At 33.7% G+C, this 266,425-nt stretch overlaps 1 protein-coding gene, 2 long non-coding RNA genes and 1 pseudogene across 6 annotated transcripts; 1 reads left to right on the top strand and 3 right to left on the bottom strand.

Annotated features, from left to right (window-relative positions):
* Positions 1 to 93,211: 93,211 nt before the first annotated feature.
* LOC148612439 (uncharacterized) lies at positions 93,212 to 221,807 on the bottom strand. Of its 4 annotated transcripts, none has more exons than XM_088593860.1 (17): positions 221,653 to 221,807; positions 218,067 to 218,149; positions 205,104 to 205,169; positions 175,188 to 175,299; positions 165,460 to 165,515; positions 153,650 to 153,712; positions 151,292 to 151,391; positions 135,774 to 135,835; positions 130,494 to 130,556; positions 129,614 to 129,698; positions 126,057 to 126,203; positions 124,943 to 125,077; positions 112,402 to 112,431; positions 110,317 to 110,466; positions 104,875 to 104,886; positions 104,464 to 104,635; positions 93,212 to 93,440 (listed from the first exon to the last, which is right to left on the bottom strand). In XM_088593860.1, the coding sequence occupies exons 1-17, from the start codon at positions 221,687 to 221,689 to the stop codon at positions 93,260 to 93,262; spliced, it is 1,554 nt and encodes a 517-aa protein (XP_088449986.1). In that variant the 5' UTR covers positions 221,690 to 221,807; the 3' UTR covers positions 93,212 to 93,259. The 4 variants fall into 4 exon arrangements, with proteins under 4 accessions (XP_088449986.1, XP_088449983.1, XP_088449984.1 ...); XM_088593857.1 differs by having other exon boundaries at positions 126,003 to 126,203; positions 221,653 to 221,806; XM_088593858.1 differs by lacking the exon at positions 104,875 to 104,886 and having other exon boundaries at positions 126,003 to 126,203; positions 221,653 to 221,806.
* LOC148612442 (uncharacterized) lies at positions 175,308 to 183,277 on the bottom strand. The gene is made up of 4 exons (XR_015924406.1): positions 182,559 to 183,277; positions 181,879 to 181,945; positions 181,169 to 181,242; positions 175,308 to 180,832 (listed from the first exon to the last, which is right to left on the bottom strand). It is a non-coding gene; the product is annotated as an uncharacterized LOC148612442 (long non-coding RNA).
* Positions 210,105 to 211,584, top strand: LOC148612441 (uncharacterized). Its single transcript, XR_015923933.1, has 3 exons — positions 210,105 to 210,221; positions 210,445 to 210,521; positions 211,175 to 211,584. It is a non-coding gene; the product is annotated as an uncharacterized LOC148612441 (long non-coding RNA).
* On the bottom strand, positions 216,029 to 217,137 carry LOC148612440 (uncharacterized; annotated as a pseudogene).
* Positions 221,808 to 266,425: the final 44,618 nt, after the last annotated feature.

The following is a 266,425-nucleotide window of genomic DNA, read 5'->3' as shown; positions in this document are numbered from 1 at the left end:
CATCAGGTTTGTGCTATTTCTTGTGGATTCAGAACATTAAAGACTAAAATTGTGTATTAAAGGATATTTCTCGTAAGTGGTTATTTAATCAAGTACTTTAAAGTGTCTAGTACATCACTGTGTCAGGCATATTACTATGTCAAACACATTATTGTATCCAGAATATCATTGTGTCCATACTTTCTCAACCAACCTTCACTTGTTCGACCACTACGGTTGTATCAAGCTCTTTATTGTTTTTATCACTTTGTTTTTTTTGTTTTTTTTTGGAAGGCTAATCTTTTAGAAGATTGCGAAGAATTTTGCTTACGGTTTGTAATCATTTTTCCATAAGGGACAACTAGAACAGAAAACCTAGATGGTTTATCTGCATCAAAAGGCCAGGTATACATAGTTTGCGTTTCAGTACTGCAAAAAGAGCGTTTAGCGACACTGGCATAAGATTTTGGACCTGCGGAAGTATCATTCGAGACAATACGACCGGAGCTTAATAAACTTTTCTCCTCTGAAACCAGTTAACCAATTTAAATCATGGATGGTCATGATGTCTTTCAGAGCGCTGTGACCTGACCTGCATCCAAGATGGCCATAATCAATGGATAATTCATTATGCAGACATATCTAAAAGCGCTTATTTAAGTCACGTGAGCGATACAGGCTCACCTGAGCCTCTAGTTATTATCTACACAGATAAAAGAATGGTTTTCAATTCCCCCAACAGACCCACTTTTGATGGTCAAAGGGTCACGACTCCCACACAAATTATTAAATATCGCTGATTTTCGAAATTGTACTAGGTTTTAGTGGTAGTAACCTTTGGTATAAATTTCATAGGTTTCTGTTGAGAATTGTAGAAATGAGAGTGTGGGATTGATTGGAACATGGACGGACGCCAGGTATTTTTATGTCCGCAGTCACGTTGCGCAGGAGACAAAAACTGACGATGATGTTTGAATGCAAAATTACACTAGAGGCTCAGGTGAGCCTGTATCGGTCACTTGACTTAAACAGGCCTATTTAGATATCTTTGCATGATGAATTGAAAACTAATGATGGCCATCTTGGAAGCAGATTGGTTCACCTTGAAAGTCATCATGACCACCTAAGTGTAAAATTGGCTTACTAACACACCTAGTTTCTGAGGAACAAAAATCTCAATATTTTTCCCATAGGGTCCTAGTTAAAACTATGACTGCTGATGGTGGCCAACTTGAATTTGCCGCGTGGTTTCTGACCAGAAGACCTTTAAACATTTTGCCATAGGGACCTATGTTAAAACTATGTCCATTGATGGCGGCCATCTTGAATTTCCCATCGACAAAAAAAAAGATACTTTTGTAGAGGACCTTCCAGGTAACACGCATGCAACAAATCAATTCAATTGGCCTGGTGGTTTCTGAAAAGAAGAGCTTCAAAGGTTTAACACGATTTGAACACAATTTCTGCCCTTTGCGGCCATGTTGATTTTCTGATCGATACGAAAAACATAACTATTGTAGAACACCATCTACTGAACATCCATGCCAAGTTTCGTTAACATTGATCAAGTTGTTGCAGAGAAGAAAATGTGAACAGCTAATGATGGACGACGACGGACGCTCACGGGTAGCAAAACCTCACATGATCCTTTGGACGCCCAGTGGTAGCAATAGACCTTTGGTCAGGTGGGCTGAAAACAGTATGTTCAGATGATATTTGTAACAAGAGGCTCCAAGGAGCCTGAACCGCTCACCTGGAATATAAGCCTTGTAAATATTTTCGCTCTGATCATTTATGCAATTAACAGTTTCTTTCTGTCTGCAACATTTGCAAAAAAAAAACCAATAAAATTTGTGAAAAATGGTTATTTTAAGGGCAACTACTCCTAGACATCATTGGACCATTTCGGTCTTATTATCTTTTTTTAGATCTAATATTGTTAAACATTTTGCAATTTAAAGTTTCTTTCTTTCTATTATAGTTTCTGAAATAATAGCCAAAAAACGGAAAAAATTGTGAAAAATCGTCTATTAAGGGCAATAATTCCTATAAGACATCGTCTGACGGCTTTGATCATAATAGACCAAGGGTAGATCTCATCATTCTGATCATTGTCCTTGTCAGATTTTCTCTATCTTTAATGGTTTTTGAGATACAAGTCAATTTTGTGTTTAAGCCCGGGCGGCCATGTTTTTTTCATCGGCGAAAATAATCGACACAATTTTGAAAAGGATGATTGTGGTAAAGTTTGATAATGATTGGCCTTGTAGTTTTTGAGAAGATTATTTAAAAAGTTTACGGACGGACGACGGACGGACGCCAAGTGATGACAATAATTAGAAATTGTGTCTGTAAGACACGGATGCCCCGCCATAAAATACACACAAACCCGAAACTTAACCAGAGTGGTTAAAGCGTAAAATGTAGGTTCTGATGACCTAATTATTTTATGACTGCTCAGTACTATCCAAGACACATCTACTGATAAAGTTTCTATGCTTAATTCTAAAGAAATGAAGTTTAACGCAAAACTTAACCACAGTCCTTCAAACATAAAATGTAGGTCATAATGACCCAATTATTGTATGACTGCTTCGTACTATCCATGACACATCTGCTGATGAAGTTTCATTGATACACTATGCATAGTTCCAAAGAAATTGACTTCAATGCAAAACTTAACTTGATAGTTCAGATGTACATACGAAAAGAAAAGGGTAACACTATATGCCCCTCCACATTCATGAGCGGAGCAAAAAATTACATACAGGCAGACAATGAATGCAATGTGATAGCAATAGTTCCCCAACATTTAGGTCATTTGAGATAATATTATGTTATGGTACCAGATTGTTACTATATTTCATGTGACCTTGACCTTTGAAAGGATGGCCTTACACAAATCAGCTTCTAGCCATCACACATATAGCTATTTACCTAAGTTTAATTGAACTCTCTGAGTTGTTTGGAAACCATTTATTTTGGGAAACTATCAAGCCCAAAAGGAATAAGGGAGTTTAACTTCCTTGTGAATAAGCTAAAATTCCATATGATTACTGTGCCCTATCAGAACAAATTGTCCTAATCATAAACTGTAGGACAAGACATAAGCTATTTCAAATTGAAAATAATATCTTTATTGAATAAAAGAAATTAAACAAATACAAAGTCTTATGGTTGTTTCAGCAAAACATATATGGGACAGGGGGAAGAAACTTTAATTTGCTATTAAGAATCTAGATTTGCCTTTTTTGTTGGTTACCTAAATTTTCAAGTACCTTTGCAATGTATGTGTCGATATATTTCTCTACAATATATTTATCAGAAGGTTCAATAGAGGCGTGCACATATTTTAAGTTTGCACAATATATCATCATTACCTTGATGTGCTTCAGTTTAAATAAAATCTTACAGGCATCAAAACTCTCTAGTTTGTCTGTATAACTTGAACAATGACATTTGGTGATACAAGAGTAAATGATATATGCAAATATTTGAGATTTTCTAAGAATTTGATGTTTTGGAATCTGGTTATTGTCAATACCAGTTCAAAAAAAAACAACGGTTTTATCAATGTCGTAGCAGTCTTCAAATTCCACCACCCTATATAAGCACATGATTATCTTATAGAAGGACGAGTGAACTCTTGAGAAAACAAGTCAATAATTCATCCACTGGAATATGTTTCATTATATGCACTAACACTTCCACTGGCAAATGCAAAAGATACCCTAAAAAGAAGTAATAAATGTCTTGCAAGTTCAAACAACCCCTACATAAAAAGACTATCAAAAAAAATTAACTGTTTGAAAATTTCAGCAATTGGATAAGACAACATGTGAACACCACTCCTTTATTTAAAATAAAGGATATGGCATAATATTATGTAGACAAAAACTTTGATCACTTGGGAGCAACAAAAATTCAAAGCAACAACTATGTAAACTTGAATACAAATTGAATAAGACTTTCTCAAGTTATTACACAATGGACAAAGTGATATTTATAAAACAATAAACTGTCTTATAAAGGTTATTGCATAAAATATAATAAAATCAATAGTAACATTTTCCAAACCATCAAAATTAATGACCTCCACTGATCACTTATGAAATAAAACATAACTAAAATCCAAAACTACACATGCATAATCAATGGTTACTGACCATTAACTCAATGTCAATTAAACAAGTGAGCTAAAAAGTAAAAGTACATTAATACACAGAATTCTTTAAATGGAGAATCTCTTCTAAGCATAACTTGCTTTTGTTCATGATAAAAAATGAATGTAACATTTCTACACTTTATTTGTGCAATGTGATTGTAAATTGTAAGATAATCTTTGGACTTTAATTAAAGTAAACTCTTTTAACTTGGTCAATTCTTGATCTACATCTTGGATAGTCAATTTTGTTCAACTCCAAATGCATACCTCATGGTAAGCAGAAGGCGTGATAACAAGGTTCCAGTACAGCATTGATTTCCCTGTCATAACAGACCGAACATAGATTATTACCACTTGAGTTCTGGTTGGTCGTTCCACTTGTTCCAGGGTTGTTCATACCAGTTGTGATAAGATTGCTTGTTCCACTGATTTCAGGGGTGTTCATATCAGTTATGATGAGGTTGCTTGTTCCACGGTTGTTCATACCAGTTGAGATTGGGTTGTTTATTCCACTTGTTCCAGGGTTGTTCATACCAGTTGTGATAAGGTTGCTTGTTCCACTGATTTCAGGGTTGTTCATATCAGTTATGATGAGGTTGCTTGTTCCACGGTTGTTCATACCAGTTGAGATTGGGTTGTTTATGCCACTTGTTCCAGAGTTGTTAATACCAGTTTTGATCAGGTTGCTTGTTCCACTTGTTCCAGTGTTGTTCAGACCTGTTGTGATAAGGTTGCTTGTTCCACTGATTTCAGGGTTGTTCATATCAGTTATGATGAGGTTGCGTGTTCCACTTGTTTCAGGGTTGTTAAGGCTAGAAACCACTAATTCCACTTCCCATAGGCTTCTATGCTAATTTCACAATATTCAATGGCTTCTGCAGAGGACTATATATCAGCATGATTCTACATATGTCAGCTCACAATCCCCAGAATGGCATGTAGGGTTAGCAGACTTGCAGTGCAGTACTGGTCACCGGAAGTGAAGGGTCTATAAATAGCATGGAAAATAAATGGAAACCATTATGGAGATTAGGCTTCACATCACAAGAAGCAAAATGCACCTATAAAATGTACAGAAATGTTTTTCCTTTCAGAAACTGTTTAAATTTTTTAAATGAGATGAGAACTTTTTTCACAGCACTATGAGGAACAAGGGTAATTTCTGCGTAGGACTATTTTTGCGTACGTACCAAATGCTCATTGGTTGAATTGGTGGTCTGTAACCTTAATACCAGTTGAGATTGGATTGTTTATTCCACTTGTACAAGGACTGTTTAAAAAGGTTCCAGGTGTGCTGGGATGGTGTACCTGAAAAATAATTTATCAGTATAGGTGAGCTTACAAAAAGTTAAATCACATGAATTTTTTTTACCAAGAATACATTTGTCTAGTTGATAACTTTACAAAGGACAATACTAATATTATAGGGATATCAATTGTGAGAATGATTATTAGCCAGAGAAAACTTGAAACTTGCAGTCAGATTGGGTCACGCCCCCAAATAAGTATTCCAGTGATATGCACATCTAAATACTGTCATGAATGCTTTTGAAAATTAGTTCAATGAAAAACTAGGGGTTGGTTGTTTTTTTTTTTTTTATAGTAAACTTAAACACATGTCTCCCCCTTTTTTTACTGCTTGATAGTTCTATTCATGCACAAAAAATGAATGATATGCATATCATCATTGTCATGATAATTAAATGTGTCAAGTTTTATCTCAATCCAAAGTACAAATTTTATCTTAATCCAATGTATGGTGTCGAAGAATGCAAGCTCGAAAGCCATATACTCTAAATACTGTATACGGAACTTAGTTTTCTTAGTCATTAGGGGCCGTAACTTTTGAGAATAAATTGTGAATCGTCAAAAAAGAAATGAGATGCACATCTTCACATCATGATAATTAAGTGTGTCAAGTTTTATGTCAATCCAATGTAAGATGTGGAAGAATTTGCACTTGCAAACCATATACCCTATATTGAACTGAATTTTCTAAGTCATAAAGGACCATAACTCTTGGACAAATTTGTGGATCGTTGAAAAAAATATAAAAATAAGATTCACATCATGATAATTAAGTGTGACAAGTTTTATTTCAATCCCATGGAAGGTGTGAAAGAATTTCCACTCGCAATTTTTTTTGGCCCACTATCACAACCTTAATGGTTCTATTTACTCTCCATAATGGCCATGATATACCCTAAGTCCGATCTTGACCCCAGACTTTCAGTCAGGTGAGCTAAAAATGAAATTTAAGGGATTTTTTTTACCTAGCCCTAATTTCAAGAAACCTTCTATTAGAAAAGACAACTCCTGTTAATGTGAGGTAACTTTGTTTTATGGAAAAACAAAATTCTGATCTTGCAGGCCTTATAAGTCCATCTAGATTTCTATTATCATTCCTCACTTTGCCTATAGACTGCTTACTAACAAGAGGGGTCTGTACTATAAGCTGATGCAAGGAAATCAGTATTGATGGATGTTGTTGGTGTCCCTAGATTGATCCATTGTTTAGATTCTGGCCTGGATTTTTGAGTATCAGTCTGTGTAGCAGCTCTTGGAGCAGGTGATGATAATTTGGGTAGAAAATCACTTTGTTCTCTATCAGAACTTGATTGACTTTCAATAGAAGATTCCTGAAATGATGAAATTACAACATTTAAATTCAGTAAACATGAAACATTAGACTCAATACCAGTTAAGATATAGAATTTATGGTAACACTTCTAATATCTTTATTTAAGAAGATTTTTCAAAGCCTTGTCCATTTCTATATATAAATAAAAGCAGCAAAAATAATGAAATAACAAATACTTGAGATGTAAAAAAAAGTATGATTAACTAATCGTATTGGGATAAATGAATATCGATTAATCGGTAATGTCTGTATGAAACACGCCTGGAAAACTTGCAAGTCTCAATTTTAGCCTAACAGATAATTTAACACAAATTCTAACAATCCAAAAATGTCATGTAATATTAAATACATATAAGGACCGGTACTTGGCTATATAGTCTAAATATAGCTTAGCATAACCAGGAAGAAATCTTTTTAACAATGCCGACTTCCCATTCCAGATAGTCTTCGAGTATTGAACTGTAGGCTCCCTGGGGAGCCCGTAATTTTCATCTGGTTAACAGTTCCTAAAACAAAGCTGGCATTTCAACAATCGATTAAAGTTTGGTATTGAATAAGCAATATTTGAAATAAATTTCCAAAAGTGTATGGTGTTAAACTAAGTTTGGCACTGGCAACTTTCTAGGCTTTAAGGCAGGGCTATCTGGTACATTTCTGCAGGGACCAAGTGATCATTTAACAAAAGTTTGGTTTGATTACAATCCTATGTAAAACTAAGTATGGCTTTGGCCACCATCTTATCAGTTACCATTCTGGAACAGACCCAACCAGTGAAAATTCCGTTAATATTTGGTTACAACTGAGAAAGTGGTTCTAGACAAGAAGCTTTTTATATAAATTTCCAAAGGGTCCTATGTTAAACTAAGTTCCGTGGTGGCAGCCATCTTGGTTTGCTAGCTGGGTTAATTGATATAATTCTGAGAGAGGATCACCCAAGGACCATTCTATCAAACTTTGGTTGCAACTGAGCAAGAGGTTCCAGACAATAAGATTTTTAAATGATTTCCCACAGAGTCCTGTTAGTTCGGCTGTGGCAGCCATCTTGGTTAGCAGCCAGGATCATCGGATACAATTCTGAAAGAGGATCATAATCTACCAAAGTTTGTTTGAAATTGGCTCTGCGATTTCAGAGGAGAGGGTTTTTTTTATTATCACCCCCTTTTTTCTATTTTTAGTATCGGCAGCCATATTGGATGCCAATCAGGGCCCAGGATATATTAATTTGAAAGAGGACTACCCAATGATCATTCTACCAATGTTTGGTGAAAATTGACACACTGCGGTTTCAGAAGAAGATTAAAATGTGAATTGTGGACAGACAGACAACGGATACTAGTTAAGTGATGACAATAGCTCACATGGCCTTTAGGCCAGGTGAGTTAATATTGTTCACCTAGTTGTTTATACACCTTGCTATGTGTAATAAAAGTGTAATTTAAACCATTTTTTTTCCTTTAATTTTTAGTTGATATCATTGAAATAACATACATTAGTTAACTAGAATCAAAAAAGTTTTTTGAATTGCAAAAATAATGCAAACAGGCAAAATTTTCACAGTTGTACTAGTATTAAATAATTTTGTGACCAAAATTGTGCCATCTCCGATTTTTCTCAAAACTTTAGAAAAGATGTGATTCATACAGTTATCCTTTATTTGACTGAAGTATTTTAATTTTAGTCCAACATTTATTGCTTACAGTTTTCAACTTAGTTACTGGTGCAAAAATAAAACATAAAGCGGTGTGTTCGAATAGGTATAAACATGCGCACCTGCTTCTTTGTCTTTTTATTTGTACATATTAAAAAGTATATATGAATACTTTAAAGGTAATTTGTCATAATCTGCCATTGATTATACAAAGTTATAGGAGTGACATGTTAGAATTTACAAGGCATGTGGAATGAACTCCAAACTAATTGTTAATACGGAACCCTGCATATAAATAAATATTTGTGTAGGGAGAATTTAATAATTTTCAATAAATAATTTTAAGACAAAACTTTGCGTCATCTTCAGATTTTGACAAAATCTTTTTAAAATAAATAATTGATCAATATTCTCTAAATTAAACAGGAGGAATCTATAGCCAAAATCAAAATCCGAATAAAGTATATAAAAACACCCTTTACAATGACAATTTCTGAATAGTGCTGCTGCGAGACTAATACACAATACTTCACCTTTTCTTTTGTGAACAGATAAATGTGTGGCTTTTCTTTACCAATGTATTCCACGGTTGGAAAGTCTAATTGTTCCCCAGAATATGCACTAATGTATGCCTCCATCTTACTGATGCAGCCTTTGTAATTTTTTCCATTAGGGAAAAAGATTCTTTTAAGTTCATCTAATATCTGGTCTTGGCTTAGATCCTTGCTTAATTGAACAGGTCTAGGACCAGTATGGGGGACTTTTAGTAATTTTTTGTACGATGTATTTGGATTGAATATAAAAGTAATGTTGCCAGCCAACGATGCAAGTCTTGGTAGAGTAGGTTCTCTTCTGTTTCTGAAAGTAAAAAGAGCAATTAACAATGTACCTGTGACCTACTACTCACTCAGTTTACCCCAAGTATTAGTAAATTGCTCATATGCTAAAGAAATACAATGAGTCGCTAGACATGAAGTAGATATATGACAGACCATCAAGTTTTTTCAGGGTCATTCAAGCATGAAAACTAGGTCAAGGATTAATGACACATGTCAGACTGACAAGTACTAGTATACATAAATTTCCTAATGGTGCATTTTCAAGATAATTTATGTCACAAAACAAACTTTTTGAGGTCATGATGTAAACTGGCACAATTCATTAACAAACAAAAAAAGAAGTACGCCCCAACCTCCTTCTCCCCTGCAATTCATACTTATAGATATGGACAAAGTTGTTTTGTTATGCACATTTTTTTTAAATTAAGTGTGTCTGTAAGACACAACTGATGTTCCCACCTGACCATAAGAAATCTTAACTAATCAAAAGGTATTCAGCTAGTACAACAAAGTTCACACCTGTCGTTTTGAGAATATTTGTAAGAGTCTAAAATCCCATAAAAGTTTACCCCTCCATTAAGTGTATAAACATCCTACAAAATATTAAGATTGTATCTCTTAAACTGTTAAAGGACAGACAAAACCATTTTCCTTAATATAGCTTGTATGGATAAAGTACGAAGTCAAACTACCTGTATTTTTTTAGAATTCTTGAGAAAAATCTTAATGCCAGGTACAAACGTAAGCTAAAATTTGTTCCTATTAAAAAGATTCCTCCAGAACAAATTTAATGTGAAATATGTTCTTCTTGAACTTTTTTCACAGGAGTATTGTTAATCAAGGGATATTTAAATACACTAAAAGTACTCATATCAGAGTTTTAAACTGTTGATAATTATGGATCCTGAAGAGTATAAAATGTATCGTAAAGATACTGTTTTAACAGAGAAAACATAGAATACGGAAACTTGTTTCAAAATTCATGGTAAATAATAATAAAATGCTTTATATTGAAAAGGACAAAATTAGTGTGCAAATGATGCAGAGACTTGTTGTTACAAAAGAAAAAAATGAGTTGTATATTAAAAATTAAAAAACAATGTATATAAGGCACGACCATTCGATATTCTGGGTGGGGGGTGCGGGGGTTGGGGGCTGGGATTTTACCTTGAGCCAGATAATTTTTTTCCGCTACAAACAATGCAACAAAATTGTCGGAATATTTCTTTTTATTTGATTGCCAAAACTGGTCAAATTATTTTTTTCAACCAAGGTGCTAGTCACAAAACAATGCCATTGACCCATATATTGCCAAAAAATGACTAAGTTCAAACATCCATATCTTCCACATAAATTGTCAGAAATAAAATTCCTCCCCACATGCACATCTCCATTATGTAATGTAACAATCTATGAAGTTTTATCAAAATCTTTTAAATTATTTAACTGGAGTTGCGGACAACGCATTGACCCATATATTCATGATATTGGTGAAAAACAACTAAGTCCACACACCATATCGTAGATATAAATTGTCGAAAATTAAATTCTTCACCATATGTACATCTCCTTTATGTAATCTAACAATTGACAAAGTTTTATCAAAATCCCTTAGATCGTTTAGGAGGAGTTGCGGACAACTCATTGACCCATATATTTGTAAAAAACAACCAAGTCCAAACATCCATATAAATTGTCCAAAATGAAATTCCTGACCACATGCACATCTCCATTTATGTATTCTAACAACCCACCAAGTTTTATCAAAATCCTGCATGTCGTTTAGGAGGAGTTGTGGACAATCTATTATGGATAGACATGATGAAACCTATATACCCCCAAACATCGTTTGCGAGGGTATAATAACCATCCTACAAAATATTACAATTGTATCTCTAAACTAAAGCTGTATGTCAGGAGCTCGGCAGACAACCATGTATGCATATGTATTCGGATGAATAGACGGGAAAACGAACGAACGGACAGGGTTAAATTAATATGCCCTGACTAAAGCCATGGAGGCATAAAAAGAATGGGTTGCTTTTTTTTATGCAGGTTCAACTGTTTTGTACCAAAACCCTGGTACCCTTCGTCCGTTTGCTCATAATTGGAAGGGGACCAGTAACATACCAATTTTTGTAATTCCAACCAGATCATGGAAAAGACCCTGGGAAAGTCAAGTACCAAATATTGAAAGCCTGTCACTTATACTTCACGAGATATGGACTTGAGCATAAAACTTGATGGCAACATTAACTGCCATTGGCGCCACTACAGGTGTATGTCTCGCTTTTGTTTCGCAGGTGAGACAAAAAATGGTAGCAAAAATATCCAAGTCATCCATGAAAACAAGGTCAAGGTTTAGTGAATTGTCAGACTGGGCACATCCTAAGGGGTCTATTAACCATACATGTACATCGTGACTTTTTCACTTTCTGAGAGAAACTGAACTACTCACAAAAACTAGGGGTAAAATTAGCACTCTTCGAACAATGGAAATGAATTCAAGGTCAAAGCAACCAAACATGCATTCAAATTCAAGAAGTTTTGCCATTTTTTAGTGTCAAATCAAGAAGATTTTTATCTATCTTAATTCGGTGACAATATGTAAAGAAATTGTGTCTTTGGGCTTATTTAAAACATTAAGCGCAATAAACATGAATCACTAAAATCTTCAGCAGGGAAAGAATTTATGTTGTTTGTAATATAAATAAAAGTTCTATGTCTATGTGGAGTAATTCATGCAACTTTACAACCACAATGGACACTCAAGGTGGACAGTCTCTGATTGATTTGTCCAGATGTGATCAATGACAGATAAGGTACATTCATATTAGGCATGCAATACACAACATTTGAGCCAAATGTTCTGTATCAATAAATGTTTTGCTTGTTGACCTGTGGGGATCATTTTTAGGGGTTCAATCCTAGAAAATCAAAGAGCTTTAAATCGCAAGTATGAAAACTATGCAAGTAAAGAAAAATACACTGTATTACAATTGTTTGAATTTCATTTGCATGTTCTTATTTCTCTTACCTCTTCATCACCATTTTTTTTGCCCTTATATTTTTCAATCATTGCCATTACACGAGATGGTATACTTGTCAAGAAAAAAATATCTAAGAAAATGTAAACTCTGCTTCCTAAAATATACTAAACATATAGCAGAATTCTTCTTGCTTTTGGGACAAATATTTAATCAACATGAATATATTGTCTTAGGAATTTAGACACTAAGGGGACGACCATTTGATTCTGAGGGAGGGGGATCCTGGCAGTTTTTATAAATTAAATAATCTGGCCTGATCCTCCAAGAAAATAGATAAATAATTTAGCGTTCCTCCAGATTCAACATTGTTATAGCATAAGGTAAATAATATGTCCGGAAGTTTGATGAATGAAATATTTCTGGCCTGCAAAAAGTTAAAAATAAATAGTCTGACCCATCATAAACTGCCAGCCCCCTCAGAATCGAATGGTCATCCCCTAAAATATATGGCAAGAAAAAAATCTAGTGTAAAATACTAAATAAAGTATGAAATGAATGATAGTTTAAAATAGTATAACTGCTCCTAAAACTAGAGGCTCCAAGGAGCCAAAGAGCCTGTACAAAGTCAGGAACTTGATAGTCAGTAACACATTATTTCCCTTTTTTTTCACTCACCTGTGTTGAATGGTTCAAAGTGAATTTCGATCATTATTCGAAGAGAGATAATTCTTAAATCAGAAATCTTATAATTTTGACCTGACTGAGCTCCCGAAAAGTTAATTTTCTTACTTTCATTAATGAATTACGGGAGGGACATCCATGGCTTACAGACAAAATTTCTAGTTTAACTAACAGTTGGAATATTTCAAAGCTTTTAACTAACCTTCACCACTGTTAGTGCCACTACCGGCATCAGTAGCACTAGTCCACCTCTCCCCAACTTGCAAAGCCATTAGATTGCAGTTATCATGGATTGTTCGGAAGTAGTCTTCCTCTATTTCTGTTCCATCTTCTTCCAGTACGATAAACTGGACCCTTTGGTATCCAAATTTGTCACAACCTGTGAACACATGAAAAAGAAAAAAAACAAAAGGTCAGCTAGTATTCACAATAAACGTATATACCAGGAGCACATCAGCATATATTCTTATCCAAAACTTTTACACTAAAGGAGTAGGGGCTTTAAGGCCTATATTTGGCAACATACTGAGAAAAAAAATTAATTGTGCAATCAGATATTGACATGTACTTCATAAAGTAACTGAAATGTGTAACTTATTTTTATAACAATCATAAGTTTTCCAAAATATTGTATGTACACCTCAGTCTGACATCTCATTCCCAGTGAATTTTGCAGATTTCTAACCAAAGTTCAAGTGGTTTTCTGTAGAAGAAAACCTATTTGTCCACAGATAGAGGAAGCCGCCGACGACTACATGGATATAACATAATAGGACCAAGGTTGAATAAAAAAAAATCACAACACCAAAATTCATACTTGATTTATGTTTGGTATTAATAAGCCAATTCAATTTTTGTATAAAATACATGTAGCTGCATGGAATGTGTAAGACACTATAAAATGTTTTAAAACCAATAGTTTGACACAATAGTACTTGGGAGCATAGGAATTGATAAGAGGGCCCCAGCATCGTCAAAGCTTTTGCAAAAAATTCTGAAGGCTCTTTACTGTGCTTAATTTTATCTTTAAATAATTTCTTGTTATAAAACTTTGCAGCAGGAACATATTTTTTCTGTGAAAATCGTGCCAGAACATTTTTCATAGTTGTTATGTGAAATTTGTAGCAGAATAAATTTCACAGGAGTGGAACTGTAAGCATACTTTTTTTCTGGGTACAGAATGTCTGGATGCATAAATACACTATACTGTATTTCTACCTTGCACTAGTGCCGTCGGAAGAAATACCCTAGGCCTAGCGTATTCATATCCTGGAATATCTAGTGTATTTTAACCAGAATGAAATAATACACTGGTGAAAAGAATTAACTGTTACAGAACAAATTTTCCTATGAAATTTGTTCCAAGAACTTATTTCATATGAAAAAAATTCTTCTGGAACAAATTTTCTGTGAAATACTTTCTATCAGAATAAATTTCACAGGGGAACAATTTTTTTGCTACACATATTCAGACAAGGGTAAACCTTAAAGCAGACTTGCCTTCCCCTTTTTGTTAAGGAGATAGTAAGGTACCTACAAAATAATAGTAAGTTGAGGTTTAAAAAAAAACGTAATGTTCTTTGATTGGTCACAAATGCAATTTTAAGCACAGAAACGACACATGTTCATTGTGAATGGCACATGATATAGCCACGTAATGTTAACATTCTATATCGACTTTGGTTTTATTATCAAAATTTTGACATACAAGAATACATGGAAAGTTCGTTTTTACTTCATTTTTTTAATACCAGAAATGCCCAAACCACCTATAATATATAGAGCCCCCATGAAATGACGGACAAGAACCAAAAATATTTTAAAAATCCACAAATCTGCTGATTCATAAGGAATTTTACAACCATCGTAAGGGAATAAGATAGCCTTACAACTCGTGAGCCTTATGCCAAATTCGTGTGGGTAGGCAAGTCTGTAAAACCCACATCATCGAATCATGGTGAGTGCACTACTATAGATTTGTAATGTTACAAATCTCAATAGAACATCTTGAATTTTCTCTTCCATTCAAGGACAAATGGCTTTACAAGTTTTGCCACATATGAAATTTAGCAAACCACAGATAATTCTTAACCAAAACAAAAATAATAAAACACAACTACTTAGTATATCAACTTACACATGTTTATCAGTTCTTCAAAATTCTTAACTACCAGCCCCTTTCTAATTTCCCTTTTCTGATCACAAATCTTTATGGGCTTCTTTTCATCCTATAAAAGAGATTAAAAGACAATGTAACTAAGAGGCTGCAAGGAGCTGAATTGCTCACCTATTTGAATACTTGAAACTGAATTTCAGTAATCAAAAAGTGTAACTTATTTTCAACCGGAAATCTGACAATTTTGACCTCTGACACTTTTACAATAGCTCTTAATAAGCTTTCATTAGTGTAAGTGAAATTTTTGCTCTAGTTCTAACTATATCTTCAAGATATATATATATAAAATAAGGGGGAAAATAGCGCTTTGAAATAAATAATAATTTCTGTAAACTTATTTTTCATTTAGAGAAAAAAAATCAATGCATTTTTGCCATTTTTAGTAGCTATTTTTTGGTTTTTACTTACAAAAGTTTTTGTTTCTCATGAAAAAAAAAATCTAACTTGGTCGTGAAAAATACATTTGGTCAGAAGAAACATACATGATACTTTTTTATTCACTGAAAATTTCATAACAATTGCTGTTTTTATTTTTGTGATCTTGATAGGTGAAAATGAGGATATATGGAGTAAATGTCAATCAGACAACAATTATGTCACAAACGAGATTCCCATACAGTCTTCAACATGACCATAGTCACTGTATGTAAATCTATGTATGGCCCAGGGTCGGTTCCAGGATTTTTGAAAGAGGGGGCGTAATGAAGGAAAATATACTGTATATTGCCGAGCAGAGCGAGCCTGAAAAAAATTAGGACTATTTTTTTGCCAAAAATTGACGTTTTTGTACGATTTTGTGCTTTAAATATTAATTTTTTCACTCAAAGGTGGGGGGGGGCGTACGCCCTCTTTGCCCCCCTTTGAACCCGCCGCTGTGGCCCTAGACACAAGTGAAAAAGCGCACCTATCTAGGGGCTATGTCGACTGTATCCCTAAAGTGCCAGATAAAGTTCACAAACCAAAACCTTAAATATATAGTATAGTGTCCTATTTCCTATTATTCTTGAAAAATGCCGGACCTGGGATATCTTGATATTTAGGTTTCACCCCTAGTATAGGACTTCATTGTTCATCCGATTTTGCAATTAAAAATTTAGCTGATTTGCCTTCAAAATCCAGAGTCTTTTACGCATCATTTACACGATTTTTGAATTTTTGTATTATCCCAAGTCATTTGCATAAAATATATTTATGCAAATGTGCAGCAAACATTCAGAGGAGGCTGATTTTTTTTCAGTAAGGGCAGTCCGACAAATGACCTCATAACTTTTTTTCAGTGACGTTACAACTGAGCTGTGCTCGTTTTTTGGGGCAATGCCTATTTCATATTAAATGCTTCAACCTATTGTCTGTCTCCATCTTTATCGCCATCGGTCCTGATTCAACGTTTAGCGTCACGTGCTATTGAAGCGCGCGCCTGTGACATCATAAAAAGTACTAACGATTGTTTTTCTTATTTGGTCATTTTTCATGAGGCATTTTGCAGTTTTTCGTCTGTTTATTGATGGTTTTACAATAAAGATCATTTACCTCCTGCAGAGAAAAATGCCTTTCTCGATTCGCTTTTTCGATGTAATATTTTAAGTGTGTATTTTCCCACATTTGTTTGCTTTGATTTTGCCTTTGGCCACGATGTGGGGGAGGGTTTGGATCTAGGAAATCATGTTTAACCCCACCGCATGTACCATGTGCCTGTCCCAAGTGAGGAGTCACGGTCGCTGGTTTGTCTTTGAACGTGTATATTTATTTGTATTTTGTATGTAATTGTAATAACCTGGAATACTGTTCCTAGTAGTAACATTGAGGCAAGATATTCTAGTAATTATAGTATTCAGTTTTAAGTATACACGCTTATTTTTTTATTATTTCCTTTTTAGAGCTCGTCATGAGGAGTAGAGTTCCACCCTAGTTGAAGGCCTTAAGGAGAACTCTAGATTCATCAGTTTTCTCCGTTTTTACTTAGATTGATTATGGCCTCCTTGATACTTACCGCATATCTTCTCTTTTTTATAATGGTTGAATAATTAGTAAAATTTCTTACATCGATAGTTTAATCCAGCTCCATTTTTTCTTCTATCATTCTCCAAAAAATTCTAGCGTGGGAATGAGTATCTAATTTTCAAATTTCTCACGATCATAATTTTGATATAAAGTCTAATGCACTGGAAAAGGTCGGAAAGAAAAGAAATTAACCAGACAAGTCAACAAATGCAAGTCGACTTGTTCCATACGCTTCTCATTTCAACTGAACAAGAGCACTTTATACAAGTTGATTTGGCCTGTTCTAACGCAACAAGTCAACTTAAAAAAAGGCGAAATGTCCACTTAATAACTGAACAAGTAAACATCATTAAGTTTACTTCTTCATTGTTTGTACAAATGCAACAGCACAAGTATACTTACGACATGTAGACTTGTTCAAAGATGTTGTCATATTCACATTTTACAAATAGGAAAGTAAAGAAAATAAGTAAACAAGTGAACAAATTTAAGTCGACAAGTTGAAATTTAATGCATCTTTCCTACTTGTTTATGTTTACTTGATAACAAAATAACTCAGCAACTCGTGACTAATATACGCTTCCATACTATTTCTTTCCTTGGAATGTCATTAACATGATTTAAAAAATATGTCAATATATTTTTTTCTCTCATTTATTAACTTTATTGGATGACATACGATTAAGCGACTTGAAAGAGTAATCAAGGGAACCAAGGTTATAGCGGTAATCAAAAGAATGTAATCCAGGGACAAAGACCAGACATGGAAAACAGACATTCACAACAAAGAACATAAAGTAACTAAAATCATACATACAAAGTAACAAAAGTAAATGAGCAACTCGGACTCCACTAAAAACTGAGAGCATGGACCAGGTGCACCGGTAGGGTAAGCGTTCTCTGCTTCTCAAGGAACACCCGCCGAGTTGCTCATAAAAAGTTAAGTCCGGGGTAGACAAACGAGGAAAGGAAAACTATGACCCGTTGAATACATCAGTTTTCATGGTGCAGATGGATACACCATAACGATCCACGAGTTCATGATGACGACCACAAAACTTCTGTAGTGATGACTTCAATCTTGTAGCAACATAAGAAGTCGGTAACTGGTTAATTTTCTAGATGTCGGTAACATAAATTGTTTCCTTGAGTTAAAGGTTTTTTTTTAAATCAAATTCGTGTATAGATACATGTACATATATTCAAAATTATCAACTTACAATTTTCGTTGATGATTAGAAAAGTCCGTTATTCAAACACATCTGTATGCAACCCATGAAATATGCTCAAGGCATACCCGTTCAAGTAAATATTGATAATTATTTTTTCCAGCCGAGTGGGTACTATTCTTGTTATCTTTTTTATGAAAAAGGATATATTAGGTTATGAGTACTTATTGGAGACTATTGTTTGATTCTGGTCTTCCTATGTATTTGTTCTATTTGTTGATGGTGAGAGGATGCTCCTTGAAACACGTATACAGCATAACGCAATGTTTATTAAGTATTGACTACAGTAAAAAAGTATCTCTACATGTACATGAAGAAGCACATGGGACAGAAAGAATGCCGTTTGGGAAAACTTTGACATGTTGGGGGTGTAAACTTTTCTAGAACATTTCTAGATTGATAATGGAGTCCATGCCTTGATAAACACAATTTCCTTCTCTGATGTACAAAATATGATAATGAGCGCCAACAACCAACAGCACTGCAATCATGTGTGGCAGGACGGCCTACCTGCGTTGTAGTAGGTAGTGAGATTTAAATAGCCAGTTAATTGACTTGACTTAAGGATTAATTCTTTAGGTGAATCGGTTTGTCGCTGGTTTGTCACCTAGCGGACTAGGGTTCGATCTTCGGTGGCGGAGTCAAATCATGCTCTCCCGTTACGCATGATAAAATTGTACTCATTAGGACCTCCTAATAATTTGTTTTGTTAATGACTTGTTAAGACAATAATATTTTAGAGATCATTCAATTAATTAAAAATAATGTAGCTAATATACTTATTGCAGTTTAAAGACCAGTGGGCAGCTGGCCCTAATAAACCATTTTTTCTGCATTGACACAAGGAAAAATTCTGCATCTCCTAACAGGAGATAGCACATCCAATAAGACCGTTCCTTGGTGTTTTCTAGATACACAACATTATGTGATTTTTTTTAATAACTTATGTGTATGTATGTTAATGTTTACGTTTACTTTACTCAATTATATTTATAATCATCATTTTTTGTTTTTCTCTCTGTGGGCTTTTCTGCATTGGGCAGGAGGCAAACTTGTATTCTTACTGAATCACCGTCCCCTAGCGTGGCCGCAAATATCATTGAGGCATGTAGGCATTTGCCTCCAATTACGGACTGGCAAAAACAAAAACAAAAACAAAAACAAATATAGAACACATTAAGATGACTTGTAGATTACAGAAATACCGATTCAAACACAAATTTGCTAGCCAATGACATGAATGACAAAATTTAATCGATACTTATGATATTAGTTATCACCGAGTGGTGATTTATAATAATTAGGGCTGCGTCACAAAAAGTTGCGGACACCCTTTAGTGACCAGTCTGTCTGTCCGTGCGTCCGTCTGTAACAAATCGTGTCCGGAATAAAGAAACAGAAACTAAATTTAGCCAATTTTATTATATTCATTATTTTCTATTGCTTTATTCCTCTGTAACCGCCCTTCTGGTATAAAATCGTTTAAAACATTCCCTACGCACAGTGCTGCATTACAATGCTTATCCGGGCACCAAGTTCTCACTTTTGCATTGATAACCTAACAGACTTTTCTCTTTTTATCTGAAATAAAATATGACGTACAGCAAACTTTTACAGACTGTTTAAAAATCGGCGCATTTCCACGAACCGGGAATGTATATATTTTAACGCGGTAGAATTGGTTACATCTTCTGACCGATCTTTTAGCAAGTTCATCAACAGTATAATTGTTTTTTTTTACAGATTGCCCTGCTTAAAAAAACTGAGATGGTTCATGTAACTCACAAATAAACTTGAGGTGCATGGCAAGTAATGTTGTGACAAACGGATGGAGAGCAAGTCAGTTTTTCAAGTTATAACAAGTCATCTACATATAGTTTTATATATAATCATAGGGGAAGTGTTTCTTGAAATGAAAAACGCAATTTAATGTATAATTATTATAGTTAATTTGCCTGAACACCGGAAATTCATATAATAAATTATAGTGTTATAATAATCATGTACCAGGAATGACGTTCAGTCAATCTTAATGGGATGTAGCGAACGGCTGGTTTTCCTGTTCTTTTCTTCTCACAAGCGTAATTCCTTATCAGTTCCTGGTAAGGACTGCACATAAACTCTTAACAACTCATTTTGCTGGCTGAACTTCTGTATTTAAGATAAATTATTTAGCTATTCACTAAAAAGAAAGTGAAACACTTTGAAGCCGAGAAGAAGAATCAGACGTTCAAATAGTGTAGATTTTTAATTTTTTTCTATAGATGTAGGTGACTTTTCCGAACAAATGAACGAACGGACAGGTTAAAGACTACGTAACAAAAATAGTACATGTGAAAAATTTAATTAAATACATTATTTGATAAAAAGACAAGCTAATAGGAAAAAATTATGTTAACTAATTTTCTAAGAAAGAAATTAAGAAGATCAACAAAGGTAAATATGACCAAAGTATTACCCGGATAATAGCGGAACTTCACAATAAAAAATCTTACCAACTGTTCTTAACAAGAAGTTAATGAAAAGTTTCTTCCAGAGCTTTTCAGACTTGATACTTGGTTCGTATGTAGTAATTTGCTGGTCAGCTAAATCTACCCCACCCATCAGTTTGTTGTACATGTAGACGACTTATATATCTTGTTAAAACAATTCCGAATCAAACAATAGCTATACTGTCATTACTATGTTGATTTTTTTTATTTATTTTTTATTTTTAACATTTTTGTTCTCTTTCAATCGGTGGTTTAGTGTTGCAGCAGACCGGGGGCCGCCCAATGAACCCCAATTGTGTACCTCTACTTGTTGATCTGTTTTACCACACCTATGAGACAGACTTCATCAAAAATTTCCTAAGTAATAACAAAAGGAAGGCAACTTCCATTAAGAGCTTGAAATGAAGGGTCATCTTGAAATTGACAAAAGAGGAAAGCTGTCAACTAAACTATACAGCAAACGCGACGACCTTGATTTCTTCATTGTCAGTTATTCTTTCCTTTGTAGGAACATTCCATCCACTCAAGCGTATGAAGTTGTATTTCTCAGCTAATTAATACACTTGGCTATAAAGTGCGACCATTATAATAATGTTTTAGATAGGGCTCAGTGGCTTATGCAAAAGATACTAGGACAAGGGTGTGTTGCACACAGACTAAGGTCGTCACTAGAGATCTAGGGTCGTCGCCATGACCGACATGGAGTGTCTGTTTCAATTATAATTAATGACCTACATCTGTTATAATCTTTCTTCCTCTTCATCGGTCTTGGCTTCTACGAACATTAATATGGGTGTGTTGCAAGAGGCAGGAACTACTCACCCTATAGGAGCACATGTGCCCACCTCCGTGTTTATATATTAGCGGGGGGGGGGTGGGCATGCTGTCCGTTTATTGCTCAACTGGCCTGAAAAGCCATATGAACTATTGCCGTCGTCGTCGTCCATCGTCGTAAACAATTTTTTTCAAAACTCTTCTCCTCTGAAACTACTGGGCAATTATAACCAAATTTGGTATAAATATCACTTGAGGTATTCTGCATAGAACTGATGTGGCGATTTTTGCTCCGTCTAAAGACACGGCCTCTGTTCTGAAAATAGAACATAGGGGTGTATATCAAAAACCGTTATGTTTAGCCGAAATCTGACTATATTAAAATCTTCAGTTTGATGAGATCTATCTGCAGTCAAATTTTAGTGCTAATCTGCCGACCCATTCTGGAGTTATTGCCATTTTAGTAGTTTTTTGGATATTTTTAATCTTATTACTTTTAAAAAATCTTCTCCTCTGACACTAATGGACCAGACTTGGTATAAATGTTCCTTGGTGTATTCTGCATAGAACTGATGTGGTGATTTTTGACCCGTCAAAAACATGGCCGCTGTTACTAAAAATAGGACGTAGGGGTCAGTCAGAAGTTTTCCCCATGTATATCAAAAAGTTAGGTTTAGCCAAATACTGACAAGGGTTATAGTGTTCAACATTATGTGATTTATCTGTGGTCGAATTTTTCTGATAATCTGTCGACCAATATAAAATTTTGGCTATTATTACTCCAGCAGTGCTTAAGAGAATAATTAAGGAACCAAGTTTATAGCGGTAATCTAAAGAATGTAACCCAGGGGCAAAGACCAGACACGGAAAACAGATATACACAACAAAGACCATGAAGTTACTAAAATCATACATACAAAGTCAAAAAACCAAATGAGGAACTCGGACTTCACTAAAAACTGGGAACATGGACTAGGTGCACCGCTAGGGTACACGTAAGCGCCCTCTGCTTTTCTAGAAACACCCGCCGATTTTCTCATAAAAAGTTAAGGCCGGGTTAGGCAAACGAGGAAAAGAGAAAACTATGACACGTTGAATAAAACAGTTATCATGGCGCAGATGGATACGCCATAGCGATCGACGAGTTCATGATGATGACCATAAAACTTCTGTAGTGATGACTTCAATCTTGTAGCAACATGACCCTGTTCCAGAAGCCTATTTGTTAGAGTTCTAGCGTGATACAAAAAGTCTGCGTAGTTTCGGCAAGCTCTGGCATAACGTACCAGTTGTGATATGAACAATCCATACGCAGGTGCTGAAGGGAGATTGCCACAGATGAAAGGAAAGTTGACAATTTTGAATGAAAAGTCATCACGATTGTCGTAAAGTTTGGTCAATAGTGTTCCTTTACCATCGATTTCTAAGTGTAGGTCAGGATATGAGGCTGACCTCGCAGTGTCTGTGGTATCCATTTACCTCAGGTTTTTTGGGGTAGAAGCGACGAAAACTTGGAAAAAAGCTTTTTTCATGAATAAAGTTCCATACCTCTAAAACATGAACAAGTTTCATCACACTTGCTCTAAGAGTTTTTGAGTAACCAGTGAACTACAGCGGACCCCCCTTTTTAGGAATAAAGTTCAATAACTCAAAAATGAAATATATATTACAAATGAAAGGTATGTTTAGTAATGAACAAAGAAAATCATGGCAGTTGCTTAAATTAATAATGAAGCATTTTACAGTTATTGTACAAAAACAGAGAAAAAAAATCCTTTTTCACAAATAAAGTCTCATATTTCCAAAACACATAATCAGATATTCCCAAAATATGAAGGCAAAATTTCGTTCATCAACATAAGCAATTCACCAAAATTTCATGACAATCGCCCAAAGTATTCTAAAGTAATTGTTTAAAAACTACACCCCCTTCTTTAATATGTACCATCAAAAACTAATAACAAATGAAAAGGAGCTTATAGTCACAGATAAAGATAATTCACCAAAATTTCATGATAATTGCTGAAATCATTTTTGAATTATTGTGCAAAGTATGAGCGGAAAGCCAAAAGACAGACAGACAGTGACATACCATAATATGTCCTGTCTTTAAAGAGGGGCGTTTAAAAGCTAACAGTGGTTCATGTATTTCTGAAAAATAATTTCCACTGTATTTCTGCAATTTCATGCTTATTTAGAGATACTCAATGTTTCTTGCATATATTGTCACACGCTTCTTACTTTTTTTTAAACAGATCTTCGTAACTATGTGCCACAATACATTTCTTATTCTTCTGGTGTTGTTAAATACCTTTAGAGGTGTTATATCCCTGGTCAACAAAAGAGTTAAAACAAATAAAATATTGGACATTATATTTCCATAAGTCATGGAGGTGAAACTACAGGTCCTTTACCTTAGCAGACTAAATCACTCACATTTCATTTGAGTAGCTGACCATGAATTACTCACCTGGCAGTCTTATTTCTTAACTGGAAGACAATGCTGTGAAGTCTAAGAAACTTAGCCTACATTTAATTATAGCCTTCATAAAATGTGAAGCTATTTGTCCTGAACTGTAAAAATAGTCTTGGGTCCATTTATTTGGGTTTTGCAAAATGATATCAGTGGCCATTCTTCTGGATCAAGTTAAATAGCTATAAATACATGTGATTTGTCCATTTTGCCCTAATTTGCAATGAAAAACAGAGATAATTTAATTGGTCTTCACCTGAAAACAACAAAAAGGCTAGAATACCCAATGCTAATCATATAGGGGAGAAATACATCATCCTATACAATCATGATACTTTAATAAAAATGTTACAAAAAGTAAATATTTAATTAGTAAATATATGGATTACATTATAAAGAAAAAGTTTATATAAGTATGGTAAGAGAATGAATAAAACTGCTATTTCGCCGGATCCGACGAAATATCCAAAATCACCATGGATAATAATTCTCAAAAAATGTTAAAAATTAGGTTATCAATTAGCCCATTCGCCAAAAAAAACCCCCTCCCTAACAATTATAGAGAATCACGTGTAGAGAATGGACTGGTTCTGGGTGTACTAAATCACCCTTGTTTAATCAATCCTGGTCATGGTGGTAATAGAGGTACGAACAAGGCGGAATTTACGATAAATGATACGTGAAATAATATATGTAACAAAACGTAAAGGTAAACTAGAATCACTGTCTATTGGCACTTGCATTTTCAGCAGCCATTTTCTCTCACAGACTGTCAAATTACCTAACCGAGTTGTCCATCTTATTAAAATAAATCATTCCTTGAATATCATCTACTTCATATGATTTGAACATTAATACATGCCAATAATCGACATGTGGCAAACAAGTGGACAAGTCTACATACAGATAAAACGATTTAAATATATCAACATCCTGTGATATAATTCGTCATTTTCAAGTTTTCTTGTCGTATGTTAAAATTATATTGATATATGTAAGTCATTATCTTATTGTTGATAATTTTTGTCGATATTTAAAAATCAACATTTTATATTAAACGATTGTTTTATTGACAATTTATTTTTATATCGAGGTATAATCGGTATTTTGCAATAATTTTGATAGGAAATGTCGACTTTTATAACAACAAAAAATGATACCTATAGGCTAAAATCCACTAATTCCACTTCCCATAGGCTTCTATGCTAATTTCACAATATTTAATGGCTTCTCTGGACTTTACCTTAACTTTAACCTGCAGAGGACTATATATCAGCATGATTCTACATATGTCAGCTCACAATCCTCAGAATGGCATGTGGGGTTAGCAGACTTGCAGTGCAGTACTGGTCACGGGAAGTGAAGTGTCTATAAATAGCATGGGAAATCCCAGTGTTTTCACAAGATAGGGGTATATTTAGAAATCATTATGGAAATTAGGCTTCACATCACAAGAAGCAAAATGCACCTATAAAATGTACAGAAATGTTTTTCCTTTCAGAAACTGTTTAAATTTTTTAAATGAGATGGGAACTTTTTTCACAGCACTATGAGGAACAGGAGTAATTTCTGCGTAGGACTATTTTTGCGTTCCAAATCTCATTGGTTGAATTGGTGGTCTGTAACCTATACGCTTCCGTATTATCGGACGGTTATTAAATGACCGTATAATCGGTATTTTGCCATAATTTTGATACGAAATGTCGACTTTTATAACAACAAAAAATGATACCTATACGCTTCCGTACACAAGTTGTCGTCGGTTCCCTTAAAGTCGCGATAATTCATGTAATTATATGGAACGGCCGACATAATTATCTTAACTATTGGGAAAATTATCGTGACTTTTTGAGATAAAATTGCCATATGTCGACAAAATACCCAAATTATCACGACTTTTCGAGATAATTTTTCACGCCATTTATTTATCACGATGACAGAAATAGACTTCCATACTCAAGTTAAAAAAAAGTAGAGATGAAGCAATAAAAATTTAAAAAGTGAGCCAAATGCGTTTCCATAGGGGTGTATGTGTCGCACGGTTGACCCGACCAGTCCATGGGCTACATGGGTTATTATGTATGTTCTTTTCGAGATTTTTCAGTAGACTTGTGATAATTATGTCGACATATTGACATAATTATCTTGACAGCTCAATATGTCGAGCAGAAATAAACCTCCATATATCGGGTAAGACAGCAGAGTATCTGTATCGAAATACAGATACAACCATACCAAATAATATATACGTATGAGAAGACAAATGGGATGTGTGTTGAAGTCTACCAGCTTACATGCTATTCTATGTTGATCCTAGCTGTGCATGCTATATGTACATACACAATTCTTTGCATCTGATCAAATTGATACAGGGAAGATAACGTAAACATAGAAGGGTCTGAAAAATTCCAAACAATGTTAGAACTGTCAAATTTGAGACGCAATTTTTTTGTCATTCTCTCCACGGGACTCGAACTCGTACCGCTGTTACATCTATGGCAATATCGCCTGCACTGAGTCCAGTACCCTAGACCACTTCACCAGCTAGGCTATATAGATACATGTACAATGTATATTTTACATTATTATAAAGCTCATGATCTAGAATGTTCATACATGTATGAATTAACTCTACTAGTGTTTAGGGTAAAATGATTTAAATGTTTTTTAAAACCTTTTCATAATTACCGGGTACATGTAGTTAAATTTAAAAGTGACATCATTTGCAGATTGTGTTTCACCGGTTTTAATGGAGCCCGGATTAGCTTTCGCCGTCAAATTAACCACGTCGTCATAGTGAACACAGCCATAATACAACTGCTTTAAAGATTCTTCACATGTGTGTACTTAAAAAAATATACAAATGGTCGCAAGCCAATATGGAAACATGAGTTTGTGGATAAATGTAGTTTCGTGTATATGTGAAAGAGTGAACATTGACATTACATCATATACACACATTTCCCATGTCAAGAAATAAAATAAAATGTCCTTCCATCCATAAACTTTAAGCTTATTAAGATATTCTTTTTTTTTTTTTTTTTTTTTTTTTTTTTTTTTTTTTTTAAAGGATGACCTTTGTGTTTAATCCTCGGCAAATTTAGACAAATCATAACTTCTGCTTGTAATACCTTCCCCGCTTTTCCTATTTTTTTTTTTTTTCTGACTTCATTCGTTGACTTTGAAATAAAGGTAATCCATTTGTTTAGAATTTGTTTGGTGTATTGATCTGTTGTTTTAGGTAAGGATATAGTCAAATGAACATGAACTGGTTTGAATCAATAATAAAAAAAAAACATTTCAAAAATCAAATTAAGTCAATTATACATTTGATGAAGAAAATATTCATCTGAATGAACACCATTCATAACAAAATTTGACAGATTTGTTCTATTTCTTACGTTTTTGTTTAGCGGTATGAGATTTGTCCCAGTCAGGTACTATAATACATGATTAGCTTATAAAATAAGCTGAGGTCATCCGATTCATCATTTTTGCAAAGAAAATTACTTTCTGGTTAAGTTGTATACAAGTTCGGCAAATTTTGTCGTTTATACCTAATATATTTACTTTGTGTATATCGTTAATATAGATAATCTGCTCTAAAAATGTTTTCTCAGATAATCTTTTTGTCATTCAGGTTTAAAATGGACATTTACTATATAACCTTTACTAATTTATGAAAGAAAGAGAAATTAAAACTTAATTATCAACTGAACTATAAATACTACAAGTACATGTATAAGCCTTCTAAAAAACTAACACTTATATCTTTTCTTGTTTTTTGGTAGTTCATGCAAGATTTGTTTTTCAACATGACTGGATATTTGTGTTGTAAGTCAAATGAGCATTTAGTCATTAAATTTACCATATATCATACATGTATTTAACTATTGAAGGATTTACCCAGACAGCATGCCTCCGTTTGGCCAACGTTGGCTGATGGTTGGATCGTTGGCTTTCAGCTGGCTTTGGGAAGACAACGTTGACCCAATGTAGTAGTCCGTAATTATGGAAATATTTCTTCTTGATTTATTTTTAACCGAAATGGTTTTTAATTGAAAACCAAATGATTAAACACGACATTTTGAAATTGTAAATACTTTCATATCATAAAAAAGGTTCTACGTTGGCCTGACTTTGGTCCTACTATAATTGAACAACCATTTCATTTTATGGTTCTTTTTAAAAACTTGTTTTAGAAGTGAAATCTGCGCGAGAGTATTGTTAAATTTTGATTTTCAAATCAAAACTATGATTACATGATTTGCATTATTCTACATTTGTCCGACCAAGAGCCAACAATGAGCCAATACTGAACCAACATTGTACCAACGTTGACCTTTGTGTTTAATCCATGGCAAATTTAGACAAATCATAACTTCTGCTAGTAATACCTTCCCCGCTTTTCCTATTTTTTTCTGACTTCATTCGTTGATTTTAAAATAAAGGTAATCCATTTGTTTAGTCGTTTTGATTTGTTTCGTTTGGATTTCATTTCGTTTCGATTGTTTTTATTTCATGACGTATTTCTGCCGGATTACATCCAACCCTCCTGTATGCACGGACTGAAAAACCACCTTCAAGTCTCCTATTTTCATTTGTGATAAACAACACAAAACACTACCGACCCTTTTTAAAAGAGATAACTGCACATCTTTTTTATTTGGCCAAAGAAAGAATCAAAATTGTACATAAAACGACACTTTGCGACGACGTTATGCTGTTACAGCTCATTGTTATTTTTTGTCCGGGTTTGATCATTTTTTAACAAAAAAATATGGCTGTAGGTGTTCATTGAGCGAGCTAAAATTTTAATCAAATAACAGGGCCGGAACCTGGTATAAACAAATATATTCCTTTTGAACGCACCGCACATTAATATTATTTGATGGCTGGTGTATTGGCGGCTCAGCTTAGTGACGTCAAGTCCAAGGTTCACTGTAAACGCTTGAGCATGGTATTTTTTTAAATCAAGAAAGTATATATTGTAGAAACAAATATTTACATATACACTGGCGTTAAATCATCTACGTCTCGTTGGTGCTTTGAGTAATGATGGTGTTTATTGCACAATATAGGCTCTATAAGTCTATCAGTTATTTTTCTAACGTCACTTTTGGTTCGTTTGAAATCGTCCCGTTGGTTTCCAAGATCAAATTCATATCTATGGTAACTTTTCTTATAGTGCTCACACTCCCTAGGATTTTGTTTCGTTTTATTTGGTTTTGTCAGTCTGGAAACCATCCGTTCTAAATTATAGCCGGGTAAAGTCCGAAAGGCTGGGGCTCTTGGGAGAACGGTTTCATACTCCGGAATGTATGCCATGGTTCTCTTGCGCACGTCTGGTCGTCTTTTCAATGCAATCTCGTGTGATAGCGGCGATGGATAGTGCATTTTGTGTCTTCGGAATTGTTTAACATTAATACTTTGCCTCGTTGAGTAAATGTGTCGAATGTTTTTAGTTGCTAATCCGTTGTAAGATACACTGAAAGACATTTTTATGATATCCAAAAAGATCCTACCAAAGTAACAGAAATTTCACTCCACTAAAGATAATAACTACACAAAATCTTTGCTAATATCAACATTAACGAAAATTTAAAAGAACCCTGTCTGGTCTCAAGAAAAACGTCACTCAAAATATTTAAATACTATATCCCAATACAACGCATTGTTAAATTAGAGATTTATGTACACACAAGGATACAATCTCTCATTGAATGCAGGTCCCTTGTTTTTGAACTGTACTTATCATACGTCTAACTTGACATTTAATAATCAAAAAGGTTGTTGTACATGTAAGTGTTAAATAGTTAAGGCACATATTAGGGAAATATCAACGCTAGTAACCACAAAACTTGGCACTCTTTATAAATAAACCCAAACATTTAATCAACTTCTTTACATAGAGAATTTAAATTCCTTTGACGATAGAAATATTTTATAATATGAGAACAAAGCAACTTAATACCCATAAGTCGATACAATTATTTTCTTTATTTGACCAATTTCTACTATCCAAATACATATATTAAACACATAAAAGTGTATAATTATTCTGATTATTTTTCTAACGTGTAGAATACAGGTCATACCATTGCATTGATCTGTTGTTTTAGGTAAGAATATAGTCAAATGAATATGAACTGGTTTGAATCAATAATAAAAAAAAAACATTTCAAAAATCAAATTAAGTCAATTATACATTTGATGAAGAAAATATTCATCTGAATGAACACCATTCATAACAAAATTTGACAGATTTGTTCTATTTCTTACGTTTTTGTTTAGCGGTATGAGATTTGTCCCAGTCAGGTACTATAATACATGATTAGCTTATAAAATAAGCTGAGGTCATCCGATTCATCATTTTTGCAAAGAAAATTACTTTCTGGTTAAGTTGTATACAAGTTCGGCAAATTTTGTCGTTTATACCTAATATATTTACTTTGTGTATATCGTTAATATAGATAATCTGCTCTAAAAATGTTTTCTCAGATAATCTTTTTGTCATTCAGGTTTAAAATGGACATTTACTATATAACCTTTACTAATTTATGAAAGAAAGAGAAATTAAAACTTAATTATCAACTGAACTATAAATACTACAAGTACATGTATAAGCCTTCTAAAAAACTAACACTTATATCTTTTCTTGTTTTTTGGTAGTTCATGCAAGATTTGTTTTTCAACATGACTGGATATTTGTGTTGTAAGTCAAATGAGCATTTAGTCATTAAATTTACCATATATCATACATGTATTTAACTATTGAAGGATTTACCCAGACAGCATGCCTCCGTTTGGCCAACGTTGGCTGATGGTTGGATCGTTGGCTTTCAGCTGGCTTTGAGAAGACAACGTTGACCCAATGTAGTAGTCCGTAATTATGGAAATATTTCTTCTTGATTTATTTTTAACCAAAATGGTTTTTAATTGAAAACCAAATGATTAAACACGACATTTTGAAATTGTAAATACTTCCATATCATAAAAAGGTTCTACGTTGGCTTGACGTTGGCCCTACTATGAACTGAACCAACATTGTACCAACGTTGAAACGACTTTGGTAACAAATATGTCAAAAAAAAAAAAGACTTAATATTATCCTTGATGCAAACATGTATGTCGGTCTCAAAAAAGTAAAACTACGAAGCAAATCCGGACATATGAAAGCAAATATTGTGTTGCATCTAAACTGCGTTACTTAGTTGGGCCAACGTTTACCCAACGTTGAAGCACCAAAATATATTTATTTATTAATACAATTTTACTTATTTCAAAAAAGCATTGTTGGCTCTTTTCTCGAGTTTTGTTAACTGCATGTTTAATGTTTCTTCACAAGTATTCGCGTTTAATATTTAGAACTTAATAACACAAAAAAAGTTATCATGAATAACCAAATCTAATTGATGATTACAATAGTGTACATGGTTATCTCCCTTTTATGCAGATTTGTAAATGAGAGCATAATACATCTTTTACAAAACAGTTGCTTTCATTTTGAACAAATTATATACACATTTTCAATGTAAATTCATCCTAAACACAATACAATGACAGATATTATCAGATGTCTATTCAATGCAAAAAAAATTGCAAATTTTCAATATTTAGTATACCAATGCTCGTAGTATCTGCTAATGTTATAATAGATTTTCTTTTCTCATCTTGTAAACTTCAATCAGCTTGTCATTGGTATATTCTTACTGTAAAGAATTTATATAATAAACTGAGGGGAAATGTGAGCACTTACTGTGAAGGAGTGTACAGCATCAGCACCCTGCGATATGCATGTGAGCAGGAAATACATAATAAAATAATGTTCTAATATCATAAGGAACACAATCGTCTAACCACATGGTTGGGTTAACATTGGGCTTATGTTGGGCCAATATTGGGGATTCGTTGGGTCAATGTTGGCATTACGTTGGCCCAACTATTGTTTGCCTCCGTTGGGCCAACGTTGCCTCTCTTTGCACTTACAACGTTGGGCCAACATTGGGTACCTTACGTTGGCCCAACGTAAATCACTCCGTTGAACCAACGTTGGCCCAACGGAGGAATGCTGTCTGGGTTTAGAATATTCACAACTTAAGATGGTTCTTGAAACCCAGTTTGCATATTTAGGTAATACTTTTACCATCTGTTGTTTGGGGAACGAGATGTATATAATAATGGTATATGTTTATATTCTTTAATTGTCAAATCCCAAAAAATGAAAAAGCACGTGTACTTGCAACAGATGGCACCAAAAACTACTAAAAAAGTAATAATAACAAAACGGATGACGGACAAATGCCGTTTCCGGAAAATAATAAATTGAAGAGAAATCGAATTCAACTCATGTATATAATATCCCCCGCACAAAGAAAAATGGTCATTTTTCAACTAAGTTGAATTCAGATTTCAGCATAGCGAAGCGGAAATACAAAATGCACATATAAATATATCAAACAGATCTCCATATCATCATATTTCATAAACATTTAGAGAAAAATAGAAGAATCAATAAAAATCAACCTTTAAGTTAGTAATCAATAGCATTCTTAACATTTTTCCTCTTTTATCATCGTTACAATATCTGGTTCTGTGTCTCAAATAGAAAATTTAAACATGAACAAGGAGCTATTCGTTTCCATCTATTATAAATAATGAAATTTTACGTGTCATTTATAAATGTGGCAAAAACAAAAATAGAGTAGCAATTCAGTAGGGCCCAAACTCTTGCTAACATAGTCAAAAATATTAATACTCCATAATCATAGGTTATCACTGTCTAAAAAAACAAAACACTACTTTGCGCAATCTCACGAAAATATTAAAAGAAAGACTTGATGAATATTTCATATTCCAGGGTTTATTTCTGAACATCATGCACTCCATACCACAGAGCACAATTTCAATTATTCATGTACCATTCGTACATTCTGCAATAAGTCCGGGCGACTTTATTACTCAAGTGAGGTAAAATTAATTCTCCTTACATGTATAAGTATATAAAAGGGGTTCTTTTATACCTCCTAAGAATGTATAGTGTCATTCAAATTGACATCAAAGCCATATAAAACCGTAATAACATCAAAATTAAATATTTATCAATGAGAAAATCTCACTCAAAAAGAAGTTTCTTTCAACGTGGTGAAATTTAGGTTCGTCAGGTTCATGGAAACTCGGGTGAATGAGAAATGAGAAAGACCTCACAATATCTGATTTCATGAAAGTATTGTTTCATGGCGAGATTGAAATTATTAAACGGAAGAACCTTATGAGAAAGATCTCACAATTATAAAGACTTTTATTTGTTACCGTAAGAACGATCTCACCGTACAGAACTACAAAATATGTGGCGGTAGTCTCGATTCAATTATTTTCTTAATTGTGGGGTCCAGGTTAAAGTCTGCTATCCATTTCGAGTTTTGGGCTGGCTCGCCTACATGTATTAAATAATGCCATTGTCCATTTACTAATTTTTTTCGCCAAAACACGTTTAACTTTGAACTGTACTAAATTATCAGTCTCAGAAGGGTTGCCTGTAAATGAACTACCTCTGTACCTATCTAGTTTGCGTACATTTCTCTTTGAACGGCGTACATGCAAATCGTGCGCAGTTTCGTTCAGTGCAGTAGAATGTTTGGCGTCACTATTGCTTTCATCAACCAAAACTGATTCTTGTATAGACGTTTCTTCGTTTAGCGAACCTATTTCTGAGATAGAAACATTTTGATCGCTTACTTTGTATTGAACAGTGTCCATGACATAATTGTAAGACTTTGGTTTGCGTACAAAAGCTGTTTTCAATCTATCAATATGGACCGAACGCGGAAGACATTTTTGAGTCAATGAGTCTTTCAATGTAAACATATGCGGACTGTTGACTTTATGAATAATGTAGGGTCCCGAATATTTGAATTTGAATTTCTGTTCTTGTCTTGTTGGCTCTTTGTGTAAATACACATAATCTCCTGTAGAGTACGCCAGTGTACTTCTCTCTTTATTAACCCTAGCTTACATTTGGTTCTTTGAAGCAATAGCATTTTGTCGTACTTGATTACGGATTACATGTAGTCTGTCCGTTAACTGATTCAAATATTCATGACAGTCCTTAGGCAGAGTGTTGGGATCGGAATTCCGACGATGTTGTGATAACGAGAAGTTAGGTCGGCGCCCATAGACGATTTCAAAAAGAGAAAACCCGAGGCTGCTATTTTCGGTGTTATTCATTGAAAATAGCGCTGGTGGTAAAACATTTTCCCAATTTTTGCCTTGTTCAATAGAGGGTGTCATGCGCTCTTCCATTGTCCTGTGTTGCCGTTCACACGCTTCTAGGCAATGGTAAGAAAAGCTTGGAGTTAACTCCTGTTTTATGTCTAGTAATCGGCAAACCTCCTTTGTGCACCTACTTATAAATTCTGATCCTAAGTCCCTGATCAGTGTGTCGAATACATCAAACTGTGTTATCATTTTAAAAATCACTTTAGTAACTGACATTGAATCTGCAGACGGAATAGCCTCTGCGAAAATGAATTTGCTGAAAATGTCGACTGCAGTACAAATGTATTTATTTCCCTTTGAAGAAATTGGGACGGGTCCATATATTCCGATTTGAACGACTTGAAATGGAGAGTCAGGCGTGCGATAAGCTGTGATTTTTGATTTTGTATTCACTTTAGTAATTTTTTGCTGCTGACATACTGGACAACTTTTGATGTAGTCCGACACTTTTTGTGCTAGTTTCGGAAAAAAGTATTTCTCCTTGACTAAATCAATGGTGTGCTGAATTCCACCGTGTCCTCCAAGAGCAGAGTCATGATACATGGAAATCACAGTTTTAACTGCAATTTTCGGAAGAACTAATTGGTAGTTTTTGAAGTCTTTGACTCTTTTGGACTTTGCAATACGACGGTGAAATAATAAACCGTCAATTAACACAAACTCCGAAATTTGAATAAGTAGCTTTCGCGCTTCTTTTTGTGATTCCGTCAAAATGCTATTCTTTAGATATTTAATGTACGTGCAATACAGCTCGTCTTTTTCTTGCAGTATTCGCAAACTTTCAGGACTAAAATTGGAATTTTAAAAAATTTCTATAGTATCAATCTTTCTACGTATATCTGCTTCCGAATTCGAAATTAAATCACTTTCTGATCTACATGTATATGTATCATCTGCATCAATATTTGTACTTTCTGGAGTATCAATCACAGTTGTTTTATCAAAGTTATCATTATCGTCCGTGTTCGAGACAGTCAATGTATCTAAGCTACTAGTATCCGTACTACATGTAGGTTCATCTGTTTTTGAAATATCTGTTTGTGTAGCATTGTCAGTATCAATCACAGTTGTTCCATCAAAATTATCATATTTGTCCGCGTTCGATATGGTCGATGTATCTACGTTTGCAATACTACTTGTACTACAAGAAGGATCACTCAATTTCGGAGTATAGGTTTTTTTTTGTTTTTTTTTTAACAAATAATATTCTTTATTATCAATAAAGCTTGTTACAGTTTACGTCAGAAGTCCAAGCACCTTCTGACGCTCCCTGTTCATGATCACTAGTTACCCAGGGTAGTAAAAAGTGTCAAAATAAAATATTTCAAACATAAATTTACTAATACATAAATACATTCAACTTAACATACAATATCACTTCTAATAGTTGTTTGATACATAATTTTTGATGAATATTAATTTTGAATTACTATTAACTGAGTTAATTGTAGTCTTCAATTCTTTAACAAAGATATCAAAAGTATTAACATGTTTGGTTCTATGTTCAGATACATAGTATGCTTTATAAATAGAAAAGCCTATTATAGTTAATAAGAGATTTAACCAAAAATATGTTTCATCAAATATTTTATATCCCAAAACAAGATGTTTTAAAGTAATCTCAAAATTCATGTTACATACACGAAGAATTTCTTGTATTTTTGTCCAAAAATTATCTAAGCACGAACAGGATATAAAGTAATGAAGATAATCTTCGTCTTCATTACAGAAATTGCACTGAATATTTTGAGTTATTTTCCACTTACATAATAGTTTTCTGTTAGGAATTATGAATTGTAGAAGTTTCCATCGAAATATCTTCAATTTGTTTTCTTGTAAATAACCAAAAATAAAATTATAAATGTTTGGCATAAAAAACACGTCTTTTATATCAAAAATTCTTAACCATTTGCTTACTCCAATAGAGGATTCAAATTTTTTAACTATAAATGATTCATACAATATCTTGTTCGAAATATTTTTTACATTTATATCTATATTTTTCCAACAAATTTGAAATCTTTTAAAATGAACCACACTCTTTACAGAATTTTCTGATGATAAAGATTGTTTCCATTCGAAAGGTATGGCTTTTTTCAAAGTTTGAATTTCTGCTATCCAGTTAGATTTGTTTTTCAATTTACTTAAAATGATTTCTTGAGATATGCATCCATTTGCATCTATTATGTCATTTATATAAATTATATTACTTTTAATCCAATTATCAAAAATTACAGGTTTATTTTCAAATTTAATATATTTATTATTCCATAATATTTGTTTTCTTATTTCTGTGAATGTAGTAGGTTTTTCTTGATTGCCCCCACCTGATAAATTCCAACATTTTAATACTTCTTTGTAAAAACCAGGAATATCTTTAAAATATTTATGTTTTATACTATTATCATTATTCGTCATAAAAATTAACCAATTTGTACCAATACCATTAAAATATTTATGAGGAATAACCTTCCAATTTACAATTTCTCCGATAGCTAATCTTTGCACCCACGCGGCTTTCAATGAACAAAAATAACTCCTTATGTCTACCATTCGCAATCCCCCTACTTCATATCTACCAATAATTGTGTTCGTTTTACTTTATCGGGTTTATTATCCCATATAAATTTAAAACATCTACTTTCTATTTCTTTAATGTACACTTCTGGTACGATACAAGTGGACCCTATATATGTAAAAATTGGCAAGACAAGTGTTTTTGTTATTAAAATTTTTCCTAAAATTGTTAGGTTTCTCTTTCCCCATGTATCAAAAAGTCTATTCATCTTATTTATTCTATTTTCCCAATTTAATTTTTCACATTCTTCCCTACAATAGCCAAAATATACCCCCAGAGTTTTTACTGGATTTATAGTCCAACTAATTCCTGCAACTTTATCTTTACAAGATTTTAACTTCCCTACCCATATTCCTTCCGTCTTGTTTCGATTTAATTTTAACCCAGAAAAAGACCCAAAAATTTCAATTTCGTTCATAGCAAATTCTACTTCTTGCTTTGAGCTACATAACAGAGTAGTATCGTCTGCTAACTGAGAAATTTTTATACTATGATTTCTTTGGTCTAATTTGATATTGATACCTTTGATGTCATTATTACTTCGTATTCGTGATGCCATTATTTCTACAGATAATACAAATAAAAGAGCAGATAAAGGACATCCTTGGCGTATTCCCCTTGTGTTTTTAAATATTTCAGAAATCCATCCATTATTAGTGACACAAGTTTGAATACCATTATACAACGTTTTAACCCACGATATAAATGAATCATTAAAACCAAAATGTTTAAGAACAGTTAACATAAAGTTCCATTCTAGGGAATCAAACGCTTTTGAAAAATCAACAAATACAATTGCCCCTTCTATTTTATATAACTCTGTGTAGTCGATAATATCTTGTATTTGCCGCAGGTTGAAACCAATAAAACGATTTTTAACATAACCAGTCTGATCTTCATTAATGATATCAGGTAAAATGTGTTTCAACCTTTGAGCCAGAATATATGACAGAAGTTTCAAATCCACGTTTAAGAGCGAAATTGGGCGATAATTATCCAAAGACAAAGGATCTCCCTTTTTAAATAAAAGTGTTAATACACTTGTACGTTGTGAATATGTGAGGTTTTGGTTTCTATAGCCAGTATTTAAAACCGAAACTGTAATATTTTTCAATTTCCCCCAAAATTTTCTGTAAAATTCGACAGTTAGTCCGTCTAAACCAGGTGACCTATTAAGCTTCATTTTAAAAATAGCGTTAGTACATTCGTCCAATGTTATTTCTCCGTCACAATTAGATTTGTCAATTTCGCCTATTTTAGGATCAAGATTAGTATTAAATATGTATTGGTCACTAAGTATTTTGTCTGGATAAGAAGATGAATATAACTTTTCATAATAATTTTTAATATTTGTTAGCAACTCCCCCTGATCTGTTAGAATGTTTCCATCCCCGGACGTTAATTTGTTAATTGATTTCTTAATTTGACTCTGTTTTTCTAAACCAAGAAAATACGAATTATTTTTTTCACCAAGTTCAATCCATTTTTCCCTAGATCTGATTTGTGCCCCTTTTGCCTTTTCATCGTAAATTTTACCAATTTCAATTTCAAGATTATTAATTTCCTTATCCGTAATATCTGAATCTACGTCTTGTTCATCCCTTACCTTCAACTTATGTTCCAATTTTTTCTCAAGAAGTTTCAAATTTTCCCTAGTTGTTTTTGCTTTATTTCTGCAATATTCAACAGTTATCTCCCTTACCTCAATTTTGAAAACATCCCATGCCAATTGTATGTCATTAGTATTTTGTTTATCTTTAAAACACTTATCGATTAATAGATTAATCGTATTTACATAAACATCATCATTTAAAACCGATTTATTTATCTTCCAATAACCCCTCCCTTTTTCTGACGCACCGGTCTTAAACTTTAAAAATATGCTCTGATGATCTGTATAATTAATGACAGCTGGCTTAATTTTACAACATTCTACATACGGGATAAAATCTTTTCCGATCAATATCATATCTATGCGACTCGCTTGAGACTTATCCTTTCTCCGCCAAGTAAATTGTTGTTTATTTTCAATTAAAAGTCTCCAGATATCAGTTGACTTATTTTCTTTTATTAAAACTTTAAGACTATTAACTGGTTGGTTATTTTATGTCCCTACTCTAGTACTTTTCCTATCAATACTTTTGAAATTATCGTTAAAATCACCCCCCAATATAGGAATTCCAATCCCATGTTCTTTAAGCATACTATTTACTTTTTAAAAAATGCATTTCTACTAGTTTTACAATTAGGCGCATATAAACATAATAAAGAGAATATACAATTATCTATTTCAATATTAATCAAAATGATCCTACCTTCCTCATCTGAAAATGTATCAATAATTTTATGATTTAATGATTTTTTAATTACTATTGCAACACCACACCTGTTTGTTGTTGCATTACTGCAATAAACTTTAAATTCGTCGTATTTCAACATTTCTTTTTCAATATTAATATCAAAATGTGTTTCCTGTAAAAAGCAAATCGAACACTTTTGTGATTTAATCCATTCAAAAACTCTATTCCGTTTATTTCTACATTTCAAACCGTTTACATTTAAAGTATTTAGATTTAATACATTTTCAGATCCCATTGTAAATAGTGATAATAATATTTATATTAAATACATATATATCAATATAACATTTATTAACATTTACACAAACAAAAAACTTTACACAAACGATGACACAGATATAGTTACACAACACACTTAAAACGGGTACAAACATTGGGTAAAGTGTACGTGACCTGATAGCACCTATTGACCTTGTCTGGGTCAAAGCTTTATAATGATAGACAAAAAACATGTGGTCAAGAGCGTGTGCTATTTTACCTGGATATTCACTTTTTTTCATCTAAAATAACATTAACACCCGTAAAAAAGGGAAAAATTATTGTTCTGAAGTGACAATGGGTATTAGCCTGAGAAATATAAAAAATGTAAGTTGTGACAATTGCGTATTCTGTGAAAGATAGCTGTAAGATGAAAACTTTGGAACAAAATGTGATGAAATCGGATTGAACAAGTGTTTCCTTACTCAAAACGAGATAAAAATTATTAATGTGTTCTTTGAAACGCACCGAGACAGCAAACCCTACAAAGGCGTGGAGCTCGAGACACAAACGGATAAAATACTGTGAGTATTTCTCGATTTTATAAGTTTCTTCAGTATAAGCTAGCAAATATTGTTTGCAGACATCGTGTAACATATGCAAGTACACGTATAAGATGTTATGAAAACACCGATTGAGACAAATATTGTAACCACTTCTAGATCGCATGAAATATGAAGTGATAAGTAAATTTCCAAAATTTGGTCTTAAATCAGAATTTAAATGGACAGTGTCGTACATACATACTATAAAACGGTATAAACAAAAACCCAAATATAGTTTGCTAAAAATAGAATAGGTAAAATCCAAAATAAAACGTAAACAAACTTCAGCTGTTTTAATAAACGTTTGTAAACATAAATAGGATATATGATCTTGACATATTTTATTCTTTTGTTTTTGTTTGTAAACGAATTATTTAACAAGCTATTGTTGGTAAAACTCATTTTACAGTTTTTGTAAATTAAATCAGCTACATAGTTTGAAATAATTAACTCTATTTTGGCAACTCTGTTATTACCACTTTCTATTAAATATTTTGATTTTACATTAGAACCTTGTATTGTTTTACATTTTTTCATAGTTTGTAACAACTTAATAAAGTAAGTGCCTGTACGGTACAACTTAAGTATAATGTTACACAACATTAAAGATGTATTGCATACAAAAGAAAAACTAAAACAAGTTTTGATTTTCTTTATATTAGAATCCTTCACACAAATATTAATATCATCTCTATGTGAAATATACATCACAATTAAATTCAATACAACAAACTTTAAGAAAAGAATCATTATCTTTACAAAAAAACACAATTCAATGTTTACTCTTTTGAAGAGCTTGTTTTTACATACCATTTTTATCTTTTTTTTTAAAGTTTTTTTTGGGGTTTAATTAAAATTACACTTTTACATAGTAATTAACCTTTATTTGCTTTTTTACCTTTGTCCCTCTCCTCAGGTGTTGGAGGAGTGTGTTGATTTTTGTTTCTACCCTTACCATGTTGATTTCTACTTTCTGGAGTGTTTACAGAAGCGTTGATTGTACCTTGAGATTTAACAAAAGAAACAGACTTTTCATTTTTTTTGGAAGTGTTTTGATTTCTCCCAGTTCTTGGTTTTTCTTGTTGATGGGGTGTCTTGTCAGATTGCCCAAAGGCCTGTCCATTTGACTGTTGACCCCTTTTTTCTTTCTGCTGTTGTTTCATTGTCTGTTGTTGTTTTATTGTCTGTTTTTGTTGTTCACATTATTCTTGTTGTACCTCAGGCTCATCAGCTTTTGTACTATCATTATCATCATTTTCATTTTCACTTAATTCAACATCATCATCATCATCTTTACATTCATTGTCACTAAACATTTCTGGTGTTAATGCTTCTGGACAATCCATTTGTCTGTGCCCTGATTCATTACACCTTTTACATTTCCAATCATTTGGACATTCTAGAATCATATGCCCAGTTTCAAAGCATTTATTGCATGTTTTAACATTTGACTCATTTGAATAACTGTCTGTAGGCTGGCCACTGTGTAAGACTATAGCACTGTATCTCCCCATTTTCATGAATTTAGGTAGAGGTTCTATAAAGGTTTTACACAATAGGATCCTGTCTCCATTTTCACAGTTAGTGAGTCTCCCATCAACTCTGATATGTGCTCTTGTTATGAAATCCACTTTTACCCCTTTAAGTTCTATTGTTCTTTTAATAATGCCATCATCAGCACTAAGAGGGACCCCTTTCACTACAACTTTCATTATGGCCAGGTTTGCAGTCAAAGGGTTGTTTGGATTGTGTGTGTGAATGTTTATTTGCTTACCCCTCAGCGCAATGCCCTTTGTTAACAACGACAAACGACCTTCCTGGTTGTCCATATATATACGCCGCATACGACGAATACGTTGGATACCTTTGATTGTATATGGGTCTACTACTTCGCCGATAGCCTTGTATATTTCAACATGTGTGACGAATGATTCTTTTTTGGGAATTACAGAACCAAATATATCACTGTCTTTTACGAAAATTGGTTTCACAGAATTAGGGTCGTCATCAATTTTTTTATCACCACTAGCATTAGTGTCTGTTCTCGCAACATAAGAATAGGACGCCGCCATGTTTGTTATTGTTGTTTCGTTCAACGAAAAAAGTTATTTTACAATCAGAATACTGCCTTCTAATGTATCAAAATGCATTTACATGTAAACGTTAATGTCTTAGGAACTTCCAGAGCAAATCTGGATAAACAACACTCAATTGAATTTGTAATAAATCATTTTTTGTCGGAGCTAACCTCAATACACCTTAGCAGATCAAGGACTGTAACTCTTTCTAGTATAGGTTTTTGTCGTGTCATCATTACTTGAATTGTCAATTTTGTCACAGTGATTGTTACTTTCTTCAAAAGCACTAGATTCAATGTGAGAATGGTCTACTTGTAATTTAATTTTTTTGACTTCGACAAAGTTTAGACTTTTTCAAATCTAGTATATTGTCACATTCCGTATCTGCGTCGTACATCGAGTCAGGGTTCAAGTCGGTTTTGGTGAGTGAAGGTGGCTTCAATAAAGATGGTTTCACTACACAAAAGTTATTTACCTGCTCTGTATCACTAGAGTCAGAATGTAAAGTAACAGGAAATTTATTTTCATTTTTCACAATAATATCACCAACAATGTCCTTTTGATAAGGAAAGTATGGATCCTCAATGTCTGGACTAGAAAATTCATCCTGCACTGTTTCAGGTTTGTGTTACGTGACAGAGCGTCGGCCACCTGCATTTCCTTTGCTGGCTTGTATCTTATTTCAAAACTGTACTGTTGTATAATGGCTATCCAACTTTCACAAATAGCACCTTTTAACTGTTTTCCGAACAATGGTTTCAACGCTTGATGGTCACATTCTGTAATAACTCTGCGTAATTCAATGTCATCTTCATCCTTTTGGTATTGAAAAAGTACATAACCTATTACTTTTGCAGACGTGTCAACCCCTAGGTGAAACGGAACGATATAATCCGGAAATGCTAAAATAGGCGATGAAACGAGCAGTGATTTCATAGCAATAAAAGCGGTTTCTTGTTCTAAAGTCCAACGGAAGTGCATATTCTTCCGTAAAAGTCTAGTCAGTGGTTCAATTGTCACACTAAAATTATCAATATACTTTTTAAACCAGTTAAAGAGACCAACTACACGTCTCAGTTCACGTACAGATTTAGAAAGGGTATTTCTTGAATTGTTGTTATATGATCAGGAGGTGGCTGAATGCCATTCTTTGAAGTAAGGTGGCCTGAAAAAATACATGAATCTCGTGCTAAAGTACATTTTCTTGGTCCCAACTTCAAACCAGCTTCCTCTAAGCGAGAAAACCCATTACTCAAGTCATCCAAATGTTGTTCAAAAGCTTCCGATGCAATTAGTATGTCATCTAAGTAACACAAATAAATTTTAAAAGTGAGGCCATGTAATACTTTGTCCATCAGAAGTTGGAAAGACGATGGTGATGATTTCAGGCTCATCGGTAATCTGAGAAATTTGAGAGTACCATAGCATGTGTTGATAGCGGTAAACCGTTGACTATCTGAATGAATCGGTTGCTGAAAGAATCCTGAAGACATATCAATAGAGGTTAGAAAATTCGGTGATTAGTTGGAAAAAGAGGTCCTGCAGGTCTGGAATCGAGTAGCAAAAATCTTGTACTTGGCTATTCAAATAACGAAAATCGCAGCAAAATCTATACTGCAATGGACTCTTATGTCGTTCATTGGAAGCTTTCTTTGGTTTAGTACGCTTAGATACTAGTACAACAGGGCTTGTTATTGGTACTCTCTCGGATTCATTCACTGGTGCAATAATGTTCTGACGTAATAGTTCATCAAGGTGCTCGCGTAGGGCCTCTTTTTTATCGGGAGGTAAACGGTATGGTCTCTGGTACTTCGGGCGATAATCCGGTTTTAAAGTTATTCTATGATGCACTAATAACCTAGATCTGGGTTTTCGTCGGTCACAAACAAATTTTTGTGAGATTTTAAGCATTCTTGCAACTAAGCTTCCTCTTTATCACTCAAATTTTCAGGCATTTCAAAATATGACAAAAACTTTGAGTCCACTTGCTCGTCGCCAGATTGCTCCGATAATTGCATATTTTGAACAATTATTTGATCTAAAATCTCAAATGTTGACAACAATTTTCCTTTCGGAATCATTATACTTTCATTTGTAACATTAAATAATCTGACGGGGACTAGATTTCTGTTACTGACTATAACTACAGTATTTGCAACAATTATTCCCCTTTTGTTTAGATATTCACTACTTGAACATATGCCCTGATTACCATACAAAATATTATTGTTTAATTTTCCGAATTCAACTAATTCTGAGTTCGGCGGAATGGTGACTCTTCTCCGGCTTTTTACTTTAGCCTCCTTGCAATACATTCTAAATTTGCTAAAATCTAGAACAATAGTATGCTTAGTTAAATAACTGGTACCGATGATTAGCGGATGTGAAGTTTGTGTGAGAACATAGACACTTATCCAGTGTTTGCCTCTCGGCACAGAAACTTTGATGCTAGTTGTGCCCATAATGTCAATTGATTGATTGTTAGCTAATGTTATCCTTTCATAAACATTTGTAATTGGACTTTTACAATTAAAATTTATGGAGTCATAAAACTGTCGAGATATAACATTCATTGAGCTTCCAGTATCAACCAACGCAGTTATATTTAAACCGTGTACTTTTACAGGCATGTACAAGAATTTGGACTTTACCTCTTTATCCGAATCAGTATAATCTGAAAATAAATCACTAACATCTTGAACTTTTAAAGAATTTGCAGTTAAATGATATCTTGGTCGGCTCAGAGAAGGAGATCGCTTTCTGGCACTTAAGATTGACCGCCCGGAGGAGCGTGCCCTGTGTCCCTCGGGGTGGTGGAGTTAAACTTTTGACATTGAAATGCGGAATGGCCGTATTGGTTGCACATTTGGCACCTAACATCAGTATTTGGCTCTCCTTTGCTATTCCATAGGCAATTTAGTTGTATGTGACAGACACCGGCACATTTACTGCAAGTGAATATTTCTTTTTGTTCATTTTTACGCATTGGTGTGCGTTGTTCCCGAGCATGTTCGGTATTTCGCTCGGTTTGTAATTATTTGCTGGTCTCCGTTGGGAAGGTTCAGTTTGTACCGTGAATTTGTGTACCATGTTCGTTAAATTTGTCACCTGTTCTTTCAACTCTGTAACTTCAGATTTCGTGTCATATGTTTGTTTAGGTGTACTTTGCCCAGTTGTATTTTGTGGATTAGCCGAAGCTACACTTAACTCCGTGTGGATTCTGTATCCACTCGCCTCTCCCATTTTTGCTGCGGAGAGTACGCTTGCACTAGAACTGTGGTTACTGGCCCTTACAAAGAAGTTTTTTCTGGTAGACCCTTCACAAATTTACATAATATTTCATGATCTGGTTTTGACAAAAGTTGTGCTTTTTCGACAAGCTTGCAGTGATAGTCTTCCAATGACTGAGATGAGGATAATTTGAGATTCCAACTCAAATTGACATATCCATTTTTGAAGTGACTCTAAAAAATTTCCCAGGTTTCTTTGTGACTTTTGTCGAGAGAATTAAACCATGTCACAGCTGGCCCCGTAAGGTGCAAATGAAACGCTGCAATTATACGCCGATGGTCCCCAGCGTGTATGTTGTGTAATGTTGCATATGAATCAAATTCATTCAGAAAAATTGAACCATTTTCATGCGGGTAACCCCCAAATTTTCTACACACAGCTAGTTTTTCTATGATTGTTGTACTTGGAGCTGATTTTGCTTTCGGGTGTATAGTTTTATGATCTGTTTGTAGGGTGAGAACTGGAGGTAGCAGAGGACTGTCAGAGACGTTAGAAGTATTTGTGCTATCGGACAGCTCTTCAATGTCAGAAACGGCTATTGAACGAACTTAATTTATCAATATGAAATTCGTTTTCTACCAAAAATCTGTCAGAGAGAACAGAAGAGTTGAACAGACTTGAACTAGCATCACTTAAATCGGATTCTACATCAGCCATACATTTATACTGATTAGTAAATAAATGAGAATTATCTCACCCAAACACTTTTCACGTACAAATGAGGAAGACCTCAAATTATTTTTATTACATATTTAGGATACAAAGTCTTGTAGTACGGATTACCCTACGCACCTGAATGCATGCAGTCGTAAAAGTGTGAAAGATCTCACTCAGACCTAGATCTATATGATTCCACAGTCTCTTGGTAGCCGAAGTGCTATACGTATCAGCCAAAGTTTCGCCAATGAAGGATTTGGGTGGACTCCATCAACGTACAATCCACAATTAAAACTGTATCTAGGTCTAACTTGACCTGCTCGTTTACGGCTACTTTCTAAGTCGTGAGAAAGAAGGCGAATTCTGATGGTGCAAAATGTTAATTTGGTTAATAAATTTATTCACTTCAATGATTTGTTTATGTAATTTCTGGTCTTGAACACGAAACTGTTGTGGTTTGGGGTGGCGATGATGAACATAACAGAGGTAGATAGAGTAAAATGGTAGTTCTAAAAACACAATATTGATAGAGGGAAATTGTCCAATATATCAGTGAATTTCTTTATATGTCTCGTAAATTTTACTCACTGTTGAATTAGTTTCTGACTTAAGTTCAATGTAACGATCAACTTTTTTCGTTAGTCACACGCTCCCAATCATATATATAAAGTTAACTGTTGAGAACCAATGTCCTGAAATTTCTGTTGTAAATTTTCCTGTAACCATGAAAACTGTTTTTCAACCCCATCGCCAGGCGAATACCAAAAACACAACTTGTTTTCTGGATATCTAGTTAGGATCTGTAACGTTCTCTAAATTTCAACCTCTACTGTCTGTTAATAATACTGGAATTTTTCTCGAATTGCCATTGTCAAGACGTTTGGAAAGGTCCCGAATCCTTTTGTTCACTATGGATAAGCTCATTCAGAAAGTTCGAGAACTGGCACAAAATTACAAACAAAGTTCAAATTTACCTAGCTGATATTCACATCTTCTTTGAATTCTCCATCATTTTACCGTCTTTGAATTCTCAATCATGTTACCGTCTTTGAATTCTCCACCATTTTACCATCTGTTGTTTGGGGAACGAGAGGTATATAATAATGGTATATGTTTATATTATTCAATTGTCAAATCCCCAAAAATGAAAAAAACACATATACACATATACTTGCAACAGACGACACAAAAACAACTCCAAAAAAATTTAACTAAACGGATGACGGAAAAATGCCGTTTCCGGAAAATAATAAATTGAAGAGAAATCTATTTCAACTCATGTGTATAATAATACATTTTAAGCTGCTTGTCTTCTATTGACATGGAAGTTGTATTTACAACATTTGTACATATACACTCCTTGAAACGTTCACGTTTCCAATTTTTATCTCTCGTGCATCATTTATCGTGCGTTCACACATCGTTATTCGTTCGTTTGAACGCACGCTAGGAGCGTTGATTTAAGGTAGTGTTACCGAACTAGGTGGCGTAAAAATATCCCTAAATCACATAGAAATTAGGGGGCAGACACACAGTCTGAGTTATAGACACAAAGTCTTGGAGCTTAGAAATACAGCAGACTTTTCTTATCTTTATTAACCGGAAGAGACCACACAATTCGGTGTTATATAATAGCAGCAAATATATTCCTCCTATAATGGGAGCACCATACGGTACACATTAACACCATACTGTAACATCCCCCCCAATCTTATAAAAGATAATTATACACTTGAAATCAAAGCCCATCATCATAAACACATACATAAACTGAAAATAAACACAATTTAAAGTCAATAAAATGTCCATTGAAACGTTCATTTCCAAGTTCCCACATGAATGGAACACGAGTTCCGATAAAACCGCTTTTAGATGCAGTCATTATATATACAAAAATAACACAGTAAGGGTCTCCTGTTAAGACTTATCATAAAAAATCAAATACAAATGTGGCTTATACGTATTGAAGCACGGAACAAGTAATAAAAATAAAAACAATATAATAATTTAACGGGTTTTATACCAGTATTTTAACAAAGAGAAGAAAGCATTAGCCTTCCTCAACTATTTTCATGTCATTACGAATTACTGTAAGAAAGCAGAAACCTTCCTGGTAACACTACATTAATCGCCTTGCATTTTCGTTCATGTAAGTTGCGAGGATCGAAACGGGTAAATTCTTGATATGACTAACCTTTTCAATCACTACCGATAAGCAATATGGCGTGTTCACACGGATATGCTTCTCCGGTGATAAATATGGGGCGTCGGATTCAAGTAATAATTTCCCGTGATCTATCTTGGCCACAACATCAAATAAATTGGGCTCTTTCAGGACCAAACTGGATATCCCAAAGTAGACATTACTGTATTTACATTGCAATTTCTTAGCCTCGTCCAGAGTTCCATTGAAACAATGATAATGTATGCGGTGGTCATCATCCAGAAATTCGGGCAATAAGTCATATGCAATGCGAGAAGCCTCACCGTTACCATTATCTCGACAATGAAGTACAACCGGCTGGTCCAAATCTCTGGCTATTGGAAGCACCCTTCGGATAAAATCTATCTGACGATCTTTTAGTGAAAGATCAGCCCTGGCATCCCCAGTCAGGTCGATGCCGATTTCACTAAGACCGACACAATGTTTCAAAGGCACTTCAGTTTATTTATAGCTTTTGTATTAGCCTCCAAAATCACGCGAGAATGTATCCCAAATGTGACGGATATCCTTGAGTCATTATCGACCTGATATACGAGTCCCAATGGTGGGGTAAGACATAGTTTGCAACGCCTGTCTGTAAAACAAGAAATTGTGGTATATCTTCCTCTATGTCAATAAGAGATCCAGCATGCGATCTTTTAAGTAAGACATCTAAGTGGAAATGGGTGTCAATGATACTTACTGTTGGCACGTTAAGTTCTGGTACAACTACAGATATTCCACTTATTGTCATTGGACATTCATAACTGCAAAATTCATGTACACTTTGAGGCTTCAGACAATTTAATAAGTTTGACAAAATCAATACATAGTTAAGTACTTTGTCATCGTATATCAGCTGTGACCGACATTGCCACAAGTACTTCGTCGCTGGACTACTCAAGCGAATTTCCGACTCGTCCGGATCTCCGGATTTTAACCATCTTATTAAAGGTAATATATCGGGGTCTTCATGTTGATATTTGCTTAATTCTTCATTAGAGTACCCGTCAACCAAATTGATAATCGATTCGTTGCTCTCAGTTGGATCAATGCTGACTTTTTGCGCTTGGTAAGTTGAGGCTCTATTAGCTTCCTCCTAGTCGATTTTCCGAGCTAGTGGAACCACTTCATCAACTTCCAAAAATAAACCTTGCCCATTGCTCATGCTTTTTGGTGTAGAATTTACAGTCTCCACACTGCAAGTCTTCAAGTCTTGCTCCAGCATGGTAACAATCACAATCTGAACGGTCCGGAATTCTGGATAACCCATCTGCGTTCGAATACTTAGCCCCAGCTTGATGAACAATTTCCATGTCGTATAACGACAATTCCTCCAGCCAACGAGCAAGTTGTCCTTCAGACTATGACTATATTGTCATACTAGACTATGATGATCTGTCCGTAATAAGAATTTCCGGCCTAATAAGAAATGTTTGAAATGTCGGCAGAACTTCACTACCGCAAGCAATTCTTTACGAGTAGTACAGTATCTTTTTTGTTCTGAAATCAATGTGTTGCTTGCATACGAAATGACCCTTTCTTTTCCAGACTGGATCTGTGATAATTCAGCATCTTTAGCGTTATGAGACGCATCTGTGTCCAAAATAAATAGTCCGTCCGACTCTGGAAATGCTAAACACGGTGGGGTGGTAATAGCTTTCTTCAGATTAGTGAAGGCATTTTCATGTTCGGGACCCCAACTAAATTCAGACTTAGAACCTGACAATTCGTACAAAACGGCCGTCATCCCTGCATACCCCTGTATATGCTTTCGGTAATAATTCGTATAACCCAGAAAACTCTGCAGTTCTTTTTTGTTCTCTGGGATTGGCCATTGGCAGACACAATCAAGTTTACCTGGAGAGACACTGACCCCATTTCCACTGATCAATTTACCAAGAAACTCACAAGAAACACGAGACAATTTAAATTTGCAAAACACTAAATTGCAAATCTTCCGCCGCTTTTTCTTCAACCTACCATGTCATGTGAGTAACCATTGGATGCAGATTTGCATGGGATTTAATAAAATGCATTTTGTTTTACAATATTTACTAAAATAAATTTGTAGTTACAATTTGAAATTCATGGGATTTTAAATTCTCCCATGGGATATCTTGGGTTAAAATATAATGATAGTCATAGAGAGTGTATGCCTTACATATTCACTTAGTGCATTTTTCTTCTGTGCAGTATGAATAAAAAAGCTGAATGACTAAAAGAGAGAGCTTTTTTTTAATTGTTTTGGGATGTTTTTTGAAGTTTTTAATCTTTTATAGCTTTGAAATGAAATCACTTTGAAAATTCACTTATCAACCACAAATGTAAAACAACTAAATAGAAAAAAATATTCAAAGACACTCTGACTATAAATATGCTGTATAAGAATATAAACTTAGAATGCTGTATGAGCAGTACTTTTATCTTAATATTTAAATAAATTATAAAAATTCTAATGAAAGTCTAAATTCAGGTCCATAATCAGCTTTTTGGCACTTCTTTTTCTTCTTGGTCAGCCTAACCCATGAAACATGCTTCCTTTCTCATCTCTGTAGAATAAAACAAGTAAAAATCTTTATGCAAACAAAATATATAAAATATTTTACAATACCATTTTATTTGTAATTAAAGTGATCTTATTTTTTCTTACTTGATATATATTCATTTCTAATATCAACAGCTGAAATTACTTGCAATCAGACATCTAAAAGATAACATGAACAGACAGACAGACACGCAGATAAAGTGCTTTCTATATAAGTTGGTGGCAGCACTTTTGATTTATTGTGCTAAGTATGAAGAACAGATGGGCGGACACCAGTATGCCATAATATGTCCCGTCTCAAAAAGCAGGAGTACAAAAATTCTGGAGAACAGTGTATACGTGATATGATTAGCTATCAAGTTTGCATATACTGAATTAGTCATTCACCATAGAGGCAAGCAGGTGGCTGGTCCCTGAAATGGTGAAATACAATTCTGCATGATAATACATATGGTACCTTTCAATTTAGTTGAATTAATTTTCATTGCAAGCATCCTTAAAGCAGTTATCTTGTAATGCACATTTAACATTCAATGTTAAGTCAAACATGCTGGGGGTAAGTTTAATCAAAATTAATTAAGAGATTGTGGAGAAAGCTGTCGTTGAACTTTAAAAAAATGTAACAAGTTTAGTGTAGTCTGAGTTGCTCATTTGCTTTTGTTACTTTGTGTGTATGATTTAAGTTACTTTATGTTCTTTGTTGTGTATGTCTGTTTTCCATGTCTGGTCTTTGTCCCTGAATTACATTCCTTTGATTGCCGCTATTACATTGGTTCCCTTGATTACCTTTGAAACACAAGGTATGTTAGTGGTGCAAAGAGAAGAGCTTAAAAATGAGAAGAAAAAATGAAATCAGTACAACTTATATGCCATATATATACAATTTCCAAATCGTAACACAATTTCTCTTCAAACACAAACAATCTTACACCCCAATTCCCACTAATGAAAACTTGCATCCAATCTTCAGTGTGTGATGGACAGGTTGAAAAACTAAACTAGTATTTTTATATTTAAAATGCTAAAATCAAAACTCTGTACTACATTTGGGTCTAGAAGCACTGAATCTATTATGGTTTCAAATGATCATATCTATATTGTTAATTTCAAATTTAAAGCCTTTCTGAATTGTTAATACAGAAGATTAACAACATAAACAAGTTACATTTGTACCCATAACTATCCATATCTACATTTTAACAACAAAAAAAAAACATTTGTACTGTATCTTATGTGAGAAAGTACCTACCTCTATCTAGTTTGTCTTACTGCGTGCACAGACAAACTTATGGAACATATACAAAATGTATTATTCCAGCATTCAAAAATACAGAAGATTAACAACATAAACAAGTTACATTTGTACCCATAACTATCCATATCTACATTTTAACAAAAAAAAAACATTTGTACTGTATCTTATGTGAGAAAGTACCTACCTCTATCTAGTTTGTCTTACTGCGTGCACAGATAAACTTATGGAACATATACAAAATGTATTATTATGTATAATGGTCATTGCTTATACTGTTTTAGTCACATTTTTCACTTGATATTTATTCCATCACTTGTAGAAGAATTACCATTGCAGCATATAAATAAAAATCATTGCTTAAAATATGCAAACTAGAAAGTTGGACTTTGCCACATTTGCCCAAAAAATGGCAAAATATTGAAAAAAAATCCAACAAAAAAGGGGGTCTAATCCAGACCATACCCTTTGAAAAGCCATCATGTTTACACGGTTTTAGTAAACATTATCTGGAAGTGAGACTTGCTCTTGTTGTCCAGTACATGCAACCCCACTTGTAGCAGTAAAATGATTATGACTGAGTGATCCTTCAACTCGCGTTTATTTCCGTTTGGTAAACGACAATATCGAACACTCGGGAATGAATGATACTAACCTGTCTCTATTTTGGGAAGAACGAATTTAAAACATTTAATTGCATCCAAGATTTTGAAAGCAGTGAAAGTTCTTATTCTCGCGTGCTTATTCTCATATGCGAAGAGTTTCTCAATGAGTTTGGAAATACAGGGGAAAGAAACGAATTATGGTGTAATATGACAAGTTATGATTTGACCACGGACCAAATTTGAGGTAACAACACATGGAAACGTTCTATCGTGCACCACATTTCACACTCCTAGTATTTTAATCGTAAGTACATTTTTTATCAGGCTTTCTAAAAATCAGACAGCACGTCAAAAACCAACCCAATTTAATTTTATTTCTTGTTTAGAAACAGTTACTGATCACATAACCAGTCTTAGTTTTTTATTTGTTTATTGCGCTAAATAAAGAAAAAGTATGTACAAAAATGTAGATTGTTAATGAAATTTGCACAGAAGCATCGTTTGTTTGGTAGGTTTTTCTTCACCGTGAATTAATTTTTATCCAACACGAATCACTTCCCCATTAGCAGTGTCTGAATTTTTGTTTGGTAGGTTTTTCTTCACCGTGAATTACTTTTTATCCAACACGAATCACTTCTCCATTAACAGTGTCTGAATTTTATGTTGACTGGTACTTAACATTTGATCTAAACGGAACCTTTCAGGGCTCTCCTAAGAGTTATTTGTACAAATTTGTTGTTGAATTTGTACCAAGTCTGCAAAAATATTTAACAAAACGGACTTGTTACAAAAAATGCCTTACTAGATGTAAACTAAGATAATCATCACTATCACGGCAGTGATCGAACCACCGCGAGGAGTTGTTAATTGAAACCCAAAAGTTTGTACTGAAAATATTTATTGTCAGACGTGATGTGATTTCAATAATATTATATATGGATTTCGCAATATATAACATTTATCTATTCGCAATCAGAAACGCAATATTACGCAACACTTCAACAATAATCCATGAATGAAATCTCTGATACTGCATATAAACATCTACGTCAAAACTGTAAAAAATACAATAAAATTGTGTGAGTACAAAACCATGTTCATGAAGCATCAAAACAATATGAAATAACACACAATTTACCATGAAAAATTACGATAAATTCGGTTATAAAGTATTTCTAAAAATCAATAAAATAATTACTTGGAGCCTCACGTTTATTTACCTATCAACAAAATCGTAAAAATCAAACTTGACAAAGAACTTTTTAACTTGAAATATCATAGAATTAAGCTGATTAATTATAAATCTACGCAAAATAATGAGATATGGATGCATACGATCAAAATACGCCAATTTAAAAGAAAATGTATGTGTAAACAATCGTCAATGTTGTCGTTCTAAAAATAGTTGTTCAAAATCAATAACATTCAAATAAAAATGTACTCACGATTGAAACAATGATATGAAAACATTATTTACATTAATAATATTACGATTACATACCTCTTTGGGCTTATAAACTCTAAAACGTAAATTAGTTTCGTCAAAATTGCAAATGGCGTAAGATATTTCAACGTGTCTATTCTAAATACGGAATCGTACCGGATTAAAATTCCGGAAAACAGTTAACATTTACATGGCTCCCCAAAATTGAAATTCTTCAATTTTCAAAATTTCAAAATATCGAAAAAGTATTAACACAATAATGCACTAGTATAAAAATATTGCGACCAATACCGTCATCAAAATTTCATGTCAAATAGTATTTTCAAAATATTTACTACATGTTCAGATAAAATACAGTTTATCAATAAACAAGCGTCAATGCACACACATACATATATTACTGAGGCTCATCGGCGGGGATTTCCTCGGTCTCATGTAACAGAACCAGTTTATGAATAGGTCTATCTAATCCCATCAAGCTTGTTCTTCTAACACCTTTAGAATCCAAATCAGAAGATCCAATCGAAAGTCTAACTTTCCTAACTAAACCATCATTGTCAATATTAGCCTCAAACATTCGGCCAATTTTCCAAACATTTCTTGGCAGGTTATCATCTATAACCATGACGACGTCATCAACTTTGAAATTCCTACGGGTTTTGGTCCACTTGTCTCTAGTTTGGAGGTTACTTAGATATTCTCTGCGCCACCTTAACCAAAACTCATTCGCTAGATACTGAATACGTCTCCATCTCCGCTTTACATACAAGTCTGGTCTTATGAATTTTCCTGGAGGTGGCAAAATGATCTTGGATTTCATTGTCAGCAGGTGATTGGGAGTAAGTACAGGTGAATGAGGATCGTTCACATTTTCTATGGAGAGAGGACGTGAATTAACGATTGCGGTAACTTCGCAAATGAAAGTCCGTAATGATTCATCATCAAGTTGTTGACTTAATTTTGACAGCAACGTTGCCAATATACTTCTAACAGTCCTAATTTGCATCTCCCAGACACCTCCCATATGACTTGCATAGGGTACATTAGTTTTCAAATTGAAATAGTCGCATCCTTCATTTTTGAGAAATTCCGCTACTCGTTCGTCGTCCATTTCTGACACTGCGCGATCCAACTCATTCTTAGCGCCGATAAAATTAGTCCCTCTATCCGACCTAAGATGACGAATGGGTCCTCGAAGACATAAGAATCGACGAAGAGCGTTTATGAGTCCGTATCCAAGGAGTTGGCAATTTCCAAATGAATGGCTCTACTGGTAAAGCAAGTGAAAATCACTCCATATCTTTTTAGTTCCTTTCTCCTTTCTTTTACTAGAAACGGTCCAAAGCAGTCAACGCCACAGTATGAAAAGGGTGGTGCGGGTTCAACTCTATCACTTGGAAGATCCGCCATTTTCTGACCTTGTGACCTTCCACGAAGCTTCCTGCATGTGTAACAATGGTAAATAACGTTTGTTACTGCTGAACTACACCCTAAAATCCAGAAGCCATTACTTCGCAATTCATTCGTCGTTATTCCTCGACCTTGGTGCTGTACTCTTTCATGGTAGTGTTTGACCAGCAAGTCAGTAACATGATCCTTCCTTGGTAGAATGATCGGATGTTTTACTTCATATGCATCGAGCGATTGACGTGTTCGACCTCCTACTCGGATGAGTCCATTTTCATCCAATATAGGATCCAACCGATGAAGATTCGAATCTTTGCTGATTTCAACATTCCGTTTAAGTTTATCAATGTCCTTTTCAAAATGAACAGCTTGAACTATTCGCAAAATTTCAACCTGAGCTCTCTGTAGATCTTCAACAGTCTGAGAGTTATGCTCAACACATTCCTTTGTCGTTTCGTTTTCTTTGTCCAGACGTTTCCTTAACAGACGCTTCAAACGAATACAATTAGCAATGGCACGTTTGGCTCTGTCCCATCTAGAAAAATAAGCTAGTCTATCTAACATCGAAGAAGTCGTATTTTCCGTACAAGTCGTAAATGACTGAACTTTCTTCACCTCGGGATCGTCTTTCATGTCTTCCAAGTCAGTGACTGCATGAGATGTCGGTAATTCCTTATTCCACAGGAAAGTTGGTCCTGTTATCCAATTCGAGCTGATCAATTCTGAAGCTGTTGCTCCTCTGGATGCTATTTCAGCAGGATTTTCCTTAGATTGTACATATTTCCACTGACAAGGATTGGTTTGATCTCTGATAAGCTGAACTCTATTACCTACGAAAACATGAAAGCGTTTAGCGTCATTCATAATGTAGCCTAATACAACTGAGCTATCTGTCCAGAAGAAGTGCAAAACGTTCTCAAACTCAAATTCCCGTTTCAATACAGCGTGAACCTTAACTGAAATTACTGCTGCTGTCAGTTCTAAACGTGGTATTGTCATCGCTTTTCTAGGTGCGACTCTAGCCTTTCCCATTAGCAACGAACAATAAATTCGTCCGGAAGCATCTATAGATCTTAGATATGAACACTGACCATATCCAACCAAACTTGCATCTGAAAAATGATGAAATTCCATAATTTTGACATCAGTGAAATCATCTGGAATTACACATCGCTTGATTTGTAGGTTCGCTAACTCATTCAAATCACTTCTCCACCGTTTCCATCGCATATGCAAATTTTCGGGAATCGGGTCGTCCCAATCAACATCATATCCGCATGTTTGTTGTAAGATTTGTTTTCCTACCAATACCACTGGTGATATGAAACCCAAAGGATCATATACAGAGCTTATTGCCGACAAGATTCCTCTACGGGTCAGTGGCTTGTCACTCAATGTAATTCTGAATTGAAATGCGTCAGATTCAATGTTCCACTGAACACCAAGTGTTGTTTCAATCGGTAGTTGATGATTGAAAATATCTATGTCTTTCAATCCGACAGCTCGATCTTCGACTGGTATAGAACTCAAAACTTCTTTTGAATTGCTGCTTAACTTGTGAAGTCGTACTCCGCCCTTTGAACATATATTTTGACTACCCTTTATCATCTGGACGGCCTCTTTGACAGACGCTACTTACTTTAACCCATCGTCTACGTAAAAATCTTTTCTAAGGAAATTTGAGACATTAGATCCAAATTCAACTTCATTATCTGCTGCGATTTGTTTTAGTCCAAAATTGGCACAGCGAGGAGAAGAAGTTGCTCCAAACAGGTGGCCGCACATTCTATAAACCGCAACTTCCGTCATGTTGGCATCTTTCCACCAAAGGAAACGAAGATAATTGCGATGGTTCTTGTGAACATAGAACTGGTGAAACATTTGTTCAATGTCACATGTAAATGCGATCTTTCCCTGTCGAAAACGACATAAGACTCCAATGAGGGTGTTTGTTAGATCGGGACCTTGCAGTAGGTGGTCATTTAAACTTTTGTCTTTAAACTTAGAACTGCGGTGGAATACAACTCTCAACTTATCCGGTTTCCGTGGATGAAACACTCCATGATGCGGAATATACCATTCAAAGCCTTCATCTTGGGACATTTCTGACTGAGAAACAATCTCGGCATGACCTCTCTTAATAAGATTTTCCATGAATTCCTTATAGAGCTCATAATATCGTTTACCCGCCTTGAATCGCTTGGTGAGATTTGTAAGTCTCCGCATCGCCACAAATCTATTATTAGGAAGATGAGGAGGTTCTCCTTTAAACGGTAGTGGTAAACTGTAATGTCCACTACTATCGTCGAACTCAATTCCGTCACTTACAACCTGAATGAATCTCTTGTCTTCCTGTGACATACTATTTGAATCATTGCATGCCGTATTCTCACTAAAGTCCAACTCGAACATCCTAGAAACTTCGACCGGTTGTAGTACCTTGACCGTTGTAACCTATATGCAGGTCTATTTCACAGTTTGCCATGGGCATTAATTTATCAGCTATGGTACTAAGATGAGACCATGATCTCGCATTTCCGGAGTGGGTATGTGGCTTTTGTTAGCCGGAATAATACTTCTAGAAAAGGTATCTGGTAGAGCTATTCTATGTACTGTCGTGTCCTCGCACCAGTAGTCCCTTAAAACGAGCACTTCTAACGGTTTTATTCTCTGCTAGCATTGTAGAAAGCTTAAGTGTGACACCTGTTCCAGCCAAACCGAGAGATCTGCAGGTATCCTCTAGGATGAAACAAGTATCAGATTGTGTGTCTAACATAGCATACACCAACCTTTCATTGTCTGGATTATCGCTATGTGACAAGTACACTGGTAGTACCATACTGTTCTTGCTAAGAGCTTTGCTACTACTAAGAAATGATATGCTCGTATGTGACGCCTGAACTATTGACTTTGTTTCACAAGTAAAGGGATTATTTGAGTCCTTTGATTGTACCTTTGAATGATCTACATCACCATGGAATGCAGTTGGGTGCAGCTTTGAACATTTCTAGAAATCTGCAAACTTCTGGAGCGCTTTACTGTCTCGAGATGCAATCTTGGGCCATTTTTCCAACTTGTAACTCTAAATGCATTACCGATCACAAATGGATCCCCAAACCGCTCGTCTAATAGAATTTTGGCTTCATCATAAGCAGCATCACTAGAAAGTAGAAAGTAGTTCTCTACAGCTTCCTTCGCTGGTCCAGCGAGATATTTCTTCAAATAATGAATTTGCTCGGCTTTCGGTATGTGTCGTTGCTCTATTAGCGTACTAAATGCTGCCTTCCATCCAGGATATAACAGAGGATCGCCACTGAAGACAGGAGGTTCCGGAGATGGTAGTCTGCCAAGACTTACATGGTCCATCAAAGTTTTCATAATCGCAGATAGTCCATTATCTACTGTGGTCTGATTCATACCCAATGTAGGTGCCATTGTTCCACGGGTAGCCGACCCTGATATATCATTATGTGAGACTGGTGTGAACGCATTCGCATCTGGGTTAAGCGTGTTCTGTGTATTTGGTAGAGGTCTAAAACTGACTGTAGTATTTGTTGGCTTAGACTTAGACACACCATGACTTTCTTGAGACGCGATTCTGACCTTAGAAGTTTGTGGCATTGTGACATCAGCCTCCATTAAATTTTGCATACCAGTAGAGGGAGTACTTTTAAGATGAGTCATGTCATGTTCTTGATCATCAATGTCGTTTCTGGTTGGTTTTTTGTGATCGTATGAGTTTACATATTTGCTTACTTTCTCGTCCTTTGATGCTACAGGTAAATCCAGCCTACTATTTAACTCGTCATCTTCATCTCTGTCATGAACTTCCAATGTAGCTTCAGTGATGTCCAACTTTTTCATAGCCTTAATTCGATCATATTCCAATTTCGCCTTAGACTCCCTGTCCATATATTTCAGCTCAATTTTCAGTGCTTCCTTCTTTGCTGTTAATTGTTGTTTCTCAGAATGATCTGACCCTACTGACCTTTTAGATGAGTAACGAGATCTTACGCTTACTTTAGAACGTGCCTTTGAGAATACTTCAACGTCACTCTTCAGATCTAATAGTACATCCGCAACGCTAGATATGAGTCTATGGTGTTCATTCTCAATGTCATCATACTTAGGGACATCTTCTGTGCTCTCTCCTAACAATGATTTCAATACGCTACATTCTATTCGTAGATCATTCATGACTTTCAATAGATGGTCTCGTGCATTCGTTATTACACTACTTTCAGAAGAGTCTGATAGAACAACATTTAGCTTTTCTGCTTCAGTATGCCACTGAGAAATAAATTGTCTGACAGTTTTACATTTCTGAGCAATCTGATATTCTAGACCCTTTTCTGTATACTTAATGTCTCTTGAGGGTTTTTCATCTTTAACCTTATTATCTACACCTTGTGCACCCTGAGCAGTCTCATTAGCATGTGACATGGCTAAACATGTACCTTTATCTTGTGTGTGACTGAGCAATCCCAGCCTACACACAGTGTTCACTCAATTTTTAGCCTATATCATAAAATAAACCAGAGTCATATATGTACTAATAACATATATGTATTAAATACTAATAATAGACACTTAGCCTATCATGACCAACATGTACATGCATGTTAAATGTAACCTGACCTTGACCTAAATTAATTCCATGTGTTACCCTTATATTATAATCAGCATATGTCTTAACATGAAACTACAGTGAAATATTATAATAATGTAAACAAACCTGAGTGTGACTGAGCTTCCCCTGCCTACACTCTACACACAGTCTCTGTTTATAATTTTCACTAGAGTAACAAACCAGGCTTTCGCAAGAATTGTACCAGGGTGTATACCATCAGGCAACAGTTTAAAGTTCTGTGAGTATCTTTGCACGGAATTCGCACGTTTTCGACTTCGCAGAAGGTCTCCGTTTATCTTCGGACTATATGAACTTAACTCTGAATTCAAATCGTCTATGTAGTTATTTATATTATCTATTCGTGAATTTAATGTCTCATCATCACTCGTGTACTGTTCTGGTGATTTATGTCCTTTCGTCTTATTCCAGATCCTTATTGAATAATATGGTACATGAATAAATGTAATTTTTACACTTTCTGATGCATATGTGTCCTTCAAAAATAGTAAATTATCCTTGAATGTTTTTACAGATGAATCCTTGTTCAAAACAATGTATCTTCCAGATTTAACTGTCAAGTCGCATGTACCAATCCATAAATATATTCTCACTCTAGAATATTTCGACACTAGTTTCGGAATGTTCTTAAACCACTTCTTGATATCTTCAGAATTTACAGAACTTTTATAATAAAACTTTATTCTATCGTCAGTCGCACAACATCTCAAGTATTTACCTTTACTGTCGGTAACAAACACTGGAGTAAATGATAAGTCAGCTTTCACATCTGTTGTGCCCTTCCGTATGCACTTTCGCAATTTGTTTTCACTCATTTGTTCATCAAAAACTTTATTACTCTAATTGGAATTCCACTGAATAACTTTTAAGACAGTTCGCAATACTGTTCATTCAACGCAAGAGTTTAGATTCAACACATATTACAATTAGGACTCCACACATGAGTAAATATAAGAGTTTTGACTATCACGGCAGTGATCGAACCACCGCGAGGAGTTGTTAATTGAAACCCAAAAGTTTGTACTGAAAATATTTATTGTCAGACGTGATGTGATTTCAATAATATTATATATGGATTTCGCAATATATAACATTTATCTATTCGCAATCAGAAACGCAATATTACGCAACACTTCAACAATAATCCATGAATGAAATCTCTTTGATACTGCATATAAACGTCTACGTCAAAACTGTCAAAAATACAATAAAATTGTGTGAGTACAAAACCATGTTCATGAAGCATCAAAACAATATAAAATAACACACAATTTACCATGAAAAATTACGATAAATTCGGTCATAAAGTATTTCTAAAAATCAATAAAATAATTACTTGGAGCCTCACGTTTATTTACTTATCAACAAAATCGTAAAAATCAAACTTGACAAAGAACTTTTCAACTTGAAATATCATAGAATTAAGCTGATTAATTATAAATCTACGCAAAATAATGAGATATGGATGCATACGATCAAAATACGCCAATTTAAAAGAAAATGTCTGTGTAAACAATCGTCAATGTTGTAGTTCTAAAAATAGTTGTTCAAAATCAATAAAATTCAAATAAAAATGTACTCACGATTGAAACAATGATATGAAAACATTATTTACACTAATAATATTACGATTACATACCTCTTTGGGCTTATAAACTCTAAAACGTAAATTAGTTTCGTCAAAATTGCAAATGGCGTAAGATATTTCAACGTGTCTATTCTAAATACGGAATCGTACCGGATTAAAATTCCGGAAAACAGTTAACTTTTACAATCACATTCCTTGTTTGTTGAAACTGGGCGTTACTATGGTATAGAGATGTCAAATAGTGTGCTTTATGCACTATGAAACGTGTCGAGGATGAATTTCATTTTGTATCGAGTTGTGACGCCAGTATGTCTAGCCTTATTATTTTAGAAGCCCACCCTCTTTCAAACTATAGTACATGCATATATTTCAAAATCACTGGAAATTTCAAGGTGATGCGTAATTTATGTAGGTTCCTTTTCCATGCATTTACGGTCTTAACTTAATTACTTTAATTATGATTAGGTATATTTGCAATTCTAACGTATATTATCTTCTGTTCAGTTGTTAGAATACTGGGATATGTGCTGTCGTTTGTTGTAACATTGTACCGGTGAGCATGATTGCCTTACTTAACTTATACAGATATTGATTTGAATTGATCTTTACAATGAATTTAAAAAATCAAAATCTACAGTCAAAATGTGTACATAAAACTCATTTTTTTTTATTACGAGAAAATGACTACAGGTATTAACAGCTCGATATTCCGTTTTACTGTTTATTGAGTACAATATACAGGAAGTGGTCGGTTTAGCTGGGGGCACTTATAATCTAGGTAATAAATACATCCCGTAATATGGCTTCGTACGTGTTTCGTGTGGCAGATCAAGAGATTTACAAAATAGGAGCTGACATAGGACCCTAAATTTACCCAAGAAAATTATGAAAATGATACATTCTATTCACTTTTGTCGAAAATATGTGAAACGACTATTTGTTTGATTATTTCTTAAGCACAAATGTCACATTAAAAATCAATTTATAAGGGGACCAAGGACAGCCGCCATAAAACCTGGTTTAATCCTCAATGTCCAAAGGAAATGCCTGACGATGATCATTGCAATGGTTGCAAACTTTCCAGTTGTACTTTGATAATACCATATAAATTTTATGCAGACTTTTCATTTTGACTCTTATAGAGATAACTTTGTTAATAATAACCATTCATTTGTTATGGACAAATATTCATGTTTGTCTCTCACCCTTTGTTTTACGGTAATATTCTACACATAGCACGGAAAGCTCGATAGTCGCCCAATAAGTAAACTAAACCGTTGAATAGGCTTATTCGTAAGGGATATAATGTTATGATATTCTTGTCAGATCTTTAAGGATGACATTTTTTTGGTATTTCATTGATTCGCTCATGGAGTCTTTAAATAGAAATTGGACCACTATAGCAGAGTTCACCAATCTCATTAGTGATGTCATATTCACTAATTTTCATATCATTAAGTGTCAAATTGGTTGGCAAATAAACAACGAAATAAACAATTAGCAAATTCATGATTAGAATCCAAATTTTCAAAACTTTATGACTTTGTTATTTTATATCCAATTTTGGTTCTGTAAAATGTTTCATTTAGATAAAATAATTCATATTTTATGTGTATTTTTTTTTTACTCTTTTACTTAAAAAAAATAAATTTGAAATGATATTTATATGTAAACCTCTATTATCATTAAAAAAATATTTTAAAATTTTTATGCTCACATAGTCTAATTACTGAACATTTATTTTAAAATTCCGTGGATAAAAAGAGTATTATTGACAGTGTAGAGAACCAAAAGAATTTTTCAATTATCTTAAAAAACGAAAACATTTATGATGATATAAAGTTGATGCCCCATGCCACTCAAGGGAATTTTTTGCCAAGAGTAATCAAGGGAACCAAGGTTATAGCTGTAATCAAAAGAATGTAATCCAGGGACAAAGACCAGACATGGAAAACAGACATACAACAAAGTAACTAAAATCATACATACAAAGTAACAACAGTAAATGAGCAACTCGGACTCCATTACTGGGAGCATGGACCAGGTGCACCGGTAGGGTAAGCGTCCTCTGCTTTTCTAGAAACACCCGCCGAGTTGCTCATAAAAAGTCAAGTCCGGGGTAGACAAACGAGGAAAGGAAAACTATGACCCGTTGAATAAATCAGTTTTCATGGTGCTGATGGATGCACCATAACGATCCACGAGTTCATGATGACGACCATAAAACTTCTGTAGTGATGACTTCAATCTTGTAGCAACATCCAAATCCAAAATCAAAGGTAAGTGATGACATCACGAAGAACTCTCCTATATTTTAAAACAGTTTTTGGCATGACATGGGTTGTGTCCTTATTGTATGACGTGTGAAGCACCGTGACTGAACCGCGCATCGGAAGAATTGTAATTGATTTTACATATGATAGGGACATCCAGACTTTGGACCGGCGAGTTATCCGGGCGGAGTTAATGTTCATTTAAAAGATTTTTCAGTACTAGATCCAATACAAGGAAAATCTATTTAACTGTAGATTACATCTTTTTGGCATTTTTGGGATATATATATTCTTAACTTCTATTTTATTTTCATATTTTTATGAAATATTTGATATCACTACCTTTTACAGGTAAACTGACACAATTAGTGCCAGTCTTTTTAAGCGCAATTCAACCACAGGGAAATATGTTGGGACAATTAAACTAGTTTTTATCCAATTGACGCAAAAGTTGAATCGAAAAACGCGCAATGTACACTTTCATTGAATTTCAACGTGTAGACACTAAGTCTTGGTAAAAAGTACAAAATAGTATGTTCAGTGTACACCAGGTATAGATTGTACATATAGATTCCACCGTATAGTGTTTCGAAAAGTAGAATGGGCGAATCTTATTACACGTATGTACAATACAGTTTAATACATATTATATAAATTGTAGCTATAACCAGAGGTATGACAAACTTTAGAGCTTCAGTTTCCCTACATGTATGTAGGCGATTTTGAAACTATACAGTTAAGGATTTTTACTGTATTGTTGGAATATACTAGTATACCTTTGTCATCATCTCATCTGTAAAAGCTTCTTGTATATAACAGGAACGCACTTTTGTACACTATATGCACACGGATGACCAGAACTGTAAGGGAACGAACATCTACTGCAATATTGGATAGGTAAATCCTGTCACCTGTTGATTCACCTGTTCTGTCTGAGCTATAAAACATTTTTTTAAAAATTACCTCAGGGCGATTCTATTCGTCACCAGGCCTGTGTAGTGTCGTACGTAAACTTAACCGAGATTTTGAAAGTGGGTTCTAAAAGGGGTGGGGGTCTAGAAAAAAGGGGTGTGTCATAGTATATTTCCTCATTTTCACCAAAATTTTGCATGAAATTATCCACATTAATCCAATTATATCATTTTTAATACTTCTTTTTTGAATATAACAACCAAAGGATTTTGATAGGCTATTATAAAAGTCCTTGTATATAATTATATTTACTGAAAGGATCTGCTTACTAGTGAATGAGTTTTTTTCTTTTAATTTATATAAGGTTTTTATAATTTTACAGTAACTAGCGAATTAAAACCGTACATGTAACAGGGAGTCATAATTAATTACAAGTCTATGCGTGTAACTGTCATCAATGATTTTACAGTCAATGCTTTAATTTACATTACAAAACCGAATTACTGCAGCCCGTGAAAGAGGTTCGCTTGCATGGAAATTATTTTCTGATATGGCACCATCCTATGGACGAACGGAAATGCCTGCATCTTACGTTAGATCTGGGTATTAAAATGTACACGTACTATGTTTAATCAAGACAAAGTCCCGAGAATGTGCAGTGTCATTCGTTAACCCAAGGATTTATATTATATGTAGCATTTACCTAAATTTAACTCCTTCGCTAGCCATGAAATAACTTTTTGTACAACTATTTACTACGTTACTGGAATGCTCATCTTATGCGTTCCTGCATCGACAAGACAACAAGTGTTATACGAAAAGATAATTACAGAGAAAACTCGGATATGTATTGTCAGTCCGTGGCGAAACGGTATCGGGTGGTTTCGCCCTAGTTACATGTTCGCCCTGAGTATGCCAACAAGAACTCGACGTTGTGGACCTGCAGAGCTATTATATGGCCCAATATATAATTTCATCTTATTTTGTCCGTAACTAAAACTTGGTTAGAGAAAAAGTTCTTGAAGTTGAGTCATCATAATACAAAAATACTCACAAAACGTTTTGTTGATCCAAGAACAGCAACAGCAACAGCCCAGCTGGTAGACATCGCCGTTGCTGCCGACGACCTAGAGAGGGACAACAACCCCAAGTACACCAAGTTGGAGGAGAAGATACAGACCTGCTGGGACCAGTATATGGACCGCCAGATTACGACAACCCACTTCCTGAAGTGTGTCGCCAGATTATATGGACCATCCGACAACGCCCCCCCCCTGCTGCACAAGCTGATCAGTGATTCTCTGAACATTCTCTAACATTAATATTATGATTATGTAATGCTTATGTGACATTTAACTGCAGTGCTTTGTTGTTCTAGTGCTAAGTTACAGTGCTGGTTGACTATGTATATATATGTAAATAGCTGGGAAAAAAAGGTTGACAAAGGGTTCTATTCCCAAGGTCCTAGTCACACCACCACGTGGTGTCAGCTGGTAAACAGCATATTCGTTTTCATTTTTCATGAATTTTATGTTGGCTAACGTGACAGGGCAATTGTTATTGTTGTTATTTTTTTCTTATGTTTTTATTCCTTCAAACTTTATTTTGATTATAATCTGTTTTATCATGCTTATCTGATGTATTTGCCTGATTTATGGTTGTATAATACATATTGATACATATATAAATAAGTAAATCAAAGCTTTTGTTTTGTCATTTGTATGCAATTACTAAGTACCAGTCCAACTGAAGACAGCAAGTATATATAAAAAAAACAGCAAAAGAACAAAAAAAAAAAAAAAAAAAAAACAACAACAACAACAACAACAACAACAACAACAAAAAAAAAAAAACAAAAACGGGACATTATTTGGTAGATATTAATTGGTTGTGCAGCTTTACATTTGACTTAGTTTATTTCACTATCAAATTTTGATATACAAAAATCAGGGCAAACAAGATTTAGGGCGAAACCACCCAAGGCGAACCGGTACTAGGGCGAAACCACTCAGGTACGAACCGGAATTAGGGCGAAACAACCCGGATTCTGGCGAAACGGGGTGGCGAAATCACGCATGACACAAGGCGCTTTTTGTATACGGTTCATTCCCCACTATGGAACTAAAATCAGACTTCCGAACGGCATTTTTGGAAAAATCATGCTGTCACATTGGGGGGGGGGGTTGTCTGAATTTGAGTTTCGTGTACTCACATATGGACATATATTCCGCCAAAAAGTAAGTGACACATTAAGGTGAATACAAATGAACCTGAAAATCGTAGTTTGAGATAATTCCAAACCTTCTACAAAAAAACACCAAACTATTTAAAATTTTCTCCATTGTGTTTTTTTATCAGCAGCTTGCTTATGAACTTTGGCATATTTGTCGCTAAATTAATGTTTTATTTGAGTATATTTTTTTCATTTCGAACATGGCAGTTTGTTTTTATTTCAATTGTTTGCTATATTTTCTTGTTTTTATATTTTTATACATCAAAAATTGATTAGCAAAACGAACGAACATTAATGATATGCATTCATTATTGCTTACAGTGCCGCCATGATGAAAATACAAATATTTTATTTAGCTCGAACACAGTTACAATAATGAAAAATTATGATAAATAACTTAAGTGTTTATCATATACCATGTATTTGTTAATTATAATTTGTCCAAATCATGTGCTGTAGTCTAAGTAAATGAGTGCAGTTCAAATTACAGGAGATATGGTACACAAGAAACTTTCTTAAGCCTTACATGTGTACTGTATACATGTTCCATAGTCCATACAAACATTTTTATAAAGACATGAAGAGTTGTCGTTGAGTCAATGACTGTTGATTTTCATTTAAATGAAACAGTCCATGATACTTACTTGTTGAACATGATGAGGGTAACACATACAAAACCTTACAAGAATCTGTTATTTGTGTATACAGTACCCCATATTTCATTTTTGAGAACAAAAATAAATTCATGTACAAGGTCAAGGAAACTCCAGTGAAACAAGTATTGCTGAACAGTTGACCAAGAGCAATCAAAAGCAATATTTAATGTTCCAATGTATTGTACATGTAAGTCATATGAGAACATTTCATACATAACTTGAAGTAAACTACATGAATTATATGATTTGGAAATTAATCTAAACATTAACATATACATTTGTATGACCTTGTATGTGACACAATTTTCAATTTTTTAAGAAGTTTATCATGCTATTTTTTTTACTTTTTTAATAGATCCATAAATACAAGCTGTTGACTTACATTGTATATCAGTAACTAAGGATAAGGAACTAGTTTTATCAGTCATCAGATTTCTTTTGCACAGTTTGTTGTCATGAACATGTACAATTATACCATAGTCATCACAGTATGATAAAAGTCTATCCATGTTGATTTTCAGTATCTCTTTCCATATTAAAAGGAAATATGTTTTGATATTATACAGAAAATTTTGGATGCAGCCGACATGTTCACCTACCAATGATACAAGTTACCAGACAAGTCATACATAACAGGAAGCTCTGTTCAAATGAAGTATGATAATAGATTGTGTAGGTATTTGAGGTTCTGTATACAATATTTTTATGCCTTTTTTTTTTTGAAAAAAAAATTAATATGGATTTGGGGTGTTCCAAAGGTAGGAACCACCTCTTTTGTTGGGAAATGATGGAAGTAATGTTGAAATTTTTTGCAAAAATGAGAAAATTAATAGCTTGGACCCCCACTTTCAAAGTCTTTTGATTGTTCACTAGAAACTCTCATTAGTCAATTTATTTTAGAAATGTATTTGTATTATTTCTACATGTGTAATGTAGATAGATCCCATATGTGTTTATCGCTTAAAATGTAGCACTACAGTTCCCATGACACTTAAATGATTTGTTTGAAGAAAAAAAAAACATCCAATGAGCCATATAATGTGGGGTCGGGGCTAGGATCACATTTGAAACAGAAAGACAGGACAATGATATATGATTTTATATAAATACAAAGATGCAATAGGCGAAAAACAAAGTTCTGGTTTGAATATTACATAAAAAGATCCAGGACACAAAATTTGACTATATAGCCCCCTTTTTCCCCTTACGATTCAAATGGATATAGAAATTTATCATTATTTACCTGGGAGGGGGGACTGGTCATTTTGAAATCATATAAAATTTTCTTGACCCCCCCATGATATTTTCTTATCCCCCTTAAAAACATTTTTTTTTTAAATGTGATACCCCCTCTATTAAACATGCGTATGGAGTTTTCATGTAACAACTCCTACATTATGCCGAAACTACGCAGAGTTTTTGTATCGCGCTAGAATTCTAACAATAAACTTCTGGAACAGGGTTGTGTTGCTACAAGATTGAAGTCATCCCTATAGAAGTTTTATGTTATGGTTGTCATCATGAAATTGTGGATCGTTACGGTGTATCCATCTGCGCCATGAAAACTGAATTGTTCAGCGTGTCATAGTTTTCCTTTCCTTTTTCGTCTACCCCGGACTTGACTTTTTATGAGCAAGTCGGCGGGTGTATCTAGAAAAGCAGAGGACGCTTACCCTACTGGCGCACCTGGTCTATGCTCCAAGTTTATAGTGGAGTCATAGTTGCTCATTTGCTTTTGTTAATTTGTATATTTATTTCATGTTCTTTGTACGTCTGTTTTCCATGTCTGGCCTTTGTCCCTGGATAACTTTCTTCTTATTACCTTATAACCGTAGTTCCCTTCACTACTCTTTGAAGCAAAAACAGTTGAGATGTTAAAGAATTCTTACAATAGAAAATTCAAGTCTTCAATTCCAAAACTTGATACTTTGGAAAAGTCTTATCAAAATCAAGCAGAATCAGACACAGCTCTTGAGATTCAAGATATTGGTAAGGAAATTGAATCGTCAGCAGATAAGTCGTACCAATTTGATTTAATAACTGTAAATGTTTTAGGTCCTGATGGTTATGTTGATGTGTGAACTTGATTTTACCAGAGATCATGCATGTAACAATGAAATAAAATGTTTAATGGTGGTAAAATATGTTTTAATTTAACTGGTGTAATGCTCTGCTTAACTAAAAATTTGGATCCCCCTTGAAATCCACGTGCAAAAAAATGACCCCCCTCTTTGAAGTTATAAAAAAAATGAACCCCCTTTTCCACTTACAGAAAAAAATGACCCCCTGGATATCTGTACTTGCTTTGTTTACATTTTCAAACAAATGTCTACGGTTTGAATATTATTTGTAAATTATTATATAAAGGATGCCGAATCTAGAGGTTTAACCTAAAACATGCTGTTATGTACGTAGCTAATTACAATATTCGTTATGTTTCGGCTAAGTTTACAGCCAATGAAATGAACATCTCGTTAGCGAGAACACAGCGTTACTTTATATATTTATCGGGCATTTTTGAAGAACCCAAAGCTTTTCCGAGAGGAAATAATCGCCATTTTCTTGCGGCATATTTCTCTGTTTCCTTCCCCTTTCCCTATGATATCCCCTGATCAAAACATGGATGCTATAAAAAATATAGTGCATTTTCTTTTTGCCTCTCTACAAACTAATGTTTTGTCAAAAGATATGAACAATGACTTATAAAATAGAGCAAAGATCACACTGTAAGATGAAGAACTTTTTTTAAAAGAAAATCTAACATAATATCATAAAAATGTTCCACGGAAAAGGTTGGTTTGGTGAGTGCAAAACGAAAGTGAAAGTAGGGAAAATGGCTATTTATAGTTCAAGACTACTTTTCTGTCCGATCTTCGTGGACTCACCCTATTTTCTTTGATGGAAATTATTTTAAACATGTCCTTAGAAATGCTACATGAATATAGATATGCTCATCATAAATAGTCAAGATAATAATTTTATTGAACTGATATCCTACAAATTCATGAAAACAAAATGCATTTCCAAATTTGGTAAAGATTAACCATAAATGCAAAAAACCAGAGCTACCATAAAAAATCAGGTTCAAAAGTTGGCTAATTCATCTTAAAAGTGTTACCTGCATTGGGGTACTACTTTTTCAGCTGTTAAAGACCACTTGCTGAATATCCAACTTTACTTGAAAAACTGGCTTACTACTAATAAACATTTCAATATAATCATAAAAGTTGTTGTTTTTCTGATAGAATATTCATTTTCATACTGAAAGTTCAGAATATCATTGCCCTGTTACAAACATGAGTTTTCTATTAAAATTTTTATATATGTACCCTATTCCAGGCATAAGACTAATATCTCAATGTTAGCCAGAAAATATTACTTTTGATAATCAGTTTACTTCAAATTGTTATTAATGTTGTGCACTCTGTTAGTTAATTGAGCACAAGAAGCATATTACTTGTAGTTAGTTTTTCAACTTGGCACATTAAGTTCTGTCTTTATACATGAATGAGTTCCATATAAATCAGAATACATTAATAAGTTATAAATATCTGTAAGAAACCTTTAAGAGTTGAAGACCTACAGATTATGCTTTGCATGGCTTTGAAAAGTGAGGGGGTGGTTGTTGCCTGCTGAAACTGACCAATCACCCTCATAGTAATTAGTCAGCCAGTAACACAAATCATGTTTACACTAGGTTATTACTTTATTATCTTTCAAGGTAGGTTTTTGATAATTGGCATGTTGTTAAGCAGTTTTAAGATGTATAGCCTTCTACATGCTCTAGGGTTAATTACCATTGACCTTGACATCACATTTTTGTGCTTTGTTTGCATTTTTTAAAATTAAAAATCTACCCAATACTATGACATTTTAGTTCTTAACTTTTAGGTATCATTATTGGTTGAGATTCTATGGTCAGAATAGCTACTGGTATACAGCAAGAAATTCCTGCAAAATTATAGCAGGATTTTCACATTATATTTAAGAGCAACACTATCATGATCAGATCATCACTACAAAGTGTGCAGTACATAACATGAGCTTTTACTATTATTACCATCAAATGAGAAATTGAGAATCTTCTTTTGGTGATACTGGAGTACAATTGTAAAGAAATCATCATTGCTACCTAAATATGGTATATGTACATACATGTACTTGTGACTGCTAATATTATTCCCACTGAAGCTAAAGTGTTGACCTTCAAGAAATAGTTTAGATGTATCAGCCTCATTCACAGAAGGGTAAAATTGGAGGAAACTATAGGGGTTTAGACATAAGCAACAAACATGTAAATTTTGAAATAGGAATGTAGTTACACGTTTATTGGTCAGAAGAAATCAATTCGTTTTATTCAAAACCCCACCATTGCAAAAAAGGTTTTAATTTTTTTAAATAATCATAAATAAATGTCTGCCGATTCAGGAAAAACTTAGAACATACATTATTGTACCTTACTATGATTTGATGTGCTGTAATGTGTATCAAGCATTCATTTTCTGTTAAAGTTATTTTATATCTGTTTACATTCATGACAATATTAGGTGTTTTTATTATATTTATGTTAGCCAGATTGGAATAGTTTATATGAACTGTGGTTCTTACCCATGATATAAGGTTCAAAATGATAAGTTAGACTTTGATTCAGACATTTAATTCCTGTCAAATCGCATGGGCATCTATTTCATATCCTTAGAAATTATGAAAGAAGGTTTAGGCTTTAATTTGATTATTTTTGCCAAAATTTTGCACAAAAATCAACCCAATTTTTACACAAAAGGGGGGTGTATTAAATAAAGTTGATTTTGCATTTTAACACTTTTTGTTTAAGAATGGACATAAAATGCCAAAAAATATAGATACTTTTGTGTTGAATGTGGATATGGTTATGAAATGTTATGAAAGACTAACCTTGTTATGAAAAAAAAATGAACTATATTTTGTTATAAAGCATGTTCAAGAAATAAGACTTAATTTAGCTTCAATTCTTGTTATTCAAGTTGAATAATATAATACATAAAAACATGCATATTCCTTATAAAATTTAATAAAGTAATAAATATACTTACTAAATGTGAGAACGCAATGGTTATTACTTGCTTATAAATAATTGTAAAATTATTTAAATTCTATAGCTTCATTCAATCTACACACACATTTGTACTTTCTGGTATCTTATCTTGATACCTCTTCATACACATGTACCCGTTTTTATATGTTTATAACTGTCTTGATTTACAAACAAAAAATCCTATGGGACACAAATAATCCCATGGGACAAAAAATCCCATGGGACAAAAATAATCCCATGGGAGAAAAGAAATCCCATGGGATAATGAAGAATCTTATGGGATAAATAAAATGCATATCATTAAATCCCATGCGAATCTGCATCCAATGGTTACTCACATGACATGGTAGGTTGAAGAAAAAGCGGCGCAAGATTTGCAATTCAGTATTTTTTCAATTTAAATTGTCTTGTGTTAAGAGATCTGAAACGGTGTGCATTTCTTTGGCTTCAACTTTAGGTTGAATGCACGAAAGCGCTTAAATACAGCGCAAAGATTGTTTATGTGATCCTTAAAGTCTTTGTCAAGAACATTCACATCGTCAAGATATGCCAGTACTTCTTTCCGTGTCAAACCTTTAAGTACCAGTTGCATAGCCCGTTGAAACGTTGCTGTGGCATTGCACAATCCCATAGGCATTCGAGTGTGCTCATATAGACCGTACTTAGTTATAAAGGCGGTCTTTTTCCTGCTGTCTTCAGTCAGTTCTATCTGATAAAACCCAGATGTTAAATCTAAGGTGCTGAAATACCATGATCCCGCAAGTAAAGTCAAGCATTCATTCATATTTTGTAATGGAAAGGAATCCTTAATAGTTCTGGAATTCAGATCTCTAAAGTCTATGCAATATCTGACATTTCCATCACGCCTCCTCACGAAAACTGGGGCACTGGCCCACTCTGAATTCGACTTTTGAATTTCTTCCGCGCGTTCGAGTTTCTCTAAATGCTCTTCCTCCTCATGTTCAAAACCGTATGGCGTTCTCCTTAGTTTGTGTTTCACGGGCATTGCATCTCCTGTATTAATGCGATGACTGACACCTTTTAAACAGCCCAAATCCAAATCGTGGGTTGCAAATATGTCTTGATATTCAATCAACATACGGGCTAATGGTCGAGTCTCATCCTTGTTGAACTCTTTTTTTCGACCTTATAAAAAAATCTTTCAGGTGATCAGGAATGTTTATTTCAATATCACATTCTGACTCAAGGTCGACTCTCCGGATAAAGCTGTTTACCTTCTCCGTATTATTTGTTTCACAAGAAGCTTGAATTCGCCTCCCGATCTTGATCAACACAGCTAGCTTTCGTCACTCGTATCTTCTCGGAGTCATCAGCATCTATCACATCGTCGTCTCTAATCTCATATTTTTGAAACGTCTGGCTCCGCTCCTTTCCTTCGGCGGTAGTCACAAAACAATCTACCTCTGTGAGATAACCGAGTTTCGGTGGGCAGGGTAATCCCTTTATCACTTAAATTTACTGCGAAAGTTGCAAGAGCCGAAGTATCTTGATGAAGGGATGCACTTAATTCTATGTTTTCATTAACCATTATTGGTTCAAACAACGTTAATTGATCTGCTCTACGGCAATCAGTATAAAGATAAATAGCCGTCTTTGAATTCCCAGGCAAGTATGTCTGTCTTCTTAATACAACTCTGTGAATTTTAACCTGCTCTCCGTGTTCAAGCTTCTTCAATGTAGCTTTTACGACAATGTCATCAATGGATATCCTATTAGATTTTAAATCAATGACACAATTATGCCAAATCAAGAAATCTAATCCCAAAAGTATTGGATCATCTATTTTGGCCGCATAAACATCGCTTTTAAATTCTCTGCCATTGATGCTTAAGGGGAAGTTAGATATTTTCCTTCCCTGTATGCAGCTTTCTGATATCCCTCGGAGTTTAACCTCTTGGTCGTCTGCTATCGATACGTTTGATTTTTCTAGGATAGACTCACTAATAACAGTAACTTGTGCTGCAGTGTCCACAACACCATAAGTTTCCATATTTAAAAACTGAATAGGTATAACCAGACTGACAGCATTGTGATCTTTTACAGTAATTTCTCTTATTTCTGAATTACTGCCATCAGTTGATTTTTCTTTCATGCCTACTTGTCGGCCTGTGTTGCTGGCTGGGACTGAGGCTTGGCCGACAGACTCAGTCTCAAAGTGTTTCAGTCTCGAAGCGTTTAAAGGCTCTACTTTGTTTTTATCAGGACAATCCTTTTGAGTTGGTAAATACCTCACAGCAGGTTGTTCGTCAGCGAACGCTACTTGCCGAGCAGAGTATGAGCGGCTTGAAACACCAAACAAAGCTTGTTGGATATTTACTGATGCCTTGACATATTTGAGTGGCTTGTAAATATCTCTTGGGTTCTTCTCCATTGCAAAGTTAGCGGCCTCTTTATCCCTACAACCTCTTAAAAATGCCTCAACTGATATTTGGTCTATCGTCTCGACCTTATCCTCCGGGTGTCCGTCCATACAAAGAAATTGAACCCTCTGTGAAAATTCTTCCAGCGACTCGCTCTCTTTCTGTCGTAGAGACATAAGTTGTCGCCTTGGTGCAATCGGAGCCTCTTTTTTTGCTAAAGCGTCTGGTCATATTGTTGACAAATTTATTGTACATAGAACGGCAGATCTCCCTGGCGAATTCCAGTGCTTTGTCACTTAGACAATCTATAAGTATTTCCTTAGCCTTCCGATCGCTCCAATCATGCCTGTCTACTTTACGTTCAAACTGAAATAAGAAGGAGTCCCAATTTCCTTCTCCATTGAATTTTGGTAGTCTCGGTGTGGGCGGACTTTTATTTCGCCTTTTAGATTTCTTGTGACGCTTTCTGTATCTTCCCTTTTTGTACCTTTGATCAGAACTATCAGTTTCCTCGCTGTCGCTTGTACTTGACGAATCAGACTCCGAATTTGAGGATTCATATAAACGACTCCTATTCTTTCTTCTTTACCTAATGACAAAGGTGTCCATACCAGGGCCATGATAACGACTGCCAGACCTCCGTTTTTCCAAGTCAGAATTATCCGACCCGGATAAGTCGGTCCTTGGTTTGGGCCTCGTCTCTACTACCACTAGGCGTACTGGTATACATATGTGGGTTCTGATTAAAACCAGGACACGTTCCATCTCCATATTGTGTATCTTTTCCGTGAGTGCGTTATTTTTCTCTTGAACGGCACTCAATCCTCGCAAAACCACTTTCCCCTCAGTAATCATTTGCTGCCAGTCTTCTTTGGGAATTCCGATAAATTCGACTAAGTCTTGAATGTCAAGGAAGCCTTGTGCCTCCCTATACGTTACAAGCTTGTACGCCTTTGCTGGTTCTATATTCTTTATGCGCTGGAAATTCCTTTCACTGGAGCTCTGAACATAAACTGGGTCTTCGAAACTCATTTTAATTAATGTTTTATCAGAAGTATCACAATGTTGGGATATCTACTTCGTAAAACGCAATTGAAAATTTACAGACAATACAAGGATTTACAACAAAATTGAAAATGTTCAGACAATAATATCAGAACTAACATCTTGTACAAGTTGCATAGCATAAAATTGTGTCAACATTTAAAGGATGCAATTAAAACACTGTGGTGTCAAATTCTATTTTTTATTGACAATCTTTATTCAAACAATGATCCCGATGAATACAAATAATTTCATACAATCAGGTTTCACAGAAGTCAATTTATGCACCCTCGTAGTTTTATTATTTCTCTAAATATAAAATCGTGTATTGGCTAAAATAAAATTCTATTTTTAACTCATCGAAAACACATAACTTTTGGATTGCGGGTATTGGCAAATTGGATATTCATTTGTGAATATTTACACCTTTGTAGTAGTGTAATATAAATATGATTGTATATTGACCAAAGTACGAAAAGTTTGTTTTGTGTATCAAAATACTTCAGTGACGTAAAAACGTACAAAATTTACCTACTCTGATAATGAACAGACGGCAAAGAGTTTATTATAAATATAAAAAAAAATTAATCTTTTAAAAGTTTATATTTAAAAAGAAAGGACAAAATATGTCAAATATTCCAAAAGGGTGGATTTCAGGCAAACACACAGTGCGACTTGAAATTTTGGCGGCCGGAATATAATTCCCCTCTGCCGAATTGTCGACGTCGCCAATTGTTACAGAACTAGGTGGCGTAAAAATATCCTTACATCACATATAAATTAGGGGGCAGACACACAGTCTGAGGACGGACACACAGTCTGAATTATAGACACAAAGTCTTTGAGCTTAGAAATACAGCAGACGTTTCTTATCTTTATTAACCGGAAGAGACCACACAGTTCGGTGTTATTTAATAGCCTCAAATATATTCCTCCTATAATGGGAGCACCATACGGTACTGTCATTACTGTAACAGTAGAAGACCTGGGGTAAGGGAGGTAATCTAAACTGAAAGGATTTTAGTCACTAGAACGTTTGAAAGACTCCCAATTTGCCAGTGGGATGTGATACGGGATTTGATATGTGTCTACGCGCTACATTTATTCGCCGGAAGTTGACCGTGTCACCTATGTCTATATTTCCGAATTTAATATAGTACCAAAAATGGCGACGTTTGAAGTGTACTATATATTGTCCACCAAATAGTTTAATTCAGTTACAGACTCTTCGGACACTATAAGAGCCAAAGGGGAGATGGACTGTATAGCCATTCTTCCTACGGTATATGGTATAAGCCTAATTTTCCAACTTCTCCCTTGGCCTTGGTTTCTACAGAAACGATACAACCAACCTACCCCGATGATTGTTGTAGTTGTCTCTCCCCTTACTTCCTTGATACAAGACCAAGTGATGACATTAAGGCGACAAGGGGTCAAGTTGTTGGTTTAGTATAAGTGGTAAGCCTGTGTTTTAAAAAGTGTTGTTTACATGGCCCCTATTTAGAATTAATATACAAACGTATGTTTTATTTGTACTATGAGTCATAAGTCTTATTACAGTGAAAGAAATTAACAGTAGGCCTGCAGACCGAGTCCATGCAAAATCAAGCAGGTATATGATGAAATTGGCTCAATTTCCTTTAAAATCTACCATGCTATCTATGTAAAAAAATAATCATTGGAACCAAGGTTCTTGCAGTACTCAAAAGAATGTAATGCAGGGACTTAAACAAAGAACACAAAGTTACTAAATTAATACATGTATACAAAGTAACAAAAGCAAATGAGCCACTCAGACTCCACTAAATACTGGGAGCATGGACCAGGTGCACTGGTAGGGTAAGTGTCCTCTGCTTTTCTTGAAATCCCTTCGAGTTGCTCATAAAAAGTCAAGTCTGGTGGAGACGGAAGAGGAAAAGAAAACTATGGCACATTGAACAAATCAGTTTTCATGACGCAGTTGGATACACCATAACGATCCACGGGTACATGATGATGACCATAAAACTTCTGTAGTGATGACTTTAATCTTGTAGCAACATAGCCCTGTTCAAGAAGCCTAACCGTAAGAGGTCTAGCGCAATACAAAAAGTCTGCGTAGTTACGGCAAGCTAATCTAATTTGTCCACAAAATGTCTATTCATTTTACACAATCTGTACATGTAAATTGCGCAATGAGTGCAGTGAACACCTCCCGGATAATAGCAAGTTCGCGGCACACATTTACGCAAATGAGTGCCTCGATGGTGAGATATTTAGACACTTTTTAAAGGCAAATAAACAAAATATCTTGAATTGGTCAAAACCAAACCGTACATTTTTTCGTTATGATTATAATCCAAACCGTATACCAACCAATGTCAAAACCGTACATTTAGATGACAAGGGTGGTATTTTAAAAACATATTTATGACTATTATTTCAATGCATTTACTTATATTTACACATCCAGTATTGCAAGAAGAAACCTTTCTTTGATCTTGATGTTTTTCATGCTCAAGTTCTCAATATTTACCGTTATAATTGTGATTTTTAACTCGACTTTTTGTAAAACATGTCATGTGTTGCTTAAAATCGTTCATTTACACTATTTTCCCTTGAGGAAACATCGAAAACGGGTTGGTGTTCTGTAGACTAATTTCTTAACTTTGTTTTATACCTACCAAGATACATTGGTTTTGTCAACTGACTATATTAAAAGGAAAAACATTGATGGTGGTCACATAAGAAATGTTTTTTTTTTCCATACCGGAAGTAGGATCCAAACGTTTTAGTCGGAGTGGATACAAGACAGTGTTCATAATACATAGAAATGTAACAAATGGATCATTGCCCAATACAGATGTAAAATAGTAATCAAGGGAATCAAGATTCTAGCGGAAATCAAAAGTATGTAATCCTGGGACAAAAACCAGACACGGAAAACGGACACACACAACAAAAAAAAACAAAAAATTAATGACCAAAATAATATATACAAAGTTAAAAAAGTAAATGAGCGACTCGGAATCCACCAAAAACTGGGAGCATGGACAAAGTGCACCGGTAGAATAAGCATTCTCTGCTTTTCTAGAAACACCCATCGAGTTGCTCATAAGAAGTCAAGTCCGGGGTAGACGAAAGAGGAAAGGAAAACTATGACGAATTGAAAAATCAGTTTTCAAGGTGCAGATGGAAACACCGTAACGATCCACGAGTTCATGATGACGACCATAAAACTTCTGTAGTGATGACATCAATCTTGTAGCAACATAACCCTGTTACTGAAGCCTACTGTTAAAAATCTAGCATGATACAAAAAATCTGTGTAGTTTTGGTAAGCTCTGGTATAATGTATTATAATGGGTCTACAATGTATGATGACAAAAAATTAAGTTTCTAGCACTGTGTCTATGACCAACATTTGTACACATATGCTACTTTGTTAGAAATTTTAAATCACCACTTCTTGTGTTAATCTTAACTGCATGTGTTCATAGTGGTTCTCTTCAAAGTTTGACATAATTACTTATCTATGTTCATCTAATTTCAATAAGATGTTGAATAGTTTTCTTCAAATTTACACACTTTAAAAAAAGAGAACTTTCACCTGTACATGTACATCATATATCTAATCTATATATGTAACCAGTCAGGTCCATGACAGTTTCTAACTTCACATTCATTGATGATTGTCTACTTAGCTGAAGACAAACTGTATACATACATGTACATGTAGTACATACATGTAATGTATGATTAAAATTGAAAACATTCCAGTAGTAAATGTCCCATTCATATCAAAGCTTTTTTTTACAAAGAATGTCAAAGAATGGCTAATTAAAATTCTGTTTGCACTAGAAAATGGTCCAGTCTTTAAATTATATGCCAAACCATTATTTAACATGCAGCTGCACTAGCAATAGTGCACCACTATTCTATACTAGTTTATTTTTCTGTGCCCCTGCATTGTCTGTGTTTCTACTAACCCTACCAATCATATTTTTTATGTTTTAGTTTTTTAGGTTATTTTATGACACGCTTATAAGTTACATTGTAGCACTGTTGAAGTCTGAATGTGTCTCCAAACCAAACCAGTTTAAAACTTTCTAAATAAGTACTGGTATACATGTATAAAGTTTTTCATACATGTTCATGTACCTAACAATCCTAGTTGTAACAACATCATATTAGAAACTCAGGTTTTTTTCTGCCCAACCATACCCATGTATTTTATCACGAACCACTCATTTGCAGTTGCATTGCCATTGGTATCAGTACATCACTATTCCTAAGTTACATATCCATCCATGCAATCTAAACATTGCCTCCAAACTCTTTCATTAGTACATGTTTGTAATTGTAAGGAAGTCATGGAGTAACTTTTGAGGACACTGAAGATGAAGAGACTGAGCAGGTTGTTTTTAGTGTGTGATGTTCCATTCCATCAACTGGAGAATGGAGAGTTTAATATCATCGATGCACATCCTGAAACATTTTCAAGGAAGAAGTTTAGTCATTTTCTTCGCAGCAAGACTTATCAAGATAATGTCTGTGCTGTTGTAATAGATGAAGTGCACATGGTTTCAGAATGGTTTGCATTGCACCTTAGATATATGTATGTTTGTTTTTCCATAGTCCCTTTGCATACCCAGAATTTAAAAATATGTACAAAAGGGTTTTCAAAAAATATTTTGTAATAGCAAAAATATTTTATACAATGCAATAATGGAAGAAAAGAACAATAACATAATTACATGTACAATAGTTACAAATTTTTATACATCATAACATGTAGACCTGAATTTTGTAAATACATGTATATGGTATAAATTTTCTCAAATCACACATGTAGTAACTAAATACAACACTTAGTTATAAATTAGCATGGAATATATCTGAAAATTCTCAGTAGTATAGTGGTTATTACGTCTGCTTTGGCAGCAGAAGACTGAGGTTCAAATCCACACTGAGGAAACCATGATGCTTGAAAAACTTATTTTATTCCATTACACATGGCAGTAATAGAATTTAAGTGGAAATACTTGCTAAATTCAATTTTGCTTGTAAAAAATATTTCTACTTGCTAAAATTAGCTTTGGAAAATCTATATGTATTATATGTGTAAGTCCAGTTCAGAATTAACACAAGAAACTTATATTTATTGATTGTAAATTTTCAGTGTTAGCTAAATTTAACTGGTGGAAAAAAATGCTAAAATTCAGTCCCTGCTTGTACATGTATTAAATAAACAAAAGCAAACCCATCTATATTTCAAATTCTTTTCTTTAGGCTTAAACTCATTTATGACACATTCATAATTTGATGATTTGAAAAAAATCCTTAGTCAATTTTTTCTGTCTGAAATGGAAAATGTTTAAAGTACATCTACATGTATTCCAGAATTAAGTTCAATTAAAAAGATGGCCTAATGGAACCAAGGTTTAAATTTGAATGGCCTTTCAGTGCAATTAACATTCAAGTGAAATACTCTTTTGAAGGGGTGATGATTTTAGGCCTGATTTTAAGAAAGTTGGTGAGCTGACTTGCATTTTCTAGAGTGTGGCACATTTGGCCCTGACAGCAACTGCCACTGTGAACGTAATAAAGGAATTAGAAAAAGTATTAAATTATAATACCCCTGATGTAATTTGGGCTAACCCAGACAGACCAAATATTTGTATACAAATTGAGAAAAGACTCCCTAATATTAGAAAATTTGAAAAATATGATGATCTGATAAAGTCTGTTAGTAGCGAGTTGAAAGATAAGCTATCTAGTTTTCCACTAACAATTATGTTTGTTGAAAGTTTGGAATGCCTTGGATACTTTTATCAATATTTAGCTCATGAATTGCAGTTTATTGGTGATCCCATACCTCAGAACACAGTATTTGCCCAGTATCATAACAACTCGAAAAAATTTAAAGATTCATCTAAGTTTTCAAAGTTCTATATACAAGTGTAAACAATAGTTTTCAACATGTTGAAATGAAGCATAAAACATAATGAATGAATAATATTTAATACTAACTGTTATCACAAATCAGGCTGGCCTGTTTGATGTTGTCAATATAATGGTTTATTTGTTACATATAATTTTTCGAGTTGCTTTAATCCTTTGTATGACCTGTACACCAAAGATCATTGACCTAGCATAAGGGGTACATGTTGAAATAAACTTATCAGAAAACTTAACATTCAACTTTAACATTGAATTTTCTAAGTCAACAGACCACCACTACGGGCGTATATATATATATATATATATGTAAAATTAGCATGAATTTGTGATGCAATGATGGTAATGCATCTGTACACCAAATATCATTGACCTAGCATATGGGTTTCATGTTCAAATAAACTTAATGTTAAGTGTGTGGACGCAGCAACCACTGGAAAAGCAAAACATAAGTCTCGCCTTCAGCATTTTGTCGTGGGTGGGACAAAAATTGCACCTGAAGGGAGTTGAACCCTTCACTCATAAAAACTGAGTCCTCCAAGCAAGTGCTTATTTCAGATGATATGTAAACGCACATAGTGCATATTTCACACATGTTCAATCTTTTGTTGTTACATTTTACCTTTTAAGTAGGATACTCATAAATTACCTTATTATCTGCATGGAATCTAATAGCTAGAGCTGTATAAATTCTTTGAACAGCAGATGCTTTTTTGTTCCTGCAGTTCAATATCATCCCATAAATAGTTCCTACTGTTGCCAGCTTGGAGTCCACATCAACTTTGTCACCTACATGTACATGTAAAACAATTTAATATTATTAAAATCAGGAATCAGCTGCTCACACACACTAGTATATAGGTATTTGAAAAAAAATGTAGTATTGAATAGGTACACTGATAGGATTGGTCTAGTTGGAAAACTCTTTGCTTTAACAATTATTGAAGTCACACTTACCTAGTTACGTTATTGTAACTAACACTTACCTACGGCACATAATAGTATCTCAAGTAATTCTGGGCATCTTGTCTTCATTTCTTCTACTAACTCTTTAAACCAATTTCTCTCACATAATTTTTCTGGTTTATTATCAAAGACAATACTATGTCCAACTTAGCTCAACTGGGTGAGTTGTTTTTCAATAGAGGTTGAAATTTCCCTTTTATCAGATACTGATAGCAAGTTTTCCACTGACAGTTGATTCGTTAATGATAAATCCTCAAGATCAATCTTTGTTGAGGAATATGAGTGCTCTAAAACCACAGTCTATTGTGATGTACTATTTTCCGCTCTATCAGAACAGTACCCATGATCACTTAAGGAATCTGCATTGTCCAAAGAATGTAGACTAGCCAATACATCTTCAAACTTTTTACTATGACATGTATTTCTATTGTCAGGAACGGACATGTCATTAAAAACCATTTTAATTCTAATTTTTTCATCTTTTTTTTTTTAAAGATTTTACAAGTTTGTCAGCTACTGATTCTCTACAAGAAACTTTAAGAGCAGAGGGGTGTAGTAGCTACCCTCTTTTCCTGATACATACATGTAGCTTATTAATATTTTCCTATCCACTTTTTCTAAGTAAACAGTAAGTCTTACACATATTGGCACACTTTTCACATACAAACATGAATTCCATAATAGACTTTTCAATAGATATATCAAGACATTGCCCAATCCGGAAAACATAGTTCTCATTTACTGCCTTGCGCTTAGTCAAACCAAACAATCTCTTGGTCTTGTATCGGCATACAAAACAGAAAATTTCGGCCACTTTCACTGGCGTTTCCATGATATATATAAAAAAAATGTTTGGACTTTAGAAATATGACACGCTTAACCTAGCCATATGGTGTACGTTACGCTATATCAATAAGACGTACATATCCGTAAAAATAGAATTAAAAAAGTTAAGTTAATTATTGAATCCATATTATGGCGCATCCATCGTTAAATAAACATTAAATACCTCTATACTCGACGTCACATACAGCACATTTTCGATTTGAAGCTCTATTTTTTAAACTGTCGGGACTTACCGTTAGAGTTGTCTCTCTTTTATTTAATCGGAAGATAGTTCGCATATATGCAACGACGTGATAGTTTCAATGAGTCGTTTATTGGCTGAAATCGTGCGTAACAACTCCTTACGGGAAAATCCTATAATAATATCCGCCATGTTGGTTTCTACGGGACGATTTGTTTACAAACGAAGTTCGTAAGTTCACCTGGTGCACCTGGTCCATGCTTCTAGTTTTTAGTGGAGTCCGAGTTGCTCATTTACTTTTGTTACTTTGTATGTATGATTTTAGTTACTTTATGTTCTTTGTTGTGTATGTCTGTTTTCCATGTCTGGTCTTTGTCCCTGGATTACATTCTTTTGATTACCGCTATAACCTTGGTTCCCTTGATTACTATTTGCTCTTGATAAACTAGGAAATCATTGATTAAATATTTCAAATGGGTACATTGAGGAATATGTCTTTCATTAGGTGGGGAAATGTTTGAAATGATGATTTTTATTGCCAACCAAGATTTCTTTAGATAAAATACTCAAACTGAAATACTGAAATATTCTCTGTAATGAAACAGAACGGCTACCCAATAACATTGCCAGTTTTATAACTCCATAACCTTTCAGAGTTGAGAAAAGATTTTTTTACAATTCTACAAGATTTCAAGCTTTCTGTTTTCATTTTGTAGCTATGGCACGTGTTCAGCATAATATGTCTCTATCCAGCATTTAACTACTAGTATACCATAAGAATTTGTCCCATCGTACAGAAAGCGAATATTTGTGTGACATTATTTTGCATCATGCTGTACCGGACAATGCCCTTTCTTCAATATTAGTCATTATAATTTGATATTCAATAACCTTACTGAACATTTACATGAGTTTAGCCATTGATTTGACCGAGAAAGAATTTTTTCCAATGCCTTACGCCACCCAGGTTAACGCGATATCGTTAACACGGTTGAACAAAAACAAAACAAACCCGAACATGTTGTCAGAAAATGGTAAGTTTCTGCTATTTATTCATCACTTTTCAGGATAATTAATATGCCTTTGAACTCGCATAGGAATGCTTATTTGACCGTACATGTAGCAACGCGATTGATTCAGTAATCTGCGAAAAACGACGTGTCAAACTAGGTACACCCCAAAAAAGACGTATTGTTTTCGTATATTTCCATCGAATGTGGAAGGGGAGAGAAAGGTATGACAAATCAACACCTTTAATATCCATAACAACAATTTTACAACATTCCCTTTAAATGTCAGCGTCCAGATTTCACGGATAAGAACAGTAATGGTACTCTTTTGAAACGTGGTGCAATGAAAACATGCGGTTTTTAACACGGTTATGAAAAAGCCGATGTTATCGCACACACCGGTTTTTGTTATCCTCAACATTGACATTTAACAACATGAAATGGCTGAATTAAAAGCAAAGTATGACTGTTATGCGAAACTTACCCCACCGTTACACCTGGTCCATGACTCCTGAAAAATTTATAAATATTGATATTGAAAAATTCGAAAGATCTTTGGAAACCCTCATTGCTTAATCTTTGTGGATATAAACCACTGAAATCCCCCAAAATCTTTCGTAACACTGTGTTAACTAATCATTTGCACGATATGAGTGACGCTGACCATCAGCTGACTATTCCAATACTTGGTTTAATTTTCGTTTTCGTGATAACATATACACTAAATACTGTAAGACCCGGTTTGCACTCATATGTGGTATATGTAATACATGACAGACTAAAGGTTTCTTAACGTCCTTGGCTGTCATTTGGGCTTTCTCACGGACGGTGTAAAGCATCGATGCGTTAACACAGTCCCCAGGCATAGTCATACCCGTGAATGTGGGTCTTGGTGCATTCGAGAAAATTAGTTGTCATGCGACCATGTCCATTCTTTAAATTCGTTAATTTACATTATCACGTGATTTAATGTCGATCCGTGACCTAATGATCAAATTAGTGATTTGCACGCTATATATTGTAAAGCATATACATTTTGTAGCATTTGCTGAATCTTTGACCCAGTAAAATACTTTTTGATAAAATCAACACTTTCCAGTGCATGTAAGACAGATACTAGGTACGTAAGTCAACTTATTGGAGCATGTCAGTCAGTTGATGAGAACTCTCCAAGGCCGAAAAAATAATGTTATATTTCCGATTACCATTCTAAAAATTTGTAGAGTCGGTAGTTAGGGATTTATTTTTATTTAAATTGTTTTTAATGAAATAAGTCATAGTGACACCAAACTCAGAATTCAATGGAAACAAAATATACAAAGACTTAACATTACAAATTGTAATATCCTTAGTCTACGGCCCAATCCTTTTTGGGATTCGGTGCTTGAGATATTTTTTTTGTTTTGACGGTGGTCGTCAAAACAAAAAAAAAATATCTCAAATGCGGAATCCCAAAAGGGATTATCGACGACCAAGAGCACACTCACGGCACGTGAGTTTACAATCAATTCTAAATATAAACAAACAGTATTTCTCAATCTTTGTTTTTCCATCTAGGATAGAAAACAACATCGTAATTGGCTTTATTTCTTTTTTTCTAAAAGAAAATCGGCAGATATTTCAATTATTTGTTTTTTAAATCACAGATACAAACTTTTAGGTAGGGTGACCGGAAACCTGTTTTTTAGGCCTCAACTGATGGTATATTTTATTATTACATGTATTACTTCAGCAGTGCTGTAGGTTGTCTGGCCAAATTCCAACCTCTTACATTGTAGGAGTAGTATATATATATATATATATATATATATATATATATATATATATATATATATATATATATATATATATATATATATATATATATATATATGTTTAACATCACCAGAAGATGGTAAAATTTAAATTGAATATTTCGGATAACAGATATCCTTCCTCAGCATAAAACTCATAAAACTATATGGGCATAAAACTCACAAAACTTAACGAGCATAAAATTCACAAAGTTCAAGATCAAAACAGATTCAGAAGCTGAATCGCGTACGCTGTGGGTGATTGTACCTTTATCAAAGGCTCACATAAGCAACTGATGAGGAGCCTGAATGATATAACAAAGAGGGTCTTTTTATCAAAGTTACAATCAACTGTGGAAAACAATTTAAAAAATGTAAAAAGTCCAAATATAGTAGTACGGCGTATTGATGTATAGCAAGTAGTGCTGTACCAGCCTTAGATCCAAGACCTAAAAATGAATTATTTTTTTCTCGTTAATTCCATCTGGAGAAGTTGTTAGCAATTTCTTCATCCAAAAGCTTTCCCGAGATATTCTTTTACATTTTGACCAGTTTTTATTATGTTCTATGATCGTCACAACAATGTTGTGGAGATCCTCCTGGGTGTGTCCGGCAGATCTAAGATGGCGACTCAGGGGGAGGTCTGGTTTGCATTTGTAGTCACTGCGATGACCATTCATACGCCCGTTGAAAGGTTGTTCTGTTTCGCCAACGTACTGCATACCACATCGGCACTGGAGAAGGTATATGGTATTTTCGGTTTTGCAAGTTACGTCGCAAAAATGGCAAATTCCTTTCCAGTGCAGTAGCTTTTAAAAGTTTTGGTGTGCAGCATCTGGGTACAGGTCTTACATCTCTTATCTCCACATGGTCGACACTGGCCCGTTGTATTTTGTTTAGACTGAGATGAAATCTCTGCTCTTACTAGGGCATCTCTTAGGCTCCTAGGTCTACGGAATGCCAGGACCGGGGCCCCCGGAAAGAGCTTGGAGAGTTGGGATGTTTTTGAATGTCTTTCCAATTTGAATGCAGTAACTGCGAGAGTTTCCCAAAGGCTGGATGGTACGTAAGTACACAAGGGACCCTTTTGTTCTTTTTCTTAAGTTTGTACTCGAGGAGATCTTTACGGCTGATTTTGTTAGCACGTTCAAATCCCCGATCTATATCTTTTGATTTATAGCCACGTGACAACAAATGACCACGGAGTTCATCTAGACGTTTGTTGGTGGTATCGTCAGAAGAACAAATACGCCGAATTCGAAGTGCCTGACAACCTAGCCGGGGGCTAGGCGCTCTGCCCACACAGCAACTGGGATGTGTGCCCCAGATGGTGGAATGGGATACCCCTGGCGTGTTACATGCTGGGGTTGTCAGGCTATAATACGGAAAACCTGACCGCAAACCATAGTGGTGCACCGTGTTGGGAAAGATGCCACGTTCCTCGCACGTTAAAGAACCCTGCTGTGGTATTCGATAGGAGTAGGAAGCTTTGCGCTCCGCCACAGGAGGCTAAATTGCCCGACCTTACCCATCCCCCTTTTTCCAGTGGCAATCAAAATTTGTCGACCCTATTGTCCTTGTGTCCCATCCTTTTTTTTTCATTTCATGTTCATTTTATCATCCATTTCATGTTCATAGTCTGAATATAGCTGAAATATTGCTGCTCGGACGTTAAACCCCAACAAACAAACAAACAAACGAAGTGCCTGACTGTATGGGATGCTTTTAGTACAATGTTTTGGATGACAACTATCAAATCAATCAAATTCACCCATGAAATTTCTGACACTAAAATCATATTTTTGGATACTACTACGTTTGTAAAAGACGGGGAAATGTCCATAGATCTTCACAACAAACCAACTGATAGTCACCAATACTTATCTCCCAATAGTTGTCATCCAACTGTACAAGTATAACGCGTCCGTCAAGTCTACATTGATTTTGTTAAATAAAGTATTTTTATACATGTACAAAAGTACATAAAGGGTTAACAGGCTTTTGAAATCAAAACACTTAAATACAGCTGCAAAACAAGAATTGTAGTATGCAGTTTTTGTCCAAGGAAACATTTTACAGGTTACAAATGTATATAACTATTTAGAAGTTGATAAAATGGTTTGATACAAGATTTAGTTGAAATATTGATTTTGAAGTGTTTAGCCTTAAAGTCCTTCATATGCCGGTATTGTAATTTTGTTTCATAAGAATTTCGAATGTTTTCTGTTTAGTACATGACTGTAAGTGGGAAATTTTTCCATTATGCAGTTTTATTCCCTTTTGCTAGAGAACTGTTTAACTAGGACTAACGTAAAATAAAGACCTTATAGGTGTAGTTTTTAGCAAGTTGCATACTACTAAGGAAGAGTAATTGACAGACTTTTTAGGGAATTGGAGTCAAAATACCGAATTTGCCTATATATATAATTATGTATATGTTTCATATAATAGTCACCGCAAAAAATTGCGATCATAGATTGGTATATGTACTGACAGCGGCGTCAAGTTCGGCGGCGTCCGTGTCGTCTTCGTCGTCGTCCATATTCAATAGGTTTTCGTGCAATGACTTTATATAGTTATGGTTGATCAATTGTTATGAAATTTCGATATGATTTTACTAACTACTAAAGGAATGCTCTTGTATAATTTTGAATTTATGGCCCTTACAATTTTAAGATACCACACTGTTGGTTTCTGTTAATCTAAATACATGGAGTCCAAAAAAAATTACAAGCTAACCTACATTGTGGAATTTGTTCCCCATTTATTGATATCAGTAGATATTTGGTAACATATGTTAATGGATATTTATCAACATATTTATAATTCAATTATTGATATCAATAAGGAGTTTTCTAGACAATGCAAACACATTCACCCTACCGGTGCACCTAGTCCATGCTCTCAATTTTTAGTGGAGTCAGAGTTGCTCATTTACTTTTGTTACTTTGTATGTATTATATTAGTTACTTTATTAATCTTTGTTGTGTGTGTCTGTTGTCCGTGTCTGGTCTTTGTCCCTGGATTACATTCTTTTGATTTCCGCTAGAATCTTGGTTCCCTTTATTACTATTTCATGACAAAACGTATGTATGTTCAAATTTGCTCTTCGGGCAATGCCAGTCTGTGTCCACACTTGTTACATGTATTATAGGAAAATAATAGAATCAAGACATTTGATTTTTCAACCCTTTATACTAATATTCCACACACTCAGTTGAAATTTTTTTAGGTTAATTTTTTTTGAAATATTCTTTTAGAGTGGGTACAATGTAGATATCTTTTGTGAAAAAAATAGCGAGAAATTAAAGTTTCAACCTAAAATTTAAAGGGGGCACGCCCGCCACGCCCCCGCCTGAACCGCCTCTGGTTTTACGCTATGGTGTGTCCACCCGCACCATGAGAACTGATTTGTACACTGTGTGATTGTTTTCTTTTTTCTACCCCGGACGTGACATTTTTGAGCAACTTTGTGGGTGTTTCTAAAGAGCATTGCAGAGGACACTTACCCCACCGTTACACCTGGTCCACGACCCCGGATATTTAGTGGATTTGCTGATTTATTTCTGTTCCTTTGCACGTATTTTTTTGGGTATTTCATGTTCTTTGTTTCGTGTGTCTGTCTAGTCTTTATCCTTTGAATATATTCTTACGATTTTCGCTTGAATCTAAAGGTTCCCTTGATTACTTTAAGATAAAGATCACTAACAATATGGGTTAAGTGAAGTCAAGCTTTTTAACTGATTTTTAATACGTGTTTAACTTTTGGAAATCATCCTGGACCTATTGATAATTAACTATTGGATTTACCTGCAAGAACATCTGAGCACATGCTTTTTTCATTAAAAATGTATAATTGAACAATGATTGTTAAAAGATGGTAGAAGATTTGACTGCTTTGTGGATCTAAAATTTAAAAAAAACTCGCATGATACGGTAATTTGAGTTGGAAACAAATTAGACTTGGTACTAAATAATATTATAAAAAACATAAAAAATTATGCTGTAAATAAGCTTGTGTAATATTATTCAAAACAAATAATGATGTTTCAAAAACCATATTGGAGTTAATAAGGTGATTGTTTAAGCCCTAACCCTCTTTAAAATTTTCATTAATGATTTACCAGCTGTATATCTCAAATATACGTAAAATCAAACATATGTAGCAATGACCTTTTGCTGTAGAGGAGCAAAAGGTAATTCCTAAATATTTATTATTAATTCGCTGTCAGAGCGGATGATACAAATTGTGAGGTATTCAATGTTGTAAGGTATTTGAGATCAAAGTAGATCAATGAGTGTCAGTTTATTGAAGGGAGATCACAGACATCAGAGTCTTTTGTAAAGAAACCGAAAGAGGATAGAACGATATAAAATTCCTAAATATTTATTATTAATTCGCTGTCAGAGTGGATGATACAAATTGTGAGGTATTCAGTGTTGTAAGGTATTTAAGATCAAAGTAGATCAATGAGTGTCAATTTATTGAAGGGAGATCACAGTCATCCAAGTCTTTTGTAAAGAAACTGAAAGAGGATAGAACGATATGAAATTTTCAACAATATGTATCTCTTTTTGGAGAGAGTGGTAGCAGATAAATCTGATTACTGCTCGTTTTTATACAGCAATCTCCGATAATATAAATTGAACATGATTCGTCTTGTAGACAAAAAATGTTGTCTTAAGCGTGGTTTGCTGGTACAACAACATACTTGTCATGTTTTTCTGTAGAATCGACAATCATTGACATGCTGTGAACTCACATAGGTATTTTTATCGTTTTATCGATTTACTGGCATAGTTCGCGAGAGAATCCATAATGATTATTAAGTTATAATTCAAATTTCTGGAACGTGGTTCGCGGTATTTGGAACCTTAAGATTCGTTTTCTACGTTGTTGTGGAATGATGGATTTGTTCGTGACAGTTTTATGATGAAGGGTGTTAACAAAATTAATAATATCTGTACTTTTGTTGACAAACGGCAGTGGAAGAAATAAACGTTTCTCGTCATCTTGATTTTTATCAGAAGCTGGTTTAAAAAGTTTGTGACTACCAATAACTAAATAACCAAGTCTGTACTTGAGTGTAAAGATTTGCTTTCTAAAGATTATATAGTTAATTGAGAAGTTTAGAGTAGAGTTAAGCGCACATGTCCAAGAAGTTTTGTATAAAAGGAAGAATACTATCCATATATCGAGACATCATAGAGTCAGGCCTCGATGTCAGATGTGCATTTGTCTAAGACTGGTAAAATATTGAATTTTTGGACTTAGTATGTTGCAAAAAATATAAGGGTTTCTTTCAAACTCCTTTGAAATGTATCAGTTGGCTGAATGGTTCTGAACCAGGGCCTATTTTTGTACTCACGTTTAACCAAGTAATGGCTCATTCGTGTGGAAATTCTAAAGTAGATATTTTAGACCAAGTGTATAAACAAGAATTAGGGGTTTCTTTGAGACTTTGTTGCAATGTGTTCTTAAATTGGAAACTACTGTGTTATACAAGCTGCGTTAAATAGCAAGTTGTAATCAAATGAATAAGCAAAAAGACCATAACACGTTTTCAGAATAAAAAAAGAAACAAATGACTAGATCAGGATAACAGAGGTAGCACTATTTTCATGCATCTTAAAGGAACATAGAAACTAAAGTATACATGGGTAATAGTGACTCCTAAATAGTATGTAGTTACAAGGTATGTATATGTAAAAAGGGAATGTCTCAATAAGTTCATAGAGACAAATGGTTTAGGAACCAGGCTTATTTATTATAGTCCCTTTATTGTGATCTTTTAACACATGTCATATACTGAGTAGAAATTTAAATTTGTATCAAGGAAAAAGCAAGGAAGTATTTTATGACTTGATTGCGGAATAGTACGAACATTCCATAACAATACCTCTACAGAAGCGTAAAGGTTCTGACATGCAGTTTAAGAAGAGATATATTCATTCACTTACTGTGATTGACTGACTGACGCAGACAATGCCATGTGGGTTAAATACTTAGTTGGTCATTGTCAAAAATACTGCAAATGATTACTGGTAAAGTATCAGATATAAAAAAAAACACATACAAGAAGCAGCCCAGTTTAATAATAACATAAAATATAGGTTTTCATTTAAGGTTTTGGTACGAGAGTTTGGTCAGATGGTTTTACCGCACTATTACATGCTTCTCCTTGACAACAAAAATGACACTCATGCGGATTATGGTTGGCGACTAAACCATACTTGTAACAGTAGTCTAAATCAGCAGATTCTTTCAACCATTTCTGTTCACACGTTGATTTTGTTACACATCTAGAATAATAAATGAATAAGATTTACTTCGCGATGTCATTGTATGCAATGTATAAGTGCAATCATACCTCTTTTTATTAACCTGCATCCTATAGAATACTCTCAGATTATAGGTGTTATTCATATTTTGAATTTAAGAATTATTGTTGGTCATCATTATATATTGCAGTTTACACACATATTATTTTAATCATAAGAGTCTTCATGCATATAGCCGTTTTTTGATAAGTCGAGAACATCTTTGCCAGATCGTACACACATGCATGCATGAACGCCAGTCAACTTGAAACAAATATGGCGGCATGTAGTTCGAAAAAGTGTGGCAGCGACTGAAAGTCAAAGGGGCATGACATGACACATAGCCGTAAGAACAGTTTATTAAATCATTTATTTTACCGGTACAGTCTGTTTACAGAGAGTAATTTCCAGGTCAGGGAAATAAACCTATAAATGCTTGAAATCTAATTACATGTACAAGTAAACTCGCCCCAAAATTAAATTGTCCCAGCATAGATTTTATAAATACATATAACGGTTCAACACATTTAAAAAAAAAAGGACAACTATTTTCGGTCATTAATGTATGTATGAACGACCGAAAATAGGTGTTTGATTCTATAATAACTGAAGGTTTTATTTATATATCCATCATAACAAATATGCATATGTGAGTAATAACATTTTGTGTCATTTACATTAAAATAACAAAGGTCTTAGGAGATTGTTTTCTACTGCAGGTCCTTTCCTATATTACATACGAACTTTGGATTTTTTTTCAGATTTTTTTCTGATCTTATCAAAAAGAAGGAGGATCATTTAGTCAGATCCAGTTTCCGCTTCATAGATAAAGCACTGTCGATTTTTGAGCAATTCTAGGAATTTTATACATCGCATCTACCCTATAGAACTTGAGATAAAGGATACTATGTTTAGACACTATTAAATCAAACTTATATCTTGAACTACTGAGTAAGCAATTAATACTGAGGATTAATGCAACTAGATTAGTAACGCATCGATTACCTAGCATATAATACTACTTTTCACTGATTTTCAGAGGCGTCATTCTGAATTTACATACTTGGAGGTTTCCTTGAAGTTTTGGTGAAGTTTTATTTACAAGACGACAAACGATAACCTTATGCTCGTTTGTGGTATGCTATTATCACAAATTAACATGAAAATGGCCGCCCAGAACGATCTTTGTCATCACCATTCAACTTAAAACAAATAGTTTCCTAAAGAAATCTGAGCAACTGGTGAAAATAGTCGTAAAATAGCAGCCATTTTAAAAATGGCCACCTAAACAAAATTTAATACTCCCAGTCAATTCAGAATATCATTTTATGTAGCTTTCATTTTCATTATTCTTCTATAGTTGAGGAAAATATAGCAAAAAAAAGCATTTTGACCCCTATTTTTTATTTTTAGTGACGATCGCCATGTTTTTTGACTGATGAAAAATTTTAAATGATTAGTTTGGTGAGGAAACCATAAAAAATATGCCAACTTTTATTTCAAATTTAAATTGGTTTCAGATAGTTGTACACATTAAAACGTTAAAAAAGTCTGTTTCAGGGGCCATAGATCATTTGTGAATTTCGTCTTCTGATGGTGAACAATATTACTCTCCATCAGAAATTTTCTAAATTCAACGGTTTTTGGGTTATTTGAAAAAAACTGTATTTCGACCCTTTTGTTCTATTTTTAGTAACGGCGGTCATGTTTTTTTTTCATCAATCGAAAATCAAGAAGATCATTTTGTGGTAAAAAATGGCAATAACTCCAATTAAAGTTAACGGATTTGGTGATATATGCAAAAATCTGCCATATGACCCCTACGTCCTATTTTTGTAACGGCGGCCATGTTTTTTTTTCACAAATCAAAAATCCAAACGCGGTCATTTTGTTCATTACACACTACAAATCAGTAATACCAACTATTATTGAATTATGTATAGTAGTTTCTGAGGAGAAGATTTTTGAAAGTAATAACATCAAAAATAACTAAAAAAAAAAAAAAAAAGAAAAAAAAAAGAAAAAAAAAACGTCCAAAAGGGCACCAACTTCAACACGAGTCAACAGATCTTCACCAAAGTTACATCACAGATATATCTCATCATGCTGAACACTTTTACTTACATGTCAGAATTTGGTTAAACCTAACGGTTCTGGAGATATATAAAAAAAATTGCTGTCTGACACCTATGTTCTATTTTTACCATATCAAAAATCCTAAGTATCATTTTGTGCAGGATACTTTAAAGAACAATCATTTAGTTTCATCCAAATTCATAATGTAGTTTCAGAGGAGAAGATGTTGGAACAATTGTAAACAACGATGACGACGGACGCCAGGTAATGGCAATAACTCACATGGCTTATGGCAAGGTGAGCTAAAATGACACTTCACCTAATGACGTAATCATAGTACATAACAAATAGCCATAGCCATCAATATAACTTATAGATGGAAAACAACTTGTAAGGGTAGATAACTTTAACTACCCTGGAAGTGTAATATCAACAGATGATGCATGAAACTGAAAATGACATACAGGTCAGATTAGGCAAGACAAGAACAGCATCGCATTAGGCAACATGTGGAAAACAACAGTCTTCTCGAAGACATCAAAATCGAAACTGTATAATAACTGTGTACTATCTATGCTTCTGTGTGGCTCTGATTCCTGGAGAATAACAGAAACAAGACATCATCAACTAGTACGTGGACTAGGATAACCCCCGTGCACAAACCCCACTCATCAACCAAAATATGTTTTTCAGGTACTCTTAAACATGTATCTCCCATTTACGAATCTTTTTGTCGCCAGGAAAAAAAAACGAAGATTTTTTTGTATTTGTTGGTTACTTTTTATACCTCGTTGAGGCAAAAAATCATTTTTTAAGTTTCTTGATTCCACGAACTCATTTTTTCTACAGACTGAAGTAAACTGATTGTATTTATCATCACGTAGCCCAATGTCTCAGCTTTACAATGGTACCAAGAAAGTTGCGGTAACACTTAGGATCTTGTTGTAAAATGAAACAAATATACCTCTACCCCGCCGAAAAATCGCTTAAATTGACATATTTTTTCATTATATTATTGTATCGAATCACACCAAAGCTTGTTTAAACTCCGGCAATCTGAAAAAAAGACAATATTGGGTGATATAGAAGTAAAATATGAAATTCTGAAAATTCCTCTTTTTCCGATTCTATAGTAATTGTCACCCAAAAAGGAAAATCTTAGCGCCTTAATTGATCAGATATGTTAGGAACATCCTTATCTTAATTATGAATGCCTAAAATATGAGTTTTACAATATCAGTATGCCGGCTGTGAATGAGAATTCGGTTTGATACTTAGACCAGTTTTCTGGGGGTAGGGGTAATATTTTAAACAATTTTTGAAAATCCTTTCTTAAAAAGTAGTTTTTTTATGGTTCATTTATGTCGAAAATTAAATTATATATCGAATGATACCAAATTTCAGACGTTTTAGTTGAGTAATAACTTGTGGAGTCGAATTTATGTGACTTTTGACCGAAAAATCGAAAATCCCATTTTTTGAATTTTTTTGATAAATTCTGACTACGAAAATCGCTCAAAAATCATCAAAAGAACCCCAGAAGTATAAATTGTGATAGCACTAAACAGAAAATACCATATAAGCCATTTTTTACTGAAGCATTAATACTCTAGGGCTTTTGACTTTGAAAAAATATGTCAATTTAAGCGATTTTTCGGCCGGGTGGGGGTATATTTGTTAGAAGGATAATGAACATATTCTGGTAATATATATTCTCCAATGTAGACTTATACAAAATAACAAACATTAAACCACGGGGACTTTACTGATACAAAAGATATAGAGATAGCTTAGTCATCTGTGCATATCACCTCAAGACAATGATCAATGTGCTCCGTTGAGGGACACTAGAAGGAAGACGGAAGAGACGAAAACTTAAACATCGTAAAGAACAATTGAGAGAAAAACGGTAGAAATAACACCATTGTAAGTAATGTCCTAGAACTTGATATAAGCAGAACATTAAAAGCAATCACAATTATTGATTTAGTAACAACGATACTTTTTCTGTTCCAGAAACGTAGTTAGGAAAACAGTCTTTTACTTTGTTTTATTTAATGTCGACAAAATGCTGTTTTTTCTTTGAAGAAAAATAAAAATGATTACGACTATAGTTTTAAAATGGAATTCCATCAACTTGAATCGTTCATAAACATTTTCATCATTATTTTGGGATCAGGAATAATACCAAGCTCATTTTAAAAATGCACCGTTTTGCCCTAAATTGTCTAACATAATGTAAGTAAATTTTCAAGAAAAACTGAAAGTTGCGTGTACAAAAGGGTAAAATAAAAATATTTATAATTGATTGAAAAATATAAAGTGGATATATTTATAGTCCTTAAGTATTGCTGATTTTGATTATATGTTTTCTTTCTAAATAAAACACATTAAGTTTTGCAATGTTAATGTTTGGACAGAGAAACCTGTTGTCATAACGTAATACACGAGCACAATAAATTTGTTATCACATACTTGTAAAGAATCCAGTTTTGTTCGCCTCAATAAAGGAAGAAAACAATATATTTGATGTTTGGATCGGAGTTTTCTGAAAGACAGGCTAACTATATTCCCCAATACAAAATAGCTGCAATTAAAGTTTAAAAAACTGTGTTTCCATGATTCTAAAAACTTTAAAATACCGTATTTAATGCGCTTTGACTATTATTATGCATCTACATTGCCTATACACATTTTTAATTAGACGTTACTTTGAACTTTATTATAATTTTGTGATACAAGTAATTTAACGCAATACACATTTGGAAAATAGTGTGGTTCTATTCTTGTCAATAAGTTGGAGTGTTATACAAATTTTGCTTTTATTAACATAATCAAACATGTTCCAACGAAAAATCATAAATTTTTATTTTTGTGTTTTTTTTTAATTATTAAAATAATTCCGGTAATTATGGTAAAATTGTCTACATGAAACTTGAAACAGGAAGAACACTGTTGAGGCGCCATAAATGTAACAGTCCCATGGATTATGGTTACAAGTAGAATAATTGACAGGATGATAGAGCAACATGAAAGTATCTTGACAGGTGAATTCATATCAATAAAACAAGCATTTTAAATACATTTCCAACAACAAACCAAGTATTATCTTATAAAATCTGCAACAAACTGGAAAAGGCTTTGCTACGGCGATCCACTGACAAATATCAAAAGAGAAAGATCATCAGAAAGTGACACTTTACATGTTGAATACACCATTGAAAGAGTAATTGGAATAAAATACTTCCAAAAAGAAGTAAGTTTACAATTTTTTGTCGACTATATATATATATATAATATATGTTGGGATAATTTGAGAATTTTTTAATATACATGTAGAGGCTGCAAATGATTTTAGCCATGTTATTGTATGCATATGTCTTTTCAAAGTTCCTTGATAAAGGGTATTGAGAATATTATCATTTTGTATTTTTTATAAGTAAGTGAGATTTTACTTATATCAAGTTAAAAAAACATCAAGCGCATAGTTGTATTTAAGGAAAAGCTATAATTATGCCCCTTTATATAAGACAGTTCATTCATGTCATTTCAGGGAACATGGAAAATTACACTGCTGAGGAATGCATCTGGGAACCAGAGTCTCATCTAGATAGATTCGTTTAATGATTACTTTCCGGAGGCAATAAGCAAGAACCGATTACATAAAGCAGCCAGGGTTTTTCATGAGGCAATACAGTAAAGATTCAACCCGAACAACAGAACTGAGACAAACAATATACATGTACGTTTCGATTTGGACATATTTCGTTACTGCTTTAACAGCAAGAGTTCCACATTAATCACAGACATTAAAGATCTGCACAGACTGCCGTTGAATGAGAGTTGGTTTTATAAGATTGACAGGAATGGACATGGACGGTCTATCAACTTTCCAATTCGCTGAACTCCGAAATTACTGATGAGGAAATTGTATGTGCGGTCTGCTAATGGAGACCACATTTTCCGGGAAATTCGAACGGCAGCAGAGTTGTCGGTTCAAATATCGGAGGAAAAACAACTAAATTATGGCGACATGACAGTAGCCGAATTTTAGTTCGAGTTGAAGAAACTTGGTATAGGGACTAAAATCCGGAAGCAAGACAGGCTGATAGAACTTTTAAAAGACGCTATAAGTAATAGTTTCTGAATGTTAATGATGTTAGTGATGATGTTTATAAGTACATGTATAAAAGAAGAAGATACTTTCTCTGTGTTGCTTTTGTTATTCGTCACTGTTAAAGCTGTATATAGGCATAACATCACCATATCAGTAAAGTAGTAGTTCTATAGTTAATTATGTCCTTGTTTCATTTAATGTGTGTTCATTCTACCACGACATCAGTAATTTCAAATATTAAAAAAGTACACATTTACATGATTTCGATGTTGCAGTTTCTTTCTTTTTAAAGAGAATTTTACTCGTCTATATTATATCGCTATACTATTATTCTAGTTTTTAGTATGATCTGTTTTCACACAAACAGGGGTGATATACATAAAGAAATAAAATACATATAAAACGATAGAAGCGAAAAATACGGAGACGGAAGAAAAAATAAACAACGAACGACACAAAAACCAAAAAAAAAAATAACACAGAAGTGTGCGTTAAACGTACATGGATTGGGGAAATAGACACGAGCCCATACAGAACTATGTTGATACACGTACAGAAACATGAGTTAGGGAGCAATCATTTTGAGATTTATTTGGCGGTGGCTAGGACAAGTTTTATTTGAAAATTGAGTTCTTGCATTTTTTTCTTCGGCTTGTCCTGCCTTCTTATTTCTTGCAAAACTCAATCCTAACTTTTCTTTTCAAATTAGATCCTAGTACCTCCACATAAAAATCAAATGGTAGTGCTCTTATGTCATATTAAGACATACCTAAAAATACACACAACTACAGTTTACATATTATTAACACATATTATTTTAAATTTGGGAAACATGTAACTTGGTTGATTTGACATAATTGCTATCATAACTATAAGCACGCATGAAATCTCGTTTTATTCTCTATCTATGTTAAATGAGAACACTGAACCTAAATCAAAAACAGAAACCGATACCTTAATCTTTATGGCTAGAATATGTTTACTATCTATGTTGTCTTCCGTATATCGCGTAAGTGTTAATAACCTCCTTAATTGGTCATTGGAGGTAAACCTGATAGCATGCTATAGGTGATAACGGGGGTTAACCCCTATTACTTGTAAATGACCAGAGTTATCTTTCTTAACCGAACAAAAAGTTCAGAATGAATATTCTACCTTTTTATAAGAATAAAGGAGAAAAATAATAATAATAAAATATAGACCAATCACTATTCTTAGCTGCATGGGAAAATTGTTCACATCAGTATTAAATTTGAGATTGGATTCTTTCCTTGACAATTTCAAATTTTGCACGAGAACCAATTTGGATTTCGAAAGGGTCATTCCACTGTAGATAGTGTATTTGTTCTTTATTTGTTGTTGGAACTATTGAAAAAGGGGAAATAAATATTGTACTGTGCCTTCATAGATTTCACCGAGGCCTTCGATACTGTCATTCAGGTCTCTGGTCAAAACTTCTTACATATGCAATTAACGGGAAATGTACAAAATTATCAAAAATATGTATAGTGATATTAGATCTCGTATTCTTAATGGTTCTGAACAGTCAGATTACTTTCCATGTAATATTGGTGTACGACAGGGAGAAAATTTATCACCTGCGTTCTTCTCCTTGTATATTAATGATCTTCATAGCTTTTTTGACAATAGGAATATTAATGATTTAGACTCTGTAACAGAGGAGATATATTCAGAATTAAATCAATATCTAGAACTTTTTGTGATACTCTATGCAGACGATACAGTTTTACTATCTGAATCGCAATCTGACCTACAGAAACTTGAATATTGTAATATGTGGAAATTTAAAGCCAATGTAGAGAAAAGTAAGATTGCTATATTTTCAAGAGGCAGAATGCTTAATAATTGTTCATTTATATATAATAACGTATCATTAGAAATTGTGTCTGAATTTAATTATTTAGGGGTCTTGTTTACAAAATCAGGAAGTATTTCAGCCGCTAAAAAAGCAAAGCCATGCGTGCTAAGTACGATACAATTCGTAAGGGTAGATCCCACAATTTACCATTCGCGTGTCAATTAACCTATTTGATAAAATAGTAAAGCCTATTTTGTTATATGGCAGTGGAGCCTGGGGATTTGGAAATAATAAGGTATTATAGGGAGTACGTCTTAAATTTTGTAAAATTTTATTACACTTGAAAAAGTCAACTCCCAATTTATGGTCTTCGGGGAACTTGGTAGATATATTTTAGATATCAATGTAAAACTTCGAATGATCAATAATTGCGGAAAGCTTGTACAGCAGCAAGAAAAGAACTTCCATCACTATTATATAGACTTGCATTACAAAAGTACGATATTAATATAGAATGGATCTATTTTAAATGGTTGCGGAATGTCATATGTATGGAATGGCCAAACGTTTACAAATCTAACTAGGTTGTATAACAATGTAAAACAAATTTAATTGATCAGTTTAAACAAAGTTGGTTTTCAGATATAAACACATCACCAAAAGCCTTAAATTACCGTCTCTTTAAGGACAGATTGGAATATGAGAATTACATTAATATTCTTGATGACAAAAACATCGTTACGATGTGCAGAATTCGTACACTTAACCATCATTTGCCCATGGAAAAGAGAAGATGGCAGAACATTCAAAGAGAGCAAAGAAAATGTACTCTCTGTAATTCAGGTGATATCGGCAACGAGTTTCACTTTTTATTTGTTTGTAAAATTTTGAAAAACGATAGAAAAAAGCTATTGAAAGAAAAGTATATATGCAGACCAAACTGTTTAAAATTCAAAAAGAACGTTTCAGTACTTGTTCAATTATGCAAATTATTAATAATTATTAATAAAGATATATAAACATTGGATCAAAAATAATTTGCAAAAAAAGACAAAATGCTTATTATACATGCTCCCTTTTATAGTACCAGTTAAGATGGTGCTCTCCCGTAACTCAAGTGAGAAAGAGGGCAACGATGGAATCAGAAGGCCCCATGCGAAGAAGGACAACTCAATCGCTTCTCGATGAATTGCACCTAAGTACATGTACATTCGGTTTCACAATTTGTTATGTCAACATTATGACATAGAGGATTTTGCAAATAAATCATAACAAAATGTTATAATAGTTGAAAAATCATTTTCAAAAGTATATTCTCTATTTGCTTTGGTAAATAATTGGCAGGAAATAAGACAAAAGGTAATAGAAAATTAATTGGAGTGGTACATCACTATGAAATAAAATGTATAAAGGTCAAAACTGAATCTCAATAATCAAGTAAAATATTAAGTTTTAATACATAACGTAAAAAGGGAAAATACTACATAATAATATATTTTTTTACAGAACAATTTCTTTGGTATTGTAATCAATGCGTAATCAAAATCCCTTGTACTTAAATTATACTCGGACACTTTCTTGTATTTATCCGTAGAATTTTCAAGAACATAGAACAACCGAATTTGAGATGAACAAGTTACGCCTAAGAATATTTAATGAGATGAACCTAATTAAATACAAAATTTATTTTTTGTCGTACAAAACTATGTAACACAGACTTGTTTTGCAATGAGAATTCATTGAAATTCATTTTTTAGACTTAATTCAATTTTGTGTAACAAAAGTCATTTCTGTGTCACAAAATTCAATTCAGTTTTTTTTTGTGAATTTTGTGAGACAAAATTCAATTCTGTGTCACAAAATCGTCTTTTTAAATCCGACTTTGACAGATTAACAAATTTCACAGCACCACATATTTCTGGTATGATTTTCTTTTCTAATCTGACGATTCATTTCTTTTTCCAGTAAAATTTTGGACAAATATATTAATACAAATTATCTTGTCAAATTTTAAAAATTTTGTTTCGATTAATAGGTCGGGCAAACGCATTTTATAGTTCAGTTGAAATATGTCAGGAAATGATCCATTCATCAGGGAAAATCCCAATAAAACGAAATCGTATTTTATAAAACCTGTTTTATCAAACAAATCCCAAAGAAAACGTATAATAGCAATTATAGTCATTTCAAAACAGTTTTACTGTAGAATGCAGCTTAAACAGATTTTTTAAAAAAATTTACTTAAAACAGCCTTAACCGTCCTGAGTTGCATGCTTGAAGTACTGTGAAAGTACTTTAATTCGTGGATACCAATTTTCGTGGATTAGGGAAAATACACAAGTTCGTTGATTCTTGAATTCGTGGTACACATATCTATGGGAATCTGCTTTTCGTTGGGAACCAAATTTCGTGGTCTGGCTCACCCACGAAAACCACGAAAGTTGGTACACCACGAACAATAGTACTTTTACAGTAATCGGAAACCTGCGTCTGCGAGACCCGCGGTTACTATACCCAATGGGAAACCTTCCTACAAAATCGTGATGAGAGAATTCATCTGCATATTAAAAGGATTGTGTAAACTTATTTGCATACAAAATTGACTTTTGTGACAAAATTCAATTTTGTCTCACAAAAATGACTTTTGTTAACTTTTGTGAACATACCATCGCCGGTTGTAAATCACATCAGTCATGCTGAAAATGTAAAAACGTCACAACTACGCTAGCTGTACATGGACTCAAATATGGAAAAGCAGAGCACTGAATCCAAGGCCACCAGACTGATCAAGGCAAGAAAACCCAGGCCATCAAAGAAGCATAGGGGCTTAGAAATCTTTAACTAAAAAACGGAAACTTCCAAATCGGAGATCAATGAAGACGATTTTGTAAACCTTTCCTGACTACTGTGACAAAGCTTAAAATACCAAGTTTGCCACCTTATATTTTCTTACTCACTGATGACGAAAAACTACAGATTACGGAGTCGCTTACCTTTTGAAAACATCTTGGTTATTATTACCGTCCCTGTGCATATCTGTCATGCAGTAATCAAATCCTACTGGGCATTCTTGTACTGTGGTACTATTTTCATAAACGTCTTGCAGGGAGCATGGTATACCGGCGTCGTGGTCACCACATACCATACATTTTGCCTTCTTCTGAGCTTTAAGTACAATAACAGAAGTTTGTGTAACATAGTGTTTTTTTAAATAATAACTACAGTATTATTGTTTGGTTAATTCTAAAGTTAATGTATACGAACTGTGTGATATCTTGTCTGGACTTGGCAAACGAAACGTTCTTTTCTTAAATGTTTTGAGAATTTTCGTTTACTTTTGTATAATCAAACAAGCAAGAAGATGAATAAAAAAAATCGCAAAGTAATCATTCACTATTTCTTACCTAGCAAAGAATCTGAAATAGAAACAACAAATATGTTAATGGGTATTTTATGGTCAGTTTAACAAGTACGGCATTTCTTCCACATATTCAACTGAAAAAATGACCGTATTAAAACACACTGAAAAATGCAGCGCGTTATTGTTACAGTGGAAAATAACGGGAACCACAGTTCTCTACAAATACATGTATAATGGTAGAAACCGATTCTCATCAAGACCAAATATCTAAGCTTTCTCCCAATAGAGGGTGAGAAACCTGTTACCAAAAAAAAAGTGTAACAGACGACAGACGGATGGACAAGGTGATTACATACAATATAACCCCAAACAAGTCAAAGAATACCATAAATGTAAGACCACATGGGATAAATATCGGTGAAGACCCTAACAGTGTTAATAATACAATTAAATTTATTGAAACTATACATTTCCTTTCTGCGTAATTTTCTAGGTTTGACCTGAAATATATCAAAACACACCTTAACATTTTTTCGATTTCATAAAAGGCAGGTTAATGCCATTCCCTTCCCCTGTATCTACCTATGTACCCGTAATAAAAAGAGAATAATAAATGTAAGTCCTCAAAAAAATATTACGTCGAACCTTTCTTATTTATATAAATTTGTTAGTAACTCAGCTGGTAGTAGACATTTGAAAAAAAATCATTAAATTTCTCACCACATAGTTTACAATAGTTTTCTTACATTTAACTTAATAACCCCATTTACAACAGATCAATACGGTTACCGCTAGTATGCAACTATATTGAGTAACACTTAAAAATAGAACAAGATATGTGTTGTACGATTTTACCTTATCTCATGGGGCGAATATTATACAATGTAGTATAATTAGCACAGACAACTGATACAGATTTGAACACAAGTTTAAATTTAACAAGTATGGACACAACAGTCAAGCTCTGAAGTAGAATTGAGATTAAATGCTTGACACATAATATGTATTTGCCTAGAAATGATGTGGCTCCTTTTTGGCCCCTAATTCCTAATCAATTCAAGTAATATAGCCAAAAATTAATCACTGTCTTCCTCTTACTGTATGGTACCTTGCGATATAAGTTTATGGAGATCATAAATTATTGTCAGGACATCAGAAAAAAAATGCTTGTTTCTGACCATTTTTGGACCCCTTATTCTGAAATGGTTGAAGTCACAACCCCGCCCCAAAAGTAATCCTGGCCTTTCTGTGGGGTGTGGCACCGTATGTTACAATTTCAGAGATACAATCAATTTTACTAAAGTCATTATCTAAACTTGAAAAAACCGGTTTCTGACCCCTTTTAGGTCTTCATTCATTAACAGTTCAGATTACAACCCATAAATTCAATTTCAACCCTCTTTTAATGAAATGGCACATTATGGTAAAATTTGAAACAGATCCATTCACATTTACTCAAGTTACTGTCCGAAAATAAAGAATGAATTTATCTGGCCCATGTTTGCTGGTATGTTACCTTTTTCTCCAATATCAAAAAGATCCAATTAACTTGAGGACAAGTTATTTTTCCAAATGAATCAGGAAAATGATTGTTCTTGGTCCCTTGATGACCCCTAATTCCTAAACCGTTTAAATCATAACCTCAAAATCAATTCCTGGCTTCCTTTTGTGGTATGGCACCTTTTCGTAAAATTTCATACAGATCTATACTTATATTAAGTTATTGACTGCGCATCATGAAAATGCATGTTGCTTTTTTGTTCCCAAAACCTATACGATTCAAGTCAAAATCCCAGAGGGTAAAATATATATTAGTATCAGACTTCCACTTAATTGAAAAAAATACAATATACAAATAAGGAAAGTTTCGATAAAACATTGTTACAATTCAACAATCATTTCCGCACAACATAATATCAATGGCTAATAAGCAAAAACTTGTGTTTCGAGTGGTAAAAAAATTGTTCACGATCATGCTCGTGATCAACAATTTGATTTCCCTCCTCCTTTACGATCATAAAAGTGTTATTGAATTTAATTAATGAAAATTTTATTATTAAATGGACTTTTAGAACTTGTTATCTTAAATGGTGAAGTCATGAATGATTATGCTAATAACCAAAATTAATACTTAATTCGTTTACATTTGTGAAAAGATGATATTTGTTTACATAGCTTAGGTGCTGAAACATGGAGGGGTACTACACGCTTTTAGAGAATTAGTGGAAACTGTGGGGTTTAACTAGTTGGCTATCATTGGGAAATATAAAACATTTAATGTTATTTTGACGGAGAATAGTCTAGAACCCGAGTCCGGCAACTATAAACAGACCTTTATTACTCATTATGCATCGTATTACCCATCACACTGTCCTAAATGATCGTGAACAGATCGATAATATGTGTCAAGTATTGCAGCTTGATCGTGAAAAGAGCAAGTTAACGATCGTGAACACAACTATTTGTATTTTGTCGACTATTTCAACAAAACTGCAACTTTCACATAAAAAAATAAAAAAATGTCAAGTGTCTAATGGTATAAATAGTTTGTATGTCCTTTGGTTATAGGAAGATGGGATCAGGTATTGTACCTTTATATCCGCCTTCAATAAAAGTTTTCCATAATGAAATACATATTTTGCGGTATACAGCGTTTTGAATTTAGCATCGTTAGTAAGCACCAGGGTACGCGGATGCCAACTAAACAATAAGTCATGTGCTTATCAACTTCAGCCACCAGAGTTGTGACCAGGAATATGTATCACATCGATTCAGTTACCATCCAATAACTAAAGCACAAGGTTACACAAAGACTAAAACACGTAACACGCGAGATAATACATTTCCTGACCATGGAGATTAAAGTAACAATTTAAAGTAAACAGTCAAGTCGCTCAAGTATGAACTCTTAATCAGGCATACTTCTCTCGTATGGTATTTTTTTTTACTTCAGATAGTTTGTATTTTGTAAATCAACAAATACAATAAGTTTAATGGATTCTATCAAATTGTTTGACAAGTACAACTGTCTTGGTTACACAAAAAGCCAATACTTCGATTATAAAACCAAGCCCTGTATGTATTCAATTCATGTTTGGACAACGATATACATTCCTATACACGCATTTCAGGAATTTCATAATATCAAAGGGTTCTTGGACTATAACGAAATGAGCGGACGAACTCCTAACGAATTGAACGAAAAAAAAAGAGAAAAGTGACCCGGCATCCATTTGTCAGATAAAAGATTTGATGTTTTGAACGAGCTAAAAACGAATACCTAACGAGTAAAGCGGATTCAGAACGTTTTCTAACATTCGAAGAACGAACACGAAATCGACAACGGACCTAACTCAAACGTTCTGTATACGTATCGATGACGATTTTGACGCATCGAAAAGGGGTAGTTTACTAACTAACGCAAAGCGAAGGCACAACGAATTAAAGTACTTTTTTTTTTTGGTAATTGAATGCAAGAAAAGCATTTCGTTTTTTCTTTTGCATATGAGAATAAGGTAATTAAAAGAATGTTGCAGGATGTTCAATGCATGTCGCTCGAAATACCAAAATAAACGAATGATTATCTATTACACGAAATTGTCATTCTGGTCATTTTTTATATCTTTCAGCTATAGGAGCTTGCCTCATTGGAAGAGTTCTACTACATTGTCCATGTATTGTTCATATCACAACTCATACATTATGCCAGAGCTTGCCGAAACTACGCAAACTTTTTTATATCGCGCTAGAATTCTAACAAACAAGCTTCTGGAACAGGGTTATGTTGCTACAAGATGGAAGTTATCACTACATAAGCTTTATGGTCGTCATTATGAGCTCGTAGACTGTCACGGTGTGTCCATATGCGCCATGAAAACGGATTTGTTCAAAGTGTCATAGTTTTCCTTTCCTCTTTCGTCTACCCCGGACTTTTAATGAGCAACTAGGTTTCTAGAAAAGTAGATAACGCCTACCTTACCGGTTCACCTAGTCCATGCTTCAAGGTTTTAGTGGAGTTCGAGTTGCTCATTTGCTTTTGCTACTTTGTATGTATGATTTTAGTTACCTTATGTTCTTTGTTATGTATGTCTGGTCTTTGTCCCTGGATTACATTCATTTAATTACCGCTATAACCTTGGTTACTTGATTATTCTACCATGTTGATTCATGGTAAAGATTTCTTAATTGACAGCTTGTGTCTTTGCATCATAAATACTTGGTCTTCTCTGATATCTTAGTTTTGTTTGCTAGACCTCATTTATCATTGATATTATGACTTCACTCTCTTATACAAGAATATCATTGTTACAACTCTTAATTCCAAATTCATGTATATCAGTGTTTAAAGATTCAGTATCAAGACCTTAACTATTGTATGGCCATACTTAGTAAAGTCATGGTATGTCGACTAGACTTGCCAATGCATTCCATAGAATAGTGTATGCGCTCTTTGTTTCTCGAATTTCGCTATATCTTGATTCCCCAACAACAACATGTGTCGGTAGATACTACTAACGTATCATACTTATTTCATTTTTCTTTGCATTTTTACCTTAAAATTTATAGAATTGAAGAATTTAGAACGATACAGTAAATTAAAGGAAATCAGCCTTACAAACAATGGCACACATTTGGAATAAAAAAAAGTATCACATTTAATTTGAAGTTAATAAGATTCGTTATTAGAAGTAATCTTAGGGTTGGATCTATAGTCCATGTTCGGTCTCAATCTCACCAAAGCGATAGTTAGGTTTCACTGGTATCACATGTTTTTTCGTTTTGTTTAATACCAAAACTTATTATCTCTAATAACATGAATAATATCCTGAGAAATCTGTAGATAACCAAAACTTACTTAAATTCTGTGGTCGAGTTTTCAAATAAGAAGAATAAACATACAAAAATATGCAGTTGCTTGTATGGAGATTTGTAAAACGCTTACTCTACAAGTCAAACATGAGCGGGAAAGCCCCTTCATCTCTATAAAGTGATTTTGATATCGAAATAAAGGTACTAAAATAATGGAACAAAAATGGAAACAAATGATACAACTATAAATGTATTGAAACCTTCATGTAAACAGATTCAATTTTCTGATTACTAGCACTTAACGAATACAACGAGTTATGAACAACATGCAAAATGATCACAAAAAAGTTTTTTGAACGTGTTCGACAATTCGTTGTCATTCGCCAAAAACTTTTATGCTTGCACAAATTTGTGCATTTCTTTGACGTTCCTTGATCGTTTTACAAAATTGCAGTTCTTTCCCAGTTCGCTGGACAATTTGTTATAATTTAATTGTATATGAGACGTAAGTACATGTTGGACTGATAAATAACTACTTAACGTGACTTAACTACTTTTATTTTGTTCAGCTGATCCCTACTAAATTCATATATATTTTTTTTTCATCATGAAAATCATATCAAAATTAGGAAGATTTCCCGTAAATGTATGACCTCATCTATTATAAAGAACTTACCTAAATATTCTTTACAAACATTACACGTCTTAGCGCAAGTTGAAATAACATAGGAATGCGAAACTGACGGGGAGCAAATCTGCTGACTGAATAACCTACATCGGCTGTCATGATCCATACACACGATTGGACCAGTTGTAGAACCACTTCCTGTCAAATAAAATCACAGATGAAAACAAATTTAAGTTATCAAAATCATCGCTCAACGGAATAACAATTTGAACATGTTCTTGTTTAAACTTCAGGTAGCTCCCATTACACTGGCCCACGACCTCACTATACGCTCTCCGCGACCTCTACGATCTACAAGATCGTAGCGGAATCGTGGGAACAAGAAAAAAAGTTTCCAAATGTGACAATAACCACACGTACCGATGTCATTTCTAGCACGACTGCAGCAGCATGACCTTCATGCGTCTAGTACGTTCCTTCCACGACACTCCAACTATATTGTGGTACGATTCTACCACGACATCTGACAGCTCTCGTACGATGTGGATATGATTAATACGACACCGCTAAGTTCTCAGTACGACATTATTACGCGCATTACGTTTATCCCACTACTCCACTACGCGCAACGCGATTGTCCTATTACGTTCTCTCACGACCTGATATCATTCCTGTTACTTTTGTCTTGATTTCATACCTGTGACTTTGGTTTTATTTCTACTCTTTTTGTCTTGATTATGTCATATAGAACTTTCCTTTGCTAGAAACAACATAGACTAGGCAATTCTTGCACAGCTAGCCATATGGCAAGGGCAACATATGGTACTGAATAAAATCGTACTGGCTTTAACGCATCAGACGAAACCGTCATCGCAGAAGTAGAAAGCAAAGATCAGTTTGGATGAGGCCCTGGCTCTCGGCAGAGAGAAGATTGCATTTCGGGGATTGGGATCAACTTATGACAGACTAACGCCTGGAAGACGAGCCATTGTTCTTTAACTATGTAAGACTGGAGCCACGAATGTTTGATGAACTTTTTAGTACGTCGGACCAAGGATCACTTACGCCAAAACCAACTTCAGAACACCGTTAAAACCAGGTTTTAAATTGGGAATTACTTGGAGATATTTGGCTACTGAACACAAATATTCAGCGCTCCAATACAATGTAACAGTTCCGGGTAGCACGGAATACGATCAGTCTCCTTATTCCAGAGGTATATCGAGCCATAACCGAAGAGTACAAGGACGATTTGGTATTGTGCCCGACAACAAATGACGAATGGAAAGGAGTGGAGGACGAATGCCTAAATAGATGGAACATTCCACATGCCTGCAGGGCTCTAGATAAAAACAAATGTTTTTTCTCTATTGTTTTGATGGCACTTATTGATGCTCAATATAAGTTTTGTGAATCGATGTTGATGGCATTGGTTTATACTAGATCATGAACCTATTGACAGAGAAACGCCATACTTCATACTTGGAGATTACGCTATCGGTCTTCGTACTCTCCTAATGGAACCGTATTCTGAAAGGGGCTTGACAGCGTTTTTTTCTCAAGAATTCAAAGGGTCTGATAATCCATAAGTCTTTCTTTGTCATTTCAGGGGATCCTTATCCGGAACTAAAGTGACTAAGCCGCCCAGATCTTGTCGGTAAACTACTGTACCAGGTTCGAAGTAATGCTACTTCCTTATCCACGTCTTGGGCCTTTGTTCACCATTATGCTTTTTTTTCGTGGAATTAGTGTTATCGTGGCTCAGTGTGACGGGGGCTCTAGACATACTGGGACCTTGAAATATATTCATTGCAAGGAAACAGGAAAACTTGTAAGAAATTAATCAAAATCATCATGGGTCTAATTACTCCTTGACCTATTTGAACTAGCTAGAATCGACAGGAAAGTAGTGAAAAATTTCAAAATGCACCGCTTTAGTTCGATAAACAAACAACCTATCTCATGAAGATAATTTTTTTTTATTTATTGATGATATTTGGTTTTACGAATTAAAATAAGATATCGTTATGAATAGTTTCACTTCACAATTGGATTTATATGATAATTTTAGGTCAAAAATCTGCCTTTATGGTAAATATTTGAGTTAGTTTAGCTTAGACATAATCAACTTACCGACAATGGAACCGGTAGATCCTGCTGATCCTATAAATTATAACGTTTGTTATATATCTATATAATATTTCAATGTTTTAAGCAATTCTGTTGATAAAAAGTAGACTCAAAACATAATACCATTAAACATTCTTTTCATATCCTAACTTAGAAGTATAGTTTTTTTCTTTTTTGTTTTTTTTTTGTTTTCCTTCATAATACATCGGTTACATGTCCACGATCAGTAACAATGGTCCTTGGTAGGCTTTAACTATAGTCCTCGGGCATTGCCTTGGTTCATTACAGTCTTCCCTTGGTTACATACCTTGGACATATGACTGGTCCATTATGGAAGAGTAATCAAGGGAACCAAGGTTATAGCGGTATTCAAAAGAATATAATCCAGGGACAAAGACCAGACATGGAAAACAGACACACACAAAAAAGAACATAAAGTAACTAAAACCATACATACAAAGTAACAAAAGTAAATGAGCAACTCGGAAAAACACATTTATCAATACATACACATGTATGTACTACCATAGCATCAACCATATGTTCACCTTCCAATAGCTTGAACTATGCTGTATGTTGATAAGATGCTTGTAAAGTGTATTTTTTCTGTATTTTCAATTCTTGAAATTGTAGACTTTTTTTAAACATTATTCAAGATAAATTATTTAACTTTGTATCATAGTGCATTTTTCCTCTTAGGGTCAATGTACCTACATGTAGTATGATATTTTTGTACGATGTATAGAATAATAGTTTCTTTCGATTTTGATACTGACAATATCATGTGGAATATCTCGACGAGCACGTAAGCCCGAGTTGGGATGTTCCACATGATATTGTCAGCAACAGAATCCAAAGGAACTATTATTCTGTTTTCCGGTAATCTAATAATTCAATGCTAAATTAAACCGATACCAAATCTGTATTTATTTTTTTTTAAATGGATACTTTTTATCGAATTTCCCGGTTATTCGCGACATTAATTATGTACTTGGATACGATATAAAGTGTAAGTATTTGTAAGAATCGGGCAATATTGGAAAAAATCAGAAACATACATGTAAAAACCCTACCGATCCGACAAAATAATTTCAATCAAGGATGTTTTCTCTACTTGGAACGACTATTACTTTATCTCTTCATCGCTGGATTTGTTCAGAATTTGTTAAATGGAATGTTTGAAAAACGAGGTATTTGACAGAGCAAATTGCCATTGAAATGTATATTTCGGTACATTTCAACGAAATTATAACTCCTTTTACCAACATGATATAGAAATATGTCTTTTATCCTTGATTCTAATGGTGCAAATATTCAAATTAAACCATCAAAATGGTGTTTTTCATAACATGTTTCACCCACTGCCTGATTTTTACAGCGACTGACACGTAAACCATGCACCCAATCGATTTTCATTGGAAAATAAGGTCAATGGGATTTATGTCAGTCATGTTTGTTTTGCATATTTTTTTGTGATATTATAAGTGTGTATGATCTGAAAAATACCAGACGGAAACATCAAAAGAAAAAAAAAGACAAATTGCCGATAAGCAAGTACTTCGTTTATGAATAATAACTGATTTGTAAGGAGAAAGAGTAATCAAGGGAACCAAGGTTATAGCGGTAATCTAAAGAATGTAATCCAGGGACAAAGAGCAGACATGGAATACAGACATTCACAACGAAGAACATAAAGTAACTAAAATCATACATACAAAGTAACAAAAGTAAATGAGCAACTTGGACTCCACTAAAAATTGGGAGCATGGACCAGGTGCACCGGTAGGGTAAGCGTCCTCTGCTTTTCTAGAAACACCCGCTGAGTTGCTCAAAAAAGTCAAGCCCGGGGTATATACACCGTTGAATACATCAGTTTTCATGGTGCTGATGGGAAAGTTAACAATTCTGTATGAAAAGTTATCACGTTTGTCGTAAAGTTTGGTCAATAGTTTTCCTTTACCATCGATTTCTATGTGTAGGTCAAGATATGAGGCTGACTTCACAGTGTCTGTAGTATCTTTTATCTCAAGTTCGTTCTTTGGGGTAGATGCGATATATCAAATCCCCGAAATTAGGATTGTTTAAAGATAATACGTCACCTATATAGCGGAAACTGAGATTAAAGGATCTAGCCAAACGATATTCTTTCTTTCGGATCAAATCAGCTATAAAGTCAGCCTCATAAGAGTGAAGAAATAGGTCAGCAAGGAAAGGAGTACAATTTGTTCCCATTGGAATGCCGACCGTTTGTTGAAAAACAGGTCCACCACACTGGACAGATATGTTGTCGATTAATAATTCCAGCGCCCCGTGCAGGTCCGGGTGTCAAAAGAATAGGCCTGCAGCAGCGCTAAGCTTGTGGTAAAAGGCGACTAAATAGTGCTTAGAAACCTAGCCGGGGGCTAGGCGCTCTGCCCACAGAACAACTGGGATGTGTGCCCCAGGTGGTGGAATGGAGTACCCCTGGCGTGTTACATGCTGGGATTGTCAGGCTGTAATACGGAAAACCCGACGTGACCAGAAGGACCATATTTGAATGGAGAGTTTTTGCAAAAACAGTCAGGTGGTTTAGCCTTGAAATCCTCAATCTCGAGGTTCTGCAATAGCCTTTTATAATTGAAAATTTTGGATGCAATGGGTGAGGTATAGGAATATGAAATAATTGGTATGGATTTCTCTTTGAAATATGGGGGGATTTTGTTGACTTTTCACACAAACTGGTTTAAAGAGTCTGTGGAAACCAATATCCCAAATAATGGCAACAAGTCATAATGTATAATGATGAGGTGGGGTCAGAAACAGGAGTGTCAAGACTTGTTTTGTAATGGGAGTGTAGTAGAGTGAGAGGTATAGGATATAGTTTGGTTCTAATGTGATGAAGTCCAAAAGGTTTTTGTATGAAAGGAAGGAAACCATCTATGGAGACATCATGTAACTTAGGTGACGTATAGTGGCGATGGCCATGACTCCTTTCCCGTCTTGGATTTTTGTCAAATAAATTCATCACATTTATGCTATTTTTATATTGGCTTGAAAGGTTTCCTATACTTTTGATGTTGTCATTGCATCCGTAAGGTTATTGCAGTACCAAGTCTGCGTATCCAACACTCCTCTCTTTTCCTACGAAAGTTTTTAATTAGAACGGGACTGTTCTAGTTATAGTGGATAAGGTACGAATGTGCATGGTTATAATAAAGCACATAAGTGAAAGAAATATCGGATATCGTAATCGTATAACCCACTGTGTCACTTAATCTGGAATCTAAAGATAGATCATTTGAGCATTTGTAAACAATAGGGAAACGAAATTTAGACACATACTATGTCGGTTTTTCATCTCACCTGACCTGTTACACTCAACCGAATTTCTTGTGTCATACAACAATAGAATCGGAATGAAATACAGTCGAACCTCGTTAAGCCGAAGTCGAAAGGACCATGCAAAAATATTCGAGTTTACCGAGGTTAGAGTAATCCGAGGTCAAGGATAAACCGGATATACTAGTAGATTGGTCCATGATTCTTTCTGTAGTTACATCATTTGTTGTGCTTGTACATGTACATGTACTTCACTTTACACGGTACTTCGTAATGTCAAGCGTTTCATATCGGAAGATATTTTTTGTATGTTGCATATCATGTTTGAAAGACTGAACGGCACCGAGTGTTTTAGTGAAATTTCCTTTTTATTTTTTCTATATCAAAAACGTCATAGTTCATAACATGCTGCTTTGTTTGATTCGCAATCAGGAGTATCGTCAAACCATGTGCTCTACAATATTACCATAAAATTTCAAATTCACTAGCGAAACGAATGTAGTTGTTGAAATACCCTAACTATCGTCTGTTTGATGTTTCATTAAATAGTCAGATACCATTACAATTCATCTGTATTTCTTAAAATATTTTCAAAATATCAAAATATCCGATGTCACTGTTAGTGTAAATTCCCACGTGTTATTAATAAAATTCGTTTCTTTTAACAACACGCGCAATTTTAAATTAATTAAATAAACAAATCAAACCGTAAAGAGTGTCAACAAATTAAATTTAAAAGCCACGCTAGCTGTTGTTAAAACCCACTTCGATCATGGTTTGTAATAAAGCGATCAGTTTACGGACTAATTTGTTGACTTCGAGACATCTGGGTTAATTAACCTCGAAGTCCTATCGAGTGGAATGATTGTTTACCTCGAGTTATCCGAGGTTTCGATTCATCCGAGGTAAAATTGTATTTGAGTAAGGGGAGTTTTCCTGGGACTTCGTAATTAGTTCGAGTTATCCGAGATTTCGACTAATCCGAGTTCGACATATCGAGGTTCGACTGTAAGGAATCTATCTGTATCTGGCAAAAAAAATCGTGAGGGGTAGTGGAACAAAATAACCTTCAGCCGACTTTGACAGATTAACAAATTTCACCGCACAACATATTTATAATATGATTTTCTTGGCTCATCTGACGATTCATTTCTTTTTCCAACAAAATTTGGGACAAATACGGTAATACAAATTATCTTGTCAAATTTTAACAAATTTGGTTGCGGTTAACAGGTTGGGCAAAACATTTTATAGTTGAGTTGAAAGGTGTCAGGAAATGATCATGTGTTTCACCAGGAGAAATCCCAATAAATCGAAAGTAAAAAAATCGCGTATTTTAAAACCTGTTTTATCAAACAAATCTCATAGAAAACGTATAATAGCAATTTTAGTTATTTCAGAACAGTTTTCATCTGTGGCAACATTCCTTCAGCAACTGCGTATGGAGTGTTCATATCACAACTCATACGTTATGCCAAAGCTTGCCGAAACTACGCAGACTTTTTGTATCGCGCTAGAACTCTAACAAATAGTCTTCTGGAACAGGGTTGTGTTGCTACAAGATTGAAGTCATCACTACAGAAGTTTTATGGTCGTCATCATGAACTCGTGGATTGTTGTGGTGTGTCCATCTGCAGCATGAAAACTGATTTATTCAACGGGTCATGGTTTCCCTTTCCTCGTTTGTCTACCCCGGACTTGACTTTTTATGAGCAACTCGGCGGGTGTTTCTACAAAAGCAGAGGACGCTTACCCTACCGGCGCACCTGGTCCATGCTTCCAGAGTCCGAGTTGCTCATTTGCTTTTGTTACTTTGTACGTATGATTTTGGTTACTTTGTGTTCTTTGTTTTGTATGTCTGTTTTCCATGTCTGGTCTTTGTCCCTGGATTGCATTCTTTTGATTGCCGCTATAACCTTGGTTCCCTTGATTACTCTTTCTGTAGAATGCAAGACTTTTTTTAATTTCACTTAATACGGCCTTAACCGTCCTGCGTTGCTCGAAGTAATCGGAAACCTGCGGTTACTCAATCCAATGAGCAACCTTTCTAACAAAATCTTGATGAGAGAATTCATTTGCATATTCAAAGGATTCTGTCAACTAATTTACATACAAAATTGACTTTTGTGACAAAATTCAACTATGTCTCACAAAATTGATTTTTTTTACCACAAAATTGAATTTTGTGCCACAGAATTGACCTTTGTGACACAAAATTGAAAATGTGTAGTATGTTATAAATTTTGTTAATCTGAACTCATTTTTGTTGAACAAAATTGAATTTTGAGTACAAAACCACAAGAATCCCATTCGGCTCCCCGTAACTAGTGGGTCAAAAGACATCTCCGGAAGTAAATCGTCTAATCATCAAAGGTAATAAGCGAAATCGAGGTAAGATACTTTGTCGGTAGTATATCTAAATCGTTAACTGATTTGGAATACGTTTATTTCTAGAGCAATGAAACGCTAAGGTGACATTTATACATTTTTTTTCGAAAACCCGAATTCAGCAACAAGCTTAGCCAAGTTGAATGTCTCATGTGAAAGCAGTAAGATTGTTTGCAATCGCTTTTTAGGCCAAGAGGAATACAAATTCAAAATGGATTCTTCGGAGCAAATTTGCGCCTCGAAATATATCATGACTCTTTCGTCTGAGAATATAAAATCTTAAGTACGCTAGACACTCTGAACTGAATGTCTTGGTAATGTGGATAATGGTATTGTCATTATACCTAAATGAGTGTCTAGTAAATAACAACATTCACCTTTGTGCTTTATCTGAACATTGGCTTAGATTTTATAACACTCATTTTCTACAGCAGATAAATACAGATTACATATCCTATTCAAATGGTTTCCTTGATTACTCTTTCGTTATAGCGGAAATAAAAAGAATGTAATCCAGGAACAAAGACCAGACATGGAAAACAGACATACACAACAAAGAGCATAAAGTAACTAAAATCATACATACAGAGTAACAAGAGCAAATGAGCAACTCGGACTCAACTAAAAACTAAGAGCATGGACCAGGTGCACCGTTAGGGTATCGACTATTTGAATTCGTTTTCACGTGAGTTGACAAATTACCGAAAAGGTGTAGCATTACTCGTTCATAGATGAATCGATCATTTTGTAATCAGCAAAATTTATGTTTCTGACTGAATAATTGGCATTGAAGAAAGTCTGCCTGTGGAACCAGTATTTTCGTATTTTCAGAAACATACCTGCTGCATCTTTTCCGATATCTCCATTCAAAGAACATGCCGATCTATACAACACCTAGCCAAGAGGGGCGAATTATGATATTAGGCGACATTAATGTGAAGATACGAGGCGAATGTTAAGCCCCACCCGAATGACAACCGTAGCAAGTACTTTAAAAATATTGTAAAGGACCTTTACACTTATTCAAAATAATCAAGGGAACCAAGGTTATAGCGGTAATAAAAAAAGAATGTAAGCCAGGGACAAAGACTAGACATGGAAAACAGACATACACATCAAAGAACCTGAAGTAACTAAAATCACAAATACAAAGTAACAAAAGAAAATTAGCAACTATGACTCCACTAAAAACTGGGAGCACTGTTACCTGATTTGCACGAGTCCGGCTTTTACATTCCATGGATACCAGCATGGTAAAAATCTTAGATGATTTTAGCATAAATGTCATCCTTATTTGTTCTTTATTTATCAACGGTTTTTATCACTGTTCCAAATACAGACCTTAACCCAATAATTGCATGGAACAAAGTCGTAAGAAATGGAACAATTACTGACAATACGTTTGCTGTGTCTCAAAATGTGTAGTCACTCGTGGATTATACTCTCGACATTTAATCATACTACAACAACAAAAAAAGGTTTTTGAAATGTCAGATGTTGCCAACATTGCTAATTGTCAAATTTCGGAACCACTTGAAACGTATTGGAATACAACTTTATCATGATTTTACCAAGGAATATTAAACATTCACAACTTCTGGATTCAGGAAGAACGTCATCGTGTTAATTATAATATAATTAACATCAAATACACACCTTCCATGACAATGATCCGCAATGAACTGAGATCTGTGTAGGATGCATACATGGTGTCAGTATCAATGCAAATTAAGAAATCATTTGAAGCCAATCAGAAATTAGCATGGTCTATAATCAATTCCACAAAACGGAACACATTGTATAACTCTAAAATCGGACGAAAAAAACAACATGAAGCAAGCTGTGTGTGCAATGAATTTGCACAGTATTTCGAAACCATTTCAGCGCTACCAGAAATCCAAATAGAATCCCAAGATGTAATGCGAAAACTGGTCTTTGGCGATATCAAAAGATTTTATCGAGCTTGCCTAAAAAGAATGCCTGTGGTGTAGCTTGCATAAGCTAGGAACATATTTAATTTGGGGGCATTTGTGCACTCTACTCAACGTATATCTAAACAAAAGTGTAACACCACCAGCCTGGAAAGAGAGCTTTATCATGCTTTCGTATAAAGGAAGGAATTAATCTTAAACTGACATTAACTTGTAAAGAGCTATCTCATTAATTCCATATATATACCACGTGTTTGAAAAACTGCTTGAATAAACGAACTACTACCAAACTTTTCGAATCGACAGCGTATGGTTTACCAGACAATCTTTGCAGTATGCTTGCATTTTTTAATCTTTAGGAAACCATACATTACTATCTTGAAAGAAATTCCAGAATTATCGTGACTCTATTTTACATGAGACGTGTTTTCGATACTGTTAACCACAATGGGTTTATGATCAAACTGTTAGATATCAGAATCTCCGGAAAAGTCTGGAACTTTATCGACTACAGATATCAAGAACTAAAACACCGTATTAAATGTAACAATAAACTTCAACCTAATTCAATATGAAGAAAGGCATCCCTCAAGGAAGTTCAGCCTCAGCTAAATTGTACCTTGTTTATATTAGCGAACTCAACGACACTATTTCATCTTCTGGTCATGGTGCTATAATAGTTCACCTTCGGATTGGATGCCCAATTCAGGATGAAGACATCGCTCGGGTGTCTTGTAGTGAAAGCGCAATGCGAATGAAGGGTAATAACAAAATCATCAAACTGATGAAATTTAGGCAGTAGTCAAAAGGAATAGTCTAAAAGGAAAGTCCGTTCAACAAATGGCAATATCAGGTCAAAAACCGGAAAGTAGGAAAACCGCCGCAGTGGCCCTGACTTGGTCCAGCTATTTCAAAACAGGATTAAAACGTGTGCAGAATACAGTATCAAATGGAAATTTGAATATGCGCAACTTAAAAGACAGATTGTTTTACTGTAGAATTCGAAGCGACCTATTGGTGTTAAATTTTCGCTGCATGGTGGACCGGTTCCAATATGCAAATCTTGGTAACATGTTGGCATAACTTTTGACAACAATTTAAGTTTAATAGTGAGAACTATCACAGCGCATACATTTGTAGAACAATCCGTTCAATGAGTATAGGTATTATGAAGCAAGCAAGGTGTTCATTCATGTCTTGAATCCAATAACATGCAGTTAGAAAATCACGCAGCTCTATAACGCAAAACCTCTGTATGGATTTGAACTTTTGGACAATTTGTTTAACAGTGAACTGTAACTCCTCGAACGTGCTCATCGTTATGTTTGCAAGTACTACAAGCGTTTACAAAACTTACAAGAACTGATGTATGCACTTCCTGGATGGACATCTATTGAGTGTGTCATAGACCAGAAAAGGCTTTATGTTCCCAGAAAGACTATGTAACCTTTTTTTCACTATGTTTGCCGATTTTTTTTTTACCCGACTGTAAACAATTTTGTGACGTAAGAGTGCTCTTTCATACATGACATTTTAAGACTCTTGCGTAAATATGGCCTAATGAACTTCGTATACAACCTAGTAAGACAAAGCTGTAAGCAGCTTCCCGTCAAAACCTCAGTGAAAAAAAAAGAAATGCAGTTATCTCTCATGTAAAGCAGAACCTGAAAGATCTTAAGGTCGAATCAATTATGACCTTTTGTATTTTAAAACTATTCATTATAACATTGAACAACATCGTGTCTGGTATGTAGCTACTCAGAATAAAAACTGAATAACGCAATACCCTGCGTAGTCTATTAAAACCTTGTGACACAAACTGTGAACTACTGTGTCAAAAGTTAGGATATTTCTATACTGACCCCACCATTCACATTTTAATATTCTGCTCATCTGTATCGCTACTGATAGAGAAACTCGGGTTCTAAAAAGTGAATTTTAGACTGACTGACTTTTGTGTCACGTTACACAACATGGTCGATACAACCATAACCCTGATTATTCCCATGGATTGTACGGCTTGTCAGACTCAGATCTATTCAGTGTTGTGTGTGTTGAATACATGTATAAGATCTGCCAAAGTCACGGACTGTAACATAAAATTCCTTTATCTTCTTGTATTATGTTTGTTTTAAATTAGAAAGAAAAAAGAAACAGATCACCTTATACTTTGTCGATTGATTAGCTAGTTTGTTTGATAATTCCTAATAATGTTTTATTTTTGTATGTGTTACTTTCTTATTTACAATAATCTCAATAAACACCACATATTCGTATAAATTTATAAAAAGTCGCTTTAATTCTTGTTAAAACTATCACAAATCTTTTTTTTTATTCTGATAACTTAGATATTTATTTATTTAAAAGTGCTTCATCGATAACTTCTGTAAAACATATTTGACTATATTATGTTATATTCCTTATTATACGACTGTTTGTAAATACATGTACATATGAATGCGTACACACTCCATAAGAAGGATAATAAAACATAAGAATATACGCAAAAGCTGACAGAAATTTGAATTTGTGAGCTTAAGTTTGTATCATTCTAATATTGTGATACACCGGTAATTATTTCTTGCTATTTTTTTTTATGTATATCCAAAATTTCAATATATTTAAAATTTGTATTTTTCACAATTCTGAGCTTTATATGTTCCATACGGTATTAGAACAAACGACTCAAAAAAGAATATTGCTGTTAATTCGAAGATCTCATATATATAAAAAAATGTCTTCCTCTTTATTGATTTCATCATTTCATTTTTCATTGGCTTAACACGTACACTTTATAGGTAAAAATGTATAGTCAAAATCCAGGACATAACTGGACATTTTTTTCATTTACAATTTCACTGAAGTGTAAAGTCAATCCATGAAACTCATTTCTTTTTAATACAGTAATCTACCAATAGGCATGGACCATTGTTTAATAAAATGTTCCCATTGTAATAAATTTAGATAATTTACGCTGTGAAATAAATTCGGTAGTTTCACTCTCGGACTTTCTCCCGCCAAAACCTCACAACTTTGATATCAATCCGCCAGTCATAGAACTTTAAATTCATGTTGAAATATTGATGATTAATGAAAAAATATATATAATAAATAGGATAATCAATTAGTCATCGCGAATAACCAAAACTGGATCACTCGTACCAAGAACACTTGAAGATTAAACAAGTTCCGCACACTCGTTAAATCCAGGCGTTCTTCGGCACTCGTGATAACATTTTGGTTATTCACTTTTTCCAATTAATTATCCTATTAATATTTACATATAAACATAACATTTTGAAATAAATCTATGGATTTATCATGCCATTTTTTTGTTTGGATGTGCCCATATTCTGTAACCTAGACATCTAGTGCAGGGCAAGCATGAGCTTGTTATTAAGAAATAACCGGATTGTAACTTTAATACTTTATAATTATTGATGTTGGAAATTAGCTGGATCATAATGTGCAGAAGAGACAATCATTTTCAGGAAAGCAATGTCCGCTTGCCCCCACAATATATTTAGGATATCTGAATTCCAATCTGTAAATCTTTATTTTGAAAGCGCTGTAGATTTTTTCAAAAATAAATTGTTTTTTTTTTGTTTTCTTTGTAAAATATATAAGAATAAACATATTGTTTTATGTTGAACAACACATAAGTATACATATAAATATAGCAAAGTTTCAGAGCTATATTTAATGTATACTTCAAATGTTGAATGAAACAATTCAACAAGGAATGTCCTAGATACTGACCTATGCGGTTTGTAACTTTTAACAAAAAATAACAAGGGAGGGATTTGGACCTCTCCAAACAACATTATATTTATAAATTCTTCATTTTGGTACAAACTCGAAGCACCTTTTATGAAAAAATTATTAAAAATACAGAATAAACTGTTGAAATATGCAGCATTTGCTAGAGTTCACAAGCTTGTATGTGCATTAAATAAAGATTCAGAATTTAAAAGAAATTTGAAGAAAACTATAACTCGAGGATCAATGCGTTACTTCGTTTGAAGTTAGTGATATAAGATCGATACGATACGAAAAAAAAAACAACAACAACTAACAAACAAAAAAAACCCCAAACAAACAAACAAACAATAAGAAGCAAGTTCAGAAATTCAGAAGAAATAACAGAAATAATGCAGACGTTGAGGTCTATATGTATAGAAATAACTCCGTACTTTCTCCATAACGAAAATAATAAATCATGGTTAATTTTAATCAAATAAATGGCGCATACGAAATATAGCGTGTTAAACAGTAATAAATCTCCCACGAACAAATACCTTTTAATCAAAACAATATCAATAGAATAGTCGTACAATGATCCAGTGACAATTTGTTATTGATCTTGTGCTGTAAGATTGGCACTCTGATATTTGCGATGCATTTAACATATTCCCAGAACTCTAACTATTCACAGAACAGTTGTTACTAATGACAGCACTACAGCCAGTTTTTTTTGTCTTTTTAACATGCAACAAATGTCTGTCAGGAAAGTACTCTTTAATGCCATTTCTTTAAAACAATGGTCAGTTTTATGAACTTTACATTGCACTGGAGGTAAATTGCAAAACGATTACTTTGACAACAATTACATTCTGTTGTACGAATTCTGTTAAAACGTTTTGCCCTATTGTGGGATCATGATAACTGATATTTAAAAAGAGTACGAAATTACTTATTTTATTTTCCTTCGTTGTATTAAAAATTTTACATTTTTATCCCTTTAGATACAGTAAGCTTAGTACTGGTAATTTAGTTGTCCTAAAAGAAACATTTTGTTTTTAGCAAGATTTTTTGTCATTGATTCCCCATGTTTGTTTTGCTTTTAATGCTTTGTGAGTGGTTTACCGTGTCTTTTAACGTTTTCTTTAACAATATCAATTACTTACCACAAATTCCGCAAAATTGCCGACATCTTTTGTGCGCAATGTCAAAAAGGGTTCCCTTTTTTGCACTGCACATATTAAATTGTGTTTCATAATTTGAACAAGTAAAGTTATGGTCTTCATCATCAGCACATGGCACTAAAACAAAATGTTTTTGTAAGAATTACATAATGTTAAGAAGTTATAGTCATTGTCGTTTGAAGAATTACAAAACAGAAAACAGAAATTTATAATGATTCGTCATACGTCAAAAATGATACTGAAAACGACACTTAAATTATGGTATTTCTATTTTGTATCAAGAATGTCTCGTATTTTATGAGTGACAACAAAATATGTATGATATTATAGGGACTAAACACATTCGTTTACATTTTTTTAGATAAATTGAAAATTAAAAACAAAGGATTGACCGTTTTTAAAAGTTATCATGGGATTCAAATGTTAACCAAGCCTACACAGGGAAAATAGGCTTACACAACAAAGAACATGAAATAACCAAAATTACATATTAAAAACCTAATCACAAGTACATGAGCAACCTGGACTCCACAAATAACTGGTAGCATGGGCCAGAAGCATTCTCTGCTTTTTTTTTTAGACACGATGCAAATGGATAGACCATAATTATGATGCTTTAAATCTTGCAGGAATATATTCCTTCTCTAGAAGCTTCATTTTAAGAAGATTATCATGGATCGAAACGTCCACGTAATTTTGGCAAGCTCTGGTAAAGCATATACATTCTTTAGGTCTATATTATCAGAAGTCCTACACGTTTCCAATGCAGTTAAGTTAGTAAATTACACTGGTTCACGCTCATCAAGGTAAAAATTGGAATGTTAGAAACTTCCACAATGGTCTCGACTTAGTACTATTTTTTACCGATTAAAACAGGTTTTATACCATACAAGACATCTCGCTTACCTTTACGGTTACTTGTTTCTGGTATACTTGAATAACAAATTTGTGTCTTTGGCATCAAAAACAAATGAAAAATATTTTTTTTTTACAATAGGGAGTTTCGTGATAATTATTTTTTATATGTAAAATGAAAACATACACGTTGCAGTTTGAACTGGAATTTGTGTTGTCGTACTAGTTGTGTTAGACAAACCTAAAGTTGTCGGTTTAGATGTTGAAGTAGATGCTCCTGTTGTGCTTTGCTGCCCTGAAACTGAGGTTACTGGTAAAGTCTGATTTTGTGTTGCAACTTGGTAATGCGTCGAACCCATTTGTGCTGTTGTCGGATTGTTTGTTGTTACTAGAATAGTCGTAGTTATATTAAATAACAATTAAAAAATTATGGATTAAATTGATCTTGTAAAACTAATAGACAAAAAGTGATGCACATGTATTGAAGCAATTCATATTTTTATGTATAACCAATCATTTTACGTGTTCTCTTATGTATTTTTGACCAGGTAATACAGGTTATACAGAAGTTTTGGAAAACAGCAAAATCATTTGCATTATAAATTATTATCATTTATTAGTTCACTAGTTTTGTTTAAATTTTAATTTGTTGGCTACATGTAGCATTACTCAAAACTTTTTATATTGGAAATGAAAAGTGAATATCTTCATCTATTTTTTTTTCTTAACAGAATATGTTTATGTTTTCAAGTTGCTTAATTCCTGACAACTGATTATTTATTCACCGTTCATTACAAATGTACTATAAAAAATCCATAAAAATTGACTTATTAATAATAATAATTAATTAAAATTTACGCTTCCAAGAAACGCGTAGAAGTCGCCTGCCGTTTCCGGATCTATTTTTTTTTAGATATATATCATCAATTGAACTGTCTAATATCAACTGGGTAAGCATAAAAACTTGAATACCAAATTTCATCGAAATCGAACAACTTTGAATTTTGACCACGGTGGCGGCCATTTTGAAAATGGCGGGCAAAAGTAGCTCCGTTTGTCGATTAAGCCGCGGCTTAAAAAAAACCCTAGATATCAATTTTCATCAAAAAAGGAAAAAAGTTTGAATTTTCGACCGCGGTGGTGGCCGTTTTAAAAATGGCAGCCGATACATAGCTCAAGTTTCTAATTGTGGCGCAGATTATTGATCGAGACGCCCTCAAGAACCTATTTATCAATTTTCATCAAAATCGGACAAATTTGAATTTTCGACCGCGGTGGCAGCCATTTTGAAAAAAAATTTGGGATATTCAGTCATGCGGTCATTTTGAAAACAAAATGGCGGCAAATTGAATTTTTATTCTCCCAAGAATAGTTTTAACTTCTTTAGTAGTTTCATATCAATCAGATGAGCCACTTTTGACAAAATAGTGCGGACACTTTCAAAAATTTTTATGACAGGAGAATTAAAGTAATGACAAGTTTTCAGCTGCGCTTGCAAGCAAGTCACAAATAAGTCCCCCCACATTCCCCATATGATCACAGAACCCAAACTTTTGAACTCAGCACACAATTTTAAGCCTAAATACCAAATTTTATAAAATTTCTGATGTTATTTACACTGATTTCAAAGGTGGCACCTTATTTTGGATGGTGGCCATTTCAAAAGACAGCCATGTACAATAATCAAAAACATGAAACTAATTCACACTTAGATGGTTTTATATATCTATTAACTTTGGTGAAGATATATCACATCATATTTTCTGCATGAAGGATAAACAACTGAAAAATCATAAGAAAAGACCATTTTTCGTTTTTTTTTATTACCATGGCAACACATAAAACATCAATTCGTTTTTTTTATCATATTATAGAGATCATTAAATTCTACCGTCATACCAATTTTCAAGTTGATGACAACCTACATTTACAAGATACTACAATATCCTTCAATCTGACCTATCCCCCTTTTCAACCGAAGCACCCCCTTTCAAGATAGTTTTGGGGAGTGAACATCTATATGTTAACATTCCTGAACTTTTTACAAAACCCAAAATTTTGAATTTGCATACAATTTTAAGCCTAAATATCAAGTTTCATAAAATTCTGATAACATTTAAGTTAAGAGGGGGCACCTTATTCTGGATGAAGGCCATTTCAAAATGGCGGCTATCTACAATAGTTCAATATATGCATTTAATGACATTGAGGCCCAACATCTGAGCATGTTTCGTGCCAATCCCCCAATTAGTTTCAGAGAAAACTACCAGTTCACAGGCAATAATAATAATAATAACAAGTTTTAAGTTGTGCTTGCAAACAAGTCACATACCAGTCCCCTTACGTTCCCAAAGTGATCACAGAACCCAAATATTTGATATCTGAATATAATATTCCAAGTTTCATAAAAATGGCATGGAATTTACACAGTTTTCCATTTGTGCACCTTATTTTGGACGGCGGCCATTGTGAAAGGCAGTCATCTACAATAATCCAAAATATTAAAACTTTTTTTCAGTCAGATGGTTTTATATAGCTATTAAATTTTGTGAAGATATCTCAAGTAATTTTTCTTACATAAGGAAAAAACATCTGAAATATCACAACAAAGGGCGAATTTTTTTTTGGTAATCATGGCGACACAAAACATCAATTCACTTTTTATTAGCATAATATAGTAGAGCTCATCAAGCTAGGTTTCCGAGATATCGCAATGTCCTAAATTATTACCTATCCTTCTTTTCCGCCAAAGTGCCCTTCCCTTCAATTGTTTTGGTGATGTGTACATTTTTGGGGGTAAGGCCCAACTTCTGAGCAAGTTTCGTTCCAATCCCTCAATTAATTTCCGAGAAAACGCGCTTACAATTTCACCGGTAAAAAATACTAATAATTTAAAATTACGTTTCAACAAAACGTGTGGAAATCGCCTCCCGTTTCCTGATCTGTCTTTTGAGAAACATATCGTCTTTTTTACAGTCTATTGTTAATCCAGGCAGCGTAAAAAACCTGGACATAAATTTTCCTCGAAATCGAACAACTTTGAATTTTTACCGCGGTGGCGGCCATATTGAAAATGGCGGCCGATATTTAGTTCAAACTTAGCCAATTTAGCCGCAGATTATTAATCAAGACGGCTCAAAGAAGCAAGATATTAATTTTCATCTAAATCGGACAAAATTGAATTTTCGACCGAGGTGGGGGCCACTTCGTGGTCGACGACTTAATAATACAGAAGAAACGGTGCAAAAACACCCCGACTTAATAATGATAATAATAGTAATAATAATAGTAAGTCACCGCCACTTCGTGGTTGGCAATTTAATTTATAAACACTCTAACGTTCACGTTTTTTTTTTTAATTTGCAGTTACTAAGAGTTTCTTTGCACATCGTTTCATTTTCAAAGGGATTTTTTTACCAACAAAATAAAACAAATTTAGCATCACTTTAGAAATTTTAAAGCTAAAGGTTTTTAAAGCTGACTGTAATAAAATATATTCGTCATAATTTATTCCTTTTTTTATGGTAATTGCTTATGAAGATATCGAAAGAAGTAGAGTTTTGGAGAAGTTGTCTATCTTTTGTTGATAACATTTTCTTACCAAAAATAAGTTGTTTTTTAGTAAAAAAAATAATCAGTATCAATAAACATGCATATATGTTTACTTACTTCTTATTAGCTTATAGTTACATAACATTAATGGATATCATGGTACGACAAAAACAAAACAAAAACAAAAAACAAAAAAAAAACAGTATCTTAGTGTTTTTTTTCTAAAACTATATTTCACATTGTTACCTGTAAACCTTCCGTAAACGCAGTCCTGTGTTTTACAAAAGCATTTCTCGTGAATTCGGGGCAGTGAAAAACATTCGGTCATCAGCTACATAATGAAACGAACAAAACATAAAACAAATAGTTGTTCATATTTTTTTTTATCATATACACACGATTCATAAAACTGTATTAGTTGCAAGAAAGATGGAACCCAAATTCACTTATTTCAGAATTTTGTGTTGTCTCTTTAATATGTTCACCATATCCATACACTTGTGACCCACATATCCATATACTTGTGACCCATCACTGACTAACCAATAACATACATTTACCTGATTTCAAAACTAACAAGCAATATCTTGTTCTAACTATTATCATTTCTACTTAATCTGCTCTTCACGGGTTTGTTTCTAGTGTCCTTGTCATCAAATATTCAAAACGATTGATAACTGATTGGTAACTCGCGATTTCTTCCTTAAAAGATCTGATTTTCTATCGTCACGGCGGTGATGCAAGTTTGCTTAAAATGTACGTTTCTGACGTCTATTGTTATCAAATATCAACCTAATTTATCATCTGTATTCATATTTTCCTGTAATTTTAGAAGTCTGTTTGACATTGTAATTTTCTTTATATCAACATAATAGGATCTCAGTTTCGATTATATATATTTTTATAATATATTTGCTTGTAATGGTTGATAATGAAAAGCCGTATTCTAGTATTTCCAATCGTAGCTTATATCGCTGTCAAACTTATCTTGAAAGTAATTCTTTGTAAAACATGATGATAAATCACACAATATGATTGCATATCAGAAATGATGTTTACCACATTTTTTACTAATTGCTATATGTTGTTATTTGGAGAAGTTGAGGAAAAAATATTTAATACTTACATGTTCTTCATGTCCACAGTGTTTTTTATAGTGACCATTCTTCTCATGTGTTATTACGCAAACCTGAATTAACATAATAAAGTTATACATAAACGACAATAATGTGTATTCTATTATTGTTATTTATATTTTATTTATATACAGTAACCGAATTCCACGAACCTTACATCGCGCGAAGGCTATAGTGGGTAGTTGATTAACCAAGTTTACCGAAGCAAACTATAGTTTAAGATCGATATTGGTAAAATGAATATCATTTTCATTTCATAAGCGATCCCTTACATGAATTATGCAAATCGCTAGTAGTATTTAAAACTTTATCTGAGCATGGATTATGATGTACATTTAAGTGGCGATATATTCAATTTGACATTTTGGTTTTGTTTTACTTATGAATATTTTATTTAGTTGAAGGGTAATAACAAAATATTCGAGCCGATAAACTCTACGCAATAGTCTAAAGAAATATCAGAAAAGTATCCATTTAACAAATGGGAATATCAAGGTAAAATCTACAATGACCCTGGCTTGAAAAGGTCATCTTCGAAACCAGGTTTTATAGCGCACGAATCCACCAGATTCATTCAAGATATTTATTTCTTGTATATTACAACAAAACGGACACCATAGAATTGCCTTTGAGAAAAGTGTGTAAAATCAGTAGTAGGGACTCGAACTCGTACTGCTGTGACATCTATGGCAAAACCGCCTGCACAAAGTCCAGCGCCCTAGACCACTCGGCCAGCTAGGCTATATAAAAATATAGCTTTCGCTGGCCGGGTGATTCCTCCTCGTAGGATTAATCTAGGGCTGTAACTTACTACACGATGTATGGCAGTACGGGACAGTTCATCTAGGTGTTATTATGTAGGATAGAGGATCAAATTAATGATGCATGTCACAACAAATCAATATTATACAACGTCTCAGAATGTGACGACTCTATTTGCTACACTGCTCCATCGGATCAAATTGATACAGGAAAGCTATATAAACGTATAGAAAGGTCTGAAAAATTACAAAACAAAATAAAACAAAACAAGAAATATGTGAGCCATGGCTCACTAGTGATATCCCCGCTTTCAGTCACGATGTCATTAACATAGTCTTTGGTAAAGAGGAAGTTGTCAATATTTTTTTCCGAAAATAGATCCATCCTACAATATGATACAGTGTTAACATTTAACCTGTTGTAATAACCAGTTGCTGAGATAAATCTGAGATAAATGCAACGAAAATTTCAATTTTCAAAACATGGCAAAAAAACAAGAGGCTCCCAGGATTCTGAATCGCTAAATTTTTGCCTTTCAAGAAAAAGGCAATCAATCTTACAAGGAGTTGTCTGGCAATTTTGACTCGAAGAAGACTTTGGTAGGGCTTACCATAAGGACCATTTCATCAAAATTTCATTCTACCAATTAAAAACTGCTGAAATAGAATTTTGTGCCTTTCCAGGGCAACAACTAATACAATAGTGGTCTGACAATTTTGATCTAGAGATACTTTAATAGGCCTTATGATAAGGGTCATTTCACAATTGAAATAATTTGTATAAACATAATGGTTTGGGAGATATATGAGAAAAAACTTCTGACCCCTTTGTTCTATTTTTAGTAACCCATTCATGTTTTTCCACGGATCAAATATCCCTACATCAGTTCTATGAAAAATACCCAGAGGAACATTTGTACAGAATTTTGTTGTAAGTGGTCAAGTATTGTCAGAGTAGAAGATTTCTGAAAGATTTTATAACAGACATACACAACTAAGAACATAAAATCGTACATACAAAGTAAAAAAAGCTAATGAGAACTCGGAGCATGGACAAGGTGCACCGGTAGGGTAAGCGTCCTCTGCTTTTCTAGAAACGCATACAAAGTCATGTCCGGAGTAGACGAAAGAGGAAAGGAAAACTATGACACGTTGAACAAATCAGTTTTCTTGGCGCAAATGGATACACTGTAGCCATCCACGAGATCATGATGACGACCATAAAATTTCTGTAGTAATGACGTCAATCTTGTAGCAACATAATTCTATGCAAGAAGCCTATTTGTTAGAAGTATAGCGCTATACAAGAAGTCTGCGTAGTTTCGGCAAGCTCTGGCATACCGTCTGAGTTGTAATATGAACACTCCATACGCAGGTGCAGATGAAAGGAAAGTTGTCAATTTTGAATGAAAAGTCCTCACGTTTGTCGTAAGTTTGGTCAATAGTTTTCATTTACCATCGATTGTTAAGTGTAAGTCAATATATGAGGCTGACTTTACAGTGTCTGTAGTATCATTTATCTCAAGTTCTTTTGGGTGTATGCGAGGTATCAAATCCCCGAAATTGGGATTCTTTCAAGATAAATACGTCATCTATTTAGCGAAAACTGAGATTAAAAGATCTAGCTAAACAATATTCTTTCTTTTGGATCTAATCAGCTATAAAGTCAGCCTCATAAGAGTGAAGGAATAGGTCTGCAAGTAAAGGAGTACAATTTGTTCCCATTGGAATGCCGACCGTTTGTTAAAAAACGCGTCCACCACACTGGACAAATATGTTGTCGATTAAAAATTCCAGCATTTTGTTAACATCTTCCTCGGTATATTTGGAAGATGATTTTAAATTATTTCTTACAAAGTCTGCGGAATCTCTACCAATAACTATGTATTTGTATCTAGATGTACCATCTTTTTAGAAAAAAAAAACAAAAACAAAAACAACTATGTATAATGTTTTTGGGTCGGGATTGTAACTGAGTTTAGGGAACAGAAGTATACACTGTTAAAAAACCATTGGTTTTAATGCGGTTGTATTCAGATAATAGTCTTGAACTGATTGTCTCAAAAAGATCTTTCGAATTTTTCAGGATCCATATTGAATTAATACCACTACGGGAATAACAAGATTTGTAGTAGGATTGCAAACCCTCTTTGACAGCTGTGAGTATAGAAGTTAAAAGTTTTGAAAGGTCATTTTGCAGGTTCATCTATGTAAGTTGTTTGTATGGATTCTTGTGGAGTTTAGGAGTCCAGTACATAGACGGTTAATCACAATCATCGTCCTTGAAAGAGAGACCAAAACACGATAGCACATATTTATGGTTTTCCACGATCTCTACTTCAGAGAGTGTGGTAGCAGTATAGGTCTTATCACTGCTTTTATTTTCTACGTCTACCTCTGATAATAAACATTGGATGTAAACGTTTTGCGGACAAAAACAATGCTGTTTCGGGCTTTGTCTGCTGGTACGACAACATATTTATCAAATTTAAAATGTTTTTGCAACATCGGGGGCTTTGAAAACTGATGTAACATTGGCACTCATTGACCTACTTAAAACTTTATCTCGATTCGTTTCAAAATTAAATACTTCACGCCCTTTAACCACAGAGAATAAAAAAATTCATGTTCTCGTTTTATCCATTTCCTTGTGTTCCAATGCATCCATAAGAACTATAAAGTATTAATTCCAATTTATTGAGCGTGGTTCATGGTACGTGGGACCTTTAGAAAGGATATTACGCAGAGATTCGTTTTCGATGATGGTTAAATCTCCCGTAACAACGTGACCGGTAGGACCATAGTTAAATGGAGAGTTTTTGCAAGAACCGGTCTGGCGGTTTAGCCTTAAAGTCATTTTGCTTGATATTTTAATTCCATAATCAAAACATATTGTAAGTTTAGAAGGAAAAGCACGCCGTAGATGTACATCTAATTCTACTTAAATTCTGCAATTCATTCATGACAAATTATCTCCCCTAACTTAGGATACAAATGATAAAGTAAATGTTTCATCGTCATTTTTTCAATGTACATTACCTTATATTACTGCGTATGTGTGGAAAGAATTCTTAATGATGCTGAAGGTTGCCGATGTGTTGGAAGATATACATTTACGCATGTTTTCTCTTATATTGAACACCTCAGATGAATGCCAAAATTTGATATTCATACGGTAAAATTGCGATGAGACTGCTTCCATAAAATAAATAAAATAAATTAAAACGCAGCACTTCTGCAATAACAAGCAGTTAAATGTAATTAAAATAAGAAATTTATAAATTTTAGCACAAATATTTGTTCTGGAAAAGGCTAGAAAAAATTATATATTTAGTTACCTAAGTCAATTGGACGTATATCAAAAAGTTTCATGAAAACAAATGTTTTGCACACTTTGAACTGAAAATTGTCATTTAAAGGATAATGCCACAAAAAAAATGTGGCGGCCAAATTTCAGCCATCTTGAATTTAACAGAAAGAAATATTTTGCATTTTTGGTGCACAGGGGCTCCTATCAAAATACTGTAATTTATTAGTAATTGTCTGATTCACCTTTGTTTGATTTTCAATGGATTTCCTAGAGACAACCTCTTGAGAAATTAAAAGACAATTATTTTTGATTAATGTCAGGGTACGATCTACTGACTTCTGTGAGTTGAGTGGAATTTAAAACCTTCCTTGATAATGAAATTCGTTAACACTAATGCATATAGTAGATTTGTCAGATTTATTTGTGTTTCATTAATTTCTTAAGTTAATAATATATTTTATTTAAATATTTGTGTTTTCTGTAATCTTCCCCCCCCAAAAAAAAAATACTAGCCCCTTTACAATTCCGTCTTACAAAAAAATGTAATATGTCAACATGAGATTGTCTTGTGACGAGCGATTCCTTTCATAAATATGGCGGCACCATACGATCAACTACATATGGTGACTAACAATCATACGCGATATGAACAAAATCAGTCGGGGTCTGTGGAGTTTCGCCCCCAAGTATTTCTTTAGTGTAACATATACTGTGTACAGATTCAATTAAGTCCCAGAACTCCTGTAAAATTTGACGAATTCAAATGTCGGCGCAATATGGTCAACTACATATGGTGACTTAAAATTCTACGAAATTCGAACAAAATCTGACCGCAGAGCTATATTTGAGGAATTGCGAATTTGATCCTATAGTGTACATGTAGCAAGTACAAATTGATTAAGGCCCGAAAAAATTTGTCGAATCAAAGAGGTGGCAATATGATCAGCTATAAATAGTGACAAACAATCTTAAAAAATTAAATAAAATCAGCTAAGCAGTCTCTGAGTAGTTGAGTAAACAAAAGTGTCCGGAGAACGGGCACATGGACGCACGGACGGACAGCGGTGATACTATGTCCCCTTCCGCATAACAACGAGGGACGAAAAATGAGCACTACTTATTTTTTACCAAATTCCATGAACTGAGAAATTATTCATCCTGTTTATGGTTGCATTAAAAAATTATAATGAAACACTTACGTCGGTTGCATGACAAACATGATCATCATGATCGGAACAAATTACACCAGACACCTGATGACCTGGAAAAAAAAGTTGACATTTCATATCCAATTTAGGTCCTGGTTTATCATTTTTTTCTATACTGAAATTGATGCATTATTTCACCTTTTTTTCTGGTGCAATGATTTAAATGCAATTAAATCTACTCTTTACTGTTCTGGTGTAATTTTAAACATTATTTTCCTAAGAAGGCCAATAACGCTAAGAACAGCTGCAGGATCTTCACGTGCAAATAATAGCATCTATTCGACTAACATAATAGATACATTTATCTTGAAACTCCATTGAGTTGTCTGTCCTTCTTAGTCTGCTTGAAAGAATTATCAAGGAACCAAGGCCACAGGGCAAACAAAAGAATACAATTCAGGGACAAAGACCAGACATGGAAAACAGACATACACAACAAAGAACTTGAAGCAACCAAAATCATACATACAAAGTAACAAAAGCAAATGAGCAACCCGGACTCCGCCACTTGGAGCACGGACCAGGTGCTCCGGTAGGGTAAGCTTCCTCTGCTTTTCTAGAAACACCCGCCGAGTTGTTCATAAAAAATCAAGTCCGGGGTTGACAAAAGAGGAATGGAAAACTAGGACACGTTGAATAAATCAGTTTTCACGCGCAGATGGATACGTTATAACGATCCCCGAGTTCCTAATGACGTAAAAACTTCTGTAGTGATGACTTCAATCTTGTAGCAACATAACCCTGTGCAAGAAGCCTATGTGTTACATTTTCTAGCGCGATACAAAAAGTCTACGTAGTTTTGGAGGCATAACGTATATGTTGTGATATGAACACCGCATATGCAGGTGCTGAGGGGATGTTGCCACAGATGAAAGGAAAGTTTTATGAAAAGTCCTGACGTTTGTCGTAAAGTTTGGTTAATAGTTTTCCTTTACGGTCGATTGATAAGTGTAGGAAAATATATGAGGCTGACTTCACATTGTTTGCAGTATCATTTATGAAAAGTTCTTTTGGGTAGATGCGATGTATCACATCCCCGAAATTAGGATTGTTTAAAGAAAATACGTCGTCTTTATAGCGAAAACTGAAATTAAAGGATATTCTTTCTTTCGGATCAGTTCAGCTATAACGTCAGCTTCATAAGAGAGGATGAATAGGTCACCAAGTAGAGAAGCACAATTTTTTCCCATTGGAATGCCGACCGTTTGTTAAAAAACAACACACTGTATAATGTTTTTAGGTCGGGATTGTAACTGAGTATGGGGTATAGAAGTATACAGTGTTGAAAAATCATAGGTTTAATGCTTTTATATTCTGATAATAGTTTTGAACTGATGGTCTCCAAAAGATCTTTCAAATTTTTCAGGATCTACATTGAATTAATACCACAACGGGAATAACAAGTGTTGTGGTAGGTTTTCCCGATAATTGTCAGGCGGTATTATCAAATGATTCTTTTTGTAGTTCTATGAGAAATAGTTTTAATAATATTCATTTATGCATGATTTTTACAGGACTTTGTTTAGTTGAAGAGTAAAAATTAACAAATGTTCAATACATCAGCTTAATCGTACAACAGTTGATCGTGCATATTTGTTTTTGACCTCAGCATTTCAAAGCATTTAGTGTTGTTCTTTATTAAAAGATCGTCACTAACATTCAACTGTTTCTGTAACCGTAGACTTTCGTACAAGATAGGATCAGCTCTTCGGCATTTTTTTAGAATGAAAGTAACGTGTCACTTACATTGTTCAATTCATAGGATGGTATATTTTTTTCATGCTGCTTATATGCTGAAACTTGTTTCCTTAATTCGATTAATATTTGTTTTCATAAAGTCACCTTTTGTAACTAAAATTCCAAATTTATGGTACAGTCGCTTAAAACTAGACGAGCTTTATCTCAACATCAGTTGGAATTTTTAGTGGAGGCCGAGTTGTTCATTTACTTTTGTTACTTTGTATTATTTTGGTTATTTTATATTCTTTGGTTGTGTGCATCTGTTTTCAATGTCTTGTTTTTATTCCTGTATTAAATTATTTTGATTTCCGCTAGAATCTCGGTTTCCTTGATAACTCTTTCTGAATTATTTGGCAACAGAGGTTCTAGGGAAAACATTGCTCATCTTAGTCGCAAAACGTCATTTTTATCTTACATTGATAAACATCTGTACACGAAACAATTGTGCGATTTAATATGAAAGGATGAAAAAGGTATCCCCATCATTCTGCATAATTTAAGTGCCTACTGTTTATATTAATCTGTCACTGTTTTGTACCAAAACGTTAGCAAACGATAAGTATTTGTTAAAAAATCATTTAGTCCTGAAAGGAGTCGTCATTTATTCTGACCAGTAAAAATATAGTTGTAACCTTCACATTTCAACAAGATCTACCTGAAAGCAGTTTCTTTCTAGCAAAACAAAACAATTATAAAACAAGCAGATTAAACTAAGCACTGGAAAATGGGTACATTTAACTGCAAAAAGTTCTTACAAAGATACATATAAGTTCTTAAATGCTTAGAAAAAATCGGAATTAACTTTATGTTGTAGATGCTAGTGAAATTGTTGCATTTTCTCAATTCAATTCTTTGTATTTTGGGAATGGAATGTAAAATACATCTTAACATCGAACAAAGCCGTTTATCCAGTTGGGAAGTATGCAGAATATAATCAAACAATCCAAAAAAAGGAAGGACTTGAAATAGTTTTATATTGTTATCGGGCATTCTGATAACGTAATTCTACTGTTCTACAACTTTTACATTATTATCACTTAAGTTACCGCATGTAATAGAAGTCAAATATTAGAAAATTCCTAAAAATATGTAGAATTAACTTTTGCAAGTGTTAATTTAATGCCGATCAGATACAAGGCGGAGTTAGATATTATTCTAATATGATGCCATTAAAAGTATTTGAGACCACACCTGTGGTTGATTTTCGATTGCTATATAAGCAGCATGTGACTTATTGAGCGTGGCTTTCGTGTGTGAGCCCACCTTAAAACACGTAAACAAACACGCGTAACAATCCCATGTCTATCGGTTGTTTTTATTCATCCCAATAGCGTGAATGAACATCAAATTCATTTTAATAAAAACACTAGACGTTACGTTTCAGAAAAGTCATATTATATTCCGTAAAAATCACTTACACACGTACGTTGTGGCAGTCGTGACTTGCGCCATCATATATGAAAACAACGCTAATAATTGTCAATGAATGAAACGTACCTGTCCATGTGCGACCTTATAATGCAAACAACCTGTGCCATATCTAACATCATTCTACTTAATTCGCCCTTTCTTTCATCATAATTAATAATACAAAGCACTAAATTTCTGTAGCTATTGGAAAAAAAATATTACACGATATTGTCCAAAAGAAATGACTATTTTAAAGACAGTTTCTTTGAATATGTTTATCATATTTCACCTGTATAAAACTATAATACTAATAATACAATTCAAATAAACAATTTGAAATTAATTTTTATAATCACTAACGAAAAAAAAAAAACAAAAAAAAAACAACGTACTCCTATCTGCCAAAAAATATAAGAAATGGATATACATGTATATTAAAAAGAAATGTTATCATCAATAATGTATTATGATATCGATTGATTCTGGGTAAACTATTCTGCTTATCCAGTATGCATACGATCTAAAATGCATTATTATTATCCATGCGGCACTTCTCAGATTCACACCTCGTAGACCAGAATTTCTAAATGTGGTTTAGCTTTGATATGTTTACCAATCTTTGCGATCCATCATTATAACGTATTCATTTTAAATTCTTTAAATGTTTCCATGCCATTGTTTGCCGATTCGTCATTAAGTGATAGTTCATCAAAATTGTCAACACTTTTAATAATTAGACATCGATTTCAGTACATTACTCTACATGGTGTTCCTAGTCTGAAAGAATTTTGTTGCTGTTTTGAGATTCTTTTTCCAAAGTGTCCTTTTCCCCTCATTTCATGCTGAAAACAGTCAATGTGATCAAGCCTGACTAGCTGTTTAGCCTTACTATCAAGCAAATAATAGGTTTCCTTTTCACTCTGGATTAGTTGTCTCTGATGGTTTCTTGATCAACACTTTTGGGTCGTATTCTGTGTCTTATACTGTGAAAGTACATCATTGTCAGCATTTATCAGCATTTGAGTTAGTAATCACTGGTGTATCTCTGTACACAAAAAAAATCTTAAGTAAAGGTCTTTCCCGTCCTGTTCAGCTTTGGTTAGAAGCTTCTGTACAGTTATATGGAGTGTCAAATGTGGTTATGTTTTCCAGCCGTTCGGATTAAACACATATAGTATCAAGTACTTGTTATTGTACCATTGGAAAACATTTGTAGATTTGAGATTTCAGTAGATTTTAAAGGTTCCTTTTGGTTGCAATTAAGTACACGATAGTACTATTTCTGTAATTTAACTTTTCATGCTTGGCAACAACTTGGTTCTTTGCTTTTGGACTCTTTTAAGTGACTTTCATTTTGATAATCTAATATTTCGAGTAAGTTACAATATTTTGCAGTACACATTTTTCTTACTTGGCCAAACTTGATGAACTGTCCAGTGGATTTCACTAATTCATCTTGTGAAGATGTGCGCTTGATTGACACCACTGACACAGTTTACAAAATTTTAACTTTAACTTCAGTAAACTCGTAATGCACTTGACAAGATATCAGGTAAAATTAACTTTATGATAGGGTCTATAATTCAGCGGGATATTGTATTCTTGCAATTTCAGCAGCATCTTACGTTAGTCTTGGCAATGGTAACTCTGGTGTTTTTTTCCCTCGTGATCGCTGCTAACAGTTTATTTGTGGTTTCTATAATTACATCTTTCCCATATGTTTGAGTAAAAATTACGACTGATAGTTAATGTTCAATGCTTTCATATTTTTGTCTCTGCACACCTAAGAGATCATAAAGCATAAGCGAATGGTTTTCCTTTTTTGTAATAATACTTCCCATAATCCAGATTTAGAGGCACCACAGCTTATGGTTACACTTCGGTTTACAACACAATATCGAATATTACAATACAATGTCGCTTGGAAACTTTGTTTGCTATATAATGGGAACTCTTGTGTGCATGTACGCTTCTTTAAGCAGTTTTCAAATTGGATCTGACACATTTGAGACGAATTACACAGAACAATTACCTAATAACACGCTATTGTACTCCAATCCTATCGGTAGGAGGCAACACTTTGACAATAGATTTTGGGGATGTTATCCTTGCCTGGTCTGACACCTTTTGCTATGAGTTCGTGTGCTATGTTTGTAATATTGGTAATGTACTTTACTGCATTTAACATAAGTTATTCTTCATGGTATTTTCGATTTATCTTGTTAGTGTTTTCCATGTTCTTCCCTTAACTAAAATATCATCGATATCCTTCTTCTAAGATTATCTTCTGAGTCTAATGAAACTGACCGGCAGCCATGATAATAAACTTAGATTGCTCATTTACTCAGCATCTGATATATTTGTCGTTTAGTCTTTTAGAATCTATAAATGTTCATTTTTATGCTAGTATCTTCAAATTACATTTACTTGTCCATATAATCAAAATATGCTAATATCGTTGGATAATCGGCTTTAAACGTGATATTACAATGTTACATGAGTCGATGAAACACATCTTCCAGCTATTTATATAGGCCACGCCCATCATTAAGTGGACTACTTTTATTGATTACTTTGTATTGTCTATTTGCCATGTATACCAAAAATATAATCGAAATAAAATAAGGGAAACATATGAAATGTAATAATTACAACTGAATGTTTCATTTTTGTAGTTCCATTGGCGTGTAAATGGTTTGACAGGTCGCACATATTTTACATGAAGCGCAAGCTCGCTTCAATGAAAATGTGGTACAATTAACGCCTTTACACGCCGATGATACATCAAAGATGAAACACTCAATTCATGTATGATCTCGAATCTAGAAATACTCTGCGCCTGTTCGTTTTTATTGTTGCTTCTCTACTGACATATTAAAATCAAGCGTATAAGCAAAGTTAAACCAATTTCCTAGAGTAATGTCGCGTTCAAAACATAAAACATGGCTGCCAAATAAAGTAGTTCCGACACAGAGCATCATAACGCAATAATCAAATGTTTTCATGTAGACTAAGTTATTTTAATCTGGTCAAATAACATTTAATGTACTCTAGATTGTATGTTTCGATCGGGACAGACTTTTTGATTAAAATCCTTACAAAATGTATTCCTTGTCCACAATTTCGAAGCTAAATCCATGCTTTTTTAATATTGTTTATTTTCGTTGGTCTGTTTATTGGTCAGTGAACCTTTTTTTCAGAAACATAATTTCATTGGCCGGAGGGCATATAAAAGCGCAAATTTGCAAGACTAAGTGTCTTTCGGTCGTGTACTCAATACTAGATCTCTACTTTTGAATATTAAATTTTACTTTGGAAAAAGTCGGAAAGTCGACTTTTGCATTATGATTTTTATATCATAGTTAAGCTTTAGTTCAAAAATGTTGGTTTATTAAGTAAATTAAGCCGCTACCAAAACGTGTTCTTCTCCTTATACTCTTTGTATATATACAGTTTATTTAAACTTTTCATTTGATTTGTTTCAGTTTAGTCACATCTCGTTTTCAGGTTTAACGCGGTATTTTATTAGGAGTGTTTGACTAAACATATTTTAAAGGTGTGCTCGTTGGTGACCTTGTGAGATAACTCATTATCCATTTGTCCTAAATTTAAGACATTTTCGTTGACTTCTTTGGAATTAGATAAATAGGGCAAATTATTTACTACTTTTTGTATTGATAGTTAATTGTTTATTTTTTAGGAGGCATTTTTGAAACTTTTTGATTTATACTTGTTACTTTTATTAAACCTTTCAATTATTATATGTGGTCTATTGAATATTCACTTAAATTGTTACATAAAGTATCTGAACTTATAAAACTTTGCCTAAGTTTGCCTTCTAACGGATCCGGACTTAATCTGTCATTGGAGTATTAAATAAAAAGAACTAGATTGTACACAGGTTTTCATGCAAGCAAACTCAAAAGTCATACGAAATGTTCGTATAATTAGCGGCTATGTTCTAGACGTCAAATTGGACGTGATTATAGTTGTTCGAGGGTAAAAACGTGAATTAGATAACTTCAATTTAGATTAACCGCACAGCCGAGGGGGTCGGTGGCGCACAGACAAACTGATTTCTTTAAAGTTACTATTGCACAATTAGATACTCATGACTAATTATACTATCCAAATAAAAAATCTAACTACATTTTAGATCAGTATTTATCATCCAAAAAGATATGACTGTGGATTGTATTTGTACATGCATATTTTAATTCCACTGAGAGGTTAGGTCATGAAGGCAGTTGTAATTCTAAATTCAAAGATAATAATGCAACAATACAAATACAGAAAAAAAATTTTGTACGATTTTGTGTTTTGTTGACCTTTCGTAATTGGATAAAGCAATTCGTCTAAATAACCAAAGAAGCAATACGTAAATGAAAACAAAACATAGAAAATCCGTCCGCCATTTGTCAAATTATCAATAAACAATATCCGAATTAAAACTCTAGTTGTAGAATCAGTCCGTTATTAATTTAACGTTAACAACGAGACTAATATATTAATAAACAAAGACAACGCACGCTCAGTGTTAATTTGCTAGTGTGTTCAATAATTTGACATGGATGCTAAGACAAAAATAGTAACAGCCGAAAGACTTCCAAAATAAAGGTCCAACGAATTATAGTTTGATACGAATAATTATATTTCCTCATAATAAAGATAAATAAAACCGTACAAAAATGTTAAAAGCTCCCGTAACAGTACATGATTATTAAGACAGCCAGTAGATCTAACGCCTCACCCTCCAATAGAATGTTGATATGACCATAAATGCCAATCAGGGAGCTTATAAATATAATAATAACAAACAATGTCGCAGTGAGAGATTTAAGGTGTAAGATAATATAAAAATCCGATTAAAAACGAAATCCATTTATTCTCATCATTCACATTAAAATGCTTAAAACTTTTTGCCAGTTGTACTTACGTGGTAGATATAGTCCGTATTTGTATTGTAATCGTGCTTTATTGTATTGACATTATAAACAAATCGTTTAAGTCGTCTGGACATGTCAAAGAAAGATATTAACTTAATTATTAAGTTTATCTGCAAGATGGTTTTAACCTACCATAACAAATGTCCGTTAATTTTAGATTGTAACGTAATCAAAGTTCTGCAGATATCTCTAGACAAGCAATGAAAATTATTTATCTATCCTCCTTACTTTAGCATACAATGTCCCTCTGTTCTGATAGTATTAGTAAATGTTGTGTCAGTGAACACGTTTTATTTAACTCTGTTGCTGTACAGAGCTTACGAAGCCAAAATGCGTTACATAAAAAGCTAAATACACAACACGTGCTATTTGATAGAAAAAATCAAACTTTCCTCGGTACAGTTGAATGCAAAAAAAAGTATTAAATATAATCAGAAAACACAAAGAAAGACATATTATGAATAAATAAGTAAACTGTAAGGGATTCTATCATGTGGCTCTGTAAAAATTGGAGTAATCCTTCTTTGGATAGGTTAATGTCAAGATCTATTTATATTGAGTGTGAAGGTTATTGAACAGGTGACTAGTAGAAAACCTGTTCCACTGGATATTTGTATATCTACCAGGTAGTCAGGTGTTGAACCTGATCAGTCTGCACCTGGACAGTTGTTGAAGGCAGATGTTTATGAGTATTTAGTTTGGAAGCTTGGAGGAATTATTGCCAGAGATTTCCGCATCAGTAATGATATTGACATATGATACATTCAGTGGGTGTCATGCTCATTAGGGTGATATGAACTCCCACGTAAAATATTATTTCAAGGTTGGGTTATTTCAAGGTGACCCAACCCCACCCATTTTTATATTTGAGAATTTCGCGTGGAATACTGTTGGTTTTCGCTTTGTCAGTTTTGTAAATATGGCACGCACGGTTGTCAAATTTGTATTATTGGCAGTTTTCATTATGTAGATAGTTTCGGTTCTCAAATAGACCTTTTTTTTGTTCTTTTCACAGGGGACTATGATTAGAGTTGGCCTTTGTATCCGTTTATGATGTACAGCTATAATTTGGAACATATATTTACATAGAGCTGATTACAGCTGTGTTGTATGGGAATTACTTGGAATTACAAGATTTACAATTATCAATGTGTTCAGTTTGATGAAACTTTTGGTTGAAATGGAGAGTGGTTATAATTCTAATTTGTCATAACATTTACAAGCCTTTTGGGATATTATTGTTATATATACTAGCCAGTTTGTAGTAATGAATCGGAATAATACACTTAATTCAAAGTAATACGGCCATGATGAGCTAAACAGAATTGTGATATGTTGAGCATTGATATCGACTGTGACATAAACAACAGTATTCTGAAAAAAGACAATATCGAGTGATATAGTAGAAAATTCGAAAGTTCTGAAAATTCCCATTTTTTCTATCTTTAAAGTACTATCACTCCAAAAGGATAACATAAGCGCATAAATTGATCAGATATGTTAGGTACATCATTACCTTAATCATGAATGCCTAAAATATGAGTTCTACAATATCAGTATGCTGTGAATTAGAATTCTGTTTGATACTGAGGCCAGTTTTCTAGGGGTAGGCGTAATATTTTTAACAATATTTTGAAAATCTGTTCTTAACAATTAGTTTTTCGTGGTTCAGTTATGTAGAAAATTAAATTAATTATCAAATGATACCAAATTTGAGACGTTTTAGTTGAGTAATAACTTGTATTATGAATATTATGACGTTTTAGTTGAGTAATAACTTGTATTATGCCGTCGACGGCTATGCAAGAAAATGGATAAAACGAGAACAAGAAGACATTGATTCTCTGTCAGAATGGTTAAAGGCCGTGAGGTCTTTAATTTTGAAACGAATGAAAGTTTTACGTAGGTCAATGAGTGCCAAGGCTACCTCAGTTTTCAAAGACCCCGATGTAGCAAAAACATTGTCTACTATACATGACAAATATGTTGTCGTACCAGCAGACAAAGCCAAAAACAACATTGTTTTTGTCTGCAAAACATTTTATATCCAATGTTTATTATCAGAGGTAGACGTAGACAATAATAGCAGTGATAAGACCTATACTGCTACCACTCTCTCCAAAAAAGAGATTGTGGAAAACCATAAATCTGTGCTATCCCTTTTTTTTTTTGGTCTCTCTACCCAGGACGACGATTGTGATTTACCGTTTATGTACTGGATTCCTAAACTTCACAAGAATCCATACAAACAACGTTTCATAGCTGGATCTGCAAAATGTACCACCAAACCTCTTTCAAAACTTTTAACTTCTATACTCACAACTGTCAAAGATGGTCTGCAGTCCTACCACAACACTTGTTACTCCCGCAGTGGTATTAATTCAGTGTGGATCCTGAAAAATTCGAAAGATCTTTTGGAGACAATCACTTCAAGACTATTATCTGAATATAATAGCATTAAAACCTATGATTTTTCAACGCTGTATACTTCTATTCCCCATACTCAGTTAAAATCCCGACATAAAAACATTATCCATCGTTGTTTTTCCAAACAAGATGGTACACCTATATAAAAATATATAGTTCTTAGTGGAGAATCCTCATACTTTGTAAGAAATAATTCCAAATCATCTTCCAAATATACAGAGGAAGATGTTTACAAAATGCTGGAATTTTTAATCGACAACATATTTGTCCAGTGTGGTGGACGTGTTTTTCAACAAACGGTCGGCATTCCAATGGGAACAAATTGTGCTCCTTTACTTGCTGACCTATTTCTTCACTCTTATGAGGCAGACTTTATAGCTGATCTGATAAAAAAGAAAGAATATCGTTTGGCTAGATCCTTCAATCTCAGTACCGCTATATAGATGACGTATTATCTTTAAACAATCCTAAATTCGGGGATTTGATACATCGCATCTAACCAAAGAAACTTGAGATAAAGGATACTACAGCCACTGTGAGGTCTGTCTCATATCTTGACCTACAATTAGAAATCGATGGTAAAGGAAAACTATTAACCAAACTTTACTACAACGTGATGACTTTTCATTCAGAATTGTCAACTTTCCTTTCATCTGTGGCAACATCCCTTCGGCTCCTGCGTATTGAGTGTTCATATCACAACTCATACGTTATGCCAGAGCTTGCCGAAACTACGCAGACTTTTTGTATCGTGCTAGAACTCTAACAAATAGGCTTCTGGAACAGAGTTATGTCGCTATAAGATTGAAGTCATCTCTACAGAAGTTTTATGATCGTCATCACGAACTCGTGGATCGTTATGGTGTATCCATCAGCACCATGAAAACTGATTTATTTAATGGGTCATAGATTTCCTTTCCTCGTTTGTCTACCCCGGACTTTACTTTTTATGAGCAACTCGGCGGGTGTTTCTAGAAAAGCAGAGGACGCTTACTCTACCAGTGCACCTGGTCCATGCTCCCAGTTTTTAGTGGAGTCAGAGTTGCTCATTTACTTTTGTTACTTTGTATGTATGATTTTAGTTACTTTATGCTCTTTGTTGTGTATGTCTGTTTTCCATGTCTGGTCTTTGTCCCTGGATTACATTCTTTTGATTACCGCTATAACCTTGGTTCCCTTGATTACTCATTTATAGAGTTGAATTTATATGACTTTTGACCGAAAATCGAAAATCCCATTTTTCGCATGTTTTAATCAATTCTGACCACAAAAATCGCCAAATTTCATCAAAAGAACCCAAGAAGTATAAATTGTGATAAAACTAAGCAGAAACTAGCAAAAAAGGCCTTTTTTTATTGAAGCATTAATACCCTAGGGGTTTTGACATTGAAAAATATGTCAATTTAAGCGTTTTTTCGGCGGGGTGGGAGTACATTTTTGTCCTTTTTAACACAAAACCGTAAGTGTTACTGCAATTTTCTTGGTACCATTGTAAAGTTGAGACATTTGGCTATACGATTATTTCTAAAATTGTTTAGTTTGTTCATACATGCTAGGCCAGGAAGGCTAAGGCGCTCAAACCATTGAGTCACAAAAATCTTGGCTTTTTGACCCAGTGGGGTACAAATATAGGCTTATACAGAAAAAAAAATCCGAGAATATTCGTTGGCGACAAATTGATTCGGTAATGGGAGGTATAAAGGTACTTAAAAATCACCATGAAGTTGATAAGTGGGGATGGGTGCGCGGTTAACCCTCCCAGCCCATGGACTATTGTAGTACACAAATCCCACACGTGTCGTGAAAAGTGATCCACTGGCTTATATCAAATCTGCTTACATAATACTTAGTACGTATAATTATATTGATTAACAAGTTCATTTTCGTAAAATCATAGTCAAGTAGCAATGTCATGGAATCAAAATTTACTGTTGTCAACGAAGTATGCACCATACTTGAATCAGAATAACAAATCATCACATTTTAGTAATTCCTGATCCATTACGTTTTAGAACGGTTTAAATCCTATATAAACGGGAATTTGATTGGATGACAGATTTGCAAAACTTTAAAAGTAAGCCGATACTTGTTGAAAGTAAGCCGATAGAAATATCCCTATTGTGACATGATCCGCCACTCATAGAATAGACATAGACTTAATAACTATTTATTTAAATTCTTATGATTTAATTAAGTGTATTTATTTAGTCTGTGTGGTGTCTTTTTGTTGTGTATTGTTGTGATGGTGTGTGACTGATGTGTGAGAAAAGTCGTACGTGGGCTTATTTTTTCTTTTTATTTATTTGTCTTGTGGTTGTGGTGTAAATAAATGTATATTTTTACTTGGTTTGTAATTTGACGCCCTACTGACAAATTGCAGACTTTGATTTAGATTAAAACGGTTGTAAGAACACAGATGTGGATTCCCACTTCGTTACAGGTTCTTAAGACAGTATATGATTCAATTATACAAAACAGTACCAAGGAAAATTTTAGTTTCTACTATATTGATACTGGTTCAATACCAGAATGTGAAAATCGACAGATAGTGAAAAAAATATTGAAAGAATATCAGACAAACTCTCGGTTATGTATTTCAAATATGGCATATTTATCAATGCATTTAAGAATATGGTGAGTTAATCTCTCAAATTCAAAAAGACGATGTAGATGTAGAATATTATCCGATTATCATCAAAGAAAAGTACAATAAACAATACGAAACACAAGATAAAGGACAGTTCAAACAAATGAAACCGAAACCCAATCCCCAACAAATGTCAAGAAATTTCCGAAGACCTTGTAGTCAATCAAGATCAAGGTCGCAATCTTTACCTGCCATCCGCCAGAGTAAAGAGAAATCCAACATATGCACAAGTTCAGCGGAAAACCCAAGGGCATACACGGCAAAAGCAACCTCGTTGTGAACGAGAAAAAGACTTGAATATGTTTTAAATAAAATATCAATTAACAAAGTTTTCAGTCAACTAATGATGGTCAGTGCTTTTTTAAAAAAAATGAGTGGGTGGGACAAATACAACTCACTACATTATCAAATGAATCATCAGGTATTTAATGGACATTATATCCCTTATCCTGGTGTTACAATTACCTAACTGTACATCGTTATTACATTGGGTTTCTATTGACGTACAATGATACAGATATATGTTACGCTAAAATTTAAAATGTAAATAAGCAAAGTTTTCAGTCAACTAATAACCTTCAGTGCCCTAAATAAACTGAATTTGTAGGAATGTAGGAAAAAACAAATTACTAAATACTCAAGTGAATACCTGTGACGAATTAAAATCTTATCGATAGTAAACACAGAGCTTGAATATTGTTTTACTGCAACACAAGTCTTGAGCTGGTCTCGAAATTGTGAAAAATGTATTAGTCCAATTATGTACAAACACTGTAAAAAGTGCAAAGAAAGGAGGAACTACATGATTTTTTAAAAATTGTTTCTTGTGGATGTAAGTCACGGAATTTCTTAATTAACGACATTAACGACTCTCGCCTAGGATCAAGTTTGGCTTAGGCATTTCTGTTCGTACTAAAAACATAGGCAAACTGTATGGCTGTTTGAAAACAATCATAGGTGGCTCGGGATAGATTTTGGATAGTGTGGAGTTATTTTCAACAGAGGTTAAGCGCTCACGGATGGTACTTTTGTTTTTAGGCAAAAGTGGTAAGTAATAATACAATGAATTATTTTACATATTTTCTTTGCTTTGTACCGTAACAGGCTACTCCCGGCAATAGTATGATTTTCTACCATGATGGCGTCATCTATTTTCATTGAATCACTTCAAAAACAAAGTTAAAGATGCAACAGATATTTAAAACGAAGAAGCAAACCTGACAGTCACCATCTAATATTGTTATAAATCTTTTCGTCTCACCACCTTACTGAAGATAAAACATCGTTATCATCTTAGGGTCGTAATTTCTTCCAAAGTCCATGTCCCGTCAACGCAAACATCTTGATCGAGTAACTCGACAACTTTGCAAGAAATTTGAGGATTCAAGGAAAGATAGAAGGAATGTTAGAGTGATTCAGACATTGTATACAACTATCGGGTTAGACAAAAAATGAGTGGGATTCTGAAATGAGAAAAACTTAAATTTAAATATAGCCTAATTAAAACTGCAAGTGAGAACAGAGATAGTCACGACAACTTGAAAACAGAGGTATACATTGCCTTTCTTCATGATCTAGTAACCAATGACGATGTCATGCCTACAGACAATGGCAGAGTGCTGTAGTGTACTTGACAAATCCCCCTACACCAAAGAGGAACAGTATCAACTCAAAGACGACAGTTTTATATTTAACAAAGCAAACAAAGGATCTCAAAAAGAACACCTTAATTTTGAAAGGAAATAATAATTTGCAAATATATGGCACTCCTATAATAACACCTAGATAGGCTGTCTCGTACTACCATACATCGTGCACAAAGTTAGTCTTAAATTAATCCTACGAGGAGGAATGACCCGGCCAGCGAAAGCTACATTTTATATAGCCTAGCTAGAAGAGTGGTCTAGGGCGCTGGATTCTGTGCAGGAGGTGATGCCATAGATATCACAACGGTACGAGTTCGAGTCCCACGGAGGGAACGACAAAAAGTTGCAACAAATTGACAGTTCTAACATCGTTTGGAATTTATCAGATCATTCTTTGCATACTGTGAAAGTACTTTAATTCGTGGATACCAATTCTCGTGGATTAGGAAAGAAACACAAATTCGTGGATACTTGAATTCGCGGTTTGAATGTTTTCAGTGTACACATCAATGAGAATCTCTTATTCGTTGGGAACCTAATTTCGTGGTTTCGTCTACCCTACCCACGAAAACGACGAAAATTGGTATCCAATAGTACTTTTTACAGTACATTATCTTCCCTGTATTAATTTAATCAATGTAGCGAAAAGAGTCGTCACATTCTGAGACGTTCATGTATATATATATACATTACCTGCAACAAGAGATATTAGAGTTTGTTCCACACATGCTCTGGAATCACATATACAGGTTGAACCTCTATTTAACAGATTTGGCAAACAGTGCACCATATTCTGTAATAAAAGTTAACTTTACTAGCAGAGCTCATGAACGTATAATGTATTACAATAAATACATAAAATGTACATGGTTTTGTTGTTACAATAAAAAACCAAAATGTTTATGGTTTTGTTACAAAAAAAATAACCAAAATATACATCACAGTTATGTATATTGCAATACATCTAAATAACACACGCCTTTAAAACAATAAATGTAAATATGAACACCTTTTTGTAACTTATCTATTCAATCCTTTGTTCAACACTTATTCTATGTACATGCAGTCTGATCTTATGAAATGTGAAGTTTGCTTGAGTGCAAATTTAACAGTATCTTTCATTTTCTATCACTGCTCCGCGTATACTGTTGGCTGAGATAATAAAGTTCGCAAAATATTTCAATATTCCTGGTCCACGTTAGCTTCGTGAAATCATCATAAATGAGTAGTAAATTATATCAGTTAAATATAATACAATGTATAAGCTTTTATATGAAGGGTAGAAACAAAATTTACGATCTGTTAAACTCTAAACAAAAGTCAACTGGGGAAGTGAAAAGGGAAAGTCCGTACAAAGAAATGGCACCATCATAGTGAAAAAAGAAATGTTGCAAACCCGTATACAATGGTGCTTCAATTATGGATGATTATTTCAGGTATATATCAATATAAACAGGTATATTAAACCGCTATTAGTCAAACGGACCTTGACCATTTTCCTAAGGATTCCGACCACTAGTAGGCCAGTATCAAATCCTATTTAAAAAGCCAAAATTTTCATTCAGATCTGTAGAAAAAATCTTGGTGTTACCGAAAATGCATTTTTGTTATTATAAGATAGTTGAAAAGTACAAAAACTAGTAACAATGGTTGTAGGAGTCAAATGTATAGAGCGTCTTTGATTCATTTTATTGACAGAATTACGAAAATGTATTTTGAACGAAAATAGGTAGGTGCTTAAAACATGTGGTGAGCAAACGCAGGAGATTGTATGTTTGATACATCATGGTTTTAAAGCGCAATGCTATGATAGGTGTTTTCGTCTGCACATTTTAATAGCTAACCTGTGCGCCCCCCCCCCCCAATCTGTACATTTGACTCCAACAATCACTGCACTATTTTGAACGAAAATAGGTAGGTGCTTAAAACATGTGGTGAGCAAACGCAGGAGATTGTATGTTTGATACATCATGGTTTTAAAGCGCAATGCTACGAAAGGTGTTTTCGTCTGCACATTTTAATAGCTAACCTGTGCCCCCCCCCCAATCTGTACATTTGACTCCAACAATCACTGCACATTGTACAGTTCCAAGGTAGTGATAGCATGCACGTTTTACACCATATATTTATTTGGATCAAAATAGCAGGTGCACAATGGGAATACGTAATTAAGATTCAGTAAAAGTTTCGTTCAAATCTATGAAAATTTTATTCAACTCTTTTAAGTGGTGTAGATGGAGTAATTGATAATAGATGCTCCGCCTGTGTGACGGAAGGAAGTACGGACGGAGGAACGGATGATATTCCTATCACTTATATACCCCCACTTGCAAAACAAAAATCATGTGATTTTGTCCTAGAAACTCTTAAGTTGGCTTGCTTGATTTATTCATTTCGATATCAGATTTGAGGAACGTGTTATCAGATTTATATACATAAGGGGAAGGTTAATAAGTAAAATGTTCTTATTCTTGTAATTATATACAAGTATAAAAGTATCCCACGTTGAAACAAGTAGGTCAACAAATTTTGGAATACAAAATATGTAGGCACTTGTTCAGTTGTACAAGAAAATTGTTCTGCTTCCTGTAGATAGATCATACCTTATATCTATGGAATGTGGAATTTCCTAGTTTTCTTGAAGATGACCTTGAATGATCATATTTTAGAATCGTAATGGTAAAACATGGCCAAACTAAGGTATATTTACAAATACATTTAATTGAGCCTTAATAAAGGCAATATTTTACAAAATTGTATACATGTATGATTTCTAGATGGAATTGTTGCAGGAAATTTATGAATTTATATACAACGAACACTTAAGTAACATTATTTCACATCTCAATGAGAAAACTACTGTAACTTTGTTATAAAAAGAAATATATTCCACTTACATAGAACTATGACCCCTTTCACATTATGATTTTTCGGAATGATAGAAAAGAATGCTTCGTGTAATAGGTACGATTTATCCGGCGTATTATTTCCAATAATAAAATAATATTGTCAAAATGCACTAAGTCAACTTGAAGAGTAATTTGCACTTACATGTACTTCATGATCACACCTAAGATGAATGTGTCCTTCCGGATTTTCTTCTATTCTGCATTTCTAAAATCAACAAAAATATACGTTGTATACGGCACATTTCTACAAAAAACTTATTTACTCACAAGAAAGAAGTTTTAACAAGATCTTAGCATGTAAAGAAGACGGACGAAAGATTCATAATAATAAAATTCTGCTTATAAATATTTTGTAGTTTTGTATATGATACAAATGATCATGTAAGTATGCTTAACACAGATACAAAGTCAAACTTTTCTGATGGTTTTCTCAAACTCTTCTGACCGACTACGGTTTTAACGTTCTTGACTACCCTTTCGGGTCTTGAATACTTGTCGGTAAAGTTATACTCTTTACAGGATAGTTGTGATGTCCATCAACTGTATTTGGGATGACTTTAATCATAGAGAAAGGAGAATAAAACTGCAATGTAAAAATTTTTTCGCCCATGTCAAAAAGGTGGAATCAAGACTGTCTACAAATACCTCTGGGAAGGTAATGATATCATGAGCACACAGTCGAACAGAGTAACATGGAGGAAATGACAAACGGAAAGTCGTTTAAAGAAGTTGAATAGGTAGCGGGAAATAAAATGTAACTTGATAAGGAACTTGGGGTGAAGGGAGTTGTGTAATCTTGACTTCCGGTTGATATGAATGGAAGTGTTTATGATTCTCTCAAAGAAAGGCTATTTTCTACAGGATTCAGGTCACGTTCCATCTGGATATTTCTTGTGCTCGGACTTATAATGTATTCCTTTATGTGATTGAATTTTGAGATTACCTTTTCATAAACATAATTATATTCATATTACCTATTTCAAAATCAATACATACACAACCTAAAAACTACTCACTAGGGTATTTAGTGTACGACCGTATAATACCCTCTAGCACAGTTTACTTCAGATTGGACTTTGGACCCTGGTCACTATACGCCAAGTGAGAATCGATTTTCTCAGTCACTGTACTTTATATGGTCGTCATAAAGATGGTTGAAATAGAGAATGGAGCGGTTTTTAGACTTTTATCAGCGACAATAAGACGAAAGAGAGACATTTTAATAAACTCAATGATTTTCATTGACTGAGCTCGAGGCGAATTATAGAGACCTTATGATTGCGGAGACGAATGTTCTCGTTCCGGACATGCACCATTTGGTTATTAATACATCATGCCACTACATTTCGAACTACCTACAAAACGAATGCGAGACTTTGGTCAGTCAGTACAGAAGAGGTCCAGGAAAGGACAAAGTGATACCAAGTAGCGATACACAAACAGCCGCAGCTTGAAGAGGTAGTGTCGATATGCCAAATGATAACATGGGTTTCTCTCTGTCAGACTCAATGGACATGCTAAGTTTAAATGACATTGTACCGAGCCCATCGAAAACTCATGATCAGCGATACTCTGATATTCAAGAGTCTTTAGATGTTAGTACTATTTCACCGAAGAAAGTACAGTCACAACCCGATCATGTTGAAGGAATGCCCATCAAAGAATAAATGACACGAAATCACAAAGTACTCAATGCAAAAAGAAATATAGAGGCCACAGGAAAAAGCTAGTAGTAGATAAAATAAACTATATTTGTAGCGGAAAGGAGACAGGTCGTTCGATTCAACGTAACATGTGTCAACTTTGGTATCATGATAAAGGTGTGGGCATACCGACAGGCGAAAACGCTGGTTTCTGGACTTGCTTTACATGTCAAGAGATGCCGAGCTTGGCGAAACGTATAAGTGATCAGCTAAAAGCAATTATTAAAATTTAAGAAAAAAAATATTGACAAATTCGTAAGGAAACTAGATAATCATGAAATACAAGAATCTACATGTGTGCCTATAAGACTCAATAGCGTAAAAATTACTGAACTCTTGGGTTCGTTGAAATTTGGGAAGGCGTTTGGACCCGACGGTATCCCGAACGAATGCTTAAAATATGGTGGTAGTGCCATTGTACATTCTCTTGTTAACTATTTTACATTAATAACGGATCTTGAAGAAGTCCCAAATGAGTGGCACGAAGGGATAATAAAATCCTTACTAAATGTGGCTCATGTTGCTATTTAGATAACTATAGAGGTATTACACTCACCCCTAATGTCTATGAACTATACTGTAAAGTCATAGAGGATAATCTGATGGACCATATTGAAATCCAAAATATATTAGGTGAAGAGCAGACGTACGGAAAACAACCTGTTTACACTTCAGGCCTCTGTTCAATCCAAAAGTCTAATAAAAAGAAAACGTTTTGGATTTTCGGCCTATCAAAAGCGTTTGACAGAGTTTGGACAACTGGTCTGTTTTATTTATTATGGAAAAATGGTAAAAATGGGAAATGATTAAAAAACAATCGCAATTGGAACATGATGTCAACCTCATTGTGACTTTCGCCATTTTTAACTCATTCGGATTTATTGTTTCTTTTAACTTAATATACCAGAACCACTTTTTCCAAACAGAATAACAGCCAATATGGGAGGTTATCCAGTTCCACAACTCTTAGAGTACTGTTAACATGGGTAGAGGGCTGCTTGACCAATTTTTGATTGATGAAATATTTTTATTTTTCTATATATTTCTTGGTCGTGGATATGTTAAATCCCCAAAACTCAAATCATTACAAATATATTTGACCCATAAAAAACAAGATTTCGTGGACCTCCACAAGGTGTAAAATATACTGGAATGAAATACGTATTTTCCCTGCCTGTGTATGTTATTAATTCTAAAATTACAAAACATATGCTTGAAAGAGTATTCAAGGGAACCAAGGTTATAGCGGTAATCAAAAGAAGGTAATCCAGGGACAAAGACCAGACATGGAAAACAGACATACACAACAAAGAACATAAAGTAACTAAAATCACACATACAAAGTAACAAAAGTAAATGAGCAACTCGGACATTACTAAAAACTGGGAGCATGGACCAGGTGCACCGGTAGGGTAAGCGTCCTTTGCTTTTCTAGAAACACCCGCCGAGTTGCTCATAAAAAGTCAAGTCCGGGGTAGACAAACGAGGAAAGGAAAACTATGACCCGTTGAATAAATCAGTTTTCATGGTGCTGATGGATACACCATAACGATCCACGAGTTCATGATGATGACCATAAAACTTCTGTAGTGATGACTTCAATCTTGAAGCAACATAACCCTGTTCCATAAGCCTATTTGTTAGAGTTCTAGCGCGATACAAAAAGTTTGCATAGTTTCGGCAAGCTCTGGCATAACGTATGAGTTGTGATATGAACGCTCCAAAACGCAGGAGCCGAAGGATGTTGCCACAGATGAAAGGAAAGTTGACAATTCTGAATGAAAAGTCATCACGTTTGTCTTAAAGTTTGGTCAATAGTTTTCCTTTACCATCGATTTCTAAGAGTAGGTCAAGATATGAAGCTGACTTCACAGTGTCTGTAGTATCCTTTATCTCAAGTGCTTTTGGGTAGATGCGATGTATCAAATCCCCGAAATTAGGATTGTTTAAAGATAATACGTCATCTACATAGCGGAAACTGAGATTGAAGGATCTAGCCAAACGATATTCTTTCTTTCTGATCAGATCAGCTATAAAGTCAGCCTAATAGGAGTGAAGGAATAGGTCAGCAAGTAAAGGAGCGCAATTTGTTCCCATTGGAATGCCGACCGTTTGTTGAAAAACACGTCCACCACACTGGACAAATATGTTGTCGATTAAAAATTCCAGCATTTTGTAAACATCTTCCTCTGTATATTTGGAAGATGGTTTGGAATTATTTCTTACAAAGTATGAGGAATCTCTGCCAAGAGCTATATATTTGTATCTAGGTGTACCATCTTTTTTGGAAAAACAACGATGTATCATGTTTTTAAGTCGGGATTTTAACTGAGTATGGGGAATAGAAGTATACAGTGTTGAAAAATCATAGGTTTTAATGCTATTATATTCAGATAATAGTCTTGAACTGATTGTCTTCAAAAGATCTTTCGAATTTTTCAGGATTCACATTGAATTAATACCACTACGGGAGTAACAAGCGGTGTGGTAGGACTGCAGACCTTCTTTGACAGTTGTGAGTATAGAAGTTAAAAGTTTTGAAAGAGGTTTGGTGGTACATTTTGCAGATCCAGCTATGAAGCGTTGTTTGTATCTATTCTTGTGAAATGTAGGAATCCAGTACTAGAGGGGCTATCCCCTTCCTTTTTCGAAGTTTCTGGATCCGTCACACAATACCAACAGAAATTTCAATTTTTAACAAATCTACACAAGAAAAAAATATTTGGTCCACTAAGTCCTTAATTTAAGCAATACAATGTAGGAATACAGTGTAATATTAAAAGTTAACGTTCTGAATCGCCCGACATCAATTAAATGCTTTACTCTATGAATAGTTCAATATATGCCACTAATTATATGTACAACCTTCATCACCTAGATGTACGGTTATCAAATATTAGAAAAAAATATGGCTGATGCATGAGTCGTTCAGTTGAAATCGTTTGGATCATTTGAACATTAAAAGTTACTTTCTGTCTTTAAGGGATTTAAACATTATAGCGAAAGACAGCATAATCTGCAAATACCGCCCTTGGAGGGCTATATAATTCAAATAGCAGCTAATATTTAAGAATCGAATTAAACAATTGTAGAGTTCTATCGATTTAACTTCAAAATTTGGGGTTAAAACTGCAAATATGCAAAATTTCACATTTCAAGGGCTTAATATTGTGTCTTCTTAAAACTTTCATCAACTGGCGACTTTTGTTGGCATCATCGTCAAGATTCTTTCATCCTTTGATAGTTTCTTTTCATCTATAATGGTTTCAATATACAAATGTACTGGTTGATTGATTGTATGTTTGCAAATGACCTGCTTGAACGTTATTTTTGTCTTTCAACAATGAAATAAGAAGTCTTCCTTCAATTTCAAATTAATTGAGGCTTTCGGAAGCCATTGAAATGAGGATATTGCCATAAAGTCTGGTTTGTTTCTTTCTATCTTGTATGGTTTTCAGGATATTAGCAGAAATCTGCAAGACGTTTTATCGCCTTTCATTACTTAACTGCAGGTTGTTTTAAAGCTCGACCTTATTGATAATAAGACAGTTCAAAACATGACTACGAAAAAAGGTTTTTTTTTCTATGTATTGTAGTGTTCAATTGAATTTTGAATTAGGAGTCATTCTACAATATCGATCCTCTGACGATTTCTGTTAAGCTACCTTTCATTATTTTCTACTATCCCTCACAATTGTTCAGATATACATGGAAACAATATACTTAGTCACTTACGTTCATATCCGATTTGAATATATATAACGAATTTATTAGGCCAATACTATCGTGTGACTCAGACGGTCAAAATGAGACGGCGTAAAGGTAACGCTTCCACTTGCATTATTTTGAAACTACGAATTCGAGACAACCGAGTGCTTTGTATTTAAGTGTAGAGATCTACCTATGATAGAACTCTACATAATCTGAAAATATCAGTTTTCAAAATTAATGGTTTAAACAAGAGGAATGAAAGAAAAACTAGCTTGGACGTCGCCCAGTATAAAAAGGTCCGAATCTGACAGCAGATCGGATACTCTGTTGTCTTGTAAGTATGTGGTGTCCCCAGATGGGAATCTTAGCACACTCACATCTGGTATGGAAAGTGCCCCGACCAATTCAACTGAAAGTACCCAATCACACATTTAGTCTGCAGACCATCTATTCCAGTACAAAAATTCTGACTTTTAAAATTATTAAACCATGTTCCATCACTTTAAACGATATATTTGACTACAACGATGACAAACCACATTGTACCATATCAAAATGTGGTATTAAAAATTGCAAAACATGCAACATTCTTATAACCGACCCTTACTTCTCCAGTTCCCTTACAAACAAAACTTTCTATACAAGAAGTCACGATGACTTAAGTTGCAAATCAACAAACTTAATATATGGATTAGAATGCAACTTATGTGGTTTAATATATGACAGAGGAACTCAAGAACGATTAAATAAAAAATGTGCGGTCATCGTTCGGGAATTAACACCACCAAATTCCAGACAATTTATCAAAACTTTAATCAACAAGATCATTCAATCCTCTTCATGAAAGTTCGTATTTTAGAAAAAATTTACCATCCTACAAACAGTCCCGTTCTGAGTAAAAACTATCGTAGGGAAAGAGAGGAGTACTGGGTACGCAGACTAAGTACTGCAATACCTTACGGATGCAATGACAACATCAAAAGTATAGGAAGCCAATATAACAATAGCATAAACGTGATGAATTTATTTGACAAAAATCCAAGACGGGAAAGGAGTCATGGCCATCGCCACTATACGTCACCTAAGTTACATGATGTCTCCATAGATGGTCTCCTTCCTTTCATACAAAAACCTCTTGGACTTCATCCCATTAGAACCAAACTTTATTCTATACCTCTCACTCTACTACATTCCCTTTACAAAACAAGTATTGACACTCCTGTTTCTGACCCCACCTCATCATTATACAGACTATATCCATTGCATCCAAAATTTTCAATTATAAAAGGCTATTGCAGAACCTGAAAATTGAGGACTTCAAGGCTAAACCACCTGACTGTTCTTGCAAAACCTCTCCATTCAAATATGGTCCTTCTGGTCACGTCGTTACGGGAGATTTAACCATTATCGAAAACGAATCTCTGCGTAATCTCCTTTCTAAAGGTCCAAAGTACCATGAACCACGCTCCATAAATTGGAATTATAACTTTAAAGTTCTTATGGATGCCGTCGATGACTATACAAGAAAATGGATAAAACGAGAACAAGAAGACATTGATTTTCTGTCAGAGTGATTAAAGGCCGTGAGGTATTTAATTTTATAACGAATGAAAGTTTTAAGTAGGTCAATGAGTGCCAAGGCTACATCAGTTTTCAAAGACCCCGATGTAGTAAAAACATTGTCTACTATACATGACAAATATGTTGTCGTACCAGCAGACAAAGCCCAAAACAACATTGTTTTTGTCTACAAAACGTTTTATATCAAATGTTTATTATCAGAGGTAGACGTAGAAAATAATAGCAGTGATAAGACCTACACTGCTACCACTCTCTCCGAAGAAGAGATTGTGGAAAACCATAAACCTGTGCTATCCTCTTTTGGTCTCTCTACCAAGGACGATGATTGTGATTTACCGTCTATGTACTGGATTCCTAAACTTCACAAGAATAGATACAAACAACGCTTCATAGCTGGATCTGCAAAATGTACCACCAAACCCCTTTCAAAACTTTTAACTTCTATACTCACAACTGTCAAAGAAGGTCTGCAGTCCTACCACAACACTTGTTACTCCCGCAGTGGTATTAATTCAATGTGGATCCTGAAAAATTAGAAAGATCTTTTGAAGACAATCACTTCAAGACTATTATCTGAATATAATAGCATTAAAACCTATGATTTTTCAACACTGTATACTTCTATTCCCCATAATCAGTTAAAATCCCGACTTAAAAACATGATACATCGTTGTTTTTTTTTTCAAAAAAGATGGTACACCTAGATACAAATATATAGCTCTTGGTAGAGAGTCCTCATACTTTGTAAGAAATAATTCCGAATCATCTTCCAAATATACAGAAGAAGATGTTTACAAAATGCTGGAATTTTTAATCGACAACATATTTGTCCAGTGTGGTGGACGTGTTTTTCAACAAACGGTCGGCATTCCAATGGGAACAAATTGTGCTCCTTTACTTGCTGACCTATTCCTTCACTCTTATGAGGCTGACTTTATAGCTGATCTGATCAGAAAGAAAGAATATCGTTTGGCTAGATCCTTCAATCTCAGTTTCACACACTGATTTAAACAAAAACTGTACGGTACTCTTATAAGAGCAATTGAAAGGATGATTGTGTAATAGTGCTGCGGACGGCTAAGGATTTTTCCAACCTTAATAAGCCTAGAGGGTATACGGCTATAGCATATATCAATGGAAAAATAAATCAATTTGTCACCTACCACCCCACCTTTCCTCTTCGCCCAGTGGAACATAAGGCCGCAACAAGTTCACTCCATTTCCCTCTGTCCTTCGCCACGTGTTGTGCTTGTCCCAGGCTGTATCCAAAACCTTGAAGCTTGGCTAGGACTGTTCTCCTCCAGGTGGTACGGGGTCTGCCAGATTTTCTCTTTCCAGGTGGTGTCCATTAACTTGTAGTTGTTGAATATCAATCTTTTCTAACTAAAAAGTTCTAAAGTTTTCTACTATTTTGCATTAATTAAAGGAAGGGACAAAGATCACTCGACCCAAATACACTTTGTTAGGTAGTTTAAGTGAAATCGTTCATTGTATGTATCGGAAAACACGTAACATGTAAAGATCATATGTATAGAATTTCCAAAATGTAAAAAGAACTTCTTCCGACTATTTAATCACAAAACGAAAATGCCCCTCTAATTGGTTGCATTTTAGTGCATTTTCTATGATTAAGAGATAATTAGAAACAGTAGAGTATTACAGGATATATCTAAATACGCTTTACTTAATAACCCCTAAAATAAACACAATGTTCTCGATTCCATCTGCAACATTGGCTTTGTAAAATGAGTCTGAATTTAAAAATGTTCACATATTTAAACTATTAATTGTACTTAAATTATATAACAAGGAATCGTTTCCGAACAATTTGTTTAGTTTCCAGGCCGTTTTATGAACAGAGACACATGTGAAGTATCGAGTCTACCTTACGTTTTGATGAAAAGCATTAAGGTTTTGAAATGTATTTTTGTATATACAAAATTCATACATATTTTTTGTTGCATTTGTCTTTATATGCTCGGACTTCAAATAAAACGTTAATACACAAATATGGAACGCCTAAACTGTCTGATGAGATACACATTTGTTTACGTGTTGTCAATCTTATATTACTTGCTGTGGTTTTATAACTACATGTGGTCATTTTGTAGTTACGTTATGTAGGGACATCTTTACATTATGTCGTTTTGTCTTTACGTTCTGCCATTTCATCTTTACCTTCTGTAATTTTGTCTTTACGTCCTGTCGTTTTATGATTATTATTAAGATTATTATTAAAATTAGTTTTGGTGGTTTATTAATGTAGACAATAAATTTAGTCGCGCAATAACTTGTAGAGTCGAATTTATGCAAATTTTCGCGGGAGTCGAAATTCCCATGTTTTTGGAATTAAATATTCTGACTACGAAAATCGCCACAAGCCATCAAAAGAGTTCCAAGTGTATCAATTGTGATAATATTGAACGTAAATAACAAATAAGCTATTTTTTACTTTAGAATAAACACTCTAGGGTGACTGGATAGACTACCAAGTATATTTCGTTCAGCATTTTTCTAATCGGCGTTGTTACGTCTATTTTGTCTTTTTACGGACTGACTTTGAAGTTTACACCGGATCGAAAAGTTCCGGGATCACCCGTCATCATGACATTTTTGTTCAAATCACGTAAAGAAGAAATCACTACACGAAAAGAAAAGAAAATGCACGTAAAGTATTTAGAGATCGACATAACGTAAAGATGAAACGACCTCACATTATAAGAAAAACACTGCACGTAAAGATAAATCCACATTACGTCAATATATGTTGACATAACGTAATCATAAAACGACAGAACGTAAAGACAAATTGCAGAACGTGAAGAAGAAATGGCAGAACGTCAAGACAAAACGACATTATGTAAAGATGTTCCTACATAGCGTAAATACAAAATGACCACATGTAATTATAAAACCACAGCAAGTAATATAAAATTGACAACACGTAAACAAATGTGTATCTCATCAGACAGTTTAGGCGTTCCATACACTAAAATGCAACCCTTTTTAGAGACAATGTTGTTATGTGAATACATTGTAAATAGTCAACTTTTGTCGGAAGAAGTTCTTTTTCACATTTGGAAATTCTATACATATTATCTTAACATTTCCCTTGCTTCCCAATACCTACAAAAAATGATTTCACTTAAATTACTTATCAAAATGTATTGGGATCGATTGATCTTTGACTCCTCCTCTAATTAATGCAAAATAACAGAAAACTTTACCGTTTTTCACTTTGATACGTATGATATTCAAAAGCTACATTGATTTATCTTACCATTGACATATGATATAGCGGTTTACGCTCTAGGCCCATTAAAATAGAAAACGTTTTGATGACTGTCCGCAGCATCATAGTTGATTACCGAATATATATTTTAGAAGGTGTATCACTCAATCGATATCATTGATAGATGAATAACCCGATGAAGTCAATGTTTCGGAATTTTTTTTAGACACTTTCGAAGATCCAGGGCTGTTGTAGATTCATTATCGACTTATACTACTTAAATTTGGCATGATTTCCAAGTAGGTGTGGCACATCAGGCATCCTACATCAACCATTCAAGTTGCATGGAAGTGAAGAATTCATACTCACCCATAGCATGTCCGAATTCTGTTTTTCCAGCGTACATAATATCAAACCCGGTTCTTAGTGTCCGAATACCGGACGTGTTATAATAACCCAAAGTGATATATCAGGAAATATTTGTAACTCGCATTTGTTATGCAGAACTGTATATGTAAACTCCCTTCCATAATTCCATTGGAGAGCTTACCATGGAACTGCTCAAAAGTGTAGACATTATTTTTGGTTATTAATGTTCTGTGTTCCCGTTGACCTTTGAAGACAATGTCCATATGATGCATCATCAATCTCTTGATTGTTGCTACACATTTGGATAGGCAGTTTTTTCGAGCCATTCACAGCGCAATAATTTTAGACTACAAAAAATTGTGAGCAATGCTCACTAACTTGATACAAACAATGTCACATTTGATATCCTTCATAATGATTTGGATCAACATTGCAGATAGAAGGTGCACATTATGAACATGTAATACAGATTCTGTGGAAGTTTCATTCAATTCCATACAGTGAAGTAGGAGGAGTAAAGGAAAAGAGATGGGTCCCGACCATATCCCCATATACACAAATGACAAAGTTCATGTTTTGCTTAGTGAAACCCCTGTTAGATACTCTAGAAATTTCACTCAATTCCATCCAGTGGTGCGGGGGTGTAGCGGATAAGTGATGGGTCCCTCCTGTGTAACGGAAGGAAGAACGAAAGGAAGAGTAGACAGACAACCCTATCACTATATACCCCCCAATGAAAACATCCGATACATGAAGTAAGCCTTCCGTGGGTATCAAAACAACGAGTTATGCGTCAAGTAGGATAAGATCTACCGTTGCGTTGCCTCAACAAGGGGATGTCCTTTTAGGCGACAAGATGTATTCAAATAATTCAATTTCAGAAGTAGCACACTTTCTGATTGGATAAAAAAAATGTCAATCGACACATTAACCAAATTTTGAATTGCGACGAGGACGTCATCAACCTTTTTTAATTATTTATTCGTTTAATTTTGATACTTTATAAGGATTGAATGTTATCAACACGTGATTGAGGTTATTTCTTCAAGGACCGAAAAAATATTACAGTCATTTCATGAATACGTATCCGATTGTCACTCCACTCACAAATTCACAAATAAATAAACAATCTCTAGGAACCCTAAGAATTTTTTTTATAGTAAAACTTTGTCTCAGAATTCGTAAGTTAAAAGATCTCAAATTTACTGAAAAGTTAACAGTCATATTAATCCATTAAAGAAGCAAACTTTACATTTATTACGAAATTTAAAAAAAAAAGATATAAGTCATGCAGTTTAATCGGGTCACGATGTAATTTTGATCTTTTACTTAATTCTTTTTAATCCTTTTACATACCTCATGTCCGAAACATGAATGATCTCCGCATTTCAGTTCGACGTTATTTTGATTCACTGAAATATAAGATAATACGCTCTTAAAATTATTGTATTTTTATTTGAACTCTGCTCGGAACCTGCATGCTACAGCATATAAAATTGAGCAAGCCAAATCTTTTAGTAGCTGAATAAAAATGCGTTCGATTCGAAAAACAGTTATGTTTTTACAAAAACCTACAATCATTAAATACTGTTGTGAGTATTATCTTTTAAGTTGATGCTAATATTTTTTTTATTGAAATTATGCAAAATTATCTAATGAGTACATTGTTGTAGGTTGTTAAATGAGTATGGTTCTTTTATACGTTTTGATACCATCGAAAATACATTTTGTAGGTTTTTCAACTATTGGGGTAAATATTTTACTAAGTGACCACGACAATGTCTGTAAAACCAAAACCTCTTTCACTCATACATTTCATATGATCAGCTAATGATCTATCCCGAGTTTTTGTGAGATATGATCTCTCTCCGGCTAATTGTCAAATCATACATGTGCATCTCATTAGTTGCGTCGGGTTTAAAAAACAAACAAACAAAAATTGCACACAGCAGAAGGTAAGACGAATAGTGTCACACCATGCACATCATAGCATGTCTCTATATATAGATCGTAATGTTTTGTGCACCTTACGATTATGATAATTTCGTGACCTAAAGCAAAACATTTATCTTTAATGTTGCGGACAGGCATCAAAAAGTGCTTCTATATCATATGTCAATGGAACGATAAATCAATGTAGTTTTTGAATATCGTATTTATCAAAGTGAAAAACTTTTCTGCTATTTTGCATTAATTAGAGAAGGGGTCAAAGACCAATCGACCCCAATACACTTTGATACGTAATTTAAGTGAAATCGTTTAATGCAGGTATTGAGAAACGGGTATCATGTAAAGATCACATGTCTAGAATTTCAAAAATGTAACACATAACATGTTAATTCAAAAATTGACTATTTAATCACAGACTTGTCTCTAAAAATGGTTGCATTTTAACGCATTTTAATGATTAAGAGATAACGAGGCACCGTAGAATATTACAATGTATATTTCAATATTCTTTACTGAATAACAAATAAAATAAACAAAACGTTTTCGATTCGATCTGCATTATGAGCTCTGCAAAATGAGTTTGAAGTTGCAAATTTCCACATCTAAAGCTACTAATTATATCAAAATTGTAAAATGCAAAATCAATTCCCGGACAATCTGTTCTTTTTCCGAATTGCTGGTACAAGAGAAAAGCATGAATATTATTATCCAAAGCAACTTATTTTTTGACTTGATCAATATTTTAAGTGTTTTTAAGCAGATAGATAAGTTTGACATATTTTTTCTGTTATTTAATAACTGAGGGCACAACAATGTCCGTTTTGAGGAAATTGGAACGAAGAGTTGGATATCTATGGTAACACAAAAAAATACAAAAGTAGTCATAAGAATAACATATATAATTAAAGAAATAATGATCAGCCCAGGCTAGATAAAAAAAAAACTGGGGGTTCGGACGAGGATCATTGATAGGATAATAATTTTGACGCCTTTTCTCTGTTTTTCCATTGGTAGGGGTAAGACCGTAACCTTTGGGTAGCGAAGCTGCTTTTACAGTTGTGATAAATCCAGGTGTCAGTTTAATTTATTCATTCTGAACGTGAAGCAGACAGACGTGATTGGCTGCCCGAAAATTAAAATTATGACATTGTAAACGTTAAAAAAATCTTTTTATTCCTTGGCAAAATATGACAACAGAAGTAAAGATACCTCCTTTTATCAATTCAATGCACAAACCACTTACCATATTTACAACTGCCCTGTACATGTACATATGTATGTTTACGCCGCAAAAAGTAAGTTTAGAACAACTTATAGACAGTAAATTATGGAACGCCTGAACTGTCTGATGAGATACACATTTGTTTATGTGTTGTCAATTGTATATTACCTGCTGAGGTTTTATCATTACGTGTGGTCATTTTGTATTTATGTTATGTAGGAACATCTTTACATTATGTCTTTTGTCTCTACGTTCTGCCATTTCGTCTTTACGTTCTGTCATTTCGTTATGTCAATACGTATTTATGTTATGTGGATTTATCTTTACGTGCAGTGTTTTTTTTTATAACGTGAGGTCGTTTCGTCTTTACGTTGTGTCGATCTCTAAATACTTTATGTGCATCTTTCTTTTATTTACGTGCAGTGATTTCTTCTTTATGTGATGTGGTTACTTCTTTACGTGATGTGGACAAAAATATCATGATGACGAATGTTCCCGGAACTTTTCGATCATGTAAATGTAAAAGGCAAAATCACGGGTTTTGAAAGGGAGTACATCTAAAATTACAAAGTATCAACGTGCAGAAAAATTCCAACCACCAAAATTAAAAAGGAGAGTGGGTCGTGATCAACATATTCAAATATTATAGCCACATATACTGAGATAACCCCCGTGCACCCCATTCATCAACCAGAATATGATTTCCAAGTAACCCTTATACCTTCAATTTACGAATCATTTTGTCGACAACAAAAAGTTGAAGCATGTTTGTATTTTTGCCACTTTTTATACCTTTTTGAGGCAAAAATCTTTTTTTTTTACGTTTTGTTTTTATACTTCTAACTTCTTTTTTTCTAAATAACGAAGTAAATTCCCATATGTATGTATCAACATGTAGCCCAATGTCTCAGCTTTACAGTAGTACCAAGAAAGTTGCGGTAACACTTGGGTTTTGGAGTAAAATTAGTACAATGTAACCTTGCGTCACAGAAAATTGACATAATTGGCAATGTCAAAACTCCTAGAGTATTTATTTTTCAGCAAAAAATGGCTTATTTGTTATTTACGTTCTATATTATCACAGTTGATACTTCTGGGACTCTGTTGATGACGTGGCAATTTTCGTAGATAGAATTTATTCTTTTTAATGCAAAACCTTGGGAATTTCGATTCCTGCGAAAATTTGCATAAATTCGACTCTACAAGTTATTGCTTGTCGGAATTTAATTTTCTACATTAATAAACCGCCAGAACTAATTTTTCAGATAGAATTTTCAACAAATGTTAAAAATATTACCCCTACTCCTAGAAAACAGGTCTCAGTATCAAACATAATTTTCATTCACAGCATATCGACACTGTAAAACTCATAATTTAGGCATTCGTAATTAAATAATGATTAACCTAACATATCTGATTAAATTCAGGCGCTTAGAATTTCTTTTTAGGATTGCAATTACTATAAAATCAAGAAAAGGGGAACTTACAGAATTTCAGAATTTCTTCTATAACACCCGTTATTATCTTTTATTAATTTAAATATTTGATTGTGTGATACCGTGAATTTATATAGTGTCTAAGCTTTCAAATGAGCACAAGTTATAAATATTTGTACGTTTCCAAGTCAAATAAGGTGAGAAATTTCCACCCCTACCCATGAAAAAAATACCTCAACATGAACCAAAATGTTCAATTTAAGATTTTTAACGGTGTACAATCGCCTTTGCTCATTTGAAAGCTTAAATACTTAATAAATATGTTTGGATGTGCAAAAGCATGTTTGACGTACAGTAATAAAAATATTGCACATACATGCAACAGGTTTTAATTTGGAAGAAAATATGAAATTTAAAAAAAATCCCTCTTTATGAAAAATAGATTATTCTCACATTGAAACTGGGAAAAATACGCCCCTGAAATGAGCAGATATGTTGAATACGTCGATAATTAAAACACTAGTACCAACATGCCTTTTTTACATCGATTATATGAATTTTGGTTCATGTTGAGGTATTTTTGTCATGGTAGGGGGCAATTTTTGCACTAAATTGACTTGGAAAAGTTCAAACACTTGGGCTCATTACAAAGCTACTACACTAGCAAATATGTTGGATGCATCGATAATGGAAGCAGTAGCCCGCAGCATGCCCAATATATACCGTTCATATGATAAAAATATGCGCCGTTTATATGCTAAAAATTAACATTTTGGTTCATGTTGTATTTTTTCATGGGTAGGGGTGGCATATTTTGCACCAACTTGACTTGGAAAAGTTCAAATATTAATTACTTGGCCAATTTGAAAACTTAGACACTATACAAATCTACTGTATCACACGGAAGCTTATTTAAACTACGGTATTCTGAAAAAAAATACTAACTTGTGATATAGAAGAATTTCTGAAATTCTGTAAATTCCACTTTTTAGGATTTTATAGTAATTGTAACCCTGACAAGAAAATCAAACGCCTGAATTGATCAGATATGTTGGGTAAATAATTATGTTAATTATGGACGCCTAAAATATGAGTTTCACAGTGTCGGTATGCTGTGAAGGAAAATTATATTTAATACTGAGACCAGTTTTCTCAGTGTAGGGGTAACATTTTTAACATTTTTTGAAAATTCTTTCTTGAAAATTTGTTACTTTGTATTAATTTTGCTACAAAACACAAGTGTTACCGCAACTTTCCTGGTACCGTTGTAAAGCTGAGACATTGGGCTACATACTGATACATACATATGTGAATTTACTTCGTTATATATAAAAAAAGAAATTAGAAGTATAAAAAACTAAAACAATGGGCTCCCAGGAACCTGAATAGCTCACCTGGTTATCTTTCAAAGACAATAACTCAGACAGCTGTCCAACAACTTTGACTCAATGAACACTTTGGTAGGGCTTATCAGAAGGGTCATTCCAACAATTTAAAGTTTTATTCTATTTATCATAGTTTTCAAGACATTGGCGAAAAAACTGTAAAAAAATCATCATTTTTCATCTTTCCAGTGCAATAACTCTTACAAGAAAACGTCTGACAAAGTTGATCCCTGGAGATTTTAGTAATCCTTATAATAAGGATCACTTCAGCAATAAAAAGAATTTGGCTAAACCTAACGGTTTTGGAGGTATATGCAAAAAAACTACCGTCTGACCACTATGTTCTATTTAAAGTAACGGCGGCCAAGTTCTTTTGGAAAGAAATAAGTTTAACATTAAAAATAGCAAAAGAAAGTCGAAAAAGGGCATTAACTACGGCATCAAGACTACCCAAATTTATTTCGTTCAGCACTTTTCTAATCCGCATTATGATGTATATTTCCCTTTTACGGTCTGATTTCAAGTTTACACGATCGAAATGTTCCGTGGTCATACGTCATCATGATATTTTTGTGCACAAAAGTGCATATTGATGTTACGTAAATATATGTTGACATAACGTAATCATAAAACGACAAAGATGAAATGACAGAACGTGAAGACGAAATGACAGAACGTAAAGACAAACCGACATAATGTAAAGATGTTCCTACATAACATAAATACAAAATAACCACATGTAATTATAAAACCACAGCAAGTAATATAAAATTGACAACACATAAACAAATGTGTATCTCATCAGACAGTTTAGGCGTTCCATAGTAAAAAATAAATGATAGATTGCATTTCCTATTTATAAGCCTCCTGATCAAAGCCCTCCCTTTTTCCAAGATTCTTGACCCGCCCCTGCCCTGGACAATGGTGTTTCCTTCTAATATTCTTTAACAACTATGTTACCCTTGTGGGTCTTTTCGTACGGCTTTTAAACTGGAGTCTTTTTGAGAGGTAACAAATTATAATGCATCTGAAGTTCTTTCTCCATTTGCGTTGGAATGTTTACAAGCAATCTGGTTTGTTTTTCATCAACCCAATTAATCCGCTCAGAGCAGCGGCGTATCCAGAGGGAATGAACGGGGTTTGGCGCCCCATTTTTATTGGACAAATTTGTGATTTTCATGTGTAAAATAAACTATAAATGGTAAATAATGTCCCAGCACACACACACACACACACACACACACACACACACACACACACACACACACACACACACACACACTTTTTTCTGAGGAACCCCGGACGGCACCACCCTTTCAAAGTGCGGATCCGCCCCTGCAGAAAATATTGCATGACAAGCATCAGTTTAACATAATAAGAAAAAAAATATTGTGACAACATGTATACACATGCTTCCATGCAAAGTTTAAAGTTCACAGTTTATGTATTATCGAATTTATTACGAAATCCAGTCTTGTCAAGAACCCACGAGTCGCATTGTTTTTGTTTGAGAATCCCTGATTGATTGTAAAATCTTAAACGTTTTATTTGTAGTCCAAGCAAACAAAGACAGATGAAAAAAATATGTACGATGTTTGTATGTACAAAAATAATTTCTCTATATTTTACATGTGTCTTTGTTCATAAAACGTCCCGGAAACTATATTCGACGTCACATACAGCACATTTTAGATTTGAAGCTCTATTTTTTAAAATGTCGGGACTTACCGCTAGAGTTGTCTCTCATTTATTTAATCTGAAGATGGTTCGCATATATGCATGACGTGATAGTTCCAACGAGACGTTTATTGGCTGAAATCGTGCGTAACAAATTCTTACGGGAAAATCCTATAGGTACGAGATCACAATTAATTTCCCTTGACGAATATAGTTCCTTTTTTTAGCATGTTTCTTCCTGATTTTTTTTCTTTGTGATTTGGTCCTATGAAAGAAGGTCAAAATTTAGGACATTTGGCAGTGGTCACTTTTCATGTCTACGGGGTCTCCGAAGCAAAGTTGCCAAAAAAAAAATTATGGTGAATTTTTCTGGCACTCTTATAGAAATCTGCTTTTATACATGTTTCCATATTGGTGAAGTTTGAATGAGTTTGAAGCGGTGGAATTTTTTAATATGTCAAGATGAGTCTGTTGAAATGCACTACGAAATTAATTGTGTCCTCGTACCTATACTAATATCTGCCATGTTGGTTTCTACGGGACGATTTGTTTACAAACGAAGTTCGCAAGTTCCCGTCGAACTCCGGTGACAATCGTCTGCTCGATCAACTTCTCGGTATTGTACGATGTTCTCGTAGAATAAATCCGAGATATCTGAATTAGCGCCGAAATGCATTCTAGGTTCTCCGGTTTTTTGGACAAACCATTTAAACGTAAACAACATCTCCTAGCAACTCGATCACTGTAAACATGGCCGACGTTAGACAATGTAAATATTGGGACCGAGAATTAAAATCTCACCGGAATTTAACGATTCAGTGTTTAGGGAGAAGCCATTTGTCTAAACGAATGAGCAAGTCATTTAAGACAATTTAAAAGAGGTAGGTGTCAATAAAGTCGCAGAAAATATTTTTATTCAAATTTTAACAGTATCTTCTTTTTGTGACGCCGAGTATAGGCAAATTGTCCGCCAACGATTCCATGTTACACAATTTTAGTACAATTAATAGTTTAAATATGTGAAACTTCACAGCTTCAATCTCATTTTGCAAAGCCCATGTTGCAGATCGAATCAAGAACATTGTGTTTATTTTATTCGTTATTCAATACAGAATATTTAGATATACATTATAATAATCTACGGTGCCTCGTTATCCATTAATCATTGAAAATGCACTGAAATGCAACCAATTTTAGAGGCATTTTTGTTCTGTGATTAAATAGTCAACTTTTGTCGGAAAAAGTTATTTTTTTTACATTTTTGAAATTCTATACATGTGATCGTTACATGATACCCGTTTCCCAATGCCTGTAATAACGATTTCACTTAAACAACTTATCAAAGTGTTTTGGTGTCGACTGATCTTTAACCCCTTTTCTAATTAATGCAAAATAGTAGAAAACACTACCGTTTTTCACTTTGATAAGTATGAGATTCAAAAACTACATCGATTTATCTTTCCATTGACATATACTATAGCCGTACATGTATAACCTCTAGCCCCATTGAAGTTCGAAAAATCCTTAGCCGTCCGCAGCACTATTTGTTAAGTCATACAAATTAAAGAAACGGTAATATTAAACGGACTTCATAGCTTTTTTTCTGTAAGTTTGATTTCTCTTTTTTTCAAAAGAAATATTTAAACTTGTGTTATTGATCAGTAGTTATTATAGTCTTGTCAGATTAAATGAAGTTATTATCATACGAATCTTTTTAGTAAAATACATTCAATCAATTATTTTGAACCAAAAAACAAAAAAAACCCTTTAAAATGAAACAATTTGACAAATATCAAAGCGAGTTGATCAGATGATCTGATCTTTTTTAACAGGAATTACAGTTTAATTTGCTTGGTAAACTACTTTATTGAATTAACAATGGAGCTTGATTTCTATGTTTATTAAAAAGATTTTTTTTGGTTTAATTTCAGTATGAACATGCCTTGCTCACTAGTAATCAGAATTATTCAAAATTGATGCAGCTTTTATTATGTAAAAAAATTTTTAGGTTTAATTTGAGTATGAACATGCCTTGTTCACTAGTAATAAGAATTATTCAAAATTGATGCAGCTTTCATTATGCTTTCATTCTCAAAATCATTAGTAGCTCAAGCCTTCGTTTTCCTTTCAATTGTAGTTGATAACCATAAATTCTTTTTTTCAGAGAAAAAATATCTTATACATACTGTAGGTAAAAATTTCCTACATTTCCTAGATCTCCTACCTTCAGCTGTTAAATTTAAATTATCACAGAAATTACTCCATTGTTACTAATTTGAAAGATGAGATCCCTTATCAATTGAAAACTCGTACAATGTATTTATCTTATGCAACTCCAGATCAACAAAGTCAGAGGTTATTGTAAACCCGCTTTAATATAATCGGTTTGGACATTTTTTGTGCAAGGAAACGCCATAAGAAGCATGCCTATTGAAGAATGAAAAATAAAAAAATAAAAAATGAAGTCCTACTAGCTTATTATTATAAGTACAGCCAAACATGTGAATTGCAAAAAGAAATGAATTGTTTCTCCTTTTACGAACAAAATAAATACAATCATGTAATAACATCAATAACAATAACGATAAACGAAACGGCTCAAACTATATAAAGTATCTATTTGGTACAAAGCCGATAGGTAAAAAACATTGTCAGCAAAGAAAAGACAATTAAATATTGATTCTTCTTATAATGGTACTCATGTCTTCTTCGTGCTATCTTTGCCAAGCCTTTGACTCTTCAAGAAACATAAGAATCTGCATACTTCTGTATTAACACACTGCCTCAAGTTAACATAAGGTTTACTATTCAAACAATAGCTAAATTTTAGAGATTCCCCGCATGAACTTGATTATCATTTTCCTTCAGGTGTGATTTTTCAAACCTGAATATCCAGTCAATAGTGGTAGACTTTTTGTCTTAAAAGTAGAGACTGTGAAAATACGTTAATGAACATACATAACGAAAATAATGTTAATACTTAAGTCATTAATACCGTACATATTTTGGTTATAGACTTAAGGTTTCACACACGGTCGACTATTATGTGTACATCATTTAAACTGTAAAGGAAATGTTGCGATCACAGATAATTCGACTAACTAAATATCGATTTCAAAACAATATCACAAGAAATACAACGACTTTTTCGTCCGTTAAAAACAGAAAGAATGGTATAGGGAATACAATTTGCAAACATATTTCTATATTTGCGAAATTAAAGTTGATTCAAAAAAGCCGACAAAACGTATTTCCTTATTGGTATAACGTACCTTGTTCTATTGACACTAAATTGGGACAGACATTATGCTATATGTAATTAAAAAAGTAAAAGAAATACACTTAATCATTCTAATGTAATGCTACGCTCTTTACTACCACAAACGTATAATAAGAATGAAATACTACTCTTACCATGATTTTGTTGATAAATCTGATTATACACCTTTAAATTACAGTCGTTTGTTTCACAGTAACAGGGATTATGCTCGGTTGGGACACTGGTACATGGAGCAGCGTGTTGATGCTGAAATATTTATGGAGTTGATATAACAATAATAGTACTACTGAAATATCATTTTGGTATATGTCTACAGTTCGTTCAATCCAACATGGCAATGTATTTATGCAGGAGCATCATTTTTGTTGTTTTCGCCTTGAAAGTAAAATACATATGGCCGCATTACATATTTCAAAGGGCTATCGTATTCCCCTGTAGCTTACTTATACCTTTTAAAGCTTAATATTAGGTTATTTTTCTATTTATCATTGAATAAAAATTGAAACAGTTTTACAGTTATCACAAAGTTACAAAACACGTCTATATGCATTTTTTATATAGATTTTCATTTAGTTTTGAGGTTTTTAGAATGGTATTCGTGGTCTTCTTTGTATTTCGTGTTTTAAATGCCATATCAACGTTATCTTACATTCTGGAAATATTAAACAAATTATAGTTTAAACCACTTATAAATGTTTTCTATGCCAAAACTATGTTAACAAACTAACACGTAAACAAAGAAATCTTGCACATTTAAACTGACGCCACTATTTGAGGTTTTCAAACAAGTTCAGACTTGTCGCAATTACAAATTCATGTAGTAAGAGCATTCATTTTATACCTTTCCATCTGATATTACCTTCATATTTTAATGTTTGTATGCTTATTTTACATACTTGCATAATTTTACAATGCAAAATTGTAAGATAATATTGCACATATACAAATGTACGTCTCTGCACATATGTTAAAATTTGTAATACTTATTAAGTATTAAATATACCTCACTTTTCACTAGTTACATATTTTAACAATATAGTTTAACAAAGAATTGTTTAAATATGTTAAAGAGTAAGGTGTTGTAACATAACGTTCAGGCAATGAAATGTTTCGTAAGCGTGCCATGCATTTTAAAGCTATTAAAAGTACAACCACTGCACATTCATTATTATCTTCAACGATAAATTCAAATCCTCAAACTATTTTAAATGATTGTATTTTATTATTGTCTAGCCAAGGCACCCAATATTGAATTTTGAAATAATCATGCATATACATGTAGTAGCCTGATACTTAAGTATTTGCAAGTTGTCTTTATAAGGAAATGAAAGGGGGGTTCTGTGATGGGTGGAGTTTAAACTATAAAAAATAAACGATTTATTTTTGTGACGTCGGAATTATTGTATAACACCAAATCTTCATGTTAGATTATGGTTTTAAACAGTGCAAAGTTTGAAGTTATTTGATTGTAAGATCAAACTACTTTTTTGTACTAAAATTAAATTATAAGGAATGACTGTTTAGGCCCGTAGGCAGGAATTTTTAGAGCGGGATTATTTAGACTCGCAGACCTTAATAGTTACAAACCAAACAAAACTTCAACTTTAGTAATGCTTATTCGTTTTTATAAGAAGGGGTAGAACTCCCAAAACCTCTTAAGAACCCCCAAGAACCCCTAAGCTGGCTACGGGTGAGGTGATATTTAGTGTGCACTACGTGATTGAGGTTATTTCCCCATAAACCAAAGTCATTCCTTTAAGCTGCATTAGCTGCCAAATTTGTTCAGTTCTAATTCTACTGATTTTTTTTGACTCAATGAAATAAGTTTGTATTAATGCAATCGAAGCAATAAATGCCAATAATACCTAAAGAATATTGTGAAATTAACGGTTTGTGTTTAATCAAAGAAGAACGATAGATCGTACATACATGTAACAATACATAATTTACAATAGAATTTTTTTCTTTCACGGTCTTACTTGCCGTTGATTAACCACTTTCGCTTTGGAATTATATTATGTTTTAAAGTATCGACCCTTACAGCACATGCGCGAATTAAGGTCATCAGAAGTCACATGCTTACGTTTTTTTTGTCAAGCAAAATAGTAAATGTATTGGCACCTATTTCATGTATTTAACATATTTTATTTGTGGCTATCAATTGCAATTATACAGGAAAGTACAATCTAGTAGAAATAATTCAAAGTTTAGACATATTTCAACAGAAACTAAACATTGCAAAAATGACAGCTAATGCAGCTTTTAATGAATTTTAAATACCGAATACCTGAAGACGAATAAGGTAAAGCAATGCCTCGAAGTCAGTGGAAGTCACCCAAAGGACAAAAGTCGCCATCCCGGGGAAATATTAAGGAAGACAAACGCCTAAAGGAGAAGCGAAGAAGAACAGAGCCTAGTAAGAACTCCGCCTTTTGTGAAACTGAACCAGGTGAGTTCATAATCGATTTCTCTGAAGTAAGTCAGAATACCATTGACCTTCGAAAAAAAAACATCCACATCGGTGACCAGGGGGGAAACATCTTATTCAGTTAATCAATTTTTTTTTGTCAAAACGAACACAATTTACAAAAAAAAATTAATGTATTACCCTATCAGTTTCTTCATTCCCTTTAAACTCGTATCAAAGTCATGAAGTATAAAGTATCAAAGAATTTGTTGACCTATTAGTTTGGTAAAACAATCTTTATTTTCGCAGTTCAACGAATCAACAGTTATCAGGCTAGTGTACTAGATCTCTTGAGGTCTAATAAGAGAACGATAAGTTCTTTCTTATGCAAGGAAACGCTGATCACGGATCGCTGCAGATCCCTCAAAAGCGGCTTTGTTAAATTGGAAGCCTATACGACGCGTTAAGACCATGAACTATTCTTTACGGTATTTTTGTATGTGAAGCTTTATGCATGGCAAAAGGTATGAACAAGGGAATGCATGTTTGATGAAAAATAGTTCAAACGGATTGAAGTAGTGTAAGACCCTCTAAACATTTTTTAACCCATATATACTTACGTTATCATCCCTGTATTATGAAGTACATGATCCAATGGAGCAGCTTAGCGAATATAGGGATTACCCAGGCAGCATTCCTACGTTGGGCCAACGTAGGGCACCCAATGGTGGCCCAACGTTGTAAGTGCATATAGAGTCAACGTTGGCCCAACGGAGGCAAACAATAGTTGGGCCAAAGTTGGCCCAACATAATGCCAACATTGACCCAACGAATCCCCAATGTTAGCCAAACATAAGCCCAACGTTAACCCAACCATATAGTCAGACGATTGTATTCCTTAAGATATTAGAACATAGTTTTATTATGTATTTCCTGGTCATGTCGCAGAGTGCTGATGCTGAGCACTCCTTCAGAGTAGGCGCTCACGTTTCCCCTCAGTTTATCATATGAATTCTTTACAGTAAGAATAATATACCAATGGCAAGTTGATTGTAGTTTACAAGATTAAAACAAGAAAATCTATTTTAAAATTAGCAGATAATAGTAGCATTAGTATACTAATTACTGATTTTTTTTTGCATTGAATATACGTATGGTAATACCTGTCAATGTTTTGTGTTTAGGATGAATTGACATTGAAAATATGTATACATTTGTTCAAAATGAAAGATAACTTTTGTTTTGTAAAAGGTGTAGTATGCTCTCAGTTACAAAGCTGCATGAGGGGGAGATAATCATGTACACTGTTGTTAGATTTGGTTATTCATAATAATTATTTGGTGTTATTAAGTTCTAAATATTAAATGCGAATATTTGTTGCATGAATATTAAACATGCAGTTAACAGAACTCAAGAAAAGAGCCAACAATACTTTTTGAAAGAAGTAAAATTGTATTGATAAACATAAAAAATTGGTGTTTCAACGTTTAGCCAACGTTGACCCAAATTATTGTCGCAGTTTAGATGCAATACAATATTTGCTTTCATACATCCGGATTTGCTTTCTAGTTTTACTTTCTTGAGACATACATTTTTGCATCAAGAATTATATTAAGCCTTTTTAGCATGTTTGTTACATTTGTACCAAAGTCGTTTCGACGTTGGTTCAATGTTGGTTCAGTGTTGGCTCACTGTTGGCTCTGGGTTGGACAAATGTAGAATAATGCCAATAATGTAATCATGGTGTTGATTTAAAAATCAAAATTTAAAGAGAAACATACAATAAAATGGTTGTTCAAACATAGTAGGGCCAACGTTGGACCAGCGTTAGGCCAACGTAGAACCTGTTTATGATATGAAAATATTTATAATTTCAAAATATCGTGTTTAACCATTTGGTTAAAAATAAATCAAGAACAAATATGGACTACTACATTGGGCCAACGTTGGGCCAACGCCAACAAAAAGCCAACGATTCAACCATCAGCCAAAGTTGGCCCAACGGAGGCATGCTGTGTGGGTAATCGTCTTAGACGTATGTTTAATATTTATTTGATGTGATATGAATCGTTAATTTAATAACCCACCTAAAAGAAATGTCCCTACACCACCAAGCATCGCGTGTAATGGTGCACTTAGTTACAACCCTAGATTAATGTTGTTTTCCCTATATCAATTATGACCCCATGGAACAGTTTAGTGAATTGAGTCGTCCCATTCTGAGACGTATGTATAATATTGATTTGGTGACATGTATCATTAATTTAATCCTCTATCTTACAAAATATAACCTATATGAGCTGTACTGTACTACCATCTCATACTAACGTACATCGTGTGCTAAGTTTATTTATTTAGCCAAGCTGACTAAGAGGTCTAGAGTGCCGGACTTAGCGCAGACGGTTTTAAAGAGACACACGTTTTGAGCCGGTATAGATTTTTGTATAAAAATATGAAACTAAAAACATTTACAAACACTGCGATAAAAAATAAAATATACAAAACAGAAGAACTTGATTATTTTACAACTATATTTGTGACTCAATTGTTTGAGTATCTGAGACTTTCTGGGATAGCATGTGTAAATAAACTAAATACATTTAGGTATCATCGTGAAAAAATTATTATTGTCATATTAAAACTGAATAATACGCGCTTGAAATGAGCAGGTATGTTAAATTAATAAACACGATACAATTTAAATTTGCATAACACCAAATTGCAAATCTTGCACCGCTTTTTCTTCACCCTACCATGTCATGTGAATAACCATTGGATGCAGATTCGCATGGGATTTAATAAAATGCATTTTGTTTTACAGTATTTACTAAAATAAATTTGTAGTTACAATTTTAAATTCCATGGGATTTTTTAGTGTCCCATTGGATTTTTTTTTCTCCCATGGGATTTTTGTTCTCTCATGGAATATCCCATGGGATATCTTGTGTTAAAATACAATGATAGTCATAGAGAGTGTACGACTAACATATTCACATGTGCATTTTTCTTCTCTGCAATCTGAATAAGAAAGCCTAATGACTAAAAGAGAGAGATTTATTGTATTGTTTTGGGATGTTTTTGAAGTTTTCAGTCTTTTATAGCTTCGAAATAAAATCACTTTGAAAATTCACTGATCAACCACAAACATAAAACAACGAAATAGAAAAAAATATTCAAAGACACTCTGACTATAAATATGCTGTTTAAGAATATAAACTTAAAATGCTATATGAGCAGCACTTTTATCTTAGTATTTGAATAAATTATAAAAATTCTCATGGAAGTCTAAATTCAGGTCCATAATCAGCTTTTTGGCACTTCTTTTTCTTCTTGGTCAGCTTCAACTCATGAAACATGCTTCCTTTCTTGTCTCTGTAGAATAAAACAAGTAAAAATCTTTATGTAAACAAAATATATAAAATGTTTTACAATATCATTTTATTTGTAATTAAAGTAATCTTATTTTTTCTTACTTGATATATGTTCATTTCTAATATCAAAAGCTGAAATTACTTGCAATCAAGACTTTTAAAAGATAACATGAACAGACAAACAGATACACAGATAAAGTGCTTTTTATATAAGTTGGTGCAGCATTTTTGATTTATTGTGCAAAGTGTGAACAACAGATGGATGGACACCAGTATGCCATAATATGTCCCTGTTTCAAAAAACAGGAGTATGAAAATTCTGGAGTACTGTGTATACCTGATATGATTAGCTATCAATTTCCCATATACTGAATTAGTCATTCACCATAGAGGCAAGCAGGTGGCTGGTCCCTGAAATGGAGAAAAACAATTCTGCATGATAATACAAATGGTACCTTTCAACTTAGTTGAATTAATTTTCATTGCAAACATTAAATGTTTAGGCCAACATGCTGGGGGTAAGTTTAATCAAAATTAATTCAGAGATTTTGGAGAAAGCTGTAGTTGAACTTTCAAAAAATGTAACAAGTTCAGTGGAGTCTGAGTTGCTCATTTGCTTTTGTTACTTTGTATGATTTTAGTTACTTTATGTTCTTTGTTGTGTATATCTGTTTTTCATGTCTGGTCTTTGTTCCTGAATTACATTCCTTTGATTGCCGCTATTACATTTGTTCCCTTTATTACCTTTGAAACACAAGGTATGTTAGGGGTGCAAAGAGAATAGCTTAAAAATAATGGTCCAGTTCAACTATAATTTTAGAATAGGACTTGACAAACTCTATTTGCAACTGAATATTCATACAATAAAGGGATTTGTTTTGGGCTTAATCATATAACAAAAGCATCTGTATATAAAAAGAAACATCTCCTGATAGCAAGTAATAGTGATTTTTACCCAAACTTAACATCTAGCTAGAGCTTGTTTATCTTTCCTCAGACAAAGTTGGTTTAATATTTAATTATGCAAGTTCTAGATATGTCACTCACCTTTTACAAGTCATTACTAAGAATCCTTTCATGTATCCTGTAATCTCTCTTGAGCAACATAGAGCGCCTTCAAAAAAAAATTATACTTATTATGCATTATTTCAGAATTAGATAACTTTCAGATTCTGCAATAGACAGTAAAATGGAGTTATAAACATGTAACTGAAACAGGGGCTGCACAGGCTTCCAAAATTCTGTCCCTAAATTTTTAATAAATTTTCAGAAATAAAAGCAAAAAGTGGTGTCCAAATAAATATTCCAGTTTTTCTCCGTGAGTAGAAAAAATGAAGTCAGTACAACTTATATGCTGTAGTACAATTTCCAAATCTTAACACAATTTCTCTTCAAAAACAAGAAATCTGACACCCCAATTCCCACTTATGAAAACTTGCATCCAATCTTCAGTGTGTGATGGACAGATTGGAGAACTAAACTAGTATTTTATTTTTAAAATGCTAAAATCAAAACTCTGTACTAAATTTGGGTCTAGAATCATTGAATCTATTATGGTTTCAAATGATCATATCTATATTGTTAATTTCAAATTTAAAGCCTTTCTGAATTGTTAATACAGAAGATTTACAACATAAACAACCTACATTTGTACCAATAACTATCCATATCTACATTGTAACAAAAAAAAACCATTTGTATTGTATTTTATGTGAGAAAGTACCTACCTCTATCTAGTTTGTCTTTCTGCGTGCACAGATAAACTTATGGAACATCAGTGTGCCATTCTAGAAAGAAAAGTAAAAGTCATGAATTCAGACTGTAAAAAAATATCATCTAGAGACAATCACATACAAAATGTATTATTCCAGCATTCAAAAATGGTCATTGCTTATACTGTTTTAGACACATTTGTCACTCGATATGTATTCCATTGTAGAAGAATTACCATTGTAGTACATAAATAAAAATCATTGCTTAAAATATACAAACTATAACGTGTGACTCTGCCACATTTGCCCAAAATATTGAAAAAAAATTCCAACAAAAACAGGGGGTCTAATCCCAGACCATACCCTTTGAAAAGCCATCATGTTTACACGGTTTTAGTAGACATTATCTGGAAGTGAGACCTGCTCTTGTTGTCTAGTACATGCATCCCACTTGTATAACTCAGAGATCCTTCCACTCGCGTTTATTTCTTTAGTAAACGACAATATCGAATACTCGGGAATTCTCGGGAAAGATTTTGAAAGCAGTGAAAGTTCTTATTCTCGCGTGCTTATTCTTATGGTACCAGTATCGTATTGTATATCCCTGAGCAGGTGTACGTGAAAACATGGATGCTATAAAAATATAGTGCATTTTCTTTTTGCCTCTCTACAAACTAATATTTTGTCAAAAGATATGAACAATGACTTATAAAATAGAGCAAACATCACACTGTAAGATGAAGAACTTTTTTAAAAGAAAATCTAACATTATATCATAAAAATGTTCCACTGAAAAGATTGGTTTGGTGAGTGCAAAACGAAAGTGAAAGTAGGGAAAATGGCTATTTATAGTTTGAGACTACTTTTCTGTCCGATCTTCGTGGACTCACCCTATTTTCTTTGCGGGAAATTATTTTTCCACATGACCTTAGAAATGTTACATAAGTGAAAGTTTTATTGAATCAATTTACATATTTTTTTTTAAATCCTAAAAATATGCACTTCACTATAGAAGTCTATGGGAAAATTAATACGATACTGAGACCTAGTAAGCCAGTTTTTCAAGTAAAGTTGGATATTCATCAAGTGGTCTTTACCAGCTGAAAAAGTAGTACCCCAATGCAGGTAACACTTTTAAGATGAATTAGCCAACTTTTGAACCTGATTTTTTATGGTAGCTCTGGTTTTTTGCATTTATGGTTAATCTTTACCAAATTTGGAAATGCACTTTGTTTTCATAAATTTGTATAATATCAGTTCAATAAAATTATTCTCTTGACTGTTTATGATGAGCATATCTATATTCATGTAACCTAAAGCAAGTAATACTCCTGCATAAAGGATAGTTTTCAAGTTACAACACATTTTAAGTATGTGGTTAGGACTTGAAAATAGTCATTTTCCATACATTGCCTCTTATATATGAAAAAATGAATATTTTTTTTTATTTTTTGTTTTTCTATCAAATAAATAGCTAAAATGAGTTGCCATAGAACTGTGTGGTTGATTTAAAGACAGAAATGTCACAAAAGTCAACAGCCAATTTTTTAGTGGACTTTTTTTAGTGGTTCAAATGGACAGATTCTAATGCGGCAAGAAAAATAAAGGTGTTTTTTTTATATAAAAACTGATTTTTTTCAAAAAGTATCTGAAGCAGACAGTTGTTATTATAATATTTATACCAATAAACTATTTTTCTTGCATCATAGCTATCTGTTTTAAAGAAAAAGTCCTTTTCCTGTCATATTGAGGTCCATTTGTATCTGCCTGGGGTACCAAAATGGCTGAAAATCTGGTATTTTCTGCATATGAAAAGCTATATTTTTTTAAAACTATGATGTTGGTATAATTTTTTTTGGATTTATTATAATTGAAATGACCATATCTATAGTTTAAAACAGTTGGTTGTACCGGTCATTATACTTTACTTTAAACAAGAGGCTCCCTTGAGTTAAAGACAAAAAAGGAGGTTCGGATATTAATATTTCCATATATGGAACTCACAAGTGGGGATTAAATAATGATTTGGAACTCATAGTACAGCTCATGTATCTACCATGTCAGAATAAACCACAAATTTGCTTAGTTTGACTAATGCAGCAGCTTTTTATCAAAAGTAATATTTTCTGGCTAACATTGAGATATTAGTCTCATGCCTGGAATAGGGTACCTATATAAAAATTTTAATAGAAAACTCATGTTTATAGCAGGGCAATGATATTCTGAATTTTCAGTATGAAAATGAATACTCTAGCAGAAAAACAACAACTTTTATGATTATATTGAAATGATTATTAGTAATAGGTACCAGTATCGTATTGTATATCCCTGAGCAAGTGTAAGTCAAAACATGGATGCTATAAAAATATAGTGCATTTTCTTTTTGCCTCTCTACATACTAATATTTTGTCAAAAGATATGAACAATGACTTATAAAATAGAGCAAACATCACACTGTAAGATGAAGAACTTTTTTAAAAGAAAATCTAACATAATATCATAAAAATGTTCCACTGAAAAGATTGGTTTGGTGAGTGCAAAACGAAAGTGAAAGTAGGGAAAATGGCTATTTATAGTTTGAGACTACTTTTCTGTCCGATCTTCGTGGACTCACCCTATTTTCTATGCGGGAAATTATTTTTTCACATGTCCTTAGAAATGTTACATAAGTGAAAGTTTTATTGAATCAATTTACATATTTTTTTTAAAAATCCTAAAAATATGCACTTCACTATAGAAGTCTATGGGAAAATTAATACGATACTGAGACCTAGTAAGCCAGTTTTTCAAGTAAAGTTGGATATTCAGCAAGTGGTCTATACCAGCTGAAAAAGTAGTACTCCAATGGAGGTAACAATTTTAAGATGAATTAGCCAACTTTTGAACCTGATTTTTTATGGTAGCTCTGGTTTTTTGCATTTATGGTTAATCTTTACCAAATTTGGAAATGCACTTTGTTTTCATGAATTTGTATAATATCAGTTCAATAAAATTATTCTCTTGACTGTTTATGATGAGCATATCTATATTCATGTAACCTAAAGCAAGTAATACTCCTGCATAAAGGATAGTTTTCAAGTTACAACACATTTTAAGTATGTGGTTAGGACTTGAAAATAGTCATTTTCCATACATTGCCTCTTATATATGAAAAAATGAATATTTTTTTTTATTTTTTGTTTTTCTATCAAATAAATAGCTAAAATGAGTTGCCATAGAACTGTGTGGTTGATTTAAAGACAGAAATGTCACAAAAGTCAACAGCCAATTTTTTAGTGGACTTTTTTTAGTGGTTCAAATGGACAGATTCTAATGCGGCAAGAAAAATAAAGGTGTTTTTTTTTATATAAAAACTGATTTTTTTCAAAAAGTATCTGAAGCAGACAGTTGTTATTATAATATTTATACCAATAAACTATTTTTCTTGCATCATAGCTATCTGTTTTAAAGAAAAAGTCCTTTTCCTGTCATATTGAGGTCCATTTGTATCTGCCTGGGGTACCAAAATGGCTGAAAATCTGGTATTTTCTGCATATGAAAAGCTATATTTTTTTAAAACTATGATATTGGTATAATTTTTTTTTGGTTTATTATAATTGAAATGACCATATCTATAGTTTAAAACAGTTGGTTGTACCGGTCATTATACTTTACTTTAAACAAGAGGCTCCCTTGAGTTAAAGACAAAAAAGGAGTTTCGGATATTAATATTTCCATATATGGAACTCACAAGTGGGGATTAAATAATGATTTGGAACTCATAGTACAGCTCATGTATCTACCATGTCAGAATAAACCACAAATTTGCTTAGTTTGACTAATGCAGCAGCTTTTTATCAAAAGTAATATTTTCTGGCTAACATTGAGATATTAGTCTCATGCCTGGAATAGGGTACCTATATAAAAATTTTAATAGAAAACTCATGTTTATAGGAGGGCAATGATATTCTGAATTTTAAGTATAAAAATGAATACTCTAGCAGAAAAACAACAACTTTTATGATTATATTGAAATGATTATTAGTAATAGGTACCAGTATCGTATTGTATATCCCTGAGCAAGTGTAAGTCAAAACATGGATGCTATAAAAATATAGTGCATTTTCTTTTTGCCTCTCTACATACTAATATTTTGTCAAAAGATATGAACAATGACTTATAAAATAGAGCAAACATCACACTGTAAGATGAAGAACTTTTTTAAAAGAAAATCTAACATAATATCATAAAAATGTTCCACTGAAAAGGTTGGTTTGTTGAGTGCAAAACGAAAGTGAAAGTAGGGAAAATGGCTATTTATAGTTTGAGACTACTTTTCTGTCCGATCTTCGTGGACTCACCCTATTTTCTTTGTGGGAAATTATTTTTTCACATGTCCTTAGAAATGTTACATAAGTGAAAGTTTTATTGAATCAATTTACATATTTTTTTTAAAAATCCTAAAAATATGCACTTCACTATAGAAGTCTATGGGAAAATTAATACGATACTGAGACCTAGTAAGCCAGTTTTTCAAGTAAAGTTGGATATTCAGCAAGTGGTCTTTACCAGCTGAAAAAGTAGTACTCCAATGCAGGTAACACTTTTAAGATGAATTAGCCAACTTTTGAACCTGATTTTTTATGGTAGCTCTAGTTTTTTGCATTTATGGTTAATCTTTACCAAATTTGGAAATGCACTTTGTTTTCATGAATTTGTATAATATCAGTTCAATAAAATTATTCTCTTGACTGTTTATGATGAGCATATCTATATTCATGGAACCTAAAGCAAGTAATACTCCTGCATAAAGGATAGTTTTCAAGTTACAACACATTTTAAGTATGTGGTTAGGACTTGAAAATAGTCATTTTCCATACATTGCCTCTTATATATGAGAAAAATGAATATTTTTTTTTATTTTTTGTTTTTCTATCAAATAAATAGCTAAAATGAGTTGCCATAGAACTGTGTGGTTGATTTAAAGACAGAAATGTCACAAAAGTCAACAGCCAATTTTTTAGTGGACTTTTTTTAGTGGTTCAAATGGACAGATTCTAATGCGGCAAGAAAAATAAAGGTGTTTTTTTTATATAAAAACTGATTTTTTTCAAAAAGTATCTGAAGCAGACAGTTGTTATTATAATATTTATACCAATAAACTATTTTTCTTGCATCATAGCTATCTGTTTTAAAGAAAAAGTCCTTTTCCTGTCATATTGAGGTCCATTTGTATCTGCCTGGGGTACCAAAATGGCTGAAAATCTGTATTTTCTGCATATGAAAAGCTATATTTTTTTTAAAACTATGATGTTGGTATAATTTTTTTTTTGGTTTATTATAATTGAAATGACCATATCTATAGTTTAAAACAGTTGGTTGTACCGGTCATTATACTTTACTTTAAACAAGAGGCTCCCTTGAGTTAAAGACAAAAAAGGAGGTTTGGATATTAATATTTCCATATATGGAACTCACAAGTGGGGATTAAATAATGATTTGGAACTCATAGTACAGCTCATGTATCTACCATGTCAGAATAAACCACAAATTTGCTTAGTTTGACTAATGCAGCAGCTTTTTATCAAAAGTAATATTTTCTGGCTAACATTGAGATATTAGTCTCATGCCTGGAATAGGGTACCTATATAAAAATTTTAATAGAAAACTCATGTTTATAGCAGGGCAATGATATTCTGAATTTTCAGTATGAAAATGAATACTCTAGCAGAAAAACAACAACTTTTATGATTGTAGGCTAAAAACCACTAATTCCACTTCCCATAGGCTTCTATGCTAATTTCACAATATTCAATGGCTTCTCTGGACTTTACCTTAACTTTAACCTGCAGATGACTATATATCAGCATGATTCTACATATGTCAGCTCTCAATCCTCAGAATGGCATGTGGGGTTAGCAGACTTGCAGTGCAGTACTGGTCACCGGAAGTGAAGTGTCTATAAATAGCATGGGAAATCCCAGTGTTTTCACAAGATAGGGGTATATTTAGAAATCATTATGGAGATTAGGCTTCACATCACAAGAAGCAAAATGCACCTATAAAATGTACAGAAATGTTTTTCCTTTCAGAAACTGTTTAAATTTTTTAAATGAGATGAGAACTTTTTTTCACAGCACTATGAGGAACTGGGGTAATTTCTGCGTAGGACTATTTTTGCGTACGTTCCAAATGCTCATTGGTTGAATTGGTGGTCTGTAACCTAAAGAGTCACTTTCTGTCTTAGAAAAAATAAATAACTATACAAGTATCTTCCTATACACATACTGAATGCATTTGCAAAGTTTCAGTGAAATGTGACAAGCACTTTTTTAAATATTTGATTTTTAAATATAGGGTAACCAAGTTGCACGAGCAAAAAAGTGACAATATTCTACCATACTTAAATGCATTTAATATTTGCAAAGAACTTTTTCTGACTTTTCAAATAAAAAAAATCAATCACAACTTGTTTTCTAACAATATTAATAAAGAGATAGCCTTTAAAAGTAGTCATTTTCTGAAAAATTGGTCTATTTTTAAAAATTTATGTCTGACATGCCTCCCCCTTTTTCTTGATCACATGTCAAAAACCCTAAATCTTTAAATTTTCGCAAAAGGTGATATCTTTGGCTTTAAATTTGTAAATACAGTGTTTTCACAATAAAACATGACAAGTAAAGGGCACCTAAAGCAAAAAAAGTACTCAAAAATGCATTTTCCATGTTGCCATAGGGAAATGCTTATATGTCCTTAACCGCAGTAATGAAAGTGAGTTTTTCCTCATTTCTAATCAAATTTTTGCTCAAATTTACACAAAACTTGATTTCAAGTGCTGATTACCACCATATTTAAGTAAATATAACCCTCAAAGTTAAATATTTGATATTTTCATTAAATTGTCTACACTTTTCACAAGATAGGACATAAAATTCAGCCAAAAAGACCAATTTTCCATAATTTGGACCTATAACTTAAAAAAATGCATATTTTGAAGGATTTTTGTAGTGTATTCCTCTCATAGCAAAGTTTACAAGATCTTCAAGTAGTTTAAAGCTATTCCAAGAAACTTATCATTTTGCCATGGCCTCTGCTTAAGGCTAAAAACCACTAATTCCACTTCCCATAGCCTTCTATGCTAATTTCACAATATTCAATGGCTTCTCTGGACTTTACCTTAACTTTAACCTGCAGATGACTATATATCAGCATGATTCTACATATGTCAGCTCACAATCCTCAGAATGGCATGTGGGGTTAGCAGACTTGCAGTGCAGTACTGGTCACCGGAAGTGAAGTGTCTATAAGTAGCATGGGAAATCCCAGTGTTTTCACAAGATAGGGGTATATTTAGAAATCATTATGGAGATTAGGCTTCACATCACAAGAAGAAAAATGCACCTATAAAATGTACAGAAATGTTTTTCCTTTCAGAAACTGTTTAAATTTTTTAAATGAGATGAGAACTTTTTTTCACAGCACTATGAGGAACTGGGGTAATTTCTGCGTAGGACTATTTTTGCGTACGTTCCAAATGCTCATTGGTTGAATTGGTGGTCTGTAACCTGTATTGAAATGATTATTAGTAGTAAGCCAGTTTTTCAAGTAAAGTTGGATATTCAGCAAGTGGTCTTTACCAGCTGAGAAAGTAGTACCCCAATGCAGGTAACACTTTTAAGATGAATTAGCCAACTTTTGAACCTGATTTTTTATGGTAGCTCTGGTTTTTTGCATTTATGGTTAATCTTTACCAAATTTGGAAATGCACTTTGTTTTCATGAATTTGTATAATATCAGTTCAATAAAATTATTCTCTTGACTGTTTATGATGAGCATATCTATATTCATGTAACCTAAAGCAAGTAATACTCCTGCATAAAGGATAGTTTTCAAGTTACAACACATTTTAAGTATGTGGTTAGGACTTGAAAATAGTCATTTTCCATACATTGCCTCTTATATATGAAAAAATGGGTATTTTTTTTTTATTTTTTGTTTTTCTATCAAATAAATAGCTAAAATGAGTTGCCATAGAACTGTGTGGTTGATTTAAAGACAGAAATGTCACAAAAGTCAACAGCCAATTTTTTAGTGGACTTTTTTTAGTGGTTCAAATGGACAGATTCTAATGCGGCAAGAAAAATAAAGGTGTTTTTTTTTATATAAAAACTGAATTTTTTCAAAAAGTATCTGAAGCAGACAGTTGTTATTATAATATTTATACCAATAAACTATTTTTCTTGCATCATAGCTATCTGTTTTAAAGAAAAAGTCCTTTTCCTGTCATATTGAGGTCCATTTGTATCTGCCTGGGGTACCAAAATGGCTGAAAATCTGTATTTTCTGCATATGAAAAGCTATATTTTTTTAAAACTATGATATTGGTATAATTTTTTTTGGGTTTATTATAATTGAAATGACCATATCTATAGTTTAAAACAGTTGGTTGTACCGGTCATTATACTTTACTTTAAACAAGAGGCTCCCTTGAGTTAAAGACAAAAAAGGAGGTTCGGATATTAATATTTCCATATATGGAACTCACAAGTGGGGATTAAATAATGATTTGGAACTCATAGTACAGCTCATGTATCTACCATGTCAGAATAAACCACAAATTTGCTTAGTTTGACTAATGCAGCAGCTTTTTATCAAAAGTAATATTTTCTGGCTAACATTGAGATATTAGTCTCATGCCTGGAATAGGGTACCTATATAAAAATTTTAATAGAAAACTCATGTTTATAGCAGGGCAATGATATTCTGAATTTTAAGTATGAAAATGAATACTCTAGCAGAAAAACAACAACTTTTATGATTATGTTGAAATGATTATTAGTAATAGGTACCAGTATCGTATTGTATATCCCTGAGCAAGTGTAAGTCAAAACATGGATGCTATAAAAATATAGTGCATTTTCTTTTTGCCTCTCTACAAACTAATATTTTGTCAAAAGATATGAACAATGACTTATAAAATAGAGCAAACATCACACTGTAAGATGAAGAACTTTTTTAAAAGAAAATCTAACATAATATCATAAAAATGTTCCACTGAAAAGATAGGTTTGGTGAGTGCAAAACGAAAGTGAAAGTAGGGAAAATGGCTATTTATAGTTTGAGACTACTTTTCTGTCCGATCTTCGTGGACTCACCCTATTTTCTTTGCGGGAAATTATTTTTTCACATGTCCTTAGAAATGTTACATAAGTGAAAGTTTTATTGAATCAATTTACATATTTTTTTTAAAATCCTAAAAATATGCACTTCACTATAGAAGTCTATGGGAAAATTAATACGATACTGAGACCTTATGCGAAGAGTTTCTCAATGAGTTTGGAAATACAGGGAAAAGAAACGAATTATGGTATAATGTAACAAGATAAGATTTGACCACAGATCAAAATATAACAACACATGGAAACGTTCTATGGTGCACCACATTTCACACTTCTAGTATTTTAATCATAAGAACATTTTAGCAGGCTTTTTAAAAATCAGACAGCACGTCAAAAACCAACCAAATTTAATTTTATTTCTTGTTTAGAAACAGTTACTGATCACATAACTATCCATATCTACATTTTAACAAAAAAACATTTGTACTGTATTTTATGTGAGAAAGTACCTACCTGAAGTTGTACCAAGTCTGCAAAAATATTTAACACAAAAAATGTCTTACTAGATGTAAATTAAGAAAATCATCACATTCCTTATTTGTTGAAACTGTGCGTTACTATGGTATAGAGATGATAAATAGATAGCGTGCTTTGTGCACAATGAAAAGCGTCGAGAATGAATTTCATTTTGTATTGAGTTGTTCAACGCCAGTATGTTTAGCCTTATTATTTTAGAAGCCCCTCCTCTTTCAAAATATAGTACATGCATATATTTTAAAATCACTGGAAATTTCAAGGTGATGCGTAATTTATGTAGGTTCCTTTTCCATGCATTTATAGTCTTAACTTAATTACTTTATTTTTGATTGTGTGTTTGCAATTCTAACGTGTATTAACTTCCGTTTAGTTGTTAGAATACTGAGATATGTACTGTTGTTTGTTGTAGCATTGTACTGGTGAGCATGATTGCCTTACTAAACTTATACAGAAATTGATTTGAATTGATCTTTACAATGAATTTAAAAAATCAAACTCTGCAGTTATGTATAAGTAAAACTAAAATTTTCGTTAATTACGAGAAAATTACTACATGTTTTAACAGCTCGATATTCCGTTTTTTACTGTTAATTACGTACAATATACAGGAAGTTGTCGGTTTAGCTGGGGGCACTTATAACCCAGGTAATAAATACATCCCGTAACATGGCTTCCTACGTGTTTCGTGTGGCAGATCCAGAGATTTACAAAATAGGAGCTGACAAAGGGCCCTAAATTTACCCAAGAAAATTATGAAAATGATATACTCTATTCACTTTTGTCGCAAATATGTTAAGCAACTATTTGTTTGATTATTTCTTATGCACAAATGTCACATTAAAAAAAAATATAAGGGGACCAAGGACAGCCACCATAAAGCCTGGTTTAATCCTCGATTTCCAAATGAAATGTCTGTACCGAGTGACGATGACCATTGCGATGGTTGAAAACTTTACGGTTTTACTTTGATAATAACATTTAAATGCTATGCTATGACTTTTCATTTTGACTCTTTTATAGGGTTTATCACTTCGGTAACTTTGTAAATTACCATTCATTTGTTATGGACAAATATTCATGTATGTCTCTCACCCTTTCTTTTACGGTAATATTCTACAAATAGCACGGAAAGCTCGATACTCGCCCAATAAGTAAACTAAACCGTTGAATAGGCTTATTCGTAAAGGATATAACATTATGATATTCTTGTCAAATCTTTAAGGGATGACATTTTTTGGTATTAACAGTGAAGTCTTGGAGTCTTTAAATAGAAATTGGACCGCTATATTTTAAAACAGTTTCTGGCATGACATTGGTTGTGTCCCTATTGTATGACATATGATGCACCGTGGCTCTCAACCGTGCATGGGAAAAATTGGAATTGATTTTACATATGATAGGGACATAACTTTTTGTATGTTTAAACTTGTGGTATGAGGATTTCCTTGTCGTTAATTGAAGACCCAAAGGTGGCCTTGGGCTGACATTTTCATCCCATTGGGGTTGTTGTCTCTTTGACATATACCCCATACCTATTCTTGTTATATTTTTATCTGTAATTCACAGCTAAGGCGAAATGGCAACACATGCATCTGAATATATACCCAATAAGTCCTGTGTAAGGCTAATTGCATGAGCTGTAATTTATGGCCTAATCAATAACAAGTCTATGGTACGGGTAAATTTACATACATGCAGTACATGATGTACAGTAGGGGAATAAGTAGTAAGTACGGTACTTCTGACTTGAAAAATGTACTAGTCTCATATTTTTAAATACAGTCAACAAACGATCAATGAACCAACATTCAAAGTTTTACGGTTGTCAACAATACACACTGTAACTTTAGAAGAAAGTACTTGTATTTATATATGTCAGTAAATATTGCAGGAGACCAATGATTTAAATAATTGTTACTTACTGGGGTACAAACTTTGTCACATTAAATGGGGCAATCTTCCATTGCTACCAAAAAAGGAACTCTATTTTGCCAGTTTATTTTCAAATTTCGTAGTTGAATTGTGCCAAAATAAATGTAAATTCGCAATTCATTCGATATCATTATAATAATAAGTATCGAAATAATTTAATTTAACATATCTCGAAATATGAAAATATTTAAACATATGAACATGGAGAACATGGATCCTTCTCCTTTTATCCAGACTTGGGACCAACGAGTTATCCTGGCGGAGTTAGTGTTCATTTAAAAGACATTTCAAAACCAGACCCAATACAAGGTAAATCTATCTAAGTGTAGAGTATATCTTTTAGACATTTTTTGGATATATTCTTAACTTTCATTTTATTTTCATATTTTTATGAAATAGTTTATATCACTACTTTTTACGGGTAAACTGGCACAATTAGTGTCAATCTTTTTAAGCGCAATTCAACCACGGGGGAAATATGTTTGGACAATTAAACTAGTTTTTATTCAATTGGCACAAAAGTTGAATCGTATAACGGGCAATGTACACTTTCATTGAACTTCAACGTGTAGACACTTGGTAACCAATATGTACTGTACAAAATAGTGTGTTCAGTGTACACCAGGTATAGATTGTACATATAGATTCCATCATAGTGTTCCGAAAAGTAGAACGGGTGAATCTTCCTACACGTATGTACAATACAATTTAATGCATATCATATAAATTGTAGCTATAACCAGAGGTATGACGAACTTTAGAGCTTTAGTTTCCCTACATGTATGTAGACGATTTTGCTAATAACCATATACAATTAAGGATTTTTACTGGAATGTTGGAATATACTAGAATACCTTTGTCATCACCTCATCTGTGAAAGCTTCTGGTATATAACAGGAACGCACTTTTTTACACTATACACACACACACACGGATGATCAAAACTGTAACGGAACGAACATCTTCTACTGCAATATTGGACAGGTAAATCCTGCCACCTGTTGAGTCACCTGTTCTGTGTGAGCCATAAAACAATTAAAAGTTTTATAATTACCTCAGGGCGATTCTATTCGGGTGGGTCTAGAAAAAAAGGGTGTGTCATACTATATTATTTTCTCATTTTCGACAAAATTTTGCATGAAATTATCCACATTAATCCAATTATATCATTTTTAATACTTCTTTTTTGGATATAACAACCAAAGGATTTTGATAGACTATTATAAAAGTCCTTGTGTATAATTATATTTACTGAAAGGATCTGCTTACTAGTGAATGAGTTTTTTTTTCTATTAATTTATATAAGGTTTTTATAATTTTACTAGTGAATTAAAACCGTACATGAAACAGGGAGTTATAATTAATTACAGGTCTATGCGTATAACTGTCGCCAATGATTTTACAGTCCATGCTTTAATTTACATTACAAAAACGAATTACTGCAGCTCGCTTGCATGGACGTTATTTTCTGATATGGTACCATCCTATGGACGAACGGAAATGCCAGCATCTTACGTTAGATCTGGGTGTATTAAAATTTACACGTACAATATATGTTTAATCAAGACAAAGTCCCAAGAAAGTGCAGTTTCATTCGCTAGCCCAAGGATTTATATTATATATATAGCATTTACCTAAATTTAACTCTTTCGCTAGCCTATGAAATAACTTTTTGTACAACTATTTACTACGTTACTGGAATGCTCATATTATGCGTTCCCCCATCGATAAAACAATAAGTGTGATACGAAAGGATAATTACAGAGAAAACCTCGGATATGTATTGTCAGTGGCGAAACGGGGTGGCGAAATCACGCATGGCACAATGCAAGACGCTTTTGGTTACAGACCATCAATTCAACCAATGAGCATTTGGAACGAACGAATAAATAGTCCTATGCAGAAATTACCCCTGTTCCTCATAGTGCTGTGAAAAAAGTTCTCATCTTATTTAAAAAATTTAAACAGTTTCTGAAAGGAAAAACATTTCTGTACATTTTATAGGTGCATTTTGCTTCTTGTGATGTGAAGCCTAATCTCCATAATGATTTCTAAATATACCCCTATCTTGTGAAAACATTGAGATTTCCCATGCTATTTATAGACACTTCACTTCCGGTGACCAGTACTGCACTGCAAGTCTGCTAACCCCACATGCCATTCTGAGGATTGTGAGCTGACACATGTAGAATCATGCTGATATATAGTCCTCTGCAGGTTAAAGTTAAGGTAAAGTCCAGAGAAGCCATTGAATATTGTGAAATTAGCATAGAAGGCTATGGGAAGAGGAATTAGTGGTTTCTAGCCTTAAACTGACGCCATGGCAAAATGAAAAATTTCTTGGAATAGCTTTAAACTACTTGAAGATTTTGTAAACTTTGCTATGAGAGGAATACACTACAAAAGTCCTTCAAAATATGCATTTTTTTAAGTTATAGGTCCAAATTATGGAAAATTGGTCTTTTTGGCTGAATTTTATGTCCTTCTTGAGAAAAGTGTAGAAAATTTAGTAAAAATATCAAATATTTAACTTTGAGGGCTATATTTACCTAAATATGGTGGTAATCAGCACTTGAAATCAAGTCTTGTGTAAATTCGAGGAAAAATTTGATTAGAAATGAGGAAAAACTCACTTTCATTACTGCGGTTAAGGACATATAAGCATTTCCCTATGGCAACATGGAAAATTCATTTTTGAGTACTTTTTTTGCTTTAGGTGCCCTTTACTTGTCATGCTCTATTGTAAAAACACTGTATTTACAAATTTAAAGCCAAAGATATCACCTTTTGTGAAAATTTAAAGATTTAGGGTTTTTGACATGTGATCAAGAAGGGGGGGCATATCAAACATAAATTTTTAAAAATAGACCAATTTTTCAGAAAATGATTACTTTTAAAGGCTATCTCTTTATTAATATTGTTAAAAAAACAAGTCGTGATTGATTTTTTTTATTTGAAAAGTCAGAAAAAGTTCTTTGCAAATATTTAATGCATTTAAGTATGACAGAATATTGTCACTTTTTTTCTCGCGCAACTAGGTTACCCTATATTTAAAAATCAAATATTTAAAAAAGTGCTTGTCACATTTCACTGAAACTTTGCAAATGCATTCAATATGTGTATAGGAAGATACTTGTATAGTTATTTATTTTTTCTAAGACAGAAAGTGACTCTCTAGGTTACAGACCACCAATTCAATCAATGAGCATTTGGAACGTACGCATAAATAGTCCTATGCAGAAATTACCCCTGTTCCTCATAGTGCTGTGAAAAAGTTCTTATCTTATTAAAAAAATTTAAACAGTTTCTGAAAGGAAAAACATTTCTGTACATTTTATAGGTGCATTTTGCTTCTTGTGATGTGAAGCCTAATCCCCATAATGATTTCTAAATATACCCCTATCTTGTGAAAACATTGAGATTTCCCATGCTATTTATAGACACTTCACTTCCGGTGACCAGTACTGCACTGCAAGTCTGCTAACCCCACATGCCATTCTGAGGATTGTGAGCTGACACATGTAGAGTTATGCTAATATATAGTCCTCTGCAGGTTAAAGTTAAGGTAAAGTCCAGAGAAGCCATTGAATATTGCGAAATTAGCATAGAAGGCTATGGGAAGTGGAATTAGCGGTTTCTAGCCTTTAGTATACGGTTCATTCCCCGCTATGACCTTGTCCCAGTAGCGAGATGACCTTGTCCCAGTAGCGAGATAAGTGCTGATGCTGCAATCGTTCAGAAGCAAACGAATTCAACACAGCAATGAATGCATACGTTAAGTTGCGACTACAGTAAGTTGTTCTGCTCCAGAAAATCTTATTTGCTCTGACTAAACTGCTCCTGAAACAGTCTCCTCCTTTCCACAGGTTGGGAACTACAGCTGAATTCTCGTGCGGTGTTTACCCATTATAAAATTAGAAACTTTTTGTAGTATTTTATTTGAAGGGGGAATATTTATTGTATCTGAAGAATCTTTTTTGAATTAGGTTCACTGTAATTGTAATATTCAATAATTAAAGCTGCACTTACCGTGGTCAGGGAATTTATATTACAGGGACTGGTCACTCCTTACAAAGTTTATAATATGGGGTAGGCATTGCCTAAATCGGCGAGCACCATGAGCTTTACTGTATATGTACCGTCTGTGCGAGACTCGTAAAAATAATAGTGGACATTACAAAGACTTCAAAGGCCCGGATGAAAATTTTTGCTTCGCAAGTGCATTATTTTTAATTTATATTTAACCAGCAAGCAAAATCAATACTTCTATTTGAAAATATGTCTTGTTAATTAATGGGAGAGGTTTTTTTTTAATACATGATCAACTTGAACAGTTTTTTTCCCAAAATTCTGACCCCATACCCCCCTTTCCCCTCGCTGTCAAAATGGTCAATAACTTTATAGCACTTCGCAATGCTTTACATTTTTTATCCCTTTAGGACATTGCTAGCAACATCCATTTTAGACGACAGCTGCAAATTCCGAACAAGAAAATGATTGCCTTTCCTATCTTGGAAAACCTATGCTTCGATTTTGAGAAAATAATCGTAGTTTTATTTTTTTCCGAGGTGGGTTAGGTTCTTGACAACAGCAACAGTGGAACAGTGGAGATACACGAACGTACATCCAGGCTAAAAACCACTAATTCCACTTTCCATAGGCTTCTATGCTAATTTCACAATATTCAATGGCTTCTCTGGACTTTACCTTAACTTTAACCTGCAGATGACTATATATCAGCATGATTCTACATATGTCAGCTCACAATCCTCAGAATGGCATGTGGGGTTAGCAGACTTGCAGTGCAGTACTGGTCACCGGAAGTGAAGGGTCTATAAATAGCATGGGAAATCTCAATGTTTTCACAAGATAGGGGTATATTTAAAAATCATTATGGAGATTAGGCTTCACATCACAAGAAGCAAAATGCACCTATAAAATATACAGAAATGTTTTTCCTTTCAGAAACTGTTTAAATTTTTTAAATAAGATGAGAACTTTTTTCACAGCACTATGAGGAACAGGGGTAATTTCTGCATAGGACTATTTTTGCGTACGTTCCAAATGCTCATTGGTTGAATTGGTGGTCTGTAACCTCCACATGGTTTTTCCCGAAGTTTTTATAAACATAACATTCACTTCTTTAAATGAGTAAAACAAATTAGAAAAGACATGAAAACTATCAAAAAAGATGAATCTATTTTTAATGAAACGTAATCTTAACCTATATTTTTTAATTTGTTTGACTGAAGGAAACGATGAATTTTCTCCGTAAGGACTGTCACTTTTTGTTACTTCCGGGACATTAGTTTTTTTCGTTAGTATATTGGGGAACCTTAAGGGAAAGTTAGAATGTACTTGTAATAACGGTAGAGCTCACACCCCTTCGCTGCGCTCGCTATAATGTACAAAAATAACTGGTTTTTATTCATGGCAAACTTAAAGCCAGTTAGGTTTACATTGGACATATTTATACTTGGGTAAGAGAAATTATTCAGGGTTATTTTTTTTTATATAAATTATGAAATTAACAAATTGATGATGAAAATTATGATGAACATACTGAAGAAGGATGTGTTACCTTGGAATACTGTTAAATTATAATGGAAAGTTTTGTTTATCGATAAAAAATCTGATAAAATAAGTACAAAAAGCTTTAGCTGCTCTTTACAGACAAATCAGGAATATATGTATACCTATCATTAACAGTGGAAATTGTTTGATCCATTGGTCAGTCCTATTTTGAAAAAAGGATGATATTCCTATTGAAAAAAAAATCCACCAAAAATTTTGTAAGAATTATTTTTCATCTCTATTTACTATCTGTGTATTAATCCTTCTATTTTCACTCAGTCTTTCTTTCCTTTTTGTGTTAAATAATAATGTGAAGGGAATATACAAATTAATAAATGACAACAGGATGTTAATTGTCAATTTACTATCAATTGCTAATTCACAGGCAGGTTGTGTATACTGTATCAGGATTTACAAATAAATTATACAGGTAATATTAATATCCTGTATACATTAGGTAGGCAAAATTCATTGTCTGGGCATTACAAGTACACCTTATATGAACAAAAATACAAATGGTAAAAATGATAACCATCTTGTCCTGCCGTTATTAATTTGTGATTATAAGGCCCTATGTACATGTAAAGGAGTGTATTTTACTGTAGAGTTAGCCTTGTCTCTCCAATACAGAGATTTAAAATTGGGGTGTTTTTTTTTTATGACACATTGATTTTTCACAAAGTCTTCCTCCAATTTTTTTTTGCCTGCTCTGCATATTATTCTATCAATGCCTCTCTAACCAGAAATTCTAGATCCGCCCCTGATATACACTATGTATAATAAGAAAGTACACTGTACCACACAATCTAATTTGGTTGTTTCATTGCTGTCGTTTTGAAATTGATTTATTCTGTACATTGTGCTAGTTAGAATAATTTGATACAAAAAATAAAATAAAATAATGCTCATTATCAGACTGTATATAGTAAGAATACAAGTAATATTTTACTTTTGAACTCTGACATGAAGTAGGGAATACATGAATCTGTGGTACATGTATTAGGAACACATACTAAGCAACAAATCCAGTGGGAGGATTCTGGGTATTGGACCCCCATTGGTGGAATTAATGTATGCTTATTTAGTGAAAAAATAAACACCCAGTCCTTTTAACAAATTTCTGGATCTGCCCAGCATATAGCTACTTATCTGTAAAAGAAGAATTAAAGTATTTGTAATCAATTAAACCTCATTTGAACATTAATTACAAGAATAAGTCACACGTTTTCAGTCAGTGGAATAGACTTACAATTTGTTTACTTATAGTACAAAACAGGCATTATCTGACAATCCTGCAAAAACTTAAATAGAACTTAAAATAAGATATGCATTGTGCAAAGATTGAAATATGTTGATTGGCATATTTTTTTTGGGGGGGGGGAGGGAGGGGGTTCAATACCAACAGAAATTTTTCAATAGAACCATATTTAACTCGGTCTTTGCACATATGACTGGCATTTCAATATTTAAAAAAATATATTGTTAGTAAATTGAAAAACTTGTACAAACTAAATTTGTCTAGCTGTATTTTTTTTTCAGAACTTTTAGTGAAGACTTTTATTTAAAAGAGAGACACTTACACATTTCTTAGAGAAAAATATTGACCAATTAAGAAGGGCAATTATCATTTGTCACATTTACTGTAGCAGTAAGTACTTGTGTGCATGCAATACTCAGTGATTATTAAATAATTAAACAATTTTTCTCCATCCACATGTATGCATTTTTTACCATAATCTTGATGTCATTGTCAATAGGCTGAAACAATTTGCTTTGAATACACAGGAAGCTTTCATGACGAGCATTCTAACAGAAAGCACACTTAAACTTGCAAAATAGTAGTGGAGATGTTTGATTTTGTTTTTCGTTTCACAGACTATCAGAAACTTTCACGCATGCTGTTTGAATGATAAAAAAGTCATCTAATTAGCAACAACCATTTTGTATGTTATTAAAATTAGAAAGTTAGGCTTTATGTAAAGATACAATATATGTGCTAGACCCATAAAGGGAGATAATTAAACTGATTGGTTTTTAATGCGAAAACCAACCTTGTTAGCACATCTCCTCCAAAACCACTCAAGGTATTTTAATAAAACTGTATGTGAAGAAATGCATCAGTAGAGATTCAATGCAGTACTTTTAGCTTTTTATATTGTAGGGACAACCTGATATTACCAGATGACTATTAATACATTGACCAACCTGATGATGGATTGGGTTCTGGATCCTGTAGTGAGAGCAACATATGGTAACTTGTAATTACAGGTATTCCTTTATATGCATGGTAAAACATTACTTGTACATCATTTTGAAGTTTTTTTTAGGTAATCAGTTTACTTAAAATTGTTATCAATGTTGTGCGCTCTGTTGGTTAATTGAGCACAAGAAGCATATAACATATAGTTAGTTTTTCAGCTTAGCACATTAAGTTCTACATGAATGAGTTCTATATAAATCAGAATACATTAATTAGTTATAACTATTATTTAGAAACCTTTAAGAGTTGAAGACCTACAGATTATGCTTTGCGTGGAGTGGTTGTTACCTGCTGAAACTGACCATTCACCCTCATAGTAATTAGTCAGCCAGTAACACAAATCATGTTGACACTAGGTTGTTACATTTATATCTTTCAAGGTAAGTTTTTGATAATTGGCATGTTGTTAAGCATTTTCAAGATGCCTAGCCTTCTACATGCTTTAGGCTAATTACCATTGACCTTGACATCACATTTTTGTGCTTTGTTTACATTTTTTTATTAAAAATCTACCCAATACTATGACATTTTTAGTTCTTAACCATTTTTTAGTTATCCTTATTGGTTGGGATTCTACGGTCAGAATAGCTACTGGTATACAGCAAGAAATTCCTGCAAAATTTTAGGAGGATTTTCACATTATATTTAAGAGCAACACTATCATGATCAGATTATCATGACAAAGTGTGTTGTACATAATATGAACTTTTACTATTATTATTTCTCAAATGAGAAATTGAGAATCTTCTTTTGGTGATACTGGAGTACAGTTGTAAAGAAATCATCATTGCTACCTAAATATGATATATGTACATACATGTACTTGTGACTGCTAATACTATTCCCACTGAAGCTAAAGTGTTGACATTCAAGAAATAGTTTAGATGTATCAGCCTCATTCACAGAAGGGTAAAATTGGAGGAAACTATAGGGGTTTAGACATGAGCAACAAACATGTAAATTTTGAAATAGGAATGTAGTTACGCGTTTATTCAGCAGAAGAAATCAATTCATTTTATTCGAAACCCCACCATTGCAAAAAAGGTTTGAATTTTCTAAAATAATCATTAATAAATGTCTGCCGATTTAGGAAAAACTTTGAACATATATTATTTTACCTTACTATGATTTGATGTGCTGTAATGTGTATCAAGCATTCATTTTCTGTTAAAGTAATTTTATATCTGTTTACATTCATGACAATATTAGGTGTTTTTATTATGTCAATGTTAGCCAGATTGGAATAGTTTATTTGAACTGTGGTTCTTGCCCAGTATATAAGGTTCAAAATTATAAGTTAGACTTTGATTCAGACGTTTAATTTCTGTCAATTTGCATGGGCATCTATTTCATATCTTTAGAAATTATGAAAGAGGGTTGTAGAGGGTTTTCAGGCATTGATTTGCTCATTTTTGCCAAAATTTTGCACAAAATCAACCCAAGTTTTACACAAAAGTGGGGTGTATGAAATAAAGTTGATTTTGTATTTTAACACTTTTTGTGTCTGCAGTAATGAACAGAATGTATTAAACTGCATAATATACTTTTTTCAATATAATAATTTGTAAGAATGGATATAAAATGCCAAAAAAATACAGATACTTTTGTGTTGAATGTGGATATGAAATGTTGTGGAAGACTAACCTTTTTGTATATTCCTTATAAAATTTAATAAAGTAATAAATATACTTACTAAATGTGACAAAGCATTGGTTATTACTTGCTTATAAATAATAGAGATGTGAAATTATTTAAATTCTATAGCTTCATTCAATCTACACATACATTTGTACTTTCTGGTATCATATCATAATACCTCTTTATACACATGTACCCGTTTTTTATATGTTTGTAACTGTATTGGATATGTTGAATTACAAACAAAAATCCCATGGTATAAAAAAAATCCAATTGGAGAAAAAAAAATCCCATGGGATTTCATGAAATCCCATGGGATAATGAAGACTCCCATGGTATAAAAAAAACCCATGATTTTAAAATTGTAACTATAAGTTTATTTTATCAAATATTGTAAAATAAAATGCATTTCATTAAATCCCATGTGAATCTGGATCCAATGGTTACTCACATGACATGGTAGGTAGAAAAAAAGTGGCGCAAGATTTGCAATTCAGTGTTTTGCAAATTTAAATTGTCTCGTGTTATATAGATAATCAAAACACTATAACGCAACTTTTTTTTACATCGATTAAATTATGATAAAAATTAACTTTTGGATTCATGTTGAGGTACTTTTTTCATGGGTAGGGTTGGCAATTTTTCACCTACTTGGTCTTGGAAAAAAATCAAATATTTATTATTTGGGGCTCATTAGAAAGTTATTCTCAAAGGAAAACCTAATCACCTGAATTGATCAGATATGTCTAAATTTTCAGTATGCTGTGAATGAGAATTCTGTTTGCTACTGAGACCAGTTTTCTAGGGGTAGGGGTAATATTTTTAACATTTTTTGAAAATCCTTTCTTTCTTGAAAATTAGTATTTCGTGGTTCATTTTTGTAGAAAATTAAATTAACTATGGAATGATTCCAAATTTGATACGTTTCAGTTGAGTAATAAGTTGTAGAATCGAAGTTATGTGACTTTCGACCATTATTCAAAAATCCCATTTTTCGCTTTTAAATTTTTGTTAAATTCTGACTACAAAAATCGCAAACATTCATCAAAAGAACCCCCGAAGTATAGATTGTGTTAATACTAAACAAAAATACCAAATAAGCCATTTTTTTACGGAAGCTTAAATACTCTATAGAAAAATATGTCAATTTAAGCAATTTTTCGGCGGGATGGGTAATTTTTTTCATTTGGCCGCAAAACCATAAGTGTTACCACAGTTTTGGTATCATTGTAAAGCTGAGACATTGGGCTAGATGGTACTTACATATGTCAGTTTACTTCGTTCAGGAGAAAGAAGAAGTTCGTAGAATAAAAAAAACTTAAAAAATTGATTTTTTTTAAAATACAAAAATGCTTCTGTTTATTTTTTGGCGACCAAAAAAATCGTAAATAGGAGGTATAAGGGTACCTAAATATCATTTTTTGTTGATGAGTGGGGGAGGGGTGCACGGGGGTATTTTATAATATTACAAAAAGCAACAAAGCAGAGCGCTTTTGTTCCGTATGTGCCATAAGTATATACCTGTATTTCTTGAAATTTTTTGCAATGGGACCTAAGATCAATGTGATGTACTTCATGCCAGCACACCTAAAAAAGTGAGAAAAAAGTATTATTTATATACGAAGACTACCTTTAACTTGGAATTAAAACACTGATGTTCTGTTTTGCAAATTCAAAGTAAATATAGTTCTAACCTCTTATAGTTAATCTGTCAGACTGAGCGGACATGGTTTCATAATCGTTCTCCAAGTCATAGAATAGTTCCAGAGCCGGCTCTTCCATCAGTTCTGGCAGAACAGTTTCAAGAATATATGTAGGAAAACTGGTGTTGCGTGACTCTATCTCCGGGTTTAAAAAAAAACTGATAGATCTTGAACTATACAAAAAAGTCCTGACCAGTTTTGAAGGGTAATGGTGTATGAAGACCGTGTGAGTTTTTTAAAAGTATTTGTCAAAAAAGTAAAGAAAATAATATTCTAGAATCAACGATAACTTTTTCCACCTTTTCATCGGTGGTTCTGCGTGGTAAAAATATACCGAAACTTGTATTAGTAATAACTTTCAGATAAAATGTAACAGTTTTTTAAAAAGCCGGCAAGCCTTTTTCTAAATTGGTTTCATCGAATAATGAAGCAAGTACAAAATGTTACCCCCCCCCCCCAAATCATTTTAATATTTAACTAGAACTCAGTGTTGATAACTTAATACACATAGACGATTTTTTTTCTGCTACACTTATTCCTTATGTGTATATATTGTTTATCAACATGCGGGTTTATGAGTTATGAGTTCTGATCCTGAAATACATGTACTCTGTAAATTAACCCAGCTGAATACGATTGTAGTATTTTTTGCACATTTTTCAAGCGGCGAAATATACCCAGAACATTCAAAAGAAGAAAGTATTATCGCTTCCGTTTTCGCTGTTTTTCTTTGACAGACAGTCCATAAAAGACAGGTGCACGTGACCATGTCTGTCATGAATAAAATAGTCAACCGCAATATGCAAAGTAAAAGTAGTCCAGTAAAGTTAAGAGGGTCAATGAAGAAATTAATCCAACTTTTTGTAAGCAGCTCCAAATTTTTGTATGACAATGTACAATGTATGTTAATATATTCATATTATGCGAACACTTAAGAATTCATAAATTAAACTGTTAATCGCACGTGGTTAAACGACCCAAGTAATACGACACATACATGTATTCTATGCAAACTACTTATAATTCTGTAATTCAACAGCTTTTGGCTGTAAATCGGAAAAATAGATTCTTACACGCGTCATGGAACTATTGAAGATCTGAGATTTTTTCCCTTCGTGTAAGAAATTCTTTCTCTTATTATAATACATTAACTGGTCCACTCGTCAAAAGACAGAATTTCTCACTTTTCTAAGAAATCCCAGATCTTCATTAGAGACTCGTGTAATAACCTATTACTCTCTACATGTCTACAGGCGTTCTGAAATTTTGTTTTGGGGTGCTGTCTTTCACGTCTGCGTTATAAAAAAGTATGTAAGGCCAAATCATTATAACTTGGTGTGCCAATTACATACAGTCAGTAATAATATAAATTTCTCAGACAGTAAGGTACATATACGACATTCAACATTATTGAAAAAAAACATGCTGCAAATATGGCAATCCAAAATGGACAAAGAGTCGGACCTCCCAATATAAAAAAATTCTAATATTAAAAAAAATCAATTCCAAATATCAAAGCAAAGTACTCATAAACTTAGTAAATTTTTATCTATCGTTTGAATTCTTAGGCCTCAAATAATCGTCAAATTGCAAAGGTAGGGTATATTACAGGAAAGTTCGGGGATCGAATTCAAACATATTTTAACACAAGTTTATTATTAATTTTTAAATTAACCATTTTGACCACGAAGGTCATTAAAAAAAACCACCGAAACACATGGCCAAAATAGCCGAATAGAATGATTATTACAAAAAGCAATATCACCAGACCACAGACTAGCACCATTTCTGATCGAGAAATATATTTTCAAAATTCCAATGCCATCGTCTACAAGCCAGTTTCCTTTTTATTTGTCTTCTTTGGGCTTCTGATGTCACGAGACGGTAACAGTAGTAAAATACACAATACCGTGAGTGATGCATCTGGATGGTTTCGGGGGTTATACCACCCTTTTGTTGAAGGTTTTGCAAAAATGAGCGGCAAATAATTTGGACGTGTAGCCCCTGCCTGGAACCTTTTCTTCCTTCCATAAGTTTTTTTTATCGGAACCACTGCCCTATTTGAAAATATATGGATCCGCAAGGGCCGGCATGAAATATATGAAGACATTTCAAGACAGTTTCTCCAATTGGTACTCAGCATTCCTCTTTATATTTTATTTCAGCTATGTACTGATAAGAGGTTAGATGTAAACTACTTTTAATTGAATCGTTCCCAATACAAAACAAACAGCATATTTAGTTTGCAGTAAAAGTTGTTTATTGGATTTGTTTATTAGCGTAAATAACATCGAATCAAATATGATATGATAAAAATACATATAAAGTGGGCCTAACTATTTGCATTTGAACTTTAGTAGGGTATGTCAATGGGACTTTTTTCCAGCGGTAGTGTAAGATAATTGCACATTCTAACAGTGTTTACAAATCTAAAGGCTCTGGCGACTGCTATATCAATTCTGATCTTCGATCTAAATTGACAAAAAAAATTCAATATTGAAAAAAATATGTTTTTTAATGTTGAAAAAGCATTTTTCATACATGTATTTAAAAACCTTTTTTAATAATACAAACTGTTTTCTTATCATTTAATATTGACTCTTTAATATTAAAAATTCAATTTTCTAATATTAAACATATAATTTCTTATATCAAAAACTCGTTCTTTACCTCTTAACATAAAAAAAATGAATTTCTTATACTAATAAAAAAATAGAACTTAACATATTAAAGTAATAAACATTCAGCCATTCCTAACGTCGTTGGTGCTGCACTGAAAAATGTATATTCTATTTTCATTCAGTCATTCATAAAAAAAACGACTAACAAACATATAGTTTCCGATTTGTTTGCTTACTTTTGTTCGGCATGTCCATCTCCAACACTGTATCCAGTTTCAAGTTCCTTGCTATCTAGGCAATGTTCTATATTTTGGCCTTAGACACATTTCAGATGGTATTGGACAGACGTGTATGTAAAAAGTATATATATGTGCTTTCAGATTTGCAATGCCCTAAATCATATCCATCCCCCGTTTCGGCTGAAGCATCCCCTCCCTTTATTTTTGGTAAAGTTTTGTTCTAATACCTTAATTACCGAAAACACCCCCCCCCCCCAAAAAAAACAAAACAAAAACAAAAACAAAAACAAAAACAAAACAAAACAAAACAACAACAACAACAACAACAACAACAACAAAAACAAAAACAAAAACAAAAACAACAAAAACAACAAAAACAAAAAAACGGACGGACAAGTTTACCCGTAAAAAAATATTAAAAATACAGAAGAAAACGTGCAAAGACCCCGACACACAGAGCAAAATCAATAGGGATCCCAAACTTTGTTTTGAAAGCCCTAATAAGAAACAACAATAGTTATATGTCGCCCGACATTCTTCTGGGACGACATATTAAGAAATAGTGAAACCAGTATGTTCCCCAGTTAGTTTGGGGAACAGAATAAGAAACAGAGAGAAATCAATAGGAATCCCAAACTAGCCCTAATAATAATACAAAGAAACTGTGCAAAAACAGTAAGTCCCCGACACTTTTTATTTAGACATATTTATTGCTCATAAACAGAGATGGTTGAGGTTACAAGTTTCACAACTTAGACACACCTTTTCCATTAATATACAATACAATTCATATATGAACAATAACAAACAATGATATATTAATATAAATACATAAGATGAATATGAAGACAAGAATTAACATATATGAGAGTGATTTTCGACACAAAAATTAGTAAAATTAGTCCAATGGATAAAAAATCCGATTAATAAATTGTATGTTAAACGATTTTTCACTGTATATAAAGATAGAGCTCCGAAGTCCAGCACAGATCAATTTTACTTGGTTTTAAATAGGAACTACGTCACGCACGGGTTGAAGCTGCTGTGACAAAATTGTTTTCCCGTGAAAAAACATGTGTTAAAATTATCTCGATCGAGGGATTTACCTTATATATTAATCATTCCATAATTAAACTAGTTAAAGTAAAGTGTGCTAAATGTAAATACATATGATGAAGGGGCATACTATATTCATATTTCACACGATGCTCTTATGGAAGATGGAAGTATAAAGAAGGGTTCCATTCCGAATTGATAAATTAACTGACATACCATGGGGTAAGTGTGATCCATTGAACTAACTAATTTTTCACAATACAATATACAATAGAATGCAAAGGGCAACAATTTTGTACGCTGACGATCAATATTTACCCAGCAAACACACAACGTTGTGCCGACGTCAGGGATTGGTCGTGACAACGTAATATCGTGAAAATACGTCGTCACAACGTTGTATGCACGAAATTCTATGACGTAATATTATAACGTTGTGACACCATCGTATGATAACGTCCACTTCACGTAAAAGTAAAACCAATGGACAACGTAATATTTTATGACGTATTGACAACGTGAAAGTATTACCAATTCACAACGTAACATTTTATTACTTTATGACTAGGTAATATATCCGTAATACTTTACTTTTCTATTTTCATATTAAAAGCATTATCAAAAGAGTCTTGGAGTAAGAAATGGCTCATTTATTACGTTGCAAGAGATTTCTTAAATATTTTAAAATAAGACTTAACATTGTTTTAAAAATGTATAAAAATAATGAAAATGGCTGAAAAGTTATGTTCTTAATAAAATAACTGCAAACTAATAATAATTAATCAAAATGATTGCAAAGTGATATAAAACAGTTTTAAGTGGTGCAGAATATTGCTTAAAGATAATAAACCATATTTTTTTTCAACAATTTCAAAATCACCGCCTTTTTCAACTCGCCCTGCACATGCGCTTTTCTGTGTCCCGCTCTGTTTAAATTTGAAGATGTAAACAAATGCCGATCGTGAGGAATGAGCAGAAAACTCGATTTTAGAACAGATTTATTCGATTTATTGGAGATACGTAAGTTATTATAATGTACATTTAAATAGGTGTATGTATTCGACATAACATATTGTGTAAATATTTAGCTTTTTAATCAGACCGTTTGTTATTTATAGAAAAGGGGTACCCAGATGCACACAAGTACGATGCTTAGCACATATCATTTAATGAAGACAATTTAAGGGGGAAAGTGCAGGAAATTGAATTACTTTGTTGATGTTTGCCCTTCATTATATTACAGACTTAGCTGTCAAAGGGAACTTGAAGTCTAAAGAAAAAAGAATCGGTATCAAAGAGTCTAACAAAGTTTTAGCACTTGTGAGTAGATATTACACATGCTATGACAAGCGCGTAAACAATTCAAATAAGCGGGGATTTACTCCGTCCTCTTATAAGATATATGCCTATATCACTTTTAAAAGATCCCCATTTTATAAACGGGGTCAAACATAAAACCTATCCTACAATCTTGATAACATAACGACTATCCAATGTGGCAGTATTTATTTAAGTTAATTATGGAATAAGGTCAATGCACTTCATCTGTTTATCTTACCACATGCATGGTCACTATATACATGTGAAGTAAATTAGTTATCAGTAGGAGTTCTTTCTGTGTATAGATGTGTATTTAGTTTCATACTGAAGTAGTTTGTTTTCTGACGCATTGGGATACTTATTTCTATCCTATTTTGATGATCAATGTTTCTGCTACATGCAATTGATATTCTGTTATTGTGATCTTAAATTTTTCAAATTAAAAGTTTAATTTTTGAAAATACCGTAGTGTCTTACTTAATTCTGAGCCAAATACATCTATGGAAGAATTGCCCATTAATCACATTATACCAGTACATGTAATGAATTAGAATCAATCATATAGTATGATATTTAAATATGTTCATTTGTATCAATGAATAGTTTTAAACAGAAAAATACATCTGCTTATAACTATTTATTTTCAACTTCAGAAATGGGAAGAAGAGTTAGAAGAAACAATTTTAAAAAGTTATGGATGTGGAAACCAAGTGCTGCACATGAACATTTTATTCGCATGATTCGTGCACTTTACCTAAACATGAATTATGATAAACTGGTGACATCTTACTTGTTTGACATGTTTGATTGCAGAAAATTGTTGTACATCAATAAAAATAACATATTAAATTTGATTGTCTTATTCTCTGCTTATGTTTTCTGTACCAATCAAATAATAGATGCAAAACGTACATAAAATGAACCAAATTTATGTTAGTCATTGCATGACGTTGAGACAACTTCATTACCAATACGACGTTGTATAGATCTAGATGGTCGTGCTCACGTGCCCTGGAGTCTACAAAATTACGAGGAGATAACGTAGTAATATAACGTTGCCACGACGTAGAGTATTACGTTGTGACAATATCCTCCTATCGTTGGATTGTTTGCTGGGTATGTTTAGGCGAGGACAAATTTATTTGTTGTTTGCTGGGTATGTTTAGGCGAGGACAAATTTATTTGATATACAAAAGGTTTGCTATCCCTGATGAATGTTTGGACAGATTCGAATATAATTATATTACTTTCAGTATCAAGGGTTTCGTCACAAAACAATAATAATTTAGCAGAAATTACAACATTCAATCTGTTAATAGAGTTAATTATTTGAAGTCTATGATCAGAATATAGTGCGCAGTTTAAAAGAGAATGCTCTGAATTCTCTCTAAAGAAACCACATGCACAAATTGAGTCCGGAACTAAATTATATCTATATAAATCATGTTTAAGATAATTGGAATAGTAATATTCTGTCTATTACGTAAAAAGTAATTATTTACCTCCGCTACTAAGGGCGGTAGCAACTCCTGTAAATAGCTAGGCGCTTGGTTTTTAACAAACTTATATAACATTAATAATTTGTTGACCTTGCGCCTTGTACCCAATTTTTCCCAACCCGTATCCTTATAAATTGTTTCAAGGCTGGCGTAGCTTGTAAAACCACATACAATTCGTGCCGTCTCAAGTTGAACTTTTTCCAGTCTATCAGAATTCAAATGACCACATTTATCCCATACCTCAGAAGAATACTCCAAAATAGGACGTATATAGGTAAGATAAATTTTTTCAAGATATTTCCTTTTTAATCTAAATTTGAGCTTTCTCGACACATTAAGTTGTCTTGCAGAGGTCTCAATCAGTCTATTAACATGCCTTGTCCATTTACAAACATGACTAAAAGTTATTCCAAGGTGTTTATGACATTCAACAGGTGTAATTATTGTATCCCAAATATTCAAAGCGAAATTCCCATTTAAAGCTTTCATACCGAAGATTACTATCTCAGTTTTGCTGGGATTGAATTTAACAGCCCAATTTTCAGACCATCTATTAAGATAGTCTAAGTCTGTATTAATAAGATTTATTAGATCATGATCATTACTTGCTGAATGACATATGAAGGTATCATCAAGGAAAAGTCAACCCAATCCCACCATTCCATCTGATATGTCATTAATAAACACCAGGAACAATAAAGGTCCAAGCACTGACCCCTGGGGCACACCAGCATTTAGCTTTCCGTTCAATGACACAGAATCTTTGAGCACAACCCTCTGTGCCCGTCTACTCAAATAACTATTTAATCAACTCAACAAGTCTTCCTTTATCCCATACTTATCCAGCTTAAAAATAAGGTCCTTTATCCAAACTGTATCAAAAGCCTTGTTTATATCAGCAAAGGTCACACTAGTGATGTGATTATCATTGATTGACATCAGGATCTTAGTATAAAGTTCAAAAAGTTGATGGGTAGTAGAATACCCAGGAATGAAACCTGACTGGAGCTTATATAAAAGACCATTCATGGCTAGATGGTTATAAATACGTTTATATACAATTATTTCGAGTAATTTGCTTACACAGAATAACAGGGAGACTGGTCGATAATTTGATGGCAATGACTTATCGCCCTTTTTAAACAAAGGAACCACATGTGCAATCTTCCACTGATCTGGAAATATTTTTTCACGTAAAGATCTATATACCAAAGAGAAGCGCTAGGGGTTTTGAAATTGCATTTCTGACTGCCGGCAGCATCTTATTGCTTATAATATCATGACCAACCGCTTTGTTCGGATCAAAACATCCCTCATTTCTTCCTCGGTGATATTGATATCAGATATGACATTATCACATCGATTATCAAAATACGGAATTCGATTGTTAGCTACATCTATATCTGTGATTGAACAAAAGTATCGGTTAAAAATTTCGGATTTCTCCGAAGTGTCAAATGTCAAGTTCGAATAATCAGTCGGATTTTGAAGTAGTGGAATGTCATTTGTAGACTTTTTACCTTTTAATAACATATTGATGGTCTTCCAGTATTGTCTACTGTCTGCGGTTTTAAGGCCATCTAGAGTATTATTTAAACTTGCAAAAAACTGTTTTTTTTTCGCTTGTTTTTTTTTAAATTGTTTACTTTATTGCGTTGCTGATTAAATTTAATTTTGGCGGAATCTGTCAATACGCGGAGATATTGTTTCCGCAAACGATCCCTTTTACGCACTTCTCGTCTAAGATTGGTATCAAACCATATCTTATCGTCACATCTAATAGTGACTTCCTTTGTAGGAATACAAGTAGTTGCAATATCAATAAAGGTTTTAGTGAAATTTGAACATGCAATATCAACACTGCTGGCCTCAGAGATTAAGAAGTCCCAATTAAAATCTTATAATTTTGTTTTCATCAAATCATAATCCGCCCTTTTATAGTTCCAAATTTTGCTATTAAAAGTGCGTGATTTATTGAATCCACAATTGATAGCAATGTATGTACCGTAATGATCGCTAATTTTTCTACCGACAGGTATTGTACCTCGGTCAATCAGTAACAAGAATTGGATCAAGTAACGAAGTGTTACCTGTACGTGCATCAAAATGCGTCGGCGTATCTATGATGTTGATTAGTCCATTAACAGTAAAACTATCAGAAATGTTTCTAGGTAATTTTTCTGTTCAGATCTCCCAAGCAAATAATATTACTAGTCTCGTCTAAAGCATTTTCCAACATAGTATCAAACAATTGCCAAATATAGATAAGAACCAAGCTTGGTCTTGAGTTCGAACCACATACTCTCTACAAGGTCCTGCTCTAGATCGATACCACGAGAAATGGTCACAAATGATTTAAAATACATAATTATATCTCCGCCGTGCGAGTTTCGGTCCTTAACGCATGGGCGGTTCAAAGCCAGGAATATGAATATCTAAATCGGTTATATTGCGATCAAGGTGAGTTTCAGTGAAGAAAACAACATCAAAATCATCAACATCTGAAATATATGTAATCTTATTTCTAAGACTTCTAATATTACACTGGGAAATTGATAGTATTTTATTTGTATCTGAGGTGTCTGGTGCGTCCCCGGGGCCAGGATTGGAATGAATGTCTCCACAAAGGGTTTAAAAGACTATATAGCAACATGTAAAAAATAACGATATTACAATATTTACAACACGCTCCAAATATGAATAATTTACATTTTGATAGAATGCTCATCATATATGATAATACTTCATACAAATTAAATGACATAGACACACACGTCTTCTTGTGGCATCCGACGCCTATTTTTTACACAAAACAGTCCTAGGGATATTCGATATGTTTTAATGTCACAATTACCCATTATCAAACGAGAAATTGGTCATATCTAAAATTGGACTGTGTATAAATACAGTAACAAAAAATGATTGCCCTTTGAACATGCTGAAAGCTTTACTGAAATGTAAGAATTTAAGAAAGAGCAAAATGTAATTAAAAAATTCAAATCGAATGAAAATATTCCAAACAAGAATATGTACAGCATCAAATGCAAGTTGCATTCATGTAACGAATATTTGTGTAATCTCATATTATGGTCGCAAAATGAGAGGAAATTTTTGAAAATATCAAGCTAAAATTGAAAATCATTCTACAGATCAAACTCATTTAAGTACAAATGACCTCATTCAAAAATGTTGATTTAAGCCGATTGCAATGCCAGGCGATTTCAATAAACAATCAATAATGGTGAGTTTTTAAGGTCTGTTGCTTTTAATAACGAAGATTTGACGCTACAGTGAATTGAAGTGGTAAACATAAGCACGTGTTAAAATGTAATCTATAAAGGTGTATTTCAAGGTCTATTAAATTTACACTCAGGTAAATTGAAAAGGTTTGTTTGTTTGTTTGTTGGGGTTTAACGTCCGAGCAGCAATATTTCAGCTATATTCAGACGATGAACATGAAATTGATGATAAAATGAACATGAAATGATGATGAAATGAAAAAGGGATGGGACACAAGGATAATGGGGTTGACAAATTTTGATTGCCACTGGAAATAAGGAGAGGTGGGTAGGGTCGGGCAATTTAGCCTTCTGTGGCGGAGCCCTATGGTTCCTACTCCGGGAGAATATCACAGTAGGGTTCTTTAACGTGCGAGGAACGTGGCATCTTTCCCAACACGGTGCACAACTATGGTTTGCGGTCAGGTTTTCCGTATTATAGCCTGACAACCCCAGCATGTAACACGCCAGGGGTACCCCATTCCACCACGTGGGGCACACATTCCAGTTGCTCTGTGAGCAGAGCGCCCTAGCCCCCGGCTAGGGTTCTGAGCACTATTTAGTCGCCTTTTACGACAAGCTTAGCGCTGCTGCAGGCATATTCTTTTAACACTCGGACCTGCACGGGGCAAATTGAAAAGGTAAACATAAGCACATGTGTATATGTCAAATATGTAAACAATTAATCTCAGCAAAAATGTGCATTTGTATGTAGAAAAGTAAAATACAATTAAGGTGTTGTTTGATCTCTCATAGGGGATCCCCAGGCGTTCGGGAAGTTCTGGTTGTTATCCATATCTCCAACAAGACGAAAAATGTCTTGTTTCGACTACACAACTCGTGGTCTTCATCGAGAAGTCTCTTTGACTAGAATGGATCCGTCATGAGTCCAGAAAGAGTCTATTTTTTCTTTTAGACGAAGATTATTAAGGCGGTATAACAGGTCATATCTATGTTTGGTCAAATTTTCAGCAATAAAAGTTTTATGTGGATTTCCCTTCAGTTTTCGTCTGTTGCTGAATACAAGTTGTCTGGCGATACGATAAGAATCGCACTGTAATAGAGATCTTGCCGTCACGAATTTCATCAATAGGATGAGATCTACCTATGTCGATCGGGGTCAGCTCTACGTTTAGCTTATCCTTACAGATGTTGAGACCTAGTGTATCAGTATCTATTGGTTTGATTGTCTCACCATTTTTACCAACCTGAGCAGAAACATTGTTGAAACGAAGACTGGTTCTTCTTGAGTATTGTACCTGTTCCTCTATTCTACTTTCTATACGTTCGAGTTTCGTCTTTAACACCCGAATTTCATCATTTTGCCTGGAAATTTCGGTATCTTTGCTTTTTATAGCACGTTCATTTTCTTGAATCAGTTCTATATGAGGCTTAAGACAGTCACTCACTATTTCCTTTATTTGTGGTTTAATGTGATCAATGACTTGTTTTGCTGATAAGTGGAATTATAGAGTCCATGAACTCGTCATTTCTGAATGTTGCGCATACAACGTCTGATAATTTCAGTATAGTTTCATTCTCGACAGAATTTACCGGAATATTGTCTTCGGTTGAAGCCCCGGAATTTGATAAGTTCTTCTCTGTGAGAGGGGCGGATGGATTGTCGAGCAGAATTGTTTTACCTGCTTGTTGCATAGATGGTGACAAGGTATCAGGGCTGCTAAGTAATTCATTACGTTTACCACCAGCCTTGGGAGTTTGGGTCAGAAACTTGTCTAATGACGATTGTGTGTCTTTGTTTTTGTCTTTGTTTACCTGGTCAGCCATTTTATTTGTATTACAGCTCAACTTGGTGTTCAAAATTAAATGTCACTGGATACATCTTTTTTAAAACAAAATATCTTCTCTTGAGTTTCTCAATCCCTCAGGAAGACTTTAGATTTGGTCAAATGTTCAATAATACATTTTAATATAAATTTTCCTCTCTATTTTAACTCCATGAAAAATCTACGTCATCATACTCAAGGGCAGACAACAATTTTTTTATACACTTTTTGTATCGCTAAAGTCAAAAGTAAATAGAATATGCAGGACTTCAAGTATCCTTTTTTTAATTTCTTGTTATTAGAAGGGGTTTATGTTCATGTACAAACACCAATGTATAAGTGCTAACACTGAAATAATAGCCAATCTTTGTTGCTGATTTTTTTGTGTTCCAGTTTTCATTTTCATTCAATCATTAGCCGAAAAGAGGGCGGCAGCACGTTTCACCGCCATGTTGACGTCACTAGCAACGAACAAACAATATCCTTTACAGTACAAACGCATTCGGGGGTATGGGCTCTGTACCGACGGGATCGGAAACCCATCAAGCATAAGTTTGCACAAAAGCCGGGAATAAGATATGTGTCTTGCATCGAATATCCTGCATTTCAACACCATTTGGATGAAAGGTCATACTACTATACATCGTGTACTAAATTTACAACTCTAGATCAAACCTAAAATTAAGGAGGTATTACGAGGTCAGCGAATGCTATTTTTAATCAGTAGCTGGTTGATGGCATTGTCTAGGGTGCTTGATTCGGTGCAGTCGTTATTGCCATAGGTGTCACAGTTATACGAGTTCCACCATGAGAATGATTCAATTTTTCCTTTGCAAGATCAAATGCTAAGAATATTTCGGAAGCTTGTAGTAGGCATGCGTACGTACTTTATTTTTTCTGCGGTATGAAAAACAAATACAGGATTCGATGTAGCAGTGCAGCGAACAGATTCGCCAATTTATGATACTTGTACATACTTACTTCATCATGATGACAATGGTGCCCAGCACATTCTACAGCAAAGGTATCAGGTCCGTGCACTTTTGCACTCACCATTTGCACAACTGGAATCGACAAAAAATATTTCCATAGTTAACTATAAAACATACATACTGGCAAAAAATATTGATATTTGTAATATAATGTAGCAAATTTGTTATATACTTTACAGTGTGACATTAATTGCTCATAAATAAATCAACATACAGGAATGGATCCAGATATTTTGAAATGGGGGTCCAGACATCATTATAAATCACCAGGTAACTAGAAACCATACATGGGAGAAGCCCTAAAGCAATAGCATTAGTAAACTTGCCAGTTTCTGTATTTAGAAGTTTTGCCTAGTACATGAAATGACTTTAATTTATTGTTTTAAACTCACCACTTAAAACCACTTCAATGATCTTCCTGGTTATGAGGAGATATTGTTTTAACAATCACCACCTGTCAGTCTGGTGAACAGCAACCTATTCTACTTTTACTTATGTTACCTGTTATTAACAGTTATTGAAACAAAGATGTGCTCATGAAGTACACTGTACTACATTTTTGTAAATATTAATACGCTGGGAGCGTTCGTTTATCCTGCGTTTTGTGAGACGTAGCGTACGGTGTTGGTGTCATATTTGGTAACGTCGAAATCGGCAAAATTTCGACGTCTTTTTTTTGTATTGCGACGTAAATTGTTCTATAATTGTTACGTGTAAAAAGACGTGTGCTTATTTATTTCTTTACATAAAATAACACACACAACATGTTTTATTATTTAATTATCCGATTCGATATTATTTTTCGTACGTTTTGGTCAATTGAAATGATCAGATTACATTCTGATATGGTAAATAGTTTGGCATCATTCATTTAAAAATGATTTGATGGAAATTTTATCCTTTGAGAAAAATGTTGGGAATTATGAAAACATATTTCGTGATGCGCTAAAAAATAGTAAAACACCCTCACTAAAACAGAAAGCCAACAAGCAAAAAAGTCAGTAACCCCCCCAAGCCCCCCCCCCCCCAGGAAATCAAATTGTGGAAGCGTATAAAGTGATCTTATTTCTTTCCTATTTGGTTTTATATCTCTACTGTAAATGTACATTGTATGTTGAATACGTGTACTCGTTTCTGAATTCTAGTATCTGTTGCTAAACATAAAACATTGCTAAACATTTCGAGAAAACAAAACCTTGGCAAAGCTCCCTCTTTGAGAAAATTTGAGAGCGAAATCTCCCGTTTTAATTATACGACGAAAAAATCTTGCGGGCGTATAATGTTATGGCGCAGTCGTCGTGGTAGGCGGCGACGTCGTCGTCTGGGGACACTTCATTTCCGTGCGATAACTTAAGTTGTGGTTGACGAATTGTTCTGAAATGTTGATATGATTTTACCAACAACTAAGAAGATTCCAATTTGATTTGGACTTTGTTGCCCTTGCCACTTTAGAAAAAATAGTAAAAAAAGGGTAAAAATAAGTGTTTTATTAAAACCCACGTGGATTTTTTTTTTCGATTTTAATTAGGTGTATTAGATTTGGAAAAAAAAAAAAAAAAACATTTTTGCAATATTTGTACAGCTTATTATATCTTATAACCAAAACAATTCTCAAGAGGTAATTAAGACATAAAATACGTTGATTTTACAATATTTCACTAGCGAATGTGCAAGGGCGTGTCTACATATTTTAAAAATACTTCGATACAGACACGCTGATCCCGATTTCACCAGGGCATCATTGCATATGAACAGACAGGAGTGCGCGCAAGAGAGAAAGGGGGCTTTCTTTTTCCTGTTTTCTTTTCAACATTTCTTTTTTTCTAATTCATTACATCCACAGTAGTATTAATTCAATCTAGTATGTCGTAACTTTTCAATACTTTTTATTGTTTTTAAAACTGACCTTTAAAGAGTTTTTACGTCGCAAAACAGAACGTTTTTGAAAACATAAAAAAATACGCTTTGTGACATTTTTGTTAGACACGGTTTTACATTATATATATAACCCATTTGTTAAGCCAAAGAAAAATTGAAATGATAAAACCATAGAGGTGGATGAATACATTTTTAAGTATATGAAGAAATCGACTCAACACCATTTGCCTTTTTGAACAATTCGTTCGAATTTCGCATGGTGTACGCGTGAATAAATAAAATATAAAAATTTTAGATGTCGTGACATTTTGGTTAGACACAGACAAAATGCTGCGCTAACATACATGTTCAACCAAGTACCATTATTTTTAGAATGTACTATCTGCAGCATATATACATGTAAAACTCAAAATGTCATAGTTATTAGTTTACTCAAAGCTAACGAAAAAAGCTTTTGATAAAGACCGGGTAGCACGCAAACGTCGGAAAAAAGACAACGTGACATCACAACATACTTGCGTATTTAGCTACTATTAAAACTCATTATTTTTTTAGAACTAACATGATATTCTGAATATTTATACAGTCCTTTAAGCGTGAATATACTTTGATAAAAATACTATTCGTTGTTATATTTTACAACGGTAAGCAAGAAAGTAGCCAATGGCCAACGTCGAAAAAAATTAAGGTTTGTGACAGAATTGCAATACGGACAAAAAAGCTTTTAACAAAAAAACTGATTGAACATTTTATATATATTTTCATTGGGGTTATGTAATAAGTTTTCATTATAGTTAATGAAAGTCCCGATTAAAAAAAGTTGTTCGCATAACTTTTAAATTTTGTCTTCAAATCGATTTCTTTCCATTTTTACAATTTCCACATCAAAGGGGAGACATTTGTGATATTGTAATACGCTTTGATCTTATCATTACGTCATGACATCGTCTGCAGCACAAACCGTTCTTCCCAAAAAGTTTGCTTTATCAAAATACGCCAAGAAACAACTTAGATATATTGGTGAAATGGGAAGCAAGCATTTCTTAATGTTACTCGTCCACATATGAAAATGGACGTTGTTGTAATCGAATAGTGCTTTCCCTCCGCAATGAATGGCATCTTTTAAAGATTTTTTTATTGTACTCCTAAACCAACAACCATTTTCGAACATTTTAATATCTATATTGTTTTGATTACTTCACATTCTACTAGCAACATTTAAGTTTTCGTAACCAGCCCCGGACACCAACAACGTACACAACGTCTGAGCGTTTATCGTGCGTTTGGGTATTGAGCGTGCGTGAACCTAAATTTCTCAAGGAGTGTAGAACTTAATGCAGAAAATTTATAAATGACAAACCGATAGTGATCGATAATCGGTTGGTTGACCCTTACTGATTATGATCGATAATCGAATGGCATTTTCAAACGATTGCGCATCACTAATATCCATGGACATATTTGTAAACTTTACAAATATGTCCATGGATATTATAAGGGATTGCTCCGATTAGTGTTTCTGCAGGGCCTAAACTGAGTAAGTTCAATTGCTTTCATTAAACAAGCAATATTGATGAAAAATTTGGGATCAAAAACTGTTTCAAAGAACAACGTAATTATGCTAATTGCAGGGATGCATAGATGGATACTATATAAATGCATATCACATGTCTAAGTTTATTTACTATTGTACTTACTCAGTAAAGTGTGAACTAGAACAACAAACCCCGTCATCGTACCAAGCTAGCAAATGATAAGAACATTTTCGACCACAGTGAATGTTATTTAACAATTGCTTTATCAATGTTTGAACTTTCTTCAAATCACGAACTGTAGTAGACTTACAGTACTACTGAAGGCCAACCGTCTGATTATCAATTCTAGATAACCACAAAATAATTTGCTCATGTGATTTGAAACATTCAAAGAGAAATTGTATGAATATTATTGTTTTAGATTTCGTTTATAATTCCTGGATGCACATCTAAATACGTATACCTTTGACTGAGTACCGGTCAAAAATTTACATTTAATGAAGTTGTTTTCCTTTTGGCATGGTTTAGGACTTGTATTGTAGGTTGTTTGACCATGTGCTGATTATATTACATATATATACTCATCAAAAGAAGAACAAAAAATCATTTGAATTTTTTAAATATTCAAATGATTTATATCGATATTAAAGTTTACACCTTTTACTATATTACGGATAATCATTTTATATTGCAGTACTTCCGTTTTGACATTTCTCGTTTCAAACTTAACATAGGAATTTTCCACTTTTTGATTTTGCATTTACAAATTAACATTTCGCAGCTACAATTTTATTTCAATGGTTTTTTATTTGACATGTCTCATTTCCATGTTTCCAATTTGACATGACTAAGTTCCATGTTTACAATTCCCCCTTTCAACTTGTCGATTCTAATTTCTAAGTGGGCAATATTTTTACTAAAAAAGGTATGTCAGTTCATCTTTGATCGCGTGAAATTTAAGCCAATATTACTGCCATTTTAGATCTACAGCATATTCTGGTCGCAAACAAACTGTAATAAAAATGCGTTTCGTAATTTTGCTGAAATATTGTATAATGTTTAGTATAATAGATCATTTGTATGACTATATATATACATATACACAAAACATATGTGAATATATATAGAATGGTTGGGTTACGGTTAGTTCATCGCCTAGACTGTGTATGTAAATATGTTAATTGGTGTAACTATGTTAGAAATACTTGAATCCTTTTCCTGCGTTTTCTTGCAAAAGAAAGGTGGGAGTTGCGGTATTATTGACGAAAAAAATGTTCATATTATTAACTTGTATGATCCAAATAGTATAAGCGAAAAATGTGCTTTTTTCAATGATTGTTAAGATAAACAAGAGGCGATTATGCGGTATTCTGCTTGAAGATTTTAACTGCGTCGTTCACACGTACCTAGATCGCTTGCACAACGCAACGAACAAGTGATACGGATGCTGCCGAACTGTAATCGGTAACGGAATTGTATGACCTGTATGATGTTTGGCGGGATCATAACCCCGATACAAAGCGATTCACCTTTCAACGTAATAAGTAAATATCCAGAATTTATTTCAATTTTGTTCCTCTATTTAAAAAAGTAAAATATTTAATTCACGCATCAAATATTTTCCTTTCAGCGATCATGATATTGTCACCGGGTAGGTTTGCATGGGAAACTTTAATCATTCATTCATTCATACATCCATTCATTCATCCATTTATTCCTTCATACGTTCATTCTATCATAACAACCTAACAATTAGGATTTCTACAAATATTGTTCCTGTCCTCGGTACCACGTGTAGTTCCGGAACGGCCTGACAAGTTACAGATTTTGACACCAGGCGCGTAGCTGAGGCCAAATTGAAGTGTAGGCAAAATTACGACAGGGGGTCCGGGGGGGGGGAGGCGAAGCTCCGCGGAGACAGCGTTTTAGAGCATCATTTATGCCTTTGTGCATTTTATCTCCAAAAAAAAAAAAAAAATATTGGCAAAATTAAGTGCAGGCAAAAGATTTTTTGCTTAACGGCAACTACGCGCCTGGACACGAGGCGATGTTCTTATCTGAAACTGTTATTTAAAGTCAGTTTGTATTTTGTACCGGACCGGGGAAGGTTATTATATACGTGTGACGAAGGTATACTTGAATTTGAATTATTCATGTGCCGGCCAAACATAATATTTTCCAACAAATATTCAATTTGTAAATTGTTAAATGTTCATTAAATTGTGGAAAGCCGATTTTCCTATTTATATAGAAATTTATATTGTTATGTGACCAATTCGTAATTGTATCACAGAATTTCCTGAGAAGGCTTCTGATTTGTGTATCGAATACAGCTAGACTATACATGTACATGTCGTTTCACCATCTTGACAGAGCATGCGTTACGTCTCATTGAACACAAAGAATTTAAAGTTCCAGTCAATTGATGTTTATACAAATAAATACCACATTGTGAAATTGGATTTTTAAATTTTCAATTTCTTTCTATTGTTTTATTGTTTATACTGTTTGTTTCGTAAAAATAATATTTCAAAAAATATTTTACAGAAATTTGTGTCGCTTTTCCGGTTGTATGTCAAACACTGCATGTAAATACTAACGGAGACAATAATTGACTTCGACTGACATCATATGGTGAGTATTCATTATTCATTTCACATTTTCATTTCATTTCATTTTATTTCAATGCATGCTTTATTGATATAATTGGATTTTATGGCTTTTTGGAGTGGTTACCGGCGGGGACGCTTCTCCTAAACATGGGGGGGGGGGGGGGTCTATAGCTTCATTGACCCCAGAGAATATTGAGTTGATGATTCAGCTTATCAATGCTCATCCAGAGTATAAAGTAACAATTGAAGAGTAAGGAAGGAAACCGTGGTGTCAAATGTTAAAAATCGGACAGTAATATTATGGATGATGTAGATGTGGTGGAGTGGATATTTTGTATATTACAATTATTATTTTTATCTTTGCATTTCTGATTACTTAATTATAAAAATTGTGTTCATTCTTGCTATACATGTATTATAATGTGTATTGCATTTATTGTCATGAATGGTCAGAGATCATTCCATGCCTCAGTGATTCCACTACTAGTTAACTATGTGTTGATTTAATGGTTGAGTGCATCTTTATAGCAGGTGCTCTCTATTCCTATACTCTTAGGTTTTATCATTCTATTTTGGAAAAACTCTGATTGTTTGTCTTTTTATTGGTTCATTTTGGTCATATGTCACATTTGGAGGGAAATTCTATTGTTTCTTTCTCTTGACAGCCAGATTTGTGATTGATTGGCAGACATATCAATTTCTAGTCAACTTTATTAATTTACTTTGGTTTTCTGCATTTATTTCTAGTGGACAACTTTTTCTGTATTTAAGGTACGTTATCCTTTACTTATGTTTTTGTCTATAGTTCCATATTCCACAGTTTTATGAGTGTTGTATGTAAGATTTGTATAAATGGCCAGAGTGTGTGATTTCTGGGTAAAAGTGTTGTATATAATAACAAAACACATAAGAGTATAAAAAAATCATTAATTTTATTGATAAAAACAGTTAAATATTGTTTAAAATACTTAAAATCATAAAAAGGCTAAATTTAGAGATCAAAAGATTAAAATAACAGATAAATCATATTTTTCATTATAAACCCGTTAACTTTTGACTATATGTTCTAATAGGTAAATGTAAATAGTTTTATGTTGAAATGATTACTGATTATATGATTGGTTGGAAATACAATACACATCTTGAATCAACGCCTTGAGTTTTATTTATCCCTAAATGGTGCTACAACCACTAGGTTACATAGATACTCGATTTCCAGCTAATGCTGAAAATGTTTTAGAACATAACAGTTCTGAGAGCAGGTCTGATGAGGAATATTAAGTTTTCATAGAGTCAAATGATTACTCATGGTCACGCTATGGTGTCTTGAATCCTTTGGCGAATGGATTTCAACCTATCTGTCATCTGTCAGAATAATTTTACAAGGCATGCCGATTCTGTTTTTGACACTTTTGCCAAAAAGTTTCTTGTTCTTCCAACTCCCAAGAGTAAATTTCTTGTTTACATGAGCTCATAATTTCATTACATTTATGAACATCAGTAATTGTGTACTTACACCTTTTCTGCATTCACCAGTGCTGAAATGTTAGAAGGGTGCAATTACATGTATGTATTGTTACTAAAAGTTGATTGATGGGGTACATCATGATCCTAATTTGACTAGTAATTGGATAGACCGTACATGTATGTCCTATGTCATTGAATAAAATGAAGCCAACCTTAGTAGTAATGGTCAGCACTCTAGACCACTTTAATGACCTTCTCCATGGGGTTTTCTATTGTACATGTAAATGTGCACTCGAGCGGAAGATCTGTTGGAAGCAGTTTTCAACATATTGGACACCTGGTTGTGCAATATGATGACTAATGGTCTGTTATTGATTATCGCACAGGACCTAGTTTGACCTTATGATGACATTTTGTCTAAGACTAAGTGACCAAGGAATAGAGGGGGACGGGAAGGGGACCTTGGGGAACCGACAATGGACCATGAGTGACCGAAAGTGGACCTTTGACCGATGGAGGAAACATGGAGCTTTTGACCTAGAAATGGTACCCTTAAATGTTGGGACGGAAACGACCCCCATGGGAACTATCTTAAGTGTCATAATTAGGTTTATTTTATGATAAGACATTCTATACATAGGTAATTATAAAGAAGGGGGAGGGGAATTATGACTTATCTTTTTTTTGTATATTGTGTTTGATTTATTTCTACATTCTAACGTGTATTGTTTTTAATTATTTTGTGTGTAACTTCATTGTCATTGTGTAATAATGTCAAATTGATTGGACACTTTGAATAGATGTTTTCAGTAGATGTTCATCTTTCGTTTTTTTTTTAATGTAAAATGGCTTTGTTTATGAATACATTTATGGTGCAACTCGGATGTTTGATCGTTTTAGTATTGTTTCAATTTTTTTGAAGGATTTTGGACTTTTTACTGATATAGTATGTTTTCAAGTTACTTACACTCAAACTTCAAACATGTTATGAGGCTCCGATAGTAAATATGTTTGTAATGCTGTCGCTAACGGTTTTGATAGGTGTTTTGAGTTTCATCTGTTTTGAGCTATCCTTTTTTTGTAAGGAGATCTTTGTTTAGTATAGTTTTATTACACAACAAAATTTCTTTTTCTTTTATATTTTATTTACAATTCATATTCATTGTTCCATTCGTCGTGGTGTCGTCTGTTTTTCGAATCCGGGTTCTGCTCCATGGTCTGTTCCATAACGTGTTCTTTATTTCTTCCCCATTAAGTAATTTCACGATCCGATCTTCTTATAATTCCGCTTTACTATGAGTCTTCTTGTCGTTCGAGTATGATTGGCGTCACTGTATTTAACCTACTCTCACTTTTGTTCCTCGGATTACATGACTTCTGGTCTTTGTACTAGGTTTCCAATGTATATCCTATATAGCTCCTATTTTTGACGAACTATCCTCTCATTATATTAGATCCAGGTATCATAGATCAATTTGATTCATCTAGTTGAACTTTTGTTACTTTCTTGATTTATTGAGATCGTTGTTTCTTATACGAGGATGCACGATATTCCCCTCTTGTTTCAACTTGTATTTGATATTCTGACGTTGTACCAATTGTTTTTAGTTCTTAATACATCTCCCCGAAATCCTCTCTATACAGTTCCATTTATATGTGTCACATATGTTTTCTGGCTGGCTTTTTTTCTTTCATCCAGCTGGTCTACCACAATGTCTTTTTGGGGTCTCACGTTCTTTTGTCAGTTCACTCTTTGGTTTGCACTGTGCACATTCTGTCGGTCATCGCACGTGTATTGCATCACACTCTGGTGACCTCTTCTAAATGAATCAGTCGATAGGGAACTATATTGTAAATATTTATTACTCCGGGTGCGTCCATCTTCTTTGAGAGTCGGCTAAGAAGTGATCACATGTCCTTTTCCATCTATATTTACACTCTTCCTAATCCAAGAACACATCTTGAATTTCCCATGTGAAAATGTTGCTCCTCAATCTCAAGTGGTCGGGAGTGCCCTGTTTCATGTCGATCAAGAAATATCCGTGGGGTTTGACGGTGACATACTCGTACGATTTCATAAGGTAATTTGTCTTTTTGTGTAACATTTGTTGGGTCATGGTCTGTGATATGTCTCTGGGATTTTTCTTTTAACAAAACCAGGTAATGGCCATTCAGACTAATGGTTCTGTGATACTTATTTTTGTTGAACAGATTCTGGACCAACAACATGACACTTAAATTTTTATGGTGAGAATATTTCGTGAAGAGATGCGAGATAGATTCAGTGACCGAATTCATCATATCGTCTAGAACAAGCAAGTGTCTCTCCCTGGGATCCAAGGTGTGAAGGTCGGGGAGTCCTTGTGCAAAGTCGACATCCTCCATGGTTCCATAAATCGTCTGGTACACGCCATATTACTACGTTTTTCGATCGGGTCTTGGCATCATCATGTGCTTTACGTTTTGTACGAATCGGCGTAAAAACATCGTATTTCCACTTCCGGTGCTATGTCGCTGGTAAAGGAATGGGCCGACGGCATGAAATGGTCGTCCAAGTATCCTTTGGGTACGTCGAACGCAAGGGGATTGTCTGTCAAATGTATGAAAAAGTTTTCGTCAGCTGGGTCCTTTGGCAAGCTTTCTGGAGGTTCATCCTGGATCGATTGGCGTAGCCCTTTCATCGAGGTATAAGGGTCTTGGCGTAGTCTATTCATCAAAGTATCTTGTTTTCTATCCTCAAAGAATACTTGTGAAGTGCGGGGTTTTAAAGAATCTTAGTCCGATACGTCGGTTTGACTGGGTCTTATCTGTGGGTAGAGTCTGTACTATGTCGTATCTGAATATTTACGGTGAACTAATCTCATATGTCTGTTTAAACTATCCATTCTAGTCAAAGACTTTGAACTGATGGAACAGGGGAACATGTTTACTCTACGATAGTCCATTTACTACTGTCACTTTGTCCGGGTTAAACCCGTTTATATATGATTCATTGTTTCTAGAACATTGTTTGGTTTACCATAAGTGTATGAATGGTTGTTTATTGATGTATGTGTGTGTGTGATTGAGGTCAGATACACCCTAACTCTAACTTAACCATAACCCTGAACAAACATCAACATCTGACCCCCACCTTAAATATAACCCTAAGCCTGACCAAACACTTAACCATAGGCTTAACCCTTGTCATAGACTTGGTTATGTCTAACAACTTTCTTGACACTAGACCTTTTCTTAAACTCTAACCCTAACCTGACTTTTACTCTATTCATAACACCAGGTGTAACCCTATACTTGACCATACACTTAACCCAAACCCTATCCATAACATAACCCTAACCCCTAACCTAACCCGAACTTAACCATAACCCTAGACAAACATCAACATCTTACCCCAAGCTTAAACATAACCCTAACTAAAGCCTAACCATACTCTTAATCATAAGCTTAGACCTAACCCTAGAATAAACTACAGATTGATCTATTATCAAGATAATGACCTTTCCCTTGTTCTACCTGAAACTTTAAACATAACCATAGCTCCGATTTTATCATGACAGTTCTTTTCACCTTAACGCACTCTCTTCCGAACACTAACCCTAATCATAACCGTGAAAAGAAACAAGTACCTATAACTTATACTAATATCATAACTAACTCTAGATCTAACTAAAATCAAAAACCTCACCCTAGACCACCAAGACCAAAACTTAACACAAGACCTAACCTAAACCTATCTGAATACCTATCCCTAACCCTAGACAAATACTAAGACAGAACGTGCACAATGCAAACCAAAGAATGAACTGACAAAAGAAAGTGAGGGCCCAAAAAGACCTCGTGGGAGACCAGCTGGATGAAAGAAAAAACCAACCAGAAAAAATATGTGACATCCATAAATTAAACTGTATAGAGATGATTTCGGAACAAAGATCGGGGAGATGTATTAAGAACATAAACAAGTACTATCTGTAAAAAAAGATAGCCGACGCAGTAAAATTTTACTTCTAGGTTTCTACATTTCTGTCAAGAAAGTAACACTTGCCACGTAATTTCAAATAATCGATACATTTTTTTTAACGCCATGAAGTTATCAGTATTTGGTCAATCGGGAAACAGAATAGCGATCAAGTGACTTGCGTTTCCATAGAAGAGCGTCCTTAAAGTCAAAGGGTAAAAAGTGAAACTGTACCCACTGCGTCGGAAAAAAGTGGTACAACGTCAGAATATCAAATACAAGTAGAAACAAGAGCGGAATATCGTGCATCTTTGTATAAAAAACAATGACCTTAATAAATCCAGAAAGTAACGAAAATGAATCAAATTGATCTACGATACCTGGACCTAATATAATGAGAGGATAGTTCGTCAAAAATAGAAGGAGCTATATAGGATATACGATGAAAACCTAGTACAAAGACCAGAAGTCATGTAATCCGAGGAACAAAATTGAGAGTAGGTTAAATACAGTGACGCCAATCATACTAGGACAAGAAGACTCCTAGTAAAGCGGACTCATAAGAAGATCGGATCGTGAAATTACTTAATGGGGAAGAAATAAAGAACACGTTATGGAACAGACCATGGAGCAGAACCCGGATTCGAAAAACAGACAACACCACGAATGGAACAATGAATATGAATTGTAAATAAAATATAAAAGAAAAAGAAATTTTGTTGCGTAATAAAACTATGCTAAACAAAGACCTTTTTACAAAGAGGGTAGCTCAAAACCGATAACACCTATCAAAACCGTTAGCGACAGCATAACAGACATATTTACCATCGGGGCCTTATAACACGGTTGAAATTCGAGTATAAGTAACTTGAAAGCATACTATAGCAGTAAAAAGTCCAAAATCCTTATAAAAACAGCATACAATACTAAAACAAAAAAAGGGGGTAGAAAACAACTACGAATGAAGATATGGATAGAAAAAAATAAAATCCGCAAATCAATGGTTTACCCAATAGACCCCATAAGGGAACAAATCAAGTACACGCTACATGTAAACATTGTATGAAAAGTATGAAAAAGAAATCAGTTTACCCGATAGAGCCCCATAACACGGATAAAATCGATGAAAAAGTTGAGTGAGGGTTTAATAGGTGATGAAATGGTCGACAATAAAAAATCTAATTTTAATAAAAATGAAGGGCAATACACCATTCAAAGGCACTTAAAGAAAAATCACACTATTGTTTACGCGCTTCTATAGCGCAAACTATTACAGGTACGAGGACACAATTAATTTCGTAGTGCATTTCAACAGACCCATCTTGACGTATAAAAAAAATTCCACCGCTTCAAACTCATTCAAACTTCACCAATATGGAAACATGTATGGAAACAATTCTTCCCTGATGCCATAAGCAATTATGAGTTTTACATTGAAAGTTCCATAGAAACCCATTTTTGGGCTAAAATGCAAAAAAAATGAGAAAAGAAATAGGTTTTTTTTTTTGCTGCATTTCATGTTTATTCCATGAATTGTGAGAAATAAACCCCCAAAACATATAAAAATAGCATGTTTTACAAAAATGGGACCTCTCTTATGGGTAGGTGGACACAATTAATTTCGTAGTGCATTTCAACAGACCCATCTTGACATATAAAAAAAATTCCACCGCTTCAAACTCATTCGAACTTCACCAATATGGAAACATGTATAAAAGCAGATTTCTATGAGAGTGCTAGAAAAATTCACCATCATGTTTTATTTTTAGCAACTTTGCTTCGGAGACCCCGTAGACATGAAAAGTGACCACTGCCAAATGTCCTAAATTTTGACCTTCTTTCAAAGGACCAAATCACAACTTCCACATAAAATTACAGAATGAAAAAAAAAAAAACCTTGTAAATTTGATCCTTGCCCCACATTTCTGCAGTTAGTACTAAGCAATAAAGTTTATGACAGCAAAGAAAAAAAATCAGGAAGAAACACACTAAAAAAGAAGGAACTATATTCGTATACGACGAAAAGTCAAGGGGAATTAATTGTGATCTCGTACCTATTAGATCGGCTTATTTTGAAACTCAAGTAAAGGCTTCTTCTGTGGAAAGCCTATTCATTTCTAAGTCTAACTGCAAAGTTTTACAGAGATTTGTTGAAAAATAAATGATTTATGGCAATTTTTATATCAATGGTATATGTCGCGACTTCAACTTTTTGCAGATTGGGTGAAGAAGTGTCCTCTAAATAGCCACAATTCAAATATTTGACAGATTTTCTGATTTTTTTTTGTTTATTTCCATTGCATTGCATGTTTCTGAAGTAGAAAACACCAGCTAGTCAGCTTTCCATCTGATTTAAGACAGAAATATGTGTTTTAATACGTGACACTGCAGTATTAGAAAATTTTCACATAGTGCAGGGGTACTTATATAAAAACTCATTTTTAGTAGCTAAAAAAGAATGAATCAACCCAAACTTGCTTCCAAAGTGCTATAGACACATTAAATGTACTTTAAAAACAACCAGAGGCAGTGTTTTATAGTAAACTACCAGATGGGGTAATTAAAATCAAGCCAGGACCAGGGTTGTAAAACTGCGGGTTTTGGTAAATATTCCATTTATACAAAGATTTTACCCCTACAGCCACAAAATAGTGAAAAGATATTTTAAAATGCATGTTTTGATGCTTATGTGGTACATATGAACTCATCTGGATGTTACTTTTTCATATCAAGTCAGGTTTTTTCTGCTTTTAGGCTTTTTAGTGTATGACCGGCTCCAAAATAAGTGTTTTTCATCAACTCAGTAGGGATTTAAGTGAGACGTTTATTCAAAACATATGGAAAAGAATGGGAAATCATGGTTGTTTTTACATTTTTAAGACATTTCTCTCCCATAATCCAGAATTTCATACCAATGCAGTGCAAGGGAGTATTCCAAGAAGTTGAGACCATTGACTAACACTGTAATTTTGCCATATGACCTTTGCCGCAGGTTAAAAACAGATTCTAAATGTTAAATTTTTTACCTTTACCCTGTCCACTGCTTATGAATAGTGTTTATTTGCTGTTATTATGACACTGTGTGTGCAAAAAACTCAAAATGAGACAATAATTAGCTCATTTGCCCAATTCTTCCCTGATGCCATAAGCAATTATGAGTTTTACATTGAAAGTCCCATAGAAACCCATTTTTGGGCTAAAATGCCAAAAAAATGAGAAAAAGAAATAGGTTTTTTTTTGCTGCATTTCATGTTTATTCCATGAATTGTGAGAAATAAACCCCCAAAACATATAAAAATAGCATGTTTTACAAAAATGGGACCTCTCTTATGGGTAGGTGGACACAATTAATTTCGTAGTGCATTTCAACAGACCCATCTTGACATATAAAAAAAATTCCACCGCTTCAAACTCATTCAAACTTCACCAATATGGAAACATGTATAAAAGCAGATTTCTATGAGAGTGCTAGAAAAATTCACCATCATGTTTTATTTTTAGCAACTTTGCTTCGGAGACCCCGTAGACATGAAAAGTGACCACTGCCAAATGTCCTAAATTTTGACCTTCTTTCAAAGGACCAAATCACAACTTCCACATAAAATTACAGAATGAAAAAAAAAAAAAAACCTTGTAAATTTGATCCTTGCCCCACATTTCTGCAGTTAGTACTAAGCAATAAAGTTTATGACAGCAAAGAAAAAAAATCAGGAAGAAACACACTAAAAAAGAAGGAACTATATTCGTATACGACAAAAAGTGAAGGGGAATTAATTGTGATCTCGTACCTATTAGATCGGCTTATTTTGAAACTCAAGTAAAGGCTTCTTCTGTGGAAAGCCTATTCATTTCTAAGTCTAACTGCAAAGTTTTACAGAGATTTGTTGAAAAATAAATGATTTATGGCAATTTTTATATCAATGGTATATGTCACGACTTCAACTTTTTGCAGATTGGGTGAAGAAGTGTCCTCTAAATAGCCACAATTCAAATATTTGACAGATTTTCTGATTTTTTTTTCTTTATTTCCATTGCATTGCATGTTTCTGAAGTAGAAAACACCAGCTAGTCAGCGTTCCATCTGATTTAAGACAGAAATATGTGTTTTAATACGTGACACTGCAGTATTAGAAAATTTTCACATAGTGCAGGGGTACTTATATAAAAACTCATTTTTAGTAGCTAAAAAAGAATGAATCAACCCAAACTTGCTTCCAAAGTGCTATAGACACATTAAATGTACTTTAAAAACAACCAGAGGCAGTGTTTTATAGTAAACTACCAGATGGGGTAATTAAAATCAAGCCAGGACCAGGGTTGTAAAACTGCGGGTTTTGGTAAATATTCCATTTATACAAAGATTTTACCCCTACAGCCACAAAATAGTGAAAAGATATTTTAAAATGCATGTTTTGATGCTTATGTGGTACATATGAACTCATCTGGATGTTACTTTTTCATATCAAGTCAGGTTTTTTCTGCTTTTAGGCTTTTTAGTGTATGACCGGCTCCAAAATAAGTGTTTTTCATCAACTCAGTAGGGATTTAAGTGAGACGTTTATTCAAAACATATGGAAAAGAATGGGAAATCATGGTTGTTTTTACATTTTTAAGACATTTCTCTCCCATAATCCAGAATTTCATACCAATGCAGTGCAAGGGAGTATTCCAAGAAGTTGAGACCATTGACTAACACTGTAATTTTGCCATATGACCTTTGCCGCAGGTTAAAAACAGATTCTAAATGTTAAATTTTTTACCTTTACCCTGTCCACTGCTTATGAATAGTGTTTATTTGCTGTTATTATGACACTGTGTGTGCAAAAAACTCAAAATGAGACAATAATTAGCTCATTTGCCCAATTCTTCCCTGATGCCATAAGCAATTATGAGTTTTACATTGAAAGTCCCATAGAAACCCATTTTTGGGCTAAAATGCCAAAAAAATGAGAAAAGAAATAGGTTTTTTTTTGCTGCATTTCATGTTTATTCCATGAATTGTGAGAAATAAACCCCCAAAACATATAATAATAGCATGTTTTACAAAAATGTGACCTCTCTTATGGGTAGGTGGACACAATTAATTTCGTAGTGCATTTCAACAGACCCATCTTGACATATAAAAAAAATTCCACCGCTTCAAACTCATTCAAACTTCACCAATATGGAAACATGTATAAAAGCAGATTTCTATGAGAGTGCTAGAAAAATTCACCATCATGTTTTATTTTTAGCAACTTTGCTTCGGAGACCCCGTAGACATGAAAAGTGACCACTGCCAAATGTCCTAAATTTTGACCTTCTTTCAAAGGACCAAATCACAACTTCCACATAAAATTACAGAATGAAAAAAAAAAAAAAAACCTTGTAAATTTGATCCTTGCCCCACATTTCTGCAGTTAGTACTAAGCAATAAAGTTTATGACAGCAAAGAAAAAAAATCAGGAAGAAACACACTAAAAAAGAAGGAACTATATTCGTATACGACAAAAAGTGAAGGGGAATTAATTGTGATCTCGTACCTATTAGATCGGCTTATTTTGAAACTCAAGTAAAGGCTTCTTCTGTGGAAAGCCTATTCATTTCTAAGTCTAACTGCAAAGTTTTACAGAGATTTGTTGAAAAATAAATGATTTATGGCAATTTTTATATCAATGGTATATGTCACGACTTCAACTTTTTGCAGATTGGGTGAAGAAGTGTCCTCTAAATAGCCACAATTCAAATATTTGACAGATTTTCTGATTTTTTTTTCTTTATTTCCATTGCATTGCATGTTTCTGAAGTAGAAAACACCAGCTAGTCAGCGTTCCATCTGATTTAAGACAGAAATATGTGTTTTAATACGTGACACTGCAGTATTAGAAAATTTTCACATAGTGCAGGGGTACTTATATAAAAACTCATTTTTAGTAGCTAAAAAAGAATGAATCAACCCAAACTTGCTTCCAAAGTGCTATAGACACATTAAATGTACTTTAAAAACAACCAGAGGCAGTGTTTTAGAGTAAACTATCAGATGGGGTAATTAAAATCAAGCCAGGACCAGGGTTGTAAAACTGCGGGTTTTGGTAAATATGCCATTTATACAAAGATTTTACCCCTACAGCCACAAAATAGTGAAAAGATATTTTAAAATGCATGTTTTGATGCTTATGTGGTACATATGAACTCATCTGGATGTTACTTTTTCATATCAAGTCAGGTTTTTTCTGCTTTTAGGCTTTTTAGTGTATGACCGGCTCCAAAATAAGTGTTTTTCATCAACTCAGTAGGGATTTAAGTGAGACGTTTATTCAAAACATATGGAAAAGAATGGGAAATCATGGTTGTTTTTACATTTTTAAGACATTTCTCTCCCATAATCCAGAATTTCATACCAATGCAGTGCAAGGGAGTATTCCAAGAAGTTGAGACCATTGACTAACACTGTAATTTTGCCATATGACCTTTGCCGCAGGTTAAAAACAGATTCTAAATGTTAAATTTTTTACCTTTACCCTGTCCACTGCTTATGAATAGTGTTTATTTGCTGTTATTATGACACTGTGTGTGCAAAAAACTCAAAATGAGACAATAATTAGCTCATTTGCCCAATTCTTCCCTGATGCCATAAGCAATTATGAGTTTTACATTGAAAGTCCCATAGAAACCCATTTTTGGGCTAAAATGCCAAAAAAATGAGAAAAAGAAATAGGTTTTTTTTTGCTGCATTTCATGTTTATTCCATGAATTGTGAGAAATAAACCCCCAAAACATATAAAAATAGCATGTTTTACAAAAATGGGACCTCTCTTATGGGTAGGTGGACACAATTAATTTCGTAGTGCATTTCAACAGACCCATCTTGACATATAAAAAAAATTCCACCGCTTCAAACTCATTCAAACTTCACCAATATGGAAACATGTATAAAAGCAGATTTCTATGAGAGTGCTAGAAAAATTCACCATCATGTTTTATTTTTAGCAACTTTGCTTCGGAGACCCCGTAGACATGAAAAGTGACCACTGCCAAATGTCCTAAATTTTGACCTTCTTTCAAAGGACCAAATCACAACTTCCACATAAAATTACAGAATGAAAAAAAAAAAAAAACCTTGTAAATTTGATCCTTGCCCCACATTTCTGCAGTTAGTACTAAGCAATAAAGTTTATGACAGCAAAGAAAAAAAATCAGGAAGAAACACACTAAAAAAGAAGGAACTATATTCGTATACGACAAAAAGTGAAGGGGAATTAATTGTGATCTCGTACCTATTAGATCGGCTTATTTTGAAACTCAAGTAAAGGCTTCTTCTGTGGAAAGCCTATTCATTTCTAAGTCTAACTGCAAAGTTTTACAGAGATTTGTTGAAAAATAAATGATTTATGGCAATTTTTATATCAATGGTATATGTCACGACTTCAACTTTTTGCAGATTGGGTGAAGAAGTGTCCTCTAAATAGCCACAATTCAAATATTTGACAGATTTTCTGATTTTTTTTTCTTTATTTCCATTGCATTGCATGTTTCTGAAGTAGAAAACACCAGCTAGTCAGCGTTCCATCTGATTTAAGACAGAAATATGTGTTTTAATACATGACACTGCAGTATTAGAAAATTTTCACATAGTGCAGGGGTACTTATATAAAAACTCATTTTTAGTAGCTAAAAAAGAATGAATCAACCCAAACTTGCTTCCAAAGTGCTATAGACACATTAAATGTACTTTAAAAACAACCAGAGGCAGTGTTTTAGAGTAAACTATCAGATGGGGTAATTAAAATCAAGCCAGGACCAGGGTTGTAAAACTGCGGGTTTTGGTAAATATGCCATTTATACAAAGATTTTACCCCTACAGCCACAAAATAGTGAAAAGATATTTTAAAATGCATGTTTTGATGCTTATGTGGTACATATGAACTCATCTGGATGTTACTTTTTCATATCAAGTCAGGTTTTTTCTGCTTTTAGGCTTTTTAGTGTATGACCGGCTCCAAAATAAGTGTTTTTCATCAACTCAGTAGGGATTTAAGTGAGACGTTTATTCAAAACATATGGAAAAGAATGGGAAATCATGGTTGTTTTTACATTTTTAAGACATTTCTCTCCCATAATCCAGAATTTCATACCAATGCAGTGCAAGGGAGTATTCCAAGAAGTTGAGACCATTGACTAACACTGTAATTTTGCCATATGACCTTTGCCGCAGGTTAAAAACAGATTCTAAATGTTAAATTTTTTACCTTTACCCTGTCCACTGCTTATGAATAGTGTTTATTTGCTGTTATTATGACACTGTGTGTGCAAAAAACTCAAAATGAGACAATAATTAGCTCATTTGCCCAATTCTTCCCTGATGCCATAAGCAATTATGAGTTTTACATTGAAAGTCCCATAGAAACCCATTTTTGGGCTAAAATGCCAAAAAAATGAGAAAAGAAATAGGTTTTTTTTTGCTGCATTTCATGTTTATTCCATGAATTGTGAGAAATAAACCCCCAAAACATATAATAATAGCATGTTTTACAAAAATGTGACCTCTCTTATGGGTAGGTGGACACAATTAATTTCGTAGTGCATTTCAACAGACCCATCTTGACATATAAAAAAAATTCCACCGCTTCAAACTCATTCAAACTTCACCAATATGGAAACATGTATAAAAGCAGATTTCTATGAGAGTGCTAGAAAAATTCACCATCATGTTTTATTTTTAGCAACTTTGCTTCGGAGACCCCGTAGACATGAAAAGTGACCACTGCCAAATGTCCTAAATTTTGACCTTCTTTCAAAGGACCAAATCACAACTTCCACATAAAATTACAGAATGAAAAAAAAAAAAAAAACCTTGTAAATTTGATCTTTGCCCCACATTTCTGCAGTTAGTACTAAGCAATAAAGTTTATGACAGCAAAGAAAAAAAATCAGGAAGAAACACACTAAAAAAGAAGGAACTATATTCGTATACGACAAAAAGTGAAGGGGAATTAATTGTGATCTCGTACCTATTAGATCGGCTTATTTTGAAACTCAAGTAAAGGCTTCTTCTGTGGAAAGCCTATTCATTTCTAAGTCTAACTGCAAAGTTTTACAGAGATTTGTTGAAAAATAAATGATTTATGGCAATTTTTATATCAATGGTATATGTCACGACTTCAACTTTTTGCAGATTGGGTGAAGAAGTGTCCTCTAAATAGCCACAATTCAAATATTTGACAGATTTTCTGATTTTTTTTTCTTTATTTCCATTGCATTGCATGTTTCTGAAGTAGAAAACACCAGCTAGTCAGCGTTCCATCTGATTTAAGACAGAAATATGTGTTTTAATACGTGACACTGCAGTATTAGAAAATTTTCACATAGTGCAGGGGTACTTATATAAAAACTCATTTTTAGTAGCTAAAAAAGAATGAATCAACCCAAACTTGCTTCCAAAGTGCTATAGACACATTAAATGTACTTTAAAAACAACCAGAGGCAGTGTTTTAGAGTAAACTATCAGATGGGGTAATTAAAATCAAGCCAGGACCAGGGTTGTAAAACTGCGGGTTTTGGTAAATATGCCATTTATACAAAGATTTTACCCCTACAGCCACAAAATAGTGAAAAGATATTTTAAAATGCATGTTTTGATGCTTATGTGGTACATATGAACTCATCTGGATGTTACTTTTTCATATCAAGTCAGGTTTTTTCTGCTTTTAGGCTTTTTAGTGTATGACCGGCTCCAAAATAAGTGTTTTTCATCAACTCAGTAGGGATTTAAGTGAGACGTTTATTCAAAACATATGGAAAAGAATGGGAAATCATGGTTGTTTTTACATTTTTAAGACATTTCTCTCCCATAATCCAGAATTTCATACCAATGCAGTGCAAGGGAGTATTCCAAGAAGTTGAGACCATTGACTAACACTGTAATTTTGCCATATGACCTTTGCCGCAGGTTAAAAACAGATTCTAAATGTTAAATTTTTTACCTTTACCCTGTCCACTGCTTATGAATAGTGTTTATTTGCTGTTATTATGACACTGTGTGTGCAAAAAACTCAAAATGAGACAATAATTAGCTCATTTGCCCAATTCTTCCCTGATGCCATAAGCAATTATGAGTTTTACATTGAAAGTCCCATAGAAACCCATTTTTGGGCTAAAATGCCAAAAAAATGAGAAAAGAAATAGGTTTTTTTTTGCTGCATTTCATGTTTATTCCATGAATTGTGAGAAATAAACCCCCAAAACATATAATAATAGCATGTTTTACAAAAATGTGACCTCTCTTATGGGTAGGTGGACACAATTAATTTCGTAGTGCATTTCAACAGACCCATCTTGACATATAAAAAAAATTCCACCGCTTCAAACTCATTCAAACTTCACCAATATGGAAACATGTATAAAAGCAGATTTCTATGAGAGTGCTAGAAAAATTCACCATCATGTTTTATTTTTAGCAACTTTGCTTCGGAGACCCCGTAGACATGAAAAGTGACCACTGCCAAATGTCCTAAATTTTGACCTTCTTTCAAAGGACCAAATCACAACTTCCACATAAAATTACAGAATGAAAAAAAAAAAAAAACCTTGTAAATTTGATCCTTGCCCCACATTTCTGCAGTTAGTACTAAGCAATAAAGTTTATGACAGCAAAGAAAAAAAATCAGGAAGAAACACACTAAAAAAGAAGGAACTATATTCGTATACGACAAAAAGTGAAGGGGAATTAATTGTGATCTCGTACCTATTAGATCGGCTTATTTTGAAACTCAAGTAAAGGCTTCTTCTGTGGAAAGCCTATTCATTTCTAAGTCTAACTGCAAAGTTTTACAGAGATTTGTTGAAAAATAAATGATTTATGGCAATTTTTATATCAATGGTATATGTCACGACTTCAACTTTTTGCAGATTGGGTGAAGAAGTGTCCTCTAAATAGCCACAATTCAAATATTTGACAGATTTTCTGATTTTTTTTTCTTTATTTCCATTGCATTGCATGTTTCTGAAGTAGAAAACACCAGCTAGTCAGCGTTCCATCTGATTTAAGACAGAAATATGTGTTTTAATACGTGACACTGCAGTATTAGAAAATTTTCACATAGTGCAGGGGTACTTATATAAAAACTCATTTTTAGTAGCTAAAAAAGAATGAATCAACCCAAACTTGCTTCCAAAGTGCTATAGACACATTAAATGTACTTTAAAAACAACCAGAGGCAGTGTTTTAGAGTAAACTATCAGATGGGGTAATTAAAATCAAGCCAGGACCAGGGTTGTAAAACTGCGGGTTTTGGTAAATATGCCATTTATACAAAGATTTTACCCCTACAGCCACAAAATAGTGAAAAGATATTTTAAAATGCATGTTTTGATGCTTATGTGGTACATATGAACTCATCTGGATGTTACTTTTTCATATCAAGTCAGGTTTTTTCTGCTTTTAGGCTTTTTAGTGTATGACCGGCTCCAAAATAAGTGTTTTTCATCAACTCAGTAGGGATTTAAGTGAGACGTTTATTCAAAACATATGGAAAAGAATGGGAAATCATGGTTGTTTTTACATTTTTAAGACATTTCTCTCCCATAATCCAGAATTTCATACCAATGCAGTGCAAGGGAGTATTCCAAGAAGTTGAGACCATTGACTAACACTGTAATTTTGCCATATGACCTTTGCCGCAGGTTAAAAACAGATTCTAAATGTTAAATTTTTTACCTTTACCCTGTCCACTGCTTATGAATAGTGTTTATTTGCTGTTATTATGACACTGTGTGTGCAAAAAACTCAAAATGAGACAATAATTAGCTCATTTGCCCAATTCTTCCCTGATGCCATAAGCAATTATGAGTTTTACATTGAAAGTCCCATAGAAACCCATTTTTGGGCTAAAATGCCAAAAAAATGAGAAAAGAAATAGTTTTTTTTTTGCTGCATTTCATGTTTATTCCATGAATTGTGAGAAATAAACCCCCAAAACATATAATAATAGCATGTTTTACAAAAATGTGACCTCTCTTATGGGTAGGTGGACACAATTAATTTCGTAGTGCATTTCAACAGACCCATCTTGACATATAAAAAAAATTCCACCGCTTCAAACTCATTCAAACTTCACCAATATGGAAACATGTATAAAAGCAGATTTCTATGAGAGTGCTAGAAAAATTCACCATCATGTTTTATTTTTAGCAACTTTGCTTCGGAGACCCCGTAGACATGAAAAGTGACCACTGCCAAATGTCCTAAATTTTGACCTTCTTTCAAAGGACCAAATCACAACTTCCACATAAAATTACAGAATGAAAAAAAAAAAAAAACCTTGTAAATTTGATCCTTGCCCCACATTTCTGCAGTTAGTACTAAGCAATAAAGTTTATGACAGCAAAGAAAAAAAATCAGGAAGAAACACACTAAAAAAGAAGGAACTATATTCGTATACGACAAAAAGTGAAGGGGAATTAATTGTGATCTCGTACCTATTAGATCGGCTTATTTTGAAACTCAAGTAAAGGCTTCTTCTGTGGAAAGCCTATTCATTTCTAAGTCTAACTGCAAAGTTTTACAGAGATTTGTTGAAAAATAAATGATTTATGGCAATTTTTATATCAATGGTATATGTCACGACTTCAACTTTTTGCAGATTGGGTGAAGAAGTGTCCTCTAAATAGCCACAATTCAAATATTTGACAGATTTTCTGATTTTTTTTTCTTTATTTCCATTGCATTGCATGTTTCTGAAGTAGAAAACACCAGCTAGTCAGCGTTCCATCTGATTTAAGACAGAAATATGTGTTTTAATACGTGACACTGCAGTATTAGAAAATTTTCACATAGTGCAGGGGTACTTATATAAAAACTCATTTTTAGTAGCTAAAAAAGAATGAATCAACCCAAACTTGCTTCCAAAGTGCTATAGACACATTAAATGTACTTTAAAAACAACCAGAGGCAGTGTTTTAGAGTAAACTATCAGATGGGGTAATTAAAATCAAGCCAGGACCAGGGTTGTAAAACTGTGGGTTTTGGTAAATATGCCATTTATACAAAGATTTTACCCCTACAGCCACAAAATAGTGAAAAGATATTTTAAAATGCATGTTTTGATGCTTATGTGGTACATATGAACTCATCTGGATGTTACTTTTTCATATCAAGTCAGGTTTTTTCTGCTTTTAGGCTTTTTAGTGTATGACCGGCTCCAAAATAAGTGTTTTTCATCAACTCAGTAGGGATTTAAGTGAGACGTTTATTCAAAACATATGGAAAAGAATGGGAAATCATGGTTGTTTTTACATTTTTAAGACATTTCTCTCCCATAATCCAGAATTTCATACCAATGCAGTGCAAGGGAGTATTCCAAGAAGTTGAGACCATTGACTAACACTGTAATTTTGCCATATGACCTTTGCCGCAGGTTAAAAACAGATTCTAAATGTTAAATTTTTTACCTTTACCCTGTCCACTGCTTATGAATAGTGTTTACTTGCTGTTATTATGACACTGTGTGTGCAAAAAACTCAAAATGAGACAATAATTAGCTCATTTGCCCAATTCTTCCCTGATGCCATAAGCAATTATGAGTTTTACATTGAAAGTCCCATAGAAACCCATTTTTGGGCTAAAATGCAAAAAAAATGAGAAAAGAAATAGGTTTTTTTTTGCTGCATTTCATGTTTATTCCATGAATTGTGAGAAATAAACCCCCAAAACATATAATAATAGCATGTTTTACAAAAATGTGACCTCTCTTATGGGTAGGTGGACACAATTAATTTCGTAGTGCATTTCAACAGACCCATCTTGACATATAAAAAAAATTCCACCGCTTCAAACTCATTCAAACTTCACCAATATGGAAACATGTATAAAAGCAGATTTCTATGAGAGTGCTAGAAAAATTCACCATCATGTTTTATTTTTAGCAACTTTGCTTCGGAGACCCCGTAGACATGAAAAGTGACCACTGCCAAATGTCCTAAATTTTGACCTTCTTTCAAAGGACCAAATCACAACTTCCACATAAAATTACAGAATGAAAAAAAAAAAAAAACCTTGTAAATTTGATCCTTGCCCCACATTTCTGCAGTTAGTACTAAGCAATAAAGTTTATGACAGCAAAGAAAAAAAATCAGGAAGAAACACACTAAAAAAGAAGGAACTATATTCGTATACGACAAAAAGTGAAGGGGAATTAATTGTGATCTCGTACCTATTAGATCGGCTTATTTTGAAACTCAAGTAAAGGCTTCTTCTGTGGAAAGCCTATTCATTTCTAAGTCTAACTGCAAAGTTTTACAGAGATTTGTTGAAAAATAAATGATTTATGGCAATTTTTATATCAATGGTATATGTCACGACTTCAACTTTTTGCAGATTGGGTGAAGAAGTGTCCTCTAAATAGCCACAATTCAAATATTTGACAGATTTTCTGATTTTTTTTTCTTTATTTCCATTGCATTGCATGTTTCTGAAGTAGAAAACACCAGCTAGTCAGCGTTCCATCTGATTTAAGACAGAAATATGTGTTTTAATACGTGACACTGCAGTATTAGAAAATTTTCACATAGTGCAGGGGTACTTATATAAAAACTCATTTTTAGTAGCTAAAAAAGAATGAATCAACCCAAACTTGCTTCCAAAGTGCTATAGACACATTAAATGTACTTTAAAAACAACCAGAGGCAGTGTTTTAGAGTAAACTATCAGATGGGGTAATTAAAATCAAGCCAGGACCGGGTTGTAAAACTGCGGGTTTTGGTAAATATGCCATTTATACAAAGATTTTACCCCTACAGCCACAAAATAGTGAAAAGATATTTTAAAATGCATGTTTTGATGCTTATGTGGTACATATGAACTCATCTGGATGTTACTTTTTCATATCAAGTCAGGTTTTTTCTGCTTTTAGGCTTTTTAGTGTATGACCGGCTCCAAAATAAGTGTTTTTCATCAACTCAGTAGGGATTTAAGTGAGACGTTTATTCAAAACATATGGAAAAGAATGGGAAATCATGGTTGTTTTTACATTTTTAAGACATTTCTCTCCCATAATCCAGAATTTCATACCAATGCAGTGCAAGGGAGTATTCCAAGAAGTTGAGACCATTGACTAACACTGTAATTTTGCCATATGACCTTTGCCGCAGGTTAAAAACAGATTCTAAATGTTAAATTTTTTACCTTTACCCTGTCCACTGCTTATGAATAGTGTTTATTTGCTGTTATTATGACACTGTGTGTGCAAAAAACTCAAAATGAGACAATAATTAGCTCATTTGCCCAATTCTTCCCTGATGCCATAAGCAATTATGAGTTTTACATTGAAAGTCCCATAGAAACCCATTTTTGGGCTAAAATGCAAAAAAAATGAGAAAAGAAATAGGTTTTTTTTTTTTGCTGCATTTCATGTTTATTCCATGAATTGTGAGAAATAAACCCCCAAAACATATAAAAATAGCATGTTTTACAAAAATGGGACCTCTCTTATGGGTAGGTGGACACAATTAATTTCGTAGTGCATTTCAACAGACCCATCTTGACATATAAAAAAAATTCCACCGCTTCAAACTCATTCAAACTTCACCAATATGGAAACATGTATAAAAGCAGATTTCTATGAGAGTGCTAGAAAAATTCACCATCATGTTTTATTTTTAGCAACTTTGCTTCGGAGACCCCGTAGACATGAAAAGTGACCACTGCCAAATGTCCTAAATTTTGACCTTCTGTCAAAGGACCAAATCACAACTTCCACATAAAATTATAGAATGAAAAAAAAAAAAAAAAACCTTGTAAATTTGATCCTTGCCCCACATTTCTGCAGTTAGTACTAAGCAATAAAGTTTATGACAGCAAAGAAAAAAAATCAGGAAGAAACACACTAAAAAAGAAGGAACTATATTCGTATACGACAAAAAGTCAAGGGGAATTAATTGTGATCTCGTACCTATTAGATTGGCTTATTTTGAAACTCAAGTAAAGGCTTCTTCTGTGGAAAGCCTATTCATTTCTAAGTCTAACTGCAAAGTTTTACAGAGATTTGTTGAAAAATAAATGATTTATGGCAATTTTTATATCAATGGTATATGTCGCGACTTCAACTTTTTGCAGATTGGGTGAAGAAGTGTCCTCTAAATAGCCACAATTCAAATATTTGACAGATTTTCTGATTTTTTTTTCTTTATTTCCATTGCATTGCATGTTTCTGAAGTAGAAAACACCAGCTAGTCAGCTTTCCATCTGATTTAAGACAGAAATATGTGTTTTAATACGTGACACTGCAGTATTAGAAAATTTTCACATAGTGCAGGGGTACTTATATAAAAACTCATTTTTAGTAGCTAAAAAAGAATGAATCAACCCAAACTTGCTTCCAAAGTGCTATAGACACATTAAATGTACTTTAAAAACAACCAGAGGCAGTGTTTTAGAGTAAACTATCAGATGGGGTAATTAAAATCAAGCCAGGACCAGGGTTGTAAAACTGCGGGTTTTGGTAAATATGCCATTTATACAAAGATTTTACCCCTACAGCCACAAAATAGTGAAAAGATATTTTAAAATGCATGTTTTGATGCTTATGTGGTACATATGAACTCATCTGGATGTTACTTTTTCATATCAAGTCAGGTTTTTTCTGCTTTTAGGCTTTTTAGTGTATGACCGGCTCCAAAATAAGTGTTTTTCATCAACTCAGTAGGGATTTAAGTGAGACGTTTATTCAAAACTTATGGAAAAGAATGGGAAACCATGGTTGTTTTTACATTTTTAAGACATTTCTCTCCCGTAATCCAGAATTTCATACCAATGCAGTGCAAGGGAGTATTCCAAGAAGTTGAGACCATTGACTAACACTGTAATTTTGCCATATGACCTTTGCCGCAGGTTAAAAACAGATTCTAAATGTTAAATTTTTTACCTTTACCCTGTCCACTGCTTATGAATAGTGTTTATTTGCTGTTATTATGACACTGTGTGTGCAAAAAACTCAAAATGAGACAATAATTAGCTCATTTGCCCAATTCTTCCCTGATGCCATAAGCAATTATGAGTTTTACATTGAAAGTCCCATAGAAACCCATTTTTGGGCTAAAATGCAAAAAAAATGAGAAAAGAAATAGGTTTTTTTTTTGCTGCATTTCATGTTCATTCCATGAATTGTGAGAAATAAACCCCCAAAACATATAAAAATAGCATGTTTTACAAAAATGTGACCTCTCTTATGGGTAGGTGGACACAATTAATTTCGTAGTGCATTTCAACAGACCCATCTTGACATATAAAAAAAATTCCACCGCTTCAAACTCATTCAAACTTCACCAATATGGAAACATGTATAAAAGCAGATTTCTATGAGAGTGCTAGAAAAATTCACCATCATGTTTTATTTTTAGCAACTTTGCTTCGGAGACCCCGTAGACATGAAAAGTGACCACTGCCAAATGTCCTAAATTTTGACCTTCTTTCAAAGGACCAAATCACAACTTCCACATAAAATTACAGAATGAAAAAAAAAAAAAAACCTTGTAAATTTGATCCTTGCCCCACATTTCTGCAGTTAGTACTAAGCAATAAAGTTTATGACAGCAAAGAAAAAAAATCAGGAAGAAACACACTAAAAAAGAAGGAACTATATTCGTATACGACAAAAAGTGAAGGGGAATTAATTGTGATCTCGTACCTATTAGATCGGCTTATTTTGAAACTCAAGTAAAGGCTTCTTCTGTGGAAAGCCTATTCATTTCTAAGTCTAACTGCAAAGTTTTACAGAGATTTGTTGAAAAATAAATGATTTATGGCAATTTTTATATCAATGGTATAAGTCGCGACTTCAACTTTTTGCAGATTGGGTGAAGAAGTGTCCTCTAAATAGCCACAATTCAAATATTTGACAGATTTTCTGATTTTTTTTTCTTTATTTCCATTGCATTGCATGTTTCTGAAGTAGAAAACACCAGCTAGTCAGCTTTCCATCTGATTTAAGACAGAAATATGTGTTTTAATACGTGACACTGCAGTATTAGAAAATTTTCACATAGTGCAGGGGTACTTATATAAAAACTCATTTTTAGTAGCTAAAAAAGAATGAATCAACCCAAACTTGCTTCCAAAGTGCTATAGACACATTAAATGTACTTTAAAAACAACCAGAGGCAGTGTTTTAGAGTAAACTATCAGATGGGGTAATTAAAATCAAGCCAGGACCAGGGTTGTAAAACTGCGGGTTTTGGTAAATATGCCATTTATACAAAGATTTTACCCCTACAGCCACAAAATAGTGAAAAGATATTTTAAAATGCATGTTTTGATGCTTATGTGGTACATATGAACTCATCTGGATGTTACTTTTTCATATCAAGTCAGGTTTTTTCTGCTTTTAGGCTTTTTAGTGTATGACCGGCTCCAAAATAAGTGTTTTTCATCAACTCAGTAGGGATTTAAGTGAGACGTTTATTCAAAACATATGGAAAAGAATGGGAAACCATGGTTGTTTTTACATTTTTAAGACATTTCTCTCCCATAATCCAGAATTTCATACCAATGCAGTGCAAGGGAGTATTCCAAGAAGTTGAGACCATTGACTAACACTGTAATTTTGCCATATGACCTTTGCCGCAGGTTAAAAACAGATTCTAAATGTTAAATTTTTTACCTTTACCCTGTCCACTGCTTATGAATAGTGTTTATTTGCTGTTATTATGACACTGTGTGTGCAAAAAAACTCAAAATGAGACAATAATTAGCTCATTTGCCCAATTCTTCCCTGATGCCATAAGCAATTATGAGTTTTACATTGAAAGTCCCATAGAAACCCATTTTTGGGCTAAAATGCAAAAAAAATGAGAAAAGAAATAGGTTTTTTTTTTGCTGCATTTCATGTTCATTCCATGAATTGTGAGAAATAAACCCCCAAAACATATAAAAATAGCATGTTTTACAAAAATGTGACCTCTCTTATGGGTAGGTGGACACAATTAATTTCGTAGTGCATTTCAACAGACCCATCTTGACATATAAAAAAAATTCCACCGCTTCAAACTCATTCAAACTTCACCAATATGGAAACATGTATAAAAGCAGATTTCTATGAGAGTGCTAGAAAAATTCACCATCATGTTTTATTTTTAGCAACTTTGCTTCGGAGACCCCGTAGACATGAAAAGTGACCACTGCCAAATGTCCTAAATTTTGACCTTCTTTCAAAGGACCAAATCACAACTTCCACATAAAATTACAGAATGAAAAAAAAAAAAAAACCTTGTAAATTTGATCCTTGCCCCACATTTCTGCAGTTAGTACTAAGCAATAAAGTTTATGACAGCAAAGAAAAAAAATCAGGAAGAAACACACTAAAAAAGAAGGAACTATATTCGTATACGACAAAAAGTGAAGGGGAATTAATTGTGATCTCGTACCTATTAGATCGGCTTATTTTGAAACTCAAGTAAAGGCTTCTTCTGTGGAAAGCCTATTCATTTCTAAGTCTAACTGCAAAGTTTTACAGAGATTTGTTGAAAAATAAATGATTTATGGCAATTTTTATATCAATGGTATATGTCGCGACTTCAACTTTTTGCAGATTGGGTGAAGAAGTGTCCTCTAAATAGCCACAATTCAAATATTTGACAGATTTTCTGATTTTTTTTTCTTTATTTCCATTGCATTGCATGTTTCTGAAGTAGAAAACACCAGCTAGTCAGCTTTCCATCTGATTTAAGACAGAAATATGTGTTTTAATACGTGACACTGCAGTATTAGAAAATTTTCACATAGTGCAGGGGTACTTATATAAAAACTCATTTTTAGTAGCTAAAAAAGAATGAATCAACCCAAACTTGCTTCCAAAGTGCTATAGACACATTAAATGTACTTTAAAAACAACCAGAGGCAGTGTTTTAGAGTAAACTATCAGATGGGGTAATTAAAATCAAGCCAGGACCAGGGTTGTAAAACTGCGGGTTTTGGTAAATATGCCATTTATACAAAGATTTTACCCCTACAGCCACAAAATAGTGAAAAGATATTTTAAAATGCATGTTTTGATGCTTATGTGGTACATATGAACTCATCTGGATGTTACTTTTTCATATCAAGTCAGGTTTTTTCTGCTTTTAGGCTTTTTAGTGTATGACCGGCTCCAAAATAAGTGTTTTTCATCAACTCAGTAGGGATTTAAGTGAGACGTTTATTCAAAACATATGGAAAAGAATGGGAAACCATGGTTGTTTTTACATTTTTAAGACATTTCTCTCCCATAATCCAGAATTTCATACCAATGCAGTGCAAGGGAGTATTCCAAGAAGTTGAGACCATTGACTAACACTGTAATTTTGCCATATGACCTTTGCCGCAGGTTAAAAACAGATTCTAAATGTTAAATTTTTTACCTTTACCCTGTCCACTGCTTATGAATAGTGTTTATTTGCTGTTATTATGACACTGTGTGTGCAAAAAAACTCAAAATGAGACAATAATTAGCTCATTTGCCCAATTCTTCCCTGATGCCATAAGCAATTATGAGTTTTACATTGAAAGTCCCATAGAAACCCATTTTTGGGCTAAAATGCAAAAAAAATGAGAAAAGAAATAGGTTTTTTTTTTGCTGCATTTCATGTTCATTCCATGAATTGTGAGAAATAAACCCCCAAAACATATAAAAATAGCATGTTTTACAAAAATGTGACCTCTCTTATGGGTAGGTGGACACAATTAATTTCGTAGTGCATTTCAACAGACCCATCTTGACATATAAAAAAAATTCCACCGCTTCAAACTCATTCAAACTTCACCAATATGGAAACATGTATAAAAGCAGATTTCTATGAGAGTGCTAGAAAAATTCACCATCATGTTTTATTTTTAGCAACTTTGCTTCGGAGACCCCGTAGACATGAAAAGTGACCACTGCCAAATGTCCTAAATTTTGACCTTCTTTCAAAGGACCAAATCACAACTTCCACATAAAATTACAGAATGAAAAAAAAAAAAAAACCTTGTAAATTTGATCCTTGCCCCACATTTCTGCAGTTAGTACTAAGCAATAAAGTTTATGACAGCAAAGAAAAAAAATCAGGAAGAAACACACTAAGAAAGAAGGAACTATATTCGTATACGACGAAAAGTCAAGGGGAATTAATTGTGATCTCGTACCTATTAGATCGGCTTATTTTGAAACTCAAGTAAAGGCTTCTTCTGTGGAAAGCCTATTCATTTCTAAGTCTAACTGCAAAGTTTTACAGAGATTTGTTGAAAAATAAATGATTTATGGCAATTTTTATATCAATGGTATATGTCGCGACTTCAACTTTTTGCAGATTGGGTGAAGAAGTGTCCTCTAAATAGCCACAATTCAAATATTTGACAGATTTTCTGATTTTTTTTTCTTTATTTCCATTGCATTGCATGTTTCTGAAGTAGAAAACACCAGCTAGTCAGCTTTCCATCTGATTTAAGACAGAAATATGTGTTTTAATACGTGACACTGCAGTATTAGAAAATTTTCACATAGTGCAGGGGTACTTATATAAAAACTCATTTTTAGTAGCTAAAAAAGAATGAATCAACCCAAACTTGCTTCCAAAGTGCTATAGACACATTAAATGTACTTTAAAAACAACCAGAGGCAGTGTTTTAGAGTAAACTATCAGATGGGGTAATTAAAATCAAGCCAGGACCAGGGTTGTAAAACTGCGGGTTTTGGTAAATATGCCATTTATACAAAGATTTTACCCCTACAGCCACAAAATAGTGAAAAGATATTTTAAAATGCATGTTTTGATGCTTATGTGGTACATATGAACTCATCTGGATGTTACTTTTTCATATCAAGTCAGGTTTTTTCTGCTTTTAGGCTTTTTAGTGTATGACCGGCTCCAAAATAAGTGTTTTTCATCAACTCAGTAGGGATTTAAGTGAGACGTTTATTCAAAACATATGGAAAAGAATGGGAAACCATGGTTGTTTTTACATTTTTAAGACATTTCTCTCCCATAATCCAGAATTTCATACCAATGCAGTGCAAGGGAGTATTCCAAGAAGTTGAGACCATTGACTAACACTGTAATTTTGCCATATGACCTTTGCCGCAGGTTAAAAACAGATTCTAAATGTTAAATTTTTTACCTTTACCCTGTCCACTGCTTATGAATAGTGTTTATTTGCTGTTATTATGACACTGTGTGTGCAAAAAAACTCAAAATGAGACAATAATTAGCTCATTTGCCCAATTCTTCCCTGATGCCATAAGCAATTATGAGTTTTACATTGAAAGTCCCATAGAAACCCATTTTTGGGCTAAAATGCAAAAAAAATGAGAAAAGAAATAGGTTTTTTTTTTGCTGCATTTCATGTTCATTCCATGAATTGTGAGAAATAAACCCCCAAAACATATAAAAATAGCATGTTTTACAAAAATGTGACCTCTCTTATGGGTAGGTGGACACAATTAATTTCGTAGTGCATTTCAACAGACCCATCTTGACATATAAAAAAAATTCCACCGCTTCAAACTCATTCAAACTTCACCAATATGGAAACATGTATAAAAGCAGATTTCTATGAGAGTGCTAGAAAAATTCACCATCATGTTTTATTTTTAGCAACTTTGCTTCGGAGACCCCGTAGACATGAAAAGTGACCACTGCCAAATGTCCTAAATTTTGACCTTCTTTCAAAGGACCAAATCACAACTTCCACATAAAATTACAGAATGAAAAAAAAAAAAAAACCTTGTAAATTTGATCCTTGCCCCACATTTCTGCAGTTAGTACTAAGCAATAAAGTTTATGACAGCAAAGAAAAAAAATCAGGAAGAAACACACTAAGAAAGAAGGAACTATATTCGTATACAACGAAAAGTCAAGGGGAATTAATTGTGATCTCGTACCTATTAGATCGGCTTATTTTGAAACTCAAGTAAAGGCTTCTTCTGTGGAAAGCCTATTCATTTCTAAGTCTAACTGCAAAGTTTTACAGAGATTTGTTGAAAAATAAATGATTTATGGCAATTTTTATATCAATGGTATATGTCGCGACTTCAACTTTTTGCAGATTGGGTGAAGAAGTGTCCTCTAAATAGCCACAATTCAAATATTTGACAGATTTTCTGATTTTTTTTTCTTTATTTCCATTGCATTGCATGTTTCTGAAGTAGAAAACACCAGCTAGTCAGCGTTCCATCTGATTTAAGACAGAAATATGTGTTTTAATACGTGACACTGCAGTATTAGAAAATTTTCACATAGTGCAGGGGTACTTATATAAAAACTCATTTTTAGTAGCTAAAAAAGAATGAATCAACCCAAACTTGCTTCCAAAGTGCTATAGACACATTAAATGTACTTTAAAAACAACCAGAGGCAGTGTTTTAGAGTAAACTATCAGATGGGGTAATTAAAATCAAGCCAGGACCAGGGTTGTAAAACTGCGGGGTTTGGTAAATATGCCATTTATACAAAGATTTTACCCCTACAGCCACAAAATAGTGAAAAGATATTTTAAAATGCATGTTTTGATGCTTATGTGGTACATATGAACTCATCTGGATGTTACTTTTTCATATCAAGTCAGGTTTTTTCTGCTTTTAGGCTTTTTAGTGTATGACCGGCTCCAAAATAAGTGTTTTTCATCAACTCAGTAGGGATTTAAGTGAGACGTTTATTCAAAACATATGGAAAAGAATGGGAAATCATGGTTGTTTTTACATTTTTAAGACATTTCTCTCCCATAATCCAGAATTTCATACCAATGCAGTGCAAGGGAGTATTCCAAGAAGTTGAGACCATTGACTAACACTGTAATTTTGCCATATGACCTTTGCCGCAGGTTAAAAACAGATTCTAAATGTTAAATTTTTTACCTTTACCCTGTCCACTGCTTATGAATAGTGTTTATTTGCTGTTATTATGACACTGTGTGTGCAAAAAAACTCAAAATGAGACAATAATTAGCTCATTTGCCCAATTCTTCCCTGATGCCATAAGCAATTATGAGTTTTACATTGAAAGTCCCATAGAAACCCATTTTTGGGCTAAAATGCAAAAAAAATGAGAAAAGAAATAGGTTTTTTTTTTGCTGCATTTCATGTTCATTCCATGAATTGTGAGAAATAAACCCCCAAAACATATAAAAATAGCATGTTTTACAAAAATGTGACCTCTCTTATGGGTAGGTGGACACAATTAATTTCGTAGTGCATTTCAACAGACCCATCTTGACATATAAAAAAAATTCCACCGCTTCAAACTCATTCAAACTTCACCAATATGGAAACATGTATAAAAGCAGATTTCTATGAGAGTGCTAGAAAAATTCACCATCATGTTTTATTTTTAGCAACTTTGCTTCGGAGACCCCGTAGACATGAAAAGTGACCACTGCCAAATGTCCTAAATTTTGACCTTCTTTCAAAGGACCAAATCACAACTTCCACATAAAATTACAGAATGAAAAAAAAAAAAAAACCTTGTAAATTTGATCCTTGCCCCACATTTCTGCAGTTAGTACTAAGCAATAAAGTTTATGACAGCAAAGAAAAAAAATCAGGAAGAAACACACTAAGAAAGAAGGAACTATATTCGTATACAACGAAAAGTCAAGGGGAATTAATTGTGATCTCGTACCTATTAGATCGGCTTATTTTGAAACTCAAGTAAAGGCTTCTTCTGTGGAAAGCCTATTCATTTCTAAGTCTAACTGCAAAGTTTTACAGAGATTTGTTGAAAAATAAATGATTTATGGCAATTTTTATATCAATGGTATATGTCACGACTTCAACTTTTTGCAGATTGGGTGAAGAAGTGTCCTCTAAATAGCCACAATTCAAATATTTGACAGATTTTCTGATTTTTTTTTCTTTATTTCCATTGCATTGCATGTTTCTGAAGTAGAAAACACCAGCTAGTCAGCGTTCCATCTGATTTAAGACAGAAATATGTGTTTTAATACGTGACACTGCAGTATTAGAAAATTTTCACATAGTGCAGGGGTACTTATATAAAAACTCATTTTTAGTAGCTAAAAAAGAATGAATCAACCCAAACTTGCTTCCAAAGTGCTATAGACACATTAAATGTACTTTAAAAACAACCAGAGGCAGTGTTTTAGAGTAAACTATCAGATGGGGTAATTAAAATCAAGCCAGGACCAGGGTTGTAAAACTGCGGGGTTTGGTAAATATGCCATTTATACAAAGATTTTACCCCTACAGCCACAAAATAGTGAAAAGATATTTTAAAATGCATGTTTTGATGCTTATGTGGTACATATGAACTCATCTGGATGTTACTTTTTCATATCAAGTCAGGTTTTTTCTGCTTTTAGGCTTTTTAGTGTATGACCGGCTCCAAAATAAGTGTTTTTCATCAACTCAGTAGGGATTTAAGTGAGACGTTTATTCAAAACATATGGAAAAGAATGGGAAATCATGGTTGTTTTTACATTTTTAAGACATTTCTCTCCCATAATCCAGAATTTCATACCAATGCAGTGCAAGGGAGTATTCCAAGAAGTTGAGACCATTGACTAACACTGTAATTTTGCCATATGACCTTTGCCGCAGGTTAAAAACAGATTCTAAATGTTAAATTTTTTACCTTTACCCTGTCCACTGCTTATGAATAGTGTTTATTTGCTGTTATTATGACACTGTGTGTGCAAAAAACTCAAAATGAGACAATAATTAGCTCATTTGCCCAATTCTTCCCTGATGCCATAAGCAATTATGAGTTTTACATTGAAAGTCCCATAGAAACCCATTTTTGGGCTAAAATGCAAAAAAAATGAGAAAAGAAATAGGTTTTTTTTTTTGCTGCATTTCATGTTTATTCCATGAATTGTGAGAAATAAACCCCCAAAACATATAAAAATAGCATGTTTTACAAAAATGTGACCTCTCTTATGGGTAGGTGGACACAATTAATTTCGTAGTGCATTTCAACAGACCCATCTTGACATATAAAAAAAATTCCACCGCTTCAAACTCATTCAAACTTCACCAATATGGAAACATGTATAAAAGCAGATTTCTATGAGAGTGCTAGAAAAATTCACCATCATGTTTTATTTTTAGCAACTTTGCTTCGGAGACCCCGTAGACATGAAAAGTGACCACTGCCAAATGTCCTAAATTTTGACCTTCTTTCAAAGGACCAAATCACAACTTCCACATAAAATTACAGAATGAAAAAAAAAAAAAAACCTTGTAAATTTGATCCTTGCCCCACATTTCTGCAGTTAGTACTAAGCAATAAAGTTTATGACAGCAAAGAAAAAAAATCAGGAAGAAACACACTAAGAAAGAAGGAACTATATTCGTATACAACGAAAAGTCAAGGGGAATTAATTGTGATCTCGTACCTATTAGATCGGCTTATTTTGAAACTCAAGTAAAGGCTTCTTCTGTGGAAAGCCTATTCATTTCTAAGTCTAACTGCAAAGTTTTACAGAGATTTGTTGAAAAATAAATGATTTATGGCAATTTTTATATCAATGGTATATGTCACGACTTCAACTTTTTGCAGATTGGGTGAAGAAGTGTCCTCTAAATAGCCACAATTCAAATATTTGACAGATTTTCTGATTTTTTTTTCTTTATTTCCATTGCATTGCATGTTTCTGAAGTAGAAAACACCAGCTAGTCAGCGTTCCATCTGATTTAAGACAGAAATATGTGTTTTAATACGTGACACTGCAGTATTAGAAAATTTTCACATAGTGCAGGGGTACTTATATAAAAACTCATTTTTAGTAGCTAAAAAAGAATGAATCAACCCAAACTTGCTTCCAAAGTGCTATAGACACATTAAATGTACTTTAAAAACAACCAGAGGCAGTGTTTTAGAGTAAACTATCAGATGGGGTAATTAAAATCAAGCCAGGACCAGGGTTGTAAAACTGCGGGGTTTGGTAAATATGCCATTTATACAAAGATTTTACCCCTACAGCCACAAAATAGTGAAAAGATATTTTAAAATGCATGTTTTGATGCTTATGTGGTACATATGAACTCATCTGGATGTTACTTTTTCATATCAAGTCAGGTTTTTTCTGCTTTTAGGCTTTTTAGTGTATGACCGGCTCCAAAATAAGTGTTTTTCATCAACTCAGTAGGGATTTAAGTGAGACGTTTATTCAAAACATATGGAAAAGAATGGGAAATCATGGTTGTTTTTACATTTTTAAGACATTTCTCTCCCATAATCCAGAATTTCATACCAATGCAGTGCAAGGGAGTATTCCAAGAAGTTGAGACCATTGACTAACACTGTAATTTTGCCATATGACCTTTGCCGCAGGTTAAAAACAGATTCTAAATGTTAAATTTTTTACCTTTACCCTGTCCACTGCTTATGAATAGTGTTTATTTGCTGTTATTATGACACTGTGTGTGCAAAAAAACTCAAAATGAGACAATAATTAGCTCATTTGCCCAATTCTTCCCTGATGCCATAAGCAATTATGAGTTTTACATTGAAAGTCCCATAGAAACCCATTTTTGGGCTAAAATGCAAAAAAAATGAGAAAAGAAATAGGTTTTTTTTTTGCTGCATTTCATGTTCATTCCATGAATTGTGAGAAATAAACCCCCAAAACATATAAAAATAGCATGTTTTACAAAAATGTGACCTCTCTTATGGGTAGGTGGACACAATTAATTTCGTAGTGCATTTCAACAGACCCATCTTGACATATAAAAAAAATTCCACCGCTTCAAACTCATTCAAACTTCACCAATATGGAAACATGTATAAAAGCAGATTTCTATGAGAGTGCTAGAAAAATTCACCATCATGTTTTATTTTTAGCAACTTTGCTTCGGAGACCCCGTAGACATGAAAAGTGACCACTGCCAAATGTCCTAAATTTTGACCTTCTTTCAAAGGACCAAATCACAACTTCCACATAAAATTACAGAATGAAAAAAAAAAAAAAACCTTGTAAATTTGATCCTTGCCCCACATTTCTGCAGTTAGTACTAAGCAATAAAGTTTATGACAGCAAAGAAAAAAAATCAGGAAGAAACACACTAAGAAAGAAGGAACTATATTCGTATACAACGAAAAGTCAAGGGGAATTAATTGTGATCTCGTACCTATTAGATCGGCTTATTTTGAAACTCAAGTAAAGGCTTCTTCTGTGGAAAGCCTATTCATTTCTAAGTCTAACTGCAAAGTTTTACAGAGATTTGTTGAAAAATAAATGATTTATGGCAATTTTTATATCAATGGTATATGTCACGACTTCAACTTTTTGCAGATTGGGTGAAGAAGTGTCCTCTAAATAGCCACAATTCAAATATTTGACAGATTTTCTGATTTTTTTTTCTTTATTTCCATTGCATTGCATGTTTCTGAAGTAGAAAACACCAGCTAGTCAGCGTTCCATCTGATTTAAGACAGAAATATGTGTTTTAATACGTGACACTGCAGTATTAGAAAATTTTCACATAGTGCAGGGGTACTTATATAAAAACTCATTTTTAGTAGCTAAAAAAGAATGAATCAACCCAAACTTGCTTCCAAAGTGCTATAGACACATTAAATGTACTTTAAAAACAACCAGAGGCAGTGTTTTAGAGTAAACTATCAGATGGGGTAATTAAAATCAAGCCAGGACCAGGGTTGTAAAACTGCGGGGTTTGGTAAATATGCCATTTATACAAAGATTTTACCCCTACAGCCACAAAATAGTGAAAAGATATTTTAAAATGCATGTTTTGATGCTTATGTGGTACATATGAACTCATCTGGATGTTACTTTTTCATATCAAGTCAGGTTTTTTCTGCTTTTAGGCTTTTTAGTGTATGACCGGCTCCAAAATAAGTGTTTTTCATCAACTCAGTAGGGATTTAAGTGAGACGTTTATTCAAAACATATGGAAAAGAATGGGAAATCATGGTTGTTTTTACATTTTTAAGACATTTCTCTCCCATAATCCAGAATTTCATACCAATGCAGTGCAAGGGAGTATTCCAAGAAGTTGAGACCATTGACTAACACTGTAATTTTGCCATATGACCTTTGCCGCAGGTTAAAAACAGATTCTAAATGTTAAATTTTTTACCTTTACCCTGTCCACTGCTTATGAATAGTGTTTATTTGCTGTTATTATGACACTGTGTGTGCAAAAAACTCAAAATGAGACAATAATTAGCTCATTTGCCCAATTCTTCCCTGATGCCATAAGCAATTATGAGTTTTACATTGAAAGTCCCATAGAAACCCATTTTTGGGCTAAAATGCAAAAAAAATGAGAAAAGAAATAGGTTTTTTTTTTTGCTGCATTTCATGTTTATTCCATGAATTGTGAGAAATAAACCCCCAAAACATATAAAAATAGCATGTTTTACAAAAATGTGACCTCTCTTATGGGTAGGTGGACACAATTAATTTCGTAGTGCATTTCAACAGACCCATCTTGACATATAAAAAAAATTCCACCGCTTCAAACTCATTCAAACTTCACCAATATGGAAACATGTATAAAAGCAGATTTCTATGAGAGTGCTAGAAAAATTCACCATCATGTTTTATTTTTAGCAACTTTGCTTCGGAGACCCCGTAGACATGAAAAGTGACCACTGCCAAATGTCCTAAATTTTGACCTTCTTTCAAAGGACCAAATCACAACTTCCACATAAAATTACAGAATGAAAAAAAAAAAAAAACCTTGTAAATTTGATCCTTGCCCCACATTTCTGCAGTTAGTACTAAGCAATAAAGTTTATGACAGCAAAGAAAAAAAATCAGGAAGAAACACACTAAGAAAGAAGGAACTATATTCGTATACAACGAAAAGTCAAGGGGAATTAATTGTGATCTCGTACCTATTAGATCGGCTTATTTTGAAACTCAAGTAAAGGCTTCTTCTGTGGAAAGCCTATTCATTTCTAAGTCTAACTGCAAAGTTTTACAGAGATTTGTTGAAAAATAAATGATTTATGGCAATTTTTATATCAATGGTATATGTCACGACTTCAACTTTTTGCAGATTGGGTGAAGAAGTGTCCTCTAAATAGCCACAATTCAAATATTTGACAGATTTTCTGATTTTTTTTTCTTTATTTCCATTGCATTGCATGTTTCTGAAGTAGAAAACACCAGCTAGTCAGCGTTCCATCTGATTTAAGACAGAAATATGTGTTTTAATACGTGACACTGCAGTATTAGAAAATTTTCACATAGTGCAGGGGTACTTATATAAAAACTCATTTTTAGTAGCTAAAAAAGAATGAATCAACCCAAACTTGCTTCCAAAGTGCTATAGACACATTAAATGTACTTTAAAAACAACCAGAGGCAGTGTTTTAGAGTAAACTATCAGATGGGGTAATTAAAATCAAGCCAGGACCAGGGTTGTAAAACTGCGGGGTTTGGTAAATATGCCATTTATACAAAGATTTTACCCCTACAGCCACAAAATAGTGAAAAGATATTTTAAAATGCATGTTTTGATGCTTATGTGGTACATATGAACTCATCTGGATGTTACTTTTTCATATCAAGTCAGGTTTTTTCTGCTTTTAGGCTTTTTAGTGTATGACCGGCTCCAAAATAAGTGTTTTTCATCAACTCAGTAGGGATTTAAGTGAGACGTTTATTCAAAACATATGGAAAAGAATGGGAAATCATGGTTGTTTTTACATTTTTAAGACATTTCTCTCCCATAATCCAGAATTTCATACCAATGCAGTGCAAGGGAGTATTCCAAGAAGTTGAGACCATTGACTAACACTGTAATTTTGCCATATGACCTTTGCCGCAGGTTAAAAACAGATTCTAAATGTTAAATTTTTTACCTTTACCCTGTCCACTGCTTATGAATAGTGTTTATTTGCTGTTATTATGACACTGTGTGTGCAAAAAAACTCAAAATGAGACAATAATTAGCTCATTTGCCCAATTCTTCCCTGATGCCATAAGCAATTATGAGTTTTACATTGAAAGTCCCATAGAAACCCATTTTTGGGCTAAAATGCAAAAAAAATGAGAAAAGAAATAGGTTTTTTTTTTGCTGCATTTCATGTTCATTCCATGAATTGTGAGAAATAAACCCCCAAAACATATAAAAATAGCATGTTTTACAAAAATGTGACCTCTCTTATGGGTAGGTGGACACAATTAATTTCGTAGTGCATTTCAACAGACCCATCTTGACATATAAAAAAAATTCCACCGCTTCAAACTCATTCAAACTTCACCAATATGGAAACATGTATAAAAGCAGATTTCTATGAGAGTGCTAGAAAAATTCACCATCATGTTTTATTTTTAGCAACTTTGCTTCGGAGACCCCGTAGACATGAAAAGTGACCACTGCCAAATGTCCTAAATTTTGACCTTCTTTCAAAGGACCAAATCACAACTTCCACATAAAATTACAGAATGAAAAAAAAAAAAAAACCTTGTAAATTTGATCCTTGCCCCACATTTCTGCAGTTAGTACTAAGCAATAAAGTTTATGACAGCAAAGAAAAAAAATCAGGAAGAAACACACTAAGAAAGAAGGAACTATATTCGTATACAACGAAAAGTCAAGGGGAATTAATTGTGATCTCGTACCTATTAGATCGGCTTATTTTGAAACTCAAGTAAAGGCTTCTTCTGTGGAAAGCCTATTCATTTCTAAGTCTAACTGCAAAGTTTTACAGAGATTTGTTGAAAAATAAATGATTTATGGCAATTTTTATATCAATGGTATATGTCACGACTTCAACTTTTTGCAGATTGGGTGAAGAAGTGTCCTCTAAATAGCCACAATTCAAATATTTGACAGATTTTCTGATTTTTTTTTCTTTATTTCCATTGCATTGCATGTTTCTGAAGTAGAAAACACCAGCTAGTCAGCGTTCCATCTGATTTAAGACAGAAATATGTGTTTTAATACGTGACACTGCAGTATTAGAAAATTTTCACATAGTGCAGGGGTACTTATATAAAAACTCATTTTTAGTAGCTAAAAAAGAATGAATCAACCCAAACTTGCTTCCAAAGTGCTATAGACACATTAAATGTACTTTAAAAACAACCAGAGGCAGTGTTTTAGAGTAAACTATCAGATGGGGTAATTAAAATCAAGCCAGGACCAGGGTTGTAAAACTGCGGGGTTTGGTAAATATGCCATTTATACAAAGATTTTACCCCTACAGCCACAAAATAGTGAAAAGATATTTTAAAATGCATGTTTTGATGCTTATGTGGTACATATGAACTCATCTGGATGTTACTTTTTCATATCAAGTCAGGTTTTTTCTGCTTTTAGGCTTTTTAGTGTATGACCGGCTCCAAAATAAGTGTTTTTCATCAACTCAGTAGGGATTTAAGTGAGACGTTTATTCAAAACATATGGAAAAGAATGGGAAATCATGGTTGTTTTTACATTTTTAAGACATTTCTCTCCCATAATCCAGAATTTCATACCAATGCAGTGCAAGGGAGTATTCCAAGAAGTTGAGACCATTGACTAACACTGTAATTTTGCCATATGACCTTTGCCGCAGGTTAAAAACAGATTCTAAATGTTAAATTTTTTACCTTTACCCTGTCCACTGCTTATGAATAGTGTTTATTTGCTGTTATTATGACACTGTGTGTGCAAAAAACTCAAAATGAGACAATAATTAGCTCATTTGCCCAATTCTTCCCTGATGCCATAAGCAATTATGAGTTTTACATTGAAAGTCCCATAGAAACCCATTTTTGGGCTAAAATGCAAAAAAAATGAGAAAAGAAATAGGTTTTTTTTTTTGCTGCATTTCATGTTTATTCCATGAATTGTGAGAAATAAACCCCCAAAACATATAAAAATAGCATGTTTTACAAAAATGTGACCTCTCTTATGGGTAGGTGGACACAATTAATTTCGTAGTGCATTTCAACAGACCCATCTTGACATATAAAAAAAATTCCACCGCTTCAAACTCATTCAAACTTCACCAATATGGAAACATGTATAAAAGCAGATTTCTATGAGAGTGCTAGAAAAATTCACCATCATGTTTTATTTTTAGCAACTTTGCTTCGGAGACCCCGTAGACATGAAAAGTGACCACTGCCAAATGTCCTAAATTTTGACCTTCTTTCAAAGGACCAAATCACAACTTCCACATAAAATTACAGAATGAAAAAAAAAAAAAAACCTTGTAAATTTGATCCTTGCCCCACATTTCTGCAGTTAGTACTAAGCAATAAAGTTTATGACAGCAAAGAAAAAAAATCAGGAAGAAACACACTAAGAAAGAAGGAACTATATTCGTATACAACGAAAAGTCAAGGGGAATTAATTGTGATCTCGTACCTATTAGATCGGCTTATTTTGAAACTCAAGTAAAGGCTTCTTCTGTGGAAAGCCTATTCATTTCTAAGTCTAACTGCAAAGTTTTACAGAGATTTGTTGAAAAATAAATGATTTATGGCAATTTTTATATCAATGGTATATGTCACGACTTCAACTTTTTGCAGATTGGGTGAAGAAGTGTCCTCTAAATAGCCACAATTCAAATATTTGACAGATTTTCTGATTTTTTTTTCTTTATTTCCATTGCATTGCATGTTTCTGAAGTAGAAAACACCAGCTAGTCAGCGTTCCATCTGATTTAAGACAGAAATATGTGTTTTAATACGTGACACTGCAGTATTAGAAAATTTTCACATAGTGCAGGGGTACTTATATAAAAACTCATTTTTAGTAGCTAAAAAAGAATGAATCAACCCAAACTTGCTTCCAAAGTGCTATAGACACATTAAATGTACTTTAAAAACAACCAGAGGCAGTGTTTTAGAGTAAACTATCAGATGGGGTAATTAAAATCAAGCCAGGACCAGGGTTGTAAAACTGCGGGGTTTGGTAAATATGCCATTTATACAAAGATTTTACCCCTACAGCCACAAAATAGTGAAAAGATATTTTAAAATGCATGTTTTGATGCTTATGTGGTACATATGAACTCATCTGGATGTTACTTTTTCATATCAAGTCAGGTTTTTTCTGCTTTTAGGCTTTTTAGTGTATGACCGGCTCCAAAATAAGTGTTTTTCATCAACTCAGTAGGGATTTAAGTGAGACGTTTATTCAAAACATATGGAAAAGAATGGGAAATCATGGTTGTTTTTACATTTTTAAGACATTTCTCTCCCATAATCCAGAATTTCATACCAATGCAGTGCAAGGGAGTATTCCAAGAAGTTGAGACCATTGACTAACACTGTAATTTTGCCATATGACCTTTGCCGCAGGTTAAAAACAGATTCTAAATGTTAAATTTTTTACCTTTACCCTGTCCACTGCTTATGAATAGTGTTTATTTGCTGTTATTATGACACTGTGTGTGCAAAAAAACTCAAAATGAGACAATAATTAGCTCATTTGCCCAATTCTTCCCTGATGCCATAAGCAATTATGAGTTTTACATTGAAAGTCCCATAGAAACCCATTTTTGGGCTAAAATGCAAAAAAAATGAGAAAAGAAATAGGTTTTTTTTTTTGCTGCATTTCATGTTTATTCCATGAATTGTGAGAAATAAACCCCCAAAACATATAAAAATAGCATGTTTTACAAAAATGTGACCTCTCTTATGGGTAGGTGGACACAATTAATTTCGTAGTGCATTTCAACAGACCCATCTTGACATATAAAAAAAATTCCACCGCTTCAAACTCATTCAAACTTCACCAATATGGAAACATGTATAAAAGCAGATTTCTATGAGAGTGCTAGAAAAATTCACCATCATGTTTTATTTTTAGCAACTTTGCTTCGGAGACCCCGTAGACATGAAAAGTGACCACTGCCAAATGTCCTAAATTTTGACCTTCTTTCAAAGGACCAAATCACAACTTCCACATAAAATTACAGAATGAAAAAAAAAAAAAAACCTTGTAAATTTGATCCTTGCCCCACATTTCTGCAGTTAGTACTAAGCAATAAAGTTTATGACAGCAAAGAAAAAAAATCAGGAAGAAACACACTAAGAAAGAAGGAACTATATTCGTATACAACGAAAAGTCAAGGGGAATTAATTGTGATCTCGTACCTATTAGATCGGCTTATTTTGAAACTCAAGTAAAGGCTTCTTCTGTGGAAAGCCTATTCATTTCTAAGTCTAACTGCAAAGTTTTACAGAGATTTGTTGAAAAATAAATGATTTATGGCAATTTTTATATCAATGGTATATGTCACGACTTCAACTTTTTGCAGATTGGGTGAAGAAGTGTCCTCTAAATAGCCACAATTCAAATATTTGACAGATTTTCTGATTTTTTTTTCTTTATTTCCATTGCATTGCATGTTTCTGAAGTAGAAAACACCAGCTAGTCAGCGTTCCATCTGATTTAAGACAGAAATATGTGTTTTAATACGTGACACTGCAGTATTAGAAAATTTTCACATAGTGCAGGGGTACTTATATAAAAACTCATTTTTAGTAGCTAAAAAAGAATGAATCAACCCAAACTTGCTTCCAAAGTGCTATAGACACATTAAATGTACTTTAAAAACAACCAGAGGCAGTGTTTTAGAGTAAACTATCAGATGGGGTAATTAAAATCAAGCCAGGACCAGGGTTGTAAAACTGCGGGGTTTGGTAAATATGCCATTTATACAAAGATTTTACCCCTACAGCCACAAAATAGTGAAAAGATATTTTAAAATGCATGTTTTGATGCTTATGTGGTACATATGAACTCATCTGGATGTTACTTTTTCATATCAAGTCAGGTTTTTTCTGCTTTTAGGCTTTTTAGTGTATGACCGGCTCCAAAATAAGTGTTTTTCATCAACTCAGTAGGGATTTAAGTGAGACGTTTATTCAAAACATATGGAAAAGAATGGGAAATCATGGTTGTTTTTACATTTTTAAGACATTTCTCTCCCATAATCCAGAATTTCATACCAATGCAGTGCAAGGGAGTATTCCAAGAAGTTGAGACCATTGACTAACACTGTAATTTTGCCATATGACCTTTGCCGCAGGTTAAAAACAGATTCTAAATGTTAAATTTTTTACCTTTACCCTGTCCACTGCTTATGAATAGTGTTTATTTGCTGTTATTATGACACTGTGTGTGCAAAAAACTCAAAATGAGACAATAATTAGCTCATTTGCCCAATTCTTCCCTGATGCCATAAGCAATTATGAGTTTTACATTGAAAGTCCCATAGAAACCCATTTTTGGGCTAAAATGCAAAAAAAATGAGAAAAGAAATAGGTTTTTTTTTTTGCTGCATTTCATGTTTATTCCATGAATTGTGAGAAATAAACCCCCAAAACATATAAAAATAGCATGTTTTACAAAAATGTGACCTCTCTTATGGGTAGGTGGACACAATTAATTTCGTAGTGCATTTCAACAGACCCATCTTGACATATAAAAAAAATTCCACCGCTTCAAACTCATTCAAACTTCACCAATATGGAAACATGTATAAAAGCAGATTTCTATGAGAGTGCTAGAAAAATTCACCATCATGTTTTATTTTTAGCAACTTTGCTTCGGAGACCCCGTAGACATGAAAAGTGACCACTGCCAAATGTCCTAAATTTTGACCTTCTTTCAAAGGACCAAATCACAACTTCCACATAAAATTACAGAATGAAAAAAAAAAAAAAACCTTGTAAATTTGATCCTTGCCCCACATTTCTGCAGTTAGTACTAAGCAATAAAGTTTATGACAGCAAAGAAAAAAAATCAGGAAGAAACACACTAAGAAAGAAGGAACTATATTCGTATACAACGAAAAGTCAAGGGGAATTAATTGTGATCTCGTACCTATTAGATCGGCTTATTTTGAAACTCAAGTAAAGGCTTCTTCTGTGGAAAGCCTATTCATTTCTAAGTCTAACTGCAAAGTTTTACAGAGATTTGTTGAAAAATAAATGATTTATGGCAATTTTTATATCAATGGTATATGTCACGACTTC

This window comes from Perna viridis, chromosome 7 (assembly GCF_037379345.1).
Source record: "Perna viridis isolate PV_CMFRI_1.1 ecotype Kerala chromosome 7, ASM3737934v1, whole genome shotgun sequence".
NCBI classification, from domain to species: Eukaryota; Metazoa; Mollusca; class Bivalvia; order Mytilida; family Mytilidae; genus Perna; species Perna viridis.
This window is presented reverse-complemented; position numbering and strand designations above follow the sequence as displayed.

Excerpts from the sequence above, each read along its gene's own strand:
- LOC148612439 (XM_088593857.1), bottom strand. The coding sequence starts at position 221,689 with ATGACGGGGTTTGTTGTTCTAGTTCACACTTTACTGA. Across the intron at positions 126,204-129,613 it reads CGTTTACGGAAGGTTTACAG|TAACAACAAACAATCCGACA; the intron begins GTAACAATGTGA and ends CGACTATTCTAG. Across the intron at positions 125,078-126,002 it reads TCCAGTTCAAACTGCAACGT|TGCCATGTGCTGATGATGAA; the intron begins GTATGTTTTCAT and ends ATTTTGTTTTAG.